The 283,261-nt window shown below is 38.1% G+C and overlaps 30 protein-coding genes, 4 non-coding genes and 1 pseudogene across 46 annotated transcripts; 25 read left to right on the forward strand and 10 right to left on the reverse strand.

The window, feature by feature from the left end:
- Positions 1-1,716: 1,716 nt before the first annotated feature.
- Positions 1,717-14,551, reverse strand: LOC103930122 (disease resistance protein RUN1-like). 2 transcript variants are annotated; one of them, XM_048588329.1, is made up of 11 exons: positions 14,238-14,551; positions 13,716-13,838; positions 13,561-13,630; positions 13,315-13,466; positions 12,934-13,035; positions 10,144-10,601; positions 4,538-4,694; positions 4,155-4,454; positions 2,851-3,975; positions 2,158-2,764; positions 1,717-2,041 (listed from the first exon to the last, which is right to left on the reverse strand). In XM_048588329.1, exons 1-11 carry the CDS (start codon positions 14,283-14,285, stop codon positions 1,833-1,835), a joined length of 3,351 nt encoding a protein of 1,116 aa, XP_048444286.1. In that variant the 5' UTR covers positions 14,286-14,551; the 3' UTR covers positions 1,717-1,832. The 2 variants fall into 2 exon arrangements, with proteins under 2 accessions (XP_048444286.1, XP_048444285.1); XM_048588328.1 differs by lacking the exons at positions 12,934-13,035; positions 13,315-13,466; positions 13,561-13,630; positions 13,716-13,838; positions 14,238-14,551 and having other exon boundaries at positions 4,538-5,636; positions 10,144-11,627.
- A 6,808-nt stretch (positions 14,552-21,359) lies between these two features.
- On the reverse strand, positions 21,360-27,720 carry LOC103930130 (disease resistance protein RUN1-like). 2 transcript variants are annotated; one of them, XM_048588327.1, is made up of 6 exons: positions 27,003-27,720; positions 24,462-25,560; positions 24,079-24,378; positions 22,494-23,342; positions 21,795-22,401; positions 21,360-21,678 (listed from the first exon to the last, which is right to left on the reverse strand). In XM_048588327.1, the coding sequence occupies exons 1-6, from the start codon at positions 27,512-27,514 to the stop codon at positions 21,473-21,475; spliced, it is 3,573 nt and encodes a 1,190-aa protein (XP_048444284.1). In that variant the 5' UTR covers positions 27,515-27,720; the 3' UTR covers positions 21,360-21,472. The 2 variants fall into 2 exon arrangements, with proteins under 2 accessions (XP_048444284.1, XP_048444282.1); XM_048588325.1 differs by having other exon boundaries at positions 22,494-23,894; positions 27,003-27,719.
- Positions 27,721-31,813: 4,093 nt separating this feature from the next.
- On the reverse strand, positions 31,814-32,185 carry LOC125479122 (glycine-rich RNA-binding protein 2, mitochondrial-like). The gene has a single exon (XM_048588159.1). It carries the CDS (start codon positions 32,183-32,185, stop codon positions 31,814-31,816), a length of 372 nt encoding a protein of 123 aa, XP_048444116.1.
- A 2,072-nt stretch (positions 32,186-34,257) lies between these two features.
- LOC103930116 (protein LTV1 homolog) lies at positions 34,258-36,989 on the forward strand. Of its 3 annotated transcripts, none has more exons than XM_009339413.3 (5): positions 34,258-34,774; positions 34,950-35,360; positions 35,504-36,118; positions 36,379-36,539; positions 36,631-36,989. In XM_009339413.3, exons 1-4 carry the CDS (start codon positions 34,316-34,318, stop codon positions 36,508-36,510), a joined length of 1,617 nt encoding a protein of 538 aa, XP_009337688.2. In that variant the 5' UTR covers positions 34,258-34,315; the 3' UTR covers positions 36,511-36,539; positions 36,631-36,989. The 3 variants fall into 3 exon arrangements, with proteins under 3 accessions (XP_009337688.2, XP_009337689.2, XP_048444127.1); XM_009339414.3 differs by having other exon boundaries at positions 36,636-36,989; XM_048588170.1 differs by lacking the exons at positions 36,379-36,539; positions 36,631-36,989 and adding an exon at positions 36,204-36,367.
- A 1,074-nt stretch (positions 36,990-38,063) lies between these two features.
- On the reverse strand, positions 38,064-40,824 carry LOC103930115 (uncharacterized TPR repeat-containing protein At1g05150). Its single transcript, XM_009339412.3, has one exon. It carries the CDS (start codon positions 40,567-40,569, stop codon positions 38,191-38,193), a length of 2,379 nt encoding a protein of 792 aa, XP_009337687.1. The 5' UTR covers positions 40,570-40,824; the 3' UTR covers positions 38,064-38,190.
- Positions 40,825-43,116: 2,292 nt separating this feature from the next.
- On the forward strand, positions 43,117-43,189 carry TRNAE-CUC. Its single transcript has one exon. It is a non-coding gene; the product is annotated as a tRNA-Glu (tRNA).
- Positions 43,190-44,779: 1,590 nt separating this feature from the next.
- On the forward strand, positions 44,780-48,633 carry LOC103930129 (probable LRR receptor-like serine/threonine-protein kinase At4g36180). The gene has a single exon (XM_048588257.1). The coding sequence runs from the start codon at positions 45,114-45,116 to the stop codon at positions 48,534-48,536; it is 3,423 nt and encodes a 1,140-aa protein (XP_048444214.1). The 5' UTR covers positions 44,780-45,113; the 3' UTR covers positions 48,537-48,633.
- A 3,398-nt stretch (positions 48,634-52,031) lies between these two features.
- Positions 52,032-52,104, forward strand: TRNAE-CUC. Its single transcript has one exon. It is a non-coding gene; the product is annotated as a tRNA-Glu (tRNA).
- Positions 52,105-54,486: 2,382 nt separating this feature from the next.
- Positions 54,487-58,328, reverse strand: LOC103930128 (probable LRR receptor-like serine/threonine-protein kinase At4g36180). The gene has a single exon (XM_048588594.1). The coding sequence runs from the start codon at positions 58,118-58,120 to the stop codon at positions 54,692-54,694; it is 3,429 nt and encodes a 1,142-aa protein (XP_048444551.1). The 5' UTR covers positions 58,121-58,328; the 3' UTR covers positions 54,487-54,691.
- A 1,596-nt stretch (positions 58,329-59,924) lies between these two features.
- Positions 59,925-63,314, reverse strand: LOC103930114 (1-acylglycerol-3-phosphate O-acyltransferase). The gene is made up of 9 exons (XM_009339411.3): positions 63,094-63,314; positions 62,542-62,778; positions 61,875-61,921; positions 61,634-61,752; positions 61,385-61,545; positions 60,719-60,828; positions 60,535-60,634; positions 60,300-60,423; positions 59,925-60,205 (listed from the first exon to the last, which is right to left on the reverse strand). Exons 1-9 carry the CDS (start codon positions 63,312-63,314, stop codon positions 60,080-60,082), a joined length of 1,245 nt encoding a protein of 414 aa, XP_009337686.1. The 3' UTR covers positions 59,925-60,079.
- A 1,811-nt stretch (positions 63,315-65,125) lies between these two features.
- On the reverse strand, positions 65,126-66,824 carry LOC103930112 (V-type proton ATPase 16 kDa proteolipid subunit). The gene is made up of 3 exons (XM_009339408.2): positions 66,625-66,824; positions 66,251-66,536; positions 65,126-65,432 (listed from the first exon to the last, which is right to left on the reverse strand). Exons 1-3 carry the CDS (start codon positions 66,704-66,706, stop codon positions 65,300-65,302), a joined length of 501 nt encoding a protein of 166 aa, XP_009337683.1. The 5' UTR covers positions 66,707-66,824; the 3' UTR covers positions 65,126-65,299.
- A 1,868-nt stretch (positions 66,825-68,692) lies between these two features.
- On the reverse strand, positions 68,693-77,012 carry LOC103930113 (lysine-specific histone demethylase 1 homolog 3). Of its 4 annotated transcripts, XM_048588347.1 has the most exons (10): positions 76,864-77,000; positions 76,693-76,739; positions 74,561-76,595; positions 74,067-74,208; positions 71,632-73,908; positions 71,380-71,473; positions 70,773-71,266; positions 69,946-70,662; positions 69,712-69,786; positions 68,693-69,336 (listed from the first exon to the last, which is right to left on the reverse strand). In XM_048588347.1, exons 3-10 carry the CDS (start codon positions 76,405-76,407, stop codon positions 69,271-69,273), a joined length of 5,712 nt encoding a protein of 1,903 aa, XP_048444304.1. In that variant the 5' UTR covers positions 76,408-76,595; positions 76,693-76,739; positions 76,864-77,000; the 3' UTR covers positions 68,693-69,270. The 4 variants fall into 4 exon arrangements, with proteins under 4 accessions (XP_048444304.1, XP_048444302.1, XP_048444301.1 ...); XM_048588345.1 differs by lacking the exon at positions 76,693-76,739 and having other exon boundaries at positions 76,864-77,012; XM_048588344.1 differs by having other exon boundaries at positions 74,561-76,739.
- Positions 77,013-79,232: 2,220 nt separating this feature from the next.
- LOC125479385 lies at positions 79,233-79,334 on the forward strand. Its single transcript, XR_007259946.1, has one exon. It is a non-coding gene; the product is annotated as a U6 spliceosomal RNA (small nuclear RNA).
- Positions 79,335-79,485: 151 nt separating this feature from the next.
- LOC103930110 (protein DECREASED SIZE EXCLUSION LIMIT 1-like) lies at positions 79,486-82,943 on the forward strand. Of its 2 annotated transcripts, none has more exons than XM_009339403.3 (13): positions 79,486-79,705; positions 79,811-79,873; positions 79,971-80,030; positions 80,161-80,217; positions 80,343-80,554; positions 80,765-80,823; positions 80,912-81,005; positions 81,158-81,224; positions 81,893-81,975; positions 82,076-82,167; positions 82,265-82,371; positions 82,484-82,547; positions 82,641-82,943. In XM_009339403.3, exons 1-13 carry the CDS (start codon positions 79,596-79,598, stop codon positions 82,737-82,739), a joined length of 1,167 nt encoding a protein of 388 aa, XP_009337678.1. In that variant the 5' UTR covers positions 79,486-79,595; the 3' UTR covers positions 82,740-82,943. The 2 variants fall into 2 exon arrangements, with proteins under 2 accessions (XP_009337678.1, XP_009337679.1); XM_009339404.3 differs by having other exon boundaries at positions 80,912-80,984.
- Positions 82,944-87,686: 4,743 nt separating this feature from the next.
- On the forward strand, positions 87,687-88,489 carry LOC125479352 (aldehyde oxidase GLOX-like). Its single transcript, XM_048588575.1, has one exon. The coding sequence runs from the start codon at positions 87,749-87,751 to the stop codon at positions 88,487-88,489; it is 741 nt and encodes a 246-aa protein (XP_048444532.1). The 5' UTR covers positions 87,687-87,748.
- Positions 88,422-89,446, forward strand: LOC125479351 (aldehyde oxidase GLOX1-like). The gene has a single exon (XM_048588574.1). The coding sequence runs from the start codon at positions 88,532-88,534 to the stop codon at positions 89,360-89,362; it is 831 nt and encodes a 276-aa protein (XP_048444531.1). The 5' UTR covers positions 88,422-88,531; the 3' UTR covers positions 89,363-89,446.
- A 13,877-nt stretch (positions 89,447-103,323) lies between these two features.
- On the forward strand, positions 103,324-105,239 carry LOC103930108 (aldehyde oxidase GLOX1). The gene has a single exon (XM_009339402.3). The coding sequence runs from the start codon at positions 103,384-103,386 to the stop codon at positions 104,992-104,994; it is 1,611 nt and encodes a 536-aa protein (XP_009337677.1). The 5' UTR covers positions 103,324-103,383; the 3' UTR covers positions 104,995-105,239.
- A 13,717-nt stretch (positions 105,240-118,956) lies between these two features.
- Positions 118,957-120,889, forward strand: LOC103930107 (aldehyde oxidase GLOX1-like). The gene has a single exon (XM_009339401.3). It carries the CDS (start codon positions 119,020-119,022, stop codon positions 120,619-120,621), a length of 1,602 nt encoding a protein of 533 aa, XP_009337676.1. The 5' UTR covers positions 118,957-119,019; the 3' UTR covers positions 120,622-120,889.
- A 1,341-nt stretch (positions 120,890-122,230) lies between these two features.
- Positions 122,231-123,970, forward strand: LOC103930106. Its single transcript, XM_009339399.3, has 3 exons — positions 122,231-122,408; positions 122,522-122,692; positions 123,674-123,970. Exons 1-3 carry the CDS (start codon positions 122,316-122,318, stop codon positions 123,755-123,757), a joined length of 348 nt encoding a protein of 115 aa, XP_009337674.1. The 5' UTR covers positions 122,231-122,315; the 3' UTR covers positions 123,758-123,970.
- LOC103930127 (protein DECREASED SIZE EXCLUSION LIMIT 1-like) lies at positions 123,759-126,359 on the forward strand. The gene is made up of 9 exons (XM_048588353.1): positions 123,759-123,970; positions 124,181-124,239; positions 124,328-124,421; positions 124,574-124,640; positions 125,309-125,391; positions 125,492-125,583; positions 125,681-125,787; positions 125,900-125,963; positions 126,057-126,359. The coding sequence occupies exons 1-9, from the start codon at positions 123,814-123,816 to the stop codon at positions 126,153-126,155; spliced, it is 822 nt and encodes a 273-aa protein (XP_048444310.1). The 5' UTR covers positions 123,759-123,813; the 3' UTR covers positions 126,156-126,359.
- A 3,968-nt stretch (positions 126,360-130,327) lies between these two features.
- Positions 130,328-132,270, forward strand: LOC103930109 (annotated as a pseudogene).
- A 7,728-nt stretch (positions 132,271-139,998) lies between these two features.
- On the forward strand, positions 139,999-141,899 carry LOC103930126 (aldehyde oxidase GLOX1-like). Its single transcript, XM_009339422.3, has one exon. It carries the CDS (start codon positions 140,058-140,060, stop codon positions 141,666-141,668), a length of 1,611 nt encoding a protein of 536 aa, XP_009337697.2. The 5' UTR covers positions 139,999-140,057; the 3' UTR covers positions 141,669-141,899.
- A 13,544-nt stretch (positions 141,900-155,443) lies between these two features.
- LOC103930102 (aldehyde oxidase GLOX1-like) lies at positions 155,444-157,379 on the forward strand. Its single transcript, XM_009339394.3, has one exon. The coding sequence runs from the start codon at positions 155,513-155,515 to the stop codon at positions 157,112-157,114; it is 1,602 nt and encodes a 533-aa protein (XP_009337669.1). The 5' UTR covers positions 155,444-155,512; the 3' UTR covers positions 157,115-157,379.
- Positions 157,380-158,736: 1,357 nt separating this feature from the next.
- On the forward strand, positions 158,737-160,443 carry LOC103930103. Its single transcript, XM_009339395.3, has 3 exons — positions 158,737-158,901; positions 159,016-159,186; positions 160,172-160,443. Exons 1-3 carry the CDS (start codon positions 158,809-158,811, stop codon positions 160,253-160,255), a joined length of 348 nt encoding a protein of 115 aa, XP_009337670.1. The 5' UTR covers positions 158,737-158,808; the 3' UTR covers positions 160,256-160,443.
- A 2,249-nt stretch (positions 160,444-162,692) lies between these two features.
- LOC103930105 (protein BASIC PENTACYSTEINE6) lies at positions 162,693-165,449 on the forward strand. 3 transcript variants are annotated; one of them, XM_048588407.1, is made up of 3 exons: positions 162,693-162,862; positions 163,820-163,940; positions 164,077-165,449. In XM_048588407.1, exons 2-3 carry the CDS (start codon positions 163,872-163,874, stop codon positions 165,025-165,027), a joined length of 1,020 nt encoding a protein of 339 aa, XP_048444364.1. In that variant the 5' UTR covers positions 162,693-162,862; positions 163,820-163,871; the 3' UTR covers positions 165,028-165,449. The 3 variants fall into 3 exon arrangements, with proteins under 3 accessions (XP_048444364.1, XP_048444365.1, XP_048444363.1); XM_048588408.1 differs by having other exon boundaries at positions 163,826-163,940; XM_048588406.1 differs by having other exon boundaries at positions 162,694-162,862; positions 163,767-163,940.
- Positions 165,450-165,942: 493 nt separating this feature from the next.
- Positions 165,943-166,024, reverse strand: LOC125479387. Its single transcript, XR_007259948.1, has one exon. It is a non-coding gene; the product is annotated as a small nucleolar RNA R38 (small nucleolar RNA).
- Positions 166,025-168,277: 2,253 nt separating this feature from the next.
- Positions 168,278-171,452, forward strand: LOC125467995 (bZIP transcription factor 29-like). The gene is made up of 4 exons (XM_048588188.1): positions 168,278-169,735; positions 169,823-169,955; positions 170,066-170,150; positions 171,044-171,452. The coding sequence occupies exons 1-4, from the start codon at positions 168,576-168,578 to the stop codon at positions 171,178-171,180; spliced, it is 1,515 nt and encodes a 504-aa protein (XP_048444145.1). The 5' UTR covers positions 168,278-168,575; the 3' UTR covers positions 171,181-171,452.
- Positions 171,453-172,138: 686 nt separating this feature from the next.
- Positions 172,139-175,639, forward strand: LOC103930100 (bZIP transcription factor 29-like). Its single transcript, XM_009339393.3, has 4 exons — positions 172,139-173,769; positions 173,857-173,989; positions 174,080-174,164; positions 175,133-175,639. Exons 1-4 carry the CDS (start codon positions 172,544-172,546, stop codon positions 175,414-175,416), a joined length of 1,728 nt encoding a protein of 575 aa, XP_009337668.1. The 5' UTR covers positions 172,139-172,543; the 3' UTR covers positions 175,417-175,639.
- Positions 175,640-176,499: 860 nt separating this feature from the next.
- On the forward strand, positions 176,500-180,834 carry LOC103930099 (protein RCC2 homolog). Its single transcript, XM_009339391.3, has 16 exons — positions 176,500-176,968; positions 177,065-177,126; positions 177,213-177,280; positions 177,472-177,593; positions 177,800-177,905; positions 178,025-178,076; positions 178,172-178,289; positions 178,401-178,431; positions 178,527-178,550; positions 178,713-178,837; positions 179,119-179,200; positions 179,489-179,611; positions 179,690-179,743; positions 179,845-179,914; positions 180,003-180,036; positions 180,172-180,834. Exons 1-16 carry the CDS (start codon positions 176,767-176,769, stop codon positions 180,531-180,533), a joined length of 1,635 nt encoding a protein of 544 aa, XP_009337666.1. The 5' UTR covers positions 176,500-176,766; the 3' UTR covers positions 180,534-180,834.
- A 6,165-nt stretch (positions 180,835-186,999) lies between these two features.
- LOC103930098 (protein IQ-DOMAIN 32) lies at positions 187,000-192,608 on the forward strand. 2 transcript variants are annotated; one of them, XM_048588286.1, is made up of 7 exons: positions 187,000-187,328; positions 188,129-188,827; positions 188,913-189,092; positions 189,826-189,894; positions 189,998-190,273; positions 190,367-192,002; positions 192,120-192,608. In XM_048588286.1, the coding sequence occupies exons 1-7, from the start codon at positions 187,239-187,241 to the stop codon at positions 192,137-192,139; spliced, it is 2,970 nt and encodes a 989-aa protein (XP_048444243.1). In that variant the 5' UTR covers positions 187,000-187,238; the 3' UTR covers positions 192,140-192,608. The 2 variants fall into 2 exon arrangements, with proteins under 2 accessions (XP_048444243.1, XP_048444242.1); XM_048588285.1 differs by having other exon boundaries at positions 189,998-192,002.
- A 1,847-nt stretch (positions 192,609-194,455) lies between these two features.
- On the forward strand, positions 194,456-199,092 carry LOC103930097 (zinc finger CCCH domain-containing protein 6). 2 transcript variants are annotated; one of them, XM_048588386.1, is made up of 5 exons: positions 194,456-194,611; positions 196,497-196,613; positions 197,248-197,457; positions 197,724-197,848; positions 197,937-199,092. In XM_048588386.1, the coding sequence occupies exons 1-5, from the start codon at positions 194,552-194,554 to the stop codon at positions 198,820-198,822; spliced, it is 1,398 nt and encodes a 465-aa protein (XP_048444343.1). In that variant the 5' UTR covers positions 194,456-194,551; the 3' UTR covers positions 198,823-199,092. The 2 variants fall into 2 exon arrangements, with proteins under 2 accessions (XP_048444343.1, XP_009337663.1); XM_009339388.3 differs by lacking the exon at positions 196,497-196,613 and having other exon boundaries at positions 194,458-194,611.
- A 1,987-nt stretch (positions 199,093-201,079) lies between these two features.
- Positions 201,080-202,868, forward strand: LOC103930096 (probable methyltransferase At1g29790). The gene has a single exon (XM_009339387.3). The coding sequence runs from the start codon at positions 201,198-201,200 to the stop codon at positions 202,461-202,463; it is 1,266 nt and encodes a 421-aa protein (XP_009337662.1). The 5' UTR covers positions 201,080-201,197; the 3' UTR covers positions 202,464-202,868.
- Positions 202,869-203,008: 140 nt separating this feature from the next.
- LOC103930094 (auxin response factor 5) lies at positions 203,009-207,524 on the reverse strand. Its single transcript, XM_009339384.3, has 13 exons — positions 207,121-207,524; positions 206,870-206,982; positions 206,646-206,744; positions 206,485-206,541; positions 206,253-206,405; positions 206,076-206,160; positions 205,877-205,967; positions 205,598-205,762; positions 205,381-205,503; positions 204,984-205,195; positions 203,732-204,906; positions 203,439-203,629; positions 203,009-203,340 (listed from the first exon to the last, which is right to left on the reverse strand). The coding sequence occupies exons 1-13, from the start codon at positions 207,203-207,205 to the stop codon at positions 203,199-203,201; spliced, it is 2,691 nt and encodes an 896-aa protein (XP_009337659.1). The 5' UTR covers positions 207,206-207,524; the 3' UTR covers positions 203,009-203,198.
- Positions 207,525-251,110: 43,586 nt separating this feature from the next.
- LOC103930093 (auxin-responsive protein SAUR50-like) lies at positions 251,111-252,372 on the forward strand. The gene has a single exon (XM_009339383.3). It carries the CDS (start codon positions 251,220-251,222, stop codon positions 251,670-251,672), a length of 453 nt encoding a protein of 150 aa, XP_009337658.2. The 5' UTR covers positions 251,111-251,219; the 3' UTR covers positions 251,673-252,372.
- A 19,211-nt stretch (positions 252,373-271,583) lies between these two features.
- Positions 271,584-276,941, forward strand: LOC103930092 (filament-like plant protein 4). Its single transcript, XM_009339382.3, has 6 exons — positions 271,584-271,833; positions 272,549-272,671; positions 272,993-273,233; positions 273,369-275,829; positions 275,970-276,012; positions 276,151-276,941. The coding sequence occupies exons 2-6, from the start codon at positions 272,564-272,566 to the stop codon at positions 276,598-276,600; spliced, it is 3,303 nt and encodes a 1,100-aa protein (XP_009337657.2). The 5' UTR covers positions 271,584-271,833; positions 272,549-272,563; the 3' UTR covers positions 276,601-276,941.
- Positions 276,942-283,261: the final 6,320 nt, after the last annotated feature.

A 283,261-nucleotide genomic window follows, 5' to 3' on the forward strand; every position in this document is an offset into this window, starting at 1 on the left:
AAAAAAAAAAAAAATTGAAAATCAAAAGAGAAAATTCTAGGCCAAATTTTGAAATCTCCATTTAGTTTTTAAAATTTTTAAACTGAAAACGAAATGATTATCAAATGGTCTCTTAATTTAAGAAGCATAAAATTAAAACTTGTGTGTAAAGAGAAGAGCACTATGCTCTAAAGAGAAGAACACCCCCAAAACTACATGGCAAGTAGGGGTAAACATGTGAACAGAAAAATCAGTGAACATAATCACATCGAATAAGTCAATTTTGGCCTAGATTGGTTTTGTTTATTCTGTCGCAGAGATATTTTAAAGAATTTGAATCGTCACAAGGACGAAGATCTTCTTAAAAGTCAAGTAGTAGAGAACCAAAAGGTGTGTTTTTCAAAATAATGGCTCTTGTAATATCCATGAAATAGGTTTTATTTTTCAAAATAAGGGCCGTGAGTGTTTCAATACTCTTCATGCGCCATTGGCTTTATTTAAAATTTTGTTTTGTTTGCCCACTTGGATGTGCAGCCTATGAGGTACGCTTTAATTATCTCTTTGATGTGTTATAAAATTTATATTTCTATTTGCACAAATTGAGTAATTTTAGTCCTTTAGTTTGATAGGAGACACAATGTGATGCTGGTGCACAAGATTATGCTGACCTCGAACTTTTGGATAACTTTGAGTTTTGCCAACAATTGATCCAGCATCTTCTGGTAAAACAATTAGGGCATCTCATACTTCATCTACTTGAATAATTGCATTTGAATGTGATATACTATACGGTCTACCCAATCTATAAGATTTCTTGTAGTTCAAAACACATGCATTCAGATTACATTTAAAGCTTTTGAAATTGTTAATGATTGTATCCTCCCAACTTGGTATCCTAGTTAGTTTGCTGCTTTGGATGTGTAGAGTGGATGAACATGATTTTCAATAGTGGGCTTGGAACCTAATAGATCCTGAACTTCTATTGATTATTGATTATGATTTTGCACTATTTGATTATTCGTAGAGACAAGCCTTTTATTCTTTAAAAAGTTGCATGCTTAGAAGAGGAAGATTGTTGACAGAAGAGCCTCTAAGAGTTGCAAGATAAGGTATCAATAGATTCTTCGGTTCCCTATGTGAAACTGTTGTGACTTTGTTTTGGAATATCTTTGAGCATCTGTTGAGCAAACTAGGTTAGATTGTTGAATGCTTATTGCATTATGCTTTTGCAGATACAATGTTCATGAGAAGATAGTAAATTTCATAGCTCCAGAGACTATGGCCGTTCCTTCTATAATTCTTGACCTCAATAATTTGTTCAGGTTGAAGAAGCAGAAACCAGCTTCTGTAGTGTAAGAGCGATGCAAGGATGAACCAACTGTAAAGTCCTTGGATCTCATGTTAAGAAATTGCCTGTCGTTAATTTATTTGATATTTATTCTATCTAATATATGTTGTATTGATATTCATGCAATTTACACAATTTCAATGGGGAGCCGAGTTTTTAAGAATGATTTTGTTGTAAACGACAATTACGATTTGTAACTTCGTCACTTACCCCACCTCCAAAAAAAATGCCCGTTATTGCTAAAGATACCTATGTCAAAGTCTTTCCCTTACCATGTGTAGAAGCATTTTTTTGTTTTACTTATTTACTGCTACTCTGCTAGTATCACTAATGCTTGATGTATTTTATGCTATAATTGATGGTGTTGAACACATTTGAACTTCGGTATCTAGTTGCAAGGGGTTTTTATAACTCAAGCGGTTAAGAGTGCTTAGCTCTGAACCTGAAGTTTTGAAGGTAGAAAACATCTTGAGAGCAAGGAATGCAAAGATATATCTATATCAAGTCAAATTACAAACTCATGGTGAGCTTGTGGACGAGTGTCGCTGACTCGCTTCTTTTTTTGGGAGATGGAGGACCAACCTACTAGAGCAAGCGCGAAAAAGAAGCCAACAGCTGTGAGGCGCACCTTCCAGCCTCTCAGGCTACAGTTATTGCTAGCAGCCCTCGTCTTTGCAATTGTGTAATCAGGTTCATCCTTTTGCCCTTCTTTGTCTGAAAAACATACAAATAACATAAAATTTATTGGAAATGTTTTTGAAATGAATACGGACACACCTGGAAGTGTTTGGATGGAGTATAATTGAATGCAATACAACAACACAACATACTTGTGTCTTCTTCATCAGAGTCCATGGTGAGGATATCAATGTCATCAGCATCTTCTCTTGTCCAAGTGCCAAGGTAGTATATTCCCGGTATGCACTTCCACGTCTTCAAATCTCCACCGATAACAAATGGATAATTAGGATCTGATTTGGTGTTGTGTTGGGTACTCATCTTTTCTTGGTGCTCTTGCACAAGCTCGACACCAAACTCCTTTACCCAAAACAAGTCACGTGGTCCGGTTATTACCGAAACCACTACTTCATCTCCACATTGTAATATTGTTTTATTCTCCATCTTCCAATGGCTCAACCATATCATATCTTCTCCGTCACCTGGGATACCATAGAATACTGGGCTATAGATCCACTTCAGACCCTTGCTCTTGTTTCTCACTTTGATCATTATTGGAGCAATTCTAGGCATAGTAAAATAATTATTTGAATTTTCCTTTGCATAGGTAGCAAAGATGTTCAAGCCTCGAATTCGGTGACTAGCAAGTAGTAAAGGGACAATAAAAGATATCGAGGACTTGGTACTTTTATAGCTGAACTGGCCTGGAACCTTATTCCCAACAAAAAACGTGCTGAATATACCACGTTGATATAGTCCCTATGTATTTGCCACAATCATCACAACATTACTCAGTCATTTCTGTCAAAACAAAAGACTTATGAGAGAGAGAAAGAGAGGCGCACCTGGACGGGGACTTCTTTTGGATCCTTGTATGTGTGTGGATTACGCATTCGAACAACTGGCATGGATTCGAAGTTGCACAAGCCCAAAAGTTTGATCATTTCCACTTCAACTCTATCAATGGGCTCTAACTTGTAATAGCACTCCCACTCAACAAGATTCCAGTTGTCACCCACACATATTGGACAACATTTCTCAGGGGAATGAAACGTTATTTTTCTTAATGATATGCATCCGGCTATACTTATCCATTGGTGTACTTCCGGCAACCCCACAAGTGATTCGAGCCTATCACAACCCTCGAAAGTGAGTTCATCGATCCTTCTCAAACCTTTGATGAAAACTGGCAAATTGCAAATTGGATTCTTATCTAAATGTAGTCTTCGCAAGTAGAATAGATTACTTAAATCCATAGGAAGGACATCATCAGAAAGATTGCACCCCTTCAAACTTAACTCTACTAAAGAGCATGGAAAAGAACTCAAGATAGCTGAACTTCTTTCTGGCCATAATTCACTTATTGGAATTCCATCTGTCTCAAGAACTTTCAGAGACTCCATCTTCTTCATCATCTCCACTGGAAACTCATCAAGATTTGAGCAACCAGATAAAATGAGTGTTTCAAGTGATTTAAGCATGCACATGTTCTTTGGAAGCATCCTAAGATTCTTGCAATCCTTCATATTCAAGTACACTAGTCTCTTCAGGTTTCCAATGGATTCATGAACATTCTTTAGGCTTGTGCAATCTACAAGAATCAGTTCCTCTAGATTGAGGAAAAGTGAGAAGTCAATGGTTTCACTAAGGCCATGATAATGGCTGACGTCAAGGATCTTCAATGATGGAAGAAACTGTGGAAACTCATCAAGATTTGAGCAACCAGATAAAATGAGCGTTTCAAGTGATTTAAGCATGCACATGTTCTTCGGAAGCATCTTAAGATTCTTGCAATCCTTCATATTCAAGTACACGAGTCTCTCCAGGTTTCCAATCGATTCATGAACATTCTTCAGGCTTGTGCAATCTACAAGAATCAGTTCCTCTAGATTGGGGGAAAGTGAGAAGTCAATCGTTTCACTAAGGCCATGAGAATGGCTGACGTCAAGGATCTTCAACGATGGAAGAAACTGTGGAAACAGAGGAAAAAAAAGAAAAGAAAAAAGAACAATGAAATAAGTATCTAAGATAAGAAATTAGTCATCGAATTAAAGAAAACATAGTAGTTCATTTTAACACATGGAGTTAGTCAACAAATAAAAAACTAACAAAATAAGGAAAATGAATTGAAATGCATAGAGTAACATACTTTTGTTCCTTTGCATACTTGTCTCAAGCTACTGTATTGCATTTCAAGAACAATTACGTTCTCCAAAGGAAAATCAATTGGTATAGAATCCAAAGGAAATTCAAGCCAACACAACCATCTTAATTCTGTAGGGAAATCTGCATAACATCCATCCAGTCGTACATGACTAAGATGGAGTAGTTGTAAATTGCACATCCTTGCAAATGCATTGGTTTCCAAGACTATCTCATTTGTGTTTATTGGACTATTTGCAGGATGGTTACGCATATCCAGGACAAGACCTTGGATTTTTTTTGTACCCTAAAGGGAAAAAAAGAGACATTACTATGCATAATTTTCACAAGAAGAAATACATATATAGACATAAAAGGCATGTTTCTTACATTCTTTTTCCTCAATACTTGGAAAGAATCCTTATGGCGCCATAATCTACTACGTTTCTCAGGCTCTTCTGATTCTTGGCGAACAATTTCTCTTCCCATAGCACGAATCATGTCATGCATTTTCACCTTGCCGTGTTCATCAAGTGTCACCAAGCATCTATCAATGAGATTTTGAATGTCAATGGTTGTATAGAAATCACATCCATCCAATATTCTAACAATGTAACTTTTCTTCCTTCCTATTAGGAAACAAGCAATGTGGAGGAATAATTTCCGGTCATGGTCATCTTTTAAACTTTCATAGCTTATTCTTAGTTTATTCATGATTTCACCATCAGGAATAACTTTTAGCTTCTCCAATGCACTTTCCCATACACCTATACTTTGCCCTGATAAAGAAGAACCCAAAACTTTTAGAGCTAATGGAAGTCCGTCGCTATGTTGCACTAGCTGTTTTGAGTGCTCCATGTATTCTTCTATGGGATTGTCCTGGCCAAAAGCATGCCAACTGAAAAGCTTTAATGATTCATTGTAATCCAAAGTTTGAACTCTGTGCAACTCTGTAACTTGATCTACCTTTAGCAACCTTTCACGCCTAGTTGTTATTAGTATCTTACTTCCCGGATAAAAATGATCTTTCATCCTTAGGATTGCATCTAATTGGTCCATTTGGTCAACATCATCAAGAACAAGTAGAACTCTTCTAAAGCTTATGGCCCTTTCAATCTTAATTAATCCCTCACTAACACTGTGTATTTTCACTTCTCTGTCGTTCAAAATATCACAAAGAAGTTGCATTTGTATATGAACTAAGCCATTTGGTCGATCTTCTGTTTCTTTGATATTTTCAATGAAACTACTTCCTTGAAAGCTTCTAAAGTTTGAATTGTAAACATGTTTTGCAATGGTTGTCTTCCCTATTCCAGACATGCCATACACAACAAATATACCAACGTCACTTGATCCATCTTGTAACCACAAATTGATGCGTTCCGCTTGAGATTGAATTCCAATCAATTTTGGTTCAACACTCAATGGCATGCGACTTAACTTGTCTCCTATCACTTTAACAATTTTTTTGATAAACTTTGACTCGTACCTAAGAATTTGCAAACAAAATGAAAAATGAATTGGCGAAATTAGATAATTAAAACATATGTTGATTGCCTTTGTTTAAATAAGAAAAAAAAGAGGACTGCTGACAAAATTAAATTGAAAAAAAGAAGAAGAAAGGAATACAGCACATAATTTATACGAACTATAGACAAATACATCACAAATCACATCCTAACTTTTTTCCACACCAGCTTTCAAAAAAATTTAAGCAACTGGAAACCAGTAGCTTGATTTTGCAAACAAAATGAAAAAGGAATTGGGGAAATTAGATAATTAAAACATATGTTGATTGCCTTTGTTTAAATAAGAAAAAAAAAAGAAAAAAAAAAGAGGACTGCTGACAAAATTAAATTGAAAAAAGAAAAGAAAAAAGAAATTTTAACAAAAAGCTCTCAGTCCTGTTCACTTTAACGAAAAACCATATTTTTACACTAAAAAATCAATTCTGATACTATTCACTTTACCCTTTATTTTGTCATTATCGTTAAAACTCAAACTGTGACAACCCGTTCCAAATTTTACGTTTTTATTTTATTTTAAAAGCGTGAATTTACGAAATTGCCCTAGAGGCAAGGACTTTGACTTCTGTTGACCATCGTCTAGAGAGACGTATGACTTATTCTTTTAACATATTCTCGTAATACTCGTGGATGTGAACGCATAGGCGAAAACCGTTTGCGAGTCCGGATTATAACGGTATAGTTACGGACGTTCGAAATTGGTTATTCAAGGTTTAGTGTTAATTAAATTAAATCCCCAATCAGAAATTGGTTATTTAAGATGAAGCCCAATCAGAAAAAGGAAAGAAAGAAAAAAAAAAATCCCAGCTTTCCCGTGGGTTTTTCCCACTCGCGACCACCCATTTTCCAAGGCCGATTTCGGCCAACTCCGGTGGAGTTTTTCGATGCCACCACCACCATCTTGAAGCTCTCATTCCCCTCTACAAAACCCACCCAAGAACTACCTTGATTAACCATGGTATGAGACGGTTTGAGGCCACGAAAGTTGACGAAAATCAATGGTGCTCCGGCCACCCTTTTCGATTTTCCGGCAAATCGGCAAAGCGATGGCCGATGCCACCACTTGGGCTTTGTAGCCCATCATCCCAGGAGCAAAACCCAACCAATCTTGACCCCGTTGGACCACCGTAGACGACGAATCGACGTCGGGAAGTTTTAGGCACCCGCCGGCTTTGTGGGCAAAATTGACCATCTTCCGTCCACTTTTAGACTTCGTGGAAGGTATGAAAGTTGCTCCACTCTCTGAGATCTTCATTTTTGTGAAGTTTGAGAATTTTTGGAAATAGTTGGATTTTCCGGCGAGTCGGGGCGGCCGACCGCCACCCGCGGCGGCGCGTGGCCAGTGGGCCGCCAATGCTATTTTTAGGCTATGTCAAATGTCTTGAATTCAGTTTTTTCATTTGAATGACGTAGGTTGATAGTTGGAACCTAAATTCGTTACGATACGTTACTTGATAAAAATGTGAATCGATGATCCGACCGTTGGATCGTCACCAAAATTGGATACATTATAATACGTAATATTTAAAGATCATAGGAATTTATGGATCGGGAATCCGACTTATGGATCTTCCTGAATTGGATTTGTAAGTTAGTAAAATAAATGTTCACGGCCACTTGTTTTAGGCAATTGGCGGAGATCTGACCGTTGGATCGTAATGAAATTTTAATATATTATTCTAGAAACATATTGTGGATCGTTGGGAGTTGCGGATTGGAAATCTGATATGCGGATCTTCCGGGTCAAGTTATACAGGGTTGTAAACCCTACCGTCGATCTTTGATCGACGGTTGACTTGTGGTCAATGGGTCTCAAGCTATTTTAGAATGTCGTTGAGGTTGTGTTTTATGTGAATTACGTATTCTACGGATAAGAGTTCTGAGATGTGATTTGATAATTGGCCACAGGGACCGATCATTCAGGACGCCTCGATGCGTGCGCTAGAGAAGTATAGCGTGGACTCCAGGTGAGTGGATCTTTTCCTTTTTATTGTGCATATTATTGAGAGTTCTATCGACACTTTTAAATTGATTAGGCATATTACTTTCATATATAATTATTGTGAATGCTTGAAGTACTATATGAACTACGAATGGCTTGATCCCTGTCTAAGGTACGTAGGCAGTCTAACGAGACGTTAGATGTAGCCATAAAATATTTGAGACAAAAGCCTTGCTTGGGAAATTGAGTAATGCGAAGGAAATTGGTAAAGACAAGTTTTAGTTTTGTGAATTAGTTAGTTAAATTAGAGTTAATTGGGTTGTCATGGATAATTATCCCTGAAAATAAGTAGTTTGGGAGTAGGGCGTTACTGATTGTACACTTCACACCATATTGTTTATAATTGAAAATGCTACGACATGGTTGAGTAGTAGATTGCATCATGATATATCCATATGTATATTACTTGCATATAATTATTGGGAATGCTTTCAAGTGCAAAGGTAAACTCAGGACACCTAGGTAAGTTCAGGTGAGTTTATGGTATTAGTTGAATCGATTGAGTTATAGCATGACTACAGTTATGTGTTAGGCAACTTCGATACTGTCGTACTGGTTGCCATGAGTTCCACATGTTATATTGAGATGCATTGAGAGCTCATAAACCTGCACCCCGGTGTTAGTGCTCCCGCCCGTGGCCAGGGCACAGTCCTTCACGTGATGTTCACCTCCCGCACCTTACGCTCACCTTGGATTCAAGGTAGGTGCACAGTCTTGTCGTACAGACCACTTTAGGTGGTTCCGACTCGTAGGTGACCCGCGATTATTCGCCCAGTCTTCATGTGATCGTAGCACTTGAGCGTATTTATTTACACCCAGTCCTGTCGTACAGACCACTTTAGGTGGTTTCGACTCGTGTGCAGGTATACTTATTGAGCTATTGGCTAGCCATGATTGATGAGATGTGGATAAATCGTACAGGTCACTATAGGTGACTCCGACTTATATGCTAGCCATGATTGATGAGATGTGGATAAGTCGTACAGGTCACTATAGGTGACTCCGACTTATATGCTAGCCAGGATTGATGAGATATGGATAAGTCGTACAGGTCACTATAGGTGACTCCGACTTATATGCTAGCCAGGATTGATGAGATATGGATAAGTCGTACAGGTCACTATAGGTGACTCCGACTTATATGCTAGCCAGGATTGATGAGATATGGATAAGTCGTACAGGTTACTATAGGTGACTCCGACTTATATGCTAGCCATGATTGATGAGATACGGATAAGTTGTACATGTCATTTTAGATGACTCTGACTGATATATCACTTTGTATTGATTTAGTTCATTTGGCCTACTTATTAATGTATGGTGGATTTGATGGCAAACCGTGGTTTTGGTCATTTCTGAGTATGGTTTGGATATATGTATATATGTTGTACTGTCTTATGGAAAACGATACGGGTTTTACATTTAGGGGCATTACTTTTAGAGAGGTAGTAACTTTGGGAAGCTTGGTTTTATTGCTTACTCACACCTTCTGTTTGGTGCCCTCCAGGTTTTAGCTGCTGAGTTTGTATCGACAAGAATCTGTGGTGAATCTTAGTATTGATGGATATTTTTTAGGGTATGATTCTTACCCACACTACTGTACCTTACTTATGCTCTGACATCGCGTGTGAAATGGGTTCGCTCCCACTCGTAGCGCACTCTGGTACTTAGACACTTTTAGATTCAAATTTATTCACTTTTTATGCACTATCACATTTTATGGCTTCGTCACCTTCCAAGTGTCGGCCAGCACAGCTCGATTTAGGGTCCAAGTGGACTTTCTGGGTCGGGGTGTGTCACAAACCTTTTTCATTAGCTTTCCTAAAAAAGAGGAATACATCGCATAATTTATACGAACTATAAACAAATACACTACAGATCACATCCTAACTTTTTTGCACACCAGCTTTCAAAAATATTTAAGTAAAAAGAGGATTGCTGACAAAATTAAATTGAAAAAAAAAAAAGAAAAAAGAAATTTTTAACAAAAAGCTCTCGGTACTGTTCACTTTAACGAAAAATCATATTTTTACATTAAAAAATCAATTCTGATACTATTCATTTTACCCTTTATTTTGTACTTATCGTTAAAACTCAAACATTTTTCATTAGTTTTCTTAAGTCCTTATCGTTAAAACTCAAACATTTTTCATTAGTTTTCGTAAAAAAAAAAAAGAAATACATCGCATAATTTATACGAACTATAGACAAATACATTACATATCACATCCTAACTTTTTGCCACACCAGCTTTCAAAAATATTTAAGCAACTAGAAACCAGTAGATTAACATGGAAAATGACTAATCCTTGAGTTGAGTTGAGTGTGATTTCTTTAAGTTGACCTAAATTGAGATTATTATTCACTACTGAGATTGAATTAATAAATATATAAAAATCTAGGTCACTACGGATCATACATCAAATTGACCCAAGAAAGAGAAGAGAAATGGAGATAATGAAAGTTACCCATTAGCTTGATTTTGTAAGACCATGCCTGCTAGATCTGCAATCTCTGCAAGTGCCCTCCTCCATCCCTCCACCTTTTCCGGTGACTGATTTTTCTGGCTTCTAGCAAATGCTTTTCTAACACTTCCTGTCTGCTTCCTCACGTGGGACGGATCGACATCGTAGAAGACTGGTAAAACTACATGGTCCGAGGTGGTCCGCTTGCGTTCAAGGATCAGCACAAGCTCATCAAGACACCAACTGGATGATGCGTAATCTTTCGAAAACACGACAACAGAAGTTCGTGACTGCTGGATCGCTTTCCGCAGTCCTGGCTTTATATCTTCTCCTCTCTCAAGTTCATCGTCGTCTCGGAACGTAAGAAATCCTGCATTGTTCAAGGCTGTGTAGAGGTGGTCGGTAAAAGTCTTGCGAGTTTCTTCGCCTCTGAAGCTCAAGAACACGTCGTAGCGATAACCCTGAAAAGTGTTGGAATCAGAGGAGGTTCCTGGAGATGTTTTCACAAGAGCCATTGATGTGGATCGATGTACAAACAAAAAAACTGGTGTTTGCTAGGTGCAATGCAAATGTCCGTGAGCAGGGGAAATATGTAATTGGGTCCTTTCCATCTACTTCCAGAAAATTTTACAAACAATTATAAAATGGGTCGTTCCCATCCGTTGACCCATAAAGCGTTTCTGTAAGTCATGGTCGGCTGCTAGTGGCAGAGATGAAAAGAAAAAGAAAAGATTACTTCTTGTTTTATGTGTGATTTTATAAATAAATAACAATTATATTGATCGTTGATCATCTTTTTGTGATAAAATGCACTTCTAATTGCGCAAACATCTTTTGTGATAAAAGGAAACATATTTTGATCGTTGCTCAATGCTCATTTCTCGTCCTTAAATTGTTGAAACCATTTCTACCAATCAGCCCACCAACTAGTGTTTCCAATATCACCATATCAAAGGTTTATATATTCAACTGCAAGATTGATTATCCTAAAGATGATGTGGTTATGAGACAAAATTTAAAACTTGATATAACCACATAATAATGTGGCACTTGTAATGTTCAGTTAGTTTCATCACGAAAGTTTATAAAAATTTGAATCTTGGTATATGTATGGTTGAACTTAAGGTGATTGATCGAATTGTTGTGTAGTTATAGGCTTGTTGTATAGTAACGAGATTCGGCAAGTTGTGTCTATATCCTCGGAGTAGGAATATTGGTTTCTCATTATACGAAATATAATTTACAACGTAAGAAACAAGGGAAGTTGGGAGCATTTTGCTCCCTTCCGGCAGTAGACATAATGATTTTTTATTTTTTATTTTTATGCATTTCCCTCTTTTCCTCTACCCTCCTAAGTCCTAAGCTTCCTTCACATTTTCCCTTCTTTTCCGCTTTTCTTCTTTTTCCTACTCATTTTCTCTATTCTCCGAATTTTCCTCTCATTTTCCTCCTTCCCTTTCTACTTTTCCCTTCTCCTTTTCTCCTTTTCTCCTTTTCCTTCCCTCTACCCTTCAGAGTTTCCTTCCCATTTTCCCCTCATTTCCTCTCATTTTCCTCCTTCCCCTTCTCTACTTTTCCCTTCTCCTTTTCTCCTTGTCCTTCCCTCTACCCTCCAGAGTTTCCTTCTCATTTTCCCCTCTCTTTTGACGTCATTATATTTGGGTTGAGATGTGGACCTATTATTGATGGATGGACAGCCAAGTCAATGCTTGTTTTGGTCAAGCAATTGGAAATATCTCTTTTGCTTAGGGAAGTGATGGCCACTAGTGGTAAGTGACGAGAGGGGGACCCCATCCAATGTTTTTCTTGATTATTCATTATTTAAAAGCGGATGAATAATGTTACAGTCTAATAGTATTTCTCTTTACTTGTAAGTGAGAAGTTTTAGGTTTGATTCTCGTCAAATGCGAATTTGAACCATGTTATTGCTAGCTCATTGTGAGGCTTAGCCAACTCCCTCTTCTTAATATATACAATATCGTTTATTCAAAAAAAAAAAAAAAAAGTGGATGAATAATATCAACTTGATCTCCTTTCATATTTCATTTCAACGCCGAAAAATGTCCAATTTTGTATACTGGTACTTTTGTTGATTATTTTGTTACTTTATTGGAAATTTTAACGAAAAGTTTACGATATTGTTTACTTTAACGAAAAATCACATTTTTACAATAAAAAGTCAAACCTGGTACAATTCATTTTACTTTTTATTTTGTTCTTATCGTTAAAACTCAAAGTTTTTAAGTTCTTTTTATTAATTTTTCTTATTTTATTTTATGAGAGATTCTTTCAGATAACTTAATTTTATTTTTAGAGGCGTCATTACTCATTCAATATTTGCCACAATTTTCAAAACGTATGTTACATTTCTAATGGACGATTGCCACATTATGGGTTTGTGAGACAAAGACAATCTCTCCCCATCCGGTTGATAAGAATGGTGGAAATAAAGGATATATCGAACACAGCTTGTTATAAGAAATTGCCTACTAGTATGTGGAGAGATTGTCAACAACCAAATAAAGGATATATAGACAAATCTGAAGGAGTAATAAAAAAACCAACAACCAAATTACAACAAAGCTTCAAGTAATGAAGCAATCTCAACAAGTTTACATTAAACATCTTAAGATTTTGTGTTCTCTATGAATACCAATGCATGATTGTCTCAAAATGAACAAACACTTTTAAAAGAAAACAAAAAAAGTTAACCGAGAAAATGTACGATAACCATGTAACATATAAAATCACTGTAGTATAAAATTGGTAGGAAACAGAAGAAACTGCATATACCTGAGCTTCAGCTTCTTGCCGCATTCTAGCATATCGTTGAGCAAGATGTCTAGCATCCTCCAAGGGCGCTCCCACTATCATTGCTCTTAAAGGCTCTGCAACCTACACAGGCAAATTGATAAGCACAGAAAGAGTTATTATGCAAACCTATAGAAAGAAACGGTGAACCAGTTTGTCATATGATGCATAACAACACAAAAAGCAGTCCAGTTCTTGAACCACACATGAAAATGGAAACAATTTTTACTGTAAATTTCTTTCAAAATGATCAAATGCACACGGAAATTAGTCAGTTGAAATTCCATTTGTATGAAACCGGCCCTGGCAATATTTAATTTTTACTTAACATGAAGCATTGTATAGTAATAATTTAACTTAAACCTGTGTGCCAAGGGCTTTAAGTAGAACTCCGCACTCTCTTTCCATTTGGGCTCGAGCTCTTCCAAAACTCAGTACAGCTCTCGCCAGTGTGTTACCACTGGTGCAAGTCTTTTCAGAACCATATTTCCTGCTATCTTCAGAAAGCTTGGTACCTGTTGAAAAAGTATTATGTATAGCAACTGATAAAACCAACATGTATTCACATCCAAACTCCCAAGAAATGACAACGCATTTCAAGCAACATACCTATTTCAACGTGCTTTGAACCGGCCACAATGTAACCTTCCACTCCGCGGACAATTTCCTTTTGGTAATGCTGTTAAAGAAGAAGCAAAAAACGATAGGTAACACAACTAACGTGATGCTCGTTTAAAGCACAGACAAAAAATAAGCGTAGCAACCTTGGCAGCACGAGTTGATATGTACAGCTTCTCGAGTTTCTGATGCTGTTGAAATTCATTTTCATCCGAGGCAACATTATCCGATCCCCCATATATGCCACCAGAAAATTGTTTGAACACAGCCTGACGGTGTTCACAAAATAATCAAAAGCAAACTCGATAAAGCTTCGACTAACTCTTATGCATTAACGAAGCATAGAACGTTGAATTATATGCCATTTTCGCTTGAAGTTTTCCGAAAATTTAAAAATTAAGCATCCAATTAAATCCGAAAATCGATAAGTAATTAGCAACGCCTAGCTCAAAATTTCAGAAATTCAGCAACATTACACTCCAACACATCCCCAAACAGAGCAGAAATAGTGAAAAATCTATTCGAATTCGAATCGATCCAATTCAACTCGAACAATTATATAAATATTATTTCATTAAGCAATCTCAGTATCTCGCAATCAACGCAGATTATGTTCATATCAAAATCCATACAGAAATACAAATTCGGAATCAAACGAGAGAGAGTACCTGCTGTTGCTTGGCGACCTGATCTCTGAGCTTCCTGATTGCCTCCATCAACGGTTGGTCGGAGCTCAGCGGTAAGACTTGATCTGGAGGCTGATTTGTCTGTTATTTTCCGTTAAATGACCGCCACGTCGCCGCCGTCGTGGTGCGATTACCTTTCTTTCTTTTTTGGTTTTGGAAACGCGATTACCTTTCTTTCTTTATCTTGAATTAAACGTTATGTCTCCCACTCCTCTTCATTTCATTTCATTTCATTCCTTTTTGAATTTAGTTTATGTGCAGCTGTTCATTGCTTTCTTTTTTTTTCCTTATAAAATAAAATAACAATCCTACTACTACGATAACTTGTAAATAAGAAGTTTTAGTTTTTATTTAAAAATAATATAACGAAAAATATTTATGTGGATCCATTGGGCCTCATAGCGTTAATAAGCCCTGCTTTGAATTCAGTAATTAAGCCCCTTCTTTTTTCAATTTTGTTGAGAGCCCATTCTGATTTCACTTTTTAATTTTTAGTCTATAGTTTGGAGTTTGGAGTTTTTTTTTTTTTTGAAAATTAAAAACTGAAAAATTCTTTTTGTAACTATTTTTAGTTTTCAGTTGTTAAAGAAAAAATTAAAATTGAAAATCAAAAGCGAAAATTGTAGGCCAAATTTTGAAATCTCCATTTAGTTTTTTATATTTTTAAACTAAAAACGAAATGCTTATCAAATGGTCTCTTAATTTAAGAAGCATAAAATTGAAAGTTGTGTGTAAAGAGAAGAGCACTATGCTCTAAAGAGAAGAACACCCCCAAAACTACATGGCAAGTAGGGGTAAACACGTGAACAGAAAAATCAATGAACATAATCAAATCGAATAAGTCAATTTTGGCCTAGATTGGTTTTGTTTATTCCATCGCAGAGATATTTTAAAGAATCTGAATCGTCACAAGGACGAAGATCTTCTTAAAAGTCAAGCAGTGGAGAACCAAAAGGTGTGTTTTTCAAAATAATGGCTCTTGTAATATCCATGAAATAGGTTTTATTTTTCAATATGAAATTTTTGCTACTTGTTTAAAGCTTCCTTTTAAGCCACACTTTAAAGTTGAAAAAATGATTTATACAGTGAATTATTGTCTGATCGATGTTTATTCTTACTCATATTCTATGTTTTTTTTTTTTTTTTTTTTTTCTGAAGTCTCTTTGGCACAAAGCTCTCAAGTTCAGAATCTTACTTCAGAAAGCATTTCCATGTCGGTTACTTGGTCTAACTAAGACCTGTCATGCTGTATCTTGTAGAATAGCCACTTTCAGAAACAAATCGATAGACAAATGGCAGAGGAAGACGAAGGTAACCACATGTGCTGCTGCTATTAAAAGCAAACTGCATGATTTTAATCAGGGACTAGGATTCTTTCCCCTCTTCTTTCCATCCCCTTTCATCTCCTCCTTTCATATTTTTTATGTTGTCTTTCTCTTTCGATAAAAAATTAATATAAGATGTTGACGTGACTTAACCGTGACTGTTCAAATAGGAGGAGAGAGAAAAGAAGGGAAAAAAAAGAGAGGAGAGAATCATACGACTTTAATCAGGTCTGGCTCTATAATTGAACTTGTAACCATGCCTTTCCTTATGACGGACTTGTGCCATGCTTTGCCAGATATTCACCAAGAATTCATTTTTCTTTTTCCAAGTGTAGAATATTAGTGAACAAGTTGCTTCTTATGTGAGAGATCCAAGCAAAATGGTTAGGCAGGTCAGATGAGGAAATCAGCAGTTGTGTATTTGGCAATGTAAGATTTTAACTCTTACATCTAAATTGAAAAGAATGAAAATATCACAGTTCCCAAGGTCTCACGAAATTCTCGTATACGAGAAATTTTTCAATGTGACTGGTACACGGGATAGTACATTACGTGTCATTAAAAAGTTAATAACTTCAAAAATAAAATTTCTCACCGCTTCTATTAAAATATATAGTGTACCACTTGTGTTCGCGTCACAATTAAAAATTTCTACTTAGATACAATTCATATTTTTAACATCAAGATGGGTTTTTCTTAAGTTTTGTACGTTTAGTAATTTAAACATGACTAAACATGATTTATGGATGTGCAGGTTCCTGAGGGGGACAACACTACACAGGGAGAGGGACTGATTGCATATACTTGTGGTTAACTATAATCCTATGCTAATCTTAGGACCCATCTGTAAATTCGTTGGATTAAATGTCCCATGGAATTTTCATTTTTCCCATGTGCTATTTTAACTTCCAAATGAGGTACAAATTTATTGTTTGGGATGCATGCAGTTTATAATTAGTTTTAACGCCCAAGTGAGGTATAAATTCATTAATTGGGATGGATGCAGTTTATAATTAGTTTGATACTAGGTTTGAACATATTTTGGGTTGTTTGTGGTGTTTGCTTCATTTTTTTTTAATGGTCCAAATGTGACTTGATGAATTTGTTCCTTTTATTGTTATAAGAAAAGACCATGTAACCTGTGTTCGAGGGCTATAAGTGTTTCAATACTCTTCATCCGCCATTAGCTTTATTTAAAATTTTGTTTGCCACTTGGATGTGCAGCCTGTGATGTCTGCTTCCCACGCCCACCCCAAAAAAAAAAAAAAAAAAAAAAAAAATCTCTACCATGTGTAGAAGCATTTTTTTGTTTTACTTATTTAGAGCAACTCCAGCCCAGCGGGTTTGATTGGCACCCAGTGAAGAAAATAGCCCGGCCTGCAAGGAATGAGCTCCAGCCCGCACAATTGACTGGCACCCAGCCCGTGCCAGTCAACAGCCCAGCCCAAAATGGACAGACCCAGGAGCCGGTCTGTTTTGTTGGCGCGTGCAACACACGCGGGTGCCTAGGCGAGTAGCCGACAGGCTTTGCAGGCGCTGGGGCCCGCGTGCAGGTCCACTTGCAGTCATCCGGGTGAGGTCTACGTGGCCCTCCTCAGAGCCGTTGGATTTCCAACGGCTAGTTTTGTAGGCCGTTGGATTTCCAACGGTAAAAAAAATTTAAATTTAAATTTTAAATTGGACCGTCCGATCACAGATCAACGGTCCACGTTTATTTCACCAAAAAAAAAGGCCCAACGGTCAGAAATTTGACCGTTGGCCACGTGGCATCGTGTTGGCTATTGGATTTGATTATTTTTCAAATCCAACGGTCCAGATTAATTACAACATTAAAATTTATTAAAAATTAATTAAAAAATGTCAAAATTTTTTTAAAAAATACAGAAAAATTTTAAAAAATTAATTTTTTTTTTCTATAAATACCTAACCCTCATCTTCCACCTTACACCACATTTCAATATTTTCTACACTTTCTACATTTGAATATTTTGTACACTTTGAGAGAAAAAAATGACTTCGTGGAAGCTCAGTGAAGATGTTACGTTGTGTGAATGTTGGGTTCGCACTACTCATGACCCGATTACAGGTAATGAGATGGATAAGCGAGAAATGTGGAGTAAAATTACGAAATCGTTCAACGATGTACATGGAAAAGATGCCAGATCTAGTCAAGGTCTTCAAGGTCGTTGGAAAAAACTCAACGCATCCTTTACTTGTTGGAAAAACGCCCTCTCTCATGCTTCTGGTAATTTGCGTAGTGGGACAAGTTTAGCGGATGAGGTAACAATATTTTTATTTATTTATATGCATTCCACCCACATCAATATTTTAATTTATTTAATTTCTTATGTAATTTTTATGTAATATGCATTCCACAATACTTATGTAATTTTTATGTAATTTTTATGTAATTTTTATATAATTTTTATGCATTCCACAATTCTTATGTAATTTTTATAGACACTACAAGCACAAGCATTCTACAATGCAAAGAACCATAACAAATCATTCAACAAATGGGAATGTTGGCAAATTGTCAAAGATTGCCCTAGATACAAAATTGTGGCAACCGGTCCAGAAGTTGTCATGCACGGTATGGGTCTACACAGTTCGCCAGAAGCAGACACAGCCGAACAAGAAGCCAACACATTTGAAGACACGGAAGGGATGCCTGAACAAGTGCCAGAGACCCAACCGACTCATCAGTCCCTCAGGCCTCAAGGTAAAAAGGCATCAAAGAAAAAAGGTAGTTCTTCCAAAAATGACTACACTAAATATATGGAGGAACTTACTCGTCAAGGTGAACTGAACATGGCATGGGAAAAGACTAGAGATGAGGAAAAAGCTGCTGCCCTGGCAGCAATTATTGCAGCTACTGAGGCTCGTGATGAGGCGACTGAGAGACAAAGAGAAATAGTTAATCGAGAGAACGAGATGATTAGAGAAGCACTTCATCGAGAGAATGAGATGCTTAGAGAAGAAAGGATGGCTCAAACAGATCGTGACACTATGAACAAGTCTCTAGTAGGACTGTCTCCGAATTCAAAATATTTTTGGACATCAGAAAAAAGAGATGTCGTGCGGAGGAGGCGTGCAAGAGATGCCGAAACAAGTCAAGGGGGTTCCAACTACAGAAATCCTAGCAACCAAGATCCTAGCACCACATATCCTTACTCCACAGACTTTATTTAATTTCTTATGTAATTTCTTATTTATTTTTAGAACTTTATTTAATTTCTTATGTAATTTCTTATTTAGTTTTAGAACTTTATTTAATTTCTTATGTAATTTCTTATTTAGTTTTAGAACTTTATTTAATTTCTTATGTAATTTCTTATTTGTTTTTAGAACTTTATTTAATTTCTTATGTAATTTCTTATTTAGTTTTTAGAACTTTATTTAATTTCTTATGTAATTTCTTATTTATTTTTAGAACTTTATTTAATTTCTTATGTAATTTCTTATGTAAACTTAAAACACCAAATAAAATTACATAAAACACCATTTAAACTTAAAATTACATAACCTCACCATTTAAACTTAAAACACCAAATAAAATTACATAACCTCACCATTTAAACTTAAAAAAAAAAGCAAACACACTAAATAAGATTACTTAAAAAACAATACACTTTATTCTTCAACCACAAGCCTTATTTTAATTATCTTCGCCTTCGTGCAAGCTCCACTGATGCTCAATCAAGTCATTCTGGCGGGCTATGTGCCAGTATGGCTCTTGCAATGAAGTGTATCGTTGAACGATCAATTCATTGTAACGTCCATCCCGTTCCAACGGCTCGTGTTGCACGGGATCTTCGGTCCGGTCATGAGCATAGTAGATTTGTGTTCTTGAGTTGTTCATCGGATCCGGCTTGTATTCATCGACGGCATCATAATCATACTCGTCTTCAACAATCATGTTGTGGAGAATAATACACGTCATCATGATGGATCGAAGAGCCTCGACATCAAACATTCTAGCTGCAGCCCTGACAATGGCCCAACGAGCTTGCAGGATACCAAAACAACGCTCGACATCCTTCCTACACCCTTCTTGACACTTTGCGAAGTGTTTCTCTTTTTCACTCTGCGGGTGTGGCACTGTTTTGACAAATGTTGACCACCTTGGGTAAATACCATCTGCAAGGTAGTATGGTCCCTCGTATTTATTACCATTAACCCAATATGTGCATCTCAGCCCACGCCCTTGTAGCAGTTCGTCAAACACTGGAGATTGGGCAAGGACATTTAGGTCATTCTGAGCTCCTGGAACACCAAAAAAAGCATGCCAAATCCATGTATCAAAAGAAGCCACCGCTTCCAGAATGATGCTTTTGGCTCCTTTTCTGTCGCCATAAGCTCCTTGCCATGCACTTGGACAGTTTTTCCATGTCCAGTGCATGCAGTCGATGCTTCCAATCATGCCAGGGAAGCCTCGCATCTCACCCTTCCTCAGAAGCCTTCGCATGTCCCTTGTCGTGGGTTGCCGAAGGTACTCATTGGTGTAGAGGGCTTCAATTGCAGAGCAAAACCGCATCAGGGACTCCAGAACTGTTGTTTTTCCCATCCTTGCGATCTCATCCACTTGATCTGCAGATGCTCCATATGCAAGCATTCGCAAGGCAGCCGTAATTTTTTGCTCAGGAAGAAGACCTAGAACATGAAAAGCATCATCTTTTTGCACAAAATATGGATCATGGTTGCAAACATCACTCATGATTTTAGCGAACAAACTTCGTTGCATTCTAAAACGACGTCTAAAAACATGATCAGGGTAAACGCTGTTGGGAATAAAATAATCTTCCAAGAGATCTTTACCTCGTATTTCCCTTCTTCTATCGATGTTTGCCGCACGTCCGGGTTTGGCTATCTGACCCATAGCTTCCATGATACGGCGGGAATGTGAGGCCCTCCGCCTTCTATGGTGATCATCCTCATCCTCCTCCATTGAGAAGGCCTCATCTCCACCTCCACCTTGGTCAATATTGACCAATTCTTCCTGTTGTGCCAACAACCTTTTCTGCTGCTCTTGCAACTGTTTATACGCTCTCCTTGAAGAAGACATTGTAAGAACTCAAGATTTGAAAACGATAAAGAAGAATTCTGAGCTAAAAAAAAGGATTGAGTTTAGTGTGAGGATGGATGTAGGGATGTAGGGTTTATATGGACAAAAAAAAGAAGATGAGGTTCTGGACAATGCCACGTGGCACTACGTGATTGGTTGAAAATCTTAGCGGAAATCTATTAAAAAAATAGTACGTTCGGATAATGACACGTGGCGTGACGAGATTGATTAAAAATCTTATCGAAATCTTGCCTAAATTATTGTAAACAGGAAGTGACACGTGGGTTGTCGGGATTGGTTGAAAATCTTAGCGGAAATCTATTCAAAAAATAGTACGTTCGGATAATGACACATGGCGTGACGAGATTGGTTAAAAATCCTATCCGAAATTAAAACTATTTTTTTTTATTTTATAAAAAAATTATTTAATATTTTAAATGGACTGGGTGCCAGCGCATTTTGTAGGGGTGGAGATCGTTTGTGCCAGCGCATTTCTAGACTAGGTGCCAGCACATTTTTTTTTGGGGTGGAGATGCTTTGGCCTATTACTGTTCATTGAGTCTGTTACTGTTCAATTAAGTGGATAAATGGGCTGGGTGCTGGCGCAAAGTGGATAGGGGTGGAGTTGCTCTTACTGATCCTCTACTAGTATCGGTAATGCTGGATGTATTTTATGCTATATTTGATGGCGTTGAACACATTTAAACTTCGGTATCTAGTTGCAAGGGGCTCTTAGATCTCAAGCGGTTAAGAGTGATCAGCTTTGAACTTGAAGTTTTGAAGGTAGAAAACATCTTGAGAGCAAGGAATGCAAAGATATATCTATATCAAGTCAAATTACAAACTCTTGGTGGGCTTGTGGGCGAGTGTCGTTTCTTTTTTTGGGAGATGGAGGACCAACCTACTAGAGCAAGCGCGAAAAAGAAGCCGACAGCTGTGAGGCGCACCTTCCAGCCTCTCAGGCTGTAGTTATTGCTAGCAACCCTCGTCTTTGGAATTGAATCATCACGTTCATTCTCTTGCCCTTCTTTGTCTGAAAAACATACAAATAACATGCAATTTATTGGAAACGTTTTTGAAATGAATACAGACACACCTGGAAGTGTTTGGATGGAGTATAATTCAATGCAATACAACAACACAACATACTTGTGTCTTCTTCATCAGAGTCCATGAAGAGGATATCAATGTCGTCAGTATCTTTTATTGCATAACCGCTCAGGAAGTATATTCCCGGTCTGCACTTCCACGTCTGCAAATCTCCACCGATAACAAATGGATAATCAGGATCTGATTTGGAGTTGTGTTGGGTACTCATCTTGTCTTGGTGCTCTTGCACAAGCTCGACACCAAACTCCTTTACCCAAAACACGTCACGTGGTCTGGTTATTACCGAAACCACCACTTCATCTCCACATTGTAATATTGCTTCATTCTCCATCTTCCAATGGCTCAACCATATCATATCTTCTCCATCACCTGGAATTCCATAGAACTCTGGGGCAAGGATCCACTTCAGACCCTTACTCTTGTTTCTCACTTTGATCATTATTGGAGCAATTCTACGTAAAGTAAAATAATTATTTGAATTTTCCTTTGCATAGGTAGCAAAGATGCTCAAGCCTCGAATTCTGTGACTAGCAAGTAGTAAAGGGACAATAAAAGATATCGAGGACTTGGTACTTTTATAGCTGAACCGGCCTGGAACATCATTCCCAACAAAAAATGTGTTGAATATACCACCTTGATACAGTCCCTATGTATTTGCCACAGTCATCACAACATTACTCAGTCATTTGTTTCCCATTATATATTTAAGACTTATGAGAGAGAGAAAGAGAGGCGCACCTGGACGGGGACCTCTTTGGGATCCCTGAATGTCCATGGATTATACATTCGAACAGCTGGCATGGATTCCAAGTTGCACAAGCCCAAAAGTTTGATCATTTCCACATCAACTCTATCAATAGGCTCTAACTTGTAACGACCCTCCCACTCAATAAGATTCCAGTTGTTACCCACAGTTGATAAACCCTGTCGATTAGGGGAATGAAAAGTTATTTTTTTTAATGATATGCATCCGACTATACTTATCCAATGGTGTACTTCCGGCAACCCCACAAGCGATTCGAGCCTATCACAACCCTTGAAAGAGAGTTCATCGATCCTCCTCAAACCTTTGATGAAAACTGGCAGACTGCAAATTGGATTCTCATCTAAATGTAGTCTTCGCAAGTGGGATAAATTACTTAAATCCGTAGGAAGCACATCATCAGAAAGACTGCACCCCTTCAGACTTAACTCTACCACAAAGGATGGAAAAGAACTCAAGATAGCTGAACTTCTTTCTGGCCATAATTCACTTATTGGAATTCCATATGACTCAAAAACTTTCAGAGACTCCATCTTCTTCACCATCTCCACTGGAGACTCATCAAGATTTGAGCAACCAGATAAAATGAGTGTTTCAAGTGATTTAAGCATGCACATGTTCTTCGGAAGCTTCCTAAGATTATTGCAATCCTTCATATTCAAGTACACGAGTCTCTCCAAGTTTCCAATGGATTCATGAACATTCTCCAGGCTTGTGCAATCTACAAGAATCAGTTCCTCTAGATTGGGGAAAAGTGAGAAGTCAATGGTTTCACTAAGGCCATGAGAATGGCTCACGTCAAGGATCTTCAACGATGGAAGAAACTGTGGAAACTCATCAAGATTTGAGCAACCAGATAAAATGAGTGTTTCAAGTGATTTAAGCATGCACATGTTCTTCGGAAGCTTCCTAAGATTCTTGCAATCCTTCATATTCAAGTACACGAGTCTCTCCAGGTTTCGAATGGATTCATGAACATTCTCCAGGCTTGTGCAATCTACAAGAATCAGTTCCTCTAGATTGGGGAAAAGTGAAAAGTCAATGGTTTCACTAAGGCCATGACAATGGCTCACATCAAGGATCTTCAACGATGGAAGAAACTGTGGAAACTCATCAAGATTTGAACAACCAGATAAAATGAGTGTTTCAAGTGATTTAAGCATGCACCTGTTCTTCGGAAGAATCCTAAGATTCTTGCAATCCTTCATATTCAAGTACACGAGTTGCTCCAGGTTTCCAATGGATTCATGAACATTCTTCAGGCTTGTGCAATCTACAAGAATCAGTTCCTCTAGATTGGGGGAAAGTGAGAAGTCAATGGTTTCACTAAGGCCATGAGAATGGCTCACATCAAGGATCTTCAACGATGGAAGAAACTGTGGAAACAGAGGAAAAAAAAAAAAAAAAAAAAAAATAGAACAATGAAATAAGTATCTAAGATAAGAAATTAGTCATCAAATTAAAGAAAACATAGTAGTTCATTTTAACACATGGAGTTAGTCAACAAATAAAAAACTAACAAAATAAGGAAAATGAATTGAAATGCATAGAGTAACATACTTTTGTTCCTCTCCATACTTGTCTCAAGCTACTGTATTGCATTTCAAGAACAATTACGTTCTCCAAAGGAAAATCAATTGGTATAGAATCCAAAGGAAATTCAAGCCAACACAACCATCTTAATTCTGTAGGAAAATCTGCATAACATCCATCCAGTCGTACATGACTAAGATGGAGTAGTTGTAAATTGCACATCCTTGCAAATGCATTGGTTTCCAAGACTATCTCATTTGTGTTTATTGGACTGTTTGCAGGATGGTCACGCACATCCAGGACAAGACCTTGGATTTTTTTTGTACCCTAAAGGAAAAAAAAAAGACATTAATATGCATAATTTTCACAAGAAGAAATACATATATAGACATAAAAGGCATGTTTCTCACATTTTTCTTCCTCAATACTTGGAAAGAATCCTTATGGCGCCATAATCTACTACGTTTCTCAGGCTCTTCTGATTCTTGGCGAACAATTTCTCTTCCCATAGCACGTATCATGTCATGCATTTTCACCTTGCCGTGTTTATCAAGTGTCACCAAGCACCTATCAATGAGATTTTCAATGCCAATGGTTGTATAGAAATCACATCCATCCAATATTCTAACAATGTAGCTTTTGTTCCTTCCTATTAGGAAACAAGCAATATGGAGGAATAATTTCCGGTCATGGTCATCTTTTAAACTTTCATAGCTTATTCTTAGTTTATTCATGATTTCACCATCAGGAATAACTTTTAGCTTCTCCAATGCACTTTCCCATACACCTATACTTTGCCCTGATAAAGAAGAACCCAAAACTTTTAGAGCTAATGGAAGTCCGCCGGTATACTGCACTAGTTGTTTTGAGTGCTCCATGTATTCTTCTATGGGATGGTCTTGGCCAAAAGCATGCCAACTGAAAAGCTTTAATGATTGATTGTAATCCAAAGTTTGAATTATGTGCAACTCTGTAACTTGATCTGCCTTTAGCAACCTTTCACGCCTAGTTGTTATTAGTATCTTACTTCCCGGATAAAACTGATCTTTCATCCTTAGGATTGCATCTAATTGGTCCATATGGTCAACATCATCAAGAACAAGTAGAACTCTTCTAAAGCTTATGGCCCTTTCAATCTTAATTATTCCCTCACTAACACTGTGTATTTTCACTTCTCTGTCATTCAAAATATCACAAAGAAGTTGCATTTGTACTTGAACTAAGCCATTTGGTTGATCTGCTGTTTCTTTGATATTTTCAATGAAACTACTTCCTTGAAAGCTTCTAAAGTTTGAATTGTAAACCTGTTTTGCAATGGTTGTCTTCCCTATTCCAGACATGCCATACACAACAAATATACCAACATCACTTGATTCATCTTGTAACCACAAATTGATGCGTTCCGCTTGAGATTGAATTCCAATCAATTTTGGTTCAACACTCAACGGCGTGCGACTTAACTTGTCTCTTATCACTTTAGCAATGTTTTTGATAAACTTTGACTCGTACCTAAGAATTTGCAAACAAAATGAAAAATGAATTGGGGAAATTAGATAATTAAAACATGTGTTGATTGCCTTTGTTTAAATAAGAAAAAAAAAGAGGACTGCTGACAAAATTAAATTGAAAAAAAAAAAGAAGAAGAAAGGAATACAGCGCATAATTTATACGAACTATAGACAAATACATCACAAATCACATCCTAACTTTTTTTCCACACCAGCTTTCAAAAAAAATTAAGCAACTGGAAACCAGTAGCTTGATTTTGCAAACAAAATGAAAAAGGAATTGGGGAAATTAGATAATTAAAACATATGTTGATTGCCTTTGTTTAAATAAGGAAAAAAAAAAAAGAAGGACTGCTGACAAAATTAAATTGAAAAAAGAAAAGAAAAAATAAACTTTAACAAAAAACTCTCAGTACTATTCACTTTAACGAAAAATCACATTTTTATACTAAAAAGTCAATTATGATACTATTCACTTTACCCTTTATTTTGTCCTTATCGTTAAAACTCAAAATCTTTTTCAATAGCTTTCCTAAAAAAAAGGAATACATCACATAATTTATACGAACTATAGACAAATACAATACAGATCACATCCTAACTTTTTTTCACACCAGCTTTCAAAAATATTTAAGTAAAAAGAGGACTGCTAGCAAAATTAAATTGAAAAAAAAAAAAAAAAATTTAACAAAAAACTCCCGATACTGTTCACTTTAATGAAAACCCACATTTTTACACTAAAAAATCAATTCTGATACTATTCATTTTACCCTTTATTTTGTCCTTATCGTTAAAACTCAAACATTTTTCATTAGTTTTCCTAAGTCCTTATCGTTAAAACTCAAACATTTTTCATTAGTTTTCTAAAAAAAGAAATACATCGCATAATTTATACGAACTATAGACAAATACATTACAGATCACATCCTAACTTTTTTGCACACCAGCTTTCAAAAATATTTAAGTAAAAAGAGGACTGCTGACAAAATTAAATTGAATAAAAAAAATACTTTAACAAAAAGCTCCTGGTACTATTCATTTTATCGAAAAATCATATTTTTACACTAAAAAGTCAATCCTGATACTATTTATTTTACACTTTATTTTGTTAAAACTCAAACATTTTTTTATTAGTTTTCCTAAAAAAAATAGAATACATCGCATAATTTATACGAACTATAGACAAATACATTACAGATCACATCCTAACTTTTTGACACACCAGCATTCAAAAATATTTAAGCAACTAGAAACCATTAGATTAACATGGAAAATGACTAATCCTTGAGTTGAGTTGAGTGTGATTTCTTTAAGTTAACCTAAATTGAGATTATTATTCACTACTGAGATTGAATTAATAAATATATAAAAATCTAGGTCACTACGGATCATACATCAAATTGACCCAAGAAAGAGAAGAGAAATGGAGATAACGAAAGTTACCCATCAGCTTGATTTTGTAAGACCATGCCTGCTAGATCTGCAATCTCTGCAAGTGCCTTCCTCCATCCCTCCACCTTTTCCGGTGACTGATTTTTCTGGCTTCTAGTAAATGCTTTTCTAACACTTCCTGTCTGCTTCCTCACGTGGGACGGATCGACATCGTAGAAGACTGGTAAAACTACATGGTCCGAGGTGGTCCGCTTGCGTTCAAGGATCAGCACAAGCTCATCAAGACACCAACTGGATGACGCGTAATCTTTCGAAAACACGACAACAGAAGTTCGTGACTGCTGGATCGCTTTCTGCAGTCCTAGCTTTATATCTCCTCCTCTCTCAAGTTCATCGTCGTCTCGGAACGTAAGAAATCCTGCGTTGTTCAAGGCTGTGTAGAGGTGGTCGGTAAAAGTCTTGCGAGTTTCTTCACCTCTGAAGCTCAAGAACACGTCGTAGCGATAACCCCGAAAAGTGTTGGAATCAGAAGAGGTTCCTGGAGATGTTCTCACAAGAGCCATTGATGCGGATCGATGTTCAAACAAAAAAACTGGTGTTTGCTAGGTGCAATGCAAATGTCTGTGAGCAGGGGAAATATGTAATTGGATCATTTCCATCTACGTCCAAAAAAATTTACAAACAATATTATAAAATGGGCCGTTCCCATCCATTGACCCAAAAAGCATTTCTTTAAGTCATGGTCGGCCCCTAGTGGCAGACATGAAAAGAAAAAGTAAAGATTACTTCTTATTTTATGTGTGATTTTATAAATAACAATTATATTGATGGTTACTCATCTTTTTGTGATAAAATGCATTTCTAATTGCACAAACATATTTTGTGATAAAATAAAACACATTTTGATCGTTGCTCAATGCTTATTTCTCGTTCTTGAATTGTTGGAACCATTTCTACCAATCAACCCACCAACTAGTGTTTCCAATGAAGGTTTATATATTCAACTGCAAGATTGATTGTCCTAAAGATGATGTGGTTATGAGACAAAATTTAAAACTTGATATAACCACATAATAATGTGGCACTTGTAATGTTCAGTTAGTTTCATAACGAAAGTTTAGAAAAACTTGAATCTTGGTACATGTATGGTTGAACTTAAGGTGATTGATCGAATTGTTGTGCAGTTATAGGCTTGTTGTATAGTAACAAGATTCGGTAAGTTGTGTCTATATCCTCAGGGTAGGAATATTGACTTCTCATTATATGAAATATAATTTACAACGTAAGAAACAAGGGAAGTTGGGAGCATTTTGCTCCCTTCTGTTAGTAGACATAATGATTTTTTATTTTTATGCATTTCCCTCTTTTCTTCTACCCTCCTAAGCTTCCTTCACATTTTCCCTTCTTTTCCGCTTTTCTTCTTTTCCCTACTCCTTCTCTCTGTTCTCCGAAATTTCCTCTCATTTTCCTCCTTCCCTTTCTACTTTTCCCTTCTCCTTTTCTCCTTTTCCTTCCCTCTACCCTTCATAGTTTCCTTCCCATTTTCCCCTCATTTCCTCTCATTTTCCTCCTTCCCTTTCTACTTTTCCCTTCTCCTTTTCTCCTTTCTCCTTTTCCTTCCCTCTACCCTCCAGAGTTTCCTTCTCATTTTCCCCGCTCTTTTGACATCATTATATTTTGGTCAAGCAATTGGAAGTATCTCTTTTGCTCAGGGAAGTGATGGCCACTAGTGGTAAGTGACGAGATGGGGACCCCATGTAATGTTTTTCTTGATTATTCATTATTTAAAAGCAGATGAATAATGTTACGGTCTAATGATACTTCTCTTCACTTGTAAATGAGAAGTTTTAGGTTTGATTCTCGCCAAATGCAAATTTAAACCATGTTATTGCTAGTCAATTGTGATGCTTAGCCAACTCTCTATTCTTAGTGTAGACAATATCGTTTATTCCCAAAAAAAAAAAAAAAAAAGTGGATGAATGATATCAACTTGATCTCCTTTCATATTTCATTTCAACGCTGAAAAAGGTCCAACTTGGTGTACTGGTACTTTTGTTGATTATTTGACTTTATCGGAAGTTTTAACGAGAAGTTCACGATACTATTTACTTTAACTAAAAACCATATTTTTACATTAAAAAGTCAAATCTAGTATTATTCACTTTACCCTTTATTTTGTCTTTATCGTTAAAATTCAAAGTTTTCAAGCTCTTTTCATTAATTTTTCTTACTTTATTTTTATTTTATGAAAGATTCTTTCAAATAACTAAATTTTATTTTTAGAGGCGTCATTACTCATTCAACATTTGCCACGATTTTCAAAACGTACGTTACCTTTCAAATGGACGATTGCCACATTATGGGTTTGTGAGATAAAGACAATCTCTCCCCATCCGGTTGATAAGAATGGTGGAAATAAAGGATATGGCCATACATGACATCCAAACTGTTGAAAGACACTTCCATTTTTTTAATGTCTTGTACATATTATATTTTATAATTAGGATAAATGAGTGCTTTACAAATTAATCAATGCACTGAATAATATAGTAGCAAAGTCCTCTGTCATAAACTCTATTTGTTGATGAATGTCTAAGATAGAGTTCACTACAAGAAAATAAGTGAAATATTATCCTACACATTTGCAATTAAAAAGATAAATAACATGTGTACACATGATGTAGGATTTAACAAGATAAAACTCACCACTGAGAAAATCCTCAGACTCTTAAATCAGGACAAACAATAAGAAAAATGAGTATAGAAAGACTTACAAAACTCATCAACTGGACCCACATACTAGTAGGCAATTTTGTCACTGCGCTTTGCTACTCAATCTCTCTTCAGCCTTCAAGTGGAAGTGGCACGACACTAATGCGGGCGTCAATCACTATCTCCTTGAACTTTGCAAGATACTAACGCAATCATGCAGAATGTATGAAATGTAATGATTTTTTGAAATCAATCAATTACGAAAATCACAAGGCACATTCTCATAATTGATTTCTAATTGAAACACAATGAAAAATCAGTGATTAAAAACTAAAATATTTTCTTTGAAAACACATGGACACAAAACTGATTTTGATGTGAGCAGCCTTGAAATAACCCACTATACTCAAAGATCCGTCTTGACGGTACAACGGCGGCACACCGTCATCACTCTTTTGGCTTGAAGAAGGCATGCTCGATGAAATTCTACAAAGACGCAAGGAAGAATTGTTAGATGATTGCACAAAAAAAAAAAAAAAATTACATGGAGCAGGGCACCAGGCTGCAGCCCAACTGGTTGCCTCAAGGACCAGCCCAACATGCCGAGTAGCCTAACGCACCAGAAGGCCCAGTGTGCCAAGTGCTGCTATTCCCTCGGCCCAACAAGACCCTCAGCCCAATCTAATTGGAGGGGGTTGGCGCCCCCGCGCCTCCCTCTCTCTCATCTTTCACACGGGCCAAGCTTAGTGGATCGTGAGCCCAGCCAAGGAAGGAGGCCGAGCCTCCATTCCTCTCTCCCGCACGGCCCCAAGTTCAACGCCACAACGCTCTAGGCCTGGCCCAGCTTGGGCCGCCAGCCCTCTACTCAAGCCGAGTCCCCGCCACACCAACCCACCCACGACAGTAGCATCGTGGCCTCCTAGCCACAATTTTGACACATACTTAACCCGCGTCGAGCAAAATTTCAAACCCCGATACTCCAAAAAATTAAGCAGAGAAGGAAAATTAATTTTTTCTTATCTTGGTGTAGCGTGAAGACGAAGAAAGCAACAAAGACAGTCAGTTACATGGGCAAATGAAGAAGATTGCTAGGGAAGGAGGAACAAATATCCTCTATCTTTCTCTCTTTCTTATAGGGTTAAATAATTGCTCTCTAAAATTGATTTAATCATCTACTTAAGATAGACTTAAATAGACTTTGGAGGTAATTTATGGTGCACATTATTAAGTTCATAGACTAAAAGATGTCGGGATTTAAAATGAAAGATTTGGGATCAGAAGAGGCCAGTGTGGGTGAGTGGGACGATAAATGAGGGAGGAGGAGTTGGGGTTGGAGTTGTTCGTTGGACTGTTGGAGATATATGTCAGCAGCCATGGCAAATCTGGGATGAACGTTTGTAAATTGTGATTGGGTTCATGGGGATGTGAAAGGAAAAATTGAATCATTAGGGTTTGTGAATATTGATGGGGAGAGGCAAGTGATATGGTACGAAAGGTGAATTTTCAATTTGGTATGATTGTGCTGATTTGGAGCAGTTATATTCTTTTGGATTCATCAATGGGTTAAGATTTTATTAAATGCGTATTAATGCATCGAGATTAAATATAGAGATTCGGGATATACACCACATACTACATTGCATGGATGCATGCAGAGTATGCATAGCACACGCAAAATTGAACAACGCAAAAAATAAGGATGAGCAAAAAAAGAAAGACAAATGAAGCACAAATTAACAACCAAAACAACAGATAGATATCTATCGACTAATTCGGAATATGTGCTTCGGATTAATGTGACTGTTAGAAATTAATCAGGAAACATCAAACATTAGCAAGAGTAATGCATTTGCCAATGATGATCAAGTACGACGTCGTCGACGTCGGCAGTGAGCCTTGCACATGTGTTGGCAGTCGTAGAAGCAAGGCCCTCCGCAGTGAAGAGGGCAATCCAATCTCATGCCTTTGCATCGTCCCTTCCGCATGCATTGTGCAAACTCTCCGAGTACGTACTCTTCCTCGTCGAACCTCCTCGTCGGGCCGAGGTAGACATGTTTACTGTTTCTGCGGCCTCTTCCTCCTCGACCTTTTCCTTTTCCACCACCACAACCCCATTTCCACCACCCTGCCCCTCCTCCTCCTCCGCCCCATCACCACCCACCACCGCCTCCACCAGCTCCTCCTCCTTTTCCACCTCCACCTCCTCCTCCGCCACCACCCCAACCCCATGCATAGCCTCCTCCTCCTCCTCTTCCTCTAGACATCCAATTAGGCTGCTTCTTTTTGTTATTGATATCAACTTCAGTGGTGTAGGAAGTAGTCTTGTTCCTCACTTCTCCAATTCCTGCTGAAGGAATTTCAGCAACAGCTAAAAAAGAAGAACCAGTATTGCCTTGCTCGTTATGAGTACTATTCGCCGTGCCATTTTCCAACTTACCGCCGCCAGCTTCCGAACCAACAATCGCCGTCAAAATAAACAAGACGACCCATAACTTTCTCATCACCACTCCATCCATATGCATGTATATTGATTTTAGGACGGTAGAATTAAAATCAATGCGCATATGTTGTGGTACTTCATACTTATATAGACATAAATTCAACGATCATAAACTGATTACATAGTTTAGACGTTAAATTCAGTAATGTATATCATAGATAGAATTCACAACTCGTGTCCAACAGAAAGTGTGCCTTGTATCTTACTTTTGTCCCCACCTAGTTTGCTCTAACTTTTTACAGTATAGGCTGGAAGAATTAGGTTAAAGTGGCGGTTGCGCAACATGCATGCTTCACTTCACAGCCTGCTCCAAGGCGCCCCACTCTCGCCCACTTATAGGAGAAATTTTTCATTGTGACGGGAATACGCGTGGTACAACACGTATTTTTATATAAATTGTGAGAAATTTTATTTTTTGAGTTATTAACTTTTTGACACACAAATCCTACAATTTGTATAATAACACATAGTATACTACCTCGTGTGCCGATCACATTGAAAAATCTTTCCACTTATGACACGCTGGTCTGACCAGGCTAGCTCTCTTCTCGATCAGTCAACCCTACTGGTATTTCAATCTTAGCTTATCCATGGGATCACAATTAAACAGTTTTTTAATATTTGATGAGAAATAATAATCAAACACATCATTTTTTTTTTTTTTACAAACCACTGTTTAATCGTATTTTTTGTCCGTTTGATTATTCAATTAAAGAATCAACAAATAAAGACTAGTATAAAAAGAAAAATGGCATGTAATTATCATTTCCATCTTCGAATCCATCATTTTTGGGTTAATTTGCAATATAATCACAAAGAGTTGATTAAACTAGGTTATATATACAACAATACATACACACACACACACCAACACACAGATATATATATATATATATATATATATGCATATACATATAATAGCATGCAGTGGATCACACTGTCACATGAATTGTATGATTTTCAGGTCCAGCTGCAATGTGATCAGTACAATATTTATTAAGTTTTGCTTGGCCACTAAGGCTGGACTTCGCAGTGTTAAATTTAACATCATATGTACATATACAGCAGTATACTTATTTGCCATCATGCTTCCAACTCCTCCGTGTTAACTAATTATAATACAACAAAAGTATAACTCTCATCAAATACACCAAATGAATTAATTACAATAGAGTAATGTTAGGAAGTTCAGATTTTTGTAGCGTGTAATCATAAAACAAATTTCTACAAAAGCAATAATAAAACTTATTTTCACATAACTTTTCATCGCCCATAATTAAGCTTCTTAAAATTCATGGAGAACATCTCAAAGATGCTCTGATCAACGTAACTCTATTTTGACTATGTTCTGCTCCGCTTGTAGTTTGATTGATTATTTTAGTTTTCAAACTTGAAAATTCAGTAAAATCTACATTTCCTAGGAAGAAACGACATGATCAGAAAATTCACAAATATTTGATAAAGCTATTTTCTTCCTAGGGTTGAGTTTAGGTGGAAATGAGATTTTCTAGTTTTCACAAGACCTATTGTGTGCACGATAAAGAAAATATTATAGATTACGTAAAAACGAATTTACTGTTTAGTGAGTCGTAAAAGCAATTTCTATTGAAATTTTAAGCTTGAAAGCTTAAATAATCAATCAAAATACAAGTGGGATCAGAACATAGTTAGAATAGAGTTTCGTTGATCATAACATATTTAAAGAGTTCAGCTTCAATGAATCAATGAGTGTTATTTTTCATAACTTTTAAATATTTACTCTTTAAGCTCAATCATTCATTTCCATATCATCCAATGTTCCTTGGATAATTTTCCAAAAAATTGCATGAAAATATGGCTGTTGATGAATTTTGTAGAAATGAGCGAAATTGACTAAAACCCGTTTAAATTTTGGGCCGGTCTAAACACCAGACCCAAATAGATAATGGTTTGGAATTTTGGGCCATTTGCGTTGACCCTTAAGTTTAATACAAATCTTAGAGCCGGTCCAAACACCAGACCCAAATAGATAATGGTTTGGAGTTTTGGGCCATTTGGGTCGACCCAAGACGGTAAGGGTTTAATACAGAAGATATTGATAATTTGATAGGGTTTTATCTCACGACTTCACCGTCTTCTCTCTCTCTCTCAACAATTTCCAGTTCGGCGAAAAATGGGGAAGAAGAAATTCATCGACAAGAAAAAATCGGCGACCTTCCAATTAGTCGCCCGCGACTCGTCCGATCCCAACTACGATGACTCACCCGGCAATGACCGAGTCTTTGTACGAGTCGACAACAGCAGCTACTCCGTCGACAGCTTGTTCCCGGAGGATAACCCTGACCACGGCTCCGGTGCCGACGGATACAACGATGACCCTAATTCGATATACGCCGATGCGCCCGAGGATGGCGGCGGCGGGGACTATGGCCATGGTTACGGGAGCTCGGCGGCGTCATCGGCAGCTCAGCCTTTGCCTGACAACGTAAGGAAGGAGATTCTGGAGCTAGGGTTTCCAGACGACGGTTACAATTACTTGCTGCATATGAGGGAGATCAGGAATACTGGCGGCGGTTCTGCGTTTTATCAGAATTCAAAGGCTAAGCTGGGTGAGCTCCCGCGCGATGAAAAGGTTGGTTAGCTAACTTAGCTTTCGGTTGCTTAAATTCTGCTTGGTTTCCGAGAAAATTGAGGAAAAAGAAAGAGTGAAGTAGAAATTTTCTGTCTTTTGCATTTTTGAGCTATGAAAACTTAGGTAAAGGAATTTCTTTTTTGTACTTAAAACACAGTGTGTTGTGGATTTTTAGGCATATGATGCTTCGAGGTTGCGCATTTCGGAAACCGAAGCTCCGAACGAGAAGGTTATTTACAGTGTGGCTTCTAAGACGGTTAATGTAAGGGTTCAGAAAGTGGTTGATCCAGAAGTGTCTAAATTGCTTGATGATAGTGATGTTTCGAGGTTTGGTTCTGATGTTGAGGACTTGGAAGAAGATTTCGTGGTTCAGGCTAACCAACCCGAAGAAGAGGAAGAAGAGGAGGAGGAGGAGGAGGAGGATGGTGTTATAGATAATACGGCAAGTTTTGTCGAACAACCTGAGAACAAAAATGTGAGCAATGAAGCAAATGGAGCACGAAAAAATAGCGTGGTTGAAGCAAAGGATCACTCTGTGGTTGAAAAGCCACGAGTTCATCGCCTTTTGGATGAGCAATTTGAATTGGTGAGTTAGTTTTTTGGCAGGTTTAGTTATGTTATTTAAACTCTGTAGTTTGAGTCTCACGATATTATATTTGTTGCCACCCTTTTTCGTTTGTATCTATTTTAGCTCACATTTTTGTTGTTTATAAAAAAAAAAAAAACCAGCTTGTAGGTCAGGAGTATGGCAGTTATGACAATGACGATGATGATGATTATGGTTATATACCTGAAGAAGATGAGTCCCTTGCAGAGAAGCTCAAACATGCCACCCTTAATGAGCATGTGATGGATGACTTAGAGCTGGATGGAAATTACAAGGCTCCTGCAGATTTGTTGCGGGATAACGAGACAGTAAAAACGAAAGAGCTAGTGGACTCTGCTAATGACCTTATTCGGCGCTGTGCGGAATATGCTGAGAAATATGAGAACGAAGATCAAGATGGAGACGTGGTCATTGTAGAAGAGTCTAGCGATGAATCAGAGGTGTGGGACTGTGAGACCATTGTTACAACATATTCAAATCTTGATAACCACCCTGGAAAAATTGAAGCTCCAGGAGCAACTAGAAGGAAGAAGCTTTCTGAAACGGTTTCTGGAGCCTTGGGTTCCACCGATCGTGTGATAACTCTTCGAGGAAAACAGAAGTTGCCCGTGGACTTCCTGCCTCATGGTAAAAAAGCTACTTCTGAGAAGGTGAAAGACACGGGTGCCTTGAAAAATCAGCCGCTGAAAAGGAAGCAGCACGGTCAGGAGTCAAAGGAGGAGAAGAAAGAGCGAAAGGTATCCATTCACTATTCTGCTATCCATATTTGCTTATCTTGAGCATGCCATTACATCCAGCTTACCGTACTTTTATAAACTCCAGAATGTTACAATTTGAGGGCAAAAGCTGGAAGCATAAAACTTGCATCCACATATTCCAAAGCTACGCTTTTTGGCACCCGATAATTTGTGCAATTGTGCATTGTATTTTGTTTATGTTGTTTCGTTGTTAAGTGCTGTTGGTTCTTTGATTATGACTCGGGGATTTATGCATGCAGGCTGCTGTTAAGGAGGAAAGGCGTGAAGCACGCCGCACTAAAAAAGAAATAAAGGAACTCTACAAGGGTGAAGCACAGCATGCCCAGAGAGTAGTTGCTATTTCGGGCCCTTCTTCTATTCATCTAATGTGATTGTGCCAATCATTAAGTTATTTCTCTAGGTAATTGAAATTGCATCATTTTTTCGTTAAATTCTTCTGTTTATGGAAGTACAGTTTATATTAATTGATTCGTTTAATTATGTTCTTCTAGGTTAGACTTAAGAGAGCACAGGATAATTGTCAAGAAGGCGGTATCCCATGAGCTTCCACATTTCACAACACCAAGAAGACACATACAGATAATTTACGACCAACCATGTTAAACGAGGCACTGTATGTTTCATCCTCATTGCCTTGATTTTTTTTAGTATAGAATTCAAGTGACATTGGGATCGAGTATAATTTATGTTCGGAAAGCTTGGTTTCTGATGTTTTTGGCCGGTCATAAAACATGCCTCGAGTTCTTTATACGCATATGTAATGTAGCAAGAGATGAAAGATCCGTTACAAAGCATGGATGATAAACATCGTTCTTCCCATAATTTTCTAATGTATTTCTTTGATTTGTCATTTTTTTGCCCCCCCCCCCCCCCCCCCCTATAATTCGGTGTATATTCTTGCTTTGCTAAACCAGAGATTTTAAGGAATCAAAACAAACATGTTTTGCTAAAGAAACTTCAACCTGTAGATGGCAAGAACATAATCCTCAATGGGGAATTGGAGCCATATCACCTCTACAAAAATAAGGTGTGGGACTCCAAATGCCGTAGTCCTCAAGAGTTATCTCCGAGGCTTGCGTCTCATATCGGCATTCATGTCCTCCTCCTCCCTGGCGCACCTGATTTTTCAGTTGCTCGGAAGGAAGAAATGCTGGTAACAGAGCTGGGGCCGTGGCTGGTGATATCAGTGATGATGTCAGTGATGTCGTTGCCCTTGTAGGCGTAATCATCATAACAGACACGATCATCATGGATATCATGTGCTTCGCCGATGACGCTGAGGTCACTGGTACTGCTTCCATGATGGTTCTTCTTGGCTAGCTGCAATGCAGGTTAGGGTTTTCAAATTTCGAGCTTGAGGCTGCATTTCGTAACCGTCAGCAAAAAAATGCTGATATAAAAGAAGCGGGTATTGTTTGAGAAAAATTCGTTTCCTTTCTTTCTCACACCGGATGAATGTCTCAACCACGCTTCTTGCATGCTGACAGAATGGAAACCCTAACCACTTCTCGTCCTACATATATATTCACTGTTCTAAAAGCCCCCGTCTAGATGCTAGTCTGCTGGTCACCGTCCTTCTAGCCTGCTTAAACCCTGTTTAGGTCTCCACTCTCACTTAGACAGAAAATCAATTTTTTCAATAAAGTGTGAGAGACTATTTGAATACTTGAATGAATATTCATTATATGCTTGTTTCCATGTTTTCAATATGTTATAATACTTTATAATTTATATGTCATTTTATGTATCTCAATATAATTATGTATGTTTTTTAAATATAAATAGATACTTATACAATATGTAATAAACTTATTTAAATCCGACTAGACGCTAGGCTTCAACTCGCTGTCCGACTAACGCTTAACGTTTTTTAGAACCTTACATCTAATTTACGTTTTACTACGAGATTTATCGGAAACACCGGTGGAAGAAACAAATTTATTATACAACGGCATAATGCCCACCTAACACATTCGTGATCTACATATTTCACACTGAACAACTACATTACGACGAAGGAAATATACAGAATAAACAGAAAAAAGGTCTAGCTATGGGGCCTTGTGGGATTGCAATGTAAAGCACTTGCATTTGTGTTTCATGGCTTCAGCCTCGCTTCCGTATTCTCTGAATTTGTACTCTTCCTGCTTCGAGGTAGGAGGCACCTTTCCCTCGCTATAGCATTGATTACACAAGCTGAAATGAGATTTTACCTCCTTAAATCGGGACCCGATGATCGGGTAGCGGCAGACCGAGCAGACATGGTTACCGTGGCGGTTTCTGTCCCCGGTTTCAAGCTTCAACAGCGTGGACATGATACCGAAACCCCAATCTGGGTCGTCAAACATGATAAGAAACTCTGCGAAAGACATTGTGGAAAGATCCGTTTCTCCATGGAGTTCCAGCATCTCGCTAACCCCGTGGGAAGGGACATATATGGCTCTCAACAGATTGATATAGCTAGTGGCATCAGCTTTTCTTATCTGGGAACCACCACCCTCGTTTACAGGACGCCACAAGAGCGCATCAAATGCAACTCGTTTGCGCTTTTCTGGCGAGCCACTGCAAATAGGGGCTAAAACAGCAAAAAACATTCCTAAATCCACTCTTCCTGAGCCTGTATCATCCATGACAGAGAGTATCCTCTCGTTTATGGCTTTAACAGCTCCTTGGAAAGTCTCTGGCTTTAGAAAATCAAGCAACCTGCGGAGGATTACTTCTAAATTAGGCTTGCGTATGGATCTCTGAGGAACACCAGTACCTGAATACGAAAGAGGTACTTCACCATCATTCATTTCCTTCTTAAGATGCTCCACATCACATCGACTCAACCTGGTAATCCTCTGAAAGGCCCTAATCTCAAGTGCATTGGCCAATTCTTGCCTCAAAGTAGTCTTCTCCCCAACTGTCTTGAATTTCGAGGGTTCGACAGTGACAAAAGAACCCTCTCCATTGGTTGCCTTCACCTTCTTCTTCTGCAGCTGCTTCAAATGCGCAATGGCATCATGCAATTCAACCCTGTTGGTCATTTTCAATGCTTCCTTCAGAGCCTTCTTAGCCTCCTCAGTTTCCCGAGCTCCCAACAAAGACACGGCCTTGTTAAGCTGCGCACGCCAATGGTTCGGCCACACAGCTAAAACCCTAGTATACATCTCAGAAGCTCTCGGAAACCTACCCGAATCCATATACAGCCCACCCAAATTATACAAAGCATCCACATGACCAGGCTTCAAATCAATAGCTTTCTGAAATGTGGCAATTGCCCTCTCATCCTCCCCCATGGCATGCAAAGCCGAAGCTAAATCACAATGCGCATCGGCATAATCGGGTTTCATAAAAATGGCCTCATCCAAGGCCTTGACAGCCGCCCTATATTCCCCAACCCCGAAAAGAGCACTACCCAAAAGTTTCAAAGCTCTAAAATGTGTTGGACATAGAATTGCAGCTTCTCTGTAATACTCACAAGCACTCATAACCATACCTTCACCTTCAAGCGCAATCCCGAGATTCACATAAATCTGTGGAAGCAGATAAGCCCACTGGTTGCCGCCGGCCTCCGCCGCCTCCAACGCCAGCAAAAACTCTTCTTTGGCTTCCTTATACCTGCCAAGAACATACAAGCAATTCCCAGCTCGGAAATGCGGCCGCACATCCACCGGCTGCAACTCACAGGACCTCTTGAAGCTCACCAACGCCTCCTTAAACAGCTGGTGCTCGTACAGCACCCTTCCAATCGCCATGTGCCCGTCGAAGGCCTGCTCACGTGACCTCGCTCCGTCGGCCCGGCTCCTCAGCACCCCCAATTCTTTGACAAACAGAGCGTAATCATGCCCATTCTCCTCCCAAAATACCCTTTTCTCAGAAATCTCCGACGACGGCCCCAATTCCCTCGACCAACCGGCGTCGGAGAAGGCGTCGATGTTGTCCGCCTTCAATTTCCCATCTTTGCTCTGCTTCGCCTTCAACCGCTTCACCAGAATCTCCAAATCGTCCACAATCTTCCACGTGTCGTCGAACACGATCCCGTGGTTCGGCGACACCGCCCACGCCGCCGTCCTCTGCTTCTTCTGCGACTCCACTACCCGCTCGTCGACAATCGACGACGACGACGCCTCGGACGCCTTCGTCTCGTCCAGCGTAAGCTCCAACCCGAGCGCGTCGAAGTCACGGTCCACATCCCCGGCTCCGTCGTCGTACGTCCGCAAAAGCCCCTCGTACGTCAGCCCCTTCTCGCCGTCGATGAAGTCGCCGTAGGTCCGGAACACCTCGTCCAAAATGGCATTGATCTGCTCGTTGGAAAATTTGACCCTAGGGTTTACGGCGACGACGAGCGCCGCCATCTCATCGCGGTTGAGGCCGCCGTCGTGGTTGTCATCGAACTGGTAGAAAATCCGCTTCACCTTCTCCGATCTGCTCCCTCTCGTCGTCATTAAAACTCCGCTTTAATTTCGGAATTTAATTCTTCTGGAGGGTTTTCCAAGTTTTAATTGGCGATAAATGGGAGAGTGACCGAGGGGGGACCAAATATACGGTGCGGCGGGGGTACGCATCTAAATTAATTAATCTGGTTCTGGGGGTTTAATCCGTGATTAGACTAATAATTCTGTGATTAATGAGGTTTAATCTCTCATTTGGGTGTACCGACTGTTTTCTCTCTGAGAGAGAGAGAAAGAAAGAAGACGACGCTTGTTTTCTCTTTCTTTCTCTCTCATGTTTAAGTTTTTTCTTTTTGGAAATTTTTATTAAAAAAATTATTAAAAATAATTTAAAAATTTTGAATTTTAATTATAAAAACAAAATAAAAGGTAAAATAAATAATATTAGAATTACCATTTTAATGTTAAAATGTAATTTTTTATTAAAATAAATAATACCGAAAATTTTTCGTTAAAATTTCATTTTTTATTATCTGGTTCTCGTTTTTGCGAAGATGATTGATGAGGATGGGTGAGTGGGCCATGGTTGGGTCTAGTGGGCCTGTTAAATTTTTTTTTGAGTATTTATGATTTTTTAAAGTATTTTATGTATTGGTATTGGTTGGCACGATTAAGGTACGTCAGCTTTACATAAGCATGTTGTCCAGCTGGCTGAGTTCTTATGTTGATCACTGTGCGTACATGTGGCAATTTGTGTTAGCTCGATCATAGAGGTAATAAATCGGATATAAAAGTGGCGGCATCTTAAATCTGTCACGGTGTTATGCATCACTTTATTAGATGATGTTTGTGTTGTTATATTTTGTGTTTCGACTGTTTCACTTTGTATATGTGTGATGCGTCCACTATTGCTCAACTTTAATATGTTTCATTAAATTTTTTGGTTTGACATTAATGTATATGAGTTTCAATATGTATCAATTAACATAAACGAAAATTAATCGTAACGTTTTTCTATTATGTTTGCGTAGCAACACTAACTCATTTTGTTTATTATTTTACATGCATAACTAGAATTAAGATCTCTTTGACATATATAATTATACATAGCCGTTAAGGAAAGTGATTCTTATTTTTTCCACAAATGGAGATTAGTTATGAGGCACACATCATATCGAACTTCAACGATCTTAACAGTTTATCTTTTCAAGTTGCACCTCATAGGTCATCATTGAATATTAGCTATATTGGGAATATTTAAGGCATCTAATTAAGTACAAAAAAATTGACCAACACTATAATTTAAAAAACATTGAAATTTCATCGTGACAATTAAATGAGCAAATGGTTACGGATTGAATCGAATTATTGCAAGGATAATCTATGAATCGAAACTTACAAAACAGACAATTTGAATCATTAAAGTTAAATGTGGAATGAATCTGTACAAAGATAAATTACACGATTATGATAATATATGAGAATTAAACTAGTTGATCAAGATAGTGAGAAGCACATCCTCTCTAGAGCTATAATTTGGGAGCCTAGAGATTAAATAATCCTGGCCTTTCGAATTCATTCCAAGGCCTGTAGCTTTCGAAGCGTTTGTATCTTCCAAATTGTCTCAGCAACAAGATCATATCGCAGCCCCTGCTGGAGATGGCTGCCGGAATGTAGAACGTGCTGTCGGAGAAGGAGGAGGCGGGGAGTGGAGAAGCCGATGCCGAAGTGTTTCGGGTCTCCGTTTGGAGAGTGTGATACGTCTGCTTAAACCCTTTCAAGCCTTCTCCTCTGAGAGATTTTTATTTCCATTTTTTTTGTTGGTTGAAAAACGTGGCTAAAAGCAACAGCCAAACAAACCTACTCAATTTGATAAAATAAAAAAAATACCCTACTTAATAACAAATTTGGACCGGAACACTCAATTCGATCTTTACGAATAAAATTAACTAAATAAGAAGGAGGAGTATTAAAATAAATTTCTTTTATCTGGAGACATGCTGAAATTTGCAATACCAAAGTCTTGAAAGCAATTATTGGCAGGCCAAAACAAGGGGACCTAAAGAATAATTATTGCTAGTAGCTTGCAACACCAAATGAACTGTGATTGCAGATTCTGATTCCACTTGTGATTTATCAATTTGTAATCTCCAAGTAATTGGGAGCTCAAGTAAAGACTCCGCGACTAAGAATCTCACATGTGCCCTAATTGGCGCAAAACCCATAAATTCATTTACCATCAGAATCTCTTAAAACACCACATGCTCCAGTAGAACTATCACTTTCGTTCTTACAACCATCAGCATTAAGCTTAAACTAATCTAAAGGAGGAACTTCACAATGGAGCAAAAATTCAATCCTATATGGTTTATCAATCTTGTGAGTATTAACTTTCAACCATTCATGAAGATAAGTACAAATAGCAATTGCAAACTCATATGTCATCATAAAATTCTGCTCAAAAATAAATTTATTTTACCAATACCAAATAAACTAATAAGCAACAGAAAAAACTAACCTCCACTCTATATACTTGTTTAACTTAGTCTATTGGCATCAATTCAATGAATATATTTCATTGTTTGTTCACACGATATCAAATCCGTTGTAGTCTAGTTGGTCAGGATATTCGGCTCTCACCCGAAAGACCCGGGTTCAAGTCCCGGCAACGGAATTTGTTTTTATATTTTTTGAGTTTTTCGTTTTCATATGGGCTTCAGTTAAAGGCCCATTTGAAAGGCTTCTCTCATTACTCCAGCCCAAAAAATGTTGTGGATATAGACCCAACTAAAACATTATCAGGTTTTCTTTATTCATCTTAGAATACAAGTGATGATTTATTTTAACTATGTTGTATGAAAGAGAGATTCAAAATTTGGTGAGGTTTTTATCGAGGCCCATATCGAAAATGTACACCGTTTAGTGTGCTATATTTTTCATTTGGTGGTTCTATTGTTAGTAAGGTGTTGATGGTAGTGCATCTTTGTATTTATACCCCGTGATGGTAATCAAGTTGCATTTTTCATAAAGACGCAACTATAGTTTTTGATATTCACGTTTGGGTTTGCATAGTTTGTGCTATCCTATGTAAATTTTTATGTGTATTTGGGTAAAAAAAAAAAAATGTGGTGTTTCTCATGTTATAATATAAAAAGACGATATAGTTAATATGCCCCATTTTAAGATATATTTTTCAATGACACAAGTGTTTTTAGTTCTTAAATGTAGTCATTAGCGTTTTAGGTTGTCTCAAAAACACTTAATTTTCATAAATTGTCTCAAACAGACACAACAAGAATAAATTACTAATGATCCGGAGCTATATGATAGTAACACTAAGAAACCTCGCTCGATAACAAGAAAAAATTACGCATTGTAATACGAGTAAATGAGTAACATGTAATGATGTGATCATAAAAGAAATTCTAAGGAATGCTAATTCCTGTTTGTGGACCACCCGGTCCTCTCGTATTTGGTTACTACTACCCGGTCTTGCTGGGGCTCCATTTTATGTGGGAGATTGCCGGCCCACGGACGGCCGTATGCAAGAACCTCGCCGGAAAGAGACTTTCCGGGTCATTTTCACAAATAAAAAAGGTTTAATGGGTCAAATATAAAAAAGGTTTTTTTTTAGATTATAGCTTTTGGGGGAATCGGGGAAAAACCAAAAGTAAAAATCCACAACCCCTTTTTTTCTGAAAATGAATCTTCTTTGAATTCCTTCCACTTAATGACCCTTTTTTTTGAAAATGAATCTTCTTTGAATTCCTTCCACTTAATCATTCTCATCGAATTCCAAAAGTAAAAATCCACAACCCCTTTTTTTCTGAAAATGAATCTTCTTTGAATTCCTTCCACTTAATGACCTTTTTTTTTTTTTTTTTTTTCTGAAAATGAATCTTCTCTTTGAATTCCTTCCACTTAATCATTCTCATCGAATTCCAAAAGTAAAAATCCACAACCCCTTTTTTTCTGAAAATGAATCTTCTTTGAATTCCTTCCACTTAATCATTCTCATCGAATTCCAAAAGTAAAAATCCACAACCCCTTTTTTTCTGAAAATGAATCTTCTTTGAATTCCTTCCACTTAATGACCCTTTTTTTCTGAAAATGAATCTTCTTTGAATTCCTTCCACTTAATCATTCTCATCGAATTCCTTCCACTTAAATCAAAAGTAAAGAAATCATTTTCGCATCCCTTTCACTTAATCTTTCTCATCAAACAATTAGAGCTCTTGAAATATAGGTTCAATTTAAAAGTTATAATAACTTTAGCCGTTTGATCAAAGTTTAAAAATTCGGATTGTTTGATAAGTAGGATTAGGTAAAAGGGGATCCGGAAATGATTCACTTTAAAAGTTATAATAACATTAACCGTTTGATCAAATTTTAAAAATCTAAATTGTTCGATGAGAAGAATTAGGTGAAAGGAATACAGAGAATCCATTCCTTTCTTTCCCTTCCGTTTCTTCAGACGCTCCTCCCACCCCACTACAAACCCAGCACTCATCCCACTGCTACCAAAAATAAAATTATATACCCAGCACATTCTGCATTGCAGTACTCTCTCTGACCTCACCGTGTACCCAGCAGTACCCATGGCAACGGCTAATTTATCCTTCCTCTTCGTCGTAGCGTTTGCGGTTCCTATTTGCTTCGCCGCCGCCTTAACGGCCGCTCAAAGGCAAACATCACTTTCCGAGATACAAGCGTTAACGGCGTTTAAGCGCAACCTCCACGACCCGCTTGGTGCGCTCGACAGCTGGGATGCGTCCACGCCGTCAGCCCCGTGTGACTGGCGTGGCGTCGGCTGTTACGATAACCGAGTTCGGGAGCTCCGCCTGCCTCGTCTCCACCTCGGCGGCCGAATTACTGACCAGCTCGCCGACCTCCGCGAACTCCGAAAGCTCAGCCTTCACAGCAACAACCTCAACGGCTCCATACCTTCCTCTCTCTCCCAGTGCGCTTTGTTACGCGCTCTTTACTTGCATGGCAACTCCCTCTCCGGGACTCTCCCGCCGGCGATTCTCAACCTCACCAACCTCCAAATCCTCAACGTCGCTCAAAATTTCCTCTCCGGAACAATCTCCGGCAACATTCCGGTGAGCCTTCGGTACCTCGACCTTTCGTCGAACACATTCTACGGGGAGATTCCGATGAACTTCTCCGCCGACTCTAGCCTCCAGCTTATAAATCTCTCGTTCAATCGGTTCTCCGGCGTGGTTCCGGCGACCATCGGCGGTCTCAAGAATCTTGAATATCTGTGGCTGGACTCGAACCAGCTACACGGCACTCTGCCATCGGTGATTTCTAACTGCTCCTCGCTCGTGCATTTGAGCGCCGACGACAACGCGCTGAGAGGTCTGGTTCCGACGACGATCGGAGCGATGCCGAAGCTTCAGGTGGTGTCGCTGTCACGGAACGAACTGTCAGGGTCGGTCCCCACGTCGTTGTCGTGCAATACTGCTAACAACGACTCGTCGTTGAGGATTGTCGAGCTCGGATTCAATGAGCTCACGAGCATGGCTGAGCCGCCAGATATCTCACAATGTTCGAGTGCATTGGGGGTTTTGGACTTAAATTCCAATCAGATAAGTGGCCCCTTCCCATCTTGGTTGACAAACGTGACAACAATTATGAGAGTTCTAAATCTTTCTGGAAACTTGTTTTCGGGTCAATTGCCGCCGGAGATTGGCAATCTTCTCCGGTTGGAGGAGTTTCGGGTGGCGAATAATTCGCTGTCCGGTGAAATTCCTGGTGAGATTGTGAAATGTAGCTCGTTGCAGGTACTTGATGTTGAAGGAAACAGGTTTTCGGGTCAAGTTCCTTTGTTTTTGGGAGGAATGAGTAGCTTGAAGATGTTGTCTTTGGCTAGGAATTTATTCTCCGGTGACATTCCGGCAAGTTTAGGAGCGCTTTCGCAGCTCGAATCGTTGAATTTGAGCAACAATAATCTTACTGGGAAAGTTCCTGATGAGCTATTGATGCAGCTAAGCAACTTGACTAGTTTGAATCTGAGTAATAACAAGTTTTCTGGTGAAATTATTGATGTTGGAGAGTTGAAGAGCTTGCAGGTTTTGAATTTGAGCAATTGTGGGTTTTCGGGGAGTGTTCCTTCAAGCATTGGGGGTTTGATGAAGCTTGAAACACTTGATTTGAGTAAACAGAAGCTTTCAGGGGAGTTCCCGGTTCAGATTTTCGGGTTGCCAAATTTACAAGTGGTTGCTGTGCAGGAAAATCACATATCTGGAGATGTCCCTCAAGGTTTTAGTAGTTTGATTAGTTTGGTCTATCTTAACCTATCTTACAATGCTTTTACTGGTGATATTCCTACAACTTATGGATTTCTCAACTCATTAGTTGTTCTATCACTGTCTGGAAATCGCATTTCGGGTACAATCCCACAAGAGCTTGGAGATAGTTTGAATCTTGGAGTGCTCGAGCTTCGTTCTAATCAGTTAGGTGGCGAAATTCCAGGCGGTATTTCTCGCCTATCCAGTTTGAAAGAGCTCAATGTAGGTCATAATAAATTGACGGGTGAAATCCCAGAGGAGATTTCCAATTGCTCTTCTTTGACTTCTCTGTTGTTAGATGGGAATCAACTTTCAGGTCAAATACCAGACTCATTGCCTAAGTTATTAAACCTCGCGGTGTTAGATCTTTCCTCTAACAAGCTGAGTGGAGCAATCCCCGAAAGTCTTTCGCTTCTCGTCCCTCACTTGAAATACCTGAATTTGTCAAACAACAACCTTGCTGGAGAGATTCCGAAGACGCTGGGTTCTCAGTTCAATGATTCTTCTGTGTTTGCAATGAATAGAGATTTGTGTGGGAAGCCACTGGGTAGAGAATGTGCAGATGTGAGAAGGAGAAAAAGGAGTAGGTTGATTTTATTAATTGGGGTGGCCGTGGGAGGAGATTTGCTTCTGGCATTGTGTTGTTGTGGCTACATTTACAGCCTCTTGCGATGGCGAAAAAAGCTTAGGGAAATGGTAACCGGTCCCCAGAAGAAGCGGACAAGCCCTCGAGCAAGCTCAGGAGACAGGAGCCGGGGAAGTGGAGAAAATGGAGGGTCAAAACTTGTGATGTTCACTAGCAAGATCACGTATGCAGAGGCATTGGAAGCAACAAGACAATTCGATGAGGAAAATGTGTTGAGCAGGGGAAGATATGGACTTGTATTCAAGGCTACATTCCAAGATGGAATGGTGCTCTCAATCCGACGCCTTCCCGATGGAACCCTCGATGAAGGCGGTTTTCGCAAAGAAGCTGAAGCTCTTGGCAAGGTGAAACATCGAAACCTAACAGTCCTCCGAGGCTATTACGCAGGTCCCCCGGACGTGAGGCTCCTCGTGTACGATTACATGCCAAATGGAAACCTAGGGACTCTTCTCCAAGAGGCTTCTCACCAAGACGGGCATGTACTTAATTGGCCAATGCGGCACCTCATTGCGCTCGGCATTGCCCGCGGATTAGCATTCCTGCACTCTGTCTCAATTGTACACGGCGATGTGAAGCCGCAGAACGTGCTTTTCGATGCTGATTTCGAAGCACATTTGTCCGAATTTGGACTAGACCGGCTAACCATAGCCACACCGGCAGAAGCATCCTCGTCTACCACGCCGATCGGGTCCTTAGGCTACGTGTCCTCTGAAGCGGCATTGTCGGGGCAAGCGACGAAGGAAGCCGACGTGTATAGTTTCGGGATCGTACTGTTGGAGATACTGACAGGGAGGAAGCCGGTGATGTTTACGGAAGAAGAAGACATTGTGAAGTGGGTGAAGAATCAGCTGCAGACGGGTCAAGTTACCGAGCTGCTCGAACCCGGGATGCTCGAGATTGACCCCGAATCGTCGGAGTGGGAAGAGTTCCTGCTCGGAGTGAAAGTGGGGCTTCTTTGTACGGCTCCTGATCCGCTTGATCGGCCATTGATTGCCGACATTGTGTTCATGCTTGAAGGTTGCAGGGTCGGACAGGATATCCCGTCCTCAGCTGATCCAACCTCTCTGCCTTCGCCGGTCTAATTTTTTATTCATTTTTTTATTTTAAAAAAATCATTACCTCAATCATCATCGTCTTCATTCTTGCACTTGTATGTACTTATTAGGGTTTATAATATTCAGGAAAAAGAAAAAAAAAAAAAAAAAAGGCGCATTATCTTTTGATCAATTCATTTCCTACTGTTGGTTGGCCTTTTATTCCGTTTTTTCTTGCTTTTGCTCAATTTCATAACCTGGACCTGACGTCGCCGAAGGACCACTCCATCGGGCTAGACATAAACTATGTTCTCCTTAATCATAGACGTTAAGGTGACGGTGTTCATAACTATTATGTGGCATTACGTGTTTTTGTGCATTGTTCTAAAAATTTCTGTCTGGCACAGCTTAGGCGTTAAGCGGTTGACCACCGTCCTAATTAATCCCTAGGTGTTCGAAAATTATAAAAGGCCGCCTAGACATGCTTAGACGTCTATCTAGACTGTTTAAGCATCCGTCTAACCCTTCCAGACTCACCTAGGCATCTGTCTAGATCGCGACTCTATTTAGGCAGAAAATAAATAACTTTCATTTTGTATTATATTTTTTTTCAATAAATTATAAGAGACTTGTAAAATACTAGATGAACATACATTATGTGATTGTTCCTTTTATTTTCATTATATTCTGATATTTTATAATCTATAGCCACTTAATACTACAGTCTAGTGATATTTCTCTTCACTGGTAAGTGAGAGGTCTTAAGTTTCATTCTCACAAAAGACGAATTTGAACCACATTATTGCTAGTTCATTATGAGGCTTAGCCCACTCTCTCATCCCTTAATGTAGTAATATAGTGTATCTATTTTGCAATTAATGTATCTCAATGCAATTATTTTAAGTATAAGCAGTACTTATTTATAGGATATATAATAAATTTATTTAAATCCACCTAGGTTTTCGTGTAGACGCTAAACTCCCGACCACTGTCCAACAAACCTAGCGTATTTTAGAATTTGATTTTGCATCGCATGATTCATTTAATATATTGTCACTCTAACGTCTCTATTTTCTTTTTCTTAAAACAATGTCATTCATGCTAAATAAACATTAATTCTTCCTAGCCACTTGAAAATACAAAGCAGAATATCATCATTCATGGTGGTTTGGTGTAGGTAAGGGCTTTTAATGCTTTTGTTTAGGTATTCTACTTCCCGCCAAATAGCTCGCACTCAATCGGGATAGCCCACGTGTCGAGCCCTGAAGACAGAGGAAAGTAGCCGTTAAGATACGACGTCTCCCGCCAGGGTATAGGCGTCAGGACCCACGGAAGTGTCGGACCCGTGCCCTTAATCAGATTCTGTGTGAGCATATAAGGATCCTACAATTATATCTATTCATCGTCGTGTGATTATATATTATTGTAAATTTTTTTATTTAAAATTAAATATAAACAATATATGATAAAAACTGACCGTACGATATACGATGAACGGATGTGATTGAAGGATCCGACTAAGATCCTCTCTCGTCCCTGGCTGGCCCAAAGAGCCATTGATGTGAACCAACACGGGAAATTTCCTTCAATTTTTTTATTTTATTTCTTAACTTTTTTGTCACTTTATTTAGAATGAATTCATTATCATCGTGGTATTCTCCGCTTAAGAAATGTAAGGAAATTCTCTTAAAAATGAGACTTTCTATGGTCTATTTGTCCTCTCATGTTTTTGTTATAATGTTTTATAATGTTGGCACATAAATTAACTTTAAACTGTGAAGTAGCAAATAATTCATGAAAAGTCTCATTTTGAGAGAACCATTGTAACATTTCTCTGTTCCACTATGACCATTTAACATAATAATATATTGTCATTTGACAAAAAGGGAAAAAAAAATTACGCAATGGTAATTCATAATTAATTGAAATGAAACACTACACGGTGAGTTAAGTGAGAAGTATTCTCGGCTCTAATTCACCTTGTGTTGCCTGCTTTGAATACGCAATAAACATCTAATGGGCTAATAGCGCCGCCTATAATATCTTAGCGGGCGACACCACTAATGATATGTATCTTGTTTGCAAGAGAGAATTTCTCGTGATTGATACATTGCAAAGCAATAATAGGACTGGAACACAGGAAGTTGCATGGTTGTTCTGGATCCCACAGACTGCACCAGACTGATGCACCACTTATGGGTAATAAGAACAAGAGCAGAGATGATAAAAGAAAGGTTGCAGAGTACATGAAAAAGTTAAAAATGATAAAGTGCAAAAGATTAGGGGTGCTAAAACTCATGATGATTTGTTTTTAGTGATGATGACTCTCTCCGGATCTCATATTTCAGAACTCGTGATCAAACGATCTAAATTGTTGAATTTAAATGTTGCTATCTTTTTTGGTATTTTCTCTATAGCTCATTTCACATATAATCTCTTTCTTCTGAGGATCAGATATTTCTCTTTTAAACAATTCGAATTATTTGGTCTGCCAACTCTGGAGTGTGAGGTTCGAAAATGATCTAACCTCTTTTCACGATGGGCCTGCACGCTAACAGAGTCGACAACACATTTAATCGGGTCATGAAAACGAACAGTCTATCAATAAACGAACAAACTATTCATTGTATTCAATTGCATGACATGTCGTTCTCACTTCCATTGTCATTGCATGCATTTCATAACTCGCTCGGCCCACGTACAGAGGCTACCAATACGACCCTTCATTACGAGGAAACTTCCATGCATCGCTTGTTGTATACTTTTTTTTCTATATCTGCCGTTGTTTATACAAACAGATAAACCACAGAAGAAATTTGAATTAATATTTGTTTACTCGAGAAATGTTAAGGGGACTATTTCAAAGTAGGACTCCCTGTCACCTCATAGTTTAACATCAATTCCCATACCAACATTATAAAATATTGTGCCAAAAACATAAGTTGACAGACAGTTTATGAAAAATCTTTGGTTGTGCTTTGAAAATTTTACATATTGAGAGTCGAAAGGTGCCAAAATAGAGTTGTACTCATTTGGTTGTGAGATTGCATGACCATCCCTACTCAAGTTTCTCTGCTCATTCACACAGAAAATATCATGATTCCCAATACACAATACAAGGTCAGTGCCTACTAAATCCAGCAAAACATGTGCAATGTTTTGTGTTGACAAAACATTGGCAATGTTTGTATTGACAAAACATGTGCAATGTTTGTATTGACAAACCATGGAGGTAAAGTAAATCAGCCCTAATTTTTTTATATATAGGAATATATGCATACAATGTAAGAAAGATACACTTCAAATTTAAAAAATTTGGGATTCGTTTAAAAATGCTTTTAAAATAACTGAAAAGTGTTGGAAGAAGTAATAAAGTGTTTTTTCAGGATCCACTTGAATTTTTACTAAGGACTGGTTTCAGAAAAATTTCACTAAAAATACTTTTAGTCATTTTAAAGGCACTTCCAAACAAGCCCTTGATCTATCCACGGTGGATTTAATATATTTGTATTTATAATTTATTGTTGCACGTAGCGTCAATAATCCGTTGTAGTCTAGTTGGTCAGGATATTCGGCTCTCACCCGAAAGACCCGGGTTCAAGTCCCGGCAACGGAACTCTATTTTTCCATTATTTTTGCTCTTGGGTTTTTAATTTCACATGGGCTTATGCCAAAGGCCCAAATTCTTACACCACCAATCCCCTACTTCTTTGGTTCGTTTTTCCAGGTTATTACTTATTCCTTCCTGCTTTCTCTACTCGGAGGAGAGGAGGGATCCTTGATAATGCTTGCCAGAATTCAGAAGCAATTTCCAGATTCCAGTGCCCTCAACAGGTCGTCTGCGGAGATCGAACTAAAGTTATCGGAGTTTAAAACGTTCATAGATCTTGCTGGTAACGAGCTCACGTCCGACGACTTCGGAATGGTCCTTTCCCTGCTGTTCTTCAGCTGTTCTTCTGGTCCTGATCCTGGGATATGGGCTACCACTGCAATTCCAGGGTTGTTGGGTATGCGAACAACTACATTGTCAATGGGTGTTTGAGTGACTCCTCGACCTCGAGTACATGGCTTGTGCGCATCTTATCGAAGTTTGCTCAAATAAACAATCTGGACGTTAACGTTGATCGGGCATTGATCGTGTATGTATTCTAGGGTTGATACCATCGATTATCTTGTGGAAGATTACATTCCGAAGGTTTCGAGCGTCCTCTGATCATGGCTGCCATGATTCTCTGTAAGCAATTTTCGGAATGGTTTGTTTAAAAGGAAAACTAATGAAAATAGCTGCCTGGACTTGGACCTCTGCGCAAGTCTCGTAATTGCAACTTCTTGCGGCCAAGTTGTTTTTGCTGCCTATCTCCTTCCTCATATCCCTCGTCATCTCCTTACAAAGCGAGGAACTCGAATTCTCAGGGCTGCTGGTGTAACCTTCCACTCTATCGGGAGTGTGTCAATGCAGCGAGCGGCTGTTTGGTGTCGCAAAGGCTGAGAGGGGCTGCTCTTGTATATTTTGACAAAAACTTCTAGCAACATATATATCAACAGTGCCTGTTTTGATGATAACTGCAACTGAGCAGGTAGCTTATTATTTCTTTGTGTGAATTCCTTCCCGTTCCCCTACCATATGCCTCCCATCGTCTGTCTAAGGAAAATGATATCCACATACCTGTTTTCTCTCCGATGCTCTTTTAATTCATTCAATTTCAATTTAAAAACTAGAAAAAAAGGGAGACTGCGGAGTATAAAAGAGCGCGGACATTATTTTCCCGAGTCAAATGTTATGCGAGTGAATTAGAAGCAAAAAAGGGTAAAGGCCATGGCCCTCAGAAAGTGAGATATGAGGCGTGAGCGTTCCGGCCCTATCTACGCTTTCATTTCATGGTCCTGCTTGATAGAGAAATTTTTAATTGTGACGGGAATATAGGTGATACATCACGTGTTTTTATGTAAGTAGTGGAAAATTTTATTTTTTAAGTTATTAACTTTTTTGACACACATATCACACTATTTATATAATGATGCGTGATGTACCATCCCGTATGACTGTCATACTAAAAAAGCTCTATGTCGGATGAACCTAGCAAGCAGCTACCTGGCTAATAGAAAAATGGAACTTTAACAAAAAACTCCTGGTATTATTTACATTAACGAAAAATCACATTCTTACACTAAAAAGTCAATCATGATACTATTTACTTTATTTTATCTTTATCGTTAAAACTTAAAATTTTCAAACCATTTTCAATAATTTTTTTCATAAAAAAACCCACTTGGTTGAGGTACCAACGTAAAAATAAAGAGACCACGTGCTGGTCAACAATTTCCTAATAAAATCCGACGTGCAAGCAAAGGCCCAGAGAATCTGATTAGGGGACCACGTGCCTGGCGAACGTTCAATCTTAACGGCTACTTTCCTATCTCTACAGTTGTCGCCACGTGCTCCACCCCAATTGAGTGTTAGTTATTTGGCGGGAACATAGGGGGGCAACTTACACCGGATGATACGTCGCTTCGGTGAGTCCCCTCGCCTGCCAATCATTCCATACCAATAATACACTTCGTGTAAAGTATACGTTGTATTTAACATCACATAACGTCAAAATAACAGTATTATATGTGCTACGTAAATTATTCTCATATTTCAAATAAAATTTTTATCCCCGTTTCAAATCCAATGAATTTAGATTTTAAATTTATAAATTTTAGTTTATTTAACGATGATAAATGAAACTGTGAATAAAAACACTTCATTTTAAATCTATTCATTTAAAAATTCAAATCTGACTATCTAGATCTAAGCTCAATAAAAAAAAAAAAAAAAAAAGGAAGGATTCTCTACCCTTCTAACTCTCTACCCTTTTATGCCCTTCTATTTGAACGGTCACAGTTAAACCACGTCAACATCTTATATTGATTTTTTATAAGATAATAAGACAAAAAACAATGTGTGTGAGGAAGAGATGGAAAAGAATGAGAATAGAAGAGTAGAGAATCCTCCTAAAAAAAAGTTGCAGTAATGACATTTGGCTTACTGGATCGTATTTCCGGGACCCTGATCAAAGTTAATTGAGCAAAAGTAGGAAAAAACCAGGAATATAACCAATAGTAGAAAATGAATCAATCAACTGCTGCAATGAAGATAATGGTCTTTTTTTTTTTTTTTTTTTTTTTTTCTTTTCTTGGTTAAAAGCTGAAATTGAAAATTAGGCTGGCGAAGGCAGAGACGTCGGATCAGCTGACGACGGGATGTCGGGTCCGACTCTGCAACCTTCAAGCATGAACACAATGTCGGCAATGGATGGTCGATCAAGCGGATCAGGAGCCGTGCAAAGAAGCCCCACTTTCACTCCCAGCAAGAACTCTTCCCAGTCTGACGATTCCGGGTCTAGTTCGAGCAGCCCGGGCTCGAGCAGCTCGGAAACTTGACCGTTCTGAAGTTGCTTCTTCACCCACTTCACAATGTCTTCGTCTTGAGTAAACGTCATCGGATTCCTCCCGGTCAGTATCTCCATCAATACAATCCCAAAACTATACACATCGGCTTCTTTCGTTGCTTGCCCTGTTAATGCAGCTTCGGGGGACACATAGCCTAAGGAGCCAATCGTGGTTGAAGACGAGGAAGCTTTTGCTGGTGTGACTATGGTTACCCGGTCTAGACCAAATTCGGATAAATGGGCTTCGAAATCAGCATCAAAAAGAACGTTCTGTGGCTTCACATCGCCGTGTACCATTGAGGCAGAGTGCAGGTAGGCTAATCCACGAGCAATGCCGAGTGCTATGAGGTGCCTCATTGGCCAATTTAGTACATGCCCGTCTTGGTGAGAAGCCTCTTGTAGAAGAGCGCTTAAGTTTCCATTGGGCATGTAATCGTACACAAGGAGCCTCACGTCCGGAGGACCGGCATAATAGCCTCGTAAAACTGTTAGGTTTCGATGCTTCACCTTGCCAAGATCTTCAGCTTCTTTGCGGAAGCTGCCTTCATCAAGAAAACCATCGGGAAGGCGTCGAACTGCGAGCACCATTCCATCTTGAAACGTGGCCTTGAATACCAGTCCATATCTTCCCCTGCTTAACACATTTTCCTCATCGAATTGTCTCGTTGCTTCCAATGCCTCTGCATACGTGATCTTGCTATTGAACATCACTAGTTTTGGCCCTCCATCGCCACTTCCCCGGCTGCTTTTATCCCCTGAGCTTGTTCGAGGGCTAGTTCGTTTCTTCTGCCCCCCGATTACCGTTTCTCTAAGTTTTGTCCGCCATCGCAGTAGGCTGTAGATATAGCCACAACAACACAACGCCAGAAGAAAAGCTCCTCCCACAGCCACCGCAATCAATAAAGTCAACCTGTTTCTTTTTCTCCTTCTCACATCTGCACATTCTCTATCCAATGGTTTCCCACATAAATCTCCATTCCTTGCAAACACAGAAGGATCGTTGAACTGAGAACCCAGTGGCTTCGGAATCTCTCCAGCAAGGTTGTTGTTTGATAAGTTAAGGTATTTCAAGTGAGGGATGATGAGCGAAAGATCTACGGGGATGGTGCCACTCAAATTGTTAGAGGAAAGATCCAACACTGTGAGGTTCAATAACTTAGGCAATGAGTGTGGTATTTGACCTGAAAGGCGATTCCCACTTAACAACAGAGAATTCAAAGAAGAGCAATTGGAAATCTCCTTTGGGATTTCACCTGTCAACTTATTATGACCTAGATTGAGCTCTTTCAAATTGGATAGGCGAGAGATATCGCCTGGAATTTTGCCACCTAACTGATTAGAACAAAGCTCAAGAACTCGAAGATTCAAACTATCTCCAAGCTCTTGTGGGATTGTACCCGAAATGCGATTTCCAGACAATGATAGAACAACTAGTGAGTTGAGAAATCCATAAGTTGCAGGAATATCACCAGTAAAAGCATTGTAAGATAGGTTAAGATAGTTCAAACTAATCAAACTACTAAAACCTTGAGGGACATCTCCTGATAAGTGATTTTCCTGCACAGCAACCAGTTGTAAATTTGGCAACCCGAAAATCTGAACCGGCAACTCCCCCGAAAGCTTCTGTTTACTCAAATCAAGTGTTTCAAGCTTCATCAAACCGCCAATGCTTGCAGGAACACTCCCCGAAAACCCACAATTGCTCAAATTCAAAACCTGCAAGCTCTTCAACTCTCCAACATTAATAATTTCACCAGAAAACTTGTTATTACTCAGATTCAAACTAGTCAAGTTGCTTAGCTGCATCATTAGCTCATCAGGAACTTTCCCGGTCAGATTATTGTTGCTCAAATCCAAAGATTCAAGCCACGAAAGCGCTCCTAAACTCACCGGAATGGGACCGGAGAATAAATTCCCACCCAAAGACAACACTTTCAAGCTCCTCATTCCTGCTAAAAAAAGTGGAACTTGACCTGCAAACCTATTTCCTTCAACATCAAGGACCTGCAACAAGCTACATTTCACGATCTCACCAGGAATTTCACCGGACAGCGAGTTATTTGTCACCCGAAACTCCTCCAACCGGAGAAGATTGCCAATCTCCGGCGGCAATTGACCCGAAAACAAGTTTCCAGAAAGATCTAGAACTCTCATAATTGTTGTCACGTTTATCAACCAAGATGGGAAGGAGCCACTTACCTGATTGGATTTTAAGCCCAAAACCCCCAATGCACTCGAACATTTTGAGATATCTGGCGGCTCAGCGATGCTTGTGAGCGCATTGAATCCGAGCTCCACAATCCTCAACGACGAGTCGTTGTTTGCAGTACTGCACAACAACGACGTGGGGACCGCCCCTGACAGCTCGTTCCGCGACAGCGACACCACCTGAAGCTTTGGCATCGCTCCTATCGTCGTCGGAATCAGACCTCTCAGCGCATTGTCGTCGGCGCTCAAATGTACGAGTGAGGAGCAGTTGGAAATCGCCGAAGGCAGAGTACCGTGCAGCTGGTTCGAGTCCAACCACAGATACTCAAGATTCTTGAGACCCCCGATAGTCGCCGGGACCCCGCCGGAGAACCGATTGAATGAGAGATTGATAAGCTGGAGGCTTGAATCAGCGGAGAAGTTCGTCGGAATCTCACCAGAGAATGTATTCGACGAAAGGTCGAGGTAACGGAGGCTCACCGGAATGTCGCCGGAGATTTTTCCAGAGAGGAAATTGTGCGCGACATTGAGGATTTGGAGGTTGGTGAGGTTGAAAATCGCCGGCGGAAGAGTTCCGGTGAGCGAGTTGCCGTGCAGGTAAACAGCCCGCAAGAGAGCGCATTGGGAGAGAGAAGGAGGTATGGCGCCGTTGAAGTTGTTGCTGTAGAGGCTGAGCTTGCGGAGTTCGCGGAGGCTCGCGAGGTGGTCAGTAATTCGGCCGCCAAGGTGGAGACGAGGCAGGCGGAGCTCCCGCACTCGGTCGTTGTAACAGACGACGCCGCGCCAGTCGCACGGGGCCGACGGCGTGGACGTATCCCAGCCGTCAAGAGCGCCAAGAGGGTCGTGGAGGTTACGCTTAAACGCCGTTAACGCTTGGATCTCAGAGAGTGCCGTTTCCGCACTCAGCCGTTGAGCCGCCGTTAAGGTGGCGGGGAAGTAAATTGTTGGAATAGCAATTGTTACGAGGAAGAGGAAGGTGGGCGTCGCCATGAGAGAGGTCAGAGGGAGGACTGGAACGCAGAATGTGCTGGGTTTATAGATTAGTTACGCTGCTGGGTTTGTGGTGGTGGAGGGAGGAGGTGGATCGAGAGGCCGCCATTTTTGCAGATGAGAAGGAGAAGAAGATCTGCTCAGAGGAAAGGGAAAGCGGAGAGAAAGAGGGAGAGAGTTAGGGTTCCAAGTGAGCAGCAGATGAGTGATACTGAGGACTGAAGTGGCAGCGGTGGTGTTTTACTGTGTGGGCAGATGTATGGTAAGTTCACAACCAGTCAAATGGACAGATGCCACGTGTGAAAGGAACGTACTTGGCTCGCTATTGGAGTCAAAGATCGGATCTCTTTGGGGTAGTCTTTCGTACTTGTGGACGACAATTTTGACAAAAAAAGGGAAAAGCAAGTCTCACCTTTTTACTTATTTGTTTATTTATTTTCAATTTTTAGTTGAAAAATAAATAGACAAAATGAAATAAAGTGGAAAAAGGTGAGAGAGGATTCCGCTGGATTCTTTTACGAGAATCTTTTAATTATATTCGTTTAATGTGTATTGTATGGTTAGTTTTCATCAGTTACGCTTTATATTCAATTTTAAGTAAAAAATTTTACAATGATTTCTGATTGCATAATTTACGATGAACACATATGATTTGAAAATTCTTAAAATTCTCACAAAGATCTTGAAATTCTCACAAAGAAAATCCGGCGAAGATCCTGACCGATAAAGAAAATGAGAGTAATAATTGGAGCGGTCCCCCTCAAAATGTCAATGATGTTGTCATGGCCACTGTTGGAAAAAGGGCGGGGAAGATGCGCGGGAGAAAAGGTCGAAAGCGTTACTTTCTTAAGGAAATAATTTCACACATACACTCAACCGAAAGATCGTTGTGACAGCATTCCAACTCAATCGAACACTGCCTTTTGTGTAAACTTACGACATGGTAGTTTTTAAAAGAAAATTAACAAAAAGATCAAAAAAGTTAAAAATAATAAATAAAGATATAATGAATAGTAACAGAAAAAGGTAAAAATATGATTTTTCGTTAAAAGAAAACAGTAACGGAAGTATTTCGTTAAAACTCCCTAGTTTTTAAGGGTAATAATTTACGTTCTCTCTTTGTACTTAGCAAATACTTGATATGTGTTGTTTTTTTAATCAAAAGATAAGAAAGCACCCTTTCTCCCGAAGTTACAGGGCCATTTTGCCGAAGTCCTTCAACATGGTTCTCTCAAGCGTCCTAGTATACTCTACTTGTTCACCTCTGTTGGTTTGGGGTACGGTTAGTTCACCGAGAAAATCGCCCTCCCAATCCCAAGTTTTTTCCTAGAAGTTTCAACCTTGTTGACTATAACAACAGTCGTGACTATAAACAGGCTCACAACTATAGTAGTGTGGTACGCCCTGTTCTCTCACAACCCACTCCTCCTTTTGTTTCTACTTCTAATCACAAGATTGAATAAATCAACTAAGAAATAAGATAAAAACAAACAGGGCATTGCGAAAGTCATTTTTCGCTCTTAAATCGTTTTGGAATGCGGGGGCAGTTGCTTTCCGGTTAGAGGTAAGTTGGAACACGTCCACAGGTGCTTATGGCCTATAACTCGCTCAAACCCGCACTGAATCGGGCAGTGACCGAGGTGGTTATGAGAACTCACTTAAATATATGTCCACCATAATTGTGAGCAGCAGAACAACAACAATAACAAAGCCTTCTCCAACAAAATGGGGTCCGCTGCATAAATCTTAAAATGCCACTCTGCTCGGTTTTACGCCAAGAGCAGCAGAATACAGGTTTAAAAAATGGTGGTAAAAGTACACTAGAAGTAGGAATTTTCTGCATACAGAGAGTATCAACGATACACTTACAGGAATTTGAAGATTCATCCGTGAAAGTAATGACTAGTAAGACTGTACAGAAAAAATGAAAAGGAAACGACTAAATACACTTTCCAGTTTTCAGGCAGGTGTCAAACCTTCAGGAAAGGATTCAACGGCAGGGTCCGGCGAAAGAAATCTACGGCAAGCATAAAAAACAGCTGAATGGAAACGATCGGGTTGGTCTATGAATACAAAGTGCCCAGCCTGCAAATTTTTACCAGGAAGAACTTTATTCATCGAGATCAAATTCAACTAATAACAATAACTTCATGGATAAATAGGAGGGAGAGAAACATACATCTGGAATCCTAATGATCTCGCACGGGACTTTCATCTTTTTGCCAGCTTCTTGAGCCCCTTGGTAGTTCATCCAGTCTTGATAACCATAAATAAAAGTAGTCGGCACTTTCCACTCTGATGCACTGTACATAAAAGAGGAGGACTACATGTAAAAGATTTGCTCAAAGCAAGTTTATTGCAACGAACTTCCAACTCTTCTGTGATAATGAATAAAGAGATTAGTAGCATCAGACCTGTGTATAAGGGGACTCCTTGCAAACGCACCGAAAGAAAATATATACTTTAAGCACAGCTCCCCGCTAGCTTTGGCTGCTAAAGTATGGTACACATAATCTGCAATTGAAGAAAAGAAACCATCAAGATCGTAAAAGGTAGGACATGTGTGTTCTGTGCACAAACAAATTGATCTTAAATTACCTGTTAGAAGTCGGGATTCCTCTTCAGTTAGTGTGGTCCCTGTTGAATAAGAACCAAACCTCGCAGTTGTGTAACTTCGAACAAGATTTGGACCCAAAGGCCCTAGCCCTCTGCAAAAATAAGGTAAACATGTACAAACATAAGAGTTAAGGAAAGCATAATATGAACCACCCGTTTCTCTCTTTCATCTCTAACCCACCACTAATCTTTGGAAGGAATGGATTTCAATGTGCCACAATGGCTCAAAATGTGCGTGGTATGAATGAGAAAAAAGTACTTCATGTCTAAACTGACAATTTGAACAAAAGCAACACACGACTTGAAAAATGATTTAGAAAACAAAAGAAATACATGGGCATGCCTCTTCTGGGCCATTCCTCTCAGGAAAAGGGTGGGAGAGAAGGGAAAGCATGGGAAATCAGTATGGGTGGAGGTGGGAAGCTGAAGTTGTTTCAAATAAATGCAAAAGGATAATATTTCCAATGAATTAGTTTTAGAGGTTCATAGCACACGTGTAATAGTTGCAACCTGCGTCTGTAAAGTGTACAACTACCAGATCAGAAACCTAAATAAATGATTGAAATGGATATATGTACCATGCACGATATGATTTTGCAAATTGTATCAACATTTGTATAGGGAAAAAAAAAAAGAAGACTTATCTACCTGACTAACTTCTGAGGAGTAAAATTAGACTCCCACAAATGGTTAAAAATTGCTCCTTTCCATGTTGCTTTGAATTGGTTAAGCCTCTCGTATGATGTATCTGTCTCTGATGAAAACCCAGCAGATCCCACTAAAATCAAATGCTTAACGTGCTCTGGATGCTATCACATGAATAAAGATTACGATCATGAATACAGAAACTGCCACCCTCATTACTAGATTCAACTAAACATATGGGATGTCAAATACCTTCAGAGCGTACTTCGATGCAACATACCCACCAAATGAATGCCCAAGTAATATAAAGTTGCTGAGGTTTTTGGCTTTTCGCCATTCCTCAAAGGAATCAATGAACCATGCCTCAGTTTCTGCATTACCAGTTGCAAGTTAATTACTCTGGAAAAATTACATTGCCCATACTTACAGATTAATAGTGAAACAAACTTTTTACCACCGTCAAAGTTAAAATGCGCGGAACAAAGAAAATTACCTTCAGTGCTTTTGCATGTAAAATCAGGCCTGCTTGATCCGCCCCAACTGTAAATAAGATTAAACCAAGGATTTGAGCACAAAATGTCTCACAGAAATACACCCCAAAAAGCACCATCTAACATGGAAGTACAAAAGGTTAAAAATGACTGGCATCAAACATGAAAGGAAGTTCAGTGTATTTCTAACGTTTTCGAAATCAGATGGAAAAGAAACCAAAGTGCGCAGTAGAGCTACTATGGAGAGGACCAAAATAAAAGCCTGCCAATTCAGAGCTAGAAAAATTTGTATCTCAACAAAGCCCATGGTAGATATTGACGAAATAATTTGAGTTCCGGAGCACCAGACACAAAAATAGAAGAGAAAAGGGTTCTTTTCTCCTTGAGATAACCAAGACTATATATCTGGTACAAAAACCAACTACTTAAACATCAATTAGACTACTTAGAATTGTAACATTTATGTTCCCTCATTGCAGTGGCATATATGTAAAAGTTTTAACATCACAATTGGAAACGAACGCATATCATATTATCTTCAACGTAGTTAAGGTCGGTTGCACGCCATGGAATAACTTGAAGTATGTCAAAATTTATAACTTTCAAAGGGGGTTAAAAAGAAAGCAAACAAAGAAGACATTCAATGATCAATGTTAAGAATCTGCTCACCCTATTTGATCAATGGCAATGACCCTGAACCGACTGGCAAGGGCATCGAAATTTCTAAAGAAGAAACCTTGAGAAGCACCGTATCCGTGAATCATAACAATCGTAGGAGAATTCTCTTTGCTGTCAAATGTAACCGTGTTGATTTGCCTTTCTTCATTGCTTTCGGATCGAAACCACCGGACTTTGGAGCCCGGCGGTCCAGAGCCTATATTCACCCGTTCTTGAACATAAGGAGTCCTGCAAAATTCAAGCAATGCCCATAAATTTTGCCAGAATTCAACCTTTTCCACCGTTCAGTAAATTGAAGAAATTGAAAAGTTCGGGTTTGATCCCACAAAATTGACAAGAAATTTGAGAGATCGGCCAACTTCAACTCCAAATTAAGGTTCTTATTACGATTGAAATTCAGAAAAAATCCAAAAAATTTGAACTTTCGCGACAGCGCAAACTAACAAAATCCGCAGTTTCCATTTAAGTACTTTCTCAACAAATTCACACAACTTTGCAATCAAACAAACTGGAGAGAGAGAGAGAGAGAGAGAGGTGGATTACTTGACAAGAGAAAGGAGGCGCTTCTCGGCGGCGATGATCTTATCGGTGGAGGTGGGGATCCAACGGAGGACAGAGGGCCACAAGGATCTGGATTTGGGATTAGCCGCAGCAGCAACAGCAACGGATTCGTAGGCCGCAGCAACGGTGGCAGGGGAGGTTCCTAGGTCGCCGGACCTGCTGATTTCGTCGGCCATTCTCGACGAAATTCCACGCAGGTTCATACGCTTTCAACACAAAAATGGAAGCTTTGATTTTTGGCTGCGATTAATAACCGACAATTATTTATATATACGCCGATTCCTTGTCAGTGTTTCGCGCTTTTTTTGGCTCCGACGGAAGGCGACTACTAGGAACACGTGTTAAATTCCCGATCAGTCGTCAGCTTTGACGGTGATTCGAGTAAATACGTTGGCCATTACGTAAATTTCGGCCTTGTGGGGCCCCCGCGAAACAGGAACTTAATCAACAAGCAACTTCGTCGCCAAACAACCATTCAAGCTTTCCAAATTCAAACACGACTTCTTGTTTTTGTTGTAGAGCCATATCAGCACATTAGTCCAAATATAACGGAATGACGATATTGAAGTGTAGCACTCATATTTAGAGATTATATTTATTAGTTTTTAATTTTAGAGACAAATTTGAGATAAAAATTGAATATTAAATGAAAAAATTATTCTTATTCAAGAAACATCGGAATGATTTTATTCAAAATCTTTGATTAAACATGGGCATTCAGTGATTTGTTTTTTGAAAAAATACGATAGTAGATTTCATTTCATAAAAAAGAGTAATACATCATACAATTTTTGAATCAATGCCTTACACATTCTTCTACAAGCAAAGTCAATAATAACACTTGGAGGAGAACCATTCCATTCATAGCTTTGAGACAAATACAACCCAATCCATGCAAGACGATGAGCAACATAATTTGCATTGCGGCGAGTATGGGTAACAGTAGCTTCAGTGATTAAATGGAGTAGTGCTTTGATGTCTTCCACAATTTACCCAACTGTTGACAAATTGAGAGTGGAATTTCCCCAAAGGCTCCACAATCTGAAATGAATAAGTCTCAAGAAATAAATTTTGAAAACCCCTATTGATAGCCAAATAACGATATTGATGGTCAAATAACCATTCAAAGCCGAATGTATAATTGAAGGTGTATGTGAAAGCAAATGTGAAAATTTATCTACAAAAAGATATAGATATGAAAGATACTTATCCGTTATAATCCTTTGCAATTTACGGATATTACATAGTGTAAGTTTATATAATGAGTAAAACCGTAAGCATATTGACTTTATCCAATCCAATCCAGTTTTGAGAAACCAAGACCTTGTTTAGTCTCTACTACAGAACAGAAGTTAATTTACTCACTAAAATAGTAGGATTGTTAAAGAAATGTTTCCATATACCTAATCATTTCTAATCGGCTTTTTATTCAAAACAATGCCCTTAATTAGCGTAACTCTCCGTTTCATCCTTGATAATATAAATCGATAAAAATGATCCTTGAATTTATTCAATATAAATCATTTTGGTCCATTCGTAAAAAATCTTTTAATATCTTCGTTAAATTGTCATGTGAAAGACCACATGATCGCCTTTTTAAAAGAATTTTTGTCCAACCAACCCTTTCACTTACTTGCGCAATGATAAAATGATTTACGACGGACAAACTCTAGGAGCATTTCTATCGATTTTCATTGTCAAATCAAAGTGATGAATTATATCCATCTCAAGGACCATTTTAATTGAAAAGCCTTTCTAATCACCCCAAAATGAAAACTATTTACCTCTACTTTCACTATTCTTTGAATATAATAAATTATTCAATTCAATCCTAGTGACCAAACGACGCCCAAATGAGCCCTAAGGTCAACCAAAGCACTTGTGCTGGATTCCTCAAATTATTTCACCTTCATAAACCAAACTCAAAATACTTAACGGACCGTTCCGGTAAGTCGGCATTGCAACACATAACTAACGGCCAACACATCCACAACTAAAATAAGAACGAACGTACTAAACACAATGATACAGGCTATATAAATCTTGAACAAATCGACCTGGTAGAACACATCAATCACACCATACAAGAATCTGCACTGCACCAGCGAAACAAAACTTACAACTTTAACGTACAGTAAAGTAGTTCTCGATGAATAGCAGCAACCGCAAACGCCGCCTAGCACACCTTCTAGTCAGCTCTTGACTGCCCCGATCGGGAAGAGAGAATGATACCAACAATCAGACCGTACAGAGCAAGCGCTTCGGCGAAAATGAGAATGAGGATCATCCCAACGAAAAGCTTTGGCTGTTGTGCATTGGCTCTGCATAACACAAAAATGAAATTAGAGAAAACTCTCAATCGGACGGCAACACGACACCAAATACGAGTAACCACACACTGCCTGACAACTAGAATAAAGAGCATAATATTTTTAGATCATTAGGGAAAATAAAAACACCGACGATTATAGGTTCTATACAAAAACACTTAAAAGAGCTCTAACTGATTCTTAGCTGCGATATTCCTTTGATGGCCGTCTTCCATTGGAAAGTCAGCACAGTATTATTTAAAAGTATCGGGTTTGAGCCACTTAGTACTACGGTCTGGTAGTATTCCTCTTCACTTGGAAGTGAGAGGTCTTAGGTTCGAATCTCGTGAATGACGAATTCATTACCAAATTAGGTTATCCATTGTGTGGCTTAGCCGAACCCCCCTCCCCTTAGTGTAAAAATATCAATGTATTCAAAAAAAAAAAAAGTATAGGGTTTGAATTTTTTTCTCAAATGCAATGTTAAGAATCCCTTATATGTCAAAGCCCATAATAAATCACCACACATGTCACAAAACAATCTGCTATTGCCAAGAAGTAAGAGCTAAAAAAAACAAGCACAAGACGCCGCAGAAAGCTCGGTTCTTAAACAATCAAATCGATGTTCACTCTCTCAGTATCTAGTTAGAAACAATAATTACACCAAGAAAACTTGATTCTTAAACAATCCAATCGATGTTGTATTGCAATTTATACAATCAGTTTCAGATTAAAATCGCAAAATGAGTACCAATCTTAAATCAAAATTGAAGCAGTGTAAAATCGAGACTGAAAATGCGAAAACGCCGAAAGCAAACGAGAGATATTACCTAACACCGGCATCACCGACAATGCCGATAGCCATACCGGCAGAAAGACCAGCAAGGCCACAAGCTAGACCAGAGGAAAGATGAGCATAGCCATCGAAAAGGTAATAGGGTTTGGCCTTGGGGTTGATACCGGTACTGATGATGACGGCGATGATAAGTCCGTAAATACCCAACACTCCCGCCATAACCACCGGCACGATCGACTTCATCACCAGCTCCGGCCTCATCACACCCATCGACGCCACTCCTACTCCGCTCTTCGCCGTCCCGTACGCAGCTCCCATGCCTGCAAAACACACAAAACCCGATCAAAATCCCTACATCCGCACCGACCAAACCCTAGGCGGTTAGATCTGGACCGAATCGGAACGTACAGGAGAAAACGAGGGCCGCGGCGGCGCCAAGGAACCCGAAGAACGGTGCCGTTTCATCGCCGCTGAAGGTTGAAGAAGACATTCTGCTCGATCAGACAGATATTCCTTGATCGGATCTGGCTTCTGATGGATTTGGTTTCCTTCTCTTCTCCTTGAATGCCTTTAAGCGTGTGTGTTTCGACTTTCGATCTCAGCCTCCAACAGTACGAGTATGTTATTACGTTTATACCCCCGGGATTTAGAGGAGTCACGAGCTGACGAGATGAGCGTGTACAATACTTTGAGCCCTCAGTTATTCTTGTAATTAGAGTAATTTAAAATAAAATATCATTTTTTACGTAACGACGTAGATTTAAATTTCGTTGATAACTAATTTAACGATTAATCTAACAAAATTTATTTTGATTCACTCAAAAATAGAATAGCATCTTATAAAGAAAAACAAAATGGCTTATGCACCTTATGCACACCCCTTTTCATCTTCTGCTTTTGCAAAACCCCTCTTAATTATGATCATTGACTCTGTCTTTGATTTGTTTAATCCAATTATTAGAAGAAAAAAAAAAGTTTTTTAGTTAAAATGGTTCCTGAAATTACGTAACTCCTCCCTTTAACACCTAAAATTTAAAATCGATAGAAGTCATCCTTGAGATTATCCACTATCAGTCATTTTGGTCATCCTATTAAAAATCTCTTAAATTGAGGGTACTTTTGTCAAATCAACCCCTCCACTTGAAATGGTAATTTCTTCAATTTGACGGTGATTTTTCACAAAATGACCAAAATGATCCACAATGGACAATCTCATAAACCACTTCTGGTGATTTTAAATCTCAGAAATCAAAGTAAGGAATTATGCCAAACTTAGAGATTATTTTGGCTAAAAAGCCAAAAAGAAAAACGTGCAGGAGGAAGAAAAACGGTGCATAAATCATCTGTCCTTTCACAAGGGTGGAATCAGCATAAGAAACTGAATACAGCATGCAAACGGTCCGTTAAACTCCTATGGAGGGAGAAAATTCCCTGCAACGTAACAGCAAGTACCGAGTACATTGGAATTTTGGCCATTTCTTTAGCTTGCCAAATGTTCTACAGTTGCATGTTTGCCTAACAGTACTAAAACATCACATAAGCAATTAAAAGACAGTAACAACGACAAAATATTAAATGTTCGGCATCATTTGAACCTCATCCCAGTAATTTAGGAAAAGAGAATGGTTAAATCTGATATCTTCCACTACTTGGTAATGCTAATCACTCAAATGGAATGCATACCGTTACCAACTTTCGAATAAAGTAGGGTTGATGTCATTCAAGAAAAAGTTCATGCCAATTGTCAAAGCTGTATAAAACAAAACGTATGCAGGCGGTACTGCCCTATAAGATGTTAGGAATCACAACTAAGCGAAACTCAATCCAAATGTCAGGCAAAAGAACACGTAATATGTTAAAACAAACACATGTATTAGCCTAATCCATCTCATGTCATGGAATCTGCCAACAGTTTGGCATATTGAACATCAATCAGGCAAGGGTTGATCAATCTTCAAAACATATTAGAATCAACAAATGCGGAGATATAGAGGCTAGAGTGCATACCTCTCGCTTCTTCTGAACAGCCAAAGATATCTTTCCTGGCCTAGCAACAATCAAATAGAGGTGTAATCAGAGACTAAAAACACTAGAAGCGAGAGCAAAGGCAATTTCAATATGATGGATAAAACCTGGCATTTCATCACGCAATCGAACCATAATTGAAGCTAAAACTGAATACAATTTCTGTATGCATAGTTTTAGATGTATAACAGAACATCTACTACAAAATATACCTGCGCTTATTTTCTGGATTTCAATGCAATACGGCTATTACACGTATGCTTTGACATGAATCACTAATTTGGAAGCTGGAACAAGAAGTTGAAATTATTAGAGCACATCATACATGAAAAAGCCTCCCCACACAAGGCACAATCAAAGAGGAAAAAAGTTCAGAAAGCTGATATTTCATCCATTGGAGTCTGCCAATAGAGAAATATGCAACTCCGTTCAATTTAATGGGGAGCAAATATAAAGTTAGTGCTTTCTGTATAACCAAAAGAGTAACCATATCAGATTAAAGTACGTTGGCCACCATGGAAAAATGTTCTGTATTCTTGTTGACTAACACAATCCTACTCTGTACACATAGGAAATAATGATAAAAAGAAAAAAGTCAGGAATTAGTTTCTCCTCGTCGAGGATCCCCGAATGAAAAATAGGATATGACAAACCAACTTCTTCGTGCAATCTGCTATCATCTCCATACCAAGTTGATGCATGTAATTGAAATGGACAAAGCAACCTGCTTTGAGAGAATTCATTATGCTTCCATTTGCATCCAAAATGGTTGTCCCTATTGCACTGACCAAACATAATTGCATTTCACGATGCCCAGTTCAACAGGCAACAAACATGCCCTTTCTTCCATTGCTTCTTCTAAATCACTGAAATGCTTGTAGGCAGTTTCATTCAGAAGATCCGATTTGATTCTATCTGTGAGCCACCACTTCCAAGCGTACGCTTTAAATTCATCCAGGAACAACAGAATTCTGCATGTACTGTACGGAAGTCCATGCACAAACACAGGCCAATCAACCCAAGGGACCATCAAGATTTCATTGTGGGCTTCGCTGCCATGTGCCTCTCAATCAATGTATCCACAAATGCACGGATCTGCAGTTTTTAAAGCATTGAAGAGAAACTTGGTAAGAAGAAACTAATGTCACCCCATCATATGTTAATGAAAAAACTTCTGTTCATTCCCGGGTGAAATTTTTGTACAAGCTATCCTGTACTTAATGAAAAAACTTCTGTTCGTTCCCTGGCGAAATTGATGTACAGTAACAAAAAGTTCAGGATAGCATGTACACAAATTCCAAGTTGCCAACAATATTTTATTTTTGCTCATTCAAGTGAAGAAAGCCAATCTTTGATGGAAAATAGTTCAAATCTCAGCCAGGAAATCACTTTGACAGCTTAAAAAAACTCATTAAAGCAAGCATGGAAAGACATATATGACATTTTATAACAAACACAATGGAAGAATACCTTGTTCCTGCGCTTGAAATCAAGAAACTCATAAACAGCCATGGCTTTTTCTGAGTCTGTGGCCAGCTCCATGACCTGAAAATTGAATTCCCAAAAAATTTAAGACTAAAGAAAAACAAAGGAATGGGAATAGTTGCAAAACTGAGTTCAACAAAATCAAAACATTTTTTTACTGGAAAGCATGGTATATTTTCTGTTTAGTATGACAGGAAGGATATATGAAAAATTACCAACCTTGGTAGCACTTTTCTTCATGATTGACTTGTATCCCTCTCTATCTATTTTTTTAGCTTTATAAAGGGGCATAAGCAATGAAGCCACATAATCGACAACAGCCTGCTTGATATTATCTGCTCCTCGATGATGACTTTTTAACGACTCCTTGTTCATGGTAACTTGGGAAACAGAGCTCTCATTTACAGGTCCTTCATTCTTCCAGCTGTGTTTTCTCGAAGTCGTATTTGAATCTTCCTCGTCATTTATATACGGTGCTGAATGGAAAAAATCAGGGTCTGCTGCAGCTGCTTGAGATTGCCACATCTCAATGGCATGATAATCCTTTATCCCGGCACTACCAGCTGTATCAACCCATGCTCTTGTATAAATACTGCTGTCGACAGCAGCACTCTCTCCTGAGTGCTCTCTGAAATTCGTTTGACTAGCAGTCTCATTTGGATTGCTCCGCTGGGAGAGGTTATCGACTGACATTCTTGAACTATCAATATTGACGCAAGCAGCAGAGAAATCAACAGACCAATCCCTAACTTTGCAGTTCCTGGAGTCTATTTCTGATACACAATCTTGTCTACCCAAAACACCACCAGACCACTTCCTCCTAAAATCATACTCATCCATTTGAGGGTACTGCTCCCGTCGAGCAAACTTATGAAATGAGGGAATCTTGGGAAGCTGAAGCAGTGTACTGCTCTTGGCTTCTGAAGATGCATATGCCTACAATGAACAACAACAACTAAATTCTTGTGGAACAAAATGGCACAAATAGGAAGGGGAGAGGCATTACTATTCACACTAAATTGAGTAGAGTAACGAGAGAAACAAACCTCAGCAGCTGCAAGTGCTGCTGCACGGGCTGCTTCAGCAGCAGCAATGGCAGCTCTTTCTGCTTCTGTCACAGAAACCTCAATCTCCTTTAGCTCAGAATGTGGCCTGTCTGTTGAACCACGAAACCTTGATGAATTGATTTCCGATTTTGAGGAATTTTCTGTTTCACCCTTAATAGATTTGCCGTTCACTTTCTTACCATTTGCATTCAAGGGCAAATGGCTTGCAGTGGATGCTGAATCCTGTAAGCTTCCTTTGTGCTCCAAACCACAATGAAATGTGTGTAGAGGTGGCTTACTAGAAGATGGATCTCTAATTGTTTTTCTCTTCCATGCATCTGCAGCAGTTGCTTGCCTTGACAACTTCAATGCACCATTGGAAGCTTTTTCCTTGCGAAAAACTTCTAGCCACACATTAACTAGCTGACTTGCTATGGCACGTATATCACGGCTCGTATGTACACAAACTTTTTCTCTTACAGTCTTCCCAATGCCTGCACCAGAAAACAGAGAGATCAACTAATTTTAAAGAAACACATTCTAATGATACACATTAATGCACATAGGAGTGCCAGTAGATAAAGATCGAGAAATAAGAAGACAATACCAGACAAGCGCACAGCCAGTAGGTCCGTTGAAACAAGCACAAGGAGCCGAACACAATGCCGCAAGAGTTGAGTCCCAGCCTTCCCCATCGAGTCCTATTGTAGTAAGAAAATTTATAGTCACAAAAAGAAAAGAAAAATATTCTAAGAAAGCAAACATTGGATGCTATCAACAAAAAAAAAAAAAAATGTGTGTGTGAACATATTGTGAATTCATAATGATTGAATGATAGATAAATATAATGCAGAATTACCAGTATCCATGAGTTGAGAATAGTCAGCCCTTCTTTGGTGCCAGCAAAGGACTTCAAGGTTTCAACGGGAAGATTTAATAACTCCTTGGCCAGATGCAACCTTCCTTTAGTGGTCTTTGCATTAAAGAACATGTCCTGGAGTAGGGCCTCTTTGGTCTTGTAAGGGACATTTGAAAGTTCAACTGCATCAAGTCTCCTTGTCATGTCTCTAACTTCATCCCTTTCAGAATCTGATTGTCTCTGAATACCCGCAATTGCCTCTGCTTCTGCTGTGTAATCATTTCCAGTAGTCAGTATGTCAATTATACGCACTGCCTCCCGAAGGCCACTCATCATCGCACCACCAACAGTGTCAGGATGCTCCTTGCAGGTAGCTTCACCAGCAAAAAATAGGCAGCTCTCAACAGGTCTCCCTAGTATATCATAATCTTCCCCCGAAGCTCCAACAGCAACATATGAGTAGGCACCATAGCTGAAAGGATCCCTACCCCAATCTGTCACAACTGATGCAACAGGATCAGGTACTGAAGCCTCTCCAAACAATTTACGAAGTACCACTAAAGCATGGTTAACATGTTCAGAAGCGCTCATCTTTTGCCCATCTATAGCTGCCTTACCAACCACTAAAGCTATAAGAACAGGAGCCCCAACGGTTTTCTTGACATTCCAGAACATAAAGCACTGGCCCCTCAGGTCTGTTTCCTCAGCAGTTGCTCCAAAGTAATCCACAGAGTCATCCCAAAAGACATCCTGAAATTCCAAAACTACTTTATTAAGAACTCCAAACCCAAGCCGCAGGATGGAAGAATGTTTCCAGTGGGGTAACGGTGGGGAAAATTTGATGGTTTCTGATTTTAAGCACCCAAGAGGCACCGTAATCAAAACTGCATCTCCTGAAAAATCGCTGCCATTAGATGTGGAAACCTTGACTTTGTTACACTGGTTATTATTCAATCCTGCATCCTTGGTGCCATATGAAACATCAGTTACTACATGATTCAAGTGAATTTGAAGTCCTTCTCCAAGAGACTCAACAACAGTGCTGTAACCCCCTTTAATCATGCAGTGAGCTCCTCCAAAGCCACCATAAACATCATCCTGGTTCCAGTTGGGGAGAGATACCTCCTTCAGTAGAGTAGCACAACCATATTCCAAATTGGCAAAATGCCAATCCATGACCCTCCTCTCAAGAGGGCTCAAAAGCTCTTGCTTTTGACAACTTTCTTCAGCTCTATCTATACTTTTTTTGGCATCAGTGAAACCATCCATTAAACCATGCAGTTCTTTTTCTTCAATACTAGTCCCTGTTTTTTCCATACGACGCCTCTTGAGGGCATATTCCAAACCTTCCTCGAGGGACATTCTCGTCTGTTCTCCCTCCCGTGCAACAAGCAATACCATGTCATCAAGAAGGCTGTTGAACTCTGCTTCCAATGCTTCATCCAGATCTGCAGGAACCTTTTCACCTGTTGCAATGTCATAAAGAGGGCAATCACTGTTTAAGACAGTCAACTCTAGGCCCAGCTGAGCACAAACCAAAGAGGAGGGGTCTGGTCGTCTTTCAGTTGCCCAATCAGCCTCAACACCAGTTATAATGCTCGCACCAAGATCCACAGGAACTGATAGAGATGACCTGTCTGTATAAACACGGCCCCCTATCCTACTCCTAGCTTCCAATATAGTGACTAAAAAGCCCTGACGTTGCAAGTGGCGTGCAGCAGTTAATCCAGCAGGACCAGCACCTATGACAATGATTTTCTTTTTGACTTCCAGACCACATTGCAGATTATTATTTCTCACTGCATGATCTTGTGATGCACACTGAGTACTATGTGATACATTCTTTAACTCTGGAGTTACAAGAGGGACGCCTCCATCACCCAATGTCTCACCAATTGGATCACTACTTGAAACATCCTTATTGTCCAATTTACTTTGTAACCTTGCATCAACACTTGTGTTTTCCGGGTGATCCGCCTTGCACTCAGCATGGTTTGTTGCATTGGATAATTCCAATGCCACTGTAGTAACAAGCCCATTGTCTTTTGAGACTCCCTGTGTCGAGTTGTCGTTTTTAATTATGACACCGCTCTTCGCATCAATTTTAGTTTTAGAACTCTTAACCTGGCCAATGATAAAGGAAACTCCATCCTCTGAATCAGCAACGGATACCCCAGAAATTTCCTCAAAATTTTTTTCTCTCAAAATTTTATAGTCATGCTTGGAACCAGGTTCTGCTTTATCCTTCTCAAGAGCAATTCCAATATTTATATAGCCCTGTCCAAGTTTTGATACATTGGAATAAATGAGACAAGTTAATACTACAATCCTTCCTAAGGAAATGTGAGAATGAAAAGACACTAGGAAAAGAGGAAGAAGACTGATCAATATTGGACTGGCACATAGAAAAATCTCTAAATGCTTTATAAACTTACACTGAGATCAAGGAATGCATAAATATCCTTAATTAGGGAAGCACGAGGTGAATCATCCACACAAGAAGTATCTGTTACCCCACAATCAGTGAGAGGCAAAATTCGACTAACATCTTTATTCCACAGAGCAAGGATCTGGTTCCTGTATTGCAATATCATCAAACATTGGACAAAACCACTTAAAGAAGAAAGAAAAAAAATCTGAACCAAATGCCAATCATACAAACATAAATAGACCATCAATTTTACTAATGTCAACTTAAGTAAAGCGGCATCAAAATTTAAAAAGAAAACTCAAACCGTTAAGGTCAAACAGAACTTAGCATTAGAAGGATGCAACAGAAAACCAAAACATTTGAAAAATTAGAAACAATTGTCAAGTAAAAAGGATAAAGTAACAGCTACAATTAGTATCAAGTACAAAATGCTGAAAGATGCAATTCGTACAAGAAACCCCTATTATTTTACATGCAGGTTTCAGATTAATAACTAACCTGCATTCCAAATAGTCCTGAACCCCACCTCTGCGCTTCAAAATCTCCTTGAATTTGATCTTCTCAACAGGACCAACTGCGTGAGCTTTAAGACCAGCAGACACTGCTGCAGCCTCACCACTTTCAGACTCTGTACCGATACTTGAAGAGGAATCAAACTTCACTCTCGTTCTAAATGAATTGTCACCATCCAAACCTTGATCATTTATCAAGACCTCCCAATCAGCATCCCCCTCATAAGCCATGTCTCCATGCCTACGCTTTCTAGCACTGCGCCCCACACGTTGGATAGCTGATAGCTTAGTGCTTTTGTTTTCAACATCTGGTAGAGATACTGTGTCTTCTGGGAAACTCTCATTTTCATCAGCCTCTTCACAAGTGATAAGATGATCATGAATTGGAACATCATTTTTCTCCTGCAAAGGACCAGAAGCAAGGCCATGACTCTTAGTGCAAGAAATTAGACCATTACAATTACTGTTATTGTCTTCCATCCCCACTGTGTTTGAGGCAAAGTTGGACGACTGATGTTGAGTACGCTGGGAAAAGTTTGGACATCTGTCAGAATCAAGCTCATCCTCAATCTTCACATGGCATGTCAAGGAGTTCTGTTGTAGATGTAACGAGGACACCAAATGTTTGTCCTCCAACTTATTTTCACATGACTTGTCCAGAAGATCATGATTATAATGAGGCAGCATAAATCCTTTCCCAGCTGGAGAAGAGGTTTCACAGTCTGCGGCTAAGGTGCATCTACCCAAAACATCCTTGGACTGAATGGAACCTCCTATAGAGCAGTGCTTCAATCCATCCTCAAAAGTTCGCGTTTGCTGAGTCAAATGTTTGCTGTCTCCATCATTAACTTCATCTGAGCTGCATGGTCCCTCTTGAAAATTTGAACCAGAAGGATCCACTATCGCTTCATTCTTAATCAATTTGGAATCAAATCCTGAATGCGAGTAGGCAGGAGCTCGATCTTCTGAAACAACTTTGTAAGGCCTTTTATGCTTTTTATCATTGAATGTCTCTTGATTCTCCCTATGGAGGTTAGAGGCTTGACATAATCTTAATCTGTAATCAAAACTTTGACTTTCATCTGCCTTACACTGATCAGAGGCTGAATCCAATGAATTTGAATCAGATAAAGGTATGGTGTTTCGTGCAACACCATCCACACTAGGGTTCAACCCTTCCTCCAAAACCTTAGAACCACTCTTCTCTTTAGGACTTGAAGAGGCACGAGAATTCATTACCAAACCAGATTGTGACTTCCAGGAAAATGCTGGTAATGAATCTCCTGGATGATGATCCAAAGAGCTATTAGAACCTTCCCCAAATCTCAGAGACCTAGAAATCTTGGGTCTCTTTCCCTTTCCATTCCCACTGAGCTTGTTTTCTACCCCTATATCGATAGTCACATCAGATCCATCATCACCCATGACAGGGCCTTTCTCTAAAACTCTTGACATCGCTTTTGCATCTAATCCCCTGTCATCCCCATGCCCATTAGAGGACTGATCCAAAGACTGTACACCATCCAAATCAAAACTCCTTCCCCTCATAGTTCCAGTCCCAGAATCTTTCTTAGGACCCTTCAACTTCTTCCTCAAACTTGCCAAGGTATCATCCAGCCCCCCCAAATACTGTTCTTCGTCCTCAACCTTGTTGCCCCTTTCGCCGCCACCCTCTGACCGTGGCTTAACCTTCTTAGGGTTTCTCTGCCTCTTTAACTTCAACAGTGACCCAATTGGCTCATCATCATCAGAATCAACCATATTCGACTCGAGAAATTTCGATCTTTTCTTAAAGCCGGACTTCTTGTCCTCCACATCCATTTTGTCAAACATATCTTTTTACAAAAACAGAGTCTTTCGTAACCCTAATCCAGCTTCAGTGCCCAAATCAGGGAAACCAATCATCACCTTCCACTTCTCTATTGTCAAAAAATTAAAGCTCATGATTCACATGCACCTCGCCTTAAAGCAATTCAGCCACAATTATCAAAAATTGAAGCCACGCCTAGAAATCCCAACACCTATCAAATCGCAGACAATCACAAACTTTAACAATTCAAAATTTTGCAAAATTCAAATCCTCGATAAGCTTCTGCCAAGGATTAAGTTCCTCTATACCTTCTGCCAATGGCCTCCCTCTACTCTAAGTCCTCAATCGATAAAATCTACCATTGAAAAAATACAGAGATAAAAAAAAAAAAAATTATAAAATATAAAATCTACCTAGGTTTTTCAACCAGTTACTAAGCCCTAATGAGAGGAGAAGAGAGGGGTGGGTGGAGGTCAGACCTGTGTGCGGCGGAGCACCACCGCGATGGCGTTAATGGATTCGTCAAAGGGAGTGAAGTGCGCACGTTAGCGTCGCGTTGGAAAATTGGGAAGTTCGGCTGTATAAAATAAAGTGCGCCGCGGGAGAATTAAACGCGCTGACGTAAAATGAAAAGGAAAATTAAAAGAGGAACGTATTGAGTAGGGATTTTTGGCCCCACACGATTTGTAGAGACTGTGTGGGAGTGAAAATAAAACTTACACAATTACAGATAATGCGGTCGCTCAGTACTACTGGTGATATTTTTCTTTAGTTAAAAGTGAAAGGTTTTAGGTTTGAATCTCGTAGATGGTGATTTTCATATTAAATTAGGTTGTTCATTGTGTGGTTTAGCCGAACTCCTTTAATGTAAAAATATCGAAATATCGATGTACTAAAAAAAAAAAAAAAAAAACTACAAAGAATGGCTTTCTTTTGAATTGGTTTTGATTTGGGGATCGGTTGCTGCGGAAGTTTATTTTCTGAGAGTCATAAAGGTATAGGCAATCTCTCTTTAGTCATATGATATACATGCATCAGAAATTGAACATAATATCATACAAAATACTAACCTGAAATTTGTTTCTGATCATTGAATCACTTGATGCGGTTAGAGAAAATACCTTTGGCACCACTTAATTATGATTTTAGAAAAATTCCACCAAACAAAAAAATAAGTACGCAATTTTTCAAAGTTTTTGAAAAATATTAAAATGGCCCTTATGTTTAGTAAAATGCATTTTGGAATGGGAAAAAAGCACATTATACAAGCATTTTGATAGTTCAAAACATTAACATCAGTTGTTTAAGAGTGCTATATGTTAAATGTTGTGAGATATTTTTGTGACGTGAGAGCGTGTTTGAATTATTAGGCCTACTACATGGGTATTTCTGATAGAATTGTTGGATTTGCTACATAAATAACCCATCTATGATATAAGATCAGAATGTGAGCGTTTAACTAAAAATCAATTATTGATGGAGGAAGAGACACATAATATTTCAATCAATTATGTTGGACTCTCATGTTTTGATACGAGATATTATCTACAGGAAAAATATTTCATCAATCTTAACATACATATTATGTCACTTAGCATTACGGTCTAATATTATTTCTCTTTACTTGTAAATCATAGGTTTTAGGTTCGACTATCATCACTCACTAATATCAAGTTAAAGTTTGGCAGTATAATTTTTTTTAATTTTAACAAACGATATTATATACACTAAGGCCCTGTTTGGCAGATCGGATAAAAGATCGGATAGGATTAGTTATACGGACTCGGGTGTTTGGCGTTCACTTGTACTAAATAAGCGTCGGATTAATTTAACCGGTCGGATAGGATAACACGGTATACACCAGCTTAATAAAACCAACCAAAACGCCCGGATTATTTAGTCGGGGAAGAAGAATATGGGAGAGAAAATGAGGGAGTTTGGGGGGTGTGGCGGAGAAAGCTGGGGAACAATTATTTGGGATTCTTCTGCAGTTGGGGAAGAAGAAGGGAGAGAGAGGGAGAGTATTTGGGGGGTGTGGAGAGATCTGGGAACAAAAAAATGATTTCACTTTTTTTAAAATTTTTTTTTTTTTTAAGTTTGATTCCTCCTATCTAGTATAATACCAAACACATTATAAATAATACGGTCATTAGTCTGATACTGCACCAAACACCCGACTAATTTAGTCAGTACTATCCGGTGGCTATTTATCCTATCCGACATAAATAGTCAGTACAGTCCGAGCTGCCAAACGAGGAGTGGGCCAAGCCTTACTATTCAATAAACCGCCTTTTTGAAGATTGTATTATACCTTGACATTTTGGAAAAAATGATTCTATAGCTTCGCAAGTCAATGGCTCAATGCACATTTTGGAACATGATCTTGATTTGAAAGTGATTACATAGCTATCTAAATACCATTAAAAGATAATTGATGATGTCAATACCACCCAAACTATTGATTTTCCAAATTTCTTACATCTTAATCATCTAATATGAAATGACACGGCAATTTGTTTTTGATGATGTCAATACCGACTTGAAACTAACTCATATGGGTTCTTAATAGTTGATTTGCTTGATCGTATCACTTATTGTAAAGACTTAAACGGTTATGAATATATAACAGCAATTACTCTTTACAAATACGGTCACTTACTTTGCTAAATATAGATGCACCATGAAATTTGGCGAAGTTTCTAATTAATTAATTTCATAATTTGAAGCGTTTTATTTTTTTTCTATTTCAATCCTCATTATTTAATCCATAAACTAATTTGTATTGAAATGACAAATAAATAAAAAATGACGTAAACATATATGGAAATATTACCTTTTTATAAATCATGTCCCATTGGAGACATCCGATAAAATTGGAATGATATAAAAAAAATTAGCATAGCTCTTCCGCAAAATAACACGCATCAATCGAGAAATGATCTATTGTTGTACTTAAAAAAATGGTTCATAACCGGTCCTTTTCTTATTGGGCCAGAATTCAGTTCATGGGCTCTTCAAATCGGCCTTGGGTATCTCTTTCTATTGGGCCTGAATCCAATCAGTCAAAATTTAACGGGCCAAAATTCAAAAGGTCCATTTTTACTGGTTCGGCTGCGGAGGAGAGACAGCCACCGGGCTACGTTTTCACTCCTCGGCAATTCCGACCGCCGTGGCTACTGCGCCAAGTTGCTAACTTGGGAAATCAATTCCGATGAGCAGCCAGCAGAGACGTCCGCCGGACCCAGTGGCGGTGCTGAGAGGCCACCGTGCCTCCGTCATGGACCTCTCTTTTCATCCTTACCAACCTCTCCTGTTCACCGGGTACGATTCAACACTTATGCAACCTACCCTTTTGTTAATTTTCCTCAAAGATTATAAATTTTGATCAAACTCGCTTCTTCTTCTTTTTTTTTTTTTTTGTTCTAGTTCATCAGACGGCGAGTTGCGGATTTGGGATACTATCCAGCATCGGACTGTATCCTCAGCAGGGTAATTCAAATACTAATTTTCCATTTTTTATGATCAGAAAGTTGATATCTTTTTTGTTTTTGGAATGAAAAAGACAAATTTTATTTGCAATTTTCAGGGTGCATAATGCAGCACATGGTATTGCTTCTGTTGCTTGTACTGCCAAAAGAGTTATCAGGTGGTTTTCTTCTCATTTTTTCTACCTCTTATTTGCTTGTCAGATATACATACATACATACATACATATATATATATATATATAATTTTATTTTTGGTGCTAGAATTGAAATTTGAAAATGTTTGTGTAGCCAGGGTAGGGATGGAACGGTTAAGTGTTGGGATATTGAAGATGGAGGTCTGTCCAGGTTCTCAGCTAGTTCTCATGAATGTAGCCTATAGTTATTCGATTTCCGTTGTACACTGCTTCATTTGTTATTTTTGATCATGGCATGTGCCTCATTAATTTTGAACCTCGATATCGCCTTGGCAGGGTTCCATCTGTTACAATCAAGACAAATTCTTACCACTTTTGTAAACTTTCCTTGGTGAAGAGGCCTCAATCTTGTTCTACACGGATGGACAGGGTTAGGTTTCGTGATGGAGAGGAGAGAGGGGTGAAGGGGACTACCGATGAAGATACTTTGGACGACAGTAGAGACAATGGTGAAGAGGATCTGTCTGAACAGCCCAGCGCCTTTGAAGGTTTGTTGAAATTTGGAACTGTATTCTGGTCAGGAATATTGTCTCTGCACTTTAGCTACTTTCTCTTAGGAGATGAAGGCTTAGACTTTAGATTTATCTATTAATTGGATTTTGAATACTGGTCTCTTCTGTATTTGAAATTTGTTTTGCTCTTTATTGCTCTGTGAAAGTTCAGAAACAAGAATGCTGATAGACAGTTTTTGAAAACAGAAAATACTCAAGATGAAGGATCGAAATATGTCGCTGTAGCAGGGGAGCAGACTTCTGAGGTCTGTATCTAACCTTGATTATGTCTAGTTTGATGTTCATTTTTGGAGTCTCAATTACTCATTACCCTCATGTGGTTGGTTTGCAAAGGTTGAGATTTGGGATCTTAATACTGCAGAAAGGTTTGCACGGTTGCCTCAAAGCTGCTCTGGTGGCTCCTCGGGTATTTCTTCCAAGGAGAGCGGTCCCTTTCTAATTCATTCAACCTTTGGCTTACTAATTTATGGATTTGATTGTGTTTCAGTTTATAGCTGACGTTTTTGGGCCATCACTTTACTGTCCATACTTTCTTATTGTTTTCATCTAGTTTAGTCAAATGGCATTAATTCTTGCCAGGAATGTGCATGGCAATTCAAGCATTCTCACCATCTGAATCACAGGGATTCCTAAATGTCTTGGTTGGGTATATTCTTTTTCACTTCTCATTATCTATGTTTTATGAAACTGAGTACCTGATTAAAATTTTGATGAAAATGTAGATCATCCGTTTGTGTCTGCGACTATGCGGTTTTAATGATGTTTGGCTTCTTAATCTTCAGCTACTCGTAGTAGAATCTCTTTTGTTTGTTCTGTTTGTCTGTTGTCAGACTCTGTCAAAAAACTGCTCAAATTTGTTTTTCATCATTTTCTTTCAAACCAATGTTCTTAGGAAAGGTTGTTCAGAAGTCATATGTCATGAGTTCCTTGACTAGTTGTCTGTAGCAATCTTAGATCTCTTCAGGATGTATGTGGTGCATTCACTGAATTGCGCAAATATTTTGGGGTCAGAAGAATTTGATAACCTGGTTTGTGAGTTGTTGACACGCAATGTGAGAATGAGATGTATGTGTCATACATGAGTTATCCTACCCTTTCTAACTTCGGGGATGCTGGATCAAGATGTGTGTATAACAGATCTTAAAATTTGTTTATACAGTGTGAGCATGCACCCATTTTCATACATGTTATAATCACCGAAGAAGGATTATTCTGCATTTGGTTTCTGGAATTGAAACGTGAGTTCAAAATTTGTTATTTTCGTCATTTTGATATGTCTATTCTGATTTTGTTTCTTTGTTCTACATTGTACAGTTATGAGGATGGTTCCATGCTTTGGTGGGATATTAGAAATCCGGGGGTTCCAATTACCACTGTCAAGTTTCATTCAGAGCCAGGTGAGAGACCTAGAATCCAAAGAACCCCCGTGCGTTTTTATTACCCGTTCTCATTTTTCCTTTTGAAATAAACCACATTGTTCATGTACCTTATCTGCAGTTCTAAGTCTATGCGTTGATGGGTCATGCAATGGTGGTATCTCAGGAGCCGCTGATGAGAAAGTTGTGCTGTATAGTTTGGATCCTTCAATGGTAATAGTCATGTTTGAAAGTTTGTAGTACTACTCTAAGCGAAATTTAAGTGATATTTTATATCTCTTTTGCCGTAATGTTGTGCTGTCCAACCTAGGGTACGTGCATGATCAAGAAAGAAATTGTTTTGGAACGACCTGGAATTTCAAGCACTTCCATTCGACCTGACGGTAAAATTTTTGCAACAGCTGGCTGGGACCACAGGTTTGGAACATAACTTTCATTTTGAGATTTGAAGTGTATCTTGTAATTCATTCATCGCCGATCTGCATTCTTATGTCGTTTTGCCCTTTTTCGGTTTCACTCTTGATGGCAGAGCGAGGGTGTATAACTATCGTAAAGGAAATGCTTTGGCGATATTGAAGTATCACCATGCAACGGTATGATCCTATTTTCAAACAACAACTCTTTCTTGCGTTGATGCTATACTCACTACCGAGGGCCTGATTATACGTATTTGCGTATTATTGCAGTGTAATGCCGTTTCTTATTCCGCTGATTGTAAGCTAATGGCATGTGCATCAGAAGATACAACGGTGGCACTATGGGAACTCTATCCTCCTCAGACTTAAAACGATGCGGTCTATATTGTCCTATGGTCCCGAGTTCAAATTCCCCTCTTTGTGCTGAGTGTAAATAATGTTTCTACTAAAAAAAATAAGAGTATTGGCGCACCATGTAAGCACACTAGTTGAAAAACAGACGGAATTAGCATGACATCCGAGATGCTCTAATAAAATTAACTTGTACTGTCGAATTTTGGTCAGTGCCTCGTATATTTGGTGGTTGTCTTCGAACAAATGTTACTGGTTACGCCCCTGCTGTTATCTGAGGAGAAATTTTGGACGTCTTTATCACTTTAGGTGGCTGCTCTCGTAGTACAATTTGTTTATACTGAAAGATTTCCGTTTCCATTTTTACATTTTTTCTGCCGGCGGGATGAGCTCGTGAAATCCGAACCGTGTGGTGTCCTTTTTTTCGAGTGCAGGAACCTTGTGGTTTGAGGTCCCCAACGAGCGAGTCCTCCGTCCACAAGGCACCCGGAAATTTAAAACCGGCTTCATTGTTAAAATGTCACATTCCAGCTGCTACTTAGTATTACGAGCTATTGATATTTCTCTTCGCTTATAAGTGAGAGGTCTTAGGTTCGATTTCCGCCAAAGGCGAATTTGAACCATAGTTATTGCTAGTCCATTGTGAAGCTAACCATATTCCTTCTTCCTTAATGTAGATAATATCGTTTGTTCAAAAAAAAAAAAAAAAATCTTCCTCCTTTAGAAACAGCCACTCTCAGAATTTCATATGAACGCGTCGTCATTTTCGAAGCAGCAGCCAGCAGGTGCCGACCTTCCTAACTATATATGGTTCTACTAATTAATTCCAAAAATCTTCTAATCCCTCTTCTTAATTAAGCACCAATCTTCAAAGCGAAAGCAAAGTGGAACCAAACAAGAGAGGAAAACTAAACATTAAGAATTAATGTTGACTTTTATTTTTATAATCATGAAAAATTATTTTAAAATTTTAAACAATATGTATAGTATAACACACACACACACACACACACACACACTTGTGAAAATGCTGAAGCTGAGCTGTGAGAAGATTGGATGTCTATGGTCATGGTTAGCCTGCAATGTTGAAAAATATAGGGGCTTTTAGATCCAGTTCCAAAAACGTAGAGTGTTTTTAGGAGTGAGTCCAGTTATCTAATTATATGTTTTTATTTCTTTTATTCTCATTTTATATTTTCTAAAAATATTAAAAATCAATTAAAATCTTCTAATATTATGCATTTTCCAACTCCAAAAGAATATATTTAATATCTTATAACAAAAAAACTAATATACTAAAATAAATTTATCTGCAAAACATTCTACCCTAACTCAAGTAACAAATATATGAATGTGTATAATATACCTATACGTGAGATATGAAACCTAATTAAAGGGTAGAAGAAACATAACATACCTACAAGTAAGACACATTAATCTGTGACAGGTTGATTATAAAAAAAGAATCTGTCATATAGGTAGATAAATATAATTAACCTGTGATATACGATTATAAAAATTAAAAATAAAATCTATAAATGGGGTTTAAAGTAGGAGGAAGAACGAGAAATAACAAAAAGATAAATAAAAAGAAATAAGCAAAGAGATAATTGAGAAGAAATTTGATTTTTATAATAAATCTTATCATTGAACAGATAACTATTGATAATTAAATAATTAAATATAACAAATTGGACTTATTTTAATAAACTGGACTATTCCTACTATTGGCTCAAAAAATTGGACTTATATCAAGTTTCCCCAAAAATATATAAGTTGCAATTGTACGTTTTAGGGTTTTTTTCAGGTCCTCTTATCTCTCACCAGAAAAATATTTCTAATTGAATTATATTTTTGGTCCCTCCAACAGCAATGGTTTGGTTTTGTCTCCTGCTGGTAAAGCAAAATGCAAGGGTGGTTATGGCCTATGATGCTTAATTACTATAGGTTCATGAATATATGAAAGATTTGACTCAAGGCACCCAGAAATTTAAAACCGGCTTCATTGTTAAAATGTTGCATTCCAACTGCCACTTAGTATTACGAGCTATTGATATTTTTCTTCACTTGTAAGTGAGAGGTCTTAGGTTCGATTTTCGCCAAAGGCGAATTTGAACCACAGTTATTGCTAGTCCATTGTGAAGCTAACCCTATTTCTTCTCCCTTAATGTAGATAATATCGTTTGTTCAAAAAAAAAAAAAATCTTCCTCCTTTAGAAACAGCCACTCTCAGAATTTCATATGAACGCGTCGTCATTTTCGAAGCAGCAGCCAGCAGGTGCCGACCTTCCTAACTATATATGGTTCTACTAATTAATTCCAAAAATCTTCTAATCCCTCTTCTTAATTAAGCACCAATCTTCAAAGCGAAAGCAAAGTGGAACCAAACAAGAGAGGAAAACTAAACATTAAGAATTAATGTTGACTTTTATTTTTATAATCATGAAAAATTATTTTAAAAATTTAAACAATATGTATATATATTATACTATATTTTTCAACTTGTGAAAATGCTGAAGCTGAGCTGTGAGAAGATTGGATGTCTATGGTCATGGTTAGCCTGCAATGTTGAAAAATATATAAGTTGCAATTATACGTTTTAGGGTTTTTTTCAGGTCCTCTTATCTCTCACCAGAAAAATATTTCTAATTGAATTATATTTTTGATCCCTCCAACAGCAATGGTTTGGTTTTGTCTCCTGCTGGTAAAGCAAAATGCATGGGTGGTTATGGCCTATGATGCTTAATTACTATAGGTTCATGAATATATGAAAGATTTGACTCGCAGAGTTTGGTGGTTTGCAAGCAGCACGCATGGCTGCTAAACATTCTTTTTGCAGGTTCATGGATTAAGAGCTTAATTTAATTTGTATGGATAATCCGCAGTCTAAAGTGGTTGACGTACACCTTAATTAGTTATAAGTTAGGGCTCATTTCAGACAAGTTCAAATCTTCTATATACTCATTTTGTGTGTGACCTAGTTTCTGTTATTGATCGACACGTGTTCATAAACTTAACACTCCATCAACTCTGGTGTCATAAACTTAACACGTGTCAATCAATTATAGAAGCTACAAAGAAGCCACACACAAAACAGATGCAAAAGATTTGAACTCATTTCAAATTGTTTACATAGAAATTAATTTAGCACTTACATTCATGAGCGTCTTAAAAAAAATTACTAGAAAATACGTTAAAGTTAGTTTTTACGATTTATTAGCATTTTAAAGGTATTTTTTTGTCAAACGTAAGTATCATCATCATGAGCGATTTTAGCTCTTTCGTACGCACCATCGTAAATAAATTTTGAGTCATTTCGAATACTACAAACACAAACAAGAAAATATGATGGCAAACAATAAAATAAACAAAGTTGACCAAAAGAACGAGTGTGTGTGTGTGTGTGTGTGTGTGTGTGTATGTGAGGAAACTTTCACTAATAATATTCTTCGACCAAAACATAAAAAATATATAGAATTAATTAAGGAATATCGCATCTCAACAATACATATAAAATACATATACCAATACGCATGGTGTATATTGTAGAATAGCAAGACGTGCTGTATTTTTTATTTTCCACGGCCCGACAATTTGAGTCGATCAATTTATCAATCATTACAAGAACAAGATCAGAAATGCATTATAAATTTAGTTGAAGGATGTATCTGTCTAAACCAACCGTATCAAAGACATTCTGAATGAGCCCCATCAACCGTTTACAAAATTGTCCAAGTACACTAAGGAATATCTCACTTAATAACAAATATAGAATTAAAAGATCATGACTTCAATTGTTGCAAATAAGGTTGTAAAAGACGTTAAGTGCTAGTCGGGCAACAAACAGGGGCCTAGCTTCAGTTTATTCATACTTATTGAACAAACTAACGGTTGTGATATTAACAAGTAGTACCCTCATAACCTACTTTCAATTTGTCTAATTCAAGTCACGTCATCATATGGGGAGGAATAATTCATGCCATATTGTTGAGAATCCCGGATTGATAATTTGAGAAACCAAATTGCAACTTATAATATATGGTACAATACCTAATTACACTGAAACATCTAGGAAAAACCCTCAGTGTTTCATGGTTAGGGAGCTAGGTTTGACGATAACAGGGCGTTATATTAATGGAATGTAAGATGTCAATCATGTCCTGTTAACAACCATAGAGGAATTGGAACCTTGAAGATTTTACAATTAATATAGACCAAATGTCAAGGGACTTAAGAGGATACTGTAATATTAACAACTAACGGGCAAAGCTATAATTTAGCATCAAACTAGTTATTATCAAGATAGTAGAATTTACAAAATCTTAACTTACTCATGAATAAAATATTGTACCAGATATATACCGAGTTTAAGACATCTTACTTATCCACGTCGAGAAGAATATAACTCAATATAGTGCTAATTAATGACATATACTTGTTGATTAGAGGAGCACTCCCTTACTTATTAGTTAGTTCCAGGCTATATTCATTTAGTTAAGAGTAATGTTAGAGAAACTAAATTTATAGACTAAATGATGTGTCACCGATAGGAAATGAGCACGTTTATCAACGTTTAAGTAATAATCCAATCATCAACTCCCATATCATTTCTCGTTTGGATTTTTTTTTAAATAACTGAAAGCTCTTTTAGAGAAAATGTTTTTAGATTCCAAAAGCACTTAAAGTGATTGCTGCAAGAAACTCTAATTATGTGCTTCTTCTAGTGACACTTTAAGCGTTTTTCCAGAATTTACTTGCATTTTTACCAAATATTAGTTCTAAAAACATTTTCATCAAAAGAGTTTTCAGTCATTTTAAAAGCACATCCAAACAAGCTCTTAGTTTACAAAATTTAGTCTCCTTAGCATTGTTTTTTAGTTAATTAATTAGGACTGGGTAACTCGAAAACCCTAGTATTTAAGGAGGGCCAGGTCGAGACTTGAGACAGACAGAACCACAAAGCTATAGCTCATAAATCACAGCTAAAGCACAATTTAAGTAAGCAAAAACCAAGAAAGAAAGAAAGAATGAAGCCAATTACCAGTCTCATTCTTTCATTTCTGTTGTTAATAATATTTCTTGGGTTCTCTCGGAGGGCCCACGCTGCCGGTGGCAATTGGCAAGTGTTGGCAACCATTGGCGTTTCCGCCATGCACATGCAGCTCTTAAAAAATGACCGCATTGTCCTGTTCGACCGCACAGACTTCGGCACATCCAACTTGTCCTTGCCCAACGGTAATTGCGTCAATAACGACTGCACTGCCCACTCTGCCGAGTTCGTCGTCCAGACCAAAGCCTTCCGCCCCCTCACGGTCCTATCCGACGTCTGGTGCTCCTCCGGCTCCATGGCCCCCAACGGCAACTTAATCCAAACCGGTGGCTTCAATAGTGGAGAACGCCGCGTTAGAGTTTTCCAACCCTGCACGGGTTGTGATTGGACGGAGGTTGTGGATGGCTTGGCCGTTCGCCGTTGGTACGCCACCAATCATGTTCTGCCCGATGGACGCGAGATTATCATCGGCGGCCGGGGGCAATTCAACTATGAATTTTATCCGAAGACCGAGTCTACAAGCAATGTCTATAGCTTGCCGTTCCTTTCGCAGACCAATGACCCCGGCCAAGAAAACAATCTATACCCTTTTGTTTTTCTCAACCCTGATGGCAACTTATTTATTTTCGCTAACAATCGAGCTATTTTGTTGGATTACGTGAAGAACGTTGTCGTTAAAACCTACCCGCAAATACCCGGAGGCGACCCGAGGTCGTAACCCAGCACGGGTTCAGCCGTATTGCTACCATTGAAGAACTTGATGGCTCCATCTGTTGAGGCTGAAGTTTTGGTCTGCGGTGGAGCTCCAAAAGGGTCATTTGTCCAGGCAAATAAGGGTACTTTTGTGGAAGCTCTAAACACATGTGCTCGGATCAAAATAACAGACCCTAATCCACAGTGGATTGTTGAAACTATGCCTCAAGCTAGAGTCATGGGTGACATGTTATTGCTCCCAGACAGCACTGTTTTACTCATCAACGGTGCATCGTCGGGGGTTGCAGGTTGGGAAATCGGGCGTAATCCTGTTCTCAACCCAGTTTTGTACCGACCAGATAATGCAGTTGGGTCAAGGTTCGAACAACAAAACCCTACCACCATACCGCGAATGTACCATTCCTCAGCATTATTGGTACGCGATGGTAGAGTGATCGTTGGAGGTAGTAACCCCCACGATAAGTACCAATTTGGCAGCAACGTGCTTTTTCCAACAGAATTTAGATTGGAGGCATTTAGTCCTGAGTATCTCGACGCTAAATATGCGGATTTGCGTCCTACTATCATCACACCCCTAAACCTAGCCAAAATCCATTACGGAAGAAAATTGACCGTTCAATTCTCGCTTACGGGCACACTCGCTATGAATTCAGTGTTGGTGACGATGGTGGCGCCGCCATTTAGCACACATTCGTTCTCCATGAATCAAAGGTTGCTGGTTCTTGGTGCAGAGAACGTACAAAAGGTAGGGCCAACAACGTATCAAGCTCAAGTGACGACACCGACTTCAGTAAATCTTGCGCCTTCCGGATATTACATTTTGTATGTGGTTCATCAGCAAATTCCAAGCGAGGGCATCTTTGTTCATATTTACTGAGAACCTTGAAGGTACATTTCATTTCCCAAATGAAGAAACATGATTGGTTATCAGTTGAAAAAGAAAATGTTCATATGCTCAGAGATCAAGCTAGCTAAGAGTGCTAACTTGTCAGATGTAATTTCGATCACAATTTGCAAGTTGTACTTTCAATTTCTTTTGTATTTTGTTTCTTTTTTTTACCGAAATTGTAAAGTTTGTGTTTAAACTGATGAATAAAGTTCTTTTAAACTTGCATTGAACTTTTGCCACTGATGTGTGTTCAGGGTACTCACAAATTAGATGAATCAAACGCTACTAAATACTCACAAGGGCACAAAATCAAAAGTAGTGAAGCAAGGGCAAATACAAGATTGATCTCATATAAATTGCCTTAAAAACCGATTTAACCGATTAGTAAACAAGCTTAAGTTAAAAACGAACGATGGATTGACAGTGATTAAAAGGTAAACTAAACAAAATGAATCAAAAGGTAAACGATGGATATGTTATTTAAAACTAAAATTGGAAATCGAAAGAGAGACAAAGTAGGAAGACTAGATCATCATATTAGGGTTTCACCATATGCCCTAGCAAAAGTGCTTAGTTACAACTAGAGATAAAAATAAAAGGAAGATAGAACTCGAAATCCATGGTGATGCACATCTCAAACTCTTCTTCTCCGTCAAACAAAAATTGTATGTGTAAAGAGGGCATAAGGCACCTTATTTATATTAAAACAACACAATTCTAACTCTAAAAAGTGTTAGGTTTTGAACTTCCGTATCATGATAAGGATACCTAAAAACGTGGATTGAATCAATCAGAAGTCATGACCATGTCAACAACTTGTCTCCTGGAATTAAGGGAATGTGGGAGACAAATCTCCTGGAATTAAGGGATTGTGGAAGTGTTAAATCTTATCCCATTTTGATGTAAAAAGATAATAGGTATTAACTGATCCCATGATAGCTGGGATCATGTTAGGAATATAGCCTATAAATATGAACGTCCCTGCTCACCAGAATAAGTTCACTTGATCACTAGACTATCGCTAGTATTGGACATAAGGGCTTTGTGAGTAGAAGACTTTCTGTTAACTTCTTTTCAGAGTGATCGCATTACTTCACATGGCTTCTGCAGGTGTATATATATATATATATATATATATACACTGATTCATTCACTCAAATCATCTTATTGTTTATTGTAATCTTAGCTTGGGACTAAATGCTTATTCTAACAATTGGTATCAGAGCCTTTTTAGTCTCACTGAGATTCAAGTTTTTGTATATATGTATCTATACTTCTTATGGCTTCTGCAGTGACTGCAGAATAAAGGAGGATCGTGTGTGGATTTGTTTTCTTAGTATAATTGATCGTATGAACTACATCAAAATGGGTTCATATTGAAATGTTAAACTAAGAAATCAGAAGTATGGGAATTCGTAGTTCATTTAATCATAACATGCATATAAGATCTTCTAAAGAAGGCAACGTATGAATGGTTTGATTAATGGAATAGGGCATAGTTTTGGTGAATGGTTAACTGTGTTTCGGATTCTTGTCTAAAGACTTGAGTTTTGAAATATTTTTAACAAATAACTAAATGGCTATGCATGGATTAAGTTCTTGCAGTAAATGTTCCTCACCCAAAGGTGTTGTATCTTACTGTGTTTTCCCTACTTCATTGTTTTCATAATGTCTAACCACATAGCTTCTGCAGTGAATCCCACTTCAATGAATTTTTCCTCTATTGAGCCTTTAAATGGAGGAAATTACAAAAAATGGAGACAGGATGTGGAGATTATTCTTGGACTAATGGACTACGATCTGGCACTGAGGGAAGATGAACCACAAGCACTGGATAACAATAGCACCGTTGAATAAAGGCTGAAATTTGAAAAATGGGAGAAAGCGAATCGCATGGCACTATTGGTGATCAAACGATCCATTAGTGAAGCTGTTAGAGGAGGCATTCCTGCAACTGACAAAGCGAAGGATTTCCTGGAGGCAATTGAGGAAAAATTTAAGGTTTCAGAGAAGGGAGAGATGGGAAACCTCATGACTACCTTGACAACTCTGAAATATCATGGGAAAGGCACTGTCAGAGAACACATTCTGAAGCTAGTGGAGGCTGCTGCGAAGCTCATAGACCTGGAGGTTCCCATTGATGATGCTTTTGTTTTTCATATGGCCCTTAATTCCCTCCCAGATGCATATGAACAACTGAAGACGTCATACAACACACAAAAGGAGAAGTGGAGTCTGAATGATCTCATTTCCATATGTGTTCAAGAAGAAAGCAGGATCAAAAGGGTGTCAAATGAAACAGTGAATTTCATAAAGGCAGAGACTACGAGGAAAACTATCTCGACATCTGGTAAGCCATATAAACCTTTTTCCTATTCTCATGCTGCTGGAAATGATACTCCATCATCCTTCAAGGGATCTCAAGGTTTTAAAGGCAACATTGAAAATATTAAATGTTATTTCTGCAAAGAATTTGGTCACTTGAAGAGGGACTGTGAAAAACGAAAGAAATGGGCACCTAAGAAAGGTAATAAAATTGAAAATGTTTTTGTCTGTGTTAATGTTAATCTTGTTGAAATCCCTAAAAATTCTTGGTGGTTTGACACTGGTTGTTCGGTGCATATTACCAATTCTTTGCAGGGGTTCACAAGAAGGGAAATTTCAAGAAATGAGGTCTATGATGTCCACGTTGGGGATGGGAATAAAGTAGCTGTGGAGGCAATAGGCACCCTAAAGCTCAAGTTGTCAAGTGGTTTCGTTTTACAGTTGCTAGATGTTCTTTATGTTCCTAGGTTAACTAGAAGTTTAATTGCTGCTTCAAAGCTTGTAAAAGACGGTTATGTTTTTGTTGGGGATGATGAAAGTGTACGGATTTATAAGAAAAGTAATATGAATCTTTTGCTTGGTAATTGTTTTTTAAACAATGATCTTTGGAGGATGAATTGTCAAGTAATGTTAAATTCAAAATGTTTGACAGTGGAATCAAATTTATCTTTGAAAAGGTCTCTGACAAATGAAGGGTCTTCAATGCTTTGGCATAGAAGGCTTGGACATATTAACAAGCAAGGATTAGAAATTCTAGTTAAAGAACAAATGCTTCCAACGTTGGATTTTAATGATATGCAAAATTGTATTGACTGTTGGAAAGGGAAATTAACAAACACAAGGAAAATTGGTTCCACAAGAAGTCTTAACCTCTTAGAAGTCGTCCATTCAGATGTTTGTGGACCTTTCTCCACGCAAACAATCTGCAAAAATGCCTATTTTGTGTCTTTCATTGATGATTTTTCTCGATATGCATATGTATATCTGATATCCGAGAAAAATCAAGTGTTTGATTGTTTTAAAAATTTCAAAAATGAAGTGGAAAGACAACTAGAAAAGAAAATTAAAATCTTGAGATCGGACCGTGGATGGGAGTATTATGGCAGGTACACAGAGAAAGGTCAACAAAAGGGTCCAATGGCCATGTTCTTGGAAGAAAACGGGATTCAAGCTCAGTATACTACTCCCGGAACACCACAGCAAAATGGTGTAGCCGAGAGAAAGAATAGGACCTTGATCGAAATGGTGAGATGCATGATGAGTAGGACTGATCTTCCTATGTTTTATGGGGTGAGGCTCTTAAAATGGCAAATTATATATCGAATAGAGTCCCAAGTAAATCCGTGCACAAGACTCCATTTCAACTTTGGACTTCAAGAAAACCTAGTTTGAATCACCTTCATGTATGGGGATGTAAGGCAGAAGCAAAAATGTACAATCTAGAGGCAAAGAAACTTGACTCTAAGATTGTAAGCTGCAGTTTTATTGGTTTTCCCGAGAGATCAAAGGGGTACAGGTTTTATGCTCCAACCTTACATACGAGAATATTTGAAACAAATAGTGCAAGGTTTATTGAAGCGGAAGAATCAAATGGAGATAAGGCCCGTGATTTTATTTTTGAAGAAGAAGAAGAGGCTGTGACAACAATTTCCCCAATGTCATCAACCAAAATTGATTTTGCAACTCTTGACACGCAAAACCAAGTCCATGAGGATTTTTATCAAAGTGATTTTGGTGGGGCTACTGGTTTCCAGCATGCATCAAGCAGCAGCAATACGCAAGTCTGCAACATGCAATATAATGGAGTTGAAAATCATGGTACAACTACCATGCAATCAGTAATGGTTCCTGCAACAAGGAGGCAGCCTCAACGTACAAGAAAGTCTCCAATTTCAGGAGATTTTCTTGTTTATGTGGGAGAAGCTGAGAAACTAGAGAAGACTGTCGATGACTCACTTGATTTTCAGCAAGCAAATGGAGATAGAACTGAACATGAGGAAGGCATAGAGATTGATCCAGTCACCTTCAAGCAAGCGATGACAAGTGAAAAGGCTGAGCAGTGGAAGATAGCCATGCAAGAAGAAATGGACTCCATGTATTCGAATGAAGTGTGGGTCTTGACAGAAGCAAATGAGTCCATAAAACCCATTGGATGCAAATGGGTATACAAAACAAAGAAAGACTTAAAAGGAAAGGTTCAGAGGCATAAAGCAAGACTAGTTGCAAAGGGGTATACTCAAAGGGAAGGATTGGATTACTCTGAGACATTCTCACCTGTTTCTTCAAAGGATTCTCTCAGAATCATCCTTGCTATAGTTGCTCACTACAATCTAGAACTCCACCAAATGGACGTGAAAACTGCGTTCCTAAATGGAGTGTTAGATGAGGAGATTTACATGGTCCAGCCACCTGGTTTTGTTGAAATGGGGCAAGAACAAATGGTGTGCAAACTGAGAAAGTCGATTTATGGGCTGAAATAAGCTTCCAGGCAGTGGTTCTTAAAGTTTGATGAGAAAATAACCAGTTTTGGTTTTGTTGAAAACAAAATTGATGATTGTTTGTATCTCAAGGTATGTGGCTCGAGGTTTATCTTTCTAATTCTGTATGTTGACGACATTTTATTAGCAAGTAATGATCTTAATCTCTTGCTGGAAACAAAGAAACTACTGTCACGAACGTTTGAAATGAAAGATATGGGTGAGGCTTCCTTCGTTTTGGGTATAGAAATTATTCGTGATAGAAGCAGATGCCTTTTGGGTCTTTCACAGAAGACCTATATTGAGAAAATGCTCAAGAGGTACAACATGCAAGATTGTTCAAAGGGTGAAGCACCAGTGAGCAAAGGAGATAAATTAAACAAATCTTAATGCCCCAGTAATGAGATTGAAATGCGAGGGATGGCTAACAGGCCATATGCGTCTATCGTTGGCAGTCTATTGTATGCTCAAGTGTGCACTAGACCGGATTTAGCCTTTGCCATAAGTATGCTTGGAAGATTTCAAGCAAATCCAGGAGAAAAGCATTGGACAGCAGCTAAAAAGGTTATGAGATACCTGAAAAGGACAAAAGATTACATGTTGGTGTATGGGAAATCTGAGAAATTAGAATTGGTTGGCTACTGTGATTATGATTTCGCAGGTTGTGAGGATGACAGGAGGTCCACGAGTGGGTTTATTTTCCTGTTGGCTGGTGGTGCAATATCTTGGAGAAGTGCAAAACAAAAAACCTTGGCCACTTCAACAATGCAAGCTGAGTATATTTCATGTTTTGAAGCCTCACAACAAGCTAGCTTCTTGAGGAATCTCATCACTGGAATGCAGGTTGTTGAATGCATAAGAAGACCAATTGTCATTTTCTGTGACAATAAGGCACTCGTGTTCTTCTCCAAAAACAATAAAAAATCTTATGCAGCTAGGTTGATGGACGTGAAATATCAGTCAGTGAAAGAAAAGGTGAAGGCTGAGATAGTTTCCATTGAGCACATTAATACATCGGAAATGCTGGCAGATTCTCTCACAAAACCTCTTGGAGTTGGAGTGTTTAAAGATCATGTTACGTGCATGGGTGTTGTGGAATCTTTTGATGCTTATGTGATGCGTGAATGAAGGTTAACTTCTCTCATCATTTTCTGTTTTTCATGAAAGCTTAATAAGCATGAGTTATTGTATTCATATGTTGGTTTATTTTATGACAATGAATTCAATATGATTGTTTCAACTATTGTGTATATGTACAAATATATATGTGCAGTTTTATGAAATGATGAATTACTGATCAAACCAAGATTTAATGAGCTGGTCGTTATAAAAGGCTTATCGTTGGAGCTAAATAAAAGCTTGACAATGATGTTTGGCTTGATCAGTGGGAGTGTGAATGAATGACATGATGAATATGTCTGCTTGCTCTGTGAATATCATGCATGAGTAGTTTTGGGGGATGTGATCTCAGAGTGTTAGTACAAATTATAACGTACGAATTTTCTGGGGTTCAACTCTTCGAAACTCTTCATGGCAGATATGAATTGTTGTATGGTTGAAATGATTCAAGTGATCACTGAAGGGATTGGTTTAATGCGTTGGACAAGGAACATGATAAGCGGAAATTCAAAAGTGGGAGAATGTTAGGTTTTGAACTTCCGTATCATGATAAGGATACCTAAAAACGTGGATTGAATCAATCAGAAGTCATGACCATGTCAACAACTTGTCTCCTGGAATTAAGGGAATGTGGGAGACTAATCTCCTGGAATTAAGGGAATGTGGGAGACAAATCTCCTGGAATTAAGGGATTGTGGAAGTGTTAAATCTTATCCCATTTTGATGCAAAAAGATAATAGGTATTAACTGATCCCATGATAGCTGGGATCATGTTAGGAATATAGCCTATAAATATGAACGTCCCTGCTCACCAGAATAAGTTCACTTGATCACTAGACTATCGCTAGATTGGACATAAGGGCTGTGTGAGTAGAAGACTTTCTGTTAACTTCTTTTCAGAGTGATCGCATTACTTCACATGGCTTCTGCAGGTATATATATATATATACACGCTGATTCATTCACTCAAATCATCTTATTGTTTATTGTAATCTTAGCTTGGGACTAAATGCTTATTCTAACAAAAAGTACAATAAAAACCCTCCTAAAATGAAACAAAGACCTAAACAAAAAGAACACAAACGAGGAAAGAATCATATTCTTAGCTTGGGACTTGTAACTCTTTTTGTTAGCTTTCCAGGTATGGCACATTAACTAGGAAAATTGGGAAAATGAAAGTAACGAGGCTCTTTTAAAATCAATTCCTTGACAAAACTTAGGAATAATAATTGACATCAAGAAATAAAATTTATCAGGCCCTATTAGATAATATATTACTTGCAAAAATTTTGGTATTCGCAAGTTGCACCTTCAATTTTCTTTTGTATTTTGTTTCTTTTTGCTGTATAATTTGGATCATTACATGGTAACTTAGACAAGAGTTTGTAAGTTTGTAGTATTAGATGTTTTACAACTCCAGCCTCTGAACATTAGAGGTGTTTCTCGGATGTTAAGTTGAACTAACAGGTTTCAATTTTGTCGCTGCAATATTTCAGAGAGGAAGTGTTTATAAACAACAATATAATTAACGCGTGCGACACGAGTCAGTCCGCTCGAATTAGATGGCTGTATTATTTCTGAGCTTGTGAAATTTGAAATCATGCGCTATCGTTTCTTTTTGGTACAAAAACTATGTCCATTTTGGAACTCAAGTAACGAAACAAGCAAGGCTTTGAGATCTCTATTAAGTCCTCCTTCCACAAGGCACCCGAAAACTTTAAAATTCGGCTTGGATTTCTTTCACTCAAAAGCACGACCTAGTGTTTAATGATGCATCAGGTTGCCCCATTAGTTAAGATCCAGTCTAGCTAGCTCGGTTTGTTAACTTGTACGTAACATCCTGGATGAACAGATGGTTTGCCTGGAAAAAACTTGTCCCGCTTGGTTTTGGTAATTCAGAATTGCAATGTTGATGTTAATGTTGGCTGATCGAGGAGTAGCTTTCAGATGTTTGATGGAAAAATCGAATTGCCCAATAATTAATAAGCCATCACGTAGAAAGTTCACTCAATCACTTTCCTTCTGTATATGATAATATCCTATAACAAAGTTCTTGTCTGTTAGTTGATTCGCTCCTTAAATCGTTTTAAGGATGATTACGTTGGAGAAAATGGAGATATGTTCAAATTATGTATAATTACAAGATAATTCATAAAGAAACCATCATGCATTAAACTACAACTACTGCCTTTAATCGAAATATACTTTTATTTTATTTTATTATAATGTGACATTCTGAAATACTTTGACAGGAAGGAATTCAAAAGGGTTGACACGTGCCAACAGGAAGGTGTGCATCTTGTGTTGGCCAACTGACCGTAATCTACACACGCAATTGAGTTGTGAAAGTTTGACCCTTATCCTCTATTTTGACCCTAATCTAGTGTCTTTCATGGGAATGATTTCAAATCTGGAGTAAGAGGTAGGCACAAGTTTCTTTTGAACTAAAAAGAGCAAAAGAAAAGCTTATTTTATCCGTAATCGACAAGTTGTTTATGGGTCGTTTTCAAGTATTTGAGTTAACAGTAAAAAAATGCCTTTAAGAAACCGCCACTCAGAGAAACTCCATATGAACAAGTCATGCATATTGGATGCAAATTCAAACACGTTTAATTGGAATCTGCTGTTCTGATCTAATTAATGTCAATTACTTCATCAAGTTGAACCTTGCTGCTTGTGACTTGTGTATGGAAATAGAGTGCCTACCTAACTTCTAGTTAATCTCTAAAACCTTCTTATCCTTCTTCTTATTTTACTTGTGATCAAAACGATGTTTGCTGAGCTAAGAAGATTGGATGTCTATGGTCCTGGTTATCAAAGCGGAAAAATATATATAAAGTACGCCTAAATTATATATTGGAAATGTTTTATATATTAATTAGTACATCAATATCTTTAATTATTATTATTTCTTCGGTTTGAGTGGCTGGACTAAACTCAACAAACCAAAACATCATAAACAGCAACATTCCTGGATAAAGCCAGGGGGGGAGCATTCTCAAGAGTATATATGAAAACAAAACTTAATTCTCTTCTCTCTGTAAATACAAATTCGCATTGCCAATTCTTGTCAAGAAAGTCTTTTGCACGTATTGATTAGGCTAAACAAGGAGTTAGAACTTCAACACTATTGACTGGCACATCAATATTGAAACTAGATAATTAAGGTAGACCATTTTAAAAGCGTTTAAAATTCTGAGTCCTCACCAAATAATATTTCTTGCATTATATTTTTGTCTCTCCACCAGCAATGGTTTTGTCTCCTGGTGGTAAGAAAAATGGTTTATTCCCTCTGCCTATGGTGCTTATAAGTTCATGACTCAAAGGTTTGACTCGTACAGTTTGGTGGTTTTGTCTCCTTGCAAGCACGCATGGCTGCTAATTAATCATTCTTCAGAATCATGAATTAAGAGTTTTATTCAAATTCCAGATATAATAAGTGAGGAAACTTTCACGATGCTCTCGAACTAACAATATTCTTCGACCAAAACTAGAAAATAAAGGGTACTAAGAATTTTCACACACAGAATGTTGCAAAGATGGTATATGGTGGATATATATTGTATAATACTGAGACGTGCCTTTTTTATTTAATTGAGATGATAATGTCAAAACTAGCCAGGTCGATTTTCAATTATTTTGAGAATATGAGATCAGAATGAAGTACATTATAAACTTATTGGAAGAATTTATGTGCGTGACCAACCGTATACATAAGACATTCTGATTGATCTTCCTCAACCGTATATATGCATATATAATCATCAGAATAAACTAATTAAGGAATATCTCATCTAATAACAGTGAAGAATTAATTAATGGATCATGATTTGACTTTCTCATGTTTTTTTAATGAATTTATATAATTTTACTCGGAAACTTTGATAAGCATATCCTTTTTTGTAGAAAACGTAAATATCATGTAAAACATTGTTTTCGTTAAGCAGAAGATGTTTTGTTTAAAGCTAGCGAGGGACCTAAACAATTTGTGTAGAAGATGCTCACACACTATGTATCTGTTTTGCGAAGGAGATATTTGAACTGATTCGAGCCACCGTGTAGAGCTAGCATGCAACTAGCTTTAGATATATGTATATATTTCGGGATGGTTTGGGATTGCTTAAATGTTTATAAAAGCAGCTCCTTAAAAGAGTTGGAGTCTTAATTGTGTTTGATTCATGAAAATAAAGTGTTTTTTTTTTTCAAGATCATGTGTCCAAAATAGCAGAAAGTAGAAGCAGCTAGCCTTACACATGCTTGTCAAAAAAGTGTTTTTTTTTTTTTATAGGAAAATGAATAGTACCAATTAATGAAACTTTCATATTGATAGTTCTACTCCTATAATTTTTTTTTTCTTTTTCCTAAAAGCACTTTTAGTATTATAGTTTATCAAATACTTACCAACTTTTTTCACAGTTATTTATTTTCATAGCACAATAGAAGCAGTTTTGAAAAAAAAAAAAACATAGGAACTCCAAACTAGCACTTCATTTGCTGTCATATATGCTTCTCTATAAGCATGTTCGAAAATGAATCTGAGAATTTGTCAAAGAATACCGAAACTAGATAATTATGAGGTGAAGCTTAAAACAATTATATTTGAGTTCAAGAAATCGTTATGCACACAAATCTAGCTATACAAAACTTGCAAGAAGAAAACTAGATAATCGGTTTCCTTTTCTTATTTAATCATATATAATTTGCTTAATAATCATAACCTGATGCTAAATATAAAATATAATATTGATGATCCATACATTCAAGGTATGTGATTGATCAAGTCAATTAGTCTGCACTTAATCTTAGTTTATTGTTATAAGACTCAAATTACAGCTGCTTGACCTCAAAATAAAATAAATTTACAGTACAGGACATTGTGCTCGGACTTGGCTTTAGGAACTAGTAGCTGCCGGCCCCAAGCTATAGATATACAAAAAAAAAAAAAACCCTAGATCGGCATTGTCGGCAGCAATGATATGCCATGCATTGCCATTAACTGGTTTCATTTCTCTTGTTTAATATTTGCAACAGGTGCAGACCATATAGGAAGAGAGATTGACCCATCGATATATTAGGACAACATTTACATACATACATACATACATATACATACACATACACATACATATACATATACATATACATACATACATACATACATACATACATACATACATAAATATATATATTCAAGCCAAAAGCCTCTTTATTTAGATACGATTCGATTATGGCTGGCCGTTTATGCCAAAACCCTCTTTCTTTGCACGAATATATATCTTTTCGGTCAGGGTAACCATTTAGATGATACAAGTATATATTAAAATGTCAATGTATTTTAGGTAGGAAGTTTTTCAGCCATTTTTGTTATTCCTACACTCATTTTTACTTCTCACATACTCAATTTTCGGCTGTCAGATCAAATGAACTGAAGAAAATCACTGGAAACAAAAATTAACCAGGATGTGTCGAAAATAAAAATAGGTGTGAGTAACACTATCCTTTTTTCATGTAATTGATACTTGATTTTATCCCTAGATTACAAGATTCCTTATTGTACAATATAACTAGTTGTATACATTCAAAATGTATCAATAAAGTACACAATTTGCCGTGAAATTCTTTTTCAACATGGTATTAGAGCGAATTTTGTATGAACTCGAATATTGGGTTTGTATTCTTTCTGAACCGCATTACTGGGTCTAGTCCAAGTGTGTAGTATTAACGTGCTTGTCTTTACTTTCTCGATATGGAAGTTCTCTTCACGTGTGGCCCATAAATATATGATCGCACGTGAAGGGGCATGTTGGAAATCCCACATCGGAGACAAAACAAATTACAATTTATATACAAATGGTTCCATTCGTAATTACACCGAGCTCTTTTAGAATAAAATCTCACACACCACTTGGGCTACAGGTTGTTAGGTTGAGAACAATATAGGTGTTGAACTATTTGGCCGGTCTCTCTGAAACTATCAATAATATGACTCTTGAAGACAAAAATTTATGCATATCTTTGTATCATAATATCATGGACACCGAATGCTAGTAATGTACTCGTGTCATTGAAATATTTTCTCTTTCTGATTGGCCTATTCAAAATTAAGAATGATGAGAATATATAAGATGGCAAAGGTTTGATCGCAGGGAGGTTTGACCGAGCGTTATATTTAGTTACTGGAATATAATATATTTATTGCTGTCACTTTGTCAACTCCCTCAGCCATGCACGCATTGGACAACCTTTACATTATTATTAGGACGCAAGATTGTACAATTAATACAGACCAAATGTCTAGAAAATAAAGAGAAGTGCAATGGATATCTACCAAATGGAATATTAGAACCATGCATGATCAAGAATCTAATTAATATTATAGTTCTCATCTTAGTATTAACCTAACAAGAGCAGCTTCTGAAATACACATTGATAAGTTTGCTTCCCAAAAATGCATGCATATGCACAAAAAATTTTCTTTCATATACCAAAATCTATAACATCATTCAACTGGAAATTAAGTTCAAAATTAAGAAGTTAATAATTAGAGTTCGAAAGGTAGTTTTCACTCTTGACGACTATATTTCGATTTTTGACCCAAACAAGCAATCATTTCATATTTTGTCTCTAATTAATATGTGTATGCATTAAACTGATCAATTTTTTTTTTATATACGTACCTAGCATATATATGAACTAGAAATTAGAAAGAGGAAACAAAGTTCATCAACCCAATGAAAGAATAAGTCGATAAGCTTAGTTATACCTAAGATATGTACTTGAAAAAAAAAAAAAGGAAATAAATTTGATCAACCAACGAAAGAATAAACATTTAACAAGTATAATTATAAAAATAAAAACAAGAAAAAGACCTGGCTAAGTACCAGTTTGGTGCTGCTTAACTTAAAAAAAAAATAGCAGTATGCAAAAAACACTCAGTTTTTTTTTGTGTTTGGTAAACTTTCAAAATCAGCTTTTTTTTTTCATAGTTTTGGGTAAAAAAAAAAAAAAAAAAACTAAAAAGGCAAAGCAGCAAAACTCTCTTTGGAAAACCAGCTTTTTATCATAATACACGGGTTAACAGCGCCATTAAATGAATTTTTCAAAATGGCAACCTTACCCTCTCTTTCTCCTTCATCCCAGTTCTAGGCTCCACCCCCCTTCTCCAATCGCTCTCTGGCGCCGTACTACCCAGATTCACCACCCCATCCCCTTCATCTCTTCTTACTGTCCAGATTCGCCACCCCATCTCTCTCCCAATCCCCACCAAATACACCCATCGCCACCTCGCAGACCATGATCCCAACCCACTCCTTGCTAGATGATAACCCAGATCCCACCCACCCATCCACCACTGCACCTTCCAAAACATGTAATGCCTTGGAAATCAAAATGCAGGAAATAGAAATGGGAGTGAGGATGAAGGTCCCAGATCGCTGGAACTGAAAGAGAAATGCGAAGGGACGAAGGTGGGTGAGGACATTGAAATTTCAGGAGGGATCATTGATGAAAAATGGAAGAAAAGCCAGAAACATTTTGGTAGAACAAAATATAAAGAAAGAAGAATGAAAAAGTTAGAAAGAAAGGGAAACAAAGAACAAAGGAAAAAGAAAACAATCATGAACTTTTTGGCAGAAAGAAAAAGAAAGGAAGAAAAACCCATAAGTTTTTTTTTTTTTTTTGTCATTTTACATAATTACAGCTGTTCTACATAAATATTTACCAAATACTATAACACTGTTTTTTTTATTCAAAGCACTTTTACAATTATTGTTACCAAACACTTTATTATTTTATTTTACAACTACTTATTCTTACAATACAATAGAAACAATTTTTTTTTCAAAGCACAATAATACCAAACTAGAGTAATAAGGTTAGTTAGCATTCCCATTGTGAATTGCTCTTCGACTACATCAGTCCTTTTCACTAGCCGGACAAATTGTCGGTCCCACGCGTATATAATATAGAATGGGTAGCTCAAACCCTAGTATTTAAGGAGCTCCAGGTAATGAGTTGAGACAGACCCACAAAGCTAAAAGCACAAATAAAGAGATTCAGAAGGACCACGTCAGCAAAATCCAAGAAAGAATGAAGACAATTAGTCTCATTGATCTTTCACTTCTGTTGTTAATAACCAATTTCTCTGTTCTGACGGCCCACGCTGCAGGTGGCAAATGGCAAGTGCTGAAAAACGTTGGCATTTCCGCCATGCACATGCAGCTCTTCAAAAACGACCGCATCGTCTTGTTCGACCGCACCGACTTCGGCAAATCCAACTTGTCCTTGCCCAACGGTAACTGCGTCAATAACGACTGCACCGCCCACTCCGCCGAGTTCGTCGTCCAAACCAATGCCGTCCGCCCCCTCACGGTCTTATCCGACGTCTGGTGCTCCTCCGGCTCAATGGACGCTTACGGAAACTTAATCCAAACAGGCGGCAACAACATCGGCGAGCGCCGCGTTAGAGTTTTCACGCCCTGCACGGGTTGTGATTGGAAGGAGATTGTGGACGGCTTAGCTGCTCGCCGTTGGTACGCAACTAATCATATTCTGCCTGATGGACGCGAAATTATCATCGGCGGCAGGGGGCAATTCAACTATGAATTTTATCCGAAGACCGCGTCTACAAGCAATGTCTACAGCTTGCCGTTCCTTTCGCAGACCAATGACCCCGGCCAAGAAAACAATCTATACCCTTTTGTTTTTCTCAACCCTGATGGCAACTTATTTGTTTTCGCTAACAATCGAGCTATTTTGTTGGACTACGTGAAGAACGTCGTCGTTAAAACCTACCCGCAAATACCAGGAGGCGACCCGAGGTCGTACCCCAGCACGGGTTCAGCCGTATTGCTACCATTGAAGAACTTGATGGCTCCATCTGTTGAGGCTGAAGTTTTGGTCTGCGGTGGAGCACCAAAAGGGTCTTTTGTCCAGGCAAATAAGGGTACTTTTGTGGAAGCTCTAAACACATGTGCTCGGATCAAAATAACAGACCCTAATCCACAGTGGATTGTTGAAACTATGCCTCAAGCTAGAGTCATGGGTGACATGTTATTGCTCCCAGACAGCACTGTTTTACTCATTAACGGTGCATCGTCCGGGGTTGCCGGTTGGGAAATCGGGCGTAATCCGGTTTTCAATCCAGTTGTGTACCGACCTGATAATGCAGTCGGGTCACGGTTCGAACAACAAAACCCTACCACCATACCACGGATGTACCATTCCTCAGCATTATTGGTACGTGACGGTAGAGTGATCGTTGGCGGTAGTAACCCACACGAAAAATACCAATTTGGCAACGACGTACTTTTCCCAACAGAACTGAGGTTAGAAGCATTTAGTCCCGAGTATCTCGATGCTAAGTACGCGAACTTGCGTCCTACAATCCTTGCACCTGGAAACCAAGCCAAAATCCATTATGGAATAAAATTAGCCATTCAATTCTCGCTTACGGGCACGTTTGCAAAGAATTCAGTATCGGTGACGATGGTGGCACCGCCTTTTAGCACGCATTCATTCTCGATGAATCAAAGGCTGTTGGTTCTTGGTGCGGAGAACGTACAACAGGTAGGGCCAACAACGTATCAAGTTCAAGTGACAACTCCGCCTTCGAAAAATCTTGCGCCTTCCGGATACTACATTCTCTTCGTGGTTCACCAGCAAATTCCAAGTGAGGGCATCTTTGTCAAAATTTACTGAGAAATTTGAAGGTATATTTTCTAGTGTGTATAATATAAGTTGAAAAAAATGAAATAAAAGGTTCATGCAGGGAGAGAGATCAAGCTAGCTAAGAATGCTAGCTTATCACAAGTAATTTCGATCAAGTTGTAATTTTCTATTTTCTTTTGTATTTTTTTTTTTTATTTTTTTTTATTTTTTTACTAAAATTGTAAAGTGTGTAACTTTGTATCTAAACTGATGATGAATGAAGTTGTATTTCGTTATTTCCAGTTATCAATTATTATGTAAATGGAATTACTTAAAAGTCAATGACTTGGGTTCCAATTGTTAATTGATTCTCAAGGTGATTTGTGGACTGTCTTACAGCGAGTGCATAAATATATATTACTTGAAAAGATGTGGTTTATGAAAATCCTTAAATTAACTTGGGTCCAGATTAATGCTAATTAAGTGTTGTCCTTCGTGCTATTGTGGGGCTTTTTCGTGGACCTAATGATGATATCAATTGTACGAAGGATTGGATGTGAAAGTACTGACTAATTAGAAATGTAACCAAGTCAATTATATACGCATGTTGCCTCGCTGTTTTTGTAGTTTCTGTTTACTATGCAACGGTATAACTATCGCAAAAGAACTGCTTTGGCGATATTGAAGGTATCACCATGCAACGTGATATTGCCACATGACATAGAACCTATTTGGTAAAGAGCTTATTTGGTCACTTTGTTGAATAAAAACATGAAATCCTACGTCGGTTATCTTATACAACAAATCATAACTTATATCAGATGATTTTATTTTTTATTGTAGTGTGGTCTTTTGCATAAAAATCTCACAGTGCATGATTGATTAATGCTGTTAGTGATGGACCGTGACTTGTATCTCTGAAACTTTAACATGGTATCAAAGCCGATTGTCAAATTTGGGCTTGAATGGATTCAGTTACAAACATGAATGATATAGCACCACATGTGGCCCACTCCAAAATGGTTCAACATACGTAAAAAAAAAATTTCACATCGGCCATCTTACAAAATAAATCACAACTTATATCAAATGGTTTCACTTCTAATTGTATCAAGGTCTTTTGCATAAAGTCTCACACCTATTGATTGCAAGGTGATTAAATGAAGACAACATCAGTGTAATTTGTAGTGGACCGCGTGTTGAAGATCAACACCAGCCCAATTAGTCTTTGGATGCTAGACAACTCTAGCAAAATACTATGTCGGTGGTACTAGCTAGAAGGTTCTGAAGATTCAAATATGCATGGGAGATGGACAGTGCATGAACTGAAAATGCTAGACAATTCTAGCACCAAAGTCGGTTACCTATCTAGAATTATGTAAACAAATATCTTAAGATTGTTGTAATGGAATGTTAGTGAAAATTCTAGAAAGAAATATAAGTTAGTGGCTGGAAATGCACAAGCCAAGTCCACCGACTTTGGCTAGGTCGGTTATGCCATGTATAAATATAAGGTAGTGCTATGTGTGGTGTAGTAAGCTTGTAATCAAGCAAGCAAGCAACCAAGTGAGAGTGAGAAGAAAGAGTAGTCTTGTAAGAGTGTGAGTGGTCTAGAGTTTGTCTCTAGAAAATGAGTGAGTGTCATAGCTTCCCAAGAGTGTCTTTGATACTTTGTGTTGTAATATTTTGTGTGTGTAATACAAGTAATTAGTTTACTTGTGTTGTCTCTCCAACACTTGTGTTAGAGTTGAGTACTCTAAGTCTTTCCCCAACAATTGGTATCAGAGTAGTACGATCAGGGACCGTCTCTATTGAAGCTTCCGAGAATCGTGAGAAGTTTAGTACTTCGCAAGATTATTGGTTAATCTTGTTCGTCTTATCAAAGCTCTGCCGACACGATGAAAGACTTTCAAGTTGTTGGAGGAATCAAGAAGTTGAACAACAAAAATTACAACACGTGGGCGACATGTATGGAGTCTTACCTACAAGGCCAAGATCATTGGGATGTCGTCGGCGATAATGAAGTTATGTAGCCGGAAGAAGACACCAGCGACACTATGCGAAAGTGGAAGATCAAGGCAGGTAAGGCAATGTTCGCCTTAAAAACCACAGTTGAAGATGACATGTTGGAGCACATACGGAAGGCCAAGACACCAAAAGAAGCATGGGACACATTCGCCACACTCTTTTCAAAGAGGAACAATACAAGATTGCAGCTTCTCGAGAATGAGCTATTATCAGTGGCCCAAAGGGACATGACGATTGCACAGTATTTCCACAAGGTAAAGTCTATTTGCCGTGAAATTTCTAAATTAGATCCTAGTGCTGTCATTGTAGAATCCAGGATAAAAAGAATAATTATCCATGGATTGAGACCCGAATATCGAGGCTTCGTTACTGCTGTACAAGGATGGCCAACCCAACCATCACTTGTTGAGTTTGAGAATTTGCTTGCCGATCAAGAAGCTTTGGCAAAGCAAATGGGAGAGGTCTCGTTAAGAGGTAAGGAGGAAGCGCTCTACACCAAAAGTAAAGGCAGCTTTAAGCAGCGTGTTGGTGATGGATCTAAAAGAAATGGTGACAAGGAAAAAGGTTATCAAGGAGGAGGGAGTTCTCGACCAGGGAAAGCTTCAAGCATCATGGCAACTGTGGTCAATCCTAGAATAATAAAAGGTTTGAGGGCAAGTGCTACAATTGTGAAAAGAAGGGCCACATGGCAAAGGATTGCTAATTCAAAAGGCCTGCAGAAAGTAACGTCGCCAACTCAGAGAAGAAAATTGAAGATGATTGGGATGTCGTTGCATCTCTAACTGTACAGGAAGAATGGGACGTAGAAGCATCATCTTGTTGGTGCTTAGAAAATGAGCCGTTGCCCGACTCAAAAGAGTTTGAAGATAAGTTGCAAGGGAAATTGGGAGACCAAGTTGCCCAAATCCAATCAAGTCCAGATAAGCTTGAAGATTTGCTTGCTGGAGACGATGTCGAGCAAGAAATACCTAAGAGTCCTTAGCAAACAGGTGTGTACCAACAACCATAAGAAGTTAGATCTAGTGGAGTGGAAGCATCAACTCCATAAGCACAACTAAGAAGGTCAACAAGAGTACGAAAGCCAAATCCTAAATATACCAATGCTGCCATAACTGATGGAGCACCAAAAGAACCTGAGGCGTTTGAAAAAGCATCATAGAGTTCTGAATAGGTAAGAGTTATGGAAGAAGAAATCATTGTGCTTAAGCAGAATCAGACTTGGGATTTGGTGCCAAAGCCAAAGGATATGAAACCCATATCCTGCAATTGGGTGTACAAGATAAAGCGTTATCCTGATGGTTCAGTTGAAAGGTACAAGGCTCGGTTGGTGGCTCGAGGCTTCTCTCAGCAGTATGGACTAGTCTATGATGAAACGTTTAGTCCAGTAGCAAAGTTTATGACCGTACGAGTCCTACTTGCACTTGCAGCTAACAAAGATTGGAATATATACTAAATGGACGTGAATAATGCTTTCTTCAGTTGAAAGGTACAAGGCTCGGTTGGTGGCTCGAGGCTTCTCTCAGCAGTATGGACTAGTCTATGATGAAACGTTTAGTCCAGTAGCAAAGTTTATGACCGTACGAGTCCTACTTGCACTTGCAGCTAACAAAGATTGGAATCTATACTAAATGGACGTGAATAATGCTTTCTTGCATGGAGAGTTAGATCGGGAGATTTACTTGATGCATCCAATGGGCTTTGAAAGCAAAGCTCATCCCGAGTACGTGTGTAAGTTGAGGAAAGCACTTTATGGTTTGAAGTGGTACGGTAAGATTGCAGAATTTCTAACGCAAAGTGGTTACTCGGTGGTGCATACAGATTCCAGCTTCTTTGTTAAAGCTAATGGAGGAAAGATAGATATCGTGCTGGTGTATGTGGATGACCTAATCATCATTGGCGATGATGAGGTCGAAATTCGTCGAACAAAGGAAAATTTGTCAATTCGGTTCAAGATGAAAGAACTTGGACAACTCAATCACTTTCTTGGATTAGAGGTTAATTGCACACAAAAAGGGATATTTCTGTGTCAACAAAAGTATGCAAAAGACTTGTTGCAGAAGTTTGGGATGCTTGAATGCAAGCCAATCTCAACACTGGTGGAACCCAATGCCAAGATGTGTGCACATGAAGGCAGAGACTTGGAAGATGCAACAATGTATCGACAATTGGTAGGTAGTCTGATCTATCTGACTTTGACTCGACCTGACATTTCTTATGCAATTGGTGTGATAAGTCGATACATGCAAAATCCAAAGAAGCCTCATCTAAAAGCGGTTCGATGAATATTGAGATATGTAAAGAGTACAATTGACTATGGTCTCTTGTACAAGAAAAGAGAAGATGGTAAGTTGGTTGGCTATTGTGACGCAGATTTTGCAGGAGATCACGACACCAGGAGATTGACCACTGGGTATGTCTTCAGAATTGGTTCTGAAGTAGTTTCGTGGTGCAGCAAGAAACAACCAACAGTGTCTTTGTCAACCACGGAAGCAGAGTATAGAGTAGCAGCAATGACAACTCAAGAGAATGCATGGCTGGTATAATTGATGAGTGATTTACAACAACCAGTAGATTATGCAGTACCATTGTATTGTGATAACTAATCGACAATTCGCTTGGCGGAAAATCCAGTCTTTCATGCAAGAACTAAACATGTGGAGGTACACTATCATTTCATTAGAGAGAAGGTCTTGCAGGAAGAGATTAAGATGAGACATATTAATACAAATGAACAAGTTGCAGACTTGTTCACTAAAGGTTTGAGTATCGGCAAGTTCGAAAAGTTCCATCATCAACTCAACATGGAGGAAAGAATGAGCTGGTGTTGAGGGGGAGTGTTGAAGATCAACACCAGCCCAATTAGTGTTTGGATGTTAGACAACTCTAGCAAAATACTATGTCGGTGGTACTAGCTAAAAGGTTCTGAAGATTCAAATATGCATGGGAGATGGACGGTGCATGAACTGAAAATGCTAGACAATTCTAGCACCAAAGTCGGTTACCTATCTAGAATTATGTAAACAAATATCTTAAGATTGTTGTAATGGAATGTTAGTGAAAATTCTAGAAAGAAATATAAGTTAGTGGCTGGAAATGCACAAGCCAAGTCCACCGACTTTGGCTAGGTCGGTTATGCCATGTATAAATATAAGGTAGTGCTATGTGTGGTGTAGTAAGCTTGTAATCAAGCAAGCAAGCAACCAAGTGAGAGTGAGAAGAAAGAGTAGTCTTGTAAGAGTGTGAATGGTCTAGAGTTTGTCTCTAGAAAGTGAGTGAGTGTCATAGCTTCCCAAGAGTGTCTTTGATAGTTTGTGTTATAATATTTTGTGGAGTAAAGTACAAAAAACTACCTCAACTATTGGGGTCACGACAATTTCATACCTCATCTTTTAAAATTGACAATGTCATACGGCATCTTACGAATTTGTGACAATGTCATACCTCTGTCAAATTTTCTATTAGTTTTTCTGTTAAGTACTGACGTGGCAAGAGATGGGGACCACTTTCTATTAAAAAATTATTAAAAACTAAAAAAAAATTTAATATTTTTTAAATATTAAAATAATAAATAAAAGTTTAAAAAAAAAAAAATTTGAAAACCCAACCCCACCCGCCCCCTTCCAGGAGAAGAAGGAAGAACCGAAGAAGAAGAAGAAGAAGAAGAAGAAGGAAGAAGAGGAGGAGGAAAAAAAAAAAAAAATTTGAAAACGCAACCCCACCTGCCCCCCTCCCCCAGGAGGAGGAAAAACCGAAGAAGGAGGAAAAAAAAAAAACAAAACAAAAAAAATGGAAACTGCACCAATTTCAATTTTTTTTGTTCTTCTCCTTCTTCCTCTTCTTCTTCCTTCTTCTGGGGTTTTTTTTTTTTTTTTTTTTTTTTTTTGGGTTAAAGATTAAGCAGATGAAGATGGGGAGAGAGAGGGGGAGGGAAGGGATGACTAAGGGTTTTTTTTTTTTCTTACTTTTATTTATTATTTTAGTATTTAAAAAATATTTAAAAAAATTTTAGTTTATAATAATTTTTTAATAGAAAGTGGTCCCCATCTCTTGCCACGTCAGCACTTAACAGAAAAACTAACAGAAAATTTGACGGAGGTATGACATTGTCACAAATTCGTAAGATGCGGTATGACATTGTCAATTTTAAAATATGAGGTATGAAACTGTCGTGACCCCAATAGTTGAGGTAGTTTTTTGTACTTTATCCTATTTTGTGTGTGTAATACAAGTAATTAATTTACTTATGTTGTCTCTCCAATATTTGTGTTAGAGTTGAGTACTCTAAGTTTTTCCCAAACACCGCGGCCCGTCTCTCTAATTTAACACACTTTTTTTGTGCAAACAACACCTCTATCTAGCTTTTGGATGCTTTACAAACTACTGAGGGCCTGATTAGTTGCTTTTTATTTGTTTATTCTTTAATTTTTATGTTTTGCAGTGTAATATGCTGTTTCTTATTCCGCTGATTGTATGCTAGCTAATGGCCTCTGCTGCATAAGAAGACGAAGTGGTGGCACTTTGGGATCTCTATCCTCCTCGAACGTGAACCGATGTCGCCTCTAGGGTACTGTACTATTGTGGTCCTAGGATGAAATGTAGCAAGACAAATATGTTACTACGGCTCCCTCATTGGACCAGTTTTCGTATAATAAGTCAAGAAATTCCTAACTAGCGAGAATAAAGATTTTAAGAAAGAAGAATCGTCTCCGCTCTCTTTGTGGACGCTGGGCTTGATTCTGAACCTATCGGGCTGCTTGACAATGGTTGCTTCCTTGAAAAAAGGCTCGATGAGTTGCTACGGTGCTTCAACTGACAATCGTATTAGGAGTAGCAGAGAAATAATACGGGGTCTCAGTTGTCGTATGCTTAGATTTATAGCTGCATGTTTGTAACTAAACAACAGAGACAAACTCACAGTGGATGATGTGGACATGTACATGTGGTTTGGTCCTTCATCGAATGGCATCGGCGAGATATGCCACGGTGTCCCCGAACAGAGGTGTCGAATTCTTGGTCGTGGGGGCAGGTTGTTGCTGCTTGGAAGTTATTAACTTGATCTTTGTGGATGATAAGAGTCCACATTCTTGATTATTTAGTGTGACCAATATCACTCTCGAAATATGTTTGAATATTCTTGAATGGCTACTTACATCCCTTGGATTCTGAATTCTCATAAGTTGAACTTGTCTTCATGACTTTAGGTTTCTATTAATTCGCTCGGCCGCCATTGCTTCGATATTTCAGAGAGTAATTGGTGAGTACTAATGACGCGTGTGACAGTTATTGTTCTCTGGAATTAGATGGCCTCATAATTTTTGAGCTTGTAAAATTTGAACCAAGTGGTGTCCTATCTTCGGGTACAAAACCATGTGGTATTTGGAACTCAGACAACTAAACAAGCAATGCTTTGAGGTCCATACGAAGTCCTCCTTCCACACGGCACCCCAAAATCGTTAAAACCGAACCGGTTATCGGCTTCGATTTCTTCGACTCGTGAGGATGACCTAGTTTTATTTTTGCATCCTAGCAGGGGTCCCCCATTCATTAAAACCAGTCTAGCCGGGTTTTTTACTTGTTAACATCCTATATGAACATATTGTTTTGCCTAAAAAGCTTGTCCCACTTTGTTTTGGCAATGAAGTTACATGACGAAATGTTGATGTTATTGTGCTAATGAACCTAATGTCATTCATGCCCATTTGCTCGCTGATATCATTCTCGGAGTAGAATTTTCTCCCCTATAAATTCCTTTCTTCTCCAGTCCCCTCCTATTTAAAAGTAAATTCCTCTCTTCTCTAGTCCTCTTTTATTTGAAAAGTTACGATTAAGCCACGTCAACATCTTGTGTTGACTTATTTATAGAAAGAAAAAGAAAAGAGAAAGGTGAAGGAGGAGGGGAGGAAAAGGGAAGGGATTTGGAAGGGAGAGAATCGTACTCCATCATTCTCTAACTCTCAGATTTATGATTGGAAATCCGATTTGTACTCTTACATGGGCCAAATATTATTCAAAGATTAGAGAAAGTTCATTTCCAATCACTTTCCTTTTGTATATCATAGTTATATGTATATGATACTATTATTATAAGGGGCGACCTCAAACTAATAAGGTTTTCCGCTTTGTGAGGGTTTGGAGGAACATCTATCGTATGCAGCTTTACCCTTTTTTTTCCAAAGAGGTTGTTTTCACTTTTAGAACCCGTAATCTTTTGGTCACAAAGAAGCAACCTTTCCGTTGCGCCAAGACTCGCCCTCATATGATAATATTTTATATTTTATTTTAAAAAGTCTATTGCTTGTTATTTTGAACAAGGATTTAGGGATGATTAGGGTGGAGAAGATCTAATGCATGTTAAAGTAAGACTTACAAAATAATTCAGGAAGAAATCGTCATGGATGATATGTTTATTTTTGAACTCAATGGGAACGAAGCTTCTTTACGTCATGAATGATATGTTTATTTTTGAACTCAATGGGAACGAAGCTTCTTTACGTAAGTAAGAGGTGGATTATTCGCAATTTAATTTGATCTACAACTAGATTGCAAATGTTTGTCCTCTGTCCGAAAGCCTTGGCTTTCTTTTGAACTATATAGGTAAGCAAACTTTTTACATGCAAGTGGTAAATTGCTCTGACGGATAGGTCTTCTTCATCGACTCATTGAGTTTGTATTCAAACTCCTTTGCTCTTAGTAAGCTCATTTTATAGGAAAATTTTAAGTCGTGGATTTAAAAAAATAAAATAAAATTTACACAATCACAAGAAGTTGTTTAGTCGTTTTCAAGTATTTGAGTTAACCAAAAACAGCCCTTGTAGAAACAGCCACTCGGAGGAACTCCACATGAACAAGTTATTTGATGCAAAATTCAAACACGAAAGAGGAATACACCAGAGTAAAAGACGTTGGGAATCTGATTTTCTTTTAGCTGGTAATTAATTAATGTTAATTACTTAATCAAGTTGAACCATGTTTCTTTGCTGTGGAAATAGAGTGCCTACCTAACTATTTTCGAGTTAATCTCGAAACCCTTCTAATCCTTCTCCTTAAGCACAAATAATCTTCAAACTGAAAGCAAAGTGAACCAAACAAAAGAGGAAAATACAATAATTTTGTTGACTTAGCAGAAATTAGTAATTTTATAATAATAAACTTCGACATCATTTAGAAAATCATATAATATATATGAAACTACCTAAGCCGTGAGATGATTTGATATCTATGGTCATGGTTAACACAGTGGAATTCGATAATCTTATATATATAAAAGGAATAACCAAAGTGGGAAATATATTTTAATTATCATGTTGGAAATATTTTATTATTAATTAGTACAATATATATTTTTTTGGTGAGTAATGTTAGGAAGACCAAATTTTTTTTAAATCAAATTTGCAAACTAAATGATGTGGTTGTAAATGATTGGATTATTAATTAAGTATCAATTAATGTGCTTGTTTCTTATTGATGACACATCATTTTATTTACAATTTGGTTTAAAGAATTTAGTCTCCCTAGCATTATTTTTTTGTTTGGTTAAGGGGTGTGACTAAACAGAAGCATTTGGGCAGAGCCCAGCGTACGTAATCTGTTTTATTTAAGTTAAACAAGGGATGCAAAGGCTTAACGTACATCAATAATGAAACTAGATAGCCAAGGTAGGTCATTTTAAAAGCGTATAATTTTTTGAGTCCTCATCAAATGATATTTCTTGCATTATATTTTTGTCTCTGCAACGGTAATGGTTTTGTCTCCTGGTGTTAAGCAAGATGGTTTTATTCCCTCCGATGCTTATAAGTTCATGAATCAAAGGTTTGACTCGTAGAGTTTGGTGGTTAACAAGAAGCACGCATGGCGGCTAATCATCAGTCTAATTCATGGAGTATTTGAAGCTAATAAAAAATGTATTGTAAAAACGAGCGTTCTAACATTTTAGAATTTATACAATCGACGTTACTTAATGAGATAATGTTTGATTGTTGTTATGAATTATGAGCTTCAATTTCTATATGGTGCAGTGTCTTAAATCGGACTAAGAACTCTCCCACGCAGAATGGGCATATCAACAACAATAAAATACAAACAATATATATACGTATATATGAATCCATACAAATACGGATGGTATATAATACCAAGTCGTGCTTCTTATTTGTTTTCACGACCCGACCAATTTGAGATGATAATGTTAACACTGGCCAGCTCGATTTCCAACCTTTTTTTTTTTTTTTTTGGAGAGAAAAAACAATATTTGATATTCATTGCAAACAAAGCAATACAAGTACAATCTAACAACAAATTGAGGATATAGTACATAATGGGCCTCAATAAAATCTTGCCCGAGCTTTCACTCCGGTCTAATGAAAAATAGCGTCTCGCACGACAGAAGGACCAACTTTTGCTCCTTTTTTAAAATTGAGTTCATATATTTGACCTAAAATCTGATAACCATATCCCCTCTATTCCCCCCTTTTTTTTCTATAAAACATATCATTGAATTTTTATTTATTTTTTGTAATCCGGGTGCTGAACATCTTAAAAACACTAAATTATTTGAGAACCACAAACTAAGCTGTTCCTAGCAACCCCACAATATCACGGACAAAAAATCACTAATCCAAACAGGAGGTGGTTCAAGAAAACAAAATCCCATATGCTTGAAAAATATTGTTTTCGTTTAGCAGAATGTTTGCTTTGTTTAAAGAGACCTCTAAATTTTTTTTGTAGAATATATGTTTATTTACAGTTTGTCCTGTCAGCACCGAAAGAGAATGGAAGAAAATGAACTGATTCGAGACAAACTTTGTAGCTTAGCTTTGGATAACATAAATACATGTCCACCTTAAAAAATTAAATCATTTCGATTCTTTCATCGACAAGGTTTGATGCTAAAATGGGTAAATATAAATGATCAGGAAAGGGTCCGCCAACTTTGAATCGAATTTAAGGTCATTTGTTTCATCTTGGATTAATAGTGAGGGTCAGAAAACTACTTGTTGCATATAGGACTTGCCTTTTGAATTCTAACTTTAGGCTTCTCATCATTTATTTGTCAAATTTATAATATAATCTCAGATAGCACTATACTGCAGTAGTGGAAAACAATAATGTATATCTACTCTGGTTTGAGTATGATTTCATGCCAACTGATTCTCTCTCTCCTAACATTTAACAATTTAATCTACTGGCATTGACGTTTGTCAAAAACAAAAAAACAACAAAAAAACATACATATCCAATCGTAAACTAAAGTAGTATAACCTAAAGAAAGTTACAAAACCAACAAACACGAGGATGATTATGATGTCTTAAATCAGCAAATCCATATGCTGTATATGTTTTCTTTTCTTCTATAAATATGTTTGAAAACGTGAATGAACAATTGTTGGAAAAGATGTTGAATAGTGTAATAGAATAATATTATCTTATGAAACTTGTTAAATAGTTTAAAGAAAACTTTTAAACGTTTATAGCAAGAATAATCAAAAAGAAGAAAAATATAGTCGGTTTCGTGTTATAGTTTTCTTTAATGATAACTTTTTTTTTCTTTTTTTTCTTTTTTTTTTTTGAAACGATATATATTCTGCAGTTCCATAAATTCAAGGCATGCGATTGATCAAGTCAATTAATCTATAGCTGTTAATCTTGATTTATTGTTATAAAACTCAAATTACAGCTGCATAACTTTAAAATAAAATAAAATTAGAGTACGGGCCATGGGGGTCGTCGGACTTGGCTTTAAGGAACTAGCTGCTGCCGGCCCCAAGTTATACAAAAAGACCTCTATCGGCATTGTTGGCAGTAACTATATGCCATGCATTGCCATTGATTAGTTTTATCATTCATTTTCTTGTTTAATTAATACTACTTACATAGCTAGCAAGAGATTGACCCATCAATATGTTATTAGGACAACAAGTACATATAATCATCGCATCAATTAGACAAAATAAACAATAGAAAAGAAGAACAAACAAGTGAAAGTAAACCGAAGAGTGCCGACAAATCAAGGAGTTCATTTCTAAACTGACAATAACAAAACCCTAAAGTCATCAATTAAAAAATTTAAGGTAAAATACCGGCCGACGTCTAAATTAGAGACTTTCCTGCAATCAAAACATAATATTAATGACATTATCTATATAAAAAAACATTTTTACATGCTCAAAAAATACACTACCCCGTCGAATAAATACATTCCATAAAGTATCATTGGTTACAAGAGAGTTACTCCCCGGCTAGATAGTAGAAGAATAGAGGACAAATAGAAATGCTCAGAAAAAAAAGTGCTTCAAAGACAATATATTAGAGTATGGCTTCTTTCTTTGCACGTGTATGAATTCAAGCTTCTGGATGTTTCAGGTCTTTGTATGGAGGTTTGACTAAACTAGGGCGTTATATATATAGTTACTGGAAGGAAGACTATATATATATACACACACACGTATATATTGGAAAACCTGTACATTATTATTAGGTTGCAAGAATTTACATTTAACAGAGAGACCAAATCCCAGAAAATTAAGAGAATTGCAATGAATATATCCACGAAATGGAATATTAATTATTAAATAGATTTTTTTTATTAAATATTTTATGTGTTAGAACCATGCATGATTAAGTGGGCGCACCCAAATGATGGTCAAATTTCATGACAAGAATTTAATATTATTGTTCAGGTATTGATTTAATTGGGAAGAACAACCCAACAAAAGCAACAATCATTTAACTCTCACTCTGCACCGCACGTATTCTGCAGTAGAAATTTAAATTGCTTGGAGCTTGCCCAAACTGAAATATTTTTTTTTTTTTTTAACGAAACGATATATTTGGTGCAAAACTGAGCAGAGTACCGTTTTAAAATTTATATAACCGACTTCGTTTGATGGGATAAGGCTTGAGTGTTTTTGCTCAAAGGAAACGTTGACTTCATTGGACTTTTAAGAGGGAGTACAGACTAAATCTTGGAGGTGAACATCCTGCATGATATTATCAGATTTAATCTCGCTTGAAACTGCATAATTATCTTTAGATATTGCAAATTAGCTAAACAATGAGATAGCTCTTGCAACAATGTGAATTTAATAAGAATGAATTTCACCTTCTGCAAGCAAAAACTTAAATCTTCAATCAGACGGAAGATCTTGCTCTTTTTCATTAATTAATTCCGGCTACCAAATATACGATCCATCACTCTAAAAGGCAATCCCAAGCAAACAAAATTTTCCTCTTTGCAAGGATCAGAGGAATGGAGAAACGTCTGTGGTATACAACCTTATCCTTGCATTTGTAAAAATAATGTTTTCACAACTCGAACCAACGATCTTTGGGTTACAAAATAGCAATATTTTTGTTGCGACAAAGTTCGCCCTCTATGACCCATCACTCTCCAACACAAAAATTTCTCATGCAAACCAAAATGACATCATCGAGCGGAAAAGTTCAAAATTCAAAAGGTTGAAATTAGAATTGAAAAAAATAGTGTTCACTCTTCATGAGTAAATTAAGATTTAGATTTTTGTCCCAAAAACAAGTAATCATAAGTTTATTATTGTGTCTCTTAAAAAATAATATTACAACAACCAAAATATACATTAAAAAATGAATATTTCCACATTTACCAAACATATGTATAATAAAAAGACGAAATAAATTCATCGACCAACGGAAGACTAAACCAGTAACAAAAAGAAAGAAAAAAAAAAAAAAAGAAGAAGAATTTAAAGCACACACAAAGACGAAATAAATTCATCAACCAACGAAAGACTAAACCAGTAACAAAAAGAAAAAAGAAAAAAAAAAGAAGGATTCAAAGCACACACCTAAACTCTAGCATGCTTATCCAGGATCCTACAGTGTAAACTCAGATTAATTAGATTGAATTGTTCTTCAACTCAACGGTTACAGTCCCTTTCACTTACCGGGCACCTGGTGTCGGTCCCACGCGTTTACAATATACATATGGTACGTGTATTTAAAGAGCTGAAGGTTGAGAGTTGAGACAGACCCACAAAACCAAAGCACAAATTAAGAGATTCAAAAGCAGAAAAAATGAAGTCAATTAGTCTCATTCTTTCATCAATCCTCTTGTTAATTCATTTCTCTCTTACCCACGCCGCTGGTGGCAAATGGCAGCTCTTGCAACAAAGCGTTGGCATTTCCGCCATGCACATGCAGCTTCTGCGCAACGACCGTGTCGTCATGTTCGACCGCACAGATTTCGGCAAATCTAACCTGTCCTTACCGAACGGAGAATGCGTTCGAAACGACTGCACCGCCCACTCCGCCGAGTATGATGTCAAAACTAACACTGTCCGCGCTCTCTCTCTTTTAACCGACGTTTGGTGCTCTTCCGGAGCTGTAGCCCCCAATGGACGCTTAATCCAAACTGGGGGTTACGGCGACGGAGAGCGCAACGTCAGGGTTTTCGAGCCCTGCACGGGTTGTGATTGGAAGGAGTTTGAGAATGCCTTAGGCGCTCGCCGGTGGTACGCTACCGATCATATTTTGCCCAACGGACGGCAGATCATCATCGGCGGTAGGCGGGAATTCAACTACGAGTTTTATCCAAAGACCGGGTCTTCGAGCAAAGTCTACAGCTTGCCCTTCCTTGTGCAGACCGATGACGCCGGCGAGGAAAACAATCTTTACCCTTTTGTTTTCCTCAACGTGGATGGGAATTTATTTATCTTTGCGAATAATCGAGCTATTCTATTCGATTATGCAAAGAACAATGTCGTCAAAACCTATCCACAAATACCGGGCGGCGACCCAAGGTGTTACCCTAGCACGGGTTCAGCCGTGTTGCTGCCGTTAAAAAATTTGGCGGCTCCGTCTGTTGAGGCTGAGGTTTTGGTTTGCGGCGGAGCTCCAAAGGGGTCTTTTGTCAAGGCAAATCAGGGTACTTTTGTGGAAGCTCTAAACACATGCGCTCGGATCAACATAAACAACCCGAAACCCCAGTGGGTTATGGAGACTATGCCTCAAGCTAGAGTCATGGGTGACATGTTATTGCTTCCAGATGGCACTGTTCTACTCATCAACGGTGCATCATCAGGAACTGCAGGTTATGAAATAGGGCGCAATCCGGTTCTCAACCCGGTTGTGTACCGACCTGACAACGCAATTGGATCACGGTTTGAACAACAAAACCCTACCACCATACCGCGGATGTACCATTCCACCGCGATATTGTTACGCGATGGTAGGGTACTAGTTGGAGGTAGTAACCCTCATGAAAAATACGAGTTCACCAACGTGCTTTTCCCAACTGAATTGCGACTAGAGGCATTTAGTCCTGATTATTTGGACGCTAAATACAATAACTTGCGTCCGCAAATCGTTGCGCCCATATCACAAGCTAAGATCAACTACGGAAAGAAACTATCCATTCAGTTTTTGGTGAAGGGAAACCTAGCAACAAAATCAGTGTCGGTGTCGATGGTGGCGCCCTCATTTAATACACATTCGTTCTCAATGAATCAGAGGCTGCTAGTTCTTGAGGCGGAGAACGTTAAAAAGGTAGGAACAACGGCCTACCAAGTTCAAGTAACTACGCCGGCTTCCGGTAATCTTGCACCTTCAGGATATTATCTTCTGTATGTGGTTCATCAAAAAATTCCAAGTGCTGCCATCTGGGTCCAAATTCTGTGACAAAATAAGGGTATTTAAATTTGTATACTATGTTTCTTCTTCCTTTTTATTTTCTTTGAAGAAAAAAAAAGATTAATTGTGAGTTGAAAAAATAAAAATGTTCATCAATAGAGATCAAACTACAAAAGCAAACAGTTTGATTGATTCTGTGTGTCATTTTAAAGAATTAGGACCATGTAGCAATTTCCAATTTGTATTTGATTTTTCTTACCAAAGATTACAAGTTGTAATTAATCTACTGAATAAAGTTGTATTAATTTCCATCGAACTTTTTTTCGCGCCAGTGCTTTTTTATGTACTTGCAAAGACTTTATTTTGCAAGTTTTGCACACAAGTGGATATGGTGTGATTTATGCTCATGCGTTCCGAGTTCGAAACTGCATTCTTCTAAATTATTTTAATAGTTTCAAATCTTGTCTCCCTCTTTAGTAAAAGTTTTTAACAATTTATCATATCCGACTGATATCAATGACCATCGTCAATGGAATGATACACTATATGTGGACAGATTGGTAAGTAGAAAATGGTGCAGCCGAGTAGAAAATGATGATTGTTAATTTTGAACGATTAGTGCATCTTTTGAACACGTGACGAGTTTTTTTTTAATAAAGATGCCTTTTTTTTTTTAATTGAGTACAATGATACCGGTAAAATTAAATGTCGGTTGCATGGGAGAATCTTTCTTCTATCAATGCGTGGCTACCCTTGTTCGTGGCTTGAGTGGGACCAATGCACTAACTGTGGGCTTGTAGCTCTTCAGAATCCTTACAATTCTATATATACGGGCCTGCAGCTTTTCGCAGAGCCCTTGTTTTAAAACCCGTGCAGAACAGCAATTATATAGCTCAGTGTCTCCAGTAGTTACTATCACTGATCAATGGGGTTGGTGCTTGGTGGAACCCCTCCGTTAAATGTCGGAAGAACTCCAACTTTACTCAATTTTTTTCTAGTTTGCCAATACAAAAAAGAATACTGAGGCATATTTTGGTTTGCACTCGGGGGCAAATCCATTTTGAAACAAGGTAGGTCAGCTCATTCCGCTCAGAATTCCTTGCGGAAGGGTCGGGTGTTGCCATTTGAAAATCTAAAATCCCTTTAAAAGTTACTCTATAATTGCTCAGAGTTGCCTTTGTGGGCATTGATAAGGATAGCTGCTGGCCCATATCTTTGTATGCATTGCTATGGGTTCTTTTGATAGGCTCACTCGACGTATGTTAGCATATGTTAGCATGCTTACTCAAAACCTATTAAGTATTGACATCAGTCGACATACTCGTTTGAAAACTGTTGACATCTGTCAACATGCCTGCAATATGACTTCTAAATGACCTCTAGCCTACAAAGGCCTAGTGAAACACCAATTTGCATGCTATTTTGTCAAAAAATAATTTGCACGCGCAACGTGCTATTCTTAATGACACCACAATAATATTTAAGGTGCATTAAAATTCATAAATATTTTATTTAAAAGTGCTTTTATTTATTTGAAATACACTTCCGATCGAGCTCCTAATTTCATAATACTAATTGTATACAACCATATTCTTTGTATTTGTGAACGAGTCGTGACTAGGAAAAACTCGGCCGAGTGGTATAACTAGAAGGCAAAACGACATCGTTTCAAGTACATACTCAAATCATCTCGACCCAGTTTACTTCTTCCTTTGAGAAAAATTGGAAGCTTTGGTGGTTCGATGGAGGCTAGCAAAAAGGGCTACGCGTGGGCAGTCTCAGCCGGGCTCTGCGCCGCTTCCGCCGCCGTTTCGGCGAAGCTCATCACTAATCAGGTGCCCTTCCGATATTCAATTTCACGAATTTAAGACGTTCGATTTACATCTCAAAAACCCTAGAATCTCTTGATGTAGTAATTCAGGTGATTAATTTTTGGGGATTTTCACAGATTGTAAAGTACTGTTTCGTGGTATTATTCAACGTGACGATGTGGGGGTGCTTTGTGCAAAGCTTAAAAAATCTGTCATCTCTGCAAGCTACAGCGACGAACTTTGCTACCAACTTCCTTACTTCTGGTCTGGCTGGATACTTTTTGTTTCAAGAACCCTTATCTGAGAAGGTAAATTCATTGTTTTTGTTCCGTTTTGTGTTAATTTTAATGAAGTTTTAGTCATTTACGCAACCTTAACCTTATTTGCAAATAGGCTGTTTCCATGACTCGAATCTGTGACATTTCAGTCACAAAGAAGCAACCTTTCCATTGCGTTAAGACTCGCCCTTTGTTTTCGTGACTAAAATGCTCAAAATTATTAACGTGTGGAGCAAATGAAAAAAAAAAAGAAAAAGAAATGAATGGATGACACTGATGTCGTATGCGACATGTTTACTTACTTGAAAGGGGAAGTCGTTGATCATGAAAGGGAAAGAAGGAATGAGTACGAGATCTATTAGTCATGTCGTATTTCATATGATTCATAATTTTTAAGTATTAGATTATGGACTCTCACAATTTTCTTATATTTCACATGTTAGTAAATAAAAAGGAAGTCGGTAATTTGAATAATTCTAATACCCATGTTTTACTTGACGTGGGGACGAATCAGAATAACTCCAGTACTCATGCCATGTAAGTAAACAAGCCACCTAGTAGTATGTGTTTAGGCCATGAAAGTGGTGGGAAATGTTTGGCCTTCACTAGTAGGCCTTTAACTCTGTTGTCATTGATCAAATGATTCTGAAATTTATTTCAGTCAACGAAGAAATCGAAAACAACTGGTTCTTTTCACATAAAACATTTGAATGAACCATGGGTTATATGGCTGCTAGTGTTCCTTATCTGGTAAAATCACAGAATGGTGATAGACGACGGAGTTTCTTCACCAATTATTTCGTTTCTCTGTTGGGAGAGGCCGTAGAATTGCTGCTGCTTGTACATTGTTTTTACGCCTGCATATAATTGTTGTTTTTACACCTGCATATAATTGTTCATAGTAAGAACATTGAGAAAATGTGGCTTTAACCTTAGAACATTGAGAAAATGTGGCTTTAACCTTGCTTGACATATCTCTTTTGCATATCTGATGGAAAGGCTTGTTGACAGTGGTTTGCAGGTGCCCTGCTCATTGTCATTGGCGCTCTCGTGCTTAGTAAGTCAAGTATCGAGAAGAATGTTCATACGGATTAATGTTTCTGCATTCCACTTCGTGTTCTCGCATTTGGTTGAGAGGGTTAGGTTTCGTGATGGAGAGGCCTCAATCTTGTTCTACACGGATGGACAGGGTTAGGTTTCGTGATGGAGAGGAGAGAGGGGTGAAGGGGACTACCGATGAAGATACTTTGGACGACAGTAGAGACAATGGTGAAGAGGATCTGTCTGAACAGCCCAGCGCCTTTGAAGGTTTGTTGAAATTTGGAACTGTATTCTGGTCAGGAATATTGTCTCTGCACTTTAGCTACTTTCTCTTAGGAGATGAAGGCTTAGACTTTAGATTTATCTATTAATTGGATTTTGAATACTGGTCTCTTCTGTATTTGAAATTTGTTTTGCTCTTTATTGCTCTGTGAAAGTTCAGAAACAAGAATGCTGATAGACAGTTTTTGAAAACAGAAAATACTCAAGATGAAGGATCGAAATATGTCGCTGTAGCAGGGGAGCAGACTTCTGAGGTCTGTATCTAACCTTGATTATGTCTAGTTTGATGTTCATTTTTGGAGTCTCAATTACTCATTACCCTCATGTGGTTGGTTTGCAAAGGTTGAGATTTGGGATCTTAATACTGCAGAAAGGTTTGCACGGTTGCCTCAAAGCTGCTCTGGTGGCTCCTCGGGTATTTCTTCCAAGGAGAGCGGTCCCTTTCTAATTCATTCAACCTTTGGCTTACTAATTTATGGATTTGATTGTGTTTCAGTTTATAGCTGACGTTTTTGGGCCATCACTTTACTGTCCATACTTTCTTATTGTTTTCATCTAGTTTAGTCAAATGGCATTAATTCTTGCCAGGAATGTGCATGGCAATTCAAGCATTCTCACCATCTGAATCACAGGGATTCCTAAATGTCTTGGTTGGGTATATTCTTTTTCACTTCTCATTATCTATGTTTTATGAAACTGAGTACCTGATTAAAATTTTGATGAAAATGTAGATCATCCGTTTGTGTCTGCGACTATGCGGTTTTAATGATGTTTGGCTTCTTAATCTTCAGCTACTCGTAGTAGAATCTCTTTTGTTTGTTCTGTTTGTCTGTTGTCAGACTCTGTCAAAAAACTGCTCAAATTTGTTTTTCATCATTTTCTTTCAAACCAATGTTCTTAGGAAAGGTTGTTCAGAAGTCATATGTCATGAGTTCCTTGACTAGTTGTCTGTAGCAATCTTAGATCTCTTCAGGATGTATGTGGTGCATTCACTGAATTGCGCAAATATTTTGGGGTCAGAAGAATTTGATAACCTGGTTTGTGAGTTGTTGACACGCAATGTGAGAATGAGATGTATGTGTCATACATGAGTTATCCTACCCTTTCTAACTTCGGGGATGCTGGATCAAGATGTGTGTATAACAGATCTTAAAATTTGTTTATACAGTGTGAGCATGCACCCATTTTCATACATGTTATAATCACCGAAGAAGGATTATTCTGCATTTGGTTTCTGGAATTGAAACGTGAGTTCAAAATTTGTTATTTTCGTCATTTTGATATGTCTATTCTGATTTTGTTTCTTTGTTCTACATTGTACAGTTATGAGGATGGTTCCATGCTTTGGTGGGATATTAGAAATCCGGGGGTTCCAATTACCACTGTCAAGTTTCATTCAGAGCCAGGTGAGAGACCTAGAATCCAAAGAACCCCCGTGCGTTTTTATTACCCGTTCTCATTTTTCCTTTTGAAATAAACCACATTGTTCATGTACCTTATCTGCAGTTCTAAGTCTATGCGTTGATGGGTCATGCAATGGTGGTATCTCAGGAGCCGCTGATGAGAAAGTTGTGCTGTATAGTTTGGATCCTTCAATGGTAATAGTCATGTTTGAAAGTTTGTAGTACTACTCTAAGCGAAATTTAAGTGATATTTTATATCTCTTTTGCCGTAATGTTGTGCTGTCCAACCTAGGGTACGTGCATGATCAAGAAAGAAATTGTTTTGGAACGACCTGGAATTTCAAGCACTTCCATTCGACCTGACGGTAAAATTTTTGCAACAGCTGGCTGGGACCACAGGTTTGGAACATAACTTTCATTTTGAGATTTGAAGTGTATCTTGTAATTCATTCATCGCCGATCTGCATTCTTATGTCGTTTTGCCCTTTTTCGGTTTCACTCTTGATGGCAGAGCGAGGGTGTATAACTATCGTAAAGGAAATGCTTTGGCGATATTGAAGTATCACCATGCAACGGTATGATCCTATTTTCAAACAACAACTCTTTCTTGCGTTGATGCTATACTCACTACCGAGGGCCTGATTATACGTATTTGCGTATTATTGCAGTGTAATGCCGTTTCTTATTCCGCTGATTGTAAGCTAATGGCATGTGCATCAGAAGATACAACGGTGGCACTATGGGAACTCTATCCTCCTCAGACTTAAAACGATGCGGTCTATATTGTCCTATGGTCCCGAGTTCAAATTCCCCTCTTTGTGCTGAGTGTAAATAATGTTTCTACTAAAAAAAATAAGAGTATTGGCGCACCATGTAAGCACACTAGTTGAAAAACAGACGGAATTAGCATGACATCCGAGATGCTCTAATAAAATTAACTTGTACTGTCGAATTTTGGTCAGTGCCTCGTATATTTGGTGGTTGTCTTCGAACAAATGTTACTGGTTACGCCCCTGCTGTTATCTGAGGAGAAATTTTGGACGTCTTTATCACTTTAGGTGGCTGCTCTCGTAGTACAATTTGTTTATACTGAAAGATTTCCGTTTCCATTTTTACATTTTTTCTGCCGGCGGGATGAGCTCGTGAAATCCGAACCGTGTGGTGTCCTTTTTTTCGAGTGCAGGAACCTTGTGGTTTGAGGTCCCCAACGAGCGAGTCCTCCGTCCACAAGGCACCCGGAAATTTAAAACCGGCTTCATTGTTAAAATGTCACATTCCAGCTGCTACTTAGTATTACGAGCTATTGATATTTCTCTTCGCTTATAAGTGAGAGGTCTTAGGTTCGATTTCCGCCAAAGGCGAATTTGAACCATAGTTATTGCTAGTCCATTGTGAAGCTAACCATATTCCTTCTTCCTTAATGTAGATAATATCGTTTGTTCAAAAAAAAAAAAAAAAATCTTCCTCCTTTAGAAACAGCCACTCTCAGAATTTCATATGAACGCGTCGTCATTTTCGAAGCAGCAGCCAGCAGGTGCCGACCTTCCTAACTATATATGGTTCTACTAATTAATTCCAAAAATCTTCTAATCCCTCTTCTTAATTAAGCACCAATCTTCAAAGCGAAAGCAAAGTGGAACCAAACAAGAGAGGAAAACTAAACATTAAGAATTAATGTTGACTTTTATTTTTATAATCATGAAAAATTATTTTAAAATTTTAAACAATATGTATAGTATAACACACACACACACACACACACACACACTTGTGAAAATGCTGAAGCTGAGCTGTGAGAAGATTGGATGTCTATGGTCATGGTTAGCCTGCAATGTTGAAAAATATAGGGGCTTTTAGATCCAGTTCCAAAAACGTAGAGTGTTTTTAGGAGTGAGTCCAGTTATCTAATTATATGTTTTTATTTCTTTTATTCTCATTTTATATTTTCTAAAAATATTAAAAATCAATTAAAATCTTCTAATATTATGCATTTTCCAACTCCAAAAGAATATATTTAATATCTTATAACAAAAAAACTAATATACTAAAATAAATTTATCTGCAAAACATTCTACCCTAACTCAAGTAACAAATATATGAATGTGTATAATATACCTATACGTGAGATATGAAACCTAATTAAAGGGTAGAAGAAACATAACATACCTACAAGTAAGACACATTAATCTGTGACAGGTTGATTATAAAAAAAGAATCTGTCATATAGGTAGATAAATATAATTAACCTGTGATATACGATTATAAAAATTAAAAATAAAATCTATAAATGGGGTTTAAAGTAGGAGGAAGAACGAGAAATAACAAAAAGATAAATAAAAAGAAATAAGCAAAGAGATAATTGAGAAGAAATTTGATTTTTATAATAAATCTTATCATTGAACAGATAACTATTGATAATTAAATAATTAAATATAACAAATTGGACTTATTTTAATAAACTGGACTATTCCTACTATTGGCTCAAAAAATTGGACTTATATCAAGTTTCCCCAAAAATATATAAGTTGCAATTGTACGTTTTAGGGTTTTTTTCAGGTCCTCTTATCTCTCACCAGAAAAATATTTCTAATTGAATTATATTTTTGGTCCCTCCAACAGCAATGGTTTGGTTTTGTCTCCTGCTGGTAAAGCAAAATGCAAGGGTGGTTATGGCCTATGATGCTTAATTACTATAGGTTCATGAATATATGAAAGATTTGACTCGCAGAGTTTGGTGGTTTGCAAGCAGCACGCATGGCTGCTAAACATTCTTTTTGCAGATTCATGGATTAAGAGCTTAATTTAATTTGTATGGATAATCCGCAGTCTAAAGTGGTTGACGTACACCTTAATTAGTTATAAGTTAGGGCTCATTTCAGACAAGTTCAAATCTTTTATGTACTCATTTTGTGTGTGACCTAGTTTCTGTTATTGATCGCCACGTGTTCATAAACTTAATACTCCATCAACTCTAGTGTCATAAACTTAACACGTGTCAATCAATTATAGAAGCTACAAAGAAGCTACACACAAAACCGATGCAAAAGATTTGAACTCATTTCAAATTGTTTACATATAAATTAATTTAGCACTTACATTCATGAGCGTCTTAAAAAAAATTACTAGAAAATACGTTAAAGTTAGTTTTTACGATTTATTAGCATTTTAAAGGTATTTTTTTGTCAACCGTAAGTATCATCATCATGAGCGATTTTAGCTCTTTCGTATGCACCATCGTAAATAAAATTTGAGTCCTTTCGAATACTACAAACACAAACAAGAAAATATGATGGCAAACAATAAAATAAACAAAGTTGACCAAAAGAACGAGTATAAATATATATATATATATATATGTGTGTGTGTGTGTGTGTGTGTGAGGAAACTTTCACTAATAATATTCTTCGACCAAAATATAAAAAATATATAGAATTAATTAAGGAATATCGCATCTCAACAATACATATAAAATACATATACCAATTCGCATGGTGTATATTGTAGAATAGCAAGACGTGCTATATTTTCTATTTTCCACGGCCCGACAATTTGAGCCGATCAATTTATCAATCATTACAAGAACAAGATCAGAAATGCATTATAAATTTAGTTGAAGGATGTATCTGTCTAAACCAACCGTATCAAAGACATTCTGAATGAGCCCCATCAACCGTTTACAAAATTGTCCAAGTATACTAAGGAATATCTCACTTAATAACAAATATAGAATTAAAAGATCATGACTTCACTTGTTGCGAATAAGGTTGTAAAAGACGTTAAGCACTAGTCGGGCAACAAACAGGGGCCTAGCTTCAGTTTATTCATACTTATTGAACAAACTAACGGTTGTGATATTAACAAGTAGTACCCTCATAATCTACTTTCAATTTGTCTAATTCAAGTCACGTCATCATATGGGGAGGAATAATTCATGCCATATTGTTGAGAATCCCGGATTGATAATTTGAGAAACCAAATTGCAACTTATAATATATGGTACAATACCTAATTACACTGAAACATCTAGGAAAAACCCTCAGTGTTCCATGGTTAGGGAGCTAGGTTTGACGATAACAGGGCGTTATATTAATGGAATGTAAGATGTCAATCATGTCCTGTTAACAACCATAGAGGAATTGGAACCTTGAAGATTTTACAATTAATATAGACCAAATGTCAAGGGACTTAAGAGGATACTGTAATATTAACAACTAACGGGCAAAGCTATAATTTAGCATCAAACTAGTTATTATCAAGATAGTAGAATTTACATCATCTTAACTTACTCATGAATAAAATATTGTACCAGATATATACCGAGTTTAAGACATCTTACTTATCCACGTCGAGAAGAATATAACTCAATATAGTGCTAATTAATGACATATACTTGTTGATTAGAGGAGCACCCCCTTACTTATTAGTTAGTTCCAGGCTATATTCATTTAGTTAAGAGTAATGTTAGAGAGACTAAATTTATAGACTAAATGATGTGTCACCGATAGGAAATGAGCACGTTTATCAACGTTTAAGTAATAATCCAATCATCAACTCTCATATCATTTCTCGTTTGGATGTTCTTTTAAAATAAATGAAAGCTCTTTTAGAGAAAATGTTTTTGGATTCCAAAAGCACTTAAAGTGCTTGCTGCAAGAAACACCAATTATGTGCTTCTTCTAGTGACACTTTAAGCGTTTTTCCAGAATTTACTTGCATTTTTACCAAAGATTAGTTCTAAAAACATTTTCATCAAAAGAGTTTTCAGTCATTTTAAAAGCACATCCAAACAAGCTCTTAGTTTACAAAATTTAGTCTTCCTAGCATTGCTTTTTAGTTAATTAATTAGGACTGGGTAACTCGAAAACCCTAGTATTTAAGGAGGGCCAGGTCGAGACTTGAGACAGACAGAACCACAAAGCTATAGCTCATAAATCACAGCTAAAGCACAATTTAAGTAAGCAAAAACCAAGAAAAGAAAGAAAGAATGAAGCCAATTACCAGTCTCATTCTTTCATTTCTGTTGTTAATAATATTTCTTGGGTTCTCTCGGAGGGCCCACGCTGCCGGTGGCAATTGGCAAGTGTTGGCAACCATTGGCGTTTCCACCATGCACATGCAGCTCTTAAAAAATGACCGCATTGTCCTGTTCGACCGCACAGACTTCGGCACATCCAACTTGTCCTTGCCCAACGGTAATTGCGTCAATAACGACTGCACTGCCCACTCTGCCGAGTTCGTCGTCCAGAGACCAAAGCCTTCCGCCCCCTCACGGTCCTATCCGACGTCTGGTGCTCCTCCGGCTCCATGGCCCCCAACGGCAACTTAATCCAAACCGGTGGCTTCAATAGTGGAGAACGCCGCGTTAGAGTTTTCCAACCCTGCACGGGTTGTGATTGGACGGAGGTTGTGGATGGCTTGGCCGTTCGCCGTTGGTACGCCACCAATCATGTTCTACCCGATGGACGCGAGTTATCATCGGCGGCCGGGGGCAATTCAAGTATGAATTTTATCCGAAGACCGAGTCTACAAGCAATGTCTACAGCTTGCCGTTCCTTTCGCAGACCAATGACCCCGGCCAAGAAAACAATCTATACCCTTTTGTTTTTCTCAACCCTGATGGCAACTTATTTATTTTCGCTAACAATCGAGCTATTTTGTTGGATTACGTGAAGAACGTCGTCGTTAAAACCTACCCGCAAATACCCGGAGGCGACCCGAGGTCGTAACCCAGCACGGGTTCAGCCGTATTGCTCCCATTGAAGAACTTGATGGCTCCATCTGTTGAGGCTGAAGTTTTGGTCTGCGGTGGAGCTCCAAAAGGGTCATTTGTCCAGGCAAATAAGGGTACTTTTGTGGAAGCTCTAAACACATGTGCTCGGATCAAAATAACAGACCCTAATCCACAGTGGATTTTTGAAACTATGCCTCAAGCTAGAGTCATGGGTGACATGTTATTGCTCCCAGACAGCACTGTTTTACTCATCAACGGTGCATCGTCGGGGGTTGCAGGTTGGGAAATCGGGCGTAATCCTGTTCTCAACCCAGTTTTGTACCGACCAGATAATGCAGTTGGGTCAAGGTTCGAACAACAAAACCCTACCACCATACCGCGAATGTACCATTCCTCAGCATTATTGGTACGCGATGGTAGAGTGATCGTTGGAGGTAGTAACCCCCACGATAAGTACCAATTTGGCAGCAACGTGCTTTTTCCAACAGAATTTAGATTGGAGGCATTTAGTCTGAGTATCTCGACGCTAAATATGCGGATTTGCGTCCTACTATCATCACACCCCTAAACCTAGCCAAAATCCATTACGGAAGAAAATTGACCGTTCAATTCTCACTTACGGGCACTCTAGCAATGAATTCAGTGTTGGTGACGATGGTGGCGCCGCCATTTAGCACACATTCGTTCTCCATGAATCAAAGGTTGCTGGTTCTTGGTGCAGAGAACGTACAAAAGGTAGGGCCAACAACGTATCAAGCTCAAGTGACGACACCGACTTCGGTAAATCTTACGCCTTCCGGATATTACATTTTGTATGTGGTTCATCAGCAAATTCCAAGCGAGGGCATCTTTGTTCGTATTTAGTGAGAACCTTGAAGGTACATTTCATTTCCCAAATGAAGAAACATGATTGGTTATCAGTTGAAAAAGAAAATGGTCATATGCACAGAGATCAAGCTAGCTAAGAGTGCTAACTTGTCAGATGTAATTTCGATCACAATTTGCAAGTTGTACCTTCAATTTCTTTTTGTATTTTGTTTCTTTTTTTTACCGAAATTGTAAAGTTTGTGTTTAAACTGATGAATAAAGTTCTGTTAAACTTGCATTGAACTTTTGCCACTGATGTGTGTTCAGGGTACTCACAAATTAGATGAATCAAACGCTACTAAATACTCACAAGGGCACAAAATCAAAAGTAGTAAAGCAAGGGCAAATACAAGATTGATCTCATATAAATTGCCTTAAAAGCCGATTTAACCGATTAGTAAACAAGCTTAAGTTAAAAACGAACGATGGATTGACGGTGATTAAAATGTAAACTAAACAAAATGAATCAAAAGGTAAACGATGGATGTGTTATTTAAAACTAAAATTGGAAATCGAAAGAGAGACAAAGTAGGAAGACTAGATCATCATATTACGGTTTCACCATATGCCCTAGCAAAAGTGCTTAGTTACAACTAGAGATAAAAATAAAAGGAAGATAGAACTCGAAATCCATGGTGATGCACATCTCAAACTCTTCTTCTCCGTCAAACAAAAATTGTATGTCTAAAAAGGCACCTTATTTATATTAAAACAACACAATTCTAACTCTAAAAAGTACAATAAAAACTCTCCTAAAATGAAACAAAGACCTAAACAAAAAGAACACAAACTACGAAAGAATCATATTCTTAGCTTGGGAAATATGTAATCTGACTTGCAGGCTTGATTTGGGTTCGTTCCATCTTCTAGAAAATTTCAACAAAAATAGGTAACTTGTAACTCTTTTTGTTAGTTTTCCAGGTATGGCACATTAACTAGGAAAATTTGGGAAAGTTTTCAAATCATTATTCGCGCAAGTACACAATCCTGAAGGCAATCAATCAACTTCCGCGGGATTGTCTTTGTAAATTGGAACATTTGGCTTCGTATGAAATTATGAAATTTAAGCACAATGATTCTCAATCTCTTAGCTCTCTCTTTCAGTTGGCCTTGCATACAAAATTCCTCCGAAAAGTCGATTTATCTTCAAAACCCTCCTAAGTGTGCATATTGGCTGAAATTGGGAAAATAAAAGTAACGAGGCTCTTTTAAAATCAATTCCTTGACAAAACTTAGGAATAATAATTGACATCAAGAAATAAAATTTATTAGGCCCTATTAGATAATATATTACTTGCAAAAATTTTGGTATTTGCAAGTTGCACCTTCAATTTTCTTTTGTATTTTGTTTCTTTTTGCTGTATAATTTGGATCATTACATGGTAACTTAGACAAGAGTTTGTAAGTTTGTAGTACTAGATGTTTTACAACTCCAGCCTCTGAACATTAGAGGTGTTTCTCGGATGTTGAAGTTGGACTAACAGGTTTCAATTTTGTCGCTGCAGTATGTCAGAGAGGAAGTGTTTATAAACAACAATATAATTAACGCGTGCGACGCGAGTCAGTCCGCTCGAATTAGATGGCTGCATTATTTCTGAGCTTGTGAAATTTGAAATCATGCGCTATCGTTTCTTTTTGGTACAAAAACTATGTCGATTTTGGAACTCAAGTAACGAAACAAGCAAGGCTTTGAGATCTCTATTAAGTCCCCCTTCCACAAGGCACCCGAAAACTTTAAAATTCGGCTTGGATTTCTTTCACTCAAAAGCACGACCTAGTGTTTAATGATGCATCAGGTTGCCCCATTAGTTAAGATCCAGTCTAGCTAGCTCGGTTTGTTAACTTGTACGTAACATCCTAGATGAACAGATGGTTTGCCTGGAAAAAACTTGTCCCGCTTGGTTTTGGTAATTCAGAGTTGCAATGTTGATGTTAATGTTGGCTGATGGAGGAGTAGCTTTCAGATCTTTGATGGAAAAATCGAATTGCCCAATAATTAATAAGCCATCACGTAGAAAGTTCATTCAATCACTTTCCTTCTGTATATGATAATATCCTATAACAAAGTTCTTGTCTGTTAGCTGATTCGCTCCTTAAATCGTTTTAAGGATGATAACGTTGGAGAAAATGGAGATAAGTTCAAATTATGTATAATTACAAGATAATTCATAAAGAAACCATAATGCGTTAAACTACAACTACTGCCTTTAATCGAAATATACTTTTATTTTATTTTATTATAATGTGACATTCTGAAATACTTTGACAGGAAGGAATTCAAAAGGTTGACACGTGCCAACAGGAAGGTGTGCATGCATCTTGTGTTGGCCAACTCACCGTAATCTACATACGCAACTGAGTTGTGAAAGTTTGACTCTTATCCTCTATTTTGACCCTAATCTAGTGTCTTTCATGGGAATGACTTCAAATCTGGAGTAAGAGGTAGGCACAAGTTTCTTTTGAACTAAAAAGAGCAAAAGAAAAGCTTATTTTATCCGTAATCGACAAGTTGTTTATGGGTCGTTTTCAAGTATTTGAGTTAACAGTAAAAAAATGCCTTTAAGAAACCGCCACTCAGAGAAACTCCATATGAACAAGGCATGCATATTGGATGCAAATTCAAACACGTTTAATTGGAATCTGCTGTTCTGATCTAATTAATGTCAATTACTTCATCAAGTCGAACCTTGTTGCTTGTGACTTGTGTATGGAAATAGAGTGCCTACCTAACTTCTAGTTAATCTCTAAAGCCTTCTTATCCTTCTTCTTATTTTACTTGTGAAAACGATGCTTGCTGAGCTAAGAAGATTGGTTGTCTATGGTCCTGGTTATCAAAGCGGAAAAATATATATAAAGTACGTCTAAATTATATATTGGAAATGTTTTATATATTGGATAAAGCCAGGGGGGGAGCATTCTCAAGAGTATGAAAACAAAACTTAATTCTCTTCTCTCTGTAAATACAAATTCGCATTGCCAATTCTTGTCAAGAAAGTCTTTTGCACGTATTGATTAGGCTAAACAAGGAGTTAGAACTTCAACACTATTGATTGGCACATCAATATTGAAACTAGATAATTAAGGTAGATCATTTTAAAAGCGTTTAAAATTCTGAGTCCTCATCAAATAATATTTCTTGCATTATATTTTTGTCTCTCCACCAGCAATGGTTTTGTCTCCTGGTGGTAAGAAAAATGGTTTATTCCCTCTGCCTATGGTGCTTATAAGTTCATGAATCAAAGGTTTGACTCGTACAGTTTGGTGGTTTTGTCTCCTTGCAAGCACGCATGGCTGCTAATTAATCATTCTTCAGAATCATGAATTTAGAGTTTTATTCAAATTCCAGATATAATAAGTGAGGAAACTTTCACGATGCTCTCGAACTAACAATATTCTTCGACCAAAACTAGAAAATAAAGGGTACTAAGAATTTTCACACACAGAATGTTGCAAAGATGGTATATGGTGGATATATATTGTATAATACTGAGACGTGCCTTTTTTATTTAATTGAGATGATAATGTCAAAACTAGCCAGGTCGATTTTCAATTATTTTGAGAATATGAGATCAGAATGAAGTACATTATAAACTTATTGGAAGAATTTATGTGCGTGACCAACCGTATACATAAGACATTCTGATTGATCTTCCTCAACCGTATATATGCATATATAATCATCAGAATAAACTAATTAAGGAATATCTCATCTAATAACAGTGAAGGATTAATTAATGGATCATGATTTGACTTTCTCATGTTTTTTTAATGAATTTATATAATTTTACTCAGAAACTTTGATAAGCATATCCTTTTTTGTAGAAAACGTAAATATCATGTAAAACATTGTTTTCGTTAAGCAGAAGATGTTTTGTTTAAAGCTAGCGAGGGACCTAAACAATTTGTGTAGAAGATGCTCACACACTATGTATCTGTTTTGCGAAAGAGATATTTGAACTGATTCGAGCCACCGTGTAGAGCTAGCATGCAACTAGCTTTAGATATATGTATATATTTCGGGATGGTTTGGGATTGCTTAAATGTTTTTAAAAGCAGCTCCTTAAAAGAGTTGGAGTCTTAATTGTGTTTGGTTCATGAAAATAAAGTGTTTTTTTTTTCAAGATCATGTGTCCAAAATAGCAGAAAGTAGAAGCAGCTAGCCCTACACATGCTTGTCAAAAAAGTGTTTTTTTTATATTTTTTATAGGAAAATGAATAGTACCAATTAATGAAACTTTCATATTGATAGTTCTACTCCTATCATTTTTTTTTCTTTTTCCTAAAAGCACTTTTAGTATTATAGTTTACCAAATACTTACGAACTTTTTTCACAGTTGTTTATTTTCATAGCACAGTAGAAGCAGTTTTGAAAAAAAAAAACACAGGAACTCCAAACTAGCACTTCATTTGCTGTCATATATGCTTCTCTATAAGTATGTTCGAAAATGAATCTGAGAATTTGTCAAAGAATACCGAAACTAGATAATTATGAGGTGAAGCTTAAAACAATTATATTTGAGTTCAAGAAATCGTTATGCACACAAATCTAGCTATACAAAACTTGCAAGAAGAAAACTAGATAATCGGTTTCCTTTTCTTATATAATCATATATAATTTGCTTAATAATCATAACCTGATGCTAAATATAAAATATAATATTGATGATCCATACATTCAAGGTATGTGATTGATCAAGTCAATTAGTCTGCACTTAATCTTAGTTTATTGTTATAAGACTCAAATTACAGCTGCATGACCTCAAAATAAAATAAATTTACAGTACAGGACATTGTGCTCGGACTTGGCTTTAGGAACTAGTAGCTGCCGGCCCCAAGCTATAGATATACAAAAAAAAACCCTAGATCGGCATTGTCGGCAGCAATGATATGCCATGCATTGCCATTAACTGGTTTCATTTCTCTTGTTTAATATTTGCAACAGGTGCAGACCATATAGGAAGAGAGATTGACCCATCGATATATTAGGACAACATTTACATACATACATACATACATATACATATACATACACATACATACATACATACATACATACATATACATACACATACATACACGTACATACACATACATACATATACATATACATATACATACACATACATGCATACATACATACATACATACATATATTATATATATTTTCAAGCCAAAAGCCTCTTTATTTAGATACCATTCGATTATGGCTGGCCGTTTATGCCAAAACCCTCTTTCTTTGCACATATCTTTTCGGTCAGGGTAACCATTTAGATGATACAAGTATATATTAAAATGTCAATGTATTTTAGGTAGGAAGTTTTTCAGCCATTTTTGTCATTCCTACACTCATTTTTACTTCTCACATACTCAATTTTCGCCTGTCAGATCAAATGAACTGAAGAAAATCACTGGAAACAAAAATTAACCAGGATGTGTCGAAAATAAAAATAGGTGTGAGTAACACTATCCTTTTTCATGTAATTGATACTTGATTTTATCCCTAGATTACAAGATTCCTTATTGTACAATATAACTAGTTGTATACATTCAGAATGTATCAATAAAATACACAATTTGCCGTGAAATTCTTTTTCAACATGGTATTAGAGTGAATTTTGTATGAACTCGAATATTGGGTTTGTATTCTTTCTGAACCGCATTACTGGGTCTAGTCCAAGTGTGTAGTATTAACGTGCTTGTCCTTACTTTCTCTATGTGGAAGTTCTCTTCACGTGTGACCCATAAATATATGATCGCACGTGAAGGGGCATGTTGGAAATCCAACATCGGAGACAAAACAAATTACAATTTATATACAAATGGTTCCATTCGTAATTACACCGAGCTCTTTTAGAATAAAATCTCACACACCACTTGGGCTACAGGTTGTTAGGTTGAGAACAATATAGGTGTTGAACTATTTGGCCGGTCTCTTTAAAACTATATCAATAATATGACTCTTGAAGACAAAAAGTTATGCATATCTTTGTATCATAATATCATGGACACCGAATGCTAGTAATGTACTCGTGCCATTGAAGTATTTTCTCTTTCTGAGTGGCCTATTCAAAATTAAGAATGATGAGAATATATAAGATGGCAAAGGTTTGATCGCAGGGAGGTTTGACCGAGCGTTATATTTAGTTACTGGAATATAATATATTTATTGCTGTCACTTTGTCAACTCCCTCAGCCATACACGCATTGGACAACCTTTACATTATTATTAGGATGCAAGATTGTACAATTAATACAGACCAAATGTCTAGAAAATAAAGAGAAGTGCAATGGATATCTACCAAATGGAATATTAGAACCATGCATGATCAAGAATCTAATTAATATTATAGTTCTGATCTTAGTATTAACCTAACAAGAGCAGCTTCTGCAATACACATTGATAAGTTTGCTTCCCAAAAATGCATGCATATACACAAAAATTTCTCTTTCATATACCAAAATCTATAACATCATTCAACTGGAAATTAAGTTCAAAATTAAGAAGTTAATAATTAGAGTTCGAAAGGTAGTTTTCACTCTTGACGACTATATTTCGATTTTTGACCCAAACAAGCAATCATTTCATATTTTGTCTCTAATTAATTTATGTATGCATTAAACTGATCAATTTTTTTTTGTTTATACGTACCTAGCATATATATGAACTAGAAATTAGAAAGACGAAACAAAGTTCATCAACCCAATGAAAGAATAAGTCGATAAGCTTTGTTATACCTAAGATATGTACCTGAAAAAAAAAAAGGAAATAAATTTGATCAACCAACGAAAGAATAAACATTTAACAAGTATAATTATAAAAATAAAAACAAGAAGAAGACCTGGCTAAGTACCAGTTTGGTGCTGCTTAACTTAAAAAAAAAAAAAGCAGTATGCCAAAAACACTCAGTTTTTTTTTGTGTTTGGTAAATTTTCAAAATCAGCTTTTTTTTTCATAGTTTTGGGTAAAAAAAAAAAAAAAAAAAAAAAAAAAAAAAAACTAAAAAGGCAAAGCAGCAAAACTCAGGTTTGGAAAACCAGCTTTTTATCATAATACACGGGTGAACGGTGCCATTAAATGAATTTTTCAAAATGGCAACCTTACCCTTTCTTTCTCCTTCATCCCAGTTCTAGGCTCCACCCCCCTTCTCCAATCGCTCTCTGGCGCCGTACTACCCAGATTCACCACCTCATCCCCTTCATCTCTTCTTACTCCCCAGATTCGCCACCCCATCTCTCTCCCAATCCCCACCAAATACACCCATCGCCACCTCGCAGACCATGATCCCAACCCACTCCCTGCTAGATGATAACCTAGATCCTACCCACCCATCCACCACTGCACCTTCCAAAACATGTAATGCCTTGGAAATCAAAATATAGGAAATAGAAATGGGAGTGAGGATGAAGGTCCCAAATCGCTGGAACTGAAAGAGAAATGCCAAGGGACGATGGTGGGTGAGGACATTGAAATTTCAGGAGGGATCATTGATGAAAAATGGAAGAAAAGCCAGAAACATTTTGGCAGAACAAAATATAAAGAAAGAAGAATGAAAAATTAGAAAGAAAGGGAAACAAAGAACAAAGGAAAAAGAAAACAATCATGAACTTTTTGGCAGAAAGAAAAAGAAAGGAAGAAAAACCCATAAGTTTTTTTTTTTGTCATTTTACATAATTACAGCTGTTCTTCATAAATATTTACTAAACACTATAACACTATTTTTTTTATTCAAAGCACTTTTACAATTATTGTTACCAAACACTTTATTATTTTATTTTACAGCTGTTTATTCTTACAACACAATAGAAACAATTTTTTTTTTTTTTAAAGCACAACAATACCAAACTAGAGTAATAAGGTTAGTTAGCATTCCCATTGTGAATTGCTCTTCGACTACAACAGTCCTTTTCACTAACCGGACAAATGGTCGGTCCCACGCGTATATGATATAGAATGGGTAGCTCAAACCCTAGTATTTAAGGAGCTCCAGGTAATGAGTTGAGACAGACCCACAAAGCTAAAAGCACAAATAAAGAGATTCAAAAGGACCACGTCAGCAAAATCCAAGAAAGAATGAAGACAATTAGTCTCATTGATCTTTCACTTCTGTTGTTAATAATCAATTTCTCTGTTCTGACGGCCCACGCTGCAGGTGGCAAATGGCAAGTGCTGAAAAACGTCGGCATTTCCGCCATGCACATGCAGCTCTTCAAAAACGACCGCATCGTCTTGTTCGACCGCACCGACTTCGGCAAATCCAACTTGTCCTTGCCCAACGGTAACTGCGTCAATAACGACTGCACCGCCCACTCCGCCGAGTTCGTCGTCCAAACCAATGCCGTCCGCCCCCTCACGGTCTTATCCGACGTCTGGTGCTCCTCCGGCTCAATGGACGCCTACGGAAACTTAATCCAAACAGGCGGCAACAACATCGGCGAGCGCCGCGTTAGAGTTTTCACGCCCTGCACGGGTTGTGATTGGAAGGAGATTGTGGACGGCTTAGCTGCTCGCCGTTGGTACGCCACTAATCATATTCTGCCTGATGGACGCGAAATTATCATCGGCGGCAGGGGGCAATTCAACTATGAATTTTATCCGAAGACCGCGTCTACAAGCAATGTCTACAGCTTGCCGTTCCTTTCGCAGACCAATGACCCCGGCCAAGAAAACAATCTATACCCTTTTGTTTTTCTCAACCCTGATGGCAACTTATTTGTTTTCGCTAACAATCGAGCTATTTTGTTGGACTACGTGAAGAACGTCGTCGTTAAAACCTACCCGCAAATACCCGGTGGCGACCCGAGGTCGTACCCCAGCACGGGTTCAGCCGTATTGCTACCATTGAAGAACTTGATGGCTCCATCTGTTGAGGCTGAAGTTTTGGTCTGCGGTGGAGCTCCAAAAGGGTCTTTTGTCCAGGCAAATAAGGGTACTTTTGTGGAAGCTCTAAACACATGTGCTCGGATCAAAATAACAGACCCTAATCCACAGTGGATTGTTGAAACTATGCCTCAAGCTAGAGTCATGGGTGACATGTTATTGCTCCCAGACAGCACTGTTTTACTCATTAACGGTGCATCGTCCGGGGTTGCGGGTTGGGAAATCGGGCGTAATCCGGTTTTCAATCCAGTTGTGTACCGACCTGATAATGCAGTCGGGTCACGGTTCGAACAACAAAACCCTACCACCATACCACGGATGTACCATTCCTCAGCATTATTGGTACGTGACGGTAGAGTGATCGTTGGCGGTAGTAACCCACACGAAAAATACCAATTTGGCAACGACGTACTTTTCCCAACAGAACTGAGGTTAGAAGCATTTAGTCCTGAGTATCTCGATGCTAAGTACGCGAACTTGCGTCCTACAATCCTTGCACCTGGAAACCAAGCCAAAATCCATTATGGAATAAAATTAGCCATTCAATTCTCGCTTACGGGCACGTTTGCAAAGAATTCAGTATCGGTGACGATGGTGGCACCGCCTTTTAGCACGCATTCATTCTCGATGAATCAAAGGCTGTTGGTTCTTGGTGCGGAGAACGTACAACAGGTAGGGCCAACAACGTATCAAGTTCAAGTGACAACTCCGCCTTCGAAAAATCTTGCGCCTTCCGGATACTACATTCTCTTCGTGGTTCACCAGCAAATTCCAAGTGAGGGCATCTTTGTCAAAATTTACTGAGAAATTTGAAGGTACATTTTCTAGTGTGTATAATATAAGTTGAAAAAAAATGAAATAAAAGGTTCATGCAGGGAGAGAGATCAAGCTAGCTAAGAATGCTAACTTATCACAAGTAATTTCGATCAAGTTGTAATTTTCTATTTTCTTTCGTATTTTTTTTTTTTTTAACTAAAATTGTAAAGTGTGTAACTTTGTATCTAAACTGATGATGAATGAAGTTGTATTTCGTTATTTCCAGTTATCAATTATTATGTAAATGGAATTACTTAAAAGTCAATTACTTGGGTTCCAATTGTTAATTGATTCTCAAGGTGATTTGTGGATTGTCTTACAGCGAGTGCATAATCATATATTACTTGAAAAGATGTGGTTTATGAAAATCCTTAAATTAACTTGGGTCCAGATTAATGCTAATTAAGTGTTGTCCTTCGTGCTATTGTGGGGCTTTTTCGTGGACCTAATGATGATATCAATTGTACGAAGGATTGGCTGTGAAAGTACTGACTAATTAGAAATGTAACCAAGTCAATTATATACGCATGATTGCCTCGCTGTTTTTTAGTTTCTGTTTACTATGCAACGGTATAACTATCGCAAAAGAACTGCTTTGGCGATATTGAAGGTATCACCATGCAACGTGATATTGCCACATGACATAGAACCTATTTGGTAAAGAGCTTATTTGGTCACTTTGTTGAATAAAAACATGAAATCCTACGTCGGTTATCTTACACAACAAATCATAACTTATATCAGATGATTTTATTTTTTATTGTAGTGAGGTCTTTTGCATAAAAATCTCACAGTGCATGATTGATTAATGCTGTTAGTGATGGACTGTGACTCGTCTCTCTGAAACTTTAACATGGTATCAAAGCCGATTGTCAAATTTGGGCTTGAATGGATTCAGTTACAAACATGAATGATATAGCACCACATGTGGCCCACTCCAAAATGGTTCAACATACGTAAAAAAAAAATTTCACATCGGCCATCTTACAAAATAAATCACAACTTATATCAAATGGTTTCACTTCTAATTGTATCAAGGTCTTTTGCATAAAGTCTCACACCTATTGATTGCAAGGTGATTAAATGAAGACAACATCAGTGTAATTTGTAGTGGACCGCGTGTTGAAGATCAACACCAGCCCAATTAGTATTTGGATGCCAGACAACTCTAGCAAAATACCATGTTGGTGGTACTAGCTAGAAGGTTCTGAAGATTCAAATATGCATGGGAGATGGACGGTGCATGAACTGAAAATGCTAGACAATTCTAGCACCAAAGTCGGTTACCTATCTAGAATTATGTAAACAAATATCTTAAGATTGTTGTAATGGAATGTTAGCGAAAATTCTAGAAAGAAATATAAGTTAGTGGCTGGAAATGCACAAGCCAAGTCCACCGACTTTGGCTAGGTCGGTTATGCCATGTATAAATATAAGGTAGTGCTATGTGTGGTGTAGTAAGCTTGTAATCAAGCAAGCAAGCAACCAAGTGAGAGTGAGAAGAAAGAGTAGTCTTGTAAGAGTGTGAGTGGTCTAGAGTTTGTCTCTAGAAAGTGAGTGAGTGTCATAGCTTCCCAAGAGTGTCTTTGATAGTTTGTGTTGTAATATTTTGTGTGTGTAATACAAGAAATTAGTTTACTTGTGTTGTCTCTCCAACACTTGTGTTAGAATTGAGTACTCTAAGTTTTTCCCCAACAATTGGTATCAGAGCGGTACGATCAGGGACCGTCTCTATTGAAGCTTCCGAGAATCGTGAAAAGTTTAGTACTTCGCAAGATTATTGGTTAATCTTGTTCGTCTTATCGAAGCTTTGCCAACACGATGGGAGACCTTCAAGTTGTTGGAGGAATCAAGAAGTTGAACAACAAAAATTACAACACGTGGGCGACGTGTATGGAGTCTTACCTACAAGGCCAAGATCTTTGGGATGTCGTCGGCGGTAATGAAGTTACGTAGCCGGAAGAAGACACCAGCGGCGCTATGCGAAAGTGGAAGATCAAGGCAGGTAAGGCAATGTTCGCCTTAAAAACCACAGTTGAAGATGACATGTTGGAGCACATACGGAAGGCCAAGACACCAAAAGAAGCATGGGACACATTCGCCACACTCTTTTCAAAGAGGAACAATACAAGATTGCAGCTTCTCGAGAATGAGCTATTATCAGTGGCCCAAAGGGACATGACAATTGCACAGTATTTCCACAAGGTAAAGTCTATTTGCCGTGAAATTTCTGAATTAGATCCTAGTGCTGTCATTGTAGAATCCAGGATAAAAAGAATAATTATCCATGGATTGAGACCCGAATATCGAGGCTTCGTTGCTACTGTACAAGGATGGCAGACCCAACCATCACTTGTTGAGTTTGAGAATTTGCTTGCCGATCAAGAAGCTTTGGCAAAGCAAATGGGAGAGGTCTCGTTAAGAGGTGAGGAGGAAGCGCTCTACACCAAAAGTGAAGGCAGCTTTAAGCAGCGTGCTGGTGGTGGATCTAAAAGAAATGGTGACAAGGAAAAATGTTATCAAGGAGGAGGGAGTTCTCGACCAGGGAAAGTTTCAAGCATCATGGCAACTGTGGTCAGTCCCAGAATAATAAAAGGTTTGAGGGCAAGTGCTACAATTGTGAAAAGAAGGGCCACATGGTGAAAGATTGCTGGTTCAAAAGGCCTACAGAAAGTAACGTCGCCAACTCAGAGAAGAAAATTGAAGATGATTGGGATGTCGTTGCGTCTCTAACTGTACAGGAAGAATGAGACGTAGAAGCATCATCTTGTTGGTGCTTAGAAAATGAGGCGTTGCCCGACTTAAAAGAGTTTGAAGATAAGTTGCAGGGGAAATTAGGAGACCAAGTTGCCCAAATCCAATCAAGTCCAGATAAGCCTGAAGATTTGCTTGCTGGAGACGATGTCGAGCAAGAAATACCTAAGAGTCCTTAGCAAACAAGTGTGTACCAACAACCATAAGAAGTTAGACCTAGTAGAGTGGAAGTATTAACTCCACAAGCACAACTAAGAATGTCAACAAGAGTACGAAAGCCAAATCCTAAATATACCAATGCTGCCATAACTGATGGAGCACCAAAAGAACTTGAGACGTTTGAAGAAGCATCATAGAGTTCTGAATAGGTAAGAGCTATGAAAGAAGAAATCACTGTGCTTAAGCAGAATCAGACTTGGGATTTGGTACCAAAGCCAAGGGATGTGAAACCCATATCCTGCAATTGGGTGTACAAGATAAAGCGTCATCCTGATGGTTCAGTTGAAAGGTACAAGGCTCGGTTGGTGACTCGAGACTTCTCTCAGCAGTATGGACTAGTCTATGATGAAACGTTTAGTCCAGTAGCAAAGTTTACGACCGTACGAGTCCTACTTGTACTTGCAGCTAACAAAGATTGGAATCTATACCAAATGGATGTGAATAATGCTTTCTTGCATGGAGAGTTAGATCGGGAGATTTACATGATGCAGCCAATGGGCTTTGAAAGCAAAGCTTATCTCGAGTACGTGTGTAAGTTGAGGAAAGCACTTTACGGTCTGAAACAAGCACCAAAGGCGTGGTACGGTAAGATTGCAGAATTTCTAATGCAAAGTGGTTACTCAGTGGCGCATACAGATTCCAGCTTATTTGTTAAAGCTAATGGAGGAAAGATAGTTATCGTGCTGGTGTACGTGGATGACCTAATCATCATTGGTGATGATGAGGTCGAAATTCGTCGAACAAAGGAAATTTGTCAGTTCGGTTCAAGATGAAAGAACTTGGACAACTCAATCACTTTCTTGGATTAGAGGTTAATCGCACACAAGAAGGGATATTTCTGTGTCAACAAAAGTATGCAAAAGACTTGTTGCAGAAGTTTGGGATGCTTGAATGCAAGCCAATCTCAACACTGGTGGAACCCAATGCCAAGATGTGTGCACATGAAGGCAGAGACTTGGAAGATGCAACAATGTATCGACAATTGGTAGGTAGTCTGATCTATCTGACTTTGACTCGACCTGACATTTCTTATGCAATTGGTGTGATAAGTCGATACATGCAAAATCCAAATAAGCCTCATCTAAAAGCGGTTCGATGAATATTGAGATATGTAAAGAGTACAATTGAGTGTGGTCTCTTGTACAAGAAAGGAGAAGATGGTAAGTTGGTTGGCTATTGTGACGCAGATTTTGCAGAAGATCACGACACCAGGAGATCGACCACTGGGTATGTCTTTAGAATTGGTTTTGAAGTAGTTTCGTGGTGCAGCAAGAGACAACCAACAGTGTCTTTGTCAACCATGGAAGCAGAGTATAGAGCAGCAGCAATGGCAACTCAAGAGAATGCATGGCTGGTATAATTGATGGGTGATCTACAACAACCAGTAGATTATGCAGTACCATTGTATTGTGATAACTAATCGACAATTCGCTTGGGGGAAAATCCAATCTTTCATGCAAGAACTAAACATGTGGAGGTACACTATCATTTCATTAAAGAGAAGGTCTTGCAGGAAGAGATTGAGATGAGACATATTAATACAAATGAACAAGTTGCAGACTTGTTCACTATAGGTTTGAATATCGGCAAGTTCGAAAAGTTCCGTCATCAACTCAACATGGAGGAAAGAATGAGCTGGTGTTGAGGGGGAGTGTTGAGGATCAACACCAGCCCAATTAGTGTTTGGATGCTAGACAACTCTAGCAAAATACTATGTCGGTGGTACTAGTTAGAAGGTTCTGAAGATTCAAATATGCATGGGAGATGGACGGTGCATGAACTGAAAATGCTAGACAATTCTAGCACCAAAGTCGGTTACCTATCTAGAATTATGTAAACAAATATCTTAAGATTGTTGTAATGGAATGTTAGTGAAAATTCTAGAAAGAAATATAAGTTAGTGGCTGGAAATGCACAAGCCAAGTCCACCGACTTTGGCTAGGTCGGTTATGCCATGTATAAATATAAGGTAGTGCTATGTGTGGTGTAGTAAGCTTGTAATCAAGCAAGCAAGAAACCAAGTGAGAGTGAGAAGAAAGAGTAGTCTTGTAAGAGTGTGAGTGGTCTAGAATTTGTCTCTAGAAAGTGAGTGAGTGTCATAGCTTCCCAAGAGTGTCTTTGATAGTTTGTGTTGTAATATTTTGTGGAGTAAAGTACAAAAAACTACCTCAACTATTGGGGTCACGACAGTTTCATACCTCATCTTTTAAAATTGACGATGTCATACCGCATCTTACGAATTTGTGACAATGTCATACCTCCGTCAAATTTTTTGTTAGTTTTTCTGTTAAGTACTAACGTGGCAAGAGATGGGAACCATTTTCTATTAAAAAATCAATAAAATATTATTAAAAACTAAAAAAAAAAATTAATATTTTTTAAATATTAAAATAATAAAAAAAAAGTAAAAAAAAAAAAAAAAACCTTAGTTGTCCCTTCCCTCCCCCCATCTTCATCTGCTTAATCTTTAACACAAAAAAAAAAAAAAAATTTGAAAACCCAACCCCACCCGCCCCCTTCCAGGAGAAGAAGGAAGAACCGAAGAAGAAGAAGAATAAGAAGAAGAAGAAGAGGAGGAGGAGGAAAAAAAAAAAATTTTGAAAACGCAACCCCACTTGCCCCCCCCCCTCCCCCAGGAGAAGGAGGAAGAATCGAAGAAGAAGAAGGAGGAAAAAAAAAAAAAAAAAAAGTAAACTGCAACCTCGAAAGAAAAAAAAAAAAAAAAAAAAATGGAAAGTGCAACAATTTCAATTTTTTTTGTTCTTCTCCTTCTTCCTCTTCTTCTTCCTTCTTCTGGGTTTTCTTTTTTTTTTTTCTTTTTTTTTTATAACTTTTATTTATTATTTTAATAATATTAAAAAAAATTTAGTTTATAATAATTTTTTAATAGAAAGTGGTCCTCATCTCTTGCCACGTCAGCACTTAACAGAAAAACTAACAGAAAATTTGACGGAGGTATGACATTGTCACAAATTCGTAAGATGCGGTATGACATTGTCAATTTTAAAAGATGAGGTATGAAACTATCGTGACCCCAATAGTTGAGGTAGTTTTTTGTACTTTACCCTATTTTGTGTGTGTAATACAAGTAATTAGTTTACTTGTGTTGTCTCTCCAATACTTGTGTTAAAGTTGAGTACTCTAAGTTTTTCCCAAACACCGCGGCCCGTCTCTCTAATTTAACACACTTTTTTTGTGCAAACAACACCTCTATCTAGCTCTTGGATGCTTTACAAACTACTGAGGGCCTGATTAGTTGCTTTTTATTTGTTTATTCTTTAATTTTTATTTTTTGCAGTGTAATGCTGTTTCTTATTCCGCTGATTGTATGCTAGCTAATGGCCTCTGCTGCATAAGAAGACGCAGTGGTGGCACTTTGGGATCTCTATCCTCCTCGAACGTGAACCGATGTCGCCTCTAGGGTACTGTACTATTGTGGTCCTCGGATGAAATGTAGCAAGACAAATATGTTACTACGGCTCCCCCATTGGACCAGTTTTCGTATAATAAGTCAAGAAATTCCTGACTAGCGAGAATAAAGATTTTAAGAAAGAAGAATAGTCTCCGCTCTCTTTGTGGACGCTGGGCTTGATTCTGAACCTATCGGGCTGCTTGACAATGGTTGCTTCCTTGAAAAAAGGCTTGATGAGTTGCTACGGTGCTTCAACTGACAATCGTATTAGGAGTAGCAGAGAAATAATACGGGGTCTCAGTTGTCGTATGCTTAGATTTATAGCTGCATGTTTGTAACTAAACAACAGAGCCAAGCTCACAGTGGATGATGTGGACATGTACATGTGGTTTGGTCCTTCATCGAATGGCATCGGCGAGATATGCCACGGTGTCCCCGAACAGAGGTGTCAAATTCTTGGTCGTGGGGGCAGGTTGTTGCTGCTTGGAAGTTATTAACTTGATCTTTGTGGATGATAAGAGTCCACATTCTTGATTATTTAGTGTGACCAATATCACTCTCGAAATATGTTTGAATATTCTTGAATGGCTACTTACATCCCTTGGATTCTGAATTCTCATAAGTTGAACTTGTCTTCATGACTTTAGGTTTCTATTAATTCGCTCGGCCGCCATTGCTTCGATATTTCAGAGAGTAATTGGTGAGTACTAATGACGCGTGTGACAGTTATTGTTCTCTGGAATTAGATGGCCTCATAATTTTTTAGCTTGTAAAATTTGAACCAAGTGGTGTCCTATCTTCGGGTACAAAACCATGTGGTATTTGGAACTCAGACAACTAAACAAGCAATGCTTTGAGGTCCATACGAAGTCCTCCTTCCACACGGCACCCGAAATCGTTAAAACCGAACCGGTTATCGGCTTCGATTTCTTCGACTCGTGAGGATGACCTAGTTTTAATGTTGCATCCCAGCAGGGGTCCCCCATTCATTAAAACCAGTCTAGCCGGGTTTTTTACTTGTTAACATCCTATATGAACATATTGTTTTGCCTAAAAAGCTTGTCCCACTTTGTTTTGGCAATGAAGTTACATAACGAAATGTTGATGTTATTGTGCTAATGAACCTAATGTCATTCATGCCCATTTGCTCTCTGATATCATTCTCGGAGTAGAATTTTCTCCCCTATAAATTCCTTTCTTCTCCAGTCCCCTCCTATTTAAAAGTAAATTCCTCTCTTCTCTAGTCCTCTTTTATTTGAAAAGTTACGATTAAGCCACGTTAACATCTTGTGTTGACTTATTTATAGAAAGAAAAAGAAAAGAGAAAGGTGAGGGAGGAGGGGAGGAAAAGGGAAGGGATTTGGAAGGGAGAGAATCGTACTCCATCATTCTCTAACTTTCAGATTTATGATTGGAAATCCGATTTGTACCCTTACATGGGCCAAATATTATTCAAAAGATTAGAGAAAGTTCATTTCCAATCACTTTCCTTTTGTATATCATAGTTATATGTATATGATACTATTATTATAAGGGACGACCTCAAACTAATAAGGTTTTCCGCTTTGCGAGGGTTTGGAGAAACATCTATCGTATGCAGCTTTACCTTTTTTTTCCAAAGAGGTTGTTTCCACGATTAGAACCCGTAACCTTTCGGTCACAAAGGAGCAACCTTTCCGTTGCGCCAAGACTCGCCCTCATATGATAATATTTTATATTTTATTTTAAAAAGTCTATTGCTTGTTATTTTGAACAAGGATTTAGGGATGATTAAGGTGGAGAAGATCTAATGCATATTAAAGTAAGACTTACAAAATAATTCAGGAAGAAATCGTCATGGATGATATGTTTATTTTTGAACTCAATGGGAACGAAGCTTCTTTACGTCATGAATGATATGTTTATTTTTGAACTCAATGGGAACGAAGCTTCTTTACGTAAGTAAGAGGTGGATTATTCGCAATTTAATTTGATCTACAACTAGATTGCAAATGTTTGTCCTCTGTCCGAAAGCCTTGGTTTTCTTTTGAACTATAGGTAAACAAACTTTTTACATGCAAGTGGTAAATTGCTCTGACGGATAGGTCTTCTTCATCGACTCATTGAGTTTGTATTCAAACTCCTTTGCTCTTAGTAAGCTCATTTTATAGCAAAAATTTAAGTCGTGGATTTAAAAAAATAAAATAAAATTTACACAATCACAAGAAGTTGTTTAGTCGTTTTCATGTATTTGAGTTAACCAAAAACAGCCCTTGTAGAAACAGCCACTCGGAGGAACTCCATATGAACAAGTTATTTGATGCAAAATTCAAACACGAAAGAGGAATACACCAGAGTATAAGACGTTGGGAATCTGATTTTCTTTTAGCTGGTAATTAGTTAACTACTTAATCAAGTTGAACCATGTTTCTTTGGTGTGGAAATAGAGTGCCTACCTAACTATTTTCGAGTTAATCTCTAAACCCTTCTAATCCTTCTCCTTAAGCACAAATAATCTTCAAACTGAAAGCAAAGTGAACCAAACAAAAGAGGAAAATACAATAATTTTGTTGACTTAGCAGAAATTAGTAATTTTATAATAATAAACTTCGACATCATGTAGAAAATCATATAATATATATGAAACTACCTGAGCCGTGAGATGATTTGATATCTATGGTCATGGTTAACAAAGTGGAATTCGATAATATATATATAAAAGGAACAACCAAAGTGGGAAATATATTTTAATTATCATGTTGGAAATATTTTATTATTAATTAGTACAATATATATTTTTTTGGTAAGTAATGTTAGGAAGACCAAATTTTTTTTAAATCAAATTTGCAAACTAAATGATGTGGTTGCAGATGATTGGATTATTAATTAAGTATCAATTAACGTGTTTGTTTCTTATTGATGACACATCATTTTATTTACAATTTGGTTTAAAGAATTTAGTCTCCCTAGCATTATTTTTTTGTTTGGTTGAGGGGTGTGACTAAACAGAAGCATTTGGGCAGAAGCCAGCGTACGTAATCTGTTTTATTTAAGTTAAACAAGGGATGCAAAGGCTTAACGTACATCAATAATGAAACTAGATAGTCAAGGTAGGTCATTTTAAAAGCGTATAATTTTTTGAGTCCTCATCAAATGATATTTCTTGCATTATATTTTTGTCTCTGCAACGGTAATGGTTTTGTCTCCTGGTGTTAAGCAAGATGGTTTTATTCCCTCCGATGCTTATAAGTTCATGAATCAAAGGTTTGACTCGTAGAGTTTGGTGGTTAACAAGAAGCACGCATGGCGGCTAATCATCAGTCTAATTCATGGAGTATTTGAAGCTAATAAAAAATGTATTGCAAAACCGAGCGTCCTAACATTTTAAAATTTATACAATCGACATTACTTAATGAGATAATGTTTGATTGTTGTTATGAATTATGAGCTTCAATTTCTATATGGTGCAGTGTCTTAAATCGGACTAAGAACTCTCCCACGCAGAATGGGCATATCAACAACAATAAAATACAAACAATATATATACGTATATATGAATCCATACAAATACGGATGGTATATAATACCAAGTCGTGCTTCTTATCTGTTTTCACGACCCGACCAATTTGAGATGATAATGTTAACACTGGCCAGCTCGATTTCCATTTTTTTTTTTTTTTTTTTTTGAGAGAAAAAACAATATTTGATGTTCATTGCAAACAAAGCAATACAAGTACAATCTAACAACAAACTGAGGATATAGTACATAATGGGCCTCAATAAAATCTTGCCCGAGCTTTCACTCCGGTCTAATGAAAAATAGCGTCTCGCACGACAGAAGGACCAACTTTTGCTCCTTTTTTTAAATTGAGTTCATATATTTGACCTAAAATCTGATAACCATATCCTCTCTTTTCCCCCTTTTTTTCTATAAAACATATCATTGAATTTTTATTTATTTTTTGTAATCTGGGTGCTGAACATCTTAAAAACACTAAATTATTTGAGAACCACAAACTAAGCTGTTCCTAGCAACCCCACAATATCACGGACAAAAAATCACTAATCCAAACAGGAGGTGGTTCAAGAAAACAAAATCCCATATGCTTGAAAAATATTGTTTTCGTTTAGCAGAATGTTTGCTTTGTTTAAAGAGACCTCTAAATTTTTTTTGTAGAATATATGTTTATTTACAGTTTGTCCTGTCAGCACCGAAAGAGAATGGAAGAAAATGAACTGATTCGAGACAACCTTTGTAGCTTAGCTTTGGATAACATAAATACATGTCCACCCTAAAAAATTAAATCATTTCGATTCTTTCATAGACAAGGTTTGATGCTAAAATGGGTAAATATAAATGATCAGGAAAGGGTCCGCCAAATTTGAATCGAATTTAAGGTCATTTGTTTCATCTTAGATTAATAGTGAGGGTCAGAAAACTACTTGTTGCATATAGGACTTGCCTTTTGAATTCTAACTTTAGGCTTCTCATCATTTATTTGTCAAATTTATAATATAATCTCAGATAGCACTATACTGCAACAGTGGAAAACAATAATGTATATGTACTCTGGTTTGAGTATGATTTCATGCCAACTAATTCTCTCTCTCCTAACATTTAACAATTTAATCTACTAGCATTGTCGTTTGTCAAAAACAAAAAAACAACAAAAAAACACACATATCCAATTTTAAACTAAAGTAGTATAACCTAAAGAAAGTTACAAAACCAACAAACACGAGGATGATTATGATGTCTTAAATCAGCAAATCCATATGCTGTATATGTTTTCTTTTCTTCTATAAATATGTTTGAAAACGTAAATGAACAATTGTTGGAAAAGATGTTGAATAGTGTAATAGAATAATATTATCTTATGAAACTTGTTAAATAGTTTAAAGAAAACTTTTAAACGTTTATAGCAAGAATAATCAAAAAGAAGAAAAATATAGTCGGTTTCGTGTTATAGTTTTCTTTAATGATAACTTTTTTTTTCTTTTTTTTGAAACGATATATATTCTGAAGTTCCATAAATTCAAGGCATGCGATTGATCAAGTCAATTAATCTATAGCTGTTAATCTTGATTTATTGTTATAAAACTCAAATTACAGCTGCATAACTTTAAAATAAAATAAAATTAGAGTACGGGCCATGGGGGTCGTCGGACTTGGCTTTAAGGAACTAGCTGCTGCCGGCCCCAAGTTATACAAAAAGACCTCTATCGGCATTGTTGGCAGTAACTATATGCCATGCACTGCCATTGATTAGTTTTATCATTCATTTTCTTGTTTAATTAATACTACTTACATAGCTAGGAAGAGATTGACCCATCAATATGTTATTAGGACAACAAGTAAATATAATCATCGCATCAATTAGACAAAATAAACAACAGAAAAGAAGAACAAACAAGTGAAAGTAAATCGAAGAGTGCCGACAAATCAAGGAGTTCATTTCTAAACTGACAATAACAAAACCCTAAAATCATCAATTAAAAAATTTAAGGTAAAATACTGGCTGACGTCTAAATTAGAGACTTTCCTGCAATCAAAACATAATATTAATGACATTATCTATATAAAAAAACATTTTTACATGCTCAAAAAGTACACTACCCCGTCGAATAAATACATTCCATAAAGTATCATTGGTTACAAGAGAGTTACTCCCCGGCTAGATAGTAGAAGAATAGAGGACAAATAGAAATGCTCAGAAAAAAATGTGCTTCAAAGACAATATATTAGAGTATGGCTTCTTTCTTTGCACGTGTATGAATTCAAGCTTCTGGATGTTTCAGGTCTTTGTATGGAGGTTTGACTAAACTAGGGCGTTATATATATATATACACATATATATTGGAAAACCTGTACATAATTATTAGGTTGCAAGAATTTACATTTAACAGAGAGACCAAATCCCCGAAAATTAAGAGAATTGCAATGAATATATCCACGAAATGGAATATTAATTATTAAATAGATTTTTTTTTATTGAATATTTTATGTAGTTAGAACCATGCATGATTAAGTGGGCGCACCCAAATGATGGTCAAATTTCATGACAAGAATTTAATATTACTGTTCAGGTTTTGATTTAATTGGGAAGAACAACCCAACAAAAGCAACAATCATTTAACTCTCACTCTGCACCGCACGTATTCTGCAGTAGAAATTGATATTGCTTGGAGCTTGCCCAAACTTAAATTTTTTTTTTTTTTTTTTTTTTTGAAAAGAAACAATATATTTGATGCAAAACTGAGCACAGTAACATTTTAAAATTTATATAACCGACTTCGTTTGGTGGGATAAGGTTTGAGTGTTTTTGCTCAAAGGAAACGTTGACTTCATTGGACTTTTAAGAGGGAGTACAGACTAAATCTTGGAGGTGAACATCCTGCATGATATTATCAGATTTAATCTCGCTTGAAACTGCATAATTATCTTTAGATATTGCAAATTAGCTAAACAATGAGATAGCTCTTGCAACAATGTGAATTTAATAAGAATGAATTTCACCTTCTGCAAGCAAAAACTTAAATCTTCAATCAGACGGAAGATTCTTGCTCTTTTTCATTAATTAATTCCAGCTACCAAATATACGATCCATCACTCTAAAAGGCGACCCCAAGCAAACAAAATTTTCCGCTTTGCAAGGATCAGAGAAAGGGAGAAACGTATGTGGTACGCAGCCTTATCCTTGCATTTGTAAAAATGATGTTTTCACAACTCAAACCAGCGACCTTTGGGTTACAAAATAGCAATATTTTTGTTGCGACAAAGTTCGCCCTCTATGACCCATCACTCTCCAACACAAAAATTTCTCATGCAAACCAAAATGACATCATCGAGCTGAAAAGTTCAAAATTCAAAAGGTTGAAATTAGAATTGAAAAAAAATAGTGTTCACTCTTCATGAGGAAATTAAGATTTAGATTTTTGTCCCAAAACAAGTAATCATAAGTTTATTATTCTGTCTCTTAAAAAAGAATATTACAACAACCAAAATATACATTAAAAAATGAATATTTCCACATTTACCAAACATATGTATAATAAAAAGACGAAATAAATTCATCAACCAACGAAAGACTAAACCAGTAACAAAAAGAAAGAAAAAAAAGAAGAAGAAGAATTTAAAGCACACACAAAGACGAAATAAATTCATCAACCAACGAAAGACTAAACCAGTAACAAAAAAAAAAAAAAAGGAAAAAAAAAAGAAGGATTCAAAGCACACACCTAAACTCTAGCATGCTTATCCAGGATCCTACTGTATAAACTCAGATTAATTAGATTGAATTGTTCTTCAACTCAACGGTTACAGTCCCTTTCACTTACCGGGCACCTGGTGTCGGTCCCACGCGTTTATAATATACATATGGTACGTGTATTTAAAGAGCTGAAGGTTGAGAGTTGAGACAGACCCACAAAACCAAAGCACAAATTAAGAGATTCAAAAGCAGAAAAAATGAAGTCAATTAGTCTCATTCTTTCATCAATCCTCTTCTTAATTCATTTCTCTCTTACCCACGCCGCTGGTGGCAAATGGCAGCTCTTGCAACAAAGTGTTGGCATTTCCGCCATGCACATGCAGCTTCTGCGCAACGACCGTGTCGTCATGTTCGACCGCACAGATTTCGGCAAATCTAACCTGCCCTTACCCAACGGAGAATGCGTTCGAAACGACTGCACCGCCCACTCCGCCGAGTATGATGTCAAAACTAACACAGTCCGCCCTCTCACTCTTTTAACCGACGTTTGGTGCTCTTCCGGAGCTGTAGCCCCCAATGGACGCTTAATCCAAACTGGGGGTAACGGCGACGGAGAGCGCAACGTTAGGGTTTTCGAGCCCTGCACGGGTTGTGATTGGAAGGAGTTTGAGAATGGCTTAGGCGCTCGGCGTTGGTACGCTACGGATCATATTTTGCCCAACGGACGGCAGATCATCATCGGCGGTAGGCGGGAATTCAACTACGAGTTTTATCCAAAGACCGGGTCTTCGAGCAAAGTCTACAGCTTGCCCTTCCTTGTGCAGACCGATGACGCCGGCGAGGAAAACAATCTTTACCCTTTTGTTTTCCTCAACGTGGATGGGAATTTATTTATCTTTGCGAATAATCGAGCTATTCTATTCGATTATGCAAAGAACAATGTCGTCAAAACCTATCCACAAATACCGGGCGGCGACCCAAGGTGTTACCCTAGCACGGGTTCAGCCGTGTTGCTGCCGTTAAAAAATTTGGCGGCTCCGGCTGTTGAGGCTGAGGTTTTGGTTTGCGGCGGAGCTCCAAAGGGGTCTTTTGTCAAGGCAAATCAGGGTACTTTTGTGGAAGCTCTAAACACATGCGCTCGGATCAACATAAACAACCCGAAACCCCAGTGGGTTATGGAGACTATGCCTCAAGCTAGAGTCATGGGTGACATGTTATTGCTTCCAGATGGCACTGTTCTACTCATCAACGGTGCATCATCAGGAACTGCAGGTTGGGAAATAGGGCGCAATCCGGTTCTCAACCCGGTTGTGTACCGACCTGACAACGCAATTGGATCACGGTTTGAACAACAAAACCCTACCACCATACCGCGGATGTACCATTCCACCGCGATATTGTTACGCGATGGTAGGGTACTAGTTGGAGGTAGTAACCCTCATGAAAAATACGAGTTCACCAACGTGCTTTTCCCAACTGAATTGCGACTAGAGGCATTTAGTCCTGATTATTTGGGCGCTAAATACAATAACTTGCGTCCGCAAATCGTTGCGCCCATATCACAAGCTAAGATCAACTACGGAAAGAAACTATCCATTCAGTTTTCGGTGAAGGGAAACCTAGCAACAAAATCAGTGTCAGTGTCGATGGTGGCGCCCTCATTTAATACACATTCGTTCTCAATGAATCAGAGGCTGCTAGTTCTTGAGGCGGAGAACGTTAAAAAGGTAGGAACAACGGCCTACCAAGTTCAGGTGACTACGCCGGCTTCCGGTAATCTTGCACCTTCAGGATATTATCTTCTGTATGTGGTTCATCAAAAAATTCCAAGTGCTGCCATCTGGGTCCAAATTCTGTGACAAAATGAAGGTATTTAAATTTGTATACGATGTTTCCTCTTCCTTTTTATTTTCTTTGAAAAAAAAAGATTAATTGTGAGTTGAAAAAATAAAAATGTTCATCGATAGAGATCAAACTTCAAAAGCAAACAGTTTGATTAATTCTGTGTGTCATTTTAAAGAATTAGGACCATGTAGCAATTTCCAAATTGTATTTGATTTTTCTTACCAAAGATTACAAGTTGTAATTAATCTAATGAATAAAGTTGTATTAATTTCCATCGAACTTTTTTGGCGCCAGTGCTTTTTTATGTACTTGCAAAGAGTTTATTTTGCAAGTTTTGCACACAAGTGGATATGGTGTGATTTATACCCATGCGTTCCGAATTCGAAACTGCATTCTTTTAAATTATTTTAACAGTTTCAAATCTTCTCTTCCCTTGTAATAAAAGTTTTTAACAATTTATCATATCCGACTGATATCAATGACCATCGTCAATGGAATGATACACTATATGTGGACAGATTGGTAATTAGAAAATGGTGCAGCCGAGTAGAAAATGATGATTGTTAATTTTGAACAATTAGTGCATCTTTCGAACACGTGACGTGACGAGTTTTTCTTTAATAAAGATGCCTTTTTTTTTTTTTAATTGAGTACAATGATACCAGTAAAATTAAATGTCGGTTGCATGGAAGAATCTTTCTTCTATCAATTGCGTATAGAGCATCGGCTTCCCTCGTTCGTGGCCTGAGTGGGACCAATGCACTAACTGTGGGCTGGTAGCTTTTCAGAATCCTTACAATTATATATATACGGGCCTGCAGCTTTTCGCAGAGCCCTTGTTTTAAAACCCGTGCAGAACAGCAATTATATAGCTCAGTGTCTCCACTAGTTACTATCACTGATCAATGTGGTTGGTGCTTGGTGGAACCCCTCCGTTAAATGTGGGAAGAACTCCAATTTTACTCAATTTTACAAAAAAGAATACTGAGGCATGTTTTGGCTTGCACTCAGGGGCAAATCCATTTTGAAACAAGGTAGGTCAGCTCATTCCGCTCAGAATTCCTTGCGGAAGGGTCGGGTGTTGCGGTTTGAAAATCTAAAATGCCTTTAAAAGTTGCTCTATAATTGCTCAACGAGTTGCCTCTGTGGGCATTGATAAGGATAGCTGCTAGCCCCATACCTTTGTATGCATTGCTATGGGTTCTTTTGATAGGCTCACTCGACATATGTTAGCATATGTCAGCATGTTTGCTCAAAACCTTTAAGTATTGACATCAGTCGATATGTTCGCTTGGAAACTGTTGACATTTGTCGACAGGCCTGCAATATGACTTCCAAATTACCTCAAGCCTACAAAGGCTCGGTGAAACACCAATTTGCATGCTATTTTGTCAAAAAATAATTTGCACGCGCAACATGTTATTCTTAATGACATCACAATAATATTTGAAGTGTATTGAAATTCAAAAATATTTTATTTAAAAATATTTTCATTTATTTGAAAAACACTTTCAATCGAACTCCTAATTTCATAATACTAATTGTATACAACAATATTCTTTGTATTTGTGAACGAGTCGTGACTAGGAAAAACTCGGCCGAGTTGTATAACTAGAAGGCAAAACGACATCGTTTCAAGTACATACTCAAATCATCCCGACCCAGTTTACCTCTTCCTTTGAGAAAAATTGGAAGCTTTGGTGGTTCGATGGAGGCTTGCAAAAAGGGCTACGCATGGGCAGTCTCAGCCGGGCTCTGCGCCGCTTCCGCCGCCATTTCGGCGAAGCTCATCACTAATCAGGTGCCCTTCCGATATTCAATTTCACGAATTTAAGACCGTTGGATTTACATCTCAAAAACCCTAGAATCTCTTGATGTAGTAATTCACGTGATAAATTTTTGGGGATTTTCACAGATTGTAAAGTACTGTTTCGTGGTATTATTCAACGTGACGATGTGGGGGTGCTTTGTGCAAAGCTTAAAAAATCTGTCGTCTCTGCAAGCTACAGCGACGAACTTTGCTACCAACTTCCTCACTTCTGGTCTGGCTGGATACTTTTTGTTTCAAGAACCCTTATCTGAGAAGGTAAATTCATTGTTTTTGTTCCGTTTTGTGTTAATTTTAATGAAGTTTTTGTCATTTACGCAACCTTACCCTTATTTGCAAATAGGCTGTTTCTATGACTCGAATCTGTGACATTTCAGTCACAAAGAAGCAACCTTTCCGTTGCGTCAAGACTCGCCCTTTGTTTTCGTGACTAAAATGCTCAAAATTATTAACTCTGCCAAGTTTCTTGTCTAATGCATTACTGAATACAAATGCGTGGAGCAAATGAAAAAAAAAAAAAAATGAATGGATGACACTGTTGTCGTATGCGACATGTTTACTTACTTGAAAGGGGAAGTCGTTGATCATGAAAGGGAAAGAAGGAATGAGTACGAGATCTATTAGTCATGTCGTATTTCATATGATTCATAATTTTTAAGTGTTAGATTATGGACTCTCACAATTTTCTTTTATTTCACATGTTAGTAAATAAAAAGGAAGTCGGTAATTTGAATAATTCTAATACCCATGTTTTACTTGATGTGGGGACGAATCAGAATAACTCCGGTACTCATGCCATGTAAGTAAACAAGCCACCTAGTAGTATGTGTTTAGGCCATAAAAGTGGTGGGAAATGTTTGACCTTCACTAGTAGGCCTTTAACTCTGTTGTCAGTGATCAAATGATTCTGAAATTTATTTCAGTCAACGAAGAAATCGAAAACAACTGGTTCTTTTCACATAAAACATTTGAATGAACCATGGGTTATATGGCTGCTAGTGTTTCTTATCTGGTAAAATCACAGAATGGTGATAGACGACGGAGTTTCTTCACCAATTATTTCGTTTCTCTGTTGGGAGAGGCCGCAGAATTGCTGCTGCTTGTACATTGTTTTTACGCCTGCATATAATTGTTGTTTTTACACCTGCATATAATTGTTCATAGTAAGAACATTGAGAAAATGTGGCTTTAACCTTGCTTGACATATTTCATTTGCATATCTGATGGAAAGGCTTGTTGGCAGTGGTTTGCAGGTGCCCTGCTCATTGTCATTGGCGCTCTCGTGCTTAGTAAGTCAAGTGTCGAGAAGAATGTTCATACGGATTAATGTTTCTGCATTCCACTTCGTGTTCTCGCATTTGGTTGAGAGATTAGATAACTATAGATTTTGCGAGGATGTACATTTAACTAAACAGTTGAACAATCTGTTTTGTTTATGTGTAATTGTGCTTTTTGTGTAATTTTATACTTTGGTGACTCATTTTGTGAATAAGATTATTCATTCTTTTCATTTCATTGTATTCGTGTATCAAATAAAAGAGTGTGCAGAAACAGAAAAACAGTGTGTGAAAATCATTTTCGATACTTAAACAAGCTGGATTCCTATTTCCTTGTTGGTCTTAATCGTGACGATTCCAATGGCTTGCTCCCTCTCTTCCTCTTGCACTTCTTGGTCTTGTTCTCCGTCTTCGTGTCGTCCTCGGGAGATAGGTAAGGGTTTGATCCTGTCATAGGGACTGGTTCAACAGACGATCTCTGGCAGAAATTTTAAGAATGCGTTATGCTTGGCAGTTTTGATATAGTAGGGTTTGGTGACTTTCTTTGGTCGTTAAAATCTCCAGCCCAACGCTGCGTCGCAATAGCCTACTCGCTCGAGTCTCGACTCAGACGAGTCAGATAGGTGGGTGCGTCATCTGTTTGTGGGCCTGGCCTGGCAAAATTCAGATTTTTCTTTACTTTTTGGGCTAAAGCCCAACCATTGAAAACCAACCTCAAAGCTATGTGTGCAAGACGCTGCCATCTTCATGGATCATGTGCACATGACCCAAAATATTGTCCACCTCGGTCAAGTTCTACCAAATAACCGGACCTAGAACACCAAACCAAGATAATAACCAAGGCTATCTCCGATCGACCCAGCCAGCTCTTTAGCACCAGAATGTCAAGCTTGACATTTTGCCACCCCTTCCAGCTAAACCCATTTCAATGCCAACAACTAGTTGATGTCATGCTGTCGTTAGGTTACTATTGGAATTTGATTTTTTTTTTTTTTTTTTTTTTTTTTTACGAATTTTTTTCCTATAAATACCTAAGTCATTCCTACACCATTTCTCATATACTTTTCACCATTCCATACTATCTTACCTCATTTTATTTCAATTATTCACATTCTATTCTCTTACCTCTTCCAATAATTTTTCTTTTAATTTTTTCAATAATTTTCAAATAGCCACATCAACAATGAAATGAAAGGCTTGGATATAAAAAGAAGATAAAGCTCTTTGTAGGGTTTACAGATGGGTTTCGGAAGATAGTGTCAATGGTAGTTCTCAAATAAGTGAAAGTGTTTGGAGGTGTGTGAATTCTACCCCAATATCCAGCCAATTTATTAATATTAGAAGCTAACGATAAGAAGTGCCACGTAAATAAGAATCTTATCTAAAATTTACACAACCAATTACATCTCGACACGTAGTACTCGAAATCCTATCCAAAAAATTATTAAGATTACATAAAGATAAGAAATCTGGAGAGTTACTCACTTTAACGACACGTGTTACTCGAAATCCTATCCAAAAAATTATTGAGATTACATAAAGATATGAAATCTGAATAGTTACTCACGTTAGCGACACGTGTCACTAGAAATCCTATCCAAAAAATTATTGAGATTATATAAAGATAAGAAATTCGGAGGCTTATTCATTTGGCGACAAGTGACACTCAAAATATGTCCGAAAACTTTATTTTAATATGGTAATTTAATTTAAATAACCATATTAATTCAATTAAAATAATAAATTATGTTTGGCCTATAGCTCTTTGATCCTCTCGGTTAAAGATGTTTTTTTGTTAAAGGGCTATGTTTGGCCTATGGCCCTATAGCCCCCTTGGTTGGATATGGTATAAAATATGGTCTAACACTGTTCATTAAAATATAATTTATTGCAGGGCTAAAGGAAGGCTTTTGGTCATCATTCAGTTGGAGATAGCCTAAGGGCTCATTTGATAATACTTTTAAAATGACTAAAAGTGTTTTTAATGAAAATGTTTTTGAGTTCAAAAAGCGTTAAAGTGCTTCATGCAAGAATAACATAACTGGTGCCTTTTGTAGGAGACACTTTAAGTGCTTTTCCAATATTCACTTGCATTTTTACTAAGGACTGGTTCCAAACATATTTCACTATAAGTGCTTTCAGCTATTTTAAAAGCACTTGCAAACGAACTCTATACTTGGTCTAATTTCTAATGCAAGTGAAATTCAATAGCTACGCATGTATTTTTTGTTGTTGTAAAGTTGTAAAAGGAATTTTGAAAACTACTCTGATCTACATGTGGTTGATGATTAACGATGATGATGAATGATTGATATAGACGTGTACATTAGAGATAAAAAATAAACACATAAAATTTTGTGTGAAAAAATAAACGTTGTTAATTACTTAAATCGACATGTTAGTTCTCTTATTGCAACATAGTAATTCATTATTCTAATAATGAGAAAGTAAAAAAAGGAGGGGAAAATACAGTAGAGTACAAGTCCACATCTTACATCCTGGCTTGGTCCTCTTTGTCTCTGAGAGAGTCTGGTGAGAGAGAGCATCCAAACGAAAGTAAGAAAATTCTTCTCCTTCTTCTTCCTGACTACTCCCCTTCCCTCATCTTCTTCCTCAAAAATCAGGGTTTTACTGAACTCCCCCACTCTCCTTCTCCGGTGAGCTCCGATTCCCTTCCACCTCTTCTTCCATGGCGATTGTTTTTCATTTCTGCAGATTATATTTGTGGTATTTTTCGTCTGATTTTTTACTTGAGCTTGGTTTTAGGTGGTGGTCTTCAGAGCTGCTTCGATTTAGTTTGGAATTAGTTGTTGTGTGTTTGATAATTTCGATTGCGGTTGTGTTTTTATTCTGCAAGTGATGCTTTATCTGTGTGATTGAATTGGAGATTTTGGGATTTCTAGGGTTTTACTTGTGCTGCTTTAGGAAATTAGGAACTGCTTCTTGGAACTTTGAAGCTATTGTTTTTATGAATTTTTGAAAGTTTGACGATCTTAGCTTCGTTTAGAATTGATTGGATGTTGAAAACATAAAAAAGTCGATTTTAAGTTAGTTCTGTCTTGGTTAATTTTAGAACAACAGCAATAACAAAGCTTTTCCCACTAAGTGGGGTCGGCTGTATGAATCCTATAACGCAACTGTGCTCTGTTTTGCTCCCAAGTCTTTCGTTAGTCTTCTTTTTCAAAGACTCTTTCCATGTCTTCCTAGGTCTTCCTCTACCCCTAGCCTCTGTCTCATAATCGCATTTTTTAACCGGAGCATCTGTAGGTCTTATCTTGGTTAATTTTAGTACAATCTGTAAAAATTCATAGGAACCGTGTGCATTTTTTTATCGATATGCTCTGGAAATGACATAATGTTTCCGAAATTAGAGATGAAGAAATCGGTTGAGTTGCTGAATTTTATGTTTAAGGTGACTAGGGTATTTAGTCTTGAATGACTGCATCTATAATCTTGTTTAGGGTTCTCCTGGATTATTCTGCTTAACTTTGTTGCTTCCGCTTAACTTCTGCAACCTATAAACGAAATACGGACATTTATCTTAATGGGCATCAACTGCAGGATATGTAGCCTCAGTCGGAGTTTGATGTTTAACCAGTGTAGTGTTATACTAGCTGCAGAGGTGTGAAACTTGCATCTGCAGCTGTTGCTATTTACTGATCTCAAATGGATGACGGTGGCCATCGTGAAAATGGAAGACACAAAGCGGATCAGTATAAAGCAGCTCAGGGTCAGGTATGTGGAAGCAATTTTCTGAATATGGCTACCTAAATTGATTATCATGTGAATTGACACGTAAAGTCTTTCAGAAGGTATGCGGTATATAAATATCAATGCTTATCTGATGCTATTTTTTTTCTTTTTTTTTTAGTGGTTGATGCACAATCAGCCATCAATGAAACAGGTAATGGCCATAATGAGCGAAAGAGATGCAGCTATTCAAGAAAGAAATTTGGCCTTTTCCGAGAAAAAGGCTGCCCTTGCAGAGCGAGACATGGCATTCCTGCAACGAGATGCAGCAATTGCAGAACGAAATAGTGCCATAATGGAACGAGACAGCGCCATTGCAACTCTTCACTACCGGGATAACTCCTTAAACAGTGGCAATGGATCTTCATGCCCTCCAGGTTGCCAAATTTCACGTGGGGTCAAACATATGCACCACATGCAGCAGCAGCAGCATGTACATCACATGCCGCACATGAATGAACCTACTTATGGTACGAGGGATATGCACACAAGTGATTCCATCACAATGCCACCAGAAACTTCAGTGCCTACAAAGTCACGGCAGCCCAAACGACCAAGGGAGCCCAAGACAACGCAACCAAATAAGAAACCTTCAAAATCTCCAAGGAAGATGAAGAGGGAGAGTGAGGACTTAAATAAGATGACGTTTGATAAATTACATGACTGGAAGGGTGGCCAGGATATGGGTGGTGAAGGTGATGATCTTAACAAACAGGTGGTTGTGTCAAAGTCAGATTGGAAAGGTCAGGACCTGGGGTTGAACCAGGTTGCGTATGATGAGTCGACCATGCCAGCACCCATGTGCTCGTGCACCAGTCTCCTCAGGCAATGCTACAAGTGGGGGAATGGTGGTTGGCAATCCTCATGTTGCACAACTACAATGTCGATGTACCCATTGCCAGCAGTGCCCAACAAAAGACACGCCCGTGTAGGTGGGAGGAAGATGAGTGGGAGTGCCTTCAACAAGCTACTTAGCCGACTTACAGCTGAAGGCCATGATCTCTCGAGCCCAGTTGATCTCAAGGACCACTGGGCCAAGCACGGAACAAACCGCTACATCACAATCAAGTAGATGAAAATTGGGTAGAGGCACGTGCAGGTAGGAGAAGGAACATAGTGATTGATCATGTATGCATTTCAAATTTTCTTTTCGGCTCGATGGCGGAGGGGAAATAATGATTCGACAATAGGCAGTTGGATGTAGTAGGATTTGGGAGCGTTGCTATGTGGTTGTCTAAGGCCTTGGCTATTTCTTCCCAAATTTTTTCGACATTAGAACTAGCTGAATGGGTTGATAATGCAGTAAGATTTTCTGGAAAACTGAGGCCGGTCGGAAATCGAGGAAGCAGGAGGGCCATTTCGACACCATCTTGGCGTGAAGGATTTCAATCATCCCATGTAATTGAAGGGTTTGTAGTTTACTAATAAGAACATAATAACTGTAATTACGTTAGCGTTTCTTATCAACGTTTCCGGCCATCGTTTATTGGTGTATTTCCCACACCAGTTGATTTTTCTCTTCCTAAATCTGTGCAGGACATTCAAATTTGAATCACTTCCGACTTCAAACCAAATGTAGCGAATTTGGCACTCCATTGTTTATGTGCACATTCCGGAACCGAATCAATCGTATATGTAACACCGTCGGTGTAGCGATTTTGGCACTCCCAGTTTAGCGGCACAAAACCAAAATCATTCTAGCTTCATAATTTGTTTTTCCTACATTTTATTCTTTCATGTTTACTTGTTCTCCAATTAGAAAATGTTCCGGTTAGCAGCTAACGGAAGATTTAGCACTAAAATGACGGCAATGCATTCTAAGATTTACAGAGCCGGCTCCACTTGGTGAAGTATTATTGTTTACTTGTTCTCCGATGTAGAACCGTATGTATTGGTTGGTATTGAAGTTCAAATTTGAAAAAAAAAATTACTTGAACGATTACGATTAAGCTATGTTAATATAATTTGAAAAATATGTAGTGTTAAAAGCTGTGTCAGATAACATGCTTTCAGCATCCGTACGTCAGACAGGGATAACTGTTAATTTTGTGATCTCATCATCCACAGCAATTTAATCAAACAAAAATATACAAATTAAAAAATAAAAAAAAAACAGAGAGCCTTCAGACCGTCCTAGTTCATGATACTTTTTTATCAACACATTACGCAAGTTTTACGTTGCGATTCTGTCGATTTAACATAGTCATCACCGGCCCAACATTCGATCAGCAAAACAACATTGAAAATTGCATTTCGAAAAATCCGAAGAAAAACAAAACATGTTTCTTAAAAACCTTTGAAAAATCGAAAGATAAGATAAATGAGAAGAGAGAAGAGAAAATGTTAAGGAACATCGAACACCGACAGTAAGCAAGCTCCCAAAAACATATAAAAAATCAAAGAGAGAGATTTTGGGGTTGCGGACGGAGAAGCCGGCGATGGTGAGAGGCTGCTAGGGTTTCAAGGTTCGACCGATGGATTAAGGTTGCCTTCGACCCATTTATAAAAGATTTCGGAAGGGTTTTGGGTTTGGGGTGTTATTGATCGGACGGCTGAGATTTGATGTGTTTGGAGTAGTGGGCTTAGTGAACTGCAGTTGATGATTGGGCCTCAAGATAGCAACGTCATTGGGCCAAGAACTGGGCCTGGAACACTGCACTCTGGCCCAAAAGGTGCATGCGTGACGAGTACTGTTTTCTTGCCAAGAATTATTTTGTCAAGCGGTTGGAGTAAAGTTGGCTCCATACAAAGTCAAGAGGACGTGAACGAATTCATACCAAATGCATAAATATGATTGCTTTCAGTCAAGAATTGTATTGTCAAATAGTTGGAGTTTTATATTTTTGTTTAGTAGAGAGATAGCGGTCGTATGTTAAAGTTTCAATTAGTTGTTAGGGGTTTAGACAGTCGGTGAAAATCGAACCCATACCAAATGTATAAATATAATTGCCTTCACCTATTTATGTTAAAACGTCATATTTAAAGGAGTCTCACATTGGTGTAAATTTAATGATTCACTACTAACGGTACCCATGGATTGAGGCAAGATATGCCCACTGATACCCCAACTAAAACTAAACATTATCTATATACTCATAAATGAAGTGTAAGTCCAAACACTCAAATCAAGATACCTTCTCACCTTTTCGAGTCATGTAATTTTTCTTACAAATTTACCGTTCAAAACACCAGTTATTCAAAATCAAGTTTTTTTTTTTTTTTTTTTTTTTTTTTTTTTTGAGTACATTGATATTTTTACATTGGATTCGAATCTAATTTGGTATCGAATTCGTCATCGAAAATAAGTAAATAGCATTGTATCAAAATTTTAATTTAATTTCATCATTCAAAGTTACCCCCACTAAAACATATTTCTGACTCTGTCCATAACTGTACCAAGGCTATTGTAATCGGATCCATATCCCCTCCTGACCTTTAAAAGCCGAGCTTGCTGAGCAGAAGATCGTGACCGTTGAAATTTGATCAAACAGCTACAATTATTAAAACTTTTAGAAAGTTTTCTATTTGTAACCGTTTGATTAAATTTCATCGGACAAGATCGCTTGCTCAGCAGACTCAATTTTTAAACATCAGGAGGGGTTCCGAATCCACTGTAATCAAGCATAACGCCTCAAGAGGGTCCATTGAACTTGACCCGTTCAACATATTGCATCCAGGTGATTTAGTTAAACTAGTAAACAATTTAAGGATGGCCCATGACACAACAAGCTGTATCACATAATTTAACAGAAAGCGCAAGTTCAAAGTGTAAGACATACGATCAAAAGAAAACTTTAAAATTTGAATGTAGCAAGAAAACAACGTCTCCTAATCAACTTGACGAAACCTAAATCTACGTTAAATTATAAATTAATTGAAGGGGTCCAATCACCATTGCTGTGGTTTTGTTTGGTCGTTTCGTTATGACGTGTGACTCAACCATTTGTCACATCGTTGAATTCATTACTAAAATAAAAATCTTTGTTGACATCCTTAATTAAAGGAGAAGAAGCCGGCGATAAAGGCAGAAAAAAAAGAAGATAATCAAAACGCGTCTTGTGAAAATTGTCTGAACTCCACCTCCTACGCTACTGCTTTTTGTCGGTGACAACATTGTACTTGTATTTGTAGTCAACACCTTTTTTTTTTCTTCAAGAAAACTAATCAAAATGATTTAAAATTTTTGAGTTTTAACGATAAAAACAAAATAAATAGTAAATGAAAAGTATCATAATTGATTTTAGGATAAAAATTTAATTTTTTGTTAAAATAAATAATACCGAAGCATTCCGTTGAAGTTCTATTTTTTTTTCTTTTTTTTTTATTGTTGATGAAACGCTGTGAAATCACCGCCGTTGACATCTTTGATCATCCATTGTGTACGTCTACTGAGAACCAAAGCTGGCCAGCAGCAGCTGCTAGGGATTATATAATCAGGTACTCTGCAGCCACAATCTTAATTGATCCCATTTTTCAGATTCTTTTTTGGGTTTGATTCGATTTGCGATCTGGGTTTTTGGGTTTAGAGATTTCTGATTCACATTTGAAAAAAAAAGTAGGAAACTTGATGGTTTTTCGTTTGATGGATCGAGGTTTTTAGAGCTTTTTAGCTGAGCTTTAATGGAGGGCAGTGATGAAACTGGCAGTGCCAAGCAACAGCGGCCTAATCCAGCATTTGGGTCGTCGTCTTTCTTGGTTCCTAAGCCAAACAGCAATTTAGATATTCCCAATTTCAACCCCTCTCAAATGGGTTTCCGTATGAGTCCTGAGAGCAGTAAGAGACCTGGGATTCCTCCTTCGCACCCGAATAATCACAATTCGATGCCTTTTTCGAGGCCTCAATCGGGTTCTTTGCCCCCATTGAGCTCAGGGTCATCCCACACTAGGTCTATGTCTCAACCTCCTTTCTTCTCGCTTGATTCTTTGCCCCCATTGAGCCCTTTGACGTACCGCGAGCCCTCGCCTCCTTCTCTGTCTGACCCGAACTCTGTTGATGTTTCTATGGGGGAGAGTGTTGTTAACTCTCATGGAGCTTCGCTTCGTTCCCCGGTTCATGACAGCACTGCGTATTGGGCTGGAGATGGCCGTCCTCCTCGCAGAGGGCACCGGCGCTCTAACAGTGATGTTTCATTAGGACTCTCAGCGATCAGTCAACCTTCGCCGCAATTGATCCCTGTTGGGCACCGAACGAGTTTGGATGAATCGGCTTCTGGAAAGCCAGTTCAGTTGATGAGCCAGGGATCAAATGGTAATGCTGAGGGAATGGACGAGAGGAAATCGGGGGGAGAGGTTGTGGATGACTTGTTTAATGCATACATGAATTTGGAAAACATTGACCAAATGAACTTGTCGGGTAACGAGGACAAGGATATGGATAGCAGAGCCAGTGGCTCGAAGACGAATGGCGGCGAGAGTAGTGATAATGAAGTGGAAAGTGGTCTAAATGGGAGTCGTAACGGCATGCCAAGGCCAGCTTCAGGTCTTCCAAATGAGAGGAGGGAAGGACTCAAAAGGACCGCCAGCGGAGATGTTGTACCTAATGCTCGACATTGCAGGAGTATTTCAATGGATAGTTATATGGAAAATCTGAATTTCGACGATGAACCACTGAAGCCCCTGCCGGTGGGCCAACAATCACCCAGCACTTCGCTAGATGGGAGCTCAGCCAAGTTCAGCATGGAGTTTGGAAGTGGTGAGTTCAATGCAGTTGAGCTGAAAAAGATAATGGAAAATGATAAACTTGCTGAAATAGCGCTATCTGACCCCAAACGTGCAAAGAGGTATCATGCATTTAACTTCTGTCTTGTATCTGTTTGTATCGGATATCTTGTTTAGTAAATGTGCTCATGTTTTATGAATTCATCCAGGATTTTAGCTAACCGTCAGTCAGCTGCCCGTTCCAAGGAGAGGAAGATGCGATACATAATAGAATTGGAACACAAGGTGCAAACTCTGCAGACAGAGGCAACCACTTTGTCTGCCCAATTCACGTTATTGCAGGTAGTTTTTTTTTTTTTGGGTGTTCTGATTCGAAAGTCTACCTCTTGCCATTTTGAAACTAATCTTCATGGTATGGCCACTGACTCTGTGCTATATGTACTTGTGTCCAGAGAGACTCCATGGGTCTTACAAGTGAGAACAATGAATTGAAATTTCGGCTTCAATCTTTGGAACAACAGGCCCAACTTAAAGATGGTATTGTGCTTTTTCTTCAGCTCTTTATATGTCTACCGAAAATCACAGTTATCATACGTGCCATATAAACTGTATCATTTTTAGTGAAAACTCGTCAACCAAAACAAATGTTTAAAGTTCCGGATGCATACGTAATTATGCTATTAAGCCTTCACCAATAGGTCAATTTGATTAAAAACTCTTGTTCTTGTTACATGTAAGTTTAACGGTTTAACCTTATCCGGCTATAAGCATTATTTTCTCATGTCTTTGATAGGCCACGGTCCACCTCCTTGACTATAAACTTTCATTTCATTTCTACCAATTACTGAAAACCTTGGAACCAGTAACTTTTCAGTTAGTTTCAGCAATCCTAAAAGAATAGCAATAATATCGGCATATTCTTTGCATTTCTAGATAAAGACGCAGAACTCTCATAGCCAACTTAAACATCAACTGAAATAGATGTCGTTTTAAGACGGAATGCAGGATATGTATTCACACAACCCTTTAGACCTAAAATCGATATCTTGATAACAGAAAGGACCAGGGAATGGCCCCTAGCTGAGATTTCAATCCTGGGCCCCTGGCTGAGAAAGGGATTGAGCTCGATTGACCCTTGTCCACTCCCCGTCCCTGTTTCAAAAACTTCGGTGGGTGGTAGTTAGTTGAATTGCCCACTGCAGAGCTTGATTAACACCTGGGCCCTTTGTGGTAACATTTGTACAAGTATCAGGTGATGGATGTTCCCGCAGATGTCGGAACTGGATTATAACATTTATAAATGCTACTTTTGAACTATTAAAATACCCTTGTCTGACCACGTATGATTTAGCTTATGATCAACTCCTGCTGATGTAGATGTGATATGGACTAATATTATCTTCCTTTTATTTGGGTCTATGGTGCTGCAGCTTTAAATGAGGCCTTAACCGGAGAAGTCCAGCGACTAAAGCTAGCCGCTGCAGAGCTCGGTGGAGAAAGCCACCTCTCAAACCATACTCAACAGAACACGCAACCGCAGCAGTTCGTGCAGCCTCAACAAAATTGACCACCTTCGCATCGCCAGAACCAGAACGGCAATGCTGCTGCTAAGCTTGAGTTGAACCAATAGGTTGGCCAACGCAAACGTTGGCTTGCGTTGGTCTCTTTGGTGCCAAAATTTACTTTGAAATATGATGTCATAATTAAATCTATATGTAATTGTCTAAATTAATTGACATATATATTCTTAAGAAGCTTATGTAACTTAATTCATTTTTTGGTTTTCTGTACTGCGAATTTTCATGATAGAAAGAAGATGCAATATTGCCTTAAGAGCAAGTGAACTATGTCCTAAACTCCTTTTATTTTTCATCACATTATTCTTTTTGGTATTTGACGGAAACCGACCGCAATGACGTTTTAAGATTCATACGCTGACTCTATTTAGTGAGATGAGATAAGAGTTTGTGGTTGTATTATTCCTTTGTAATCAATGAGCCTAATTATGGTAACCATAATTTTAATTGATAATTGCCATTGAATTGTGACAAAATTTATCATAGATAAGTTTTATTTACGTGGAATCCAATCATTATACAAATATAGAAATTAATTTAAATGTTATATACTAAACCATAATTTTTTCCCATATATGCTTAATTATAATATTTTTTTTTTTTTTTGTAAGCGATAAGATTATATACTAAAATTATTTGAGCTACCAGAAATAATAATTCGAACTTGAATACAGAAAAAAAAAATCATTCTTCTCTAATTAACTTAACTAAATTCGAATATGCGCCGGATTATAAATTGTTAAACGGTTCCAATTTGGTTTTGTTTGCTAATGACTTGTGATTCGATCATTTCTTCGCTTCGTTGATTTGGTTAATGAAATATAAAAATCTTTGTTGATATTCTTAGTATCTAAATCGTATCCTCGACGCACTGAAAATGTCTCCCTCAATACAAGGAGAAGAAGCCGGTGATAAAGGCAGAATATAAATATAAAGAAAAACGCGTCCTTTTGTGAAATTGTCTGAAGTCCTACTACTATGCGTATGCTTACTGTTCATGGTGACATTGTATTTGTAGTAAACAACAACAATTTTATATGATCAAAGCGCCGTGAAATCTCCGCCTTTGACATTTTTGATTACCTCTTCCTTTGCTTCTGCTTGCCGTTCTGCACTTCTACTGAGAACCCAAGCAGGCCGGTTAGCTGCTACGGATTATATAAAATCAGGTACTCTGCAGCCGTAATCTTTGAAAAATCCCATTTTTTTGTTCTCTCTAGGGTTTAATTTCGTTTTTCGATTTGGGTTTTTGGGTTTGGAGGTTTTTGATTCACATTTGAAGAGAAAGTAGGGAACTTGGATGGTTTTGTTTTGTGTGAATCAACGTTTTTAGAGCTTTTTAGCAGAGCTTTAATGGAGGGAAGTGATGAAACTGGAAGTGCTAATAAGCAGCAGCGGCCTAATCCAACGTTTGGGTCGTCGTCTTTCTCGGTTCCTAAGCCAAACAGCAATTTAGATATTCCCAATTTCAACCCTTCTTCTCAGATGGGTCTCCCCATGCGTCAATCTTCCCCAAGTTTGAGTCCTGAGAACAGTAAGAGGCCCGGGATCCCTCCTTCGCACCCGAATAACCACAATTCGATGCCTTTTTCGAATGTCATGAGGCCTCAATCGCGTTCTTGGCAGCTGGGAACGCAGAATTTGAGCCCAGGGTCATCCCACACTCGGTCTTTGTCTCAGCCTCCGTTTTTCTCGCTTGATTCATTGCCCCCATTGAGCCCTTTGACTTACCGGGACCCCTCGGGTCCTTCGCTCCCTGACCCAAATTCAGTTGAAGTTTCCATGGAGGAGACTGTTGTTAATTCTCATGGACCTTCGCTTCGTTCGCCGGTTGCTGATAGCAGTGCATTTTGGGCCGGAGACGGCCTTCCCCCTCGGAGAGGGCACCGGCGCTCTAACAGTGATGTTCCTTTGGGATTCTCAGCTGTTATTCAATCTTCGCCTCAATTGATCCCTATTGGGCGGCGAACAAGTTTGGATGGATCGGCTTCTGGAAGAGAAAATTCAGGGATTGGAAAGCCAAATCAGCTGATGAGACAGGGATCAAATGGGAATGCTGAGGGAATGGACGAGAGGAAATCGGGGGGAGAGGTTGTGGATGACTTGTTTAATGCATACATGAATTTGGAGAACATTGACAAAATGAACTCGTCGGGTAACGAGGATAAGGATCTGGATAGCAGAGCCAGTGGCTCGAAGACAAACGGGGGCGAGAGTAGTGATAATGAAGTGGAAAGTGGTCTAAATGGGAATGGTAACGGCAGGCAGAGGCCAGGTTCTGGTTTTCCGAGTGAGAGGAGGGAAGGACTCAAGAGGACTGCTAGCGGCGATGTTGTACCCATCCGGCACTGTAGGAGCATTTCAATGGATAGTTATATGGAAAATCTGAATTTCGATGATGAACCGCTGAAACCCCTGCCGCTTGGCCAACAATCACCAAGCACTTCGCTTGATGGGAACTCAGCCAAGTTCAACATGGAGTTTGGAAGTGGTGAGTTCAATGCAATTGAGCTGAGAAAGATAATGGAAAACGAAAAACTTGCTGAGATAGCGCTATCAGACCCTAAACGTGCAAAGAGGTATTATGCATTTAACTTCTATCTTGTATCTGTTTGTACTGGATGTCTTTTTTATTGAATTTGCTCATGTTTTATGAATTTATCCAGGATTTTGGCTAACCGTCAGTCAGCTGCTCGTTCCAAGGAGAGGAAGATGCGATACATTCAAGAATTGGAACACAAGGTGCAAACTTTGCAGACGGAGGCAACCACTTTGTCTGCCCAGTTTACGAAGTTGCAGGTATGCAATTTTATTTGAGGTCTCTGATTCTAAGGTTACCTCTTCCTTCATCAAATAGTTACCGACTGTGTGTTATGTGCTTGTCTCCAGAGAGAATCTGTGAGTCTTACGAGTGAGAACAATGAGTTGAAATTTCGGCTTCAAGCTTTGGAACAACAAGCTCAACTTAAAGATGGTATTGTGCTTTTTCTTCAGCTCTTTATATATATTTTGAGAATTACAGTTATCATACATGCCACATAAGCTATATGATTTCAATTGAAACAACTTATCAACCAAAACAATTGTTTAAAGTTCAGGATGCATACATATTTATGTTATTGCATTTCTAATTTGGTTGAACATAAAGTTAGATTTATCCGAAGACAGGTTCCTCTATCTTCCCCTAGCTTAAACAACCTAAGAATATGTGGATTTAATCGATGACTTCTTCTTCTTGTCGTGTCATCACATGTTAGTTTGTGGGTTTAACCTTATCCAACTGCAAGTTTTCGTTGCTCATGTCTTTGGTAGTCCACCTTCTTGACTTTGGATTTTCATCACTTCTACCAATTCCTCAAAGCCTTGGAACCAGTAACTTTTCAGTTAGTTTCAAACTGTGCTGTGGCATCTCGAGGGGAAATAGATAAAGTGCTGTTGCAACGGTCTGTTTGTGATTTTCATTTTAGATGCACATATGCAGTGTTTTGAGTTAATGCAAACATACATGTAGTGATTTTTGGATGAATGGAAGCAAGGTGAGATTTTAGTCCTCCGACGCTGGTATCATTAAACTTCATATCAGGTGGACTTCTGTGGATATTACGAAGTTTGGTTTAGAGACATAATCATAATACAGGAGATTCTCCAATGATTTTATAAACCCTTGTTCCGTCCCCTCTCGTCTCAAAAACTAGATTTTAGCTCGATAGGTTTTAGGTCCATGATTTTGCCATAGTTAAATTGCCAAACTGTGGAAGTTGATTAACGCTTGGTCCCTCTGTGTTCTGTGTTGATATAAACATACAAATATCAGCTGATGAATGTCCTTGAACACATGAGCAACGGATTCCCTTAATCTTTTGTTTACGACCAATTCCTGCTGATGAAGGCGGGATCTGGACTAACTTTATCTTCCTTTAATTTGTGTCTATGATGGTGCAGCTTTAAACGAAGCATTGACAGGAGAAGTCCAGCGACTAAAGCTTGCCGCTGGAGAGCTCAGTGGAGGAGGAGGACACCTTTCAAACCGCATGGCGCACCAACTATCTCTTAGCCAGCAAATGCTTCAACTGCAGCATCTAAACCTCTATCAAATGCAACAGCAGCCACAGCACCAAGCTCAACAGAACACGCAACCGCAGCAGTTCATGCAGCAGCCTCAGCAAAATCGACCTTCGCATCACCAGAACGGCAACGCTGCTGCTAAGCCTGAGTTGAGCCAGTAGGTTGGCCAACACAAACGTTGGCTTGTCTTGGTCTCTTTGGTGCCAAAATTTGTTTTGAAATATGATGTCATATATTAAATCCATATGTAATTGTCTAAATTAAATTGAGAAATATTATTATGAAATTTATGTAACTTATAATTCATTTTTTGGTTCATTGGATATTTGGTTAATGTATGGACATTTTTTCTTGGAAAGAATACTGTTTTGAGATTTGTTTACAGTATTTTCTTCTTTTTTTTTTTCCTTTTTTTTTTCTTTTTTTTTTCTTTTTAATTATTCATAAATCCCACAACTGGGTTGGCAATTCTTGTACGACTCATTAATTCGACACGAAATAATATGAAAATAACAGTTTTGGGTCAATTTATTAACGAGTCGGATTGTTATGGGGTCACTCGTTAAGATCTGATAAAATATGTCAGATTTAGATATTAAGCAAGATAATTTTTTGCATGATCGTTAATTCGACACGAAACGACATTACCCGTTAAAGAATTAGGTTGTATCAAATTACCTGTTAAGAACTTATTAAGATAACATATTTAACATAACATAACTTTTAAAAAATAACACGAAAACAACACTAACACTACTTGTTTGTCAAATTATACCGAGTGTCCTTTAATATTATGTCCAAAAAACCAACTGTACTTTATTAGCCCAAAAATTGTATATTGCACTATAATATCATAATTTCTTTTTAATGGAAAAATATTTGAAATAGAAATTAATACCCTCACGAGAAACATACAAGCCTTCACCGAAAGCAAAAGTCGCAAAAAAAGATTAATACCGCACATTATGTGATAAGTTTTAGATATTTTACGTTGGTGTCAACATGACATCACTCGATTACATAATAATATTGTATGATAAGTTTAAGATATTTTAACGTTAACATCAAAATTTCGAAATAACATTCTTGTTGCAAGTAATTTTCGAGACTAGAAAACTACCGAGGAGGAGCAGGTAATATCAACAGGGAGATATTTTTTCCTTTAAGTATTATTTATTTTTACCTTTTCCCTTTAAAATTAATTAAGTTCCTGTTCTCGTAAACCCAACCAAATCCCTCCTTATAATATCTTCCTTTCCCATTTGAATTAGGGTTTCATTTCACATCCAATTTCTTCCTCCTGCGTCCGTCCCGGCCCCCCCAAAACCCTATGCCGCTTCCGATCTCTTCAAACTAGCCGTTACCTCCATTTCCCGCCATTCTCACCTCCATCACAGCCGTTCGTTTATCCCCTTTTGAAAACTAGCCGTTAGATCCACCGCCTCTGTAGCCTCTCCGCTTATTTTCCAGATTAAAGCTTGGCCGTCGGCTCTGCCGGAGTTCGACCTGCAATGTCTGCGGTCGAGGCGGAGAACAAGGTGGAGGATGGGGGGAATAAGCAGGTGGGGAAATCGGGAGAGCTTTTGTTCTGCGGAGGTACGTCTTGGGACGCCATTGGCCGCCGCAAAGGCGCCGTTGAAGGTAACTTGATCTCCCCCACGCGCCTCCGCCCTCTCGTCGACGTCGATATCCGATTCGTCGCCTCGGGTTGCTGTGAGTTTCGCTCTCACTGTTTGTTTCAAACAATGTGATATTTTTGGGGTTTATTTAATTGATTGAATTAATTGTTTGTGTTAATGTTGGGTTTAGCTTCGTGTCATTGTGTGGCATTGGATGTCGAAGGGCGGTGCTATACTTGGGGTCGCAATGAGGTGTGTTCGAACTTTACTTTCGGATTATTTGTTGGTGCATATGGGAGTCTCATTTTTTATTTATGCATAAATTTTATGATTTGCAGAAGGGGCAGCTGGGCCATGGCGATAGAATTCAGCGTGATAGGCCGACTGTAGTCTCTGAACTTTCAAAGTATGTTTGCCTGTTTAATGTTGAAAACGTCTTATTTCTTGATGGAAATCACCTGAAGGATTAGTTTTAATGTAATAAAACTGGAACATTTGAAAGAGTAGTCAAGAGTTAAGTCATGCAGACCCACTTGTGAATTGCGGAATGGGTCGTGTTTGGAGAACTTTTCAATATTTAAAAGTTCTGTGTTGCAGGTACAAAGTTGTTAGAGCTTCATCCGGGAAGAATCACACTGTAGTCGTTACTGAGGACGGGCATTCTTTTGCCTTTGGCTGGAATAAGCATGGACAGCTGGGTTCAGGTTCAGCAAAAAATGGTAGGTTCTACGCTGTAAAATTCGTTTGATGAAATTTTAGGAGCTTGCTATGAGAATCTGATGACGTTCTACTATTTAAATCCATCAGTATTCTCATGTTTTTGTGGCTTTCTACTATTTAGGGCCCATTTCAAATTTTTCGTGTTGTCTTGGTTACATACTTGCTAACAGCCTTTCTGGTTATGTACTTGCTTTGTTCTCTGTAGAAGTTGAGGCTTCCCCTGTTCGCTGTCAAGTTTCTGAGGTTAAAAATGTTGCTTGTGGGGGTGACTTCACTGTGTGGTTATCTAGTGTTGAAGGAGCTTCTATACTGTAGGGTCTGCAGATACATTTGAGTTTTTTTTTTTTTTTTTTAGCCAATTGCTTAGTTGGCTTGGTTCCCATTTTTTTATGGTTACCGGCTGAATTACTAAATGTTTCTTGGTTTCCAGAACTGCAGGCCTTCCACAGTACGGCCAACTTGGGCATGGTACAGATAATGAGGTATTTTTTAGGGAAGATTCCATAGGTGTTTTCTGTACATTTCTATACACCTTAATCTTTGGATAATGAGATAAAATGCTGTGATGTGCTTTCAGTATAATACTAAAGACAGCTCAGTGAGGCTTGCTTATGAAGCCCAACCACGCCCTAAAGCAATTGCTTCTCTAGCTGGGGAAACTATTGTGAAAGCTGCATGTGGAACAAATCATACAGGTTATCGCAATGCTTGCTCTCGTCTCCCTCTGTGATTGTGTATGTGTCTAAGTCTGCTGCAATATATGTCAATAGCATTAACTTAATTTTTTATTTGTTTTGAGAATACAGTGGCAGTGGATGCAAATGGCTATGTTTATACGTAAGTACTTTTATATGGCATTACCTATGTCTTGCTTCCTATCTTTTTGATTGGCGTGTTTGTTTAACTTGCAATCATTTATGGTGAAACTTCAGGTGGGGCTTTGGTGGTTATGGAAGGTTGGTGCTCGCTATTCCATAGCATTTGGATTTTTTTTTTTTTTTTTTTTTGAATGTGGATGAACTTTCGTATGGATATTTCCCCTTTTCATCAGCTTCTTTGTTGTCATTTTAATTTGGATGTTCTTACTATGCATATGACTCCTGGAGTGCTGTTTATAGGCTTGGACATAGGGAGCAGAAGGATGAATGGGCTCCTCGTCGTGTTGATGTCTTTCAAAGGAATAATATTCTGCCTCCTGATGCCATTATTTCAGCTGGTGCTTTAAACTCTGCATGTACTGCAGGTACCCAATTAATACGTTTCCAATGCTCTTTTTCTCACTTGTTCTTGTTAGATGGGGCCTTCTGCATAGCATCATAGTTTTCAAAGCTCATTAGCTCCCTCTCTAACAAATCTTAGCGTTTATACTTTTTATAGTTATAATTTGGAAGGCCATCGGACCATTTGATCTTTGTAACTGGACTCACGTTGACTGCTATAATTTTATATTTGAAAACGACCCATCACTTTTACAGCCAAGATTTCATCATAATTATTTTTTTCCTTTTTCTTTTCGTTTTCCAGGTGGAGGGCAATTGTATATGTGGGGTAAAATTAAGAATACAGGTGATGACTGGATGTATCCTAAACCACTCATGGATTTAAGGTCAGCTCTCGTCCTTGATTATCTTGATTTTGTTCTGTTCACTGTAAAAGATTTTACTCTTCTAGAGCTAGAGCAATTCTGGGTACACTATCTCCTGTTGTGGAAAGGAGCAGGGGAACTGTTTTGAATAAGATCAGAAGTTGTTTCTTGTGATAATTTGTGTAGTGAGAACTCTCATCAAAATAGCTTAGGGTCTTATCCTTTTGCCGGGATTCACAAAAACTAATATGTCGTTTCTGTTTTTGACCAAGGATGTGGCATAAATTATTTTCTTGTCTTTGTTGATAGTGGCTGGAATTTGCGTTGCATGGATTCAGGCAATATGCACCATTTCGTTGGTGCTGACTCCTCCTGCATAAGCTGGGGTCATGCTCAATATGGAGAGCTGGGATATGGCCCTATGGGACAGAAGTATGCGATATCTCGTGTTATTATACCTTCCTTTCTTTTTGATGTCTTTTCTCTCAATCTTAATCTTTGCCTGTTTAGGTCTTCTGCAGTTCCCAAAAAGGTGGATATTCTTGAGGGTATGCATGTTATGAGGTGTGTATTTGTTTTTGTATTATCTTGTCTGCATTCTTCTTACGCACCATAAGCTTCAATTATACATTCTGGCCTTAACGATTGAGGATTGTACTCTGTAGTGTTGCATGTGGACTCGGCCATTCCATGGTCATTGTTGATAGAACAACTGTTGGTGACCGACTTGATCAGGTAACTTCGTATCTCTGCCCGGTTGTTTTAAGTTCCTTTGTTTAGCGCATGGCTGCTCTCAAACTTAAAAAATATTTCTTTTTTGCAGCTTGAGGTATATGATGGCAAAGCTTCTGTAGAAGGTATGCTGATTTTGATGGTTGCAAAAGTGAGATCTTTCATTCATCCTTGGCCAGTTGGCCCGAGGACAGTTGATCCGAACTAAGTGAAGATGTAAGTTGAACCTGGTTTGTCTATTCTTTCCACTATTGTTGCAGGGAGTGAGGAACCTGTGAGTGCCGCTCCAGCTGCGAAGCAAACTCCTAAAAGGGGTGCCTCAAAAGCATCTGAAAATTCCAAGAGGAAGAAGTCAAAAGAACCTTCTGATTCGGAAGATGAAGAAGACAGTGATGAGCCTGATGACAACAGTGACGGAAGCGATGATGAGGACAGTGGCGAGCAAGAACCTAAAAGGCAACGAGGTGGGAAGACTTCTGGCAGAGGTAGGGGCAATGGAGCTAAAAAGGCGGCAGCAGCTGAGGGAAAGCGTGGACGGGGTCGCCCTGCTGCAAATAAGATCCCAAAACCTGCACCATCAAAAACTGGAACCGGTAAGAGGGGAAGGCCTCGCAAGTCGTAAGTTGTGCACGTTCCCAGCATACCAAGTCCAAATCAGAAATTTTGTTCTCTCAATGTAGAGAAGTGTACTTCATTACTCCGCGGCACTTAATTTGGGTCCCATTTCGAAGTGTTTTATTGTACTATGTTCGATTTTTATCTTCATCGTTTTCATGCACTTCAAATATGATGTGCTTAATTGATGAAAAAAACACACTGGATTGAACATTCTGTTTTTTAACATCCGGCCGAAATGAAAGAATGTGAGTGATAACTTGTACCAAAATTTTGTTTTGATGGACATTCTCGGCTCCTTATTCTTATTCCACATCTTATTAGTATTATTATTATTATTAATGTTACTATTTTATTATTAGATTTATTAATATTATAACTTACCGTAATGAGGCCTGATTGATGTGTATGTCGAATTTGGATCACTACGGACCTCACAATCCGGAGCCTAAGTATCATGGAATTTGGATTGTTCAAGAGAAAAAAAGTGATTTATAACTTGTATAAGGTGGGCCAGCATAATGAATTAATGAGGATTGTCGAATTTAATTTGAGTGATTCAGATTACCTGCTCCTTGGAATCTCTGTCTGGATCGAAATGAAGGTTTTGGAGAGAATTTTAGCATGCGCAGGTTTGTAGAGTATAATATACCACCAACCACCGGGATCCTTGGCCCTTGGATTCTTCGCCACACATAACCATCCATTAAAATGGTACATCGACATCGTAGCATGATAAAATTTTCGGATTTAAAGTCCGACTAGAATGATCTGTGGAATGAGGGGACCAATACAGGCACTCATTTTTGCTTGTAAAGTCGAGGAATGGGAAAGCTGTGAGCAGGCATCAATTGCTTTCAGACATGTTGCTGAATACTTGAATACAAAGCTTGTTGGTGACATGAGATTTAAAGCTATGGACGGAGCCTAACAGGCCCCATATTTTCCCATCATTGCTACTTTATGTCCATAAATGAGGAAACATTTGTTGAATAAGCTGAGACCCCAAACTCCTATAAGGACATGTCCTATTTCCTTTATTTGTTTGTTGGGTTGGGTTTTGTCAGCAATGTTGGCAGTCGTTTACTCGGGCGTGGATCGTGTGAATCGCACAAACACAAAAGAAAATTCAATTTCAAGTAGAAGAAATTTTGTATTGTAACCGAGACAGAATCTTATTAGGACCACCATCCAATGAGTGTCTGACATGTCGCACTTTCTTGTGCATTGGATTTCAGATGAGCTTAGAAATCAACAGCGATAATTAATCTAACTGTAATATTTTTTTTTTTTTATATAAAAAATAGAAAGACAAAAAAGAAGGAAACCAAATGCCATTTCTTCCTCAGGTCACAACTCAATATTTATGTTAACTGCAATCTTTATTATGCTATGCAGACATTTAGTAGAATACGCGGACGATAAGAGTAACAAAGCAACCAAAAAAATAAAAAATATATATATTTGTAACTAGTACTTGCTCTTGCGGCCTTGCCTACCGGTTGGAAGTGCATAAAGGCAAGTACTATTTAGAGTGAATAGTATGGGCAAGTTAACTGCCTTTTTGCCTTTCCCTTGCCCTCCTAAAACGGATAAACTGCTCTAATAGGCGGACATTAGGGGCACCGTGGGATTGTGGTAGCACTAGGATGATATATTGGATACAGTATGAAGATTTATACGAAACCAAGTAAAAAGGCTTATACGAAACGAAAACAAAGACTTATACGAAATGACAACACCCAAATGATGGTATCCCAACCAATCATACGACGCCTATATAAAAACATAAAATTCGTAGCGTCCCAAATAATTTAGGTACTGCCCTCCCCCCTCTCCAAGTACAGGCAGCCTGGCCAAAGAATAAGTACGCCAAAGAAAAGAGCTCATGGCTTTTGACAGTACAACTACGACCTCTGAGAGCAATACTATAATTGCAATAATGGCCTTGAAAAAAGCATTTTTATCATTCACGTCCTCGTCGGCCATGTGACAAGTGGGCTCCACCAGCCCTTTTTATCCTAATGGAGGAGTAGGCCCAGCGCGGTGGACGGTCATAGATCGCCGGTGTACCTTAATGGTTACCATAAAATGCTGATTGCTGAAATAATTCCCCACCTAAAGATTAAGTCCAAGACCTACATTGAATCTTAATCTTAGGGGGTAAGACGTTGTTATGCCATTAATGGTTTTAAGTGGGTTGGTGCCATTTTATGTCCATCTCCATGGTTAAGATGGACAAAGGGGATGGAGACCACACAACCATTAATGAAGTTACATCGTTAATAGTTATTTAACTAGTCATTTAGGTTGAAGAAAGATGAGAAAGATTAGGCAAAATTAGTTGATTCAACAATTGCGTGCACATTTATCCTTCTCAAGGACTGATGTACATTGCGTCTAGGGCAATTGCGTGCACATTTATCCTTCTCAATGACTGATGTACATTGCGTCTAGGATGGTCCTAGGACCATCCAGAATCCGGAAAATATATATATGCGAAGGTCTTCAAAGGACCCTCTGAATGTTTGGCACATGTTTTGTGTCTGCCAAGCGTTTGATGTAATGTCTGCTAGTACTAGGTATATCTCAACAGGTTGCTTCGACAACACCTCGACAAATTGTCTCGATACCACTCATTAGATTGCTTCGGCATATCTTGACATCTGTTGACATGTGTGAAATGGTTTGACTGACAACAACAAACCTGTCAAAGCCGTAACGTTCGAATCTTAGATCCGCCACCAATCCTCCTACGTAATGAACATCATGTAGTTTTTTTTTTCCTAGTATTATGTTTAAATGTGAGCATTCAGTTCAAAACCAATTAGTCCATAATTATTCAAATTGATTAATAAAAGACTTTTTAATTAATGCTCTCGAGTCTCAATCTTATAAGAATTTATATCGAACAAAACCATCGTATCATAAATTAATTCCAGATTATATAAATAAATTAAAATATTTGAGTAAGCGTGATCAACTTCAGATATAACGTCTCGATTGCAAGTAAGTTATCCGGTAACAGTGGAGGCCAAATTTCAACTGTGCGGCGGCGAGTCGTTTGTGGAGTTATGGGGCCGCGGAGCAGAGCAGAGCAGGTGCAACCCGCCACCATGAAAATCAGAGAGCGAAGACGTCAGTCTCAGAGTGGTAAAGTAATTGGTGGTGGGGTCCGCACGTGACGGATTCATGGCAACCCATTTGCGTTTCGCAGCTGAAATTGTGGACCATCTCAGATTCCCATGTGATCCACGTGTCCCGCAGCCAGTCAAACACGTGGAACGTGAGGACAAAAGAGCTGCCAATAGTTTGTTGGTCACTGGCTACTGGAGACCAACAGCAATAGGCCAACATTATTTGTTAAAGGAAACAATATTAGGTGGCGTTAGATTTTTAGTGTGTCGGGAATACAAGATAATATATCACATATTAATTGTTATTATACAATTGAAGATATACTTAGAAGAAAATTTAATTCTAATTGTTAATGAAATATGATGTACCGCTTCATGTTGAGTACACTAAAAAATTTATCTTACTTAGCAACCTCGTTGCTCCCCTTCGCTTTATTTACAAAAAGAAAAATACTTTGAGAAAGAATACACTAACCGCGTCATCCGATGAGTTAGTATTACAAAAGTACGAGACGTTTTAGGGGTTTTGATATTACTCGCCTTTGTAGGAATCATAAACCGAGTACGCATATATCATTAAGTGACAAGCTTCTTGTTACAAGTTAGAAGTTGCACCATATTACAAAAGGACGAATATCTCTTTAACTATTAGTATTTTTCTTGTCACGTGATACAGACGGGCTCATTACAGGTTGAAATCTGCCTCTTACTAGGACACCACCGTTTTCATTTATATTATTCCCCTTCATCATCATCTTATTGTTGAGGGAGATCCTCTCACATGAAAAGCCACTTTTGGGCCCACTCCTCCTCACAGCACACCGTTGTTTTTATCATTATTTTTATTTTTCAATCGTGTCCATATTCTCGTGATAATCTAGTTCTTGTCGCGGATAGGTTTGAATGGTGTAATGGTTGGTACTTGGTAGGGTTGAGAGCAATTTGCCTAATCAATCTTATCTATAATCCGTTTACTAATCATATCCCTACATCACATGCTTTGAGGGACAAATGTATTGGTTTATGATTAATCAAGTTGCTAACACCAAAGATAAGCCTAAAAATAGAAACAAATACCAAAACAAGGTGGATTGAAATTTCTAACTCAAATCATTTTCCTCTACCACTTTCTTCAATGAACTTATAAAATTTAGAAGATACTTTCGAATTACAATACAAAGATCAAATTCGATGCTATTGAAAATAAAGAATGACGGTGAAACTATGTGAAAAGTTACGTGGTATAATTTAGTTCTAGAAATTTACGCAAATATTTTAATTGTAAAAAGAGGCGTACGCACTCTAAAGTGTGACGTGACTTTGAACTCTTGAATAGTTTTTTCTAAACATATTTTTATTATAAGCAATATTCATAGTCTAAATACTACTCTAGACACGAGACGCATTGAGGTGAAAAAAAGTCATATCCGCTGAAGCAAACGACTACTTAAATATAAATATATTTGAATCTTATATGATATTTTCCTCCACTTTATAGCTACACAACCTATTAGAGCATCTTCAAAATAAGATATTAAAATGTCCAAATCAGCAACGACAACAATGTTTTTTCAACTGAAAAGTCAAATCTGATATGACATGACATGCATTGGCAGCTCTAACCCTTGCTGCCAAAATTGATAGCAACTTCAAATCATTTTTTAATCGATTACTAAATCCATTTTATTATTAATTTTTGTTTTAAAACATTCATAATAATAATTCAACGTAATAAAATAGTATTTTAATTTAACATATAGATAGATAACAAAAAGCAACACGCAAGTTGTCAAAACTTTCTTGCAATTATATGCTCTCTACTCATTAAATTTAATCACCCATCATAATCATAGTTAGAAGTGGGTTGTAATAGAAAACGGCAATAATTAGTGGGGTGGGCCAAGAGAAAAACTCCAATTTGGACTTTGTACTTTGAAGTGTAATCACAATAAGCATGAGTGCGGATAAACCAATAAACCGTCATTAGCACAAAAAGAAATGCTATTATCTTAACGGTAACTTGTCCAATTTCCCCCGGTAAACGCAATTTCTCGAGACTCTCGTCAGCCGTGACCAACGGCTGGTGGGCTGGATAAGATATTCTCATTTTACAATTTGCCTCATAAATCTTGAGGATCGTTTCAATTTGATGCCGTAACCTTTGAAAGTAGGTTTTTTTTTTTGTTTCGTACTTTGATAATAATTAGGAACTTAACTCGTTATTCTAAATAAATCAAATTTGAGAGATTGCTTTTACAATGTGAAAAAATATATATTTTTTCTCCTAGGCAAGTTGAAAACATGTTTAATAATGGCAGAAAATAATTTTTCTTACAAATTAAAGTTGACATAATAACACGTGATTGTTTTTTTAATGACCTTTTAGCGACACATTTAGTTTGAACAAAATGGTCATCATCTATCGCCACATGGCCGCTTCTATCTATGGTTAGACATAATGACGTACATGAGCCTTAATGTGAGTGGTCATGTCAGTGTTATATTGGTTCGTTGAGCATCTTGGCAGCATAGATTTACTGTCCATCTTCATCAATTTATTCAATATACATGACTGACAACTTTATATGTGTCAACAATCTATCTCGATATTCTATCAAAACACTGACAGTTAAGTGTCACACATCATTATATTTGACAATTTTTGTAATAGAAAACACTGTTGTCCGTACTTAAAATAGGCTTAAAGTTTAAGGATCAACTTGACATTATCGATTTCATGGGTCATTCCAAACAAAAAAAACCTATCGAATATACTTGAACCCGCCACTAGATTTGACAACTTTTGTAACTGATGACACTGTTGTCTGTATTTAACATATTCATAAAAGTTCATGGACCGACTTGATGTTGTCGAACTCATGCTTGTTCCAAATAAGAAAACTATAAAATTGATCAAACTGTCACTAGATTTGATAGCTTTTGTAATGACGTCATCGTTGTCCATACTTAACAAATTCTTATAAGTTTAGGAACCAATTTTACATTGTCGAATACACGAGTCGTTCTAGCCACAAAGCTTCCTAAATACAAATACACCGCCACTCGACTTGGCAACTTTTGTAAATTGATGTCATGTTGCGCACAATTAACAAATTCTTAAAAGTACAGACCAACTTGATAGTTGACGAATATCATGTAAGGACTAAAGTGAAACAACCCCTTAAGATTGGGGTGTTCAATTTATAATCAACACGTTATTTAAAAAAAAAGAAAGAAAAATTAGACGACTGAGGACTGACAGCTTTCCTTTTCCTTTTTCTTTTTTCTTTTTTCTTTTTAAAAATAAAATAAAATTATACTTCCTCCCCTTTCCACGGGCAGGGGCCGTAGAAGCGCAACGGACCTGTTAAATGGCGGACTCCAGAAAATATTTTAGCCGGATTTAAGGAGTGTGTTCAGGTCCGTGTTCTGAAGCTACTAAATTTGTCGCATTTCGCAACAGTGCAACAACGTAGGCGGTTTTGTCTCTCGAAGATCAAGAGAGAGAGTGTGTTGTGTGTCTGTCTTTTTAGAGAGAGAAACAGCGAGCGAGGGAGCGAGAGAAGTGAAAGAAGATGAAGAAAATGGGGAAATCCACCTCTTGCTTCAAAATTATCTCCTGCGGTAAGGATTCAGCGGACAACGATGATCTCGAAGCTCCTGAGGTATTCTCTCTGCATTCCGATGTTTCTCATGACTTTCCGTCTTTGGTTTCGTTGCTGCCTATGATTCAATTGGTCTGTTTCGATCTGCATTTCGTTAATTTATATGTTTGTAGCAGCTAATTCTCTGTTTGGATTTCGAGAGATTAATGGCTTTTCTACACGAAGATCTGAAGAATCTGATGTGCATTTAACTGCTTAAATTCTGTTTGTTTCGTGTTACCAAACGGAGCATTAGGAGCTGTTATTTGATTAGGAATTGAACTGGTACTTGTAATTACGATTTTCGGATTGCGAAAAACCGTACATAATCTTTATGTTTGAGTAGTTTGTGTGCAACGTTTGCTGATTTAGAGCTCGGAAGTGCTTTTAGAACGACTGAAAGCGCTTTTGGTGAAAATATTTGTAGAACCAATATTTAGTAAAAATGTAAGCAAATCTTGGAAAAGCACAGGAAGAAGCGCATAACTGGTGCTTCTTGCAGAAAGAACTTCAATTGCTCTTGGAACCCAAAAACATTTTTTGTAAAATTTTGAAAGCACATCCAAATGAGCCCTTAGTATAAGTAGGATAAATGTAATCCTAATTATCTGTCCGTTAATTGCCCGAAAATCGTGTGATTCGAAAGCATATCGGGTTCATCGTAACTGGCATTTGAAATTGGTCCATTAGTTGATGTGACGAATGGCGTTGATTTTGTTGTTATGGTTCGTTCAAATTGCTTGTTGCAGTAGTTGCTTCATTGAGCACTTTGTTATCTATGTGCGTGGTGTATTGATCAATGTTGTTTCGGTTTATTTTAGAGCAAGAGTCCGAGTGACAAGCGTGGATGGAGTTTCCGAAAGAGAGCTGCGCGGCATCGAGTGTTGAGCAACACTGTCATCATAGAGACCCCCACTTCCGGGCATAAGGAGACCCCGGAATCAGCGAGCGCTACTGATCCAGAAAAGATATCGTTAATACATTGCAGTGACGAGAAACCCCAGTTGGTAACTCCTGAGAACCCAAAAGTATCTGAGACTGAACAGAAGGTATCCCAGACTGAACCAAAAGTACTTGAGACTGAACCGAACGTACCTGAAGCTGAACAGAAAGCACCGGAGACTGAACCGAATGTACCAGAAGTTGAAGGGAAAGCATCGGAGACTCAACCCAAAGTACCTGAGACTGAACAGAAGGTATCCCAGACTGAACCAAAAATACCTGAGACTGAACCTGAAGCTGAACAGAAAGCACCGGAGACTGAACCGAACGTACCAGAAGCTGAAAGGAAAGCACCGGAGACTGAACCGAACGTACCAGAAGCTGAAGGGAAAGCACCCGAGACTGAACCGCACGTACCCAAGACTGAACCGAACGTACCCGTGACTGAACCCAAAGTACCCGAGACTGAGCCCAAAGTATCCAATACTGAAAATGTCACAGAAGATGAAAGTGCAGTCAAATGTAAATCGGATGAGTACGATGTTATTGTTGTGCAGACAGCTTCTAGAGGATTGCTGGTAATTTTTCTTGTCGATATAGATGAATTCTGAAGTTTATAATTAGTAGCATTCCGAATAATATGTTTACTGTATTATTAACCAGGATCAGAAATCGTTCATGGAGCTTGAGAATGTTGTTAAGTTGCAAGCTGCTGTTCGTGGGCATTTGGTCCGTAGGCATGCCGTGGGAACTTTACGATGTGTTCAAGCTCTTGTGAAAATGCAAGCTCTTGTTCGTGCTCGCCGTGCTCGTCAGGAGATAGACCGTAACTCTAAGATCTCGGTATGCCACTCAATTGAATTAGTACAATCTGCTCTCTATAGGGTCATTATTCACCTATGTTCTTGCGTTAAGTGATCTTGTTCATAACTTCATAAGTTATTTGATGGTAGTTTGTATGGTGGCTGTTAACTTATGTCAACTGTCCATGGTCAAGCCAATAGGAACTAGTCAGAGTAACGGTAACACAGAATACTAACCGTAGTCGTAAAAAATTAAAAATAAATAAATGTATGTAATCTAAATATCTAGGCACTGTTTGATAGAGATAGCCTTCCTCTTAAATCGCATGTTGTATTCAAATTCTGAGTTTTCGGAATGAATGGATTGTTCGAATTTCAATACGAAGATGTCAACTAATAACTGAAATTTGTTGCAATTCAATTTCATAAAGATCTCCAACATCGTGAGGTTAGCTAACTGCATTGAGATGCCGCTGTAGACTGTAGTGGTACATAATACATTTATTGATAACTGAAATTTGTCGTGATTCAGTGTTATAAGATCTTCAACGTTGGGAGGTTAGTTTATCGCATTGAGATGCAATAGCATGTTGTATTCACCTTCTGAAATAAAGCATAAGTAATTATTTGACAATTGCAATTTTTTTTGTAAGTTATTTGTTATTGTATCAGCAATTACTGCCCACAATCCATGTGGAAATGCTCTTTGAGACAACTTAATAGTGGTTTTACTTGTTCCTAACGAATTTTCCGGAATATTTTTTCTGTTTCAGGAGAAGGCCAAATCGAATATAACATACACTTCAATTGACAAGTTACTTAGCAATAGTTTTGCCTCCCGGGTATGCTTTGAAATCTTTCTCTTCTGTGCTTTGCAACTGCATTGTGGGCTAATTTATCTTTCATTCATATATCCTACCTAAACTCGTACTTTTTGAATTTAAGTTGTTGGAATCATCACCGAAGACCAAACCTATGCATGCCAAGTGTGATTCCTCTAATCCCGGCTCTTTTTGGGATTGGATGGAGAGATGGACGTCACTTTCATCACCATCAACGGAGGATATTGCAGAGTCAGAAAAAGCAGTGGCAGCAATAAAGAAACAGGAAAGAAGAATGGAAGAAATTTCTGAATCCCCTCAGGAATCTAAAATTCAAGATGAAGTTCTTTGTGAGATATCAGACTCAAAGTCCAACATCACGGAATCAATAGTGCCATCTGAAAGTGAAGAGAATCCGATTACTTATGACGCTGACAACTTGAACTTTCAAGCAAGCCATTCTGATATTGACGCTGACAACTTGAACTTTCAGGCAAGCCATTCTGATATTGAACAGCCTCAGTTGGAGAACAACAGTACATCTGATGTGAAAGAGATTACGGAAGAGATCAATTATCTTCCAAATCAAAGTGTGCAATCAAATGCAGAGGTGGAGCTCAAGTCCTTTTCGGGGAACCCTGTCATGGAAATAAGAAAGGAAGAAATTTCTGAGTCCCCTCGGGAATCTAAAATTCAAGATGAAGTTTTTTGTGAGATACCAGACTCAAAGTCCAGAATCACAGAACCAATAGTGCCATCTGAAAATGAAGAGAATCTGATTACTTATGACGCTGACAACTTGAACTTTCAGGCAAGCCATTCTAACAGTGAACAGCCTCAGTTGGAGAACAACAGTACTTCTGATGTGAAAGAGATCACGGAAGAGATAAATTATCTTCCAAATCAAAGTGTGCAATCAAATGCAGATTCTCAAGTGGAGCTCAAGTCCTTTTCTGGGAACCCGGTCACAGAAACTGAACAACCTAAACGTTCTATGAAAAGATTAGCCTCAGAAGAACTAGAAACCGAAGGAAAGAAATCTGTATTTGGATCGGGGAAAGTGAGTAATCCTGCATTTATTGCTGCACAGTCAAAATTTGAAGTGCTGAGTTCAACTACCAATTCAGGTAGTTCGATTAGTCCATCTCATCAAGATGATGCTGCAAGTGAATTACAAAGGGACACATTCTCATCCGCAGTGGATACTGAAATCAGAAAGGAGCTCAACATAGCAGAAAACCCAGTCACCCATGTATCAAGTGTTCAAGTTGGTGGATCTGAGTGTGGCACCGAAATGGGTGGCACTGAAATCTCCGTTTCTTCCACCCTTGATTCGCCTAACAGATCTGATGTTGGAGCTATGGAACATGAGCATGGAGCCAAAGTTTCAGCGGAAGGAGACATTTGCAATCCTGACAGCACCGAAAATGTGGATGTCCAAGCCAAAGATTTCCCTACAATCCCAGTCTCCAACTTATTTGATCCAGTCTTGGATAAACCAGAAAAACATGATGTTGTTAATGGTGAGATCGAAAATTCTGTGGTTGCTGTGGACTCCCCACAAGCAGAGTCTCAGCCAGAGAGAACTGAGTCTGATCTGCAGAAACAACAGGACCCTGAGGCAGGTATTCAAGCATATGCATCACCCCCAGAAGCTTCTCCAAGAAGCCATTTGACTGTCCCAGAATCCCAAGGAACACCGTCTAGTCTGATATCCGTGAAAGCTAAAAGGAGCAAGGCTGATAAGAGTGGATCCAACCAAAAGCGCAAGTCTGCGTCAGCAGGAAAGAATTCGCCCTCTAACCCAAACCAAGATTCTGGATTAAATAAAGATCAGAAAAAGGGGAAGAGACGCAATTCATTTGGTTCAGAAAAACCCGCCGCTGATAAGATTGATCAAGAACCAAGACATAGCAGTAGTAATAGTTCCATCCCCCATTTCATGCAAGCCACAGAATCTGCAAGAGCAAAACTTCAAACAAATACCTCTCCAAGATCGAGTCCAGATATGCAAGATAGAGACATTAACATAAAGAAGAGACATTCCTTACCTGGTACAAACGGAAGGCAGGGGTCTCCACGCATCCAGCAGTCAACGACTCAAGCACAGCCGGGTGCAAAGACAAATGGTATGCATAATCATCTACTTGATTGCATTGCCATAAGGCATAACTAAAAATTTCATATTGGGTATAATCTCTGCATTACAAACCGATTTCTTACTGCTTGAGTGCTACTTCTTTCAGAGAGGAAATGGAACAGGTGAAGAATCGAAGTAATCGAACATCTCAAGGGGAAGTAATCGAACATCTCAAAGGTAACAGTGCCGATGACCAGTCCCTAACAGGAAATGCCGAGTCTGATGATTACACGACTGGTACTGGTAGTGCTTCAGATTGTAACTAGCTTTTTTCGTTTTGGATGGCGCCTGATTACGACGCTAGTTACAGGGGTTTCTTTTTATAAATATAAGACACCGAGTGACGTTGTCATGTAAATTTTTCTTATTCTTTTTTACAATTGGTTTTCTGTTTCTTGTTCCAAATGGTATGATCTGCTGTGTGATATGATTTGGGTATGGTACAGATGCTTTGGTTTGGTTATCCAAAGTTTGGGGCAAACTACAAGGCGAAGGGCTTTTGGAAGCTTTTTGCCAGGTTTTATTGTAATAATACTCAATGTTCTCTTGTTTCCTTGTTTTCTTTATTTCATAATGTTAATTATTACATTTTTTCGATCGTTTTCTAGACAAATGTTTGAAAACTGATCGAAGTAGTCACTTGTCATGTTCTAATTGATTTTTAGTATGCGAAATTCTTTTTGTAACCAAAAGAAAGAGAGAAAAATCCTGGGAGGCGTAGACGCCCGACTCCCGCTGCTCGACATACCCTCTACTCCACTCCCGCTGATCGACACCCCCCGCTCCACTCCGTTCCTCTCCGACGGGGCTGGGAGCCTCCGCTTGTCTGTCTATCTTGTTCTTACCGTCCAGACTTCCTTGTCCTGCTCCGTAAGGATGAAGGAGAGGCCGACGACCTTGCCAGCTTTCGGATCGAAGGGCACTCGCTTGAGCAAATAAGGGCGTAACTTGTTATTTTGTAAGGCTTTGTGACCATCGAACTCTGTGTGATGTCTCGTCTCCCGGTCCATAGCATTTGTGTTCCCCGTAGTAAACATGACTGAAGTTGTTGGGTGCTAGTCTCCCATCTGTCCCAGCCTTCTGGGAGAATCACGTTGGACGTGCAAGTATACGCAAAGCAGCTGCCGAATAGGGTCCCTGCGGCCGCCCAGTGGCGCCGGTGATCCTGCATGCCAAGAAGGTGAACCCCGATTGTTCGGAAGAGGCGAAGCTTTCGTTGTGCCGTAATCGCTCTGTTGTACTCCAAAAGCGAACGCAATGCATGCGTGTGACGAAACTGTCGATAACGTATCGATATGTGTCTTCGGTTTAGGGTTATATATGTCAATATGTTTTGTTGTTTATAATGGTATCAACATGTTATCGATGACATATCGACAATCTATTATGTAATAAAGATAAAACTTGTTTCATAGTTGTATATTCATACCTGAATAGTGAGAAAACGACATACAAATCAGTAACCAACACAATGAAGACGGCAACATCATAAATCTCTCTTCGTTCCATTTTATTAATATATTCACTCATATTACAACATATAAACAAAACCACATGACCGCACTCCAACCTTGTAAGTGTTGGACTTTATCTATCTTTTGGTACATATTGTTTTGCCAAGCTTAGAATATCAGGCCAATGTTTAAAAAAAAAAAAAAAAAAAAAAAAAAAATTGTGTAGACTTGTGTATATGTCTTGTTGTTTGGTGCCTACTATACATCGAAACATAGTAAAACCTTATTATTTTTATACAAAGCACAATTTTTTTTGGTCCAAACAAGTTAAAACACTACTTTTTCCTTTTTTTCCAAAAGGGAACTAGTTGGTGGCTTCATCACAGCTTTCTACTCTTTCGGAGACTAAGAAGACTTAAATGCTTTTCAACATTCTCTTAATCACCATCATATGATTCATTAAACTTAAAATTGAACTTAAAATCTTTTGTGTGAATATGAGCTTAAAATTTGTTCCAAACACGGTACCAAGCGTGTTAGTTCAAACAAGTTAAAACACTTGAAACATCATTCTCGTACAATCTAGAGGCCGTGGTCAAAAATCTTAGCCCACCCGAACCAAGTTAACCGAAAAAACCCCGCTTCGCATTACCAGCGCGTGATAGGCATCTTCGCAACAGGCAAAAATATCCGTCACTCCACGCGCTCATTTAAATGACAATAAAAAAAAAGAAAAAAAAGGATAATAAAAAGAGGAGGAGGAAAAACGCCGAAGCCCAAAAACCAGAGGAATTTGATTTTGGAGGGTTTCATTTCGTCTGATGAACCGCAGCGATTGCGATCGCCGTTTCGCGACACACAGAGAGTCTCTCTGCAATTGGATCGCGTAAAATCTGTACAATTAGGGTTATAAAAAGAGGGATTTTTGACGCCGACGACGCAGTAGGAACTAGGGTTCGAAATCTGAGAGCAGTAGCGTTTTTAGATTACGATTGGGACCCGAAATTGATGAGTTGAATTTGAAACCGTGACTAAAACTGGGAATTGAAGCTGGAAAAGAAGGGTTCTTGGGATTTTGTTTAACATGCGGGGATTGAAGAATTCGAAAAGGGTTTCTTGGGCTTCAGATGTTAACCTTTGTCAGGTAAAGATTGCATTTTTCAGTGACCAAATCTGATGATAATGATCGATTAAGTAGTTTCTGTTCGTTGAATGCGAAATGAACCCGAAATAATCAGCTTTCTGAACTTCTATGGATTTTGCTGGTTTGATTTGGGGTTATATATATTTGTTTGTTGTGGTGTTGTTATATATTGTTTCTGGAGTACATTGTATCATTTGAGTTGATGAATTGTTAGAAAATGTTTGATAAAGTTCTCCTCTTTTGGTAATCGTATCGTTTGTTTGAAGTGATATTCTGTCGATTTGCATTGAAAGTTTGAAAAATCTGTCAGTGTCATATGACAAAGGAAGGTGGAGAAAGAGAGCCCTTTTTCCGAAATTATATGCGAACTGGTGCAAATGCTGAATAAGTTCTAGTGGTAAGAAATAATTTTATTCAGAAATCAGAAGCCAATCAATATGGACCGGCCCTGATTTTCCTTTAAGGCTTAATGCTGGAGTTCGTATCCTTTGCAGCTCATTCAGCTTATTTGTTGAGCTCTTAAATAATTTTGTGTTCGGAAATCAGAAGCCAATCAATATGAACTTTCGTAGAGTTTCCATTAAGACTTAATGTTGGAATATGTAGCATCTGTAGCTCATACAGTCCCAGGTTTCATTATGAATTAGTTTATGCTTATTTTGAAGCTTTATGAGTGTATTAATGAAAATCAGATTATGAAGTGATGAAACAAGGTTAGCCCTTGTAGCCTGATCTACTTTCCATCTTTCCGTAAAGTTGTCAATTTTGAAAAGGTGAGGTTTGAAGTTTATGTCTTTAACTTGGTGCTGTGTTGATGAATTAATCGATTGGAACAATGTTAAGAACAACCATAGGATTGCTTAACGATCTTTAGGGGGAGAATTAACATTGAACACCAGGTCCATATCTAGATCATTGCAACTATCCCTCATTCTTTGAGAAAAAAGTGGCTTGAAGTTTTGAAATATTAGCAACTTATGAAGAAGGTGAGATTATTCTTATCTACAAAAGCCTAATTGTGAAACTTTTTCTGAAGAATTCGTAAGGTGGTGACCCTTTCTCCAATATAATTTTAAAAGAAGAGAATGTGCAATGAGGTTTAAAAGGAATATACACGTAAAAGAATGAGAAAATCACAAACTAGTTGTTTAAGTAGTTTTCATTAAATTTGGAGCGACTTTGAGAATGTTGATTGATAACTGGCCATGCAGGGAAGAAAAGGTGATATAAGAAATATATGCAAGTTAGATATTTTTGAGGAACTATAAGTTTATGGTCTTTTGCAACCGACTTTTCAATAGAGAAGTGTTCTCATTTCCTGCTGAAAAAGGTTCTACAAGAACAACAGAATAGCGAGGTAATTGTAGTTTCATAATGTTAGATGAAGATTGATGGCATAATCATTATCGTAAACCTGGTTATGATGTGTGCTTCATTGCTGCTGCATTCATTGAATAGCTTTATTTGGATTGGTGGATGAATTTTGTTCTAAAACTGTCAGTAAAGGGGCCAAAAACTTGAGTTTCTTGTGAGTGTCCCATTCCATACTTTTTGTCAAGGTTTTTTGATCGGCATGCATTAGAAATTTAGAATACAGTGACCACTTCTGCATTTATCTTTTTGAATTGATTTCCTTTGGTTGTCTGCTGTAGTTGTGTTCATGAATTGTTAATAGTCTTTCTGTGATAATTTGTCATGACAAATTATGTAAAGGTTCTTGTGTTTGAGAAAGGTTGAATCACTAGGGGACTTCTATTCAAAATTTCTTGGGTTCTACTGTTACAAGAATTTAATGTGTCATTGCATAAGCATGAAGTTAAGCAACTCAGAAGTGCGTGCATTGTTATTTTCTTTCTAAAGTTGTTCCTTTTCTTTTTGTTTGAAGAGGAGAATAAGCCCAAGACTTGAGCCGCTTCCAACTTGGGAGGGCCAAATACTTAAGATAACTTCCACATTATCTGCTGGGGCATGCAAAGCTAAAGGTCGTTGGGGTCTTGGATGGGCACCTCCCAGAGTGTGATAAGCAATGCATCTTTTGTATTTTTTATTTTGTGGCAGTGTGGTTAGAGATCGAGAGCAACGCTTGGTGCTAGTTTGGGTTTTGGGTTCTGGGTTCAACCTCATATCATAAGACGCTGTTTGATTATTGTTTGAACTTTCTCATATTAGTGTTGGTCGAAATAAGTTGGTTTTAAGAAGTGGGTTGTCTAGTTCATTGCCCTATCTTAGTTTAGCAAAGCCCTCCATGCGAAATCTGATTTTTGTTGAGTTATATACGAATTGATATGTGTCCAGTACAATCTTTGATAAACTCACTACAAGGGACTGGGTGGAGATGGGCATGGGAGCTTTGAATGCACTGATATGCATTCACGGTATCTCTAGTATAGTTTAATTGATTTTTCTGTGATGTTTATTTCTTTTATCTGTGCATTTTTCTTTTTCACTTCAATTTTCATAATTTGCTTTAAGATTTCAATCCTGTTATAATTTAAAGGAGAACTTATGCCAAAGATTTCTAAAGTTTCCCTGTGAGCTCAGCATTCTGAAGAAGTTTGTGAAAAATGATGATCGACGATGTTGATTATTAATGTTAGTGTAAATGGTTATTGTACTGATGCTTCTCTGTTAAACAGGTAAAGCTGTTTCTCTTGGAGGAATCTCCTTCACAGATTGGGCTGAGCGCTCAAGATCACCTCCAAGCCAAGGCATCTTGGCCGTCACATTCATCTGGAACAGGCTCAGATGACACTCTACCCCCTGGGTTTGAGGGACCGCATCCGGCAAATCAGCCTCAGGTTGACTTGTCTCAAATTCTTCTAATCAAATGGAGATGCCCTCCTAAGGTAAAGTAAACCTTTGGCTTGAGATTTTAATCTTGTCCAATATACCTTGTTTATATATATATATATATATATAGGGAATTGTTATTAGCACTTCAAAAATCTTGTTCTACACTGCAAACTTACTATATTAGGAAAGAAAAATACACTTTGTGAGGAGTGTAGAATGAGATTTTTGGAGTGCCAATAACACTTCCCTATATATGAAACTGTTTCAGTATGAAATATTAGTTAACAACATTTTTTTGAATTATACTAATTTTTCACAGGTTGTGCTGAACTCCACTTGGCAAGTGGTTTCTGGGGAAGAAAGCAAAGAGGTGGAGATTCAAAATCAGAGAGAGATACGAGTACTGGAAGCAGTTTATCCACGGCCATCTGCCATTCCTTTAAAGTTCGTCACCTACTTTGCTTTCTACAAGTTTGGTCTTAAAGGTTTCACGCACCCATGAACTGAACAGTATTTTTTTTTCTGTGTGCAGCCCCTCTGTTTTGGCAGATGTTGAAGACTCTAGTCATACTGGTGGGCAACCTCTTATCATACCTATTACCCCCATTGAAGACGAAGATGCCAGTGTTGAAACATCATCTGAATCCGTGGTACCATTTAACAATTCCACAAGCTTGCAGCCCTTTCTATCCGTTCAGGGAATTTTGGCTCCGTCTCAAAACAATATTCCTAACAATGGAAACCACATTAAGCCTGCAACACTTGGAATGCCTATTGCAGCAGAACCTGATGTTGTAGCTGCTGCCCTTGGTGCAATTGTGAATAGCAACGAGCACGGAAATATGATTGACCATGAATTGCTCATCAAGATTCTCAGCAACCCGAAAATGATTGAGCAATTGGTTACAGATCCACAACCAATGACAAGGCCACCCCCAATGGGCATATCAGATCCATCTCACATGATCAGGACAGAAATCAACACACCTTCATCAAGTGGACATTTCTATCCTCAACCAAATATGGGACATATTCCTGATGCACGACCACCTCCGCCTGCAGGAATTCCAGTTCATTCTTCGCCTTCTGTTGGACCACCTCCACCAGCAAAGGACATCAACTATTATAAAAGCTTGATTCAACAACATGGAGGAGACCGGCATGACAACTTTCCACCATTTGGTAACCGACACAGCGACCATTCAGTGGTAAACCAAGAATCTAATAATAACTACAAATCAAGAGACTCAAAGCCCAAGAATATGAAGCCTTGCATATTCTTCAACAGTTCAAGGGGATGCAACAAAGGAGCAAATTGCACGTTCCAGCATGATGCATCGTTCCAGCCACGTGGTAGTAGTGTGCCGGAGGTGCACAAGGCAAAGAGAATGAAAATGGATAGGGAGATCAGCAGTTAATGTAGCTACTACTACCTGCATGTACATCTTTCAATTGGGGAGCCTCCTAGGGTGGCTCAAAATTGCCTTTGAGCTAGATTTTGCCAACATTTGTTTAATTTGTTGTTATACTCACCCTAAGAGTTTTCCCCCATGGAAGCCTACATGTCATGATCAATTGCGGCAACTTCTTTCTGCACGTACAAGTGTTCAACGTTACTTCATCCTTGCTGTGTCAGTTGTGGCCAAATTTTTTTGCAGAATATATAGAAATTTCTAAATCTCCGTATATATTTCGGTTTCTGTTCATCTGTTTTCTTCTTCAGAATGTTCGGAAGTGAAATATTTGTGCTCCAAGTGGATGTGTATTGAGTTAAAATTGTAGTTTCCAATCCAACTTGCACTCCTACCACAACCCCTCCAACAACCAAGTTTTATCTCAGCAAGTGAGGTTAGCTATATGAATCTTAGAACGTCATTGCACACGGTTTTGCGCAGAGTCTTTTTTTAGCTTCAAATACTCCATATCTTTTCTTATAGTCTCTTTCAAAGTCTTCCTAAGTCTTCCTCTATCCCGTTTGCCTTGAGCCTCCGTTTCATAGTCATATTTTCCAACTGGAGCATCTATAGGTCTTTAGTTCACGTGTCCAAACCATCTCAACCGATTTTCTCTCATTTTATCTTCATTTGTGGCCACTCCTTAACCCGTATATCCTCGTTCTTAATTCTATCTTCTCTTGTGTGCCCACACATCCAACAGAACATCCCATCTTGCTACCTCATTTTTTGCATATGTTGCTTTTTGACCAACCAACATTACGTGCCATAAAGTATCGCTGACCTTATTGTCATTGTGCATCCAAAAATAATTAAGAGACAACACGTGAATTTTTAGGTGAAGAGGACAAAATTACCCTCGAGACACACCGGGTTTCCTACACGCGAGCAGTGGAGAATCATTCATCAACTGAGTCAAGAGTACCCAAAATAGTTAACAAGTGCAAATTTATCTCATCCATCTTTACTCCATATCTTCTATAAGGAAATCATTCCATAACCTTCCAAACCTTCTATATAAATTAAATTAATTAGGCTAATTAATGGATTAATTCCTCATTAATCCATTAATCACAAATTAATCACCATTACACCATCCAAAAAACATCCAAGGCCCGGCCACTCTCTCTTCCAATGAGGGCCAGCCATGCTTTATAAATAGGACTCCATTTTCTTTGAAAGAGGAGTTTCACACTCTTGCAAAACTCTCAAAAACTCTCCAAACATTTTTCTCTCTAAATTCTAATTTTGACATCGGAGGTTCTTCGGCCAAAGCCCCCCATTCATCGTCGACGCTTGAAGCACTTGGCCTTGACCAAATGTGTTGATTGTTTTGTAGGTACAATTTTATCAAAAAAAAAGAAGACGAAAATTTGCATCTACAATCATCCTACAAAATTTTCCTTTAAACTTTAGTAGCAAACAATTGCACAAAACACTCGATTCACTCTTCCACTTCAACAAAATCTGTGTCATCGAAGACGTATAATGCGACGAGCATGAGAATGTGCGTATGATGGTTTACGATTGTTTGGTTCCTTTCGTCCTGTGTACTCCCTCAGGCGCATTGAATACCGGGTTTCAGATATTTTTAAAATTTTTAAATGTTAAATAAAAAAAGTTAACAACGTAATCATTAACTTAAGTTAGAAAACGTGTCTCAAAAACAAATGTTTGTTTAGCGCAATGGTAAAAAAATGTTGAGTCATTACATCACGGTATGAATTCAAACTCTGTCACTAGATAATTTAATAAAATCTATCATTTGACAAGAAAAAAATAAAACTGAAAAAAAACGTGTGTCGAAATATTAGCAAAGAGACACAAACGAGACCCACAAAATGGGACAACAGACTTCGGGCTGGTTTGGTATTGCTGTACTTTGAAAAAAAAACTACTTTTGCTGTGCTGTGAGAATAAGCAGCAAAATGTTTAGTAAACTTTTTTGTAAAAGTGCTTTTGAAAAGAAAAAAAACAGTATTATAGTGTTTGATGAACTTTTATATAAAACAGATATGGAAAAAAACTGGTTTTTTAAAGTTGGGTTTTGTAGCTTTATGGTTTTGGCTTTTTTTCACCTAAAACTGTGAAAAAAAACTGAAATTAAATGTTTATCAAACATAAAAAAATGATTTTTTTATAACCATTTTTTTCAGAGCTAGTTCTGAGATCATTGCGATCGCAGCCGACAACAATTTACTGTCTTTTAAATTCACAAATCACTCTCTAATCTCACTTAACAATCCTACTCTCGACCACCCCCACCGACTGAGTGTCCTCTCTCTCTCCACTTGTTCAGTCAAATCACTCCACAAGCCTCACTCACTCCCACCGCCAAGATGGGCTCTGTTTCTCTCAAGATCGGCGACGGAAGCGCCAGATTCCGAAGAGCATCGCTCTGTTCCTCTGCCGTCAACCTCCTCATGCTGTTTTCCGTCATCACCACCAACCTCTTCGCGCTCTACGCCTTCACATACTCCCCGAAAGACCACCAAACATACCATCTCCTCCACCACACCCAGAAGAACATCTCCCTCATCTCCGAGCAGGTCGCTCTGATCCTCCGCGAGATTGATTCGTCGCAAAAGAAGCTTGCCCAGATGGAAAAGGAGCTCCTCGGCTACGAAAGCATCGATCTTTCTAATCCCAATATCGCAAACGAGCTCAAAGTCTTCCTCCAGCACCACCAGCTCCCTCTCGGCAAAGATTCGAAAACCGGGATCACGGAAATGGTGGCTTCCGTTGGCCATTCCTGTGAGAAATCCGCCGGCTTGCTGTCACAGTACATGAACTACAAGGTCTCCGGGCCTTGTCCCGACGATTGGAGCCTTGCCCAGAAGCTGATTCTGCGCGGATGCGAGCCTCTGCCTCGACGGAGGTGCTTTGCGAAGACGGTTCCTAAGGTGGGTTTAGACCCTTTTCCGATTTCGCTTTGGAAACCTGTTAGTGATAAGATTGTGAGTTGGAGCGGCCTTGGATGCAAGAAATTTGAATGCTTGAATGCTAAGAAATTGAGTAGGGATTGCGTTGGTTGTTTCGATTTGGTTAACGGGTCCGAAAGTGAGAGATTTGTCAAGGCTAGGAGCAAGAATGATTTCCTCATTGATGATGTTTTAGCTTTGGGGAGTGGAGGAATCAGAATAGGGTTTGATATTGGAGGTGGGTCTGGTACCTTCGCTGCTAGAATGGCAGAGAGGAACGTGACTGTGATCACCAGCACTCTGAATATCGAAGCCCCGTTTAATGAATTCATAGCTGCAAGAGGGCTTTTCCCTCTGTTTTTGAGCTTAGATCACACGTTTCCTTTCCATGATAATGTGTTCGATTTGGTCCATGCCGCCAGTGGATTGGATGTTGGAGGAAAACCGGAAAAGTTCGAGTTCTTGATGTTTGATATCGACCGCATTTTGAGGGCGGGAGGTTTGTTTTGGCTGGACAACTTTTATTGCTCGGATGATGAAAAAAAGAGAGATTTAACCAGGTTGATCGAGCGGTTTGGATATAAAAAACTCAAATGGGTCGTCGGGGAGAAGGCAGATACAGCAGGGTCAGGCAAATTGGAGATTTATTTGTCTGCCGTTTTGCAGAAATCGGTTAGAGTCTGATGATCAGGTACTTCTCGCACGACACTGCATTAGGTAAACCAAAATTTGATGTTCTATCTGCTTCCCCGCACGAATTTGTGCTGGTTCATTCGTTCAACAACCTTGTGAAATTGTGAAATTCCTTGAACATCGCAATAAGAGCTGGCGGTAGCGAATGGAATCTGTTCTGTAATTTACAAGGTATTTGTGTCTGTTATTTTGTGCTTGAGGGGAGTAGTAGGTGCTGTTCTATGATGATGAATTGTTAGGAAGTGAAAGAATATGGTGTATTCTTATGTATTACTGCACGTTCTATGATTCATACAGCCGACCCTGTGGGGCTAAGGCTTGGTTGTTGTATTATAGCATCCGATATTTGATGTATTTTACCATTCAAATCTGCAACCACTTCCGAATCTTCTTTGATCTGGCTTTCCTACCAAAAACTTGAAGAATCCATTATCTAGTCCAGCAGATAAACTCGTTCAATGGTTAGATCAATGCTTCGGCTGGTAAAACTTGTTCGTGTTTAGCAGAGGATATATAAATCTTACGAAACACAAGAGTTAAAAGTACCATCTTTCAGGTCCTGCTAATTAATGTCAGTTATTGGTACATCAAACCTCACCTAAAACACAAAAGCTAAAGTACTTCAGCACCCACATCAATTGGCCTAGCAGTGCATCCTAGTTACAAGCCCTAACGTGCAACCCGTCCGGGCCATTGTGTGCGGTTGTAGCTGCAGCGGCGGCCATTTTAAGGACGCCCACCTTCGGACATGGTGCCGTTCATCCCTTGCATCGCAGCGCTGTTCAGAAGCTTCATGCCCTCTTCGCTCATCTGCTGAACTTCCGTAGGTGAAAGGATTCTGATGCAGCGAACACAACCAACGAATTCCCTGCAAAATTATTAACAAATGACAGCGATCAGAGATGAATCGAAGTACCGGTATAACATTTCAACACAAATTTACGGCAAAAGCTTTGGTTTGCTTACTCCCAAGGATCATCCCCAACAAGTAGAACGTCGTTCTCATAATCCACATAAACCAATTTCCACCCTGAGCCTCTTGGATCGTTTAGCAGCCCTTTCAGTCCAAACATGCATTCAATCGCAGAGCATAGTTCTTCGTAGTTTCTGAAATTCGTAACGTCGATTGACCTCCCAACGGATCCCGTCTTTTGAACCTGTCAGCCATAACCAAATTCATCACTCTAAGCTCATGTGAGATGTTTACGAACCTTGTCAAAATCATTATAATAAGGATTCAATTCGATAAAACTCCATACCTTGGTGTAGGTTCGCACGGGCACAACCACTTTATGCCACGAACTGTTCTGCAGTAGACTGCTCTCATCGAGATCTACATTGCTTGAGGATGTACCGCCGGAGGTGTCTGCCAGGTCTTGCCTGGAGAAAGCCTGAGAGTCTCCTAGGCTTGCCGAGGTAATCTGCGACTGAAAATCCTGGCTTGAGCTCAAGTTTCTGACCAAACAATCTGACGAATTCTGGAAGTTGGCGTTCTTCAGCGTAGAAAAGTCATTGAGTATAGTGCTTGAAACAGAAGGGTCGACGACAGTACTTAAGCCGCTACCAACATCAACGCTTGGACAGCCATAGATCCCACTTTGATTGTTGCTCTCATCGGACAAATCTCTCAGGCTGCTTGAATTAATGATGGTATTATCCCACATGTCCTGACCGATTGAAGTTAGGGAGGAATTTGCTTCAGTTAAAACAGCTGAAGAATCTGGTAAACCGAATGCAGACAAAGGCCCCGGTGATCTCAATGCCCCGGAAAAGGGTTGGCAAGGCGAGTAGAACATGCATTCATCATTGTCTAGGAATGGGAGTGAACTGTTCATGCCGTTGAAATCCGAATGAGGTAGATCCGTTTGTGAGTGGTAGAGCAGTGATTCCAAAGGCGGCTGCATAGGCCGCGGGCTGGTTTGTAGTTGCGCTGCATCTTGGTTTTGGTTGGCAAATGTCAGCTGGTTCACAAGGTTATAAGGACTCGCAAACCCAGTGGCTAATTTATCGTCAATGCCATGTCCCACAGAATTCAACTGGCTTAACTGATCCGCGGAAAATTCAGGTTCTAATTTCATCTTCTCAGTGCCGTTTCCAACTGGTGTTTGGCTTCCAAACTTAGCTGCCGCGTTCAACTTTCCTGGTGGAATTTCATGAGATGGTGCATTTGCGTTTACGCCATCAGCTGGATTCTTTTGGTTGATTTTGGCATGCATGGCCTTCATATCTACTACTGAATCTGCATTAGAAGCCGATTCCCGCCGTAGAGCAGCTAATGTTCCGGCATGATTAGCAAGTTGAGGTTTCATTAGCATATTGACTAGTTGTTCTGAACATAGATTTGAAATCGGGTATGGAAAAGAGTTCCTGTTTCCAATCTCAGGAACCCGGATGAAGGGTCTTTTGATCATATTTCCCCACTCAGTTTCTGCTCCTGTTAGCGCGAGAAACAGTTGTAAGAAAAACATGTAACAAAGTTGCCTGCTGGAAAACAGAAGAAAGTAAGCTTACCCAAGAATCCAGAGTGCATCGGTCTTTTAAGACTTGAAGTCAGAGAAGGAAATATGAAGAGACTTTCCGGAGTCTCGATTTCCCATGAACTAACCCTGTTCTGTTTATCACAACACCCTGGCTCATCCCACTCTATCTGAAGATTTCGCCACTTCGAACCAGGCCATCTCAGCGGATCTAAATCACTGATACCAACTATCGTACCCATATATCTGCAGAGATAAAGGAACATGTTAACCTCCGTCACCCCTTAAAGTGATGAACACACCATTATCATGTTGATAACGATGTTCTTGTATTCCGCAGAACATATTGAAACCGCCTGCATTATTTCACATTGGAAAATATTACAAGTACTTGGATTCTGTAACAAGTTACAGACGATTTTATCCATTACCTGCGCTTGCCCGACTCCTCTGTCTCGAACATCATTCCAAACCTCATGCCAATTGAGAGTTGTGTCCCATATACAGCCTTCTGGAATGTAGCCAGAGGTACGACAAATTCTGAAGGGCATGCCCTATGGTCGAGTAGAAAGAGTAGTAAAGTTAAGAAAAGAATTTGAAAAACGCCTATGAAGTATGAATAAGAATACGATCACGCGTCATAAAAACCTTGGATTGTAGAATATAGTGAATGAACTTCGATTAGATGCAGCATGAGCCGCAGCAGCAAGGACACCAATGTGCATGCTATCAGCAGATAAAACTGATGATGGCAAAGTCGTTTGCTGACGATTTGCTCGTCTCACACCAATCAAGAGCTGTGACTTCTCATCCCTTGTGATAGTGAGAAGAATATTCGATCAGACAACAGTTTAACTTACAAACGTGAACTATATGCAAGTGTTTGGGGAACATAGCACCAAAGCTTAGGATGCAACTCCAATGTACCTGATAAATAGAACGGAATCGCCTGCTCTAAGCCTCTTTGCGCCAACAAACACACTCCATCCAGTTGTGAGAAGGTGTCGTTTCGGCTGCCCTACATAGGTGAATAAAAACAGGTTATACTCAGTAAAAGTAATCCAACGAATTGCTGGCAGATGTATGTAAAAATCAAAACAAGAAACGAGTGTATAAGCATTCTCACCACGATAAATGTGGCGAAATGTCCAGGTATTGTCGTGTAAGTCTCGGACAACAAGCTCTTGGGTTGGTGGTTGCATTGTGAAATCCTGGAATACATAACAAGCAAATTGTAAATCCACATCCACCTCTGATTAAGGTTTCCCAATTACAAAAAGCATAGACATAAATAAAGCCTCACCAGCGGAGGAAAGAGCTTTTCTGCTGCCCTACGCGGCACGGAGAAGCCCCCATGTGTGCTTGTGTCACTTGCAGTCAAAGTTTTGCAGAAAAACTCCGATGGATGCTTGCTAGGCTTCGTTCTAAAGTCTGATACCGGGAAGACATCCTTTTCCTGATCGAACGATAAATTGTTCATCATATTAAGATACAAATGTGATAAATTTAAGGATTACACTAGCAATCAAACTTACAGAATTCACTGGTTTAAGGATCATTTGTGCATAGATTTCGTCGGTTTCTTTGTCTGCCTATCGTCAACATAAATCACGGTTAAAAATCGCTCTTTTTCAGACTTCGTTGACAGTATGCTCATGTGTACAGAAAACAAGTGACAATCTGCTAAAATACATACATGCAGTGTAACATTTTGAACTTGACATAGCAACTGAGACGGGAGATTCGGATAGTTGGGGATTTGAGAGGTGGCCGTTCTTTTTGTCGAAACCGCCACCTACATTCGTACAACAAAACCCTCATCAGTTTCCTCGGACACCATGGAACAAACATAAAGACATCAACTTTGAAGCTGTAACAAATTCAGAACTCAATTGCAGTTATTCGGACAAGAATCCAAACCTGTTCGCTATGTCCTTGGGGGAAGTAGTACGATAGACCCCCAACCTGCGGCAAACAGACAAGCGGGCCGGCACAGGCGTGCCACAGCTCCGAATTTATAGCCTTCCGGGACCCTGAAGCAAAAGCAAAGACACAACCTCTAACAAACTTCCGACAACAAGTAACAAAAATGCCGTTTGATTAAGGAAACATTAAAAAGGTACGTTGAAAGATTTAAACTTTTTGAAATCAAAAGGGAAGAACAAACAAACCAGAGTGATCCTGCAGCTCTTTCAGCAGCTTCATCTCATCAAGCAAGCAACCAGTTTTGAGCTTCTCCTCAACCGAACCCATCATTTTTTTTTCTGCGGATTTCTCACTTTTTTACCCCAAAGATTTGAACTTTAACATGTTCAATGTAAGACCCAGAACCCCAAATCAAGAAATCTCTCACTTTTTCATCTGAAATTCCAAGGAATTGAGAAACCCATTTGTGAGAATCCCACGAGAAAACAAACACCCCAATCCAATCCAATCCAGTCCAATGTTGGGAGGGGAACAAAAGCAGACGAGGAGGACCACCACAGGACAGTCCAGAGTAGAAACCCAAATCAAGGAACAAAAACTGCACAAAGGCACTGCCAAGGATCTTCTTTATCAACTAGTGGGGCTTTAATTTTGGCACAAACCAAGACACATCAGTTTCTTTCTTCCATGCACGCGGACCAAAGCTTGAGTTTTTGAGAGCACCTCCTCTCTCTCTCCTCTCTCTCTCTCTCTCTCCCAATCGAGTGCTTGTTTTTACCCTCCAAAAGAAACCGACCTTTCGATGAACCCACTAATCCTACTGACCCTCTCTCTCCTCACTTTCTCTCTCTTGTTTTTCCTTTCGTTTGCTGCATGCTCCAATCCTACGCACACACTTCTCTGTATAGGGTTTGATTCCGTGCAGCTTTGAACTCTGCTGCAAAAATATTAATACATATTTTATTATAATGGTAGTGGTAGAAATGTTTTTATGTTTTTCTATGGCGTTTTCATAGAAAAGTAATAAAGAAATGGGGAAAAAGCAGAGCAAAGCAAGCTGAACACGAAAACACGATACAGTACAGTACTGGTTCAGTACAGTAATCTCTTCTTATACAGAGAGAGAGAGTGTAAGTTTTTATATTAAAAAAAAAAGGCGCGGTCTAGAGGGGGAAGTGTTATTTGCATGTATACTTTTATTTCTTACACATCATTGCTAATTTTTTGTTGTTAATTTTTAATTTATTTTCGATGGTCATAAATTAAGAAAAGCATGTGAGAGGCAAAAATAGATGTGCATATAGCATTGACTCTACAAGAATGCATTACGTTAGAGCATTTCCAAATGAGATGTCAAAATCCTAAGTAGAATGTCACTGTGCATATTTGACATCAAAAGTCTATCAAAGCGAAGTGTTCTTTGTTGATTAAATTTAAAGTTTTTGTGATTATGAGTCAAATTTGACATCAATACAAATTTATTTTTAATTCATTTTAATGGGAGACCTCTTATTCCACTAACATTTCAATCAATAAAAATTTTGTTTCAGCATTTTTTTAATAATTACAACCATTTAAAGTTCTATTCAAATAAGAAAATAACATTTTAATAATATATGACATAAAACTTCAAATTGTCATATCAGTCATCAAAATGTCACACTAACGACATTGCAAAGTGTGCAATAAAAGGAGAAAGTTGAAACGCATCAAATTATACCAGTGAGTTGAATTGACAGTGTGTGCTCCAAGTGTTATATGTAAGTCCCACGAACATACTTTTGATCACCATGTAACGAATGAATTCTTCGCGTAAGCTAACTATAAATCATCGATCACTTGTTAGAGAACAAGTAAGTCCATATCTTCACGAAAATTCTATTATGTCCCAATTAAAATCCAGCACAAATTTGAAAGAGTTCAATGTAAGCAAGGATAAGAGTATTTTTAAATATATATATATATATATATATTTTTTTTTTTTTTTTGATATGTGAGTAAAAGAGAGCTATAATACTTGGGTACTCACCTTTTGATTTTGTCCTATGATGTTTTTTTTTTATTTTTTTTTATTTTTTTTGAAATCAAGTATGATATTCATTTCATGATGAAACCACATACAACCAAAGGAAAATGATGCTAACAATGGGTCTCGATAATAACATTCCCGGAAAAAGAACCTGAATAAAGGAAAAAAGAGCGTCCCGTACCAATAAAATTAAGAATTCAACTTATCCTCCAATAATACATCTGAAATTATATCGAAAGGTTCTTCAAACCAAGAAACTGATTGCTCCAATGTTAAACTACGTCAGGCAAGCCAATGAGCCACAAAATTGGCCTCTCTTGGCACAAATTGTGCCTTCCACTGCTGGAACGGTTGTAAAAGCGTACGTATTTCATTCAATACATGCCCAAAAGGTCAATGATTAACATCCACACCATTCTGAATAGCAGCTATCACCAACAAGGCATCACCTTCCAATATTACCTTTTGCGACCGCCATTGTTGAACGAACAGCGCAGCTTCTTAACACTTGTTTTATGATTTAAAAAATAATGAACATGTTTTTCAATTCTTGTTAGACTTAAAAATAAAATACACGTGTATTTTTTTATTGGACCGAATCAGAAAGTCAATACACATAACGAGTACATAAGTATTATCCGTACAAAAATATCAAAATATAGCGTAATTTACCACGTGGATTACGTGGATTTGCAGGGTCTCACTCTCTCTCAGCTTTTGTGCTTTTTTGCATGTAAGCCAGCCACTGCCACTTACCAAGCTCTCAACCTCCCCTCTCTTCTTGTATTTACGTCTCAATTTATTAATTTTTATTTTATTATTTTAAATAATAAAAAAGGATTAAAAAAGAAATAAAATAATGAAGAAAAGATACTTGGGTGACTGAGAGCTTGCGTGGTGTTTTGACTGATCTTCCGTTCATGACAAAAATCTGGCGCACGTCAATCATGTGACTGCCACGTGTCAGAATCCTGTCCGATCCGTCGCGGTGCCGTTTCTGCGTTTCACACTTCTCTCGTTTACATTTCGCGGCTTTGTTTTATTAGACTCGGATTCTCTACTTTCTTTATTTTTTTACCTTTTTATTTTTTTTAAAGCAGTCTCATGATCAAATAAATGATCGGATGACATTCAAAGGTTTTAAAATATCTTTCATAGCTCTCAGGTAAAATATTTCTTAAAACTAAAAGTTTCAATTTTTCAACAAAAATTCTGATTTACAATCCACATTTTTAAATCGATTTTGTGAATTTTTACAAAATTTATTATGAGCAAAAATTTGAGATATTATCGTCGCAGTACATATCTTCCAAAATTAATTTAGGACATTTGAATATTTTCCTCTCATAAAAATATATTTGGGGCCTCTCTGTTAGTTTACATTATTTTTCTCTCAAAAACTATGAGTTATAACCTACGCTGTCAGTCAATTTTAGTAATTTTTACAAGATTTATTAAGAGCCAAAGTTCGAGCTATTCTCGTTGCACATGTCTCCTAATTTTAATTTAGGACATTCCCATGATTTTCAACACTTAAAAATATTTTTTTTTGTTTTTGTAGGGGGGGGTGTGTGTGTGTGTTTCTCTTTATGTTTCTACTTTGAAAATCAATTAAAAAATGGTTTTTATTACCAATGGTCTTTGAGATTCATCAAACTCATTATTTTAGTCCCTCACTTTCAAAATCAATAAATGTCGTTCCTGACATTTACTAACATAGATCAATTTGGTCCTTCTATTTATATTCCGTCAACTATTCTGTTGGTTTGTTGATGTGGCACATATGTGAGATTCACAAATCCAACAAAATGGTGACAAGTGAATTAGTCAAAATAATTAATTCTTTAAATGTTCTTTTTTTTTCAAAAAAAAAAAATGTTAAGTTAAGAAGGAAAAATAATATGCCACGCGGGTCCCGCTCTTCCACTTCTTTCGCCCTTTCAGCTGCACAGCCAGCACCGCCGGTGGCACTGCTCATCATTTTCCAGATCTTTGCTGCCTTCCACGGTTAGCACCGCCCAGGTTCCTGCTTATCATTGTCCTAGTTTTACAATCCTCTTTACAACTTTGACAAACTTGGTACTCAACTTCCCCAGCAAGGCCTTGAGCCATCCGCACAACCGCTACGAAAACCCGACCTTCTCTTCCCCTCCAAGATCCTCATTTTCGCAGAGCTTTCACGCAAAAATGAGAAGAGGAAGAGTGGGACTGTTTATTCATATATATAACCATTTAAAACTTTTAATAGCGAAATTATTTTTTGAAAATTTGAAAAACGAAATGGAAAAGGAGGTGATGGGGATGTGGGATCTTGGAAGGAGAAGGTAAGGCAGCAAAGATCTGGGAAAATGATGAGCAGTGCCACCGCCGGTGCTGATTGTGCAGCGTGGATGGGAGAAAGAAGAGGAAGAGCGGGACCCGCGTAGCATATTATTTTTCCTTCTTAACTCAAAATTTTTATAAAATAAAATAAAAAAAGGTTTTTTATATTAGCATTCCACAAAATGTTGAATGCATTCTACATTAAAATTTAATATTAAATTATTTATTTATCCTACTATTCAATGACAATTTTGATCTTATTAGGTTAAAACAAAATTCTAAATACATCCCAAATCATTTTTAACGTATTATTTATCTTCTTCAACTATCAAAATCTCTTCGACCCTCCATTGTTGAACAAAACCCTAATCAATGAAACTACGAACATGTTGATTGAGAAATTATTTTTGACGAATGAAACACGAAATTGATTTTTCGGAAGCTTCAAATGAGGAAAGACTTCATATTTTTTATTGTTTTAATGATTTTGACGACATCGATAATTATTTAATCTTGCTTTTGCTGCGTTATTCAAGTTTCTATGTTCGTATTCATCTTTTAGGGATCACATGAATTACATGAAGAATTAAACATCTAAAATTACCACCAAATATTAAAAAAAACGACATAGGTTTTAATGGTGGAGGAAATTGAAAACAACCCACATATGTTTTAAATCCGAGGCGGCATCTTTTGTCAAAATTCCAATCGGCATTTTTTATCCAAATTAAAAGCTTTATAAGATTTGAGAAATGTGGGATGTATAGAAAATATGAGGTGCATGTAAAAAATGTAATGTGTATATTGAGAATGTGAGGTGTGAGGGTACTATTGGGAACTATGTGGGATGTATTAAGATAATTTTTTATTAAAAAAACAAATGTTAGGTGTATTAAGTACATGGGGTTTATTAAATAATTTGTAGGGTGTTAATATAATAAGCCTAAAAAAATCATTTAAAGAATTATTTATTTTTGGTAATTCACGTGTCACCATTTTATTGAACTTGTGGGTCTCACATATGTGCCACATCAACAAACTAACATAATATGTCACATCCCGGCCCGGGCGGGACCACTTCCCGGGCCCGCTCCACCACCGTAGCACGATATTGTCCGCTTTAGGCTTACCATTCCCTCACGGTTTTGTTTTTGGGAACTCACGAGCAATTTCCCAGTGGGTCACCCATCATGGGATTGCTCTAGCCCCCTTCTCGCTTAACTTCGAAGTTCCGATAGAACCCGAAGCCAGTGAGCTCCCAAAAGGCCTCGTGCTAGGTAGAGATGGGAATATACATATAAGGATCACCCCTGGGCGATGTGGGATGTCACAATCCACCCCCCTTAGGGGCCCGACGTCCTCGTCGGCACACACGCGGCCAGGGTTAGGCTCTGATACCAAATTGTCACATCCCGGCCCGGGCGGGACCACTTCCCGGGCCCGCTCCACCACCGTAGCACAATATTGTCCGCTTTGGGCTTACCATTCCCTCACGGTTTTGTTTTTGGGAACTCACGAGCAATTTCCCAGTGGGTCACCCATCATGGGATTGCTCTAGCCCCCTTCTCGCTTAACTTCGGAGTTCCGATAGAACCCGAAGCCAGTGAGCTCCCAAAAGGCCTCGTGCTAGGTAGAGATGGAAATATACATATAAGGATCACCCCTGGGCGATGTGGGATGTCACATAATAGTTGACGGAATATAAACGGAATGGCCAAATTAATCTGTGGTAGTAAATGTTAGGGACGACATTCATTGATTTTGAAAGTGAATAACCAAAATGATGAGTTTGATCAATCTCAAGGACCATTAGTGATAAAAATCATAAAAAAAAAAAAAAAAAAGTTATAGGTCCTAATAATTGGTATGATCACATCAAAAGGTCTTGCAACATTTTTCTTAACTCCACGCAAAATATTTTCTTAAAAATATCAATTTTTTTGTCACATAAATTGTGCATAACTCACATTTTCAAATCAATTTTGGAAATTTTTACAAGATTCATTATAAACCAAAATTCGAGTCATTCTCCTCGCACCACATGTTTCCTAAAATTAATTTAGGACATTCCGAAGATTTTCAACACATAAATTATATTTGGGGCCCATCTATTAATTCATATTATTTTTTCTATTTTTTCAACTTCAAAAATCAATAATTGAATAGTTTCGGGTCTTAATATATGGTAGGATCATATCCAAATATTATGCATCATTTTTCTCAGCTCCCACGCAGAATATTTCCCAAAACTAAAAATTTCAACTTTTTTTCACAAAAATGTGAGTTATAACCATTGTTTAAAATATCGGTATCGGGGGAATATCGATATAAAAAATTGTAGAAATATCGATGAACATATCAACGTTGGTTGTGTTTTTTTTTTATGGAAATGATGGAAATTTAAAATTAAACTTTAAGAAATGTCAAACATCAGTTTACACTAAATATAAGTTTCTCTAATATTTAATGTACATGTAGGAATATATTGACAAAATCTATCAATTTCATATATGTGAACTATCAGCGAAATTTTAAGTTTCAGTCGAATTTAAGAGTTTATCTAATATGGGGTGAAGTCCTTTTGCATATATTTCTCTGATTTTTCCGATATTTTCACCGAAATATCAACCATATCGTATAAATTTTAAACACTGGTTATAACTCACATTTTCAAATCGATTTTAAAAATTTTTACACGACTATAGCTTTGGAAATCCTATTGGGTGTTAGGTAAAAGTCTCAGATGCTAAACAATTAAGAAAGAATATGAATTTGACACAATGTAAGTATGAATTATTGGTAGCTATGTGGCGTTTTCTTTTCTATAGTAAAGTATACGTGGTACGTTATTAGAGCTTATGATTCAGATGTTCTTTCTATCACGTTATCTAGTTGTTGTCCATGAAAGGATGGGCGATTTTCCAATTTGATACGTCGAATTCGATATGGTTTGGACATGGTTAAGTCCACTTTAGACTTTTTTAGAAAGAGGTCGGTCTGCATCATATGTGACTTATCTTTGAGTGCGTGGGACTCTTAAAGTGTAAATTGGGTAAGGAATTTTGGGGTAGGCAAAGGGCACTCTGGAGGCTGCACTAAGAAAAGGTCAATGGTGTTGTCACGTCTCCCACATTATTATATTGCTCCCATGCCACGCACATGATTACAATCAACCACCTTTCCCTGCCTATATCGTTGCTTTGCATGATAAGCATAAGACAAATACGATCCGATAATATATAAAAAGATAATGTATTTCAAACTAATCGTAAAACGATTGAAAATGGTTTTATATTTAAAAAATATTTTTTTGAAGATGTATATATAGTTCAAAAAACTAAACGTAAACACTTGAAATTTTTAGTTGAAATTTCAACATGGTTTATCCTAAAACTGATCCTAACATAAATGCTTTGTTGGAATCGCTTTTCGATAAGTACTTTTTTTTTGTTACCCCACATTTAAAGCGAAACCCAACCCGATCAACATTATTTCACGGCGGCATGGCTCCACCTCACTTACTAAACAATATAAACACCTGGTTTGGTGGGTTAGTACTTAGTAGATTATGTCTTAAGTGAGTACGACGTCGTTCTCGTAAGATTGTTTTGTGGAACTATAATCATTTGGTGATTAGTCATTGATGATGTTTAAATCGATGCCGTCATGCAATGAATCAACTCATTTTCACCACTGTGGTAAAAGGCCACTTGCGTGATTTTTTTTTTTATTGTAATATTCTGTACATCGTGAAGACAACCATGATTGAACAATTCATATTTGACGCTGAGATTAAGCGATAATAAAGGGTGGGGCCCCTTTTTGAATATGGTCAACAACTTTGGAATTATTATTAGTTTTTTTATTATTTTTTTAATTTTTTAACAAAGGGTATTATTTATACTAAGATCATCTCCAACCGAAAGAATCAAATATAGCCCCGTCTATAATTATAGCCCTGCAATAAATTATTTTTAAATAAACAGTATCAGACCATATTCATATATCATCTCCAACTGAGGGGGTTAAACATAACCTCCTTCACTAATTTATTAGTTTTAAGTTTATACTTCAAAATTATGGGTTAATTTAATTATAGTGTTGGACGTTCTCAAACCTAGTCATTGAATTTGAATCAATTATCTTCGCAGAGGAGCTGTGCCCCAAAAAAGGGCTAAGAGGGGGTTATACTTGGCCAGCCTAATGCCACTTTGGCCAAATAATGGCTTGATGGGTTTCATAGAATTATAGCCTAGCCGTCCATTGGAGATGAATTTTTTAACAAATCAAACTATTTTTTGGTTTTTAGACCTTTGGTCCTCTCAATTGGAGATTGCCTAAGGCCATCTCCAACCGATGGCTGGCCAGAGGGCTCGTTTTAGCCTTCTGGCCCTCCAAGACTCTTCAAGATATTAATATTTTAATGAACAGTACATGGCCATATTTGCCTCCGTCTCCAATCGAGGGCCAAAGGGCCTTATGGTTCATTTTAGCCCTGTCATGAAAAACCGTCTCCAACTGAGGGCCAAAGTGCCATAGGGCCAAACATAATTTATTATTTAAATTTAAAAACTACAACAACTTAAATTCAAATCCAACAACTTAAATTTAAAAACTACAACGATAACTGGCCCAAAAAACCAAAAAAATTAGAACTTAAATTTAATGAATGGTTTAAGTATTTATAGGGAAAAAAAAATTAGAATTTTTAAGAATTAAAAAAAAAATGGCCCAAAAAGAAAAAAATTTGAATACAACGGCTAACTTACTAGCCGTTGTATTTAAACTTTTTTTTAAGCAATCCTGTCAGTTATAACCGACAGGAATACATTTAATTTTTAATATAAATTTAGTCTTGTCGGTTATAACCGACATGAATGCTCTATTTTCTGGTCAGCCCTCTAGCCCTCTCCAATTCCGTGGGGCCCTTTCAGATTCCACAGCCTTCTGGCCTAGCCCTCGGTTGGAGACGGTTTTCGGGCTATTTTCGGCTCTCTGGCCCTTTGGACCCTTCGGTTGGAGATGGCCTAAGAGGAAGGGGTGGACTAAGCCTCACAATTGGCTAATAATAATGTGGTTCAAATTCACATTCGGCGAGAATCGAACCTAATACCTCTCATTTACAAGTGACGAGAAATACTGCTAAACCGTAGTCCTAAGTGTCAACAGCTTTGGAACTTAAACTAACCGAATTCTAAGATTAATCCAGCACTTAGGCCATCTTTGAGGGCAAAATGTGGCACTTACCTAGTTAACTATGTTTTAGTCCTTCAAAAATTAATATTTTAAATATAATTTAGGGTTAAAATTTCATCTTCAGCATGTAATGCATACTTTATCTCTCTATAATTTATTATTTTTTTAATATAATGAGAGAAACTATGGTACCCTATGAATTTTTATTTAGGAAGTAGATATGAAACATGATTGAAGTTGATTTTGAAAAATTTCTAGTTAAAAGCTCGTTTAAGAAACCCGTTAGAGATGCTTGTTGTAGTATCCTCATAAATGATGGTCTTCAGCACAATGACCCGACGGAAGAATGAAGACGGGCGAAAAATTATAGATAATAATCATGATTAATTATAACACTTAATATATAATATGCAAGTTGATATTTGGTGTCATCCAATGAAAATATAACTAGAAGATGGTCGGGTGAGTGTATGAACTTTAAAGAACAAACAAATGATTGAGATCGTTACAATAACACTATAATTAAGCTTTTCATTAACACCACGTTGCTAAGAAGACTCTCATAAATTAGATTTTCTGTTACTTCATGTTTTTGACATAATATTTTATAATATTAGTACGAAAATTAACGTTAAACTCTGAAGTAAGAGAATTCATAAATAATCTCATTTTAAGAGAGTCTCTTCACATTTTCCAACGAACAAATCCATAATTAGCCTTAAAATTTAATAAAGAGAATGCGACCAAATATATATGATGTGGTGGCACTAATGAGATTGGGATCCACACACAAGGAATCGTGGAAAAAAAAATGGGGCGTGGTATGAGGGGAACATAGAAGCAGAGGAGTGTAGGGATGGAAGGAGACATTTGCTCTGTAAGTCTTATGATCGCAGTTAGAGGAAGGGAGCTCCATTATTGTCATGGTTTAATTTTTGTGAGCAGAGAGCAACTTAGATAAAATGTATTTACTGTTTATATAATATTACGTTCGATAATGTAATATAGTGCAAGGAGAAATTCATATACGTTATGATATTGTCGTGATATATGCTACAATGACGATAAACACTTTGTTTTATGTAAGTTATTGTCGTTTTTTATAAGGAAAATTAATGAAAAAGTTTACAAGGTTTGAGTTTTAACTATAAGAACAAAATAAAGAGTTAAATGAATAGTATCATGATTAATTTTTTAATATAAAAATATGATTTTTCGTTAAATTTCAATTTTTTATACGCTGATATTACTATTTTGTCAGTATTGATGATCCAGTCACATTGTCCTCTCTTGGGTACTTTTTGATGGGTGGGCCGAGAATCTAGGCAGCTTTAAGGGCTTTTTTTCAATAGGAGAAGACAGAAAGGGGCCTTTATATTGCAAATAGGTCCCTCACTCTACTGATTGCCCTTCTTTCCTTGTTCATTGGGATATTTTTATATAATTTTGCAAATTCAAATAGATTATTCAAAAGCAGAGTACAATGAGGCGAACTTGAAGGCTTGAAGAACATTATTATAAGTTCATTGTGACGTTTAGCCTACTTCCCCATCTTTTCAGTGACGATAATATTGTTTGTTTAAAAAAAAAAAAAAAAGTATATTGTAGTAAAGGCTTTTTTGGTCAGACATGGTATTTGGGCTGGTCATACCAAAACACTTTTGGGCCGTCCGATTCCTCTAAACCCATGAGGGATAAAAGCCCGCTCAAGATTAACCGGACCGATATGTAGCGGTGTTCTTCTAGCATTTTAGTCGGCTCCGCAGCTGTAAACCCTCGCTCCCGTTGATTTGCCCGCGGAAATGAAGGGTGAAGGATTCAGATGCTGACAACGCAGCGGGTTTACATACCTCGAACAGTCACAACCCCTACCAAGCAATCCAACGCGGGCTCAGCTCTTTCTTGCTTTCCAAGTAATTCTCCCTTAGCTTTTCTCCAATTTTTCAATATTTTTTTTTTATCGATAATGCTGAATTTAATTAAGCTCCCGTTGATTATGATTATTATTTTTCTCACGTAATGACTAATGACTGCTAATTTGGGTTAATTTATGTACTTTTTGTTTTGTGCTGGCTAAGCTCAAATTCTACAATGCATGGACATGGTGGTATCTCCTCGTATCACCTTGTCGTGTCATATTTTCATGTGGTCATACATCAATTTTTCTTATTAGTTTGATGTATCCCCGTGTCCGTGTCCATGGTCTTCCTTATAGGTACAATGAAATTTTCGACGGTTTTGTATTGGCTTATGAATTCAACATTGTTGATGAGACTCCAAGGATTTTTTCTGAAATTAAATCCGTACTTTGGTGTGAGACTGCAAGTTAGGTTTTCACCTTTTTCTCCAAAGCCAAATATGGTTTTCAGGTAGGTTTTCTTATCCCTTATGTTATGCAGTGCAAAAAATTAGATTCAGATTTTGTAACTTTACGAATCAACGCATCGAAGGATTTAAGTCCAAAGTTGGTTTATTCTGATATCGAATGCTGCTAAAATTAGCTGTACTGTCTTGCTATTTGTTTTGTAATGTGCCGTCACTTTAGAAGAAAAAGAAATTCGCGATGGAATTACATATAAAACAATAAGATTTTTGTTCACCATGCCTGTACGTGTTAAGTTTTTCTTTGCGATACGCTGGTATCTTGTAGAAACATGGCGAGGGAGTATTTGTTAGCCGGAGAACTAAGCGTCATGTGATGAAATTTGAAACAATAATAAGGCTTTTAGTCAAAAGGTGACCTACAATTACTATTACTTTCTTTAATGTTAATGAAGAAATTCTGATAGTTTCCTGCACAATTCGTATGGCGTACTTATGCAGTTGAAAATCTTATACCGTTGGACTTCAATTTTGATTGTCATAGTATGTGTACTTTCATGTCATTGATTCTTGTTTGCCGTTTGGACGAGGAATGCTGCATATTTCTGGTTCCTTGCTTCCATCTGACACGGGAAGCATTCCTTGGTTGGATAAAGATACGAAAGACGTTTCACTCGCGGACAGGTTTTTCACTCATCTTGGACATCTAAAACTTGAAAAGTTTGTACCAAAAACTGTATTCTGCATGAACAATATACTACAAAGAGGAGCGAAAGTGAGGCAGAAGTGGTTATGCAAGAGCCCGGTGCAGCTGATGCCAAAGCATTTTCGATCGCCATTGTCACTGATATGGTCATTACTGTATGACATTACGAAGAGTTTGAAGAATACGAGGAAATTTTTAGGGTAGTCCCTATGGTAACTGACTATTGTGTACTCTATGGAATGGAAGCCGTATGCCAAACAGGTCACATGTAGTTTGGAACTTTGGATGAGAGACGATATCCCAGATTTTGTATCTGAAGAACCAGTAAATATATTGGTTTAGATTTTCTGAAATTTTTGCAACATAACATGTGCCTTCTTATTGTCCTTATACAATGTTCCCTCACTAATTTTGCAGCTTGTTTTGTATTTTCGCAGGGTTTTTATTTTTTTAAACTCTATTTTGTTGGTATGGCAAGGAGCTAAGGGGCAGGAAAAAAAGGCCAAATCGAAAGCCATTCAAGATGTTCATCTAATGCCGTTTTGGAAAAGCACTTTTTGGGAGTTAGGTTTGCTGCACACGCATATCTGTTTTACCAATATATCATTCATCAACACTAGGTTTTCACATAAATGTCTTCCTTTGCTAACTCGTAACAGGTTATAATTTTTTATATTACATGAAGAGAAAGATAGACACATAACATTATACAATTTGTTGTCCGTGCATGCAAATCTTTTTTGTGTGATTAGCGGTATTAAGAGCACATCATATGTTAGTATTGTTTGTGGAGCTTTTTTTTTTTTTTTTGAGGTTGTGTCCCAATTCAATGGATTGATTATATGGTACAGCTAAGGTTAAACAGATTGCATTATACCTAGTCATTTGGACTTGGTATTTTTGGTGAATCCCTTTTGCTTGCTACAATATATGAAAAAGGATCGACAATTATCGTTGCGTTTGTCAATCATTTTCGTTGGGATGCGGGGGTTTCTAAGTACATTCCATTTGCACCATATAATTATGATTACCATTTATTTGCAGCTCCACGTATGGGCGGGCACCTCATATAATATTAATATATACAAAGGGCCCCCTTCTTCAGGGTACCCTACAACTGTACCAAAAACGAGATTTTTATTACATACTGGTTATATATCACCTGTTTAAAGTTTAATTTGTTTTTTAATACACATTATTTTGTCACTTAGTAGTACGATATAATATTATTCCTCTATACTTACAAATGAGAGGTCTTAGGTTCGAATCTCGCTAAAGAAGAATTTGAACCATATTATTGTTAGTCCATTGTGAGATTTAACCCACTCTCCCACCCCTTTAGTGTAAAAATATCGGAATGCAAGAGATTTTGGCTCAAACACACAATGATTCAACTATAATAAATTGATATCGAATTCGTCATCCACAATAAGCAAACTTGAAATCTCTTACTTACAAGTCAAGGAGAAATACTATTAGACAATAATCTGTAAGTATTTTAGCTTTTAACTTATGAGTAAAATATGAGTATATAAAAGCAATACATGAGTGAAAACCTAGTCTTTTTTTTTGCTACAGTGCAACGAGATATCTTATATGAACTCCTCCCATATACGATAAATATATTTATTTAGGTGGAATCATAATCAAATCGTGTGGAGGGTATGGGGCATCAATCAAAAACAGCCCATACTAGTTTCATCCTATCTTTTCTAGTATTATATTCATCGATTACAAAATTAAAACCAAATAGTTGTTTATATTTTATAAAATTTAATTATGGAAGCGAGAAAGACAAAAGGGGGTGGGAGAAGATGGGGTTTTCAGGTAGATGGAATGATTCCGAGTTGCATGTGCGCCGTCGTGTGTTTTGTAAAATGAGAGAAAAATACACAAGGGGTCGTGACAAAGTCTTTTCCCCACATAATCCGGCTTACTAACATGCTTCCGTTCTTATTCCCCCATTGGCCTTTGGCTGCTTGCTAGCTATAAAGCCCCCATCACCTTTACAGTGTACACTTGCACCATGTAAAAGCAAAAGCACTTACATACGTTACTGTGCTCGATTTAATTAGAATCTTTGTTCTCTGTTATGACCGACGACAGACATTCTCTTTCCTTTTTTTATCTTTCTTCTGCGTTAAAAGCGGAAAATATGATCATTAGTATTACGATTTACTGTTATCTTTATTTGTAAGTGAAAGTTCTTAGCTTTAGCTCTAAATAAAGAGTTCGATATCAAATTAGCGTTTGTCTATTGTTCTTGTTTCTCTCTTTGTGCACTACATTTGTTTAGATCAAACGTTTCTGTTTTTATTTGTTCAATTCTACAACTAGAAGTAAAAGGTAAAAGTGCACAAGGAAAGAAGTAGTGTGAAAGTCATTTCCTTTTTTCATAATTCAATGACAAACTTTGCATTTGAGTGCTATGCATGCGACAAATTATGTGTATATCTCATGTCAATTAACGACATTATCTCTTTCTCTTCAATGTTAATTGTATTAGTGAATTTGTTTAGCTTATTTCTGTTTGGGCCCAAAATATTGGGATTGGGCCGAGCAGCAGGATGTGCTCGGCCCAAGGTAATGACATGCTATGGGCCAAATAATGAAACCCGGACCAGCTGGCAGGGTCGGCGAGATCCTATCTTAAAAGTAGCCCAGATAAGTGAGGAAAGGTCAAGGAAATCCTGGTGCAATCAGGATTCTCGACCAGCAAGGGATAAAGCCTCAAAAGGAGGAGAATTCAGAATCCCAGTAGGACTAGGGTTGTTCGAGTTAAAGGTGAAATGGGATAAGGACTCCCAATCCAGATCAGAATGGGATTCAAGGAGCGAGGTGCTATAAATACAAGAAATTACGCAATGAAAAACCCCTTCAACATCAGCATACAATTGCCCTGCGCAAATTCTCTCAAACACTTTGAGATTTTTTCCTTTTCTTTTCCCGCCGACACACCTTCAGTTTGGACAAACAGCACTGTGGAAGCAACCGGTGAGCACCTTCAGTTTGGATAAACAGCACTGCTGCCGCAGAATCAGCCGACCGAGACACACCTTCAGTTTGGATAAACAGCACTGCGTCGAGGTCGACCGATTATCTATCTAAGTCTCGGCCGAGGAAGGTTTTCGAACCTTTGTTGGTAGAGGTCATCTTACTAAGCCATTTCGGCATAGTTGGGTGTTACGAATTGCTCTGCTCGGCGCATTGGAGGCCGAGCGAGTTTATGATTGGATACTCACAAATAAGTTTCAGGGTTCGGCATTCCGACGGCCGAACTACGTTTACCATCAAGACATACATCGCATTCGAATACCTGTGCCCGTATAGTTTGGTCTCAATTCGGCGTGCTTATACCCTTACGAATATAATCACAGTGGCCGAATCAGGCTTCGACGAGTTGTGAACTCCGTAGAATTAGTAGCCTTGTCTTCAGGCTATAGAATCCAGAGACCGAGAGCGTTCCTTCCTCGGTCGCAATCGCAAGATACAGAAGTCAACAGCGCGCTCAACGCGACCACATCAAATTCTACTCCTCGGCCTAGCTCGGCCGACGAGTTGGCACGCCCTGCATTCAACCGAAGGACATTAGTTAGCTCATTAGTTATTCGGCCTGCGCGCCACGTAGGTTCTGTAATTTTTGTAGTCAACATTTTGGCACGCCCGGTGGGACCATTGTGCTAAACCTTCGGAGTTCATGACCGTAGAAACACGGTCTACCAAGAAGAAAACAAACATGGGAAAGTCAACAGTTGACTTACCAGTGCAAGGCCTTGGGCAGGATTCGCACCCAGCAAAAAATCCGGTCATTGCTTTGCCACCCGAGGCTACAAGTGTGACCCGCCGAGAGAATGAGATCTGTCTCGGTGGGCAACCTCACAACGCGGCTATCCCGAATCAAACGACGCCCATATTCGTGGAGGGGATAGTGGAAGACTGCGACGACGATGGTGGAGAAGGCTCTGATCCACCAACTAGGTCGTTTCTTCGGAGACGACTCGATGAGCAGTATCGACAGGTCGAGCAGTCGATTGGTCAAAAGATGAATGATTTGCTAGAGGCAATACGAAGTAACAACGATACACAGACCAGAATGCTTGAAATATTAGTTAGTAAAGCCTTCGAAGATGGCCAGGTCGGCCAACCTCGACAGCTCTCGACGAACGTGCCCATACCTGCCGATAGAGCGTCCGCTCGACCGCAACCAGTCACCTTAGAAAGAGGATCAGGACATAGATCCGAGGGACCAAGCCAGGGAGAAGAAGCCGCCTCCGTGAACATGACCGAAGTCCAGAGAATGATTGATTCGGCCTTGAAGAAAGGGCCGAAGTTTCCAAAATTCATTCATCCTTACCCGGCTTACGTAGAAAGGTTTGAATACCCACGGGGATTTAAGATCCCTGATTTCAGCCTCTTCGCCGGGGAGTCGTCTTTGTCCTCATTAGAACATGTGGCTCGGTTCACGGCGCAGTGTGGAGACGTTAATAGCGATTTCTACAAACTACGTCTGTTTAACTTTTCATTGACAGGCTCCGCTTTCGCCTGGTACATTAATCTTCCACCCAATTCTGTGCAGAGTTGGGAGGAGTTGGTCGAAAAATTCCATGAACAATTCTATCGGCCTGGGATGGAGATGTCAGTGTCATCCTTGGCCAGGATGGCTCAAGCATCCGACGAATCGCCAATGGAGTACTTAACAAGGTTCAAGTCGGCCAGGAATTGGTGCCGAGTACCACTCCCCGAAGTGGAATTCGTCAGGATTGCTCTCAACGGATTAGACGTGGAGTACAAAAAGAAGTTCCTGGGGGCAAACATTCGCGATATGTACGAACTTGCTCAACATGTCGAACAGTATGATTACCTGCTCCGAGAAGAGAAGGTCTCAAAATCACCATCCCGGGGAACGTTGTATAAAAACCCCACGGTCAGCTATGCATCGGCCGAAAGCGGGGACCCTCAGTACGTCAGTGTGGATGCGGCCGAGATAGTAATAGATAAACCATACGTCTGCAAGGCTCTGGCTCAAGTACACGGCAAAGACACCAAAGCCCATTCGGCCGCCGAGGACATAAGTAAATCTTCAAAAGTATACACTTTCGACATCACTAAGGCCGATGCAATTTTCGATCAATTATTGGCGGCAAAGATCATCAAGCTTCGGCCGGGACATATTATCCCTAAGGCCGATGAATTGAAAGGAAAGATATACTGCAAGTACCATAATTCTAATAAGCATGCAACAAATAATTGTGTCGTGTTCCGGGATACAATCCAAAGTTGGATCGAAAAAGGAAAATTGAAATTCCCGGAAAAGCAGATGGCGGTCGACGTCAATCCCTTCCCTTCAACAACAATTGGTATGGTGGATGCTCATCTTCCTAAAAACAAAGGGAAGGCCGAATACGTTCCGGTGCAGCATATCCGTAAACAGAATGGTCGAACAAGGCTGAAGCTTGATATATTTTCAAATGCACCACCCACGGAACAATCGAGGCCCCTCGCCGATGAGCCTATGATGGGGTCGAGTTCCGACGAAATTCATGAGTCAAAGGTTTTATGTGACCATTGTAAAACATCGATTGAACCTGGGAAGAAGACATTTTCAACAACACCCACGGCCCTTACCACAGCACCAAAGGAAGTTGGTCCGCGACGTCAAGTGTTCGATCGACTCGGCTTACAAGTACGGCCGAAAGACCAGGCCTCAGTCAGGCGGCGCCTTGATTTCGACGCGCCTTTCTATAATGAGGATTACTACTCGCACAATACTAACAGTTCCAGCTCGTCAGCCGATCGCAAAACCTTCAAACCACCCCGAACATCGGATCAACGCTGGTACAGTTACAACTCCCCGACTGGTTTATATACAGCACTGTCTAAATCCCAAAAACGTCGCCGTCAACGGATTGATTGCATGGCTCGACGACGAGGAGCACAGGCCAGCACTACCAACCAGTGGCAACCAAAGAAGGCCGCGGAAAGCATCAGTGAACGGCCAACCCCGACTATCATGACCGAATTGGCCGAAGGGAAGCAAGTAGCTGCTGCCGGTTTTGAAACCACCATTGAGGATGCTGAGAAACGTATCAAAATCCTGCTTCGGCCTGGGGAAACTAGAGCTCGGCTAGAACACTTCACGCAAGAAGCCAAAAGGAAGATTTCCTCATCACCACCCGCGCGAACCGTTTATCAAAGTACGGCGCAACTTACATCCCCCATTCCTCGGTGAATCCTTGGAATACATGAGAGAGTTTCACAAGAAATACTCCGCCAATGACTTGTACGGACTACCCAAGGAGTGTCAGGAAGCCCTCGACCTAGCTCTCACTTGCCCTGATGCCGAGCAAATCATTCAGAAAACCTCCGACCCAGCAATTAAGGCAAGGTTCCAGCATATACGGGAAGCTCGGGTACTTGGTTTTGATGTTGATCCTTATACAGATATCGACACCGCCGAATTACCTTTCTCGCTCGATGACCTTCAGCATTTGCGTTATCATTTCGAAGTTTTCTCGGCGGTATCACTCTTCGGCCTCACGGTCGACGAAGAAAAACGAATAGCAAGGTTGGATACATATCTCGACACTAGGAACGCCCGCATTGCCTATGAAGAACGGGCCCGTATAACAAAGGACCAACATAAATCTTCAACAGTCAACATGGTCGAGGAAAATAGCCACACCACATTCGACTCGGTTCCCATGTCTCGGGTACCGGCTCTTACCGAGGCACTTGAAAGCTTGATCGAGGATGTTCCGCCGACTGATACTGTGGCTAGTTCGGCAGAAGACGACGACCACGATCCAATGGGCCCTTCGGTTCTCGAACAAATGGAGATCAGTATGGTCCACGTGTTACCAGCCGAATTCCAACCAAGTACACCCCAGTCGAATTTCTTGGACGGGGATGTGGTCGCCGAGGAGGCAACACAAGTCGATTTCATCGCAAACGATGATGACCGAGAGACCCGAAGCACGGACAACCTTAAGGCGGCATTGGCCGAGCTATTTCCTCGTTCCCCTTCGGTTAATCTCCAACACCTGAAGCCGTTGTACATTACGGCTCACATCGAAGGATTCCCCATTTCCAAAGTGTTTGTCGACTGTGGGGCCACAGTCAACATTATGCCAATATCTGTCATGAAGGCTTTGCGCCGTTCTGATAATGAGCTCATTCCGTCAGGGATCACTATGAGCAGCTTCATTGGTGACAAGTCTCAGACCAAAGGAGTGTTACCATTGGAGGTTAGCATTGCCGGTCGCCAACACATGACGGCATTCTTCATAATTGATTCCAAGACCGATTATAACGCATTACTTGGTCGAGACTGGATCCACCAAACCAGTTGCATTCCTTCATCATTGTACCAAGTTCTCATCTTCTGGGATGGCAAATCGGTTACCATCCATCCAGCCGATAATCAACCATTTGAGACCAACATGATTCAGGCTCGCTATTATGATGATCACGTCGGCTACATCACCCTCCAAGGTCTTAACGAGGATGGGCGGCCGACGCGAATTTCAGTGCAGAAAGTGATTGAGGTCGGCGCCGAGACTGTCCAACAGGATTCGGCGAGACTTGGCTTGGCAGATTTGGTCCCCAATGCCGATGATTGAGCACACCAAACAAGAACAGCGTCAGGCCGCGGTTTCGTCAACAATGGAACGTCTGCTGGCCCATTGGTACGCCATTACCAAGCAACCGCATTCTGGCATTAATTTAATTGAATTTTTGGCCGAAGCAGATGACGGCCCTGTTTTGTCTCTCGAGAAAGTTCGGGCTGCCCCGGCCGAACTCGAGGACCATCGGCCTCAAGTCAAGGACCCATTAGAGGAAGTTAACGTAGGCACGGCCGATGATCCTCGCATATTGTTTATAAGCGCGTTACTCCCACCGGCCATGAAGGCCGAACTCCGTAAGTTACTCCAGGAATTTAAAGATTGCTTTGCGTGGAGTTACCATGAAATGCCAGGCCTCGATCGAAACTTGGTCGAGCATGAACTACGCATCAGGGACGGTTGTAAGCCTTTTCGACAACCCCCTCGCCGATTCTCGACCGAGTTACAACTCGGCATTAAGGAAGAATTGGTTCGGCTTCTCAAGGCCGGATTTATTAGGACCGCTCGCTACGTCGAATGGTTGGCCAATATCGTCCCAGTGTTGAAGAAAAACGGTGCCCTCCGCATTTGCACCGATTTCCGTAACCTGAATCTAGCGACTCCCAAGGACGCATATACAATGCCAATGTCGGATTTACTCATTGATGCCGCAGCTAATCATGAATTACTATCTTTTATGGACGGTCATGCGGGATACAACCAGATTTTCATCGCCGAAGCCGACGTCCACAAAACGGCTTTCCGTTGCCCAGGGGCACTAGGCACGTACGAATGGGTAGTCATGCCATTCGGCCTCAAGAATGCCGGCGCCACATACCAACGAGCCATGAATATGATTTTCCACGACTTAATTGGGACCATCGTCGAAGTTTATATCGACGATGTGGTGGTAAAGTCGAAACGCCGCCAAACACACCTGGATGACCTACGACAAGCGTTCCTTCGCATGCGCAAGAACAGCCTCAAGATGAACCCAGCCAAGTGTGCTTTCGGTGTTTCGGCCGGTAATTTCCTAGGGTTTTTGGTGCACCATCGCGGCATCGAAGTCGACGCCAATAAAGCCCGCGCCATCATTAGCGCCCCACCTCCCACAACAAAGAAACAGTTGCAGTCGTTACTCGGGCAGATCAACTTCCTCCGCCGTTTCATCGCTAATTCGGCCGGTAAAATGAAGGCATTCTCTACTCTCCTCAAACTTAAGGAGACCGATAAATTTGTTTGGCGCGAAGAACATCAGAGTGCATTCACGCAGATCAAGGTGGCCCTTTCGACCCCACCTGTGCTGGTTCCACCTTGTCGCACCAAACCCCTCAAATTATACATTTCGGCAGCCGCCGAATCCATTGGTTGTCTCCTTGCACAAGACAACAACGTCGGTCGTGAGCAAGCTATCTTTTATCTTAGCCGAAATCTGAATGCACCAGAGCTCAATTACTCACCGGTCGAAAAACTTTGCTTAGCTTTGTTTTTTGCCGCATCCAAGCTTCGGCATTACATGCTCCCATCAGTCACGCAGGTCATCGCCCAGACAGACGTAATTCGTTACATGCTCACTCGGCCTATCGTTAAAGGCCGAATCGGGAAATGGACACTCGCCTTATCCGAATTTAGCCTGCAGTACGTTCCCCAAAAAGCGGTCAAGGGGCAGGCTCTCGCCGATTTCTTGGCTCAGCACCCTTCCCCATATGGTTTTGAAGGGGGCGATGTCGACATCGGACTAGTCACCACACGCGATAACCATTGGACTATGCATTTTGATGGATCCAGTACTTCGACCTCGGCAGGCGTCGGCATCGCAATTCAGTCGCCCAACCACTGCCGATGGTACTTCTCTCTCAAGTTGGATTTCAGCTGCACAAACAATCAGGCCGAATATGAAGCCCTCATTATCGGTCTCCACGTTTTACACGATCTACGGGCTTCCCGTGTTCTTGTCCTCGGTGATTCCGAACTTGTGATTAACCAATTGAACGGCATTTTTCGTTGCATGAGTTGTACTTTGGCGCCATATCACATGGTCGCCACATACCTGGCCGAGTCCTTCGAACGGATCACGTTTGAACATATTTCACGAATCCACAACACCGATGCCGATGAACTCGCCCAGATCGCCTCCGGAGCACAACTCATGGGGGGCAAACTCGGCCGCGTCGCAGCCACAGGACTGCAATCGTACCCGGCCTTGATCGATCGGCAAACCCTCCAGCGCACACACGTAATACGAACAAGGGTAATGTCGCTCCCATCCCTACTAGAACGAGGAGACCCCGTAGAAATATGTGCCGTCGAGGTGGAACCAGATGATTGGAGAAAAACGATGTTACGATACCTCGATAATCCCAATGGGAAACACGACCGGAGAACGAAGGTCCTCGCCACGAATTACGTGTCGTATCAAAATGAATTATATCGCAAGGGCGAGGATGGGTTACTGCTATTGTGCCTTGGCCCAGACGAGGCTACCCAAGCAATGGCCGAGGTACATGAAGGAATTTGCGGAGCACACCAGTCTGGACGAAAGATGCGTTGGTTGCTCCGACGACACGGTTACTTTTGGCCCAGCATATTAAAGGATTGTATCGAATACGCACGGAGATGCGTACCATGCCAAATTCATGGACACGTACAGAGAGCCCCGGCCGAATTGCTACATTCGGTCACCAAACCATGGCCGTTCAGAGGTTGGGCAATGGACGTGATTGGCAAAATCACGCCATCATCGGGAGCAGCGAAACACGCGTGGATTATGGTAGCAACTGACTATTTCACTAAGTGGGTCGAGGCAAGGTCATACGCCGAATTAACGGCCAAGGAGGTATGCAATTTCGTAGAAGAAAATATTGTGACCAGATTCGGCGTGCCAGAAACGATCATAACTGATAATGGCACTATCTTCACGGCTGATAGGTTTAAGGAATACGCAGCAAGTTTGAACATCCGACTCGAGCAATCTACGCCGTATTACCCACAGGCAAACGGGCAGGCCGAGGCAAGCAATAAAGTGTTGATCGGCATCCTTGAAAAAATGGTAAAAGAGAAACCTGGGTTGTGGCACTTAAAGTTAAATGAAGCGTTATGGGCATACCGAACGTCACCCCGCTCGGCCACTGGAACGACCCCTTATGCGTTAACTTACGGACACGACGCCATGTTACCGGTCGAGTTAAGTATAAGTTCGTTACGAGTAATCGAGCAGAGTGACTTGTTCAGTATTGAATATTGTCAAGCGATGCGGCAGGAATTAGAAGATTTAGAAGAAAGTCGAGTCGACGCGAGTAACTTATTGGTAGCACAAAAGAAAATTGCCGAACGAGCGTATAACCAGCGTGTAAGACAAAAAACGTTCGGCGAAGGAGAATTGGTTTGGCAAACTGTGTTGCCTGTTGGGATTAAGGACCCAAGATTTGGGAAGTGGTCGCCGAATTGGGAAGGGCCATTCGTCGTTCACAAAGTCCTCGGCAAGGGGGCATATCATTTAAAAGATCGGACGGGTTCAGTTCACAAATTGCCGATTAATGGAAAGTTTTTAAAGAAGTACTATCCAATTACTTGGGAAATGCAAGAGTAAGACTATTGTATTGTTAGCAAAACGAGCATTGTATTAATAGCAAAAAGATTATTACAAAAACAATACAAGTATAATGATGGGTTCCTAAGGGGTCGAGGGGAGGAAAGTCTCGAGGGCAGCTTTCAGCTCCAGCCACTTCGCTTCGCTCAAAATTATCTCAGCCTGCCGTGTCTTCTTGTTACATTGCAGCTGCTGGATACGCCGTGCACCGGCAGCGAAGGCCGTCAGCCGAGCCTTGCTAGCCTCGAAATCTTTCTCGAGCTCGGAAGCAGCGGCCGCCCTTTGCTGTCGAAGGACAGAAATCTGACGCTCGAGGTCAGAGATCTGGCGATCAAACTCGGTCAGCTTCGCTTTCCTTGCTTTGATTGCCTCCAACTCCACTCGACCTGCCTCCTGCGCGACCTTGGCTACCTTCAGGTCATCCTCGGCTTGCAGTGCTCGTTCGAAGATAAGAAAATGGTGCCGAGTCCGCTCCAGGAGATCGGTGAGGAAAGAGATGCCCTCCGGGCTGAGGTGACCACCACTGGCGAGGTCGTTGAGACACTCTCCAACAGAGTCAAGACCCTGGCATCGAAGAGCTTGGGAGGCAGTGAGAGAAAGGACTTCGCGCAGCTTCACGAAGACTTCGGCCTCGGGCATGGCTCCAGCTGGTTCGGCAGGAGCAGCGGAGGAGCCGGCCTCACCGGTCGTGCTTTGGAGAAGAGCGTCAAGCTCCAACTCCCACGATGGCTGCACATAAGAGGGAATGTTTGTAAAGAATAGTAGAAACATCGTGATAATGCATGAGGGAAAAAGGGGATTGTTTTAGACCTGCCGAGAGGAGACTTCGGCCATACCCTCTGGGTCATTGCTCGAACCCAGGGAACTTAATGGCCGAGCCCAGTGCCTTAGACAGCTACGCAATTCACGCGGCCGATGGAGGTTGTCTACATTTGATGGCCACGTCGGCGGCCAGGAAATATAAACAACACCCCTCGGCGCATAAAATTGCCGGTGAAATGACCGTTCGGGCACCTGACATTTAATAATTTTTTTTTAAGAACATGTCATGGAAAAGTAACAAGAAAAAGTGAAGACTTACGTAGGCCGAGGAGACTTCCTGCGGGGGAATGGGGAGGTCTTCGTCCTGCGGGTGGATCGGCGACTCGGCCGTGGCCTCAGGATCGGCCAAGGGTCTCTTGCCGCGATCCGCCGCAGAAGGAATCGGGCGAGCGGTCGCCTCGACCACCGGAGGATGAACGGGAGGAGAGTTGACTGGTCGGCGCCGGCGTTCCAAGGGGACCTCTCCGCTCTCGCTCTCGACATCCTGAACAAAAAGAAACTTTTGCATCATAACCGAAAACCGAAAGGAACAAGGGAGAGAAGTAGGGTCATACCTCCAGAACGACCGTCGGAGAAGAGGGTCCCTCGACCGGTGCTGCCGACCTCCCCGCGGCAGGCGTCACGACCGGCTCCGAGGCTGGGGCTGGCGCGCCGATGGGGGCTGCCGTGGCCTCTGGAGAAGCGACGGCCGGTGGAATCAAGACGTCCGGCAATGGAGGAGAGCCGGCGGGAGCGGTCGTCCCTGTGGTATCACTAGGGACGACATGAATTTCCCGATCGCCCTTCTTCGCCAATTTCTTGACGCGTTTGGAAGGGCGAGGGGCATCAACCTCCGGCTCGGCCTCTCGGTGGGGGCGTTTGGCCGGGACTGCCTTCTCTGTGGCGATTGGCTTCGGCACCTTCTTCGCCACCGCGGCGACCACCTCTACCCTCCTCGACACACGGCTCCCTGGAGGGCAAGGTGATTAGTGACAAGGCTCAGGATATATATAAAAAAAAAAAAAAAAAAAAAAAGAGACAAAACAAAAAAAAAAAAAAAAAAAAAAAAAAAAAAAAAAAAAAAAGTAAAGGCGGAAAGACTACCTTGGGCCGGCTCCTTAGGTTGAGCTGAGGGCGTCGACCGAGGACGGTCGCCGAAGATCTTCGTCACCAGATCTTCGGCCGGGGACCCGAAGAAGTCTCCAGTGTACTCTTCCCACCAGTCCCCAAAGGTGTCGGTTCCCAGAGACTCAGGAACCGCCGGCCGGATCCTAAATTTCCTGCACTTCTCCTGGAACTCCTGGTCGGACGCCTTGCACTCCCTCTCAGAGGAGCCGGTAAGACGTCCCCGACTCAAGAGTGACCGAGAAGCAAGCAGGGGGACTGGACTGCCTTGGAGGTAGCCGAGCTGCCGGGCGACAAAATTGGGGTGGTAAACCTCCCAGCCCGCTCGGCGGGCATCACAACCCAGTGGGAGGTCACGAGCCACAACGAACGACCCCCATCGTTGACGAATGTCCGCATCCTCGGACGGGGCCCACATTGCCGTAGGAAGCCCGAGCGAGGAAGGGTACTCCTGGTGCCGGCACACCAGGAACTCGTCATCCGAGAGGACGTCGAGGCTGAAGAAATGTTTGAATACCTCGTCGGCTCGGTGGGGAGGCGCCGGTCGCGAGGCCAGTTGGGGGCCGAGGGCGGCCGTTCGGTCGAAGGCGGGAGCCTCCGGTCGAAGGGTGGAAAAGTAGACCTGCAGCCAGAGTTGGAACACCCAGAGGGGTCCGTTCTGGTGCGGGTCAATCTTGCCAATGGTCGCCTCAGCCAGGCAACGGAAGAGGTTGGCGAGTATGGCTGGACTGAGCGCCAGCAGGCGACCATTGGCCAGTGCCTGGGCCACTGGCATGTTCTCCACCAGGCACTTGTTCGACCTGGTACAACAGACGAATTTGTTGTACCAGTAGAAGAGGAAGGCCTCGTGCTCTCCCTTCCTCAGGCCCTCCTCGCCTCGACCGGCGAAATGCAGAATGAGGGTATTGTAGTTGAAGAAGTTCTTGTGGAGTTTATGAACTTCTTCCCTTGAGGGCTCCCGATCGCCCCGGCTCAGCGTTTCGACGGCCCTTTCGTCGAATAGCGCCTTCAGGTCGAGGGGAGAAGGGTATCCAGAAAGGGCGGCGTCAATGGGAAGACCGGTCGGGGAAGTCCCAAGGATGGCCGAGACGTCGAGGACTGTAGGGCCGAGGGGGCCGAAGGGCAAAACCATGGTGTTGGTGGCCGAACACCATAGACTCATGGCCGCCAGGAGCAGCTCCTTATCCATGGCAATTTCCATGGTTGACAGCATAATGGCATCATAAATGCCAAGAGCCTTCCACTCATTGGAGAAAAAGGAGCTCATCCGGTCGACCCAGGCAGCCCAAGCCGTGGTGGTCGAGGGCCAGGCTCCCTGTGGCCGCGCCAGAGTCCACTTGGACCAGTCGAACCCCTGCAGCAGGGGTATTAAGCACTGCTCTTTGAGCAGGTCAGTGACGGACGATGGCACGGCGTCTCTAAAGAGGGGACCCAGAATCTGGTGGGTGGTGGCCATGTCCTCTTCGAATCGCAGCGTCTTGACGGTGCTCCGATCGATGAAGTCTTTGCATTTGTTGATCTCCTCAGAAAGTTTCGCGATGAAGGAAGCCATTAGAATAGTCTGGAAGAACTGGTAAGCTTGCAGGAGGGAAAATTAAAAGGTTGTGAACAAGCAAGAATGATTGAAATTTGAGTTTGGATTCTTTCTGAAAGCGTAAGATACGAATGGAGTGAACTGTGGGTATTTATAGGCTTTTCAGATAGAAGAGCAAACGACTGAATTTTGGAAGGCATTAGAATTCGAAAAGTGTTCGTTCAAAAGAGGGGGAAATTTAACCGGGAAAGTTGGCAATCATTTCGGATATTTTGGGAAACCTGCGAAAATGGGATCGAGGGGGCGAAGATCCAGGACGCACGATGGCGTGCGGCGATAGGTTCAATGTATTAATGAGGATAAGACGGTTCAGTTGGTGCACGGTTTCGAGGCCCATGATTGAAGCTTTTAAGAACGGCGGAGAATTGACGCGTGGCCATGCGTTGGGGGCAACGAGGAAGGTACAATCATGTCTCATAAATATGCAGGAATAATGGTCATTAATGAAGTAAGGTCCAGAAAAGCAATAAATGTTTTCGCTTCTTCAAGGCCGAGAGCCGACCAAGGGTGACAGTCGGCGACCTCAGAAGCGAGGGGGCAATGTTTGGGCCCAAAATATTGGGATTGGGCCGAGCAGCAGGATGTGCTCGGCCCAAGGTAATGACATGCTATGGGCCAAATAATGAAACCCGGACCAGCTGGCAGGGTCGGCGAGATCCTATCTTAAAAGTAGCCCAGATAAGTGAGGAAAGGTCAAGGAAATCCTGGTGCAATCAGGATTCTCGACCAGCAAGGGATAAAGCCTCAAAAGGAGGAGAATTCAGAATCCCAGTAGGACTAGGGTTGTTCGAGTTAAAGGTGAAATGGGATAAGGACTCCCAATCCAGATCAGAATGGGATTCAAGGAGCGAGGTGCTATAAATACAAGAAATTACGCAATGAAAAACCCCTTCAACATCAGCATACAATTGCCCTGCGCAAATTCTCTCAAACACTTTGAGATTTTTTCCTTTTCTTTTCCCGCCGACACACCTTCAGTTTGGACAAACAGCACTGTGGAAGCAACCGGTGAGCACCTTCAGTTTGGATAAACAGCACTGCTGCCGCAGAATCAGCCGACCGAGACACACCTTCAGTTTGGATAAACAGCACTGCGTCGAGGTCGACCGATTATCTATCTAAGTCTCGGCCGAGGAAGGTTTTCGAACCTTTGTTGGTAGAGGTCATCTTACTAAGCCATTTCGGCATAGTTGGGTGTTACGAATTGCTCTGCTCGGCGCATTGGAGGCCGAGCGAGTTTATGATTGGATACTCACAAATAAGTTTCAGGGTTCGGCATTCCGACGGCCGAACTACGTTTACCATCAAGACATACATCGCATTCGAATACCTGTGCCCGTATAGTTTGGTCTCAATTCGGCGTGCTTATACCCTTACGAATATAATCACAGTGGCCGAATCAGGCTTCGACGAGTTGTGAACTCCGTAGAATTAGTAGCCTTGTCTTCAGGCTATAGAATCCAGAGACCGAGAGCGTTCCTTCCTCGGTCGCAATCGCAAGATACAGAAGTCAACAGCGCGCTCAACGCGACCACATCAAATTCTACTCCTCGGCCTAGCTCGGCCGACGAGTTGGCACGCCCTGCATTCAACCGAAGGACATTAGTTAGCTCATTAGTTATTCGGCCTGCGCGCCACGTAGGTTCTGTAATTTTTGTAGTCAACAATTTCATACGAGAATATTGAGGTGTCATGGAAATCATAGTCCTAAAACGTGCTGGCCAAATATAGGTTTAAGAGAAAAGATGCAGACAGTGAGAATCGAGTCCTCTTGGCCAGAAGATTACGAACACAAAATATATCTTATCTCTATATATTTAAAGTGATGATCTGATAGGTTGAGTTGATCATATTTTTATAGGTAATAGCTAACCATTAACCACCAAATCTTATTGCTAAAACATCCCAATCATTTCAATCATTTGTCCTAATTAAAAAAAAAAAAGATAATTAATAAACAGATGATTAGAGCTTTGAGTACTAATTGTGCCAACCTCTCAGCCACCATAATTTTTCCCTCACTATACACACGAGCTACACCCTATATACAGAAAATGATAATGCTAGGGAAACCAAACTTTTAAGAGTAATATTATTCATACTATGTTTTTATACCACATTTTTATACTATCTTAGGTGACATCTGATGTGGACAGCTACATCATTTAAAAAATTTGCAAACCCCAAGGAAACGAAGGTGAAGGACTTCTCGTATAATGAACTAAATTTAATTAACTAGTTTTCCTTAATTATTAGTTTATTAAATAATGAACTAAATTTAAAAATCTGATTAATTCAAATGATGTGGTTGTCCACACCAAATGCCACCTAAGATGTTATGAAAATGTGGTACAAAAACATGGTATGAATAACATTACTCAACTTTTAAAACAAATTTGCAAACCAAATGATGTGTTGCCAATAGAAAATAAGCACGTTAATCAATACTTAAGTAATAAAACAATTATCAACAACCAAGTCATTTGGTTAAAAACATTTGGTCTTCCTAGCATTACCCTACAAAAAATGTTCGAGATACCATATTTTGTAATTCACGTAATATGGCGGTTAATTAATGTTCTTTCTTTAATGATTAAAAAAAAATTCAATCATCAACCGTCACATCATATGATTTACAAAATATAATTCAAGTAGATAATCTCTCTAACATCATCTGCTATATATTATGGAAGGAGGCTTTAATCTCTTACTAGAAGTCTAGTGCATGTTTGCTTAATTCCAATTAATTTACGAGTCCACGACCTATTCTCTGGAAAGGGAGAATATACGTTAAAGTAGTTAGAAGAATCAAGGTCCAAAGACAGCTAGGAATTTTGAGTTTTTTTTTTAACGAAAGGAATTTTGTGTTTTAAACGTAAGCTTTTAGTCTAATGGATGGTCAAAAGAAAAGTTTTGACCTCTTTTAATTATGTGTAATTAGGAAAATAAGTTCTACTATCAATACTATTTTCCTGGCTAAAAACGTAACTGGGATATGATATCATCATTCTATAGCATAGTCCTGTAAATTCTATAATATTATGTCAATTGTCAAAGCTCAATTATGAATTAAGGGTTTTTTAGTGTGCACAAGAATACAGCATACTTTAAAATTTTTGGTCGTTATATCGTTGAATTTTTAAGCGTACATACCATGCATTGCTCTGGTGCATGCCATCCACTGAAGCAAAGTAGAATTTTCGACATGGATTATACTAGATGCTATTCGTTTTCCTGGTTTGATCCAAGTAACAAAAAACGGAATTAATCAATGATTGAAGGCAAGAGGGCGGCGGTTAATGCATGAGGGCTTGGAGGCATATGGGTGTCATGGCCTCTCTCTCTGGATTTTCTTGGGAATGAGCAATGATGATAATAATTAGGATAAATAGTGGTTTTGTTGGTTACAGTTGCAGATAAGCAACCATATGATGATATATCATCACATACATCGTACGCACATAGCTGGCCATTTGGCTATGATCTGATTGGCATTACCTTCATATATAGATGATAAATCCACCCCCATGTGGCATGTGACTCTATAGATTGCTGGTAATCTCTTTCGATTCATTGCTCTTCTGTTTCAGGTATATATCTTTATATCAGAAGAGAGAATGACAAATAATGCAGAATGCTGATCGATATTTAGAGGTTCTTAGATTCTTGAAACTTTGTTTGTGTTCACCGTCCAAATCATGATGGCATCGTGTGGTTCAGAAAAGCTGGAACCACAAAAGATGTGCTTTTGGATTTTGACTGTTATGTAATAGTGAGAAGTGGCGGGTTTTTGAAAATTAATGAAAATGTTTTGAAAATTTTGAGTTTTAACAATAAGGATAAAATAAAGAATAAAGTAAATAATATCAGAATTGATTTTTTAGTATAAAAATATAATTTTTCGTTAAAATAAACAATACCAGAAATTTTTCGTTAAAATTTTCTGTAAAAAAATGTTCCATATTTTGCACGCACGTATTAGCTTTTTCTGCTGAGTGCACTTCTATCTGTACTGCCTTCTGCTTTCGGTTGCACGGAACCCTAATGACTCATCACATCTGCTGCCCTCACCATATCCACTATCCAAAAGTTTCCACTTGCATCCCCCAGTATTTGCTTTTTTTATTATTTATTTTTATAAAATGATATTTTAATTTAATCTAATTTACAGAGGAAAATCAAATTTAGACTCTTTTTCTTTTGTTTAGGGGGGCAAAATATATGTGCAAGTATTTTTTTTAGCACAATAAACAGTAGGGGAAGGATGCTCAGACCAACTACATCCAGAGTCAAAAGAAAATTAATTTATAATATTATACTAATTTTCCTGGATGAAAATCCTCTCTATACCAAACAAATGAAAATTGAATTTTCAATTGAACGTTTAGATAGAGAGTAATGAAGAACAAGGAGAGATGCCAAAGTATATAGATTTGCCATACGCATGCATATTCAACCAATAACATGCAGGCATGCATCCATGTTTAACGAAAATATGTAGCTACTCAAACACACACGTCAATAAAACAATACCTTGACTTTTAACAGGAGGATGAAGCATGCACCATGCGGTGGCTTCTTCTTCTTCTTCCTCCTCTTCCTTCCAATTAACTTGCTTAAACGGTGAGGCGCATAACTGTACATTTAGCGTAACCTCTTCCTTCACCCCTCCAGATTCCACATTGTTTTAAACATTTATAAATTCACTTTTTATTAATCTATTTCCTTCTTTTTTTTAATCTGTTTCGATGGAATTGATTATTCACCTATTCAGATTGTTTGAAAAGTTAACCACCACATAACGGTCTAGTGGTTGGTGTGAATTTCAGGCTATTTCACACGGTTGATCATGGATTTGATTCCTTATACTGGTGAATCACACGATGTTAGCCATGGAGAGGTTGTTACGCCTCTGTGTGTCTTCTCAACCCCCAAAATGGTGAATTGTCGTGGCTTCACCACCAGCTTTATTTCTTTTTTTTTTTTAAGAAAAAATGTTTTAAATGTTTTTTTCTCTGTATATTTTTATGAATATATATTTAGGTCAGTAATCAGTTATAATGTGAAATCGAGTTTCAGATTTGAAATGGTTCCCCTATATTCCGTTTTCATGTTTCATTTCTTAAGATAAACTATATAATTAATATGATGAATTAAGAGAAACTTGAGTCAAAGAAGAATCACATGAGCTGTTTGCTTAATTCCAACCTGGGATATTTATTATATATATACAATTTGGAGCAAGACATTCATAAATCAAATAGACGATGCCACTTCTTTTGATTTTTGGTAGCGGTTCTTAATTAATTAAATTGCAATGCCATTTTATTTTAGGTGTGTACACACACACACACACATATATATAATTAAGTATTTAATTAAAGGTGTGTTTGCAAACTAGAAAACGTGACAATGACAATGTCAATACTCAACAGGTGTACGTACATGCGTGCTTCAAATTGATTAACAGCATGGATAATGTCATCCTAATTAATTAGTAATCACTCACTCCCTTCCCCTTTTCTTGATTGTTTAGACAATATATAAATTAGTACTTCTCCAACTGGTATTATTTTCCCTCTATGAATAGATAATCTTTATTAGATATGAATGAAAATGTTTACATCAGACGTCAAGATATTGAATAATCAAATTGTCTCAATGAGCTCACGTGTAATGAAATCAATCTTACATTCTACTAACAAACGATGCAACCATATATATTCCCCAAGTGCACATTAGCAGTAATTGTCAATTGAGAATTACGTAGTGATATATATTTCACAGTACTAGTCATGAGGTAATTATTCCTCCTTTATTAAGATTAATTTTGATTAACATTCATTTCAAAACTCTTGCACTGGAATTTCACGCGTCATATATATACGAGCTTTAATAATATCAGTAATATTCGGGATTAACTTCAAAAATATAAACAATTAACACATCAAATTTTTATCATCCAGCTATCCAAATCGGATAAGATTAATTGAAAAGCAATACATGGTGATGCTGCAGTGTTCTGACACTGGACGGTAAAACATGTCCTAATTAGTGAAGCTAATTAAGCGGGGACAAAAGACAATCCTTTTCACTAATCGCTATCTCTTGTTTGTTTGAGAAAAAAAAAAAAAAAAAACCATCTACTATATGTTTCTGTTGCATGCACTAGTCTGATGAAGATTAGTACTTAGATCTGTACCATGTAAGAACTTGCTCGTAGTTTGTTTCCAGTACGAGGCACACTATGTTGCAACCCTCCCTGCTGATGTTTGTATTAATCCTAATCACCCTAATTAAACAAATCACAAATCGACAAGCTAATCCAAAACAATTAAGCAGAACTTCAGGTTATTAACCACTACGTGGCGGCCCTGCGGCGACTGTACAACCTGTACTCCCCAAAAACAGAAGGAAAAAAAAAAAAAAAAAAAAAACATTACTGCGGACGTAAACCGAAAGTGGTTACAACATAAAATCCAAAACATCCAAAATTTAAAAATAATAAACGCAAAGAACAAGTCGACCGATTAAAAAGAGTGTTAATTAAGTTAATTAACAATTAGTGATTAGAACGTACGTCACTAAACTAGCTTTGGCAATTGGGATGTGCCAGCTTACAATGTCACCCATCGTCCAACTCGACTGCCATGAAAAAAGCTTAATCAGTGGATTAACTATAAAAACGATAAAGGACATTCCCTAAACCAAACATTAAGGCCAAATACGATGCTCATTAGCAACAAAAGTTGTAAGTTATGATCAGATAAACAAACTTACATACAAAAAAGTGCCCACGTCTGCATTCCACCGTCCATGGCTGGCTATTTCTTTCTTTTTCTCTTTTGGATTGGACGTCAAAAGCAATTACAAGCTTACCTTTGTGTGTCTCTTTAAGTACTTTTTAAACTTATTTTATAGCTCCTAATCAAAAGATTTTCAGTGGAACAGAAAGCACGAACACTTCCAAACAACCATCAAACAGTGTACTTACACCAATCAGACGGTGTTGTAGACTGTTGAAGCTTAGTTGCATTCCTCACTTAATGTGGCAAATGTACAATTAAATAAAAAATTGTACAACTCAATGAACCATGATCGTGGTATTTTCAAGCATTCATATTCAATAGGATTTACAACATCTATAATAATTAGGTATGAAACTCGTAATCTCGTGAGCTGAATATGACATATTCCATTTAAATTATAACGAAAAAAGAATATCACTATTTTGTTGTATTAGTGGGCTATTCAACAAGTTAATACACCAAATAATGATCAAATCAGGTGCTCTAATTAGAATTAAGAGCACCATTGGTGTTAGTTTATAGTTTATATTATCAACAAAATTTGGATGGGATTCTTGTCACGGTTTGGTTTTTATTTATTTTTATTTGTCAAATAAAGTGCATATATTTTTGCTTTTTGGTCAAACAAAGAGCTTTTTTCTTTTAGATCATGGTTTGCCTGCAATAGCATACGGTGCATATATTTTTTGCTTTTTGCTTTTAATTACGACAGCCCGTACGAGGATGAGAGGATGAGAAGATGAGAATTCAGGATCCTCTTTGGATCTTCTTTGTGAGAATCTTGGAAATTCTCAAATCGTATATATTAATTGTATATCATGCGGTCAATTTTTGTTATATACTATTCATATTTAATTTTAAATAAAAATATTTAAAATAATTTATGACAGCACAATATATGATAAACTGACATGATTTAAAGATCTCCATGATCCTCACAAAGGGGACCCAAAGAGAATCCTCATTCATTCGAACCCTCTCCTTGTCCTCCGTCTGTGGGTCCGTGACGCCCGTGGCACCCTTTGAATTTAGAGAAAATTTTCATTGTGATCAAAACACTGGTGGTACACCACATGTGAGAAATTTTATTTTTTAAATTATTAATTTTTTAACACATATATCTCACCATTCTACAATAACACAAGATGTATCATCTCATGTTTCGACCATACTGAAAAATCTCTTCCGAACCTGAAAGCCTTTTCGAATGCCAAAACTTCCATTAGCTAATTTAGAGGACACAGGATCCCACATGTGAGACCCACCACAATGCCGACCCCAGTAGCTGATTGCAGGATCCATTGTCATGCGTCCCGAGACGAGTGGCTGTGCCATATCAACCCCTGACACTGACGTGGGATAACGAGTTTTTAACCCCGTACTTGGATATGGAACTTCGCCCCGGCATCACTTCGTGGGACCTTGGACCCCTTATTACCCCCATAAATTTCAAAAATTCAAATAAAAATAATGTTTGAAATTAGACAGGCAATCGGTGTTTAATTTTGACTGTTAAGAACATCTCTAAAGAAGATGTTAAAATGTCCAAATCAGCAATAACAGTAAAAACAGACAATTACAATGTTTTCCAACCGAGAAGCCAAATCTGATGTGGCATGACATGGAGGAGCAGCTCTCCCCCTCGTTGTCAAATTTTTTTTATTAATTTTTTTATCAATTTTTTTATCAGATCTGCAACTCTCCAAGCCTAGAACTTGCCAAAGGCTCCAAATTTCAAACGGGTTGATCAAGCCGGACGGCGGGAAGCTGGTGGAGCTCTTTGTCGAGGAGTTGAAGAAAGGTGAGACGAAGAAAAAGGGGACGGCGCTTTAATTTTCTTGACAACCAAACTGAACATAGAAAAATTAAAGGAGGATACCTCAAATAAAAATTCTTGAAACCGTTCAAAGGCTGTAACTTAATTTCCAAAAACCCTATTTAAAGTCAACAATCCATAATTTAGTTTCTTAAGCTCTTTTTCTTTTTTGGTTTGATGACTTTTCTTATGCTTTTCTCAACAACCAAGCAAGTAAAAAGTAATCGATCAGACCAGATATCGTCATGATGAATGGAAAAGAATCCGATATTTGGTTAAAACTTAAAATTGGATGGAAAGTCAGAGAATACGTAATTGAAAACAAAGGGTGAGAATTGAGTGCATGCTTACTTACCTCTTTCGTTTATCTCGGAAGGAAATGGGAGCTCTCTCTCTCTCTTTCTCTACGCGTAGTAGGAGTGGGAGTGGGTTAGGACTCTGGAGTCTTCATTTGTCACATCCTGGTCCGGGGCGGATCACTTCCCGGGCTCGTTCCACCATCGTAGCACGATATTGTCCGCTTTGGGCTTACCATTCCCTCACGGTTTTGTTTTTGGGAACTCATGAGCAACTTCCCGATGGGTCACCCATCCTAGGAATGCTATCGCGCGCTACTCGCTTAACTTCGGAGTTCCCATGGAATCCGAAGCCAGTGAGCTCCCAAAAGGCCTCGTGCTAGGTAAGGATGAGAATATACATATAAGGATCACTCCCCTAGGCGATGTGGGATGTCACATCATTCCAAACCCCGAAAATAATAGTTTAATAAAATAAAAAGAAAAGAAAATAGTGTAATCAAATAATATTTAATTTGACATATAGGGTGGAGAGTAAAATTTTGAAAGATGTCAAAATGTCAAATAGGCTGTCAAATTCAAAATTTATGTTTAAAATTTGACATCTCCTTTAGAGATAACTAAGGAGACTCTTCATATATTCACTGTCACTTCTTATTTTTTGCACAATATTTTATTAGAATTGTTATTAGCATTTCAAAATTTTCATTCTACACACTTCACAAGTGTATTTTTCTTTCTAATTATAGAAAGTTTGGAGTGCAAAATGAGATTTTTGGAGTGCCGATAACAATTCCCTATTTTATAATGTTGGCACAAAATTAGCGTTAAACTGTGAGATAGCAGATAGTTCATGAAGAGTCTCACTTTGAGAGATTCTCTTTAGCATTTCTCTTTCCACTTTACCCACTTGTACAATAATTTTCACACGCTGGTTTTCCACTTTTGCATTTTACCTATGTTTTTATTTATGGATTATTCTTTGGTTTATTCAGCAGTACGTCTAAAAAATTGACTCTGGGTGCAAAGTTATTTTTCCTTCTTCATATTCTACGAATGTTCTATGGCAGACAGATAGTGTGAGTGCAAAAGTCATTTTCCTTTCCTCAAGTTCTACATATATGACGCGTATATGGATTATCTTAACTGATTAGATTAGTGTGCTCGCTGTTTGCACTTAAATTCAAATCTTAAAAAAAATGTATGGTTGCGTTCCAATTCTCAATAACCAGCTCTAAACTAGTCTACCGTTTTGGATCCCAAATGCCATACCTGATGATAATTTAATTAACAATTAATTTAATTGTGTCTCCCCGTTTTTCTAACCCTAGGTCGTCGTTAATTCACACAAAACTCATCCCACCACATACGACAAAGCAATTTCAGTCCTCAACTTCTCCAGATCTTTCCTCCCCTTTCATTCAACCAAAACTCAATTGAATTTTAGAGTGTTATAGACAGTTGGAGTTCAAGTAATCAATTATCAAAATTCAACACAAGAATTTTACTCCACAAGGTATTTTATACAACTTTACTTCATTAATTTGTTTTTAGCATTTCAATTTAGAATTAGCTTTCTAATTTAGAGATCAAAGGATGAATGATAAAACGATTATTTTTTATATAAAGAGATATTTAATGGTATTGGTAATGATATTCTTATGCAACACTCTCAAAACATGAAAACGATTCAAGGAATATTATAATATGTTATATGAAAAACTTTATGGATTAATATATTAGTGTTTTGTTCAATAAATTCTTGAGATTTTTAATTGTAACTTTATTGTTTGAGGATGCTCCCGCTCATACAAATCTCTGACTTCATCCCTGGTTCGGGGGATGCACCCTACCTCCCATAACATGCACGTGGACCTGTTGATGCATCTTATATTAGCTCATATTATTTGACCTAGTTTTCTTAGTGCATTATTTTATTATTTTTTATAATCAAATTTTAAGTATTCCAAATCGAGATATTGGAAAATAATTGATCTTAGATGGTTAGTTAAGTGCCAGCTGTCGCGACATCAGGGTTACGATTAAAAAAATAAACCTGGAATTTCGATCAGGTGGGGTGCTAAAACTATGGGCAAATAAAAGAGAAAATTGGCAATGGTTCCTGAATTATAATTCTATTGGAATTTGGTTCTTGAACTAAAAATTTGTGAATGTATTGATTCCTAAACTTGTTATAATATAGAGCAATGATTATTTTCGCTATTTCTTTTCGAACTTTCATCCAAATTAAAAGGTTTAAAGGGGTGAAAAATGGATCGAAGTTCTAACGGAGTTAGTCAAAATGACCACTGCTCCATATTATTACAACTTTAGGGATCAATACTTACGAATTTTTAATTCAGAAACCAAAGTTTCAATCGAGCAAAAGTTAAGACACCACTACTCTAATTATCTCTGAGCTAAAAAGTGATTAGGAGGGGACATTTTTGGCTCTTTGTTTTGGGGGATATAAAGAAGGGGTGTGATATCTACACACCCTATTTTACTTCTCACACACCTTTTTAATTTTCGACCGTCGGATCGGATGAATGGAAGAAGATCAACGGACAAAAGTTATCAATGAATGTGTGAGAAGTAAAATAGGATGTGTGGATAGCACATCCCTATAAAGAAATGGAAAGATGGGGCATCCTTGCACATGGGGTAAAGGTCAGATTTGGAGAATACAAAATCGTTGCACTTTTTGAATAACTTGTATAAATAATTTTAATATTTTGGAGCAGCCAAAAAGCATCTTCCGTTGGTGGTGATAGTTTTGGGTTCAACCACTTATACAGAGAATATACTTTCGTGTTTCCTTTTTTTCTTCACGAGTATTGTATATGCATTTGGTCATGGGTTACGAGTTTTCAATTTTCAGCTCGGAGTTCAATTTCTTATATTGAATTAAAAGCAATACGAGCTTTCAGTTTTCAATTTTCAGTTCAGAGTCCAAATTTTTTTTTTTTTTTTTTTTTTAAATTCTAGTTCATCGGCGCGAATTAATAATTAAGAAAAAGAGTTGATCGTCATTAGCAGGTTTGAAAACAATCCATAATGAAAAACTCATGCAATGGAACATGAAATTCAATCCATCTAAGTGCAAGTTATTATCAGTTTCATACCATTAAAACATAATGAGTAAATTAATCTTGCGAGCTCGACATGATGAATGAGATAATAATCTCCACAGAAGAACTCGAGATTTTCTCCTCCCTACTGCACCTTAATCACGAGAACCATATAAGAAACGGATGGCTTGTGATGATTGCAGAACGAGCAAGGACCTCACACATTTACTGGCTTCAATCTAATAAAGTCCTACCCATAAATGGACTATACTATAAATCCTAATACCTTATGACCGTACTATCAAAGTGTGCGAGGCGTTGATAGTACAGTCATAATTTAGGTCGTCTTCAATTGAAAGCGTTAAATATAGTCCTGTCCAAAATTATACCTCTGCAAACAATTATTGGGTTAATTACACTAACACACCTTGAGGTTTATCGAGTTTTCACAAAACCCTCTCACATTTGAGACATTACACAAACACCCCCTCATGTTATAATTCCCTTTCATATAACCCCCTTCAGTCAAAATTTTCCTTATAAAGTTACTAATTTACCCTTAATAATTACTTAAAACTAATAGAAAAACTTTATAATTGTATAAAATAAATTATAAGCCATTAAACACTTTAAAAAGGACAAGAAGAAGACCACGTTGACAAAAACAAATTAAGAAAGGAAATTTATTTATTACTTTAAAATTAATATTTTATTAAAAAAAAAGTGTTCATCTTCTTCTTTCCCTCCCACCCCATCTCCTCCCTTCTCCATCACCACTACCCATTCAACTTTTGAACAAACCAAAAAAAGGATCTCTCCATTAGGGCTAGAAAAAAATCCCAAACCAAACCAAAAAATTCCCGAAACCAAATTGAAAAAATCCCAAATCAAAATTCCCGAAAATTTCGATACCCAATACCGAACCGATCCCGAAATCAAAGTTATCAAACCCAGTCTCTGACTCTCTCTCTGTCTCTCAACACTCACCTCACCTTAGTATCTTCTGAACGGAACCTTACCACTCTCCTCGCCGATTTGTCTTTCCTCCCACATCCATCGCCTGAATCCTGAATCTACCCACACCAGTCCTCATTCCTCTCAAGCCTCACTCCTCACCAGAATAGCGCCTTCACCCACTGTCCATACCATCCGAATTCGGTTCCTGAATCGAGCTCTCGGTCTCAATCCGCACTCCTCCTCACTACAAAAGGTAAGAAATTCCTGCAATAAACTCAACCAAAGTTCATACAAATTGTTTGATTCCAAATTCGATTAGGGATTTTGAATTTGGGTTTCTGAATTAGGAATTCTGAAATTAGGGTAATTAGGGCTTTTGGAATTAGGAGTTTCTGAAATTAGGGTTTCTAAATTAGGGCTTTCGGAATTAGGGATTTTGAATCGACATAGAGGTTATAGAGGGAATAAAAGGTTAAAGGGCGGAGGAAGCCTGACGTAAATCATGTTTTCTAAAATACCTTATGCAATCAAAGCTTTTTTACTTTTGTTTCTTTGTTCCTTGTAAAATATTTTGCTGGAATGGTCATCAAAGCATGACATTATGTGTGCTTTTAAACTGTTTACACATGCACAGATCCTCACTCACGGGAACACTTGCACACATGTAAACTACAAGTTCATATCCCGCTTCTCTGACTCAAATTATGTCAGTCGTAGAAACAATTCTAAAGGAACCTAGTAAACTCTGGTTTTAGCCCCCTGATATAATTATAAGCTATTTTGTTTTTTCGTATACACGATTGTTCAAACTTCAATGTATGTTCATCTGTTGACATGATAAGTCTTGAGAGAGTATATATATTTGGTGGTATGGAAGGACAAATCTGAAATGAGATATCTTAAGAAAAAAATGGTGTGTTGAGCAGTTGGTTTGAATGAAGTCACTTTCTGTAGTATATTGTATACTTGGGTTTGATTTACACAACATCCTTTTTGGAATATAATTGTGGGCAATGTGTGTATTTGTTAATTAGTTGAAATAAGTAGTTAAAACTTAAAATTGATAGTTAATCCGGAAATTTATTAGTCATGACTCATGTTGATATTATGTTTCAAATTAATAAATGGTCTTGCTCATTTCGTGGTGTTTAATAGATAGGTGGTGCTGTTCTTTTATGATGATCACTTCACTGCACAACCAAGATATGCGTGCAGACAGGGCCAGCCTTGAGGGTAGCCTAAGTAGGCGCCCGCCTAAGGCCCCCAAAATTTTTTTGTATCTTGTAATTAACATATAAATACAAAAAAAGTAAGAAATATCACAATTCATTTGTTAGTGCAGTGGAAATGTTGGCTTCATTTTTCTTGGGGTGTTGAGTTCGAAACACGAAGCTGTTTTTTAGTTACTAAATTTTTCTTGATTTTTCTTGTTTTTCAAATTTACTACCAATCCATTTGTCCAACTTCCAATCCATCTGTCCAAATGCATATAAAGTTATAAAACTCAAGTCTCTTTGCAATCTTTTTTTCTTTCAACTTCTTATTCTCTCAATTTCTATCAAATGTTTAAACCAACTTCCCATTCTCTCTATTTCTATTGAATGTTTAAACCAACTATCATATGGTTTTAATGATTGTACTTTAAGGTAATCAAAACTTTGAATTTATATTTTTCTTTTCAATAACTTTTTATTCAATGGATTATTTTAATATTCAATTCGTTAGTGTGATGTTGATTTTAGAAGAAAAAAAAAACACAAGAGAAACAATTGGTGTTGAATTTATTATACTCGTCAATCAAGTTTTATTGTTATTTAATCTCTTGATCATCAAGTTTTATTTTTCTTCACTCTCAATCTTAGACTCTTGACTGCAAACAGTTAGTACATTTGTGTCTAAAAACGTGAATCGTGTAATGTTTAAATAATGTTTGTATATTTATCTTCTTTTGATATTAATTTTTAATGATATTTGATGTGAAAATCAAACTTTTTATGTATTTAGCGAATTTTTTTATACAAATCAATATACAAAGAACCGGAGATCATAGAATTTTAGGGCCCCACTTCCAAGGCTCACCTAGGGCCCCCAAATTCTCAGGGCCAGCCCTGAGTGCAGATTAGCTATTCTGCACACTGCACATCCACAGCCAAGTTATTATAGCTGAAAAGCCCAAAATATTTCGGGATTCCCAAAAATTTGGATTTCCGAAAATTTGGTTTGAGATCGGTCTTGAAATTAGGAATCTCAAAATTTTCGGTTTGGGAATAAGGACTAAGGTTTCGGTTCGGTATCCCATACCGAACCACCCCTACTCTCCATCTCCAACATTGTGTAAAATATTTATAATTTTACACAAACAAAATCGAGATTAGCAATAATATTTAAGAAAATATTAGTCCCACAAATATTGTGTGGTTGACACACCAGCATCGACGACTAGAAAAAAACAAAACATCGTACAAGATCAGTGAAGCAGCTTAATTCATAAGAGCAAACAAATTGAACCAGCAGTATTCGCGGGGACATGTAACCTCTCTTAAAATCACTCTAAACTTCTCGTTTCTTCCAAACCAAAAACCCTAATGAACCAAATCCAATCCCACGGTGCGACATAATGGACGACGATTGATTCAATTGTCGTCTATTTCTTAATAAAATATTTTTTTTAAATTAATAATTAAAATTTTTTCAAAGAAGAAGACCATCTCTTTCTTCTTCCTCTGTTTAAAATTTTTGATACTCAACTTCTGGTCCATGGTTTTTTTCTACCACCCTAAAGGACAACTCAATTTGCTGGTTTTTTTTTTTTGCTCAAATTTTGCCCTAAATTTTGGTCCATTGGGATTGGGCAATTCCAAAGTCATCTTTATGAACCCTAATAATGAAAAAAAAAATAATTTTATCGCCTCCAAAATTAAGTTGAATGGCTGTTTGCTTTATGATCATCTATTTTTTAGTAAAATATTATTTTCAAAGAATTAATTAATTTTTTGTCTTAGTTTGTTTTCGTCCAATGGTTTTGTCTTTGTCTTTTTTTTTTTTTAAGTGTTTAATGACTTACAATTTATTTTAGGAAGTGTTATTAGCACTCCAAAAATGTCATTTTACACTCCTCACAAGTGTATTTTTCTTTTTAAAAATAGAAAGTTTGAAGTGTAGAATGAGAATTTTGGAGTGTCTATAACAATTCCTTTTATTTTATACAATTATAAAGTTTTATTTATTAGTTTGAAGTAATTAATAAGGGTAAATTAGTAAATCTATAAGCAAAATTTTGACTGAAGGGGTTATATGAAAGAGAATTAAAACCTGAGAGGGTGTTTGCGTAATGTCTCAAATGTGAAGGGATTTTGTGAAAACTTGATAAACCTCAGGGAGTGTTAGTGTAATTAACCCAAAAATTATTTTAAAATGAACACTGTCAAGCCATATTCATATACCATCTCCAACCGAATGAGCTAAAGACAACTCCCTCGATAATTTATTAGCCTTAACATTATATTTTAAATTCATTGCTTAATTAAATACCATTGGATGCTTTCAAATCTAGTTGTTGAATTCGAATAAATTATTTTAACTGAGAAGTTGGGCCCAAAAACAGGAGCTAAGAAGAGGGCTACATTTGGTTAGCTTGATGGCCTTTTGGCCAAATAATAGTCTAATAGGTTCTATAAAATTATAACTCATCGATATTTTTACACTAAGGAAGGGGAGTTTGGCTAAACCACACAATAAGTAACCTAATTTGGTTTCGAATTCGTCATCCAAGAGATTCAATCCTAAGACCTCTTACTTCCAAATGATGAAAAATAACACAAGACTGTTACACTGAGTAACTATGAAGTGTTACCTAAATAGCCCAACAACAACAAAACATAAAAATCTACTAGAATCAGCAAATCAGCCCCAAATAAAAAGGTGTGAAAACAGCAGGCGGCACCCATGTAATTGTCTCCAAAACCAATGGTACTTTCAAAACCCCGTCACTTTATAACTCCCTCTCGGCTCAGAAGCACAATCCCCCAAATCTTTCATTCAGCGCCTTATATTTTCCAGCGAACCAAACAGAACGCAGAAGTCTCGCATTTTCCTTCACTTTCCCAGAAAATGTCAGACGGACTCGGAAAATGCAGCAAGATCCGCCACATTGTGCGGCTCCGCCAGTTGCTGCGGCGGTGGCGCAGCAAGGCCTGCACGTCCACCAAGCGCATACCCTCCGATGTTCCCGCTGGACACGTCGCAGTCTGCGTGGGCACCAGCTGCACCAGATTCGTGGTGCGCGCGTCGTACTTGAACCACCCCGTCTTCAAAAAGCTCCTTGTGCAAGCCGAGGAGGAGTACGGCTTCTCGAACAGCGGCCCGCTCGCGATCCCCTGCGACGAGTCGCTGTTCGAGGAGGTTCTCCGATTCATTTCCCGCTCCGAGTCGCGTAAGTCGACCCGGTTAGTCAACGTCGACGACTTCCAGAAATACTGCCACGTTGGCGCCCGGAGTAACCTCGAACTGTGGGCCGATTCTCGACCGCTGCTTCGTGGATTTTCCGAGAAGACAATTTGGTAAAATTACCGGAAACCGGCTGAATTTAGTCGGTTTCTTTTTTATGGTTTCTGAAAAAATAAAGACATATAAGAAGTCCCACCGATTCTCTCACTCGCCCGGGTGTGACTCAGTCCTGGTCGTCTCGCTCCAAAGCCATCGATTGAACAGAGTAAAACGCTAAGCGGCAGAGTTCAAGTGCAAAATCAGCTCGGACGAGTTATCCCAGTTGGGTTGGGTGCTCTTTTCCATTTCCCTTTTTTTTTTCTTTTTGCCGTGGAAATTATGTGATTAATTATTGGGGCCACTGGATAGTGAGTTACTGAGCCGAGTGGCCGAGTTACGAATGCATGAAGCTCCGAAGAATGCAATGGAGATGGCAACTGAGTGGGTGAGTCAATCCACCGAGTCGTCCCGGGGTCGAATCGGAGCGGAGGCAGAGTTTGTGATTAAATTTTCGGAGCTGAAGCGAGCTGCCGAGGAGAAAGATGACTAACAAAGTGAAATTACTGAATTGGGTCTCTTTTTTTCTTGTAAATTCTGTGATTTATTGATTAATTAAATGATAATTTGGAGAGGAATTCCAGCATGATTGTTCATTATCGCGATAATAATGCATATTAGTACCTTTTTTGACAACTATTAACTGCAATATTTTCAAGTACTGATTAGTACCTTTTGTTTTTTAAAATTTTAAATATAAAATTCGAATCATTGAAGGCCATTATGGGAGTTATATATTGAAATTATTGGAAAATCGACGATATGTGTGCAGTGAAACATAAAGTAAATAAGACATAATATTTACAAGGTTCAGCAAATGTGCCTACGTCCTTAGGGCAGCAGTAGCACTTTCTTTCATTATGTGAAATAATAGAAGTACAAATATACTCTCACTATTTTCTTTCTTTTTTCTAGCCCAACTCACTGATATTTTATTTTGTATCTCTCTTCTTTCCCTTCTTCTTCTCCTCTCTTTCTTTTCTTTCTCACTTTTTTTCTTCCTCTGTATGCTCTTATTTTATAGGCAAAAGATTGTTGTAGTAACATTATTTGCTTTACAAACTTTCTTCATATGAATGATAACTCATCTGATTTTTCTTTGGATGAATAGTAACAAACTATTCATATGGCCCATTCACATATTACATCACAACAGAAATCCAGGGTCCTTATGTAGGGTCCGCATGTTTAACTTCATTTGTGGAAATCATTTGGCAGTGTGACGATTAAACTCAAGAAATTTTCAGGTTCGTACACCAGATTACATGATTAACGGTTAAGATGGTTTGACAGATTATTCTAGTTTTGTCACGGATAAATTTGTGAACAAGGATGTTTAATCGAGGAGTAAATTATATCAACGGTCTCTCAACTCTAACCCAATTGGAGCAATGATCCCTCAATTAAAAATCCATTACTATTGGTCCCTCAACTCATCAAAACGTGCAGCTATGATCATTTTCGTCAATTATGCTAAAACTTCCGTCAAAATGAGTCATGTGCCATGCACGTGAGGCTGAATCAATGGGCAAATATGAAAAATCAAATAAGAAAACTTGTATCAATGGTCCCTCAATTTTAATCCAACTAGAGAAATAATCCCTCAATTTTAACTCAATTGGAGCAATAGTCCCTCAACTTTAACCAAATTGTAGCAATGGTCCTTCCACCATAACTCATTTTGATAGAATTGAGACAGAGTTGACGAAAAATAACCATAACTACATGTTTTGATGAGTTGAGGGGCCAATAGTAATAAATTTTTAGTTAAGGAATCATTACTTCAATTTGGTTAAAGTTGAGAGACCATTACTACAATTTACTCTTAATCGAGAAATGCGGTGAGGGTAAATTTTTGAATTACACAGAGGATGACATTGTTATTAAATTTTACAAAATTCAAAAATTGTGAATTCAAAAGTATTGAACACTAGATACTGTTTGTTGAATACAGAGGGCGATACAAACTCGGTTTCTGACCACTGTTACCGCATCCGCGTCTACAATCATAGGCATAAGCATATACTGGCAGAGTGATGTACCAAGAGTACAAAACATTGCGAATTTTGGTGGTGTACAGGACACCAACTTTTCTGATGGGCCATGCAGAAGAGATGCAGAGATGCAGAGATGCAGAGAGAGGTCACTCCGATCAACCAATTAATCATTCAAAGAGAATATAATCTCTCATCGATCCACTTATATTATGAACCTTTGACTTGCTACGAACGATTGAATTATTATTTTTCTTGCTTTTTGCCGTCCAAGCTTTTAGACCCAGAATTACTAGATTAGATTAGAGTTTTAACCAAACACTTCAAATACAAGCTAAGTACAGATATTGCAATGCACGAATTCAGATAATTTTCGAATCTCTGTGTCCGGAGCTGACAGAACAAGGAATTCGGATCATTTTGGGGCTTGATTTTGTGTGAAATTGGTCAATGAAAAGGCTAATAAGGGCTGCTGAATTCAAATTGAGTGGTCCAAATTCTCTAATTCATAGGCTCCGAACACAAAAATCCGAAAATGATTTGAATTCACAATACACTACCGTTTGTCTACTGGCGCTGACTTTTGATCTCCTCTCCTTCTGCCACTTATAGGAGTAATTTTGCCTCCACTTCCAAATGGCCAAGAACCCAACATCCATTCATTGAGTGCTTTTGATGAATATGTATGTATATGTATCATGAGTGCGTTTGATGAATTTAGTTTCCTTGACTTGTGGGGGATGGATTCAAACTCCTACTTAATCTTTTTCTTGTCCCAAACTTGGTCAAACAAGTTTCCAGTTTCTGAAGAGTTTTCGAGCAATGGGGTCAATGATGGTCCACGTCTTTGAGATAATTTTAATTTATTCAAATAAAATTCTATTTTAACTTATATTAAAAGATCAAATTAATTTCGAACTTGAGTGCATAGTAGTATTCACATTGTTTTATCCAACTGAATTATGTCTATACTGCAACGTTTTTGAGAATTAAGCGACTTATTACTGCATCGATAATGCTAAGGAGACTAAATTTATAAATAGAATTAGCAAACTAAATAATGTGTCACCAATAGGAATGAGCACGTTTATGAATGTTTAAGTAATCAATCAATTATCAACTTCCGTGATTTTGTTTACAAATTTAATTTCTCTAGCATTACCCTTACTACATATGTTAGAACACGAGCTACATCTAGGTCTCCAACATGTTTGATAAATAGTGGTACTATCCACACTCATTTTTACTTTCCACACAATTTATGTCTTTTAATCTTCTTCAGTTCATTCAATCCAATGACTAAAAATAAAAAAATGTATGTAATTAACACCACTCAATAAATGAGAGACTTATGTGTTAATGAAGATGCGTATGAAAAGTATCCCATAAACTCTCTTGTTTGGACGTTGAAAAATGAACAGGTGTGTCATATATGACTAGTACTATGTCGTGCCATGCAACGCGTACAATCTATGTTTGGAAAATGACATGCATGATACGATATGATACGATAGTACCACAAAAAAAAAAAAAAAAAAAAGGAATGAATCACTTGATCATTGAACACATGCATGTGGCGACTTCACCCTTCCATGGCAAAATGGACGTCTCAATCAAACGACTATGCATGCTGCTTTGCTTTTTAAGGCCAAGATGATCTATCTCAAGCTTTTCGAGGAGTCTAAGACCTAGTTTGGTATTAAGGTGATTCTGAAAAAAATTGGTATAAAAAAAAGCTGTGAGCTGTTTTTGTGTTTGGTAAACATTCAGCTTCAGTTTTTTTTCACAGTTTTGGGTGAAAAAAAGCCAAAAACAAGAAGCTGTAAAACCTAGCTTTGAAAAACCGGCTTTTTTTCACATCTGTTTTACATAAAATTTCAAACACTATAATAATGTTTTTTTTTTTTTTGTTCAAAAGCATTTTTACAAAAAAGTTTACCAAACACTCTGCTGCTTTATTTCACAACTGCTTATTCTCACAGCACAGCAAAAACAGCTTTTTTTTTAAGCACAACAATACCAATCCAGCCATAAGTTGAGGAATCACGCTTGAACTCAAAGCACTAGAGCGCCAGTGGTGGTTGCTAACGTCGATTTCTCTTGGGAGCTCTCTAAAAACACAAATGTAAACAAATAAACCATGTGCCAAAGAAAAAATAGTGGAAGTCAATATTCATACTTAGGGTTAGGGTTGGCGGGTTGGTGGACATGTCCGTCTCTTTAAATTTGAGTTTCGATCTCCTTTCACGTGTGTTGGAGCAGTTTATAGTATTGTAATCGCTTTGTAAAAACCAGTGTCATATTTGATGAATGAATGGAAATAAGGACTCTTCCAACTGATGGGGACCGTTATGGAGAATATATAGGGTCTAAAAATCTGATCAGATTTGGAGTGGCATCGATCGCATTTCTGTTCGATTTGGAAGGTTGGATAAGGGTAGGGTATCTCATGACCCCCTTAGAGCCATCCCACTAAAAGGACAATAGGTTCAACTTTTTCTGGTGTATTGTGCCAAGTGATTTTCTACAAGGTATTTTCTTTTTTCAGTGCCTAAATAATATCAAAAAATACACAAGAAAAATAATATTAAAAAATATAAATTGTTTGTTAGAGGCCTTTGCTATGATTTTCTATGTTATAAGTGTTTTAGAAATGTTTGTGATTGAGTAAATAGCCTTAAGACTGAATAAATCAGAACAACTTGAAAAATCATAGAGATGTGTACCGGCTTGATGCTAACTAAAAAACCATGTGCAGAAGGCTTATAACGTAAGTAACTAAGAACATTCATTTTTGTACGCATGATCCTGTGTTCGAATACTCTTTTCGAAATATCCTCTGAATGAACAAAATCTAAAAAAATACCTAGGCCCATGATCTGGATCCGTTTATGTTAATTTGTTATATAAGCCCGAATCTTGGCCTCATTAGTTTGACCCATAATTAACCTGAAAACTTTTTGGGCCACTGAAGACAAGGCCGCGCACGTCTTGTTAAATGGCCCTTTTCATAAACCCTCAACCAAAACCCTTTCTTTTCGTTTACCCAAAAAATATGGAAAACTAATGACAATAGTTTGAAAATTTTGAGTTTTAACGATAAGGACAAAATCAAGGATAAAGTGAATAGTATCAGGATTGACTTTTTAATATTAAAATGTGATTTTTTGTTAAAGTGAACAGTACCGAAAACTTTTCGTTAAAGTTTCAAAAAAAAAACCCTTTCTTTTCTCTCTCTAAAATTTTGATGCTCTCCCTCCTACTTCGTCGATCAAGCTCCTCGATAATCTCTGACTCGCAGCAACACCAAACTTGACCAGGATGGGCTTGTTTATTTAATATCGTAATTGTGGGCTTCAAACCGATCATCCTAGTAAGTTGTAATATCACATTGAAGAGATTCCTTGGTTCGGGCCGAAGAAACTCGACCATTATTAAACGGATCTTTTTATGTCCGTGATGATTTTACCAAAGCGCCTTCTGCTTCGAATAATCAGTCACAACGAGTCATAAGAAGCGTTTCCATTTTTTTCATTGGGTCGGGGTAAAAACCAAAGATCTTAAGCAACCAATCCGGCATAACAACTCAAAGATAAAGAAGTATCGTTAATTTCTTCATGGACCCCAATTGCATGTCCAATCATTTTCTTACACAATTTCTTGTGTATAAATGATCTACATACCTCATTTTTCTCTTCATGAACGCCCTTGTTTATTTTGGTCTTTCAATTGAATAAAACATAGATTGAAAGAAACAAACGTGTGCAGAAAGAGAGAAAAACGTGTTCAAAAAATAATTTATTTGCCTTTATTCTTTGCCAACCAGAAACAAAAAGAAGTTTTACCCTTTTCCTCTTTTTTCTGATTTGGAAGCTTCAAGAGTGGGAGACAAAAGCAAGGAGTCATATCATAGGGAAAACATATTACGGGGGGTAGATTATTGATCACATTGCCGGTTGGTGGAGGCCTAAACAATCTCTCTGAAAGTTGCTCCTTCTGTACTACTGGTAGTCCGCTACTAGCTAGGGCAATGCTTAAAAACTCTTTTGATAATTCATACATCTAGCTGTCCTGCATGCCTTTACTACAAAACACTCATTAGAACCGCCAAAAAGTTCCACTTTAATTAGTTAAGCGAATACGCAGATATAAGCGTAGCCAAGTTGACTATAGCAGTACGATTCTTTTTCTTCACTCAAGTTCGCCGAGTTGGCTAAGCATCCAAACTCAAATTCTCCTTCATGTAGCTTAAACTAAAATTGAGTATTGCTCGAATAAATATGGATTACATGAAGGAAGAAGACTATCGTCTAATTAAACCCTCAATAGTATTAGTAAAAGTGGGGTTTGGCTTTGATAGTCCACCTCACTACCGGTTTTGAGGGGGAGCAACTTTTGACTGATATATGGTTAGATTAATGAACTTCGTGATTTTAATTATTTTGTTTCTTGTTTGGACTGAGAGAATTGAGTGAGAGTTAAAGAGATTAAGAAAAGAATATGTGGAATTTTTATTTTAAATTTTTAATATCCATGATATTTATGCATGGTAATTTTTTATTATTTTATTACATTTGTGAGATATTATGTAACGAATTACGAGAGCAAAAAGATCCATTTATAATTTATAGACAAGACCTCCGAAATATCAAAGACAACCTAATTTACCTAAGTAGGTTAATTATTTAAACAATCTTCACTTGGGATTCATTTCCGAAATACTTATTAGTTTCTAACTTTAAATAAAAATTGGTAATAGTGATTCCCTTCTTTCTTTGTTTCTCATGTCATGTGAGACAGTTCGAGTGGGACGCATGTGAACCAGAAACGTGCCTTACATTGCTGGACCCAAGATTTCACTTGCAAGTCTCACGACCATCCATTCGTGGCTTCCAAAAACAAAATAACAACCGAGAAGATGATAATTTACGAGGCATGTTTCTTTTAGGGCATTGTGAATGTGACGACCCTTTGCTCTGGATCTCCACATCTTCTGTCAATGGACCACTCGTTTTTGTTTCTTGCCTTGAATATCATCAGTACTCGTTTCGCATTTAATCACCTCTCGAAAAAACTTACATGAAATCGAAACGTCAATATAATAGTTGTATGTTAACTAACTTATACTGCAACTAAACACCTCTAAAAAACTTATATGCAACAAAAACGTCAATGTAAAATTATTCCAAAGAATCCAGACCTATCACGTGTACATTTAACTCACTTGGACTAAATGTGTTATTGGATTAAGATACCATGACCGCCACCTTATCATTCTGGTTGCATAGCTCAAGTTAGCAATGGTTGATTTTTGATAATAGGTGTTTCATTCTATTGCATGTCTCTTTTGCAAGAAGTATATATTTGGTGCTTCTTCTAAAAAACATTTAAAGTACTTTTTCAATATTCACTTGAATTTTTATTAAAGATTGATGTGGTTCAAAAATATTTTCCCTAAAATACTTTCAATCGTTTTAAAAACAAATATAAACGAGCAAATAATATACTGTAACAAGATTACAGTCTTACTTTTGACAGTTACGACAGGCATGCACGGCAACAATAGAGGAAGGCCCGCAAGAATAACATATATCAGTTTATCTTGTATGTTGCCATAACAGGAAGTTTAACGAACTGTTAGAATTCCTCATGGCTGACGTCGTAATTGTCACATCGGTCCATCGAACAAAAATATGTTGAAACTAATGTTATCATTAATTTATACGTAATTTTCAACCTGTTCAAGATCTTTAATTATCTCTATTTTTTGGTTTGTCGTTACGTACTTTTTTGTTTTGTTTTTGTTTTTGTTTTGATGGATTACCGAAAGTAAAAAGCAGATTAAGTACCTAATTAGTGATGATTTACCATTATGAGTAGAGATCTATTATTGAAAACAATGAATTTTACTTTGAAAATTTTCCATCAAAAGTGCTTATTAATTATAATTTCAATACTGACTCAAGAAGAAAATAGACAAAACAATAGAATGAGGATCCTCTCTGAATTCTCTCTGTGAGGATCCGGAGATCTTCCAACACATTTGTTCATTGTACATAGTGCGATTAGTTTTCGTTATGTACTATGTATATCTAATTTTAAATAAAAAGATTTACAATAATTTCAAACCGTACGATATACGATAAACGGTTGTGATTAGAAAATCATCAGGATCCTCATTCCAAAAAATGCATGCATGTTCACTTTAAAGATAAATAATTGAATTGAGCAGCAAAAAATTCGTATTACAGCAAAATCTCTTTAAAATAAGATAACCTCCTTACAATAATAAAAAATTGTTGTCTCAGCTTGGCACCTGTTATGTATATTTGAACAAACTTCATCTTGTAATAATAAATAATAATATTTTTTAACTACACTTCTATTAAATAATAACATGTGTAAGATGATAAAATTGGTTTGGTTATAACTGTATAACTTCATAGTTGTTTATTTATTTATTTAAAAGGCTTCGTAAACAAGCAGTATGTATCTAGGAACAGTATTTAGCTACTTAAAAGATGAGTGAGAACTTCTATTCAAAATTATTTGTTATGGATTGACAAAACTTTGTTTTTATGATTAGAATCATTCATTTTTTAAATCATCGTATAAAGATTGTCTTTGCAAAAACTCAACCAAAACTAATTCTTTAATCATCGAACTGTATAAAAAAGAACAAATGAAATTGATAAAGCATTACAAATCATCTATGTATTTGTTAATAGATTAACTAAACAACCTTAATATTAATTCATTTTTTGCAAAGATAATCTTTACAATGTGATTCATAATATGAACGGTTCTAATCATAAGCACAAAATTCTGTAATTCAAATACGAAGAATTTTGAGTGAAAGTTCATTCTCATTCTTAAGTAATCAAGTATTATTTTTTTTTTCTTCAAAAGGGTTTCTTTAATCCAAAAATACTTTTATATTTTTTAGATAAATCTGCAACGTTGTCTGTCAGAGGCTGTTTAACCCTTTATGGAAGCAAGTCCAAATTTACCTGAAGGGAGAATGATGAAGTAGACAGAGATAGAAACAGTGACTTATGACTTGCCTGACAGGCTGATGAAAATGACAAATGGGCCCATGGTAACAGGCCATCAGTATTGTCATACGGGCCCCTTCCTAATCTTACGTAACCCAGAGCGAGGGCCCAGCTTCCCTTAAGTTACTCGTTAATTGTCAAATCTTAAACACTAAGAATCACCCGAACTTAGACAATGCCCAACATATTATGCTTGTTTGAAATTATAAAGCAACATTCCATCTTCTCATGCACTTTTGACCTATCAAATAATAATAATAAAAAAAAAAGAGTTTTAACGAAACACACCTGGTACTATTCATTTTTAACGAAAAATCACATTTTTTACCTTTCCCTGATACTATTCACTACACCTTTATTTATCTTTTTCATTAAAACTAAAGTTTTTTTGGACTTTTAGTTAGTTTTCCTAACAAAAGATCTAATTAATTAATGTAAGATATGACACTAAAAAATGAGACAGTGAAACTTTGAGCACACGATGGTGAGGGAGGCTGAAATGCTACTGCGAGTCATTTCGACTTCAAAAAGAACGGCCAGCTGGTCCTTTTAAAATAATAATAATAATAATAATAACTATAACCTAAAAAAATGTTATGTTTTCTACTTTTGATATAAGTAATCTTAAGATTGATTTAACGTGTAAAGAAGAATTTTGAACTCAGTTACAAAGAAAATAGTGCATATGCTTCAGTCAATGTGGTTACATTCAACTATGAGAAACGCTTACATTCTTTAATTTCATTGATTATAATGCATTCACATTGATGGGTCAAATTTGTAAAGAAAAATGGAATCATTGGAAGGAGACTGCACTTTGGCATTACTCTTCTATTCACGCTAGCTAAGATGCAAATTAAGACAGAAAAACCACAAGCATATAAAATGAGACCCCATGAAAAATAATAATAAAAACACTTTTTCTTCTTTTATTTATTTATAAAGTTTTCACACAAAATACAACAACAATTATGCCTTATTACACTAAGTCGGGACGGTTCTATAAATTCTAGAACGACATTGCGTTACGTTTTACAAAAAGTTTTCCGTTAACTTCAAGTACTCCATATTTTTTTGTAAAATCTCTTTCAAAGTCTTTACAAGTATTCCTCTATCTCTTTTGCCCAAACCCTCCGTTTTAAAGTTGCATCTTCTAGTCGAAGCATCTATAGATTTTCGGTTCACGGGTCCAAATCATCTTAGACAATTTTTTCTCACACTCTTGTTAAATCTTATCGTTTAACTCTATTTAAGTTATCCAATTCAATAATTAAGAATTTAAAAAAAATGTGAAAAGCTAAATAGAATGAAAATCAACTTTCAGTATGGTTGCGAACAAAGGAGAAAAATGATGATGGTGATGATGATGCGCTATGGGGAAAAGCAGGAAAAGGAAAAGCATGAATATATATTTAGTGAAGTAAGAACAAAGGGAAATCGAATCCAAGGAAAGAAAAAACTCAATTACTTTGGCAGGCAACACAAACTGAAGTGTGGGGGATATTGGGAGATGGATTAAAGCTGTCTTGTGCAAAGGGTGAGTGAGTGAGTGGGTTATTAAATTAAATTATTTAGAGAATTGTTATTAGCGTTTTAAAAATCTCGTTCTGCACTATTCATAAATATATTTTTTATTTTATCATCTATATGTACCAGGTTTGAAATTATAGCCTCCTAAATTATTGTAATAGTTTTAAATCATTTCCCTCCTTTTAATAATAACAATTTTTTTTAAAAAAAAAATGCTCCCCAATCCCATTCCTAACCCATTGACAAAAATCTTCCGTACGAACGAAGCAAAGGCATGAAATTCCAATTCCCATTATCACAAAAGATTGAAACTATTATATTTTATGAATTACGAAATGAAAGATACTTGAGTTTCCTTACATTATAGTTAGAGATAAGTGTGTAGTTTGTATAAAAAAATGAAAAAAAATTAAATGCTATTATATAAGGGTTTTATAAAGCTCGTTTGGATATGCTTTAAAATGATTAAGATCACTTTCGATGAAAATGTTTTTTTATTTTAAAAGCACTTAAAATAAATTTTGCAAAAAGCTACATGAAGCACTTTAATAAAAAAAATACGTTTTCAATTATTTTAAAAACATTTTCAAGCACACGCGCAAACACTTTATGGAGAAGCGGAGACGCAACTAGACAGGCAGAGCAACTATCAAACACTCTGCAAGAAGCACTTAGTTTTTGAATAAGTCCTAGCAAAAACACTAGTGTGAATAAGTTATTTTCAAATAGACAAATCCCCAAAATGCCCCATACATACATGAATTAGCTGATCATAATAAATTGCTAATTAAAAGTGATTGAGATGTAATAAATCAAGATGTGATCATTAATTATCAAACCACAGCAACCTTGTTTACGAATCATTATCCTCACCTCAAACACCGTATTGACATTCTAAAGAAGGATTCGATAAAAAGAAAAAACATTCTAAAAAAGGAAAAAAGAATAGGACACCCCACCCATAAATATAATTGTGGAAATTTTTAATGCCATAATTTTATTGTAAATGATAGCGTAAATTAGTTAAATTGTTAACTGTTAAAAGAAAAAAAAATTCGTGAGAACAATCCCGTATTAGATAGTGTAGACATCATTACTTTTCGTCAATGCGGTAAAACAACATCATTTATTTATTGGGTAATGTTTGAGAGACGATAAAATTTGTAAACTAAATGATCTGTTATCAATAGAAAATGAGTACGTTTATCAAAACTTAAGTAATACTCTAATCATCCTTATATGTTATATTAATCTTATTTATTTTAAATAACTTGCAGGAGTGCAAATGAATGAGTTATCAGTTATGATTGGGACTACTGCGGAGTTATAATGGTTACGTACTTGCGCGGTGCATGTGCTTAAAGAAACCCAATTAAGATGTTCCCCATATTACCATGTCTGCCCCCGTTTACACGGCTTTTTACATTTTTAAACTTATTTTATAACAAAAATAAATAAATATTTTATACAATAATGTCGTGTGTAGAAAATGCTTCCATTATTCATGTGAGTGTGTATGCCATGTAAAGACTAAAGAATACATTTTTGATGTTAGCAGCAGCCAATTGCTTAAAGATGAAGATTTTGAGTGCATTAAGTCATTGGCCAGGACAACTGCCCATTAAGGTATTGTCTTAATCTATTTATGTACAATACATAACATATATATATGTATATGTATATGTATATATATGAGAGATGATCCTCGTTAGATCCTCTTTCTAAGGATCTCGATGATCCTCCAAGCACATCCGTTTATCGTATATCGTGCGGTCATTTTTTGTCAGTTATTGTTTATATTCAATTTTAAATAAAAAAATTTACAATGATTTCTAACTGCACGATATACGATGAACGGATGTGATTGGAAGATTCACAGAATCCTCACAAAGAGGATCCTCCTGGTATATATATATTGAAGAATTTTTTTTTTTTGGTTTTTTTGGTATCAATAAAATATTTATTTTTTTGTTGTTGATATTGATGTTTTATGCTTGAGTTACATAATTTATGCTAATTGGGACGCAATAGGTTAAAGATAAATGCCCTATCACCGAATGGATTTTATTGCAATTCATGCACCTTGTTATTGGGTACACACGAAGCAATTTACATATAATGGGTTCATCGATACATAGTGCCTCGATTCAATAATCCAATATCATATGAGAGAAACTATTAGAAGTCTAGCCTAGTCTGGCAGAGGACCCAAATCCTTTCTCTAAACGCACAACCAATGTCGTCTATTGAGAAATTGAATGTCATGTCGGAAAATTTTAAAAATATTTTAAGAAATAGATAATGGAGATGTATATATATACGGCAAAAGAATAATAAATAATTAAATACGTAGTCAAAAATTCAATAAACAATAATCAACGGACGAGAATTTACGTATATTGTATACCGACGTATGGTAGAAAATTTATTGCATGCAGCATGCACGATTCAATTATGAATATGGTTTGGGGACATAGGAAAGGGCATGCAGAAAAAAGAGGGGTCAAATTGTTGACAAATGCAGAGGCAGACGGGACTTGACTTCTTCACCAGCAACCAAAACTGTGCTTCTGATTGAAAATTAGGGTTTTCTTTGTCTATCACGAGGGACCATAATGGTTACAAGTCCATTCTGACATTTTTTGGACGCAAAAAAAATCGTGTTATACTAATGATCTTTAAATTTTTTCCGTAGGCTTAAGGTTTGGGTTCTACGTTTTTACTTTAATTTCTTTCATCAGGTTTGATTTGAGGTTGGTGGCTCCTAGGGAGTTCAGGCAATCTGTTAATGTTTGTGAGCTTTGAGGATAACTCTGGTCTTGAGATCAGTGGAAGGAGATAAGAAAAAAGTCAAAGAAGCTTGGGTTTAAGTTTAAGCAAGATGATGATAAGGACGACACTATAGCAGATTTAAACGACAGTGGTCAATTGCTCACCACACGACATGGTAATTTTTGTAAGATAAAAAAAGCGTTTCGGATGAAAACCTTTGGGCCCCTTCTAAACTGAAATCTTGACCCTGCCACTAAGGAGAACTCCCCCAACTCCCACCAAACTAATGGCCATCAATCAATCAAACTATTTAAACATATTTTAACAAATAAAAAGAATAAAAAGACGAGCAATCAACTAAAATGGTGATTAATTAGTTGCGGATGTGTTCATTAATCTGGACTCGGTTGTTAACTTGTTGGTTTCAATACATTAGGACTGATCTAATCTAATGCATTCGTTTTATATATATAAATCCACTCAATCTATTAGAGCGTAGTATGTCATCTAATGCATACACTATATGAATTAAAAAGAATAAGTGCACAATATACAATAAATTAATTTTGGAGACTCAGAACAACCCTTTCCAATTTGCAATTTATATACTTTGGTAGTTCGGTTTAAGACGTATAATATATCATAAAATAAACAACTTAGTAATGCTCGTATTTCACACGGCACGTTCTGAGTTTGATTATTAACGTTGATGAACACACAATGGTGGCCGAAATGAGACTGAAATGTCTTTATGAGTCTTCCTGACTTTTCAAATGGTGGACTGCCGTGACGAAACTACCAATTGGCATCTTTTGAAAGAAAAAAAAAACTTAGTAGTAAGAGACGGAGACATTTTGTGTGTAAATATAAACATAAATTTGACTGGTTCAAATGTATCCATCAATGGTTTAGATTTTTCTAAAGTTTACAGCTAATCCATATATTAAAACAAATAAAAAGAGAATTCTATAAACTTATAGTACATTATTGTATTGTATTTTCCTTGTTGATAAAAAAATAATTTACAAAATTTAACTGGTATGAAACTATGAATGAACAAAATCCCTCACGCTAAGTCGTATATGTTGACCATTGAGCCAGAGAGGCAAATCACTAATGAATCATTTAACAACAAAAAGATAGTCGAAGGACCGCACAAACAATTGAAAATCTTCACCAAAATTAAGCTCAATGTCTAACTAAACTGAAACAACCCAAAACTCTAAAACGAGCCTAAATATCAAAACAACTACTGTGGCCACCTAAAGCAGCGCCACCATCAGTCCTGTCGCATTTAATACGTATATACTACCAGAAAGTACACAGTGTGTGAATAATTTCTCTTAATAAGTGCATTTTTTTTAATATTACATAATTATTGTTGTGTCATTTTATGTAAATATTGTGTATCAAAAGTAAAGGTAAAATTAGAAAAAATAAGTATATGATTGTCATTTTCTCAAAAAAAAAAAGGGGTAAAATAAGAAAAATAGGGATATGATTGTCATTTTGTCAAAGGTACAAAATTAATATTTTGTTCTTTTTTTGTCAATAATGTATCAAAGTGAGATCAAAATAGGAAAAAAGGGGAAAAGTTGACAATAAAAGTTCTCTTAATAGTGTAAAAGCATAGATATATATATATATATGTATATAATTTTTTTTTTAAAAAAAGGTTTCATCACGATAGTTTATATTTTTTAGGGTTAGAAAGACTCACATAAACATTTTAACCTCCAGTTAACCATTATTGTGAGCTTTACAATATTATAAATCGAATCCAAAACGTGTCGTGTAAAATCTCGACATAAAATCGTCCTATGGTGGTTGTCTTGTCTTATTCATCGAAGTACATACTATAGAACGTGAACAGAGAAAGTAGTTGGAAGGAAATTTAAAATTTGTGGAGTTCAACATAGAACATGAACAGGGAAAGTACTTGGAAGGAATTTTAAAATTTGTTGAGTACAAAACAGTAAAAGAAGGATGATCGAGGAGGATAATTACATCTTAATCTTGGTTTTGTCGTTTTAATAATTTGTGATGTTGGGATGATGTTTTGTTTTGTATAGTAGGTTTTGCCGTTTTGGAGCGCGGTTTGGTTTTTGTATCATAGACCGTCGTCATTTGGAACCAAATTAATAATTAAGGCTGCCGACGCTGTACGTTTCGATGATTAAGGGGGCTAATCACCCGTGTTATATGAAACGTGGTCGTTTTCCTTCGACACATGTCAATACGGCTCGGTACACATGATGTCAGAAAATTGCTTGGGAATTTTTTTCCTTCAAATTTTCAACCAATTGTATTATATATTTAATGTATCAAGCAGTATTTTCGACAGACTAAAAAGTTTTACTTGTATGCGGGAAAGAGGGTAAGAAGTCAGTGGACCCCACGTGATAAAAAGCCCAAAGCTTGTCCATGAGGCTGAAACGTGTGCTGCGTGGGGACCACGTGTCTTTTACCACCTCGTTTTCATAGGATGCTACCCTCCGCTCCTCCTCTGCACCACTATTGGATTGTACTGGTCCTATCTCCTACGTACCTCAATTTGCGTGTGGGTCCACTCGCTCAATTTTGGGGTTGTATAACATGTCTTAGAAGGAAGAGAATCCTTTTCGGATTCTTATATCTTAACCGTTCATTATATATTGTGTGATCAGTTTTTATTTGATATTATTTGTATTTAATTTTAAATAAAAAATTTAAATAATTTATGACCGTACAATATACGATTAATAGATCTGAATAAGATCCAAATCCATTTTAGAATTACAAGAATCTCACGTTGGAAAAATTAACAAAAATTAATATAATTTAAATTGAGTAGTTTCACTAATAAATTTGTGATGGAACTTTTACACCTGTTGTAATCTGCCGATAGTAAATTATAAGTTGAGATAACAATATCGGCGTGGTTTGTTGCTACATTATTCGTGGCTGATTTGTTTCTTAAAATCTTAATAACAACTTCCACTAAAAACCTTAGCTATCAATAGGGTGAATTTTAATCGAGTTAAATATGTTTAAAAACCATAATTAAGTTTAATGAAAAGCTAATAGAGAATATGCGGTCCGGAACCCACTAACAGAGTAGTCTGGACTGTTCAAGAGAGGGAGAGAGAGATCCGGTCTCTTTATTTTTGTACGGTAGACCAGTGGAATGAGTTAACGACAGCTGTATAATTTAAAATGAATAGTCCAAATATCTCGATTTGTCAACATCAGACTACGAGATCTGAAAAGGATCTCGGTTTGAGTTTGAAAACAATTTGGTTTAGCATGCGAGAAGGTTCATTTTCTTGATATTCTTCATGGATAGTTCTATACAAATTGAATTCAACGGTCTCCATTAACTCATTTTGCTGTCCCACACACAAACTAGCAGCCCTTATTTATTTTACACATCAATCAGCGATCCATATGGATTGATTCTTAGGTTCCGAACATTAAGGTTTGGAGTAGATCAAATTCCCTGTTTATAGTTTGAATTGAACAGTCATGATCCCACGTCAACTAAAATTGGGTTGACTTTGTACACAATCTCATCAAACAGCGGCTGCAACTATTCATTTTCATTCTATCAGAAAAAGAAAAAAGTGAAACTGTTGATGCTTTCCATAGTCGCCGTTCTGTAGCAGTGTAACGCAGGCTTTTATTATACACTAGCTCACACTCTGCCAGTCTCCAAAATAAATAGATAAATCAATTGGATTTCGTGTAATTTGTAGGTATAATTGTATATGGATGACGTTAATCTTTTGATTAGGTAAGTAATCCTGTTTTTATATCGTTGAAAATTACAATTGTGACCTTCAATTGGTCGTTGATATCTGATCGTTCTGTTGTCCATTTTTAATTGCTATATCGCCAAATTGATTAATATGTTATCAATATTTAATTTCGATAAGTTTAATAAAAACAAAACAAAATCTACATCGTTTCGTTACTATCGCTCCGAATACCCCAATAACACCAATATATATATATATATATATGATAATGCTTCTGATTTTTTCCAATTAATGATATTTTCCCATATATGTGTCTCATTTTGTTTGACAGAAATTCAGAGCAAATCTGTGTTTTCTGTACTATTGTTTAATCTTGCTATAATATATCAAGCGGTTGCATTAATACTTATCCAACACTGTTACTAAATTTTGACAACAAAAAAAAAAACACTGTAACCAAATAATTAAGGACCATATTTAAGGGTACAAAGAAAAAAAAAATCACATATCGATGTATCATTTACTCAAAACATCGCTACAACAAATGCATACGTGTTATCTAAGTCAACCTTTTGTAGAGAACTATGGTGACGAGTTCAGATTGTTTCCAGATCTCGCAGATGGCCCATGTAATTGGACTATTCAAGAGAAATAGAGAGATCCGAATTTGATTTGTGTGAGATGAATAGTGGAATAGATTAATAGTGAACGTTGTGTAATTCGAATTACTTGGCCTATCAACTCTGATGATCCGGAGGAAATCTTGATTCAATCGTGAAATCTTGCACTTTGATACCCCGCAATCTAATGTCAAAATTCACATGCCCAAAACTTAAACACCACAAATTTTACTTTTGATTTTTGTGTCATTCTTACATATTGCTTTGGTTGAAAGTATTGTATCTAATCATATATGACTACTTTTTACGAGGTCTATTTGTTGAATGATTGATTGGGCTATCTACCTATCGCCGAGTATGGGGCTAAATCATCAAAAAGGGGAAATTACCAACTTTTTACATGTTTTTACGTTTAATGCGTATAACAGTAATATGTGCACCGATACATGTATATTGTCCATAAACTAGAAAAATTCGAGACGAGAAATTTGGGTCAAATAAACTATGATACAGTACAAAAACGTTAAAACACATGACGAAATAAAAGTACACGAGCATTCCAAAGTCACTAAACAAGGGAATTGATTTTCGCACAGTATTTTTCTTTCATTCATTGCCACTTATGCTTTGTTTTGTTTAGAATCACACGTCCTTTATTAGGGACAGATATGTGACTATTTTTTTACACAAATTTTTAATCTTTTTTAGTGGGGCTCACTGTATTTTAATGATTCGAACCGTTTATCTTTTAGAATATCATCATAGATCATATTTAAAAAAAAAAAAAAAGACAAATCCAAAACCATTAAGACATTTATTTGTAGTAAAGAAAATTGAAGAATATGGTTCTACAAAGAAACCCCAAACCCTTACGTTCATATGGTTTCAGATTTTGGGAACTTTTGGTAAACATGATATTTGAGCGAAGACCTAAAAGATAAACATTCATATCGTTGAAATACATTACGAAGATGACCTTATCAGAACGTGTAATTTGTGTAAAAAATAATGTCACGAATCCGTTCCACTTTAATTAATGGGTAAATCCTAAAATCAAGATCAACAAATTATTTGTCAAGCTTTGGTAGAAAATTATAATTATTCCATGCTGAAGTAGGGTATAGAAAACAAATATCCAAAAATTATACGATGATAAGCAAGAAAGAACCACAAATATCCAAGGTTGGTCCAACCGACGGTCTTGGAGAAATTTTTCATTGTGACCGGACCACAGAAAATACACTACTTGTTTTTATATAAGTAGTGGAAAATTTTATTTTTTTAGTTATTACCTTTTTAACATATATATCCCACAATTTGTATAATAACACGTGATGTACTGTCTTTTGTACCGGTTACATTGAAAAATTTCACACGGCGTTGATGTTCCGATCTATATAAAATAACAAAATCACTAACGTGCTGCGACAGTCCACCGCACCACGCAGCACCCGCAGCGCATCCAACAGCACAGCGCATTTTTAGAGCGATGAGCTGGACTACTGACGGTGGTCCAGACCCGGTAATGGAAACATAACATACTCCAACAGCAGAACAGAACTTTCTAATATCGGATACAGCTCACCCTTGCTTCCCCCACAAGCGTCGCAGGAGCGTCCGTTTGCGACTGCTTCTGTAAACGCCAAAAGTGCTTTTTGATAATTACAAAAATTTCTGAATAAGCGCATTCAAGTGTAGAAACGCTTATATTTTCGATAATTTTTGACATATATAGCTTGAACACTTGTGAGAAAAAGTGTTTTTTTACAGAAGCAGTCTTGACTCAATTGCCATTCTTATGTTCTATCGAGGGTAAATTCGCCAATTTGTCAACCAACAAGGCTCTGATTAATAAATATCGCAGATTCTAATTATATTAAAAGACAACTAATGGAAATGATTTGAAAATTTTGAGTTTTAATGACAAGGACAAAATAAAAGATAAAGTGAATAGTAATATGATTGACTTTTTAGTGTAAAAATATAATTTTTCGTTAAAATGAACAGTACTTTAAATTTTTCGTCAAAATTCTATTAAATTAAAGGAACAAAAGATAAGGGAAAACGAAGCATTCCCCCATGCTTATTAATTAATTTTTTATTTTGTTGTCTTCTCCATTTTTTTATTTTCTTTTTAATTTTTCAAAAAAATAATAGAAAATTGAAGGCGATGGTTTTTTGGAGGCTTTTTCTAACGTCTCACCTTTTAAAGTGACACCTCAGTCCGAATATTTCACTCTCTTCTCGCACCCACCACCACCACCACCACCGCAATCCATTTCTTCTCCTTCTCCTTCTCCTTCTCCTTCTTCCTCTCTCTCTCTCTCTCTCTCTCTCTCTCTCCGCTCTTCCACAATCTCCACCTCCGTCGCACTCCATCTCTCTAAAACCGACAACAAAATCCGAATTCGGATCTCCATTTCGGAGTCTGATACTCTCCGCATCGGAGTGTTTCGGAAGCTGCATTAGTTCTGGTAAGCCGATTTCCCCACGCATTCTGTCTCCACCGACTTCTTTTAATCTCTGTTCGTCACCGCCATCTACCGGAAGTTTCTCATACACTAGAGATGAAAATATTTGAAATTAAATAAATAAATGCGGTTTTCTGCTGATAATTCGTCTTTATTCTGCTTTCTGGAAACAAACTGTGATTTTTTATGCGATTTATTACTTCATCAAATTAGAAATTTTCATCTCTTTCTGTCGGTGAGGTTTTCTCTGCTTGTTTCCACCGATTTTCCTGTTCATCTTTTTGCTTTTGTGTTAAACGATTTCGTTCGTGTTTCCGATTTTCCAATTTTCTTTTCCATTTATTTCCGTTTCGTATCGGATTTTTGAGCTTTTTCAGTGTCAGTGTATTACGGTATTAATCTCTTTAAATCCGTAGGATCTCCAGCTAAATATAGCTCCGTAATCAAGATCTCGTCGTTCTCCGTTCTGCATTAGTCGACATGTCGTTTTTGTGATTTGCATCTACATTTTCTGTTCTTCGCAATGCTCTTGCAGAAATGGAACTTCTGAGTTTTCTTACCATTATTTGACTTGGATTATAAACTGAATGATTCAAGTTTTGAAGTTTCTAATTACTTTCCTAATCAGTTTTTTTGTTTCTTAATTAATTTAATTCAATTGGTTTCCTTTTTCTCGCAACTAACAAACAACTACTATTTTGAATCGTAATTTATGCAGACATTGCAGTCTAATATGGACCGACGGAGTTGGCCGTGGAAGAAAAAGTCGTCGGACAAGGCGGCAGCGGAGAGAGCCGCCGCCGCAGCGGACTCCTTAGCTAGCCAGGCACAGACTGAGCAAGTAAGTTCATTGACAGTAAATTAATCAATAACATTTTGCATATTCACTACATTGAATCAGTAAGTAGGCACTTCTAGTATGTTTTCGTTATGCAGTTTTGAAATTTTAATGAATTTGTCTCAGTAATTTCTGTTCTAATTTGATGGATTGTTTGGTTTTTAATGAATTTGTCACAGTTGACAGCAATTTCTGTTGCAATTTGATGGATTATTTAGGTTTCTTCATAGTTTCTTCCGAGTTTTGATGCAACAAATTTAGTAATAGTTTTTTTTTTTTTTTTTTTTTCTTTTTTTCTTTCGGTTTTGCTTCTTATGCAATCAGGAGAAGTACAAAAAACCAAATTATGTGCAAATTTCTGTGGAGCAATATTCGCATCTGACCGGTTTGGAGGAGCAAGTGAAGAATTACGAGGATCAAGTGAAGAATTATGAGGATCAAGTTCAGACATTGGAGGACGAAATTAAGGATTTGAATGATAAGCTCACTGAGGCCGATTCTGAGATGACTACCAAAGAGAGCTTGGTTAAACAGCATGCTAAAGTTGCCGAAGAAGCTGTCTCAGGTATGATAATAATGATATTGGTGTAAGTAACTCGACTACAGAAAAAAATAAAGTTCTTGATTAGGTGCTGATCAAGGATTTCTTGAGTTGACACTTGACAGAAAATATTTTATTTAAAACGCCTGTTTGCCGCAGGTTGGGAAAAGGCTGAAGCGGAGGCTCTCGCATTGAAAACTCATCTAGAATCTGTGACTCTTTTGAAACTCACTGCTGAAGACCGGGCCGCACATTTGGATGGTGCTCTTAAAGAGTGCATGCGGCAGATACGAAATCTTAAGGAAGAACATGAGCAGAAAATACAAGATGTTGTTTTCACCAAAAACACGCAAGTTGACAAAATCAAGCATGAGCTCGAAGCGAAGATAGCTAATTTAGATCAAGAACTCCTAAGGTCCGCTGCTGAAAATGCTGCTATTTCCAGGTCCTTACAAGAGCGTTCAAATATGCTATTCAAGATAAGCGAAGAGAAGTCACAAGCTGAGGCAGAAATTGAGCATTTTAAGAGCAACGTTGAGTCTTGTGAAAGGGAAATACATTCTCTGAAGTATGAACTCCATCTAGCCGCCAAGGAGCTAGAAATTCGGAATGAGGAAAAGAACATGAGTATGAGGTCTGCCGAAGCAGCCAACAAGCAGCATATGGAAGGTGTTAAAAAAATAACTAAGCTTGAAGCAGAGTGCCAAAGATTACGTGGTCTTGTGCGGAAGAAGTTACCTGGTCCTGCTGCACTTGCACAAATGAAGCTTGAGGTTGAAAGTTTAGGCCGAGATTATGGAGAAACTCGATTAAGGAAGTCTCCTGTTAAGCCTTCTAGTCCACAAATGTCCCCGCACATGTCCCTAGCGACTGAGTTTTCTCTTGATAATGTACAGAAGTTTCAAAAGGAGAATGAATTTCTCACAGAACGTTTATTAGCAATGGAAGAAGAAACAAAGATGCTGAAAGAAGCTTTGGCAAAGCGTAACAGCGATGTGCTGGATTCAAGGAGTATGTATGCTCAGGCAGCCAGCAAGCTTCAAACATTAGAAGCACAACTTCAAATCAACAATCTACAGAAAGGCTCGCCAAAATCTGTTGTTCAGATCACCCCTGGAGGTTCGTCAAGCCAGGATGCAAGCAATCCACCAAGCTCGACCTCCTTGTCTGAAGATGGTAATGATGACGCCAGAAGCTATACTGAGTCTTGGGCCACAACATTGGAGAAGAACAATGCAAAGTCAAACAAATCTGAAAGTCAAAACGACTTGAATCTTATGGATGACTTTCTGGAGATGGAGAAGTTGGCTTGTTTGCCAAATGACTCGAATGGAGCCATCTCTAGTAAGACATCCGAAAGAGAGAGTCATGATGCTTTGGGAGATGTCACTGCCGCCAAAGATGTCCAATCTGAGCAGCAGCATGATTCAAGTCCCTTGGTAGGTGACCAGGCATCTTCTAATGCGGAATTGTCAGGATCCAGTCCTGAATCTGATGAAAGCCAGCTGCCAAATGCGGAATTGTCAGGATCCAGTCCTGAATCTGATGAAAGCCAGCTGCCACTGGTGAAACTCCGTTCGAAAATCTGTATGCTATTGGAATTCTTATCTAAGGAAACGGATTTTGGGAAAGTTATTGAGGATATCAAACTTGTAGTCCAGGAAGCACAAAATACTCTGCACCCGCACACTGTAAAGTGTGTTTCAGAGGAAGTTCACAGCTCTGATGCCCTATGTGACCGGCAGGCAAATCCTGATGATTCTGGTTTAAGCACAGAAAAGGAAATCACTTTGTCCCAGCCAGCCACAGAGACGATGAAAGTAATAAGCGAAGATCTGGCATCTGCCATTTCTTTGATCCATGACTTTGTGCTGCTCCTGGGCAAAGAAGTGATGGAAGTGCATGACACGTTTCCGGATGGCGATGGATTGACCCTAAAGATTGAAGAATTCTCTGGCACATTCAGTAAAGTTATTCATGGAAACTTAAGTTTGGGTGAATTTGTTCTTGGCCTTTCGCATGTTTTAGCAGACGCCAGTGAACTCAAATTCAACGTTCTAGGCGCCAAGGGTGTTGAATCAGAAACTAACAGTCCTGATTGTATTGACAAGGTAGCATTACCAGAGAATAAGGTAGTTGAGAAGGATTCATCACAAAGATTTCAAAATGTTTGTGTCCACATTCCTAATGATACTAACCCTGAAGTTCCTGATGATGGAAATCTTGTCTCTGGCTATGAACCAAATGCCGCGCCATGCAAAATCTCACTGGAGGAGTTTGAACAACTGAAATCAGAGAAAGATAACCTGGCAACGGATTTGGCAAGATGTTCTGAAACTCTAGAGATTACAAAGTCTCAATTACAGGAAACTGAGCAGCTTCTTGCTGAAGCTAAATTACAATTTGCTTCTGCTAAGAACTCAAATAGCTTAGCCGAGACGCAGCTGAAATGTATGGCAGAATCATACAGGTCACTAGACTCACGAGCTCAGGAGTTAGAAACTGAACTGAAGCTTCTGCAAGTCAGAAACGAAACTCTGGAAAGCGAGCTACAAGAAGAGAAAAGGAACCATCAAGATGCTTTGGCCAGATGCACGGAACTTCAAGAGCAATTGAAAAGGTTAGTGTCAATCTCTGTTCCATCGGTGGCATCTGTTGCTTGATAGCAAATGAAAAAACAAAACTATTGAGCATTCAATTTACTAGGTTTCAGGTTTGGTGATCGACTCTAACGTTCACATTTTCCTTTTTTTATGCCAGCAATGAGCGTTTGGAAGCTGAGACTGAATTCAAGACAAAACAGGTGAGGCGACGCTCATTTTCTGCTTGTTTATTTTCTGTCCGTGCTCAATTGTTTTTTGTGTTGTCAACATTGATCTATCCTGGCCTACTAAAGCAAGTGGATGCTGATAGCTTGAACATTTATATTCTGTAATCACAGGACAGGGAGTTGGCAGATGCAGCGGAGAAGCTTGCCGAGTGTCAAGAAACCATATTTCTTCTCGGCAAGCAGTTGAAGGCATTGCACCCTCAAACAGAGGTCGTGGGATCTCCATACAATGGGAGGAGTCAAAAGGGTGAAGGGTTCACTGAGGATGAACCCACTACCAGTGCCATGAACTTGCAAGACTCAGAAAAAGGTGAGACGGAAGGTGCTTCTTCTGTCAATGTAAACAGAGTGGGCAGCGAGTCTCCCATCAACCTGCATAACTCTCCATGCCCATCCGACACAGAGGCAAGCACTGTCTTAAAATCACCAGTCAGTTCCAAAAGTCCGAAACACAAGTCTTCCAAGTCAACTCCCTCATCTACGTCTTCTACCCCAACACCAGAGAAACATCAGCGCGGCATCAGCAGATTCTTCTCCTCAAAAGGAAAGAACGGTTATTAGGCTTGCAGCTCGAGAGCCTGAATCACATTTTCTCATTGGAAAGGCCGTTGAAAGGAATAATTAGAACCAGCACCGAAGACAGAGACCTCCTTCATTCGCGCTATAAACGCCATTTCCCGGGAATTCCTGGGTGTGAAGATATAATCTGATGAGGGGAGATACTTGTGAAGGCGGAGGTAATTTTGTAACTAATGGCTGTATATGATATCATCCCATATCTGTTTATTTGTTTTTTTCTGTCTTTCGCACGCCGCGTCTGTATTTTCGGGTTGATCGGAACAATGACATAGTTTATGAACCGTTTCAAAGTATTTGAATACAAATGTGTGTCACAGTTGTTATATGATTTCTCATTCGTTTCAGCAAATGAACACCGGATTGTGCCTGGTCGGATTTGACCATTTGCTTCCAGTTTGTTGCTTACTATTCGCTTTAGACTATGACAGGCTTTGTATCCAGCCGGGCCTGTTCAAGCCCAACTGTCTTTAAATGTGTGAATGTATAATATGGGTATTTGAGTTAACCCACTGGACCATATATATATTCCTTGTAGTTTTGAGCGAAAAATCAATACATGAAGAGAGTTTCGAACTCGGGTGTATAGAGGAAGACACTGTTCTTACTAACTTGTTCAAGCTAGTTTATAAGTATTAAGAGTGTTTACCTTTGTACATGAGGTTTTATGTTCGATTTTCTATTCCCCTATGATGTTTGGATACTAAAAGTATACATATTTAAGGGATGCCTGAAATAAGTCTATTTGAGGGATACTTTTTTAGGATCTAGTCCTTGTTATATTTCAGTAATCAAAGCCGTCTAGTTTTTAATTACTCAATTAAATGATTGATATCAGATAGCGCATTATCATAGTGGCGGAATACAATTATGTCTATGTATCCTGGTGCGGGTTCAATCCCCATCGATCACCCTCCACCTAATAATTGACAATTTAACCCACTAACACTATCGTTTGTCCAAAAAAAGAAAAAAGAAAAAGAGGAATGATTGCTATTTTAGACTTTTAATGTTTGTTGAAATATGGTTGTTGTTTATTTTTCGGAAGTAGGATTCTCCTATGTTATTCTCATCTTCTTCCCTCACCTCCACTCATAGTTTTTTTTTTTTTTTTTTTTTTTTTCTCTCTCTCTATAAAAAATCAATACAAGATGTTGACGTGATTTAATCGTAACCGATTAAATAAGAAGGGAGAGAAACTAAGAGAGATTAGGCGGAGAGACAATCCTCCTCCTACTTTTTGTGGATTGTTGTTCATCACTTTTCCTAAAAAAAAAAAAAAAATTCCAATACAAGATAAAATTCAAAACGGGCCCACAAAATTATCTGAAGGATCCCGAAATAGAATCCTAATTCTTATTTTAGTCAATAATCCTAATGGATTTTACATGATCCCTTGATTTGGTAGCGAATCGAAAACGATACTTATTACTCATAACTTACATTTAACAAAATCTGATTTGCGAGAAGTCAATTCTGATTCTCCATCAAAGAGAGAGGGGTTCAGTGTACTATAAATACCACATGATTTCAAACATTCATCACACAGCAAACTATATAGTAACAAACTAATATCGTCAGACCATATGACTTCCATCAACTTTGCTCGAGCCCTTTTCATGGTGTTTTTCTGCGTCGCGTTATTTCGTCTGAGCTCAGGTACGCATTGAAATGAAATCATTTTTCAAACTCTATGCAGTATGTACGGTCGAGGGCAAGCCTTGACGCAACGAAATGTTACTGGTTTAAATTGTGGAAACAGCCTCTTTGAAAAAAAAAAAAAAGTAAGGTCGCTTACGTTTCCCCTCCCTCGATCCTGGCAAAACAGGTTTCTTGTTGGCTTGGGGTCGCACAGTCACATTTACATTGTTACGATCACGTATTTTACGGAGGAATTACCTTTGTTGTTTGTATGAATTTTGCAGGTTACAGTGCTGCGGAGGTTCCTTCAGGGCAAAGGCATTGGCCCTGGGGGCCGTGTGAAAAGGCCAAGCCTGACTGCAACACTTTCTGCATCAAGCTTGGTATAAACCCTCGATTTGGTGGCTATTGCAAAGTGAATGAAGTTGGAATAAACTTCTGTTATTGTCGCGTTTGAGGATGCTGCAGATCATACGAATCAATACAGTTGGGACGTACAACCCTAATTTCGTATTCTCATCTGTATAATTGAGTTGTACCCAAGTCTTTAATTAATAAAAATTTCATAAACTACTTGTGATCCAAATGTTAGTTTGGGTGTCACTGACACTGGTTCTAAGATTAGTGTCACTGTCTAGAAATGGTGACCACTAGTTCTATAAAGAAGAAATTGTAGCAATTGTCCCTCAACTTTAATCCAATTGGAGCAATGGTTCCTCAACTTTATTTCCATAACCATTGGTCCCTTAACTCGTCAAAATGTGCAGCTATGGTCATTTTCGTTAACACCATCAATAATTCCGTTAAATACAGTCACGTGCGTGGCACATGAAACTGATTGTAGGGGTAATTAAGGAAACATTGTTTCCCGTGGGTTGAAGTCGATACAAGGGGATGGAGAACCAAGCAAGACTAGATTTACATGGATTTGTGGGTCAAAGTTCTGGGACACAAGCTTCTGCAAAGATGGGAAGACCATGGAGGCTTTGAAATAGACGATATTGGTGCTTGTTTTTTGATGTTCATGGACCAAGAAGGCCTCGATTAGTTGATGTTACCATATGTCTTCTCCTCATCAGCAGTGGCTTCCAAATCGTCCATTTTCCTCTAAGGTTAAGTGAACTGTCTACTCCTCCTTGCCTTCTCCTCTATACCAGTGCAGTAAAGCTGTTCCATACCACATCATCATACCTGCTTCGAATTCACCGATATTTTGCACAAAACTGGTTAGTTTCTACTGTTGTCTTCCTTCACTAAAGGCTGATTATTGCAATGCATGATGATGATGGATGAAAGAGGGAAGAGAGACGATGGTCATTAACGCGCGGTCTTTTCCAACCCCAAGAGGCCCAAGGAAGGCCAAGACTCGACAAGATTGGGAGGATGATCTCGAGCGCTTATAGAAGATTGGTCGGCAGTCTAGTGTGTCTATCAGCAATGAGGCCGATATATTTAGTAAAGTTGGAAAAAACATTTGTTATTGTCGCTTTTGAGGATGTTGCGGATCAATACAGTCGGACGTATACCCTGATTTCATTTTCTCATCTATGTAATTAATAAAGCTTTCTTTAACTAATTGTGATCGAGCTGTTACATATTTACTATCTTGTTTACGATGATAATTTTTGTCCTCCCTTCGCTTTCGTGCTGGACTCTTTTAAAAGTTCAAATCATTTGAGGGAGCTTCAATTGAGGGACGCCATAAATAAGTTTGTTTGAGGATAATCTTACAGGACCTAGCCCCATTGTATTTCAACAACTTAAGTTAGTTTTTTAGGGTGAATTATTGATTTAGTCCTTCCTAATATTAGATTCGTAGCTATTTTATTCAATTTTTCGTCAATTTAAGTCACTTGACTTATATGTGATGCACTTTAGAGGGATGATTGGTAGTTTTTTATAATTTAAGGATTTATTTTCTTTGAAGAAATATGGTATGGTGTTAACTTTAGATCGTCATTCTAGAGGATATTGCAAAAATGACCAATCATTCTAAAGGATAAAAGGGATCACGAACAATCACTCTTGATTAGGATTCTGAAACATTAGAGAATTGAGAAAAGTTCTCAAATTTTGATTAATAATATGATAGATAACCAACCCAGTATAACCAAGCCTTAGAAACCCTAGGAATTTAAATAGGAAAGGAATCAAACAAATAACAAAACATCAAAAGATCCTAAAATATTAAAACACGAATAAAACACATTAAACGACATAATTCGCTCAAATTTTGCTTGAAAAGTAAAATACATCCACTTTCGGGATCTGACAACATCAAATATTTTTTTAACCTATGAATTACTAATTCTCGAATCACTTTTTTAATCAAATGACGCTTCTTCCTTTTAACTTCTCCGTATCTAAAATAACATCAACTTTGTCCTTCGTCATTTTAAGTTTTCTCTTAAAGTTTGTTCTTGCAAAAAATTATTCATATCCAAAACCATTTAACCACTCAAATCAATGAATTGTTATTTTACTGTTTCTATAAAGAGTAATGCTAGGAAGATTAACTGTTTAGTGAAAAAATGATAGCTTAACCTAATACCCTATACACCGGTGGATAAATCTAAAAATCTTTTTTTAAAGAGTTGCTTACATGTCCTCGTATGGTCATATTACGGTCATTTGGTGAACATGATAACATAAACAAATGTCTTTATAGTTTTAAATTTGATTTAGCTTTTAGCAAGAATGATATTTTTATGATCAACTAATAAAAAACAAATAGGTCAAATATATTTATAAAATGCAAAACGGGTTTTTTTTTTTGGGTTGTCAATAATCCTAATGAATTTACATGATCCCTTGATTTGGTAGCGAATCAAACAAGATACTTACATTCTCCAAAAACTGATTTGCTAGATGTCAATCTAGATCCGCCATCAAAGAGAGAGAGAGTTTTAGTGTACTATAAATAGCTTTAACGGCATGACTTCAAACATTCATCCAAATAGCAAAAAATCTCAGACAATATGAATTCCATCAACTTTGCTCGAGGCCTTTTCTTGGTGCTTTTCTGCATCGCGCTATTTTGTTTGAGCTCAGGTCTGTATTGAAATGAAATCATTTTACGAATAATATGTTGTATATACGGTCACAGTTTTACGACCAGTTATCTTACGGAGGAATTAATTACCTTTTCTTTTTTGTTTGTTTGAAATTTGCAGGCTACAGAGTCGCGGAGGTTCCTGCAGAGCAATGGATATAACCGTACGGGCCGTGCGAAAGTGCCAAGCCTGACTGCAACACTTCCCAGCGCACATATTAGTCGTATATATGGTGGATATTGTAAAATGAATGAAGATGAAAAAAACATATGTTATTGACGCTTTTGAGGATTTATAATTTCATATTACGAATAAATACAGTTGGGACAACCCTAATTTGATTTTCACATCTGTATAACTGAGTTGAACCAACTGTTTAATTAATAAAAAAAAAATCTATAACTAATTGTGATCGAAGGTTTTGTTTTGGGAGGGCTGGTTCACTATGCTTAATTAACACTAGCATTTGTCCACACACTTCGTGTGTATGAACACATTGTTTTAGAAAATGAGAGAGAGAGAGGTTTTTGGTTTTGGTTTTTTTTTTTTTAATTTTAAATATTAGAGATATTTTAACATTATCTGTATGTAGGTGAGGCTTCAATAAAAAAAAAAAAAATTTGGACCTATGAAATTACATTATTGTCCATCATTTTTTTTTGTGTGATAGAAGACTAAATTAAGTTGTCTTTTCACCCTCTTTTTGTCACATCCCGGCCCGGGGGGACCACATCCCGGACCCGCTCCATCACCGTAACACGATATTATCCACTTTGGGCCCCGACCACGCCCTCGCGGTTTTGTTTCTAGGAACTCCGAAGTTAAGCGAGTAGCGCGCGAGAGCACTCTCATGATGGATGACCCACTGGGAAGTTCTCGTGTGAGTTCCAAGGGTGAAAAACAATATTTAGAGCATAGAAAGCCTAGTGCAATCCAGAGGAACAACACTAACTTGTTTGATAAGTACTTTGTTTTGTAGTTTGGTTTTTATTTACTCGTACATTTATTATTATCTTAGCTTCCGTACTGTGCACATGGCTACGTCACCCTCTTGTGACGGCCAACACGTCCTGATTTCGTTCGGGGTGTGTCACTTTTAGTTGACAAAAAGGGTTTCATTAATTAATAGAGATAATAAATCAGTAAAATCATATATCCACAGATAATATTATTTTTTTTCTTTCACGAATGAGAGTCTCGAACCGTGAATCTTAAAAATGCCGATGGACAGAAAACTAACTAGGACAAAGAGTCGAAACCAGTTAACAAAACGAATTACACCTACAAACGCAGTGGAATTGAAACACAGTTTGCCAGTAGCAGTTAATATCAGCTTATCTTCTGGGTTTTATATAGGATTATATATGTTACATAGACCAACTTTTTCGATCAAATTTGTAAATTATGTAATGTATCACTAATTATAAATAAGTACGTTAATCAATACTTAAGGCTAAAGTTTGGGCTTCGATAACGTTTCGGATTCGTTAGGGCAGACGTAGTCAAAGCTTGGTTTCTTGCAGGACATTCTGTGCACAAAGTCTTTCCATCTGTTAATATCATAATTTACAGATTTTTAAATTAAATCTCTACACATACAAAGGAGCTTTTGTGAGTTAAAAAAAAAAAAAAAAAAACCTGTAAAAATATTGATCAATTACTTTCTCACTTTTAACATGGCCGTTAGTTGTCCAGAAAAGATGAAGATCAGTCTTAAATCTTAAATAATTAGTTTGTCCATGAATGCTACACAGATGTCTGCAGGTTTTAATTATTTAGGAGTAATGCTAGACTATATATTTATATTACATTGGTGTACCATATGCGACAAAGATTCATACAATCATTAGTCAATGAGATAAATTCATTGATTGACATGTTAAATACACATCACTTGTCATGTCAGATAATACACCAATGTGCTACAAAAATGTGATCTTCCTAACATTTTT

Source organism: the organism of the source record quoted next, unplaced genomic scaffold, assembly GCF_019419815.1.
Source record: "Pyrus x bretschneideri cultivar Hongxiangsu unplaced genomic scaffold, Pyrus_bretschneideri_v1 Contig28, whole genome shotgun sequence".
Taxonomy (NCBI): Eukaryota; Viridiplantae; Streptophyta; class Magnoliopsida; order Rosales; family Rosaceae; genus Pyrus; species Pyrus x bretschneideri.

Bases quoted from the DNA above. Each gene is read 5' to 3' on its own strand.
- LOC103930122 (XM_048588328.1), bottom strand. From the start codon at position 10,655: ATGGCTCTTGTGAAAACATCTCCAGGAACCTCCTCTGATTCCAACACT. The intron at 5,637-10,143 runs GTAACTTTCATT...GCAAATTCTTAG, and splicing joins TTACAAAATCAAGCTAATGG to GTACGAGTCAAAGTTTATCA. The intron at 4,455-4,537 runs GTAAGAAACATG...TTTTCCCTTTAG, and splicing joins AAGTATTGAGGAAAAAGAAT to GGTACAAAAAAAATCCAAGG.
- LOC103930130 (XM_048588325.1), bottom strand. From the start codon at position 27,514: ATGGCTCTTGTGAGAACATCTCCAGGAACCTCTTCTGATTCCAACACT. The intron at 24,379-24,461 runs GTGAGAAACATG...TTTTTCCTTTAG, and splicing joins AAGTATTGAGGAAGAAAAAT to GGTACAAAAAAAATCCAAGG. The intron at 22,402-22,493 runs GTGCGCCTCTCT...GCAAATACATAG, and splicing joins CCAAAGAGGTCCCCGTCCAG to GGACTGTATCAAGGTGGTAT.
- LOC125479122 (XM_048588159.1), bottom strand. From the start codon at position 32,185: ATGCATATGGATGGAGTGGTGATGAGAAAGTTATGGGTCGTCTTGTTT.
- LOC103930116 (XM_009339413.3), top strand. From the start codon at position 34,316: ATGGGGAAGAAGAAATTCATCGACAAGAAAAAATCGGCGACCTTCCAA. The intron at 34,775-34,949 runs GTTGGTTAGCTA...GTGGATTTTTAG, and splicing joins AGCTCCCGCGCGATGAAAAG to GCATATGATGCTTCGAGGTT. The intron at 35,361-35,503 runs GTGAGTTAGTTT...AAAAAAAACCAG, and splicing joins TGGATGAGCAATTTGAATTG to CTTGTAGGTCAGGAGTATGG.
- LOC103930115 (XM_009339412.3), bottom strand. From the start codon at position 40,569: ATGACGACGAGAGGGAGCAGATCGGAGAAGGTGAAGCGGATTTTCTAC.
- LOC103930129 (XM_048588257.1), top strand. From the start codon at position 45,114: ATGGCAACGGCTAATTTATCCTTCCTCTTCGTCGTAGCGTTTGCGGTT.
- LOC103930128 (XM_048588594.1), bottom strand. From the start codon at position 58,120: ATGGCGACGCCCACCTTCCTCTTCCTCGTAACAATTGCTATTCCAACA.
- LOC103930114 (XM_009339411.3), bottom strand. From the start codon at position 63,314: ATGAACCTGCGTGGAATTTCGTCGAGAATGGCCGACGAAATCAGCAGG. The intron at 61,546-61,633 runs GTATTTGACATC...TTCATGTGATAG, and splicing joins CATCGAAGTACGCTCTGAAG to CATCCAGAGCACGTTAAGCA. The intron at 60,635-60,718 runs GTAATTTAAGAT...CTTCAATTGCAG, and splicing joins GGAATCCCGACTTCTAACAG to ATTATGTGTACCATACTTTA.
- LOC103930112 (XM_009339408.2), bottom strand. From the start codon at position 66,706: ATGTCTTCTTCAACCTTCAGCGGCGATGAAACGGCACCGTTCTTCGGG. The intron at 66,537-66,624 runs GTACGTTCCGAT...TGTGTTTTGCAG, and splicing joins CGCGGCCCTCGTTTTCTCCT to GCATGGGAGCTGCGTACGGG. The intron at 65,433-66,250 runs GTAATATCTCTC...TGTGTTATGCAG, and splicing joins GTCGGTGATGCCGGTGTTAG to AGCCAATGCACAACAGCCAA.
- LOC103930113 (XM_048588345.1), bottom strand. From the start codon at position 76,407: ATGTTTGACAAAATGGATGTGGAGGACAAGAAGTCCGGCTTTAAGAAA. The intron at 73,909-74,066 runs GTAAGTTTATAA...AAACTTGGACAG, and splicing joins ATGCATTCCTTGATCTCAGT to GGCTATATAAATATTGGAAT. The intron at 69,787-69,945 runs GTTGGTAATTTT...TTCAATTTTCAG, and splicing joins TGAAGAAAAGTGCTACCAAG to GTCATGGAGCTGGCCACAGA.
- LOC103930110 (XM_009339403.3), top strand. From the start codon at position 79,596: ATGAGCAGCCAGCAGAGACGTCCGCCGGACCCAGTGGCGGTGCTGAGA. The intron at 79,706-79,810 runs GTACGATTCAAC...TTTTTGTTCTAG, and splicing joins CAACCTCTCCTGTTCACCGG to TTCATCAGACGGCGAGTTGC. The intron at 80,218-80,342 runs GTTCTCAGCTAG...TCGCCTTGGCAG, and splicing joins GAAGATGGAGGTCTGTCCAG to GGTTCCATCTGTTACAATCA.
- LOC125479352 (XM_048588575.1), top strand. From the start codon at position 87,749: ATGAAGCCAATTACCAGTCTCATTCTTTCATTTCTGTTGTTAATAATA.
- LOC125479351 (XM_048588574.1), top strand. From the start codon at position 88,532: ATGGCTCCATCTGTTGAGGCTGAAGTTTTGGTCTGCGGTGGAGCTCCA.
- LOC103930108 (XM_009339402.3), top strand. From the start codon at position 103,384: ATGAAGACAATTAGTCTCATTGATCTTTCACTTCTGTTGTTAATAACC.
- LOC103930107 (XM_009339401.3), top strand. From the start codon at position 119,020: ATGAAGTCAATTAGTCTCATTCTTTCATCAATCCTCTTGTTAATTCAT.
- LOC103930106 (XM_009339399.3), top strand. From the start codon at position 122,316: ATGGAGGCTAGCAAAAAGGGCTACGCGTGGGCAGTCTCAGCCGGGCTC. The intron at 122,409-122,521 runs GTGCCCTTCCGA...GGATTTTCACAG, and splicing joins CGAAGCTCATCACTAATCAG to ATTGTAAAGTACTGTTTCGT. The intron at 122,693-123,673 runs GTAAATTCATTG...GCTTGTTGACAG, and splicing joins AAGAACCCTTATCTGAGAAG to TGGTTTGCAGGTGCCCTGCT.
- LOC103930127 (XM_048588353.1), top strand. From the start codon at position 123,814: ATGGAGAGGCCTCAATCTTGTTCTACACGGATGGACAGGGTTAGGTTT. The intron at 124,240-124,327 runs GTCTGTATCTAA...TGGTTTGCAAAG, and splicing joins CAGGGGAGCAGACTTCTGAG to GTTGAGATTTGGGATCTTAA. The intron at 124,422-124,573 runs GTCCCTTTCTAA...AATTCTTGCCAG, and splicing joins TATTTCTTCCAAGGAGAGCG to GAATGTGCATGGCAATTCAA.
- LOC103930126 (XM_009339422.3), top strand. From the start codon at position 140,058: ATGAAGACAATTAGTCTCATTGATCTTTCACTTCTGTTGTTAATAATC.
- LOC103930102 (XM_009339394.3), top strand. From the start codon at position 155,513: ATGAAGTCAATTAGTCTCATTCTTTCATCAATCCTCTTCTTAATTCAT.
- LOC103930103 (XM_009339395.3), top strand. From the start codon at position 158,809: ATGGAGGCTTGCAAAAAGGGCTACGCATGGGCAGTCTCAGCCGGGCTC. The intron at 158,902-159,015 runs GTGCCCTTCCGA...GGATTTTCACAG, and splicing joins CGAAGCTCATCACTAATCAG to ATTGTAAAGTACTGTTTCGT. The intron at 159,187-160,171 runs GTAAATTCATTG...GCTTGTTGGCAG, and splicing joins AAGAACCCTTATCTGAGAAG to TGGTTTGCAGGTGCCCTGCT.
- LOC103930105 (XM_048588407.1), top strand. From the start codon at position 163,872: ATGGATGACGGTGGCCATCGTGAAAATGGAAGACACAAAGCGGATCAG. The intron at 163,941-164,076 runs GTATGTGGAAGC...TTTTTTTTTTAG, and splicing joins ATAAAGCAGCTCAGGGTCAG to TGGTTGATGCACAATCAGCC.
- LOC125467995 (XM_048588188.1), top strand. From the start codon at position 168,576: ATGGAGGGCAGTGATGAAACTGGCAGTGCCAAGCAACAGCGGCCTAAT. The intron at 169,736-169,822 runs GTATCATGCATT...GAATTCATCCAG, and splicing joins GACCCCAAACGTGCAAAGAG to GATTTTAGCTAACCGTCAGT. The intron at 169,956-170,065 runs GTAGTTTTTTTT...ACTTGTGTCCAG, and splicing joins CCCAATTCACGTTATTGCAG to AGAGACTCCATGGGTCTTAC.
- LOC103930100 (XM_009339393.3), top strand. From the start codon at position 172,544: ATGGAGGGAAGTGATGAAACTGGAAGTGCTAATAAGCAGCAGCGGCCT. The intron at 173,770-173,856 runs GTATTATGCATT...GAATTTATCCAG, and splicing joins GACCCTAAACGTGCAAAGAG to GATTTTGGCTAACCGTCAGT. The intron at 174,165-175,132 runs GTATTGTGCTTT...ATGATGGTGCAG, and splicing joins ACAAGCTCAACTTAAAGATG to CTTTAAACGAAGCATTGACA.
- LOC103930099 (XM_009339391.3), top strand. From the start codon at position 176,767: ATGTCTGCGGTCGAGGCGGAGAACAAGGTGGAGGATGGGGGGAATAAG. The intron at 179,612-179,689 runs GTATGCGATATC...TTGCCTGTTTAG, and splicing joins TATGGCCCTATGGGACAGAA to GTCTTCTGCAGTTCCCAAAA. The intron at 180,037-180,171 runs GTATGCTGATTT...CTATTGTTGCAG, and splicing joins TGGCAAAGCTTCTGTAGAAG to GGAGTGAGGAACCTGTGAGT.
- LOC103930098 (XM_048588285.1), top strand. From the start codon at position 187,239: ATGAAGAAAATGGGGAAATCCACCTCTTGCTTCAAAATTATCTCCTGC. The intron at 187,329-188,128 runs GTATTCTCTCTG...GGTTTATTTTAG, and splicing joins ATGATCTCGAAGCTCCTGAG to AGCAAGAGTCCGAGTGACAA. The intron at 189,895-189,997 runs GTATGCTTTGAA...TTTGAATTTAAG, and splicing joins GCAATAGTTTTGCCTCCCGG to TTGTTGGAATCATCACCGAA.
- LOC103930097 (XM_048588386.1), top strand. From the start codon at position 194,552: ATGCGGGGATTGAAGAATTCGAAAAGGGTTTCTTGGGCTTCAGATGTT. The intron at 194,612-196,496 runs GTAAAGATTGCA...TTTTGTTTGAAG, and splicing joins CAGATGTTAACCTTTGTCAG to AGGAGAATAAGCCCAAGACT. The intron at 196,614-197,247 runs GCACCTCCCAGA...TCTGTTAAACAG, and splicing joins GTCGTTGGGGTCTTGGATGG to GTAAAGCTGTTTCTCTTGGA.
- LOC103930096 (XM_009339387.3), top strand. From the start codon at position 201,198: ATGGGCTCTGTTTCTCTCAAGATCGGCGACGGAAGCGCCAGATTCCGA.
- LOC103930094 (XM_009339384.3), bottom strand. From the start codon at position 207,205: ATGATGGGTTCGGTTGAGGAGAAGCTCAAAACTGGTTGCTTGCTTGAT. The intron at 206,983-207,120 runs GTTTGTTTGTTC...CTTTTGCTTCAG, and splicing joins AGAGCTGCAGGATCACTCTG to GGTCCCGGAAGGCTATAAAT. The intron at 205,968-206,075 runs GTGAGAATGCTT...TCACCTATGTAG, and splicing joins ATTTCGCCACATTTATCGTG to GGCAGCCGAAACGACACCTT.
- LOC103930093 (XM_009339383.3), top strand. From the start codon at position 251,220: ATGTCAGACGGACTCGGAAAATGCAGCAAGATCCGCCACATTGTGCGG.
- LOC103930092 (XM_009339382.3), top strand. From the start codon at position 272,564: ATGGACCGACGGAGTTGGCCGTGGAAGAAAAAGTCGTCGGACAAGGCG. The intron at 273,234-273,368 runs GTATGATAATAA...TGTTTGCCGCAG, and splicing joins TGCCGAAGAAGCTGTCTCAG to GTTGGGAAAAGGCTGAAGCG. The intron at 276,013-276,150 runs GTGAGGCGACGC...CTGTAATCACAG, and splicing joins CTGAATTCAAGACAAAACAG to GACAGGGAGTTGGCAGATGC.